The sequence below is a fragment of the Megalops cyprinoides genome, chromosome 13, assembly GCF_013368585.1.
Source record: "Megalops cyprinoides isolate fMegCyp1 chromosome 13, fMegCyp1.pri, whole genome shotgun sequence".
NCBI classification, from domain to species: Eukaryota; Metazoa; Chordata; class Actinopteri; order Elopiformes; family Megalopidae; genus Megalops; species Megalops cyprinoides.
In genome coordinates, this window is record NC_050595.1 from 10,517,898 (window position 1) to 10,728,342 (window position 210,445).

General features: G+C 43.5%; 3 protein-coding genes across 3 annotated transcripts; all 3 read right to left on the reverse strand.

Moving 5' to 3' along the window:
* Nucleotides 1-825: 825 nt before the first annotated feature.
* On the reverse strand, nucleotides 826-128,461 carry LOC118788480 (N-acetyl-beta-glucosaminyl-glycoprotein 4-beta-N-acetylgalactosaminyltransferase 1-like). Its single transcript, XM_036544494.1, has 21 exons — nucleotides 127,581-128,461; nucleotides 127,085-127,305; nucleotides 83,094-83,206; nucleotides 54,665-54,763; nucleotides 44,938-45,033; nucleotides 44,155-44,245; nucleotides 42,732-42,832; nucleotides 37,071-37,138; nucleotides 25,952-26,030; nucleotides 14,353-14,419; nucleotides 11,677-11,820; nucleotides 11,120-11,232; nucleotides 10,076-10,176; nucleotides 9,215-9,288; nucleotides 7,638-8,967; nucleotides 3,759-4,132; nucleotides 2,481-2,634; nucleotides 2,292-2,364; nucleotides 1,915-2,068; nucleotides 1,323-1,449; nucleotides 826-1,073 (listed from the first exon to the last, which is right to left on the reverse strand). Exons 2-21 carry the CDS (start codon nucleotides 127,224-127,226, stop codon nucleotides 959-961), a joined length of 3,615 nt encoding a protein of 1,204 aa, XP_036400387.1. The 5' UTR covers nucleotides 127,227-127,305; nucleotides 127,581-128,461; the 3' UTR covers nucleotides 826-958.
* Nucleotides 128,462-146,320: 17,859 nt separating this feature from the next.
* Nucleotides 146,321-153,598, reverse strand: LOC118788280 (lysoplasmalogenase-like protein TMEM86A). The gene is made up of 3 exons (XM_036544237.1): nucleotides 153,445-153,598; nucleotides 147,112-147,376; nucleotides 146,321-146,748 (listed from the first exon to the last, which is right to left on the reverse strand). Exons 1-3 carry the CDS (start codon nucleotides 153,526-153,528, stop codon nucleotides 146,321-146,323), a joined length of 777 nt encoding a protein of 258 aa, XP_036400130.1. The 5' UTR covers nucleotides 153,529-153,598.
* Nucleotides 153,599-158,468: 4,870 nt separating this feature from the next.
* On the reverse strand, nucleotides 158,469-195,763 carry LOC118787888 (USP6 N-terminal-like protein). Its single transcript, XM_036543636.1, has 14 exons — nucleotides 195,572-195,763; nucleotides 177,924-177,997; nucleotides 173,862-173,947; nucleotides 173,461-173,500; nucleotides 172,741-172,821; nucleotides 172,031-172,138; nucleotides 170,527-170,636; nucleotides 166,384-166,432; nucleotides 165,453-165,573; nucleotides 164,607-164,701; nucleotides 164,378-164,443; nucleotides 162,638-162,737; nucleotides 161,949-162,101; nucleotides 158,469-161,708 (listed from the first exon to the last, which is right to left on the reverse strand). The coding sequence occupies exons 2-14, from the start codon at nucleotides 177,987-177,989 to the stop codon at nucleotides 160,465-160,467; spliced, it is 2,319 nt and encodes a 772-aa protein (XP_036399529.1). The 5' UTR covers nucleotides 177,990-177,997; nucleotides 195,572-195,763; the 3' UTR covers nucleotides 158,469-160,464.
* Nucleotides 195,764-210,445: the final 14,682 nt, after the last annotated feature.

Consider the following 210,445-nt stretch of genomic DNA (forward strand, 5'->3'; position numbering starts at 1 on the left):
GCGTAAGGGTGTCTGTGTGCTGGTCTGACGGCATTATGTCAGTGTGATCCGACAGATGTAGGATCCATTTCAGAAACATCATGAATCTTCACTGCACTGTCCCTCTGCCACGCTTTTACACTGTGTTTTACCCGTTCTACTCCAAAGCAGACATATTAATACCTCTACATGGAGCATATAAGGGTGCACTCCCTGCAACAATACCCCCTGCGCATTTAATGCTTGAAGAGATATGCAAAATGTGTGTATTGTACCATTTTTTCAGGTTCTCCTCAATCAAATACAGTGACAGACACTATATAATCGGGCACCGTTAAAAAAGCACCAGCTACTACTGTATGTCAGTGTTCACTCATAGAAATCAATGTACAGACACTCATTGAAATACCCCCTGTCTGTAGAACTGCATCTTAGCATTTTTATACATTTTTTTTAGTTTGGTGGAAACAAGCAAAGCAACACGCAGGCCCACCAAAGATTGTCCATCAGTGTCCACCAAACCCTTAGATTTGCACAAAGAAGCAATGTCTACACTCCCTGCTTTTCTCTCTCAAATCACAGCATCATGAAACACTGTTAATATATATTTTTATGTGGTTTGAAACTCTTTTTCATAAAAAGCAAGAGTTTTTTTCATAGAAAACAGGTTACTCTTTTCAACAAACACAAACAGAAAACAACTGTCCAGCTTAAAAAAATCCTTCCTGCTAAAGACAGAAACATTTTTCGGAGTTCTTTAGTGGACGGACAGCAGCTGAAAGAGAACTCGTGGCGCCCAAAGGCCACATGCTGAGATGGCCGCTAAGCCTCTTTGTCCCAGCAAAAAGGCTACAGGGGTCCTTGGAGCAGACTGGGTTGTCTCTGTAGGATGCCCGTCCAGTCCAGCACTCAGGTTTTTTTTCTTCTCGTCCTGCAGAAGAGCCAGGGGTGGGAGGGGGTGGTGGAGCTACCCACAGAGCTATCCTCTGGGACTCTTTTTTATCTGTGAGTTCCACATGCCACGCTTGGAATGGTAGTAGTGGAAGAAGTTCCGCAGTCTGAGCCGCTCCACCTCCAGACCGTGCTGCAGAACCCTGACGGAGAGGAAGGGACAACGGTTACGAGTACAATCCAGACACAGTTTTACTCTGCAAGAGAGCACACACTAACCCATTCAGCGTTAGACAGAAACTGCTCTGTAGTATGCCTACTGGACCAGGCAAAAGCTTTAGTCCCTGTGGACTTGATGGTGCTGCTCGCTGATAAAGGAGGGAGGAAAACCCTTTCTCTGCAACTTGTGGAACAGCAAAACATTTTTATTGGTTCCCTGTTTTGGAAGGTACCTGTCCAGCAGCTCCCAGTCCTCCCCTCCCCACCGGTCCTTGAATTCTTCCGTGTTCATCCCCCCGATCTTGTCGAAATCCGATTTGTAAATGCCGAACAAGCCGAAGCCGTTTACCTCCCAGTACCCTAGGGATGCATTGAATAGAGGGGTTGAAAAGTGCAGCCAATTAATTTCTGCCTGCAAAAGTCCTGCGATCCAATGATTCTCACACTTGAGTAACACTGTGACAGCTGTCAGAGCTTATAGCATGCTAAAGGACACAGCGTGCAGAAACTGTGGAGTGCCTGTGGATGGTTCATAAATGGAGCTTATTAAGCCACAGGGATGGCTCTAAAGATGGGCCCCAATGAAGCCAATATAAGGAAATGTGTGGTTACCAGTATTACTGCACATGTATAAGTGATGTAATGCTGCTTCTATTTCTGCATCAGTGAGACCTTATAATTCCTGTGGCTTTCACTGATATCTGTGCGAGTGTGTGTGGGGCCTGTGTGTGGTGTGTGCGTTTGTACATCTGTGTGTGTATGTATGCGTTTGTCTATGTGTGTGACTTCTGTAATGCTAAGCCACAGTGGGGCACAGCATGTTACCATCAGGCTCTTGAGGGGAGCTCCCACACCCCAGCCTCATGACGATGGGGGCGAAGGCCAGTCGCCCCTCAACACAGTGCTTCCTGATGCTCTCCAGGATGTTGAGTGGGAAGTGGATGTGCAGGTCACACAGGAACACGATGCTGTGATTGTCCTGAGAAACACACACACACACACACACACACACACACACACACACGCACACACACATACACACACACACACAAATATACACACAGTCATAATTAACACTTACTTTATAGGCTGTATTTGATTATTTTGATCGCTAATAAGCACCCTGAATTACACCATGAAGTAGTACAAGCATGTGCTACCTTGACTAAAGACACTCATTCCCTGGGTTCCCTCTCACTTACCTCAATGGTGTCCACTCCGATCTGCAGACCTGCAGAACGCTCAAAGTTCCCCTCTCGTCTCAAGTACTCATATCTGAGAGACATACATTTACAGACATTAGGTTCTTCCTGCAGGAGCACTGACTTTTCAAGAAAAACACCATCACATTCATACAATATTCTTTGTGCCCATCATGCAGAGGGACCCACCTGGGCACCTTGCTCTCTTTGAGGGCCTGCTCCACATCCATGTCCTCACTCTGGAAGTCCACGATGATGATGCTGAAGTTGTCGTCCTTGGTCTCACGGTGCAGGAGCTCCATGTCTGAGATGAACTGCTGCACCCAGCGGGCCTGGTTCTTCACTGCAGAAGACAGGGGAGAAAAGACCTTTACAACAGGACTATTTCATGAATGCAGACACCAGTTCACACATTATAACAGGACTACATCATAAATACAGACACCAGTTCATAAACTATTTCCAGGACTATTTTATGTCTAGAGAAACCAGCTTATGGACTATAACTGGAAAATTTCAATGATACAGATACCAGCTGGGGCACTATCACAGGACAGTTTTACAACTTAAGAAAAACAGTTCCTGCACTGTGACAAGACTATTTCCCAGCTGAACGCTTGAGAAAAGTTAGAGTTAAGTAAACTAACACTTTATTTAACTGCGAACACTCCTGGGAGAGTTCATTTGGGCCACGATGCTGGAGTTCACTGCTTCAGCTCTCACTGTGTGGGCGACAGCATTCTGCATTTTAAACCAGGCTAGAACCCCATGCTACAGATCCCCTGTGTCGACATGGCAAATGCTCCAGCTGAGTCTAAAAATGACTTCAATGGAAACATCATTACACTGAAATTGATTAATTGCAGCATTTAAAATTAATTTCAGCTGCTGAACAGTTGGGGGGACTGACTGATTATTCAATTAAGCACCCAAGAGCACCGTGCAAAAATGAAACACTGAAGATGTACCACAGCTACTTCAGAGCAAACAGTGTCACAGAACTGGCTCTCTATAAGCGGTGCAGATGGTGAAACGTCCAGGTGTGTTTTACTCTGTTTGAAGGTGCCAGTCAGAGGTACGTATTTAGATGCCATTGCACTGGGCAAGGATGTCATCAGAAAAGCTGTCCAAATACTTTCTTGCGGCAGTGTAGTGTAGTGGTTAAGGAATGTTGCCAGTTCAATTCCCCACTGGGGCACTGCTGCTGTACTCTTGGGCAAGGTACTTAACCCACAATCGCATCAGTAAATATCCAGCTGTATAAATGGATAACATTGTAAAAAAAAAAAAAAAAAACTGAAACCAATGTAAGTCACTCTGGATAAGAGTCTCTTGGCTAAATGCCAATAATGTAATATAATTTCTGTCAACATGATTCTGAATAAATGCCCCAACTTTTTCCAGGCTTCTTCTTTTGGGCCTCCTCCCTCAGAAGCCCAATGCCACCATCACCTCAGATCCACGCACCTGGCACCACAAAGTGCACCATGACGTCATGCCTCCACTGCAGCATGACTGGCTGGCAGAGCAGGGGCTTGGCGTAGGCTGTGCTCCACAACGTGGTGGCATGGGGCTGGGCGGCCTGTCCGCTGGGCAGGGGGCGGGCGGACCCCCGGGCAGCAAGGAGAGTGGAGGAGGAGGAGGATGAGGAGGTGGTGACCCCCTCGTTGTTCTCCAGGCTGTCCTCCGCCCGGCCGTGGTGCAGCAGGAGGTAGATGTACTCAGAGAGGCGCACCACCCTCTTCCCCCGCTCCATCAGCTCCAGCTCCACCAGGTAGCGGTTCCCCCGCGCCGAGTCACGCCGCTTCTCCACGTTGATGATGCGCAGCAGGGTGTAGATGCTGAGACAGAGGGAGAGAGACAGAGCAAGAGGAGGAGGAGAGAGAGAGGGAGAGAGGGAGGGAGGGAGAGAGAGGGTTTTCATTTTCACTTGAATAAACGCATGTTTGCAGGCCCAGCTTGCTAGTGCAAGAAGAAAGTAAAAGCAAATCCCCCCCCCCCCCCCCCCACTCCCACATAGGGAAGCCATACTCAGAAATAAACTTTTTAAAATAAAAACACCAATAAAGCACCATGGCAAACATGTAGCCTAATGCTTAAAAGACAGCAGCTTTTTTTAATTACAAAACACTCAAAATCATGATGTTGTGAATATACCGTAATGGGTCAATGATCCTTTATCCTCAGTTATTCAGCTATGCTACATTATCGCCAATGCTCCCGTACTCCCAAATACACCTAGTTTTACACCTGTGGTTTCTCCCTAGTAGCCACTTCTATTTTCTATAATCAACTGCAAGGGAATTTCTGTCCTTAGCAGAAAATAAGTAGCTGTCATCCTGGTTGTGCATGAAAGCTAGAGAGTTAGCTAAACCCATAATAAAAACATTTATAAAAATTCTAATGTAGCAAGGTACTCTCAATGAGCAACAAAAATCACCATGTATATCAACTCATGACAGGTAGCAATGTTAAAAAGTAGGCTTTCATATTCCTGATCTAGATTTGCTGTTCCTGGTCAGCTGCAACTTGGAAAGAGTCACAATTCAGTCAGTTAGATTGTTAGCCAATCAACAACCTAATTAACATGCTACCTAGCAAGAAAATTATATTGTCAGTTCGCTAACTAACACATTGACTGTTACCAGCTCACTACCTAGACAGATTGCTTGCTCCCCCACTATCTAATCCTATTTTCACACATGCTACATGCTAACATGCTACAAAAGGAAGCATGTAGAACATACACTGAAGGCATTAGCAAACATCAGTTACGCTTGCTTTGAAACAGTGCTCATTTTCATTTCAGTTTAGGCACTGTGAACTGAATGATTTAATGTAAACTTGGCTTTATATTTAAATTAATCATTTTCATTTCATTTTCATAGTCCTTTTACACTTACCTTCTGTGGCTTTTCAAAATGACACAAACCAATACGTTATTCTGATGCTGTGAAACTTCCATACTCCCAAATCACTAAATATCATCTCTGGACAACAAAGAAATTATATTCTATTCTTCAGATTACATTATATCACATTATATTCTTCAGTGTTTTGAGTTCCGTCAGAACTGTGGCTCGTTTGTATTGGAATTTTAGCTGTTTACTTCATAAATATCCGGAAACACTGAAACACATCCACAGTATGGGGCCACAGGGAGATCATTAGTTTGAAATTTTAATTAATTATAAGATGTGTTTCACAGTACAGGTTAAGCTTTTGAGATAGTGCTTCCTGCGCCTCTGCTCATGGATGGAAACAGTAACTGAAACACTGGATCACATATTATGCATATATATGATAGTCTTTTTGAAATATTTTTCTTAAATATGTTAAGTTTTTTTGCAGCAAGGAATTTGTATGCCAACAACTGCTTCGCTAAAATGATCAGCCATCACTGTGCGTGATCTCACACACTTACAAAAAACTGGAATATGTCACAGGCGAAAGTACCAACAGTGAAGACAGAAACATAGATTGTGTCTCCTTGTCATTTGCAAATTTGATATTCAAAGTTTATTTTCACATCAAACTGCCACCCTAGCATAACAAAACATCAGCAGAAAACAGAGAGAATGATTGAGGCTTCAAAGGCACAAACATTTTTTCCCCCCAAGGAAACCTATCCCACAGAGGTAATTTTGCTTTGCATGTAGCCGGGAGCCAAGTAAACTGATACCACATTGGAATCCTCATGTACGCCCTGTGGCTGTTTTCTAAAAAAAACAGTCACCAAGACAACTGTTGTTTTCCAGCAAATTACTACCTTATCACTATAAAATAAGGTGTCACAAGTACAAGGCTGTGCTTGTTCCTGTTAGATGATGCATATTGCGAGCCCTGCTGGCTGTGGTGTACAGTGAAGGAAATCCAGGGAGATACCTTTTTTCTTGTTAAAATGGATAACGCTAAAGATATATCCAAAGTCAACTGAGCCGCATCTTCAGGTAACAGTGGAAAGAAATGACATATCTTTTCGTTAACATGAAAAAAAAGCACAAAGGAGAAATTGAGTCAAGGCATTTAAAGTAGCAATTGGGGGCACTAATGTGTGCAGTGATAAGGTGAGAATTACATGCTGCATATGTGGTGTGCACAAGCCTTGCTCTCAATAATTCTGAGGTTTACTGGAGGTGAACCAGATTCATGAATTAATCAAAAGAATGCATTACTTTCAGTTGTAGCAAAGGTGGTCTGTGCAGTCTTCATCTGTGTCAATCTCAGATATATCAGACCATGCTATGAATCACTAGGTTTGAGGAGGTTTGTGTATGTGGCAGTAATAAAAACCCTATTAAAGTTAAATGAATAGATAGGTGCAGGGAGACTACAGCCATATAGAAAGCAATAGAGGAAATCACTGTTATTTTCTCTTGTTTTTCTCCAAAAAACATACTGAAGAGCGTCAATGTCATGCCAAGGACATTGCAGGCTAAAGTAAAAGACCTCCACAAAGCAGCGAATTTACTTAAAAAATGCCACTTGAGACACAGCTGCATTCAAAAGATAACTTTGCGGTCACCAAAATACTGCTTGGACGTTATCAGACCACACCGGGTGAGCAAAAAAATGTTTGAGGAAATTCACACGCGTAAAGTCGTTTTCACAAAATATGTGAGGAGGATCTAGTTGACTTTGAGAGTTATTTTAGAGTGAAAAAATATTCATGGGTGCCCTGATGTAGTCAAGTACTCAATTTGATTTCGGAGCTTGCCAATAGCGGACTTGTCATCCAGCCAAGTGCCCTTATCTCTGTAAGAGCTGACAAACTGTATGCGGGACAGTAATGCAGTCACTGCCAAATTTTTAGACCCTCAGAGCTGAAATCCTAACCCTTTTTGTAGCCCAAACCCTAGCCATTTATGTAATTATACAACTTATGTAATATATGTACAGTAACCAATGCTCACTTGCAATTACACAGTATTTACATATTTAGCTACACTGTTGATAATAAAATGAGTATATTGTATACTGTGACATTGGTAATTAGTCAAAACATTGGTCATGTTTTTATAACGCAGCCCAACACTGACTGTGTGGATTAGGGATTTTGTTTGTGGAAAATGAAAGCTTCAGAACTTTGAATCTTTGAGTCTAATAAAAGATTTTGTAGAACAAGAGGTACTCAAGTATGCAGTTATTTTGTATGCATTACCACCACCTCACCAACATCGTATGATTCCTCCCCCCCACCACCCTCTTGAACAGATGACTGAAACAGGTATGAAAGCTCAGGAATAAAAGCCCCAAGGCTGAACCTAGATGGTACGGACTGCTGTGAACGGATCACAAAAGGACAGCACCTCTGAGGTGCGCCCCTGCCCAAACCCCGCCTCTCACCCGCCGTTGTGCTCGTTGAGTTTCTCCATGTACTGGGCCAGCACGTCCACCACCTCGCTCTCGGCCAGCTGCAGGTTACCCGACACATTGCAGCGCAGGTCATTCCAGTCGGACCGCAGCAGCTCGAAGTCCATGGTGTTGACGGAGAAGGTGCGCTGCCAGTTGATGGCGTCCTCCGCCCAGCCCGGTCGTGGCTCCGCCTCCTCGTAGCTGTAATCCGATAGCCCCCCCTCCTCCTGCTCCTGGTCGAGCTCCTGCTCCTGCTCCTGCTCCGGCTCTGGGTCCAGCTCCTGCTGCTGCTGGGACTCGGTGATCTCTGAGGTCCTCATGTAGGAGGTGACCCTGGGCTCTGTGGGGAGGGTGTTCTCCATGGAGTTAGGGCCTGGGTTCCTGGGGGTTGGTGCGGTGGTCAGAGGTGGGGGCTTGCGGCTAGGCACTGATGTAACAATGCTACTCCTGCTGGGAAGGGAGGGGAGCTCCTCTCTCCTCTGCGGGTGTCTCTCTGGCAACGCCCTGGTGGCTGTCTTGTGAGCCACCGCTGGTTGGGTAGAACTGTCTCTTGGCGTGGAGGCCCTGCTTTGCCTGAAAGGGGATTTGGGCCACAGCTGACGGGCACTGACCGGCCATCTACCGCCCTTCCGTTTGGTGCCTAGATTGACCAGCTTGGTGGTCTTGCCATTCTGATACAGGAAGACCCCAGGGAAGACCTCCCTGGGCTGGTGGGGCGCTGTGCTCCTCCTGTTGTTTGACGGCCCGGGCCTGGTGATGTAGATCTTGCTCTCCTCCTTTCTGCGGTCCTTACTAGTGCGCGGGTTGCCCGGGGCGACTGCAGGGCTGCGGACGGTGTGGGGGGAGTTACCCAGGATCTGCTTTGCCCTGCTTGTCAGTGCAGAGAGGGAGCTCTTCTGAGGGAACAGGAGAGCTGACTTGCTGAGTTTGGGCGGTGTCTCTGCGCCCCCTCTCCTGCTCAGCTGGTCAGGGCTGGTGCGGATCCAGGACAAGGACCGACTCCGCACCACACTGGGCCTCTGGAGGCCCGGCGCCTCTGGCTCCCTCTGGTGGTTCCCCAGAGTTTTGCCCTGAGGCTCCAGAGCCTCTCTGCTGCCCCCTCTGCGTCTGGCCCTCGTCTGGAGGACCTCTCTCTCCTGCTGGTCGTCCCCATCCCCCTCCTCCTCCTCTCCCTCGTCGGCAGGAGTTTGCAGAGCGGGCCCCAGGGACGGCCTGGAGGCGTGGCTAGCCTGGCTGGTGTTGGCTCTCCTCCTTGCCGGTTGGCTGTCCACCGCCAACGCCTCGTCTGCCGGGTCCACCCCTTCCTCCTCCTCCAGAAAATCTGAAAAATGGAGCGATTTTTCAGTGACGCTAATGACACGCCAACGGGACAGCCGCTGGCAGCAGCCGTTCCGATTACGGCCCGGCTCTCCTCTAATGTCATTACATGTCAGGGAGTATTTATTAACGGCTGTGGGGAGACAGTGGGCAAATGCAGCTGGACTGAGGCCAGCGCTAAGAGGCACCCCTGTCACTGGGGAGGCAGCCTCTCATCTAATCCCGCTGATCTGAGAATGCTGAGTACATACCATCTGGGTTGGGGAAGAAGAAGGGCCTGTCGTCCTCCTCCTCGTCCATCTTCATGTACTTGTAGAAGCCAAACCTATTGGATGGAGACCAAGCACAGTCAGCACTGATAAGCATGGCTTCAGGTAGAACTGGGGGGGGGGGGGGGCTCTGATGACAAGGTGACTCAAGGGGACACAGCAGGCCAGAACAGAACCTCTTTGTACAGATCACCATGCAGACGAAGATCACCAATTATATTACTCATATAATAATAAGAAGAATCAGAATCACTGTTTTTGCACTTATTCGGCACCTTTCATACATGTGCAACTCAAAATGCTCCACAATTCCGATATGAAACGGAACAATATGCAATCTGACTGAATCTCCCACACAGTTTTGTTCACGACACAGCTTCTTGTCCAATCATCAGGATCAGGAGCTCAGCACTTCTACATTGTTAATGATGATTTAGAAATCACCATCAGCCACCAACAGCTAGCTTTGAAATGTTAAGTAATAGCAGAACTAGCAAGCTAAATAGTTAGAAAGCTGCCAGTGCCACCCACAGCTGAGTTATTATTTTATTTGGCATTTTTTTATCTCCATATTATTCAATATTTGTCTGCATTTGTATTCGTCCCCGCTGTCAACCATATAAAAAATTATTTTTATCCATTTATTCATGAATTACCCAAAATTCATTTTTAATCATTTTTCATTTTTTGTTGTGGTTCCACACAAAAACATTTCACTCAGTCAACAAGCTGTCCAACCTCTGTGACATTTTCTGTTGTGAATAGTTACTTTCACCATTTTCCTGACAAACTTATAACGGTGTCTCTTCATAATTGTGCAACGAATTATTTGAAAGTCCTCACTTCTCCAGGTAGATTGGTGACTCTCTGTAGAAGCACTTGTTCTCTTTCTCCATGTGGGTCAATCTGGTGAAGTCATTAGGATAAACAAAGGACAGGTACACCTGGGAATACGATAAAGGCTGGCATCAGCGCAATATTAATCCATCACACTGCTGGAATGTGTCACATGACATTTAACTAAGACCTCCACAGACAAATATGGCATGCATAACTCATGGCTTAACTCATGGCTTCATAGAGCTGAGATATACTTTGAATAAACAAAATAAAATCAAACACAATATATATATATATATATATATATATATACGCCCCACAGAGATGCACAAAAATACATCCAAGTCATTTTTGGACTGATGAGCTTAGGAAATGCTGTCATTCTTTATTTCATCCTGCAATGACAGGCATTGGCCAAAGGAGGGCAGCACCACCCCAGTTTGGAGACCCACGCAGGGGCTGAACTGTGGGCAGAGGATAGAATTGGTCTATGTGCGATCTGGAAGTCTCTTATCTTGTGAAAGCACAGAGTGGCTTAGCCTAAGCATCCTGTTAGAGCTAAAAGCCATTTCTTCATGCTCCGTGTTAAATGGGCTCCGACGGAATTAACATCTATAAGGTATGTAATTTGATTTAGCTTTTTACAGAAATTGGTCTATAATGGAAACCTTTGCCATGAATCTCCCCCTTTTTTTTACTCCCACACAGGACTCAGTCAAACAAGTGTGAATGTCTTACTGAGCATTTCTGATGCAAAGACAGGTGACAGATCTCATAGACAGGGTTGTGTATTTGATGCCAGCGTTACACTGTGCATTAACTCCACACCCACGCCAAGTGTCTCAATGCAAATGTAGCGATGACATGGAAATGCATCCACAGCGACTCTCTGCTTCCATTTGTGTCAGTCAAAGGGCTCCACGGTTTCATGTGTTGCTTTTATTCTTCTACAGACACCACGACACACACACACACACGGCAACCACACGGTGACAGACAGCTGGCTGACTCGCTTTCGTGACGGGAGAAAGGTTGAGTGTGACTCACAAACTGCAGGCCCTGGTAGCGAGCAATGGGGAAGTCTTTGACCACATATGTGGGGGAGTAGAGGCACGGGGGCAGCACATTCTCCAGACGGGACGGCTCGATCATGGGTGCTCCTGAAGGAGGGGACAGGAGGAGGACACGCCATCATGTCTTCAGGGATCTATCAGCACCTTCCATCTACCTCTGTACTTTAATATCATTTTTTCCTCTAGGAATTTCGATACAGGTAAATGGTGCAACAGCCATTATGTGGCTTTTTGCGCATTTTATACTCTGCTTCGCTTGTAAGTCGCTTTTGGATAAAAAGCGTCTGCCAAATGAATAAATGTAAATAAATGTAAATGTAACCATAGGCTTTGACAAGCAGATGAGCTGCAATACAGTGAGCAGGACACACACAGTCTAACACCTCTATGCGTCTCTGTTACGTGAGTTTCTGGTTCACTGGACACCTGCCAGGGACAGGTAATACCACACTGAAGACCCTGCTGACTGTAGGGCTTAGGCAGCAGATGACAGCGTGTGCACAGACAGAAGGACGGACAGGCAGCGCTTACCGCTGTAGAAGGTGTCTCTGGGGTCCTGTTTCAGCATGTCGGCGCCGTGCTGGCTGGTGGCATGGGCCTCCTGGGGTGTTCGGCTGTGGCTGGCCAGAGTCTGCGGGATGTGATCCACTTTGTTCATCTTTAGGCTTGATTCGTCTGCAGGGAAGCAGGCAGAGAGCACGGGAGGGGGGGGGCATTTTAGCACCATTGAAAAGAATGTGCTCAACAAGTAGGCAGAAATATCATATTATATGTGCAGTGAAAGGAGTTAATTGAGCCAAATGCATTGAAAAAGGTATGTTGATCGATCCATATTTAGTAAACACTGGCAAACAGGAGCTAAATGTGGATTTGGTGTCCAATAGCATCACAGATTGCATGGAAAAACAGAGGGATCAGCAGAGGTGTCTGACAAAAAGCTGCAGAGAAACAGAGAGGAACCTCCACGGAGAGACAGTGGAGAGAACTGGATGGGGTGGCGTGGAGAGATAAGCCTATAGCCCCCCCACACACGATAGAGAGGGTCTATAAATACACACGTGTGGGCTCCCACAAAGGGCGCCCCACCGCTGCATGTCCCTGCACACACAGCGTGCCACCAGAGGGGCCAGGGCACTCGCCGGGATCCCTGGAGTTCAGCCCGAGTGCTGCAAGGCAGCCTGGGAGACAGGGGTCTCGGGAGGAGTGCGGGGGAGGGCGGTCGCCCCCTTCATTAGAGCTTATCTCCCAATGATATGAAGGCTCTCAGAGGTATCCTGGCTGGCTCGCCGCGGATGAAGAAAGGGTTTAATTAATCCTATCGATTGGCAGCCGGAGTGTGGAAGTATGATTTATGGGGCCTCGCAGGCGGGGCCAGATGGAAGACATGCTTTATAATTAAGGAAAACCAAAATAATTTTCTCTCGTGGATTGATGGGGAGAGACCAAAGGGGGACCGGGGACATAAAAACGCCCCTGGCAGTGCTGGGCTTTTGGGGTGGTGTAGAGCGTTTGAAAGCGGGAACAGGAGATAAGTGCTTTGAAAGGGCTTTCTGATGAACGAGCCCTTCCGGATCCCAGTCCCGTGCCCCAGCGGGGGGGGGGGGGGTTAGAGGAGGGGAGGCTCGGAGCAGGGCGGCAGGGCGATCGATAACACCGAGCCGAGGTGCAGCGAAGGGTAGGAAATGGGAAGGTGAAGGCAGCGTGTTATTAAGAGGGGGGCTTCATTCTGCCTCAGTGCCCCCGTCTTTTTCCACATACCCATGGCGAGCTCTCGCACAAGGTGAGGCACAGCTGACCCTCTAAGCAGCCAGGGTCGGCCATGACTCACAGAAAGGGAGAGACGTCAAAGTGGGAAACACAGATAGCCCTCAAACCCTATCGAGAGATCGGGATCACGCTTCCAATTTAGCTTTCTTTGTGAAAATTGAGTAAAGCCCCACATCTGTGAGGAAACTATAGCTTTACATCTCTTCCTTCAGGTGATATTTGCATTTGATCTGGGAAGTAACAAACAAAATCAGAGAAAAAATGAAAAACAATACAAGCAAAAATAGAAATGGAAGATATTTTTCATGAAAACAAGTAGGTGTGCTCTATAATAATGTAGGAGTTCTGAATAATTTAAAGCAATCAACTGTAATTCAAGTAAGCAATAACTGGAGTGGGGAAAAATTGGTGCTGTGTGTGGAGCAACACAAGGGTAGGAATACCTTGAAAAACTGTGGATTTTACTATAAAACCTGGAAGGGAAAAAACTCTACTATATAAAACAAAGTTTCTCCTGTGTCAGTCTGTGTGGTAAATGATCTTCACCCAGGGGCTTGAACCTCTCTGAAGATAATGAAAAATACCTTGTACAGTATACTCCAAATATAAGACTTGTATCTGTTCAGGACAATTACATTCTTAAAGGACTGTTAAAAGTGGAATTACAAATGAGTGCACAGATATTTATGTGAAGTAGATATTTATGTTTACAATTATGTTTTTTGGAAACCTAGGTGCCTGTCCAGTTTGTATTCCTTTTGCGTCTCCTTGTTTCATTATGCTTCCTATGAGTTTAATCGCAGAATGCCCAATTTTTCAACTTTTTTTTTTCAATTTTGTTATTAAATGCCATGATAGTTGATTTTTCCCCTTATGTACTACTGCGGTCAACTGAGTATCACATTACTGTATATGATGTGCGTGAGCCTGAAGCGATTCTTATAAGTGGGTTTAATAAGAAGAGGAATATTTAAACAGTGTTAGTATAGGAATGATTCTATTTCTGTGTTTTTGATCACTGTATGTGGTTGATTCCAACAGTGATGATTTTTATGAAGGAAGACACTGTACTAACACTACAAAATTGCCTTCCTTTCTCCTTTACTGTTGTTGTAAAAGGAAACTTACAAACCATGAAATTGTTTTCTGTAATAAGGGACAGTTGAGTGCCTTTTATATTATTTTACACTGACAAGACAAAAGCTTTTGTTTGTTTCTGAGATTCTGAAAATACAGGATAAACAGGAGCTGAAAAGTAATTTGAAATAAACTCTGGGAAACATGACTGGCCATATCAGAAGATCACTCTTCTATAAACTCATTTGCTAAAATTAAACTCAAGGGCCCTGTGAAATCTTGAAAGTTCAGCACAGTCCAGCACTTGTTCTCTGACCCAGTACGTCCCCACTCCCAACCTCAAAAACCAGAAATAAGATTTACCTGTGTACAGGGAGATGTATGCAGAGTCTATGACCTCATACTTCAGGCCAGGGAGAAAAGGACGCCACTGAAGGAGACCAAAGAGACAACACAGAGAGAGAGAGAGAGAGAGAGAGGGGGGATGTTTTCACTCAGCACAGATCAATGCGCGTCTCATGTTCACACTCAGCGATTGATTCCCATGAAAGAGTTCAGCATCAATGCCTGCCAATGAGTGCCTGAACTGAGGTGACATTTGATGAGGACTAGGATTTGCATTCCTCCTTACAGATGCTTTTTTTTTTAATACTAGCCAGACCAGCTTTGTAGATCTGAAAGCCACGCTCTTGCCCTGCAATCTCATGAACCCATTTCTCCGGTTCACTATTCAAAGAGCACTGTTTGTTGGAGGCAGGGTGTTCAGTGATGTGTGGAATGCTTACCATGGCACAGCAATTGACAGCCTACAATTCTTTTAAAGAGATTCTGCAATTACTGCGTCACTTCTCGTTACCCTTGCTGTAATCAAGGAAGACAGGTCATTTTCCACAGTGAAGGCTGGGACCGTAATTACACCATGGCACTGTACACTGTCACATGCACCTGCACACACAAAGACACACATAGACACACGCGCACGCACATACACAGACACATGCATGCGCACACACCCACACACGCACACAGAAAGCTTGAGTCACCCAGGAATTGTATAATATTATACAGGGACATACATGCTGGTTTGAATCCCTGCTGGGGTATTACTACTGTACCCTTGGGCAAGGTACTTAACCCACAATTGCCTCAGTAAATATCCATCTGTGTAAATGGATAACGTGTAAAAATGTAAGTCGCGTGTAAGTTGCTCCGGCTAAGAGCGCTTGCTGAATGACAATAATTTAATTGGAATATAAGAGGAATAATATGTTCCCCGCATTTCCACGCTGGAGGGATGATGGGGCTCTGGTTCTTCTTCTGTCCCACTGCACAGAGAAGGCAAAGGAGCAGCCTTGATGAGCGCAGGGCGAGGGAGCGAGGGATCAGCGCGGGCCGAGCGAGCACATCGCGCTCAGCATTCTCCCCCTCGCTCCGCCCGCCTCCCGCCCCTCAAGGTCGACTTTGCCTTTCGGGAGAGGGAAGAAATGCAGCTCCTGCACAACGTCGGGATCTGTGCGGCAGACATCGACATGCGCTCTCATGAGGCACCGGAGTCGAGAGCCCGCGACGGGGGCGCTGGGCGAGACAGAGAGGGGCCACTGGGAGACGGATCACCCCAACAGAAAAATTACACAACAAAAAGTCATGCATCACAATGCCATGGCAATGTGTTGGCTACTTTTACTTGATTGATACTGGTTGAATTTCCAAACACTGCTACGAATTATTGAAGACATGATACAAATAAATCTCACCCCTACAGATTAATTTCAAATTCTAGCAACATCCTCACTCCCAGGCCATTCTGAGAATGGAAATCTGTGGGGTATTCCAGCCATTTTTATTACAGCTATTGTGAAGAGACGTTTTTCTAAGACATAATTAATCCTCTAAATTTAATGTTTTTGTTCATTTAATTGCATCTACAATTTTTAAGAACTTATTAACGTATATTTGTCTCTTTTCATACATTAATTTCATAAAGCCACAGAGAAATATTACACACACAGAGTGAAACACTACTTACTTTAATCAATAACTATTTAATTACCAAAAAAGATGGAGCTACATTCACAAATGCACTCATGAAGACAGCAAAGTACTTTTTCCATAATAAACAATGACAGTATTATGTCTAAGAAATATAGTTTATTGTCTATGAACAGGTACACTCTACACAAATGGATGAGGAGCAGTTCTGTAAAGAGATTTTATTTCCTTCTATTTGATTCTATACATCTCACTACATAAAACACTGTAGCTTTGCTATCAGCGGAGTGCAGGAAAGCAATATTTTAATGAACACAGATGCAAAGCAGAAATACTAGTGTCTAAAATGCTATACTTTCTGCACCTACAGAGCTGTCAAAAAACTAAACTAAGCTAAGTGTTGCCAGTGATGCTTTGATTACCGCAGTCCCTTACTGGCAGAAATCAAGAAGTCAGTGTGTTCAGCATTTTTCGGTGTGCTAAAAACTCCTCGAAGTTCCATTCTTACAATGTCAGGGTGTCAAATAGCCACAGAATAAAACGCCAAAAGATCGTTTCATTTAAATCTTACCAAGACAGAAGCAACCTTGCTGCTTGTATTGTTGCTACACCACAGCATTAACAGTCATAACCATAACTATACTTGGCAAACTCTAAAACTCTGACTCTGATAATGACCAAAAAAAAAAAAATTAAATATGAAAAAGAATTCTTCCAAGGGCATAGCCCTATTATTTTTCTCCTTTGGAAGGTGATCAATACTTCAGATGCAGACAGGTTTTCACAGCTTCCAGTGGATGAAACATTAAGAGTATGGGATAACTTAAGAGAACAATTCACTCCTCATTTGAATAAGCCTTTCAAATGCATGCTCAAACAGCAGGCTGCTGTTTTAGAACCACAGATCTTCTGGCAGTTCAAAAACTACAAAGTGTCCTCATCCAATCGTCTCCCCTCACTGCAGTTGTGTCTGTAAGTGAAACTGCTTCCTTTGTGGCTCAGGTACACGACGAATGCCTATCTGATGCAGAGCACGACCCGTTCCCTGGCCCTGAACATTCAACAAGAGAGGAAAGAAAATCGATTGTGTGGAGAAAGTAAAATATACAGATCACAGGACAAAATGGAAAAACTGCACCTGTGGTGTTTCATCATGTTTTCTTTTGGTAAAATCCATGAGATGACATGAGTTTTTGATAGTGTTACTCTCCCCAAATGTGCAATATCCTCTTGCCAGTATTACCAGCCTATCTATGAAGCTGAAATTTACTGTTTCCTCTAGAAAAGCCCTTTGTGTTATCATGTCTTATTTCTCCAGTACAAGTTCAAATGTTATTAAATACAGTGAATTCTCCAAGTGCTGCAAGCAGCTATGTGTTAAAACAGAGGTTATAGAGAAAGCCATTACAACACAGCCAGTTTAATTTACTCCTATGCAAAAGAACACGGATGGTCTGTTATAATCATTCAGTTCCATTTATCTGGAGCACAAATTTAAATCTCCAGCCAACCATCCTCCTACAACTGCCACCCGGGGGGGGTCTTAGAAAAAAAGACCAGCTGTGTTAGTGTTACGACATTGGACTGGAGGCCCTTCCTACACACCCAGTGGGTAACAGAATCCTCTCGGAGCAACAGCTACATGTTGCCATGGAGCCTGCTCAGCACCACGAGGAAAAGCGAGACGGGCCTTCTTGCCGTCACTTGTCCCTTCACAATCCTGATGGATGAAGAGGCAGAGGCTCAGCGAGTGGAAATGATGCCCAAAGAATACATGTTGATGGCATTCATAATGAAAACATTTCCTGACACCATTCTTTCCCTCCTCCTTCCAATTCTCGCTCCTCTGATGCTGTTGAAATTGTGCTGGTGGGGAGGGGGGGGGAGGGCACAATGTACCACACTGAACAGCCCCAGTGGAATTCACTTGCTGTTTATTAAAGAATTTGTTGAATAAATGGTTTTCTATGGGTTTGCTGGGTTCGGTAATTAAATTTCTTCCCCCAGCCCTCCCTTTCCCTTTCTCTTCGTGCAGCTGAGCACACTTGGTTGTCCCTGTTGATGTCTGGGCAAGGCAGGCCATGAATGTTATCTTTGGCTTATAATGTCATTTCATTTTATTTATTTATTTATCTACACTGGTCCCTTTGAAGAACTTCCTCTCGGCTCCACTCACCTCTGCTGCACAGACACCGCAGAGGCAGGGTGCAATGAATGCCCTGTCTGATATTACCATAGCAGCTCATGAAAAGCAGGCTTTATGAAAACAGCAATGCAGGGTAACATGCAGCGCGGTGCACAGTAATTATCTGCAGCAGTTTTTACATCGTACAGTAAGCCTGAATAGACAGACTTATGTGGCTTTTTTCCACATCAAAACACTTGAATTAGTGTGCTTACCTTCAGAACAGCTGACAAATTTTCACCCAGAGGGAAGGGGGTGGAGGACTGACAGTTACCATTGATGGCGAGGCGTGGAATAGTGTAAGGTAATCTGCCTTTTACAGGACTAATGAGAGGCAATCAGTGATCATTACTGAAGGTGCGTTTTAGTGAGGGCGTCCCTCAGTAGCACCATGTAAAACTCCCAGAGCATAAAGGACGGAGCAGATCGATAAATCGCTCTGTATTGATTTCTTTAGCGAATTCAAGAAATGTTCACAATGTTTTCCCTGTTGAACTTACCTGTGCGTGCACTCTGTGTGACTCCCTACAACAGCGAAGGACGTGAAATGCAGACTTGGACAAAACTGGGTCATAATTACTGCTGTTACAAACAATATCTGGTTTGCTGTGTATACAGATACCTTGCCCCACTGCATCCTGCTTATGAGAAACAGCAGTCAAATTAGCAATGTCTCCAAATTCCTATGGCAAACCTGGTGGGCCCATGCAAAAGAATGTTACAGGGATCCTTGTGATGAGTGAGGACATTGTCCACTGAAAGCAGCTAGGTGTGAAGCTGAGTCCAAAAGGCAACCATCTGTGTCTGAACACTTCAGGAGGTGTAGCAAATACTGTGAAATCCCAGCTGAAGGTCAGGCAATTGGACATATTGTTGATGAAAATAAATTTTTGAGTAGACTGTGGGGCCAACTGTGCACTAAGTGCAACATGGGGAGAAGATACTTGCCAGGGATGGCAGCTTTATTTGTGATATAAGTATCCACACATAGGCACAGATTCCCTGACTTTTTGCTAGGGAACACCAGGTCTGAGACGCGCAAAGTTTATCTACTAGTTTGCTGATGTGCTAGCCTCCAGCAAGAGCTGCAGTTCAACAGAGACTCTATTACATAGAGCCAGTGGGCTGCAGCACAAGGCCTGGTGGCTAAAAAAATAAAACATTTGTGAGTGTCCAAGTTAAGGAGCAACACCGTAGCTCCCAACTCTCAACTCTCAACTGTGCATGTCTTATCTGCAATAAACCTGGAGGTGATGTTACTGATGACAGTGGTGACTGTCATCCGTAACGTCAGTCCTACGGTTGAGATAGAGTAGGTCCTATGGTTGGCACAGAGCGACGTAATTTGGCAAAATGATTTATTTTTCCACTCATCCAGCATCCACATGCAGGGACGTTGGCACGAGAAGTGGAGCCACAGGTGCCACCCTGCTGCTGTGGTTGTGCATGTGGCTGGCGCTTGAGCTGCAAGCTGGGACTGAGGTCCATGCCAGCTTGGCTTTCAAGCCTATGTAGCAGTTATGCATCTTGATCTGCAACTGAGCAGGGTGTCTGCAGGTTAGTTCCACATTACTCTTACATTTGGCAAGCACACTGTACTTAAAATGCAACGTGAACCGCCTTTGACAGAGATAAATCGTCCGGCTTGTGCAACAGTCTCTCATGCGCTTGGACGTTATTAAGTGTGTTTGATTAGCCGGTCACAAATCGTCTCATCTTAAAGGGTGCCAAATTTACATGAACCGACAAAGCCACTCAAATTAACTGCATACTGGTGTGCAGACACACTCAGATGGCGTTGTAAAAAGTGGAAATGCCTGGGGCGTGCACTTAGCTGGGTGGAAAAATGCACTTGCAAATGTGTTACAACTGTGGTATAACTGTCTGTCATGCCAGAGTCCCAAATACACACTCGCCTTCTGCTCCCGAGCAATGGAATAGAAATGCTTTTTTGTGCAGTGCTCATGCCTTCCAAGTTGAATGTCACAAGGGAGATTTCAAAGGACTGAATCTAGTGAGCTCACAGCGCAGGCGGTTTGCCAGATAAGAATAAGAATAAGAAATACTTTATTAATCCCGAAGGAAATTTGAGTGTCACAACTGCACCGTCCGGCACACATCAAAAACAACAAAAGAATAAATTGAATAAAATAAATAAAGAGGTATAAAATACAACAAATAGAAATCGAAAAGTTTGTGCAATTATGCATTGAGAAGTTATCATGCTTGTGCTACGATTATATACATAGTATAAAATGAATTATGAAACAAGAATAAACAAGGGTAAGGTTATTGCTATTATACAGTATGAAGTGCAGTAGAAAAACAGTTATTGTTGTACAATATGCAAAACAATGATAACTGTATAGTGCAAATCCTGACCAGATGGCTAGAGAACAGTTATTGTCCCATGTGCAACGATTATGTGTTTGTGTGTGTATGTGTGTATGTGTGTGGGGGGGGGGCAGCACAGGGCATCAGGTGCCAGTCAATCCCATATTGTAGCAGAGAGGGGAGGAGTTGTATAGTTTGATGGATGCAGGCAGAAAAGACCTTCTGTGCCTCTCAGTGGCATAGGGCAGGGAGAGAATGGGAGAGTACCTTAATCCATCCTCATAAGCTAATGTTGGGTTGGGTAAGGGCTGGAATATGTGTTTAATGCAGGGTTCAACATTAAGGTTTTTTTTTCTCATTTGCCTGGTGGGGCAAATGAGTCAGAAATCCACTTACCCAAACTAAATTTCTAATTGTCTGGATATGGCATAGCTTAACTGTACCATAAACCATGCAAAAAATTACAAGTCATAAGCTTTGTCACCTGTGCGTTTGTTTTGCAACTTATTCTTCTCATACAGAGATCCATTGGACCTATCTCAGCGTTATCTTGTCGTTGTCTACCTTTTTTGTGTTTGTCTTGCACGGATTTGTCCAGGCTTTCCAAAATCTGTTTTCTCTGACTGCTGGTTCCATGGTAGAACTTGTCAGCTTTGTTGGGCTATTGCTTACATACATACAGTATATACCGGGAATAGTTGGGCTGTTCTAGACTCAGGTGCACTGCTGTTTCCATGATGACAGAAATGACAGTGAACATTTTTTTTTTCCTTTACAGCCACTTAAGACAAAAACCTGTCTTTACAGACATGGTTTGTGTTTCAGCATGCAACCTTAATGTTAACTGAACTAGCTAACCAAGCTAGAAAGCAGCAGCTGTTCTCATCATATAGACAATTTTCTGGTTAGGAGAAACCAGGAGGGTGAACTGGTAAGCAGCTGTGAAAGGCACACAGAAAAAAAAAAACCCCTGTGTTTTATTGCGCTGTAATGATGGTCAGTCTGTTTCCACTGTCGCAGGTAGCTAGATGTTGGTCAAGAGATAAACTATGATTGCGACAGAACCTAGAGTGACTCTCCTTTTTTCCTTTTTCATACAAAACAACAGACTGAGTGCCAATGCGTTTGCCTTCCTGACAGCGGACACACGGAAACAAACTGAAATGGAGATGCTGAATTTTCGCTGAATAATCACTGGCTGGTTTTACTGACCTGACATAGGTTTTTACTTCCCTTGGCCAATCTGGTGACCGTTGAACCCTCTTAATGTACACAGTCAAATGATTCTAGCCAAATCTGCCAGTATTTAATACAGTGACTGTAAACCAAGATTTTAACATAACACATACTGTAGCGCTCTCACACCTCTGTTTTAACTAACCAGAGTGTGGACATAACACTAGTAAAACTTTCATAGAGATACTAACACCATTATCACTGCTACTAGGAGAGTCTGTAACTAGAATCACTTACAGGAGACATTTTGTATTTGTTCCTACCATACTCATATGATGTGAGTGTATCTCTGGTATGAGAAGACTATAAAGTAGGTAGTTCTGAGACTGAATAATACATCAGGCAAATTGCAATGTCTTCTTAAGCAGTGCCTAAGTGTTTTTGATATGGTTTCTTATGCAGACAGATGAGCCCACTATTGGCGGAGATTACAGCAAAATCATGAATGCATCTGTAGTGATACCACTTGCGGGACAAACATGAATTGCATCTGTGTGCAAGTCACAATGGCACTCTGAATACCCTGGCATAAATTAAGATAAAACCAGTCTAATCTATGTGGACTGGGAGCAGGGCGTCTGAGAGGAGGGAGGGGGAGGAGGAGAGAGGGAGGAAAAAACACAGGGAATACAGGAAAAGAAAAAGCCAGTGGCAGCAGGACAGAGGTAGGGCAGGGGTGAGAGGTTACACTGTACAATTCAAAGCACACAGGAGTGCAATCCAGTCCTTAGTGACAAACAGCATCTCCACAGGCAGAGGCTCTGACTGGCACAACACCACTTTGCCTCATCTTCACATGGCCACACACATTGCCTCTGGTTCTCAGAACCCTTATCCCTCTGTGTCCAGCAGTGTGAAGAGAAACTCCATCAATCAAGGGTTGAGTAGGTTTTCACACAATGATGCAAAAAATAAATAAATAAATAAATAAACCTCACAGGTTCCAGTAAGAAATAGATTTGCTGTTTTAGGGGGGCAACAATCAAATCCAAGCAGCACCCTAGCCAGTAGCTACAACAGTCACACTATTGCTGATGCCCTCAGGATATAAATCAGGGCAAAAATATCACTAGCCACTATGTTTTTATAATTTGTGAAAAGATCTGATTTCAGCCACACATTGGCAGGTGATGGTGTTTGTACTACTTGTCAGGTGGTGTTGAGAACGGTGGAACAGGGAGTAATAAAAAAGCCCATTTAAATGGGACGTGTTAATCCACAACCCCTGACTTCCCATAAAGCTGCCAAGTGTAATTTAGGTCATTCTCTTTCTTCAGTTATTCATTTCCTCTCCTGCCTGATGGCTGAAACTAAGTGGGGCTCAGTCAGGTTAGCATTTGGATGGCAATACTTAGTTGCTGCCAGTAATAGTGTAGATATGCCATTGTAGGTTTGTCCTTCCTCTGGCCCTGGTAGAAAACCAACACAAAAGTGCAGTGAGGGGACACCAGCTTTTGGATTCTTATGGATAAAAAACAGCATCTTTTGGATGTTACACTGGAGCCCAGACTGACAATCCTATCACAAAGAGCAGGGGGTTCCCTAGTGCTATGGCCTAATTCCAAGTCCAGTTCCCTTAATCTAGCTATATAATAATCCTCTAGTACAACTGACCCTTTACAAAGTTCCCCATGGATACTGTTCCTAGGTTGGTCAAGCTTTAGCGGATACTCTGATAACACTGGACAGATTATCCAATTAAGTGAGTTATCTCAGGAGGAGAGACAATTTTGGATGCAGGATCAACTGATAGAGGCTGACAAAAAGGCCTTCAATATGGTGTTGAGGGGTAAAATTATCATTTCAGAAGAAATCCCTGAAAGACAAAAATACACTCACGGTGAAATGGGAAAGATCTCATCAGCTGTCAGTCAAGACAAAAGAAAACATCAATGAACAGTGCTGTTCTTGCACCGTTGAGTAAATTTAATGGATAAGATAGCCAGACAGTTTTCTTGTTTATTTATACATATAATACATGGGTAAATTAAGTAATGTTAGTCTTTCTTCCTAATATTTATAAGTATATGTATATATCTCCAGATTACTTCTCTCACATCTCTGTCAGTCTGATGTGAGAATTTACCCACCCAAATCCTCAGCAGAATAAAACCAATTTCTCCTGCAGCCGTGAGCTCATCATTAGAAAATGCTGTGGCATGTTTCAAGACATTATACTACCTAAGACGTTACACTGCCTAACTTACATCTTTCCGTTTATCTAACCATGTCCAACAGCAAAGTTGGCGAAGGCTGTGGTGGTTAGTTATGGTTACTAAGCACTGATTGGAAGATCACTATATGTGGGCAGGGCCTTGTAAAGGGTCTATTGGTTCAATAAATTCCGCCTCTCCATCTCATCTGAGGATTAGTGGCTATTCCAGTGCAAAACAATTGCTGTGTAGTACACAGGTGGGTAATTCACATCAGTAATCATTAATGTGAATCACCTGAAAAGACTGCAGCTGTTATATAAATGGAATTCATGGCACATTTTGGGGTTCCTAAATTTCAGGGTCCCTCTGCCTCTACAGGAAGCTAGGAGCGAGCCCCTTGTTCCACATTCACACACGTGGACAGACTGCACATGGGGCAGAACAAGTAAGAAAATGGCCTCTCAAATTCCCAGATGCCCACTGTGGTCAAAGCCCAGCCTTCATCTAAAACAAGAGCTTTTTCCAATGGAGTGAAATGTACTCATCTTTATGTGTCTCGTAGCATGACAGATGTTTGTTCCCTTTTTTAACACTTGCAGCCCTATTCAATTATTCATGAATGAAAAAGGCTAAATGGAGTCTGAGAGCAATGCATCTACTGTGTAGCCTAAAGACTGTGAATTCCTATGGCCTTTTGTTTTCCAGTCTGTGTCTCACTCTCTAATGAAATGCAGTAGACAAATACTCCCAGCATCCTCAGGGAGACTCCTTTTCACAATAATGATATCAACGCCATTAGGAACATTTCATAATGCAGCCTTTTGAGGAGCACAGCTAATCCGGGTGGCTTTTCCCTAATAAACGAGTGCTTGGGCCCGTCAGGTTTATTACGACTATCTGATAAAAGGTTTGTGGACAAGTCTCAGAAAATATGCTAGATCTGACAGGCTTAAAAATGTATTACGGTACTGAATCGAACATAACAGAGCGAGACTTAAGGAGCTGTTATGATTTCCAGCATGGCCTTCTCTGGTTCATTAGTATTTTCTCACAGCGCAGACTGTAATGGCCTTTCATTTGATTTTCTACGATGCCTCGGCTGTGAATATCAACAGAATAAGGATAATGGTTGGCGGCTACATCACGAAGCCGTAATGATGCTAATGATAATGACGATAATGATAATAATAACATGGAAAATAAGAATAGTGTCATTATTGGGCATTTTCTAAAATCAAGTGTAATGACACGGTTTCATCCCTTACGCCATTGTTCCTCTAAATGATATCTCTTGGTTCCCCTCTCTTCCATCTTGGATGAAAGGTTTGTCCTCAGCTGTCCCCTCACAAATCAGAGTCACAGACAGCTAAGCTTTGTTTGAGCAAAGGATCATTAAGACTGAGCTGGCCTCTGTGCGCTGGAGGAAGCAAACGCGAAGCGAGAAGACTGACAGAGAGGGAAAGTGAGGGAGGGGGGAGGAACGGAGTGCCTCCTCCCTTGGGGGGGAGGGGGACAGACGCACAGAAAGATGGCATGACGCCGGGATGCACAGGGGCACGCGCCGTCTTTAGTTCTCTTTGAGGAATGCCATGGCAACAAGGTGTTTCTGGAATGAAAACGTGGGCTGACGAGACCTCCCGTGTCTAAATATATTCGGCACACACAATCGCAGATAGACGAAGATTGAGTGGCAGTCCCTTCTGCCTCACCAAAGCCTGACAGAAGAATGCCAGTCAGTTAGTGGGATACATGGGTGTTAACATGGAGGCTGCGGTCTGTAGCTACGACCATCCACTTTCCAAACCATTCAAAAAACAAATTTTCAGAGGCACAATTATGGCTGCTGTGATGATTAGGCATTCACTGAGAGGGCACAGAGTCAAGTAACTAAGCCCAAAAGTACACAGTAGGATTTCTTCACAGGCACTGATACAGTCATTAAGGTTGACCCACCTGGGTTTATAGTTCAGACACATTTTGACCACTCGAAAAGCAGTGCAATGGAGGTCAACAGGAGACTGGCTACTGCTGATACCCAGCGGTGTAACATCAATAGACTTACCCCAACCTCCACATGGTCTGAACCCTTGTCATCTTGCTTATGCAGAATCTCAAAATAGTATCGCCTGGACGAGATGAGGCTGGAGAGAGAGAAAGAGAGAGAGAGACAGAAGGAGACAGAGAGAGAGAGAGAGATGTTAAATTAAAAGTTGAATTTGACAAACAGAGGATAGTGTTCAGAATTTCCTCATGGGGAGTGATGGGATATGATGTTAAAAATTGGTCAGAGCAGTGGAACCACAGACTGGAAAGCTATGTCTCTGAATCAATCAGACAAAAAATCCTTACTATTGCTGTGGACTGGGCAAAATCACCTCAATGAAACCAGGCCAACCGACTGTCACAATTCAAAAGAGAGATTGCACCAGTGTTTCGCTAAAGTGAACATGTGGTGCATGTGAAGAAAGGGAGGCTGTTTATTGTCCATTTGCACAGCCCTCATCGAGCTACACAGCAAATCAAAAACACATCCTGTGGAATTGGCCCGCATCTGCTGGGTAGCACACGCTATTGGTCCCCCACCACTGTGCACACACCATTGATTTCCTTCAGCCTGAGACAAACTGCCCAAATGGCCCAAACGTGTGTGTGTCTGCGTATGTGTGTGTTTGTGTGTGTGTCCATATATCAATCTAAGTGCAGTCAGCGAGGGAGCTGTAGGTCTTGAGGGTTAAGGGGCGGTGGGGGTGTGTAACAATTAAGATTATGTTGGAAGGACATGGAGGGCCAAAATAGAAATAATGTCTCACCATTGAAGACTAAGCTTATGGCCAATAACAATATAAACACGTAACAATAACAGGAAAAAAACAGCCTACATGCTACTTTACACTCAATTAAGTGCGAGAACCACATAAAATTAGATTTCCTGCAAATTTACGGCTGGTAATTCAGGAAAACCATCTGTTGCATGGATTTTCGACAGGGTGGTTTCATTCATCCATATTCATAGATCGCGTTCACACATACAAATGAGGCCATTCTGATTCTCCTCCTTCCTTCATCCTTTTGATTTTTTTTTTTCCCCGAGATAAGCGCTTGACGCCATGCCGTTGGGATCGTCAGAAGGGGGGGATTCTGAGATGAAGGGGGGCGAGAGATGGGGACATGCCACGGGGAAGAGGGGCAGCAGAGAGCGAGAGGAAGGAGAGAAAGAGAGAGAGAAGGGCAGATGGAGGAGAGCAAGGCAGGCTGAGGCAGAAGCGTGGTGAGAGTGCGGGCAGAGGGTGTCTGCATCTGTCTGATTCGCTCCAACGCCGCCATTCGCTGAAAAAAAGTCACATATCACAGGAGACGGCAGGGCCCGGCGACTTACTGCCAATATCAAAGAGGTCACCTCTGCCTGCTGCAGGGTTGGGACGGAGCAGAGGAGCAGGAGAATCAAAGTGCCAGGCCTGCACTCACAGACCCTGCTACACCTGCTCCCACTACCGTGCCAAGGGCTGGGCCACCCTTCGCTGCTTTGGGATCTCAATCACTTGAGAAGCCAAGAGCGAGACTCCCTACTCCACTCTCATTACTCTGACCTCTGTTCCACTTGTCTGTCTCTTCCTTTTACTGTTCTCCGTGGCAGGAATGGTCCGGCGAAAATCATTCCAGGGATTTGTAATGACGTTGCCTCAAGGCCAGAAGTGGGTGTTTACTGAAGGAGTTCTTTGGGGTGCTGTGCGCCTTGCCACAGTACCCTGCGGCTGTGTGTTTTTTTTTTCCCTGCACACGCCTGCAGATTAATTATTTTTTTATCTGAGCAGAAGCCTGAAAAGTTGCCTTTGAATAAGTCATCATTTAAAGTTATCCGTAAAAATTACATTTTCTTTCCATGCAGTAGACGTCAGGGGAAATTTTTTTTTAATCAAGGTGGATTGTAGTGCAAAGCAATGTGCACATACATGACTAAACATTCACAAGCCCTTAATGCACATGCTCGCATGCACACATACTGCACGGGCACATAAAGTTGACTATGATTCACTATCACAGATAGCGAAGATAACGAAAATAAAGTTGACTTTGACTTTGACACGTGGGAACGCCCACAAAGAGTATAAGAGGAACACGCAAATAATTACACGCAGCTTCTCTGAGCTAACAGTGTTTCTCAGGGGAGCAATCAGAGATCCATGGGATGAATGTCTTCTATCTCAGAGCCTTCAGTTTGACATTGGCATGCGAGAGCCAATCCCCTGATGGAAACAATCTGACGTCAATCACTTCTACAATTCAATTCCACCTGATTGGTGGAGAGAGGGAGTAGTTCAGCATAGGGAAAGAGAGACCTGGGGGTGGGGGGGGGGGGGGGGGGGGGTAGAGAGAGAGAGAGACTGAGAGTGAGAGAGAGTAGATGTAAATGCCCAGTGATAGAACATATTGTTTCCACCTGTGCTGAGCACCTTGAGAGTGATATTAAAAACTTAGCAAAGCACATTGTTTCTGGTTGGCATCCTGTACAATATTGCCCTGTCTGATGTGTTTCATTAGATTTATGAGGAGGGGGTGCGTGCGAGTTTAGATGCCGTGAACATGATGAACGGAGACACTCCGCCAGAGATCAGAAGATAGCCAGACATAATGGAGCTGGCGGAAATGAGCGCTGGAGGCACAGAGAAGGACACGACGGCCTTTTAATTGTCTGACTAATTGCTGGGCTCTGCCTTCGGTGTTCTTCTTAATAATGGAGGAGGGAGGAGAAGAGCTGCTCTCATTTTCTTTTGTTTAGGTCTGATTTTTCAGCAAAATGTCACAGGTAGAGTCCCTGTGGAGATTAATCGTTTGCCATCAGCAGTTCCGAATCTCTCAGGGGGCGATGGTGGAGACCTTGGGGTACTTCCAGATGGCTCTGAGCTCTCTCCCTGTGGTGAGGATGACTGGCTGTTTGTGACATTCAGGAAAACCAGCTGCTCCAGAGGCCTGCCTCTCTCCACAGCGCCCCCTACAGGTGGAATGCGAGGAAATAGAGATGCTAATTGTTAGCTGCTGCTGCATTAATGACAATGTGTGTAAAGACATGCCCAGGGCAATGGCAGCATTCCCTTCTCCTCTCTGTTTCTCACACGTCTGCTGTCTACTGGGGGAACGCCCTTCTGTTACCCTTCCCTCCAGTGCCCCGAGTCTTATCCCTTCACCACGGAGTCATTTCAAGAGGCTCCTCGCTCTGACGGCTGCCGCTGAATTCATGAATACCAACGTGAAGGAAAAAAGCCCTTTTAAACGAGGCATCTTTTCGCTGTGCCGTCCCCTGGGCTCGCCTTGCACCCCAACGGCAGCAGAGACTTAAAAGCCCATCTTTTCATTACCCGGCCTTTTCAGGCGATTACCGTCCGGTCCGTGCGCGCGCATGCACCGCACCGGTGTGGTTTGCGCCTCCCTGTACTTCCGCCAAGCCCTTTGTAGATTACAGCTGTGGGCCAGGCCTGCCCTGGGACTTCACAACGTGAGGAGAAAGCAGCTTTCAAACACGGACAGGACTGTCTGTTTAAAGACCCAAACGTTGCTTATCATGTTTGCCAACTGACTGACAGCAGCTGCAAATGTTCTTTGTGGAAAGAGAGGGTAAAACAGGTGTTTTCCCTCTGTTCAGCGAGGCAAGGACATTCAAGGACACACACTAAAGATATCCCCCCATCACCCCGCCCCCAAATAGAGAAAAAAAAAAACATACAATTACTTTACTATGAAAATTCTGCCTCTGTTGTGTGTCAAGAGACCATTTCTCAGTAGGAATCCTTCACAGAAACAGTCAACACCACTGCATACATATAGATATTTTTCGGCTGTTTATCTTGTGAAATAAGTTTGGCTTATTTGTCTATGGCATTTTTAGTTAATCAATGAATTCAATTTTATTTGATATAGGCAGCAGCGTAGCATAGTGGTAAGGGGCAGAACTCGTAACCAAAAGGTTTCCAGTTCGATTCCCTGCTGGGGCACCGCTGCTGTACCCTTGGGCAAGGTACTTAACCCAAAAGTGCCTCAGTAAATATCCAGCTGTGTAAATGGATAAAATCATAACCTATGTATGTCACTCTGGATAAGAGCGTCTGCTAAAGTACAGCTCACTTTTCATATAAACAGGTTATGAGATGTCCTACAGGAGTCTTTTACGGACATTAGTGTATTATATAAACAACATTATATTAATAACATGCATAATATGAAAGGTCTGTGGTTGGGGGGAGGAAACACCATAAAAACCCAAAACAGAGGTGAGGAAAAAAGCAAAAAAAAAAAAAAAAAAAATCTCCCCAACCTCTAAGTGGCAGATAAATAACACAGATAAAACTACAAAAGCAAAATTAAAATCTATGCCGAAGGATAAATATAATTACGCTAACTTTAGGAGGAACCACGTTTCAAAAAATGCACACAGTTTGAAGTATTTATCAGCCATTAGTTAGTAAAACATCTGAATGCAGACCACGACCCTATTCTCAGTGGCACAGTAGCATCCAGCACACAGCTCAGCGAATCAGGTCAGGAGGCACGCTTCCATTGTGTCTGTGTTTACACTTTACCAGTATTCACCACACCTGATTGGACGATAGCTGTGATCCAACGTGCTACATGATCCAACATGATTACTGATTACTTATGATTGTAATAAAACTACCATGTAGTTAAATTATTCGTATTATTCTGATATTTAACGGGGAAAACTAGAGTACTCCTGCTCTCTAGAATGGTCACTTACATATTCACACATATGCTCTCTCTTTCTCTCTCTCTCACGCACACACGTACGCACGCACGCACGCACACACACACACACACTCAGAGAAACACACACAGGTCAGCAGGATTGGAAATGTCAGCTCCTGCCCAGAAGTGCCAGCTGTAACATCAAAGTGCATGGATTTTCTAATCCTCTTTTTTTTTCTCCTCTGATGCCAAAGGTCAGTGAGCATCGGTCCATTTTAATATTGATCAGTACATCTGAGCTAAAGCAGAAAGATTCCTACAGGGTTACTCTTCTCTTCCCCGACACACTTTTGTACCTGTTTCCATCTTTGCCAGAGCAGCCTTTCAATTTGAACGCTAGCTCCACTTAATCACATCACCAATGCTAAACTATGCACCCAGAGGTGGCAAAGACTTCCTGCTAGTCACAGCCAATTTCCTCTGATTCTGTTTATCAACCGTATTTCCGCAAGTCAACAAGGTGCTGCATTACAAGCGCCGCATAACACAACGTCGCAATTGATGCGGGGGCCGCATTTGAGTGTATATTTCACCCTGTCATACGCTAAATCTTTCATAGCTTCTCTGACTCTCAGTCTTGTTTGCATACTGCCTTATGAGGTGGGTGTTGTAATAAGAGGAAAAGGGTAGTAGCAGGGCTGCCAGGCTTTCAGTGTCAGGTGTCCGTGGTTCTGCAGACTGCAGAGATCCAAGCAGCCAAAGGGATTCCATCACAGGATTCTACTGTGTGTGTGTGTGTGTGTGTGCGTGTGTGTGTGTGTGTGTGCGTGCGCGTGTACATGTGGGCGCGTTTACATGAACTAGCCTTCACCCACGCCTAACCACAAAATCTACAGTCTACAGAGTTAGCTCACTGCTGCAACAGGAGCGTGGGCCAATCGGTGACAAGAACAGATGTCAAGCTAGGACAGTGACTAATTCACCAGCATCCATATCAGCCCTGTCATCTCGGCAGACACACGCTTAAAGACAGTCATTACGGGTGTGTTCACATATGCAACTAGAATTTGAATGGGAAGGCAATTACTCATAATGCACGTGAACTGTGGTTTGGTAAATGTGCCCCTCTATAAAATGAATGACTACACACCTTCCTGTTAACTTCACAATGTAAAGACAGTCGCGGACCCGAACAGGACGTGAAGTCAGGGGAAGGCCCAGTGCAGCCTCATTAAGGCTCTTCAAAAGAGATCCTCCAGGAGGCGCTGTCTGAGGTTCAGCTCAAAGAGCAGGGAGACACCGACAACCTAGTCCACACCAAGAAGTGTGATCAGTTTGATATTTCCATTTTTATGTATAACCATATTTTTAATGACTGATCTACCGTAGCATATCTGCAAGTTGACAGCTAAGGGGAGAGGACAGCTGATTCCAAAATTCCAGTAAGAGGGGGCCATTACATCGGTAAAAGCAGGAGAAAATCTGAACTTCCCTCAGTAGTTGAGAAAACATTTGTAATGTTTCCTTATCAACCTGCTGACAGACGCTGTGGTGAATGCATACCGGTGAACCCACTTTCAATACTGTACCAGTTAACAAAGCAGTATGTTTAAAAACTACCCTAACCTGAAGCTGCACACACACCTGGGGAACCACACGGCCCAATATTCTGGAGAAAGGGGTCATATTCACAGACAAGACACAGCGGCAGGTGGCTTTACAGAGCGTATGGGTCTTAGTCCCAGGGGCAAGAGGCAAAGCTCTGATTACTTCTCTTGTGGCAAGGAAAAAGGTTGGAGCTTTCACGAGAGCTCCCCCCCCCCAGGGAAGTGAGACAGCTGGGACTGGTGTATGTGCATGCATGCGTGTACGTGTGTGTGTTTGGGGGAGGGCACACACTCCCTACCTCTCTCTCCCTGTCATAGCGACCAATAGCTGCCAGTTGTCAGCGGGGCCCCAGCACCCAGGGATCTCTGTTCTGCCTCCCACCTCACCTTAAGACCCATCCCAGCTGTCTGACCCACATGCAGAGAGAGACAGCATCCAGCTGTGCTGAGACAGCCTGCGGGGGAGAGGAACCACTGGGGGTGGATGCTGCGGCCATTTTGATGGAAACTATCCCTGCTTGTAGTTTTTTTCCCCTCACACATGGGGTTGGTTAATCTAGATCAGCCCTTCCCCAGCGGTTACACAGCACTACTGCTGGTGCTTGAACTGCCAAACAGGGCCATGCAAGCAACCTGGTTCTGATCATTTTTAATTTGACGGCTCATGTCTGCAGGCCAGTGGCATAATTTATTATGGAAATGCATTTTCTGTTTGCTGCTTTTATGAAAAGATCTAGACCAATTGCTCTTCTTAATTGCAATAAACAAAGAGAAAGAGGCAACCAAGTAAGTCAGATTTTGGCACAGCCAGCACCATACCAGGTTATTATTACTCATGACATTAGTTCTTATTAGTTCTAACCCTAAAAAACATTATTATGAATTAATTTATTCGTTATAATGAATCATTAATTTACTCAGCCCTTACCCAGTGTAATTTACATCGCATTCGGTTTGTGCTTCCATACAGTACATGACCATGTAACAGTAAATGTGATTATTTTCAGATCTCAGGTTAATGTTCACATGCAATTTCAGTGTCACCCATGATCACCCATCATTATACCCACGAGCTAACATAGATGCCATTAAGAAAAAAAACACAATCAATGTGCAGACAGGCTAGGGGTGTACAGAGTGGATTATGCAATGTACATAGAATTATCTCGTCAGAGGGCCGGGAAGCTTTGATCATTGAAGTTAAGGGGAAGTTTGTGAAAGGCACTGCGGTGAGTGTCCTGTACTCACTCTCTGTCTGCTCAGCAGACCTCGCGCCTGGACTCCACGTTTCTACCTGACAATGCCAGGATTTCACGTTACTGTATGATCCCAGGGATCCATACTGAACCCTTAAGGAGCAGGGGCACTAATCAGACCCCAGAGCAGCCTTTGGGCTGCAGGCTAAGCTCCTTAACCATTAGACCACACTTCCAGCCAGAACATCACTGACAAATAACAGTAACTCTCTGTGCAGTCAGAGCATAGCATGCACAGTGTGAATGACACTTCGACACTAATCCACGCAGAGATTCCACACAGCAGAGAACTGTATGTACCAGACAAAACCTTACTACACACAGTGGCTTTGAACGCATAGCGCACTGAACACATGGAATAAGAAGCTAATGGCTTACATGGTCAGACGCCTTAAGAAACATGGCTTCGCAAACTGGCAGTGCGCTACACAGTCAGTAAAGTGGAACTAGGGAAGCAGAAAAAAATTGTTCTTGTCTCTCAGCTCTGCCTCTCTGAGTCTTGACTGAAATGATAAGTATCCCATTTATTGCTCAACCAGAAGGGGGTGACAGCTAAAATTTTCATGTCTCCAATGTTCCACCGGTTTTTAAATATCTATGCCACTTTTCCGCAGTTGAGAGCCTTCCTGGTGTTATTTAGCTCTGAGTGAATTACCATTTAAATGAATCACCATTAAAGCTAAAATTCAACAGACAAGTCACATTTTTTTAAATATTCCTGCTGACTCCCCCAGCCTCCCATCAATTCATTGCACCTGTTTTTTTTATTAAAGGTTATAATGTCAGAGAGTCTCACTTACTGAGTAACTTATAAAATTGGAGGTGCTTTCTTCTTCAAAAGATAATCACCTGTCCTCTCTGCACTGTCAAAGCTAAAAAGCCCTCATAAATAAAGCAACGAGCAGCAGTTTGTGCTCCACCAATGTGGCGTGAGAGTGGAAAAGCAGCCCACACAACGCAGTGTGCCGCGGGAGAACGGAATTTCACAGAAACCTGAGAGTACGGCTCCAGCTGGTATTAACGAGACAAGGCGTAGAGCGGAGGAGGCCTGTGGAGGGGCTCATTTCATTAATAAAATCCCCAAAAGGCTTTTTTTTTGGTTACTGCTGCTTCTGAAATGGCACATCGCAAAGTCATTAGAACGAAAGCGTCAACTCTGCTTGAACCCCGAACTGCGTGCCAATCGGTGGTTGAGTGCCCTTCGCTTCACTTAGTCATGTCACTGCTTTCATTGGACAGACTGAAGCTTTTTTTTTTTTTTACTTTGCTTGACTTCAAAAGCAATCATTTTCTTAACTGTCATAAGGCACTTCTGAAATTGACCTAGAGCAATTTATGTCCCAGTGTCTACTCCCATGCTCTAAAGAACCTTAGCCTCAACCTATCTTTATCAATGGAGATACATCAGGTTACTTATTTCGTTCCCAGAGTGACTTAGCTTACATAATGCTATCGAATTGACACAGTTGGATATTTACTAAAGTAATTTACATTAAACACCTTGCTGAATGATAGAACAGCACTGTCCCACCTGGGAATTGAACCTGAAACCTTTGAGTTACAAGCCCAAGTTTTCAGCATCTACACCACACTGCAAGGAAAGCCTAACAGGCACTTTTACAATCAGACTCAAATAAGACACAGAGAACAGTGGTGTCAATCATGTTACTGCTTTTTCCTTTTCAGAAAAGCATCTGACTTCAAGGGGTCTCCACCCCTAGTGTGGCATATCACCACTTCCCATCCGCTTTGACTGTAAACCGGAGAATGCTGATCTGGAGGAAGGAAGGGTACAGGATGAATAATGCAGGAAAAGCCAAGCATTCTGAATCAACCTCAGGGGAAGGCCTGTGTGCCACGGTCACCTCAGAGGCCCGCTTCAGTGTGAAGAACACATGGACCTAAATGAACGAGAGTAGTGAAAGTTTAATTCGATCACCTAAAAACAGGGTCACTGAATAGTTTTCCACCTTGTTTTTTGTCATTTTTTTCAGATGTTTTGATTCCTTCTTGAATTCCTTTGTGACCACAGTGAAATTCATTTATTAGGTGCTGTGCAGCATCTTCCAAATGATTAAATGTATATATATATATATTTATTATATATAATTAACGTTAACGTAATGTATTTTAGCTTGTGTAATGTCACATATTTTAATGCAGGATTGCCCAGAAACTGTATACCCTACAATTAATACAAACTTATTTTTACCATTACAATTACATGCCAGATGAATCTTCATAGTATTAATTCATGGTAAAGAAAAATGTAACAATTCAAGTTTACCTTAAGTTACAACATCAAATTAAACCTAGAGCTTGTGCTGCAAACTATCAGTAAGCGATGTGTTGCTGTGAAAGCCAAATTTCTCACAGTACTTTAAAGAGTCAGCTCCATGTCTTCGCTGTTAAAACCTTCATCGTTTAGCACTTCTAAAATATTCTGAATGGCGTACTGCAGACACGATCTTAAAAGCTGACAGTGGTTGTAAATTATTCAACACGACATACCACTAAACCTAAGCCTAGCCTTTTAGCTTCATTTGATTCTCCCCTTTAAAGAAGTGGCAGTGATTAAAATAAACAGGATCACGCCCAGCACGACAACATGGCATTACTTTTTAATATGTCCCCTAAGCGTCCCACCTTGATGAATCCATTTAGCCGGCTATCTGGTTCAATGAAGCCGGCCTGATTTGTTTTCATCTCAGCGTGCCGATGATCAGATACGCAGCACAATGATAAGCACGCTGATACTCCCACAGAGTCAGGGCTGATTTAGAGACCATGGAACATTAGCAAAAGCCCTTCAATACGAGCCACCGCAGGCCAGCTCATTTCCATTCTGAAGTGCGTCTCATATTGTTTGTAAGCTACATGATGACTCCATGAGAACAGCTCAAGAGCGAAGAAGTGACAGCTGACTGCTTATGCTGAAATAGTTAATGATCTGTGTATTGATTTAACAAGGAGCACGACTGAGTGATTTCTTCCTTCACTGGCTCAGATGCTCTCCATGTTCAAGCACAAAGCTCTAGAACACTGTGCGGCAGTGATTAAAGAGCTTATAACTCAGAGGATGCCAGTTCATCTCCCAGGTAGGTCACTGATGTTAGACAAGGTACTTAATCTGAATTGCCTTAGTAAATACCCAACTGCATAAATAGATAATGTAAGAATTTAAAGTTACGTAAGGCTCTTTGGATAAAAGCATCCACTAAGTAAAAGTAATGGAGTGGAATGGAACCAGGCTCTCTCTGACAGTCATCTCTGCCCCCTGCCAATCTGTCTTGGCTGGTACTCTGACCTTTGCTTTGTCACAAAGCGACCTCCCCACAGTGAGTACGGAGTTTAATGATATTGCTCTTTGAAGCTATGTAATTACGGGGCAAAAATAGTACAATACACTGTACGTTTAGTCTTTACATAGTCCTATACATAGCGCACGATTCTTGTCGCTGTAATTCAAAAGTGCAAACCTTCACAGAATTTTAAAAGTAATGGCAGACTCAGTTCTAGACCATAACCACAACTTACACGTCCAACGAGACCCTGAGGAAGCAAGCTTGTGCGATCATGGCGTTAGCAGCAGAGAGGAGGAAGAGGCATGTTGGTTACTCACTGAATGGACTTAGATGACTGGGACCTGAACTTGCTGAACTCTCCGGGAGCAGTCCACTCCGAGCCCAGCTGAAATACAACAGAGAGGCTGTTAAGACACGCAAGCCAGGGTTCCCAGGGAAATGACAGTTTTATTTTCCATTACATTCCAAGTATAAGTACACTGTTTTCAATTATTAGTTTTACAGGTGCAACAAAGTTCCATAAAGTGGAGATTGCCAATTTGTTAGCAATATCAGCATGCTGATGCACAGAGACAACTGACGCACACACTGAAATCCGTTTCCACCTGACAAGACTGAACCCAACTGCCGAACTATTCTGAAAGCAAACAAATATGAACTGTTGCATTTTCCACAATTTAATTTTGATTCCATTAATAGGCGAGAAAAAAAAAAACAGCGAGCAAATCAATCCAGCTTCCCCTGCTGAGAAACAGCCTACATTGTACAAGCCGCAGAGCAATCAGAATTGCAGTTTTCTGATTTGTTGTGTCACTTTAAAAAAAAAAAAAAAACCATCTGGCGGACCATGATGAAGCTGCTGTTGTTGATCTTAGTTATGGCATTGCAGTCTCATCTCCTCCGGTTCGGAGTGGGACACCCAGGAGGAGACAGACGAACGTCTCTGTTTACATTGATGTAACATTGTTGGGACATTCTGACAACAGGAAATTGTTGCCTGCTGGTTTGGATGGGCTCTCGTCTCCACACCCCTACTGTGATCCCAGATAATGGACAAACGGACTCTATATGCAGGAATTATCCTTCTTCACACCTCAGTAATGGCACTGCACCAAAGACGTACAGAAAAACCCGCCACCGCAATGATAACCAAGAATGAGTATCATTTAGGGTACCAATAATGATGGAACTTCAGCCAGAATGAAGGTTCAATCGATTGTAGCTGAGAGTGACTTTGATGAGTATTTCTCAAAATGCACTCTATAGAGGATCACCATGACCAATCGTTAAGTGCATAGTTAGGCGTATTGTTGCTTTGGTGTTGAAAATGATTCAGTTGTAAAATTGAGTCACATTATTATTTTATGAAAGACCTCAGACAAGCATATTGACTGCGTTATGGCATTGTAGCTTATACAGCACCAGCAATTCACACAATATTTTCAACATTTATGAAATATGTTCTGTTCAATGTCTGAAAAGTTCACCTAATGTCACCTAATTTTTTTCAATTGAATAAGAGAAAATGCTATCTTTTTAAAACAGGAATGTATATTTCATCCATTCATTTCTGATTCCATTTGCTTGCATCACTTTTATTTTTCACAGCTACAGAGCAACAGGTTCAGCGATCACCGAAATGAATGAAAAGAAATCTGTGTTTGTGTGTGTTTTTTTCATTACGTTAGTTACATAAGTATATTACACATTGCTACTCATAAATCACAGTTCCTCCCAGTCTCTCAAACAGCCAGGCACCCCATGCTGAAAGGACTCGTTCTTTACAAGGACAAACACGCTGACCAATAAACACAGTTCATACACAGCGATGCATTCACACCCCTGCCTGCCCCTACAGACCACTCTGTTGACTCTGTGTGCACAGTGTTCAAAGACATAGCTACACACACCCACGGCACTATAGACACAAACACACAGTTATGATCTATGCTACACATACCCAGAGCACCACAGACAAACACACCCAGAAACAGGAGACACAAATGCACAGGCACGGTCTTAGCTACACACACCTACAGCTACAAGACACGGAAACACACAGCCGTGATCTTAACTACACATACCCAGAGCTACAACAGACACAAACACAGTCATGATCTGGGATGCAAACACCCACAGCTACAACAGACACAATTGCACAGTCATGATCTTGGCGACAAACACCCACCACTACCAGAAAAGATTGCTCATATCAAAGGACAAAGAGGCATAGCAATTATATTAAATGCTCCCCTACAGTAGGTTTACTTAAGCTCTTTCCTTGAGGACTGCCTCATGCTTCAGTTGATGTTTCTGCAATTGAAGTCATTATTAATGAATGCTGAACAATCACATGCAGCTGTCTGCCCCATCTTTATATTGTTTAGAGTCATTATAACAACGGGCATTGTGTTGCTCAACTCTTTACAGTACATCTTCAGAAGCACCTGGCATGATGTGTCTCCATCGATGGCAAACTGAATTAATGACAAAACTGAACTTTCAGAATACATACATAATTATTTACATTTTCCATTTTGAATAAAGTAGCAGATGTTTTAAAACAACTTTCTTCTCACACAGGGCTACCGCCGTCTGCAGTGCAAAGTGCATTGTTTCACACCAAGGCAACTATATTTAGAGGGATGAGTCACTTCTCACAGTAAGTCAACAGCAGTAAGGGGTAAATTACAGGGGAGAGGATGACCATGTTCGTGATTGGGGGCTGGGAAACTTTGTGGATTTTAGGCTTTGCCCTTTCAATTAGTCAATCTGGTTCTTATTCCATTGCTCAGCTTCTGCTCTGACTAATAATCAGATCACCATACTTGCCAAATGCTTCTTCTCAAGGAAGACACAAACAGTATGAGAAGTGAGCATTGCCCATGAAATGATTTCCCTGTGAAAACTCCTTCCAGCTCATATTAGCCCTGAGAAAACAAGGAGGACAACTGCACGGAAGCCAAGAAGGAAGGGAATACTGGAGTCATTTTCAAAGGAAGAGTGAGTTAGCATCTATCTAGGAGAAATTAGCTCCCAAGAGAGCTGACCTTTCAATATTTCAGAACAATACACTGTGGGCATACACAGTAATCATGCAACCAGAAAAGACAGCTTGCAGGAATACTGGTGATCAGAATGTACAGGCACCATGTTTAATAGGGTGGACATTTGCTTGATTGTAAGCAGAGGTGAATCGCAGAGACTGGCGCAAGAGCATTAAGTTGAAAGTTGCTGAAGCCATTTGTATCCCCTTGAGCTCTGGTGTGATGATGCCTTTGGGAGTTCATATAATGTGGCCCTCAATCTTAACCCTTTTGCCCAAGCTCCATCTCCCAAAGGTTGTGTCTTGGCTGGTCTGTGTTTTAATCAATCACACCTTATCAAAGAGTATTGCCTGCATTCTTTGAGCGTATGCCTGTGTGTGCATTTGTGTATGTGTGTGTGTGTTTGTGCACGCATTGCGCATGCATGTGTATGTGTGCACACAAGTATGTGAGTGTGAGTGTGTGTGTGTGTGTGTGTGTGTGTGCGTGTGCGTGTGCGTGTGGGAGAGAGCAGTAAGTTTTTCTACTTCATAAATAAATCAGTACACTGACCCTGTGCCCAGACACAGAATATCATCATAAAGCCCTTTAACCCAGCAGCTAATTGGATTTCACAAACGCAGTGCTTTCTTTCACTTGTTACAGAGCTCTCGGTTCTTCCCCAAGGGACCGACAATTAGCAGTGAGACTGTAATTAGCGATAAGCAGATCTCACTTTTCTGAGAGGCTCCCTGTCCTTTTCGCCTCCATCCCCGCTGCAAGGCCACCAGGAGACCAGTCTGTCACTACCCACCACATTCCTTCTTTCTTGTGCCATTGTGTTTTTTTAGATTTCTTTTTGGTGTCACTATAACATTAGCAAGCTCTTTGCGCGGCATGTAAACAGTAACATTTAGACGCAGAGACAAAGAAATACAAGTGAGCATAAGCAAAGAAAGTAATGTATTATATTTTAGTAGACGTAAAATGCAGATTTTACATCCCACATACTAATGTTCCCGAAGACAACTGTGATCTGAGCTCCAGTGTAAGTTGCTGCGGCTGGCTGTGTGGAAAGTGAGGAGATTGAACACCCTCCCCTGGGTCCCAGGCGATCCAGGGAGCCGAATGCAAGACCGCCCCAGCGCTGGTGACCCAACGTGCTAAAACATTTAGCTCTCTCTCTGTTCCAACGCCGTGTCAACAGAGCCACGCTCGCTGCAGTATCCTCACGGAAAGACAGCCCGCCATATCGGCTGTGATCTGACTCCGGAGCGTACAGACGGGAGGGGTCACGAGGAACTGCCGCCTCTGCAGTTCTGATTAAACCAAACTGAGTGAGTCTCATGTTTTCAACAAAGGCTGAGGCTATCAATAATACAAAGAACAGGGTATTCGATATACGCCAGTAATTGATTAATGATGTCAGTGATAGATTTGAATGGGGTACAATTTAATTGGATTGAGAGCAGAAAGTGGATCACTTCTTCATCCCTGATAATTCTCAGTGGCCCCTTCCAGGACCCATACATTCCCCTTTTCAGTATGAAAGCTGCACACAGAATATAGAGTATATACCAGCCAAATATACTGGAGAATGGCTATACATCTATACATCTTTCATCTCACACACACAAACATACACATACACTCACACATACAAACACACACATACACACAAAAAGGAAACACTCTCTTTCATAAACACATGCACATGTACAAAGACAAACACACACAAATATTCACACACACATGCATGTACAGTCTTACACACACACACACACACACACACACACACACACACACTAATACGTTGAAAGGAAACAGAAGGACCATCGTGTGCTCCTGTTCCTGCTGGTCTCTGAGCTCTTGTTTGGATGACAGAGCATGCTCACACAGGACAGGCTGGGGTCAGAGACATGTCTCTCTCTCTCTCACATTTACACCCATTATTTTCCCATCAGCCCCGGCGTGCTGAGACAGCTGGCGCTGACGGCACACGGCAGGCGAACTTCCTGACCCCACCAGCGGTGTGTGTATGCATATGTATGTGTGTGTGTGCGTGTGTCTGCCTGTGTGCAGTACTGTTATCTGAAATTCCACCTCTTTATGCCGCACGCGGCAAGCCCTGTGGGCCTCCAAGCACATCACATAAAGGTATGAGATTCTGTTACAGCAATGCTCCAGAAAGCCAGCTGTGACTGGAGTCTAGTCCATACAATAATGCCTCTCAATGCAATGCCTCCAGAGACGGGAAAAAGAAACTGTTGGGATCTTTTTAGCACCTTCCAGTCTGACTTCGAGCTTCAAGAACAACAGAGAAATATATGTGATTGTGCTTCATGTCAGTTTGCTGTCATATGGATTTTTTATAGTTTAATTCATAATTGTAGACATACAATTATATATATAATATATACTATATATAATTCAACATTAAATACATACTGTATGATTCAATGCTTTACAGAATATTCTAAAAAAAAAACCCAGAATTTATTATTTAACCTAAATTCCCTACATAAACCTCTGGTGGACTCCACTCCTGTCTTCAGGCAAATGAAATGGATCCCAGGATTAACGACGGTTCAGAGGCTTTGACCTCAGCTCTGAGGCTAGAGAAATGATATAACACCTGCAGCTGAAATGCAGAGGTAACAGACCGTTTAGAGAGAACACGAACAGCACCATCAGGCCAGTTCTGTGTGACAGAGAGTACTTTAGTACTTAAACTGAGATTAAAAGAGCCTGTTCAGTGAATTCCATTTCAAGATTGCATTTTTATAACAATATCATTAAGAATATAACTGATGCTGTTTTTCTGTCTGTTGCTGCCTGTGTCTGATTTCCTGCAAAGGATGACACTGTATGCCAAATACAGTTGGACTGATTGATTGATTTATTGATCACCTTATTTGTCACCTCCAGCCATCATCGCTTTGTAGTACTTACCCGTCCAACATACACCAGCAGCCTGGCATTGAGGGGGTTTTCATCAGAGCTCAGCCAAAATTCAGAATTGTCATCTGATGCCACAGCAAACTGGAAATCTCCTGTTGATGAGAAAAACAGATCATCAAATATCAAAATGTTCCGATAATGCGCACAGGCAAATACCTGTCCAACTCAAGTAATTAAGGAGCAGATTAAAGTGTTCCCATATCGTTCACCTGCAAATTCTGTCAGGATGAGGCCAATAAGAGCACAAATGGAATGATGCTCGATCATTATACCCTTTCTCCACTGTAGAGCTGGAATCGGCCTGGGTCATTACATGCCTTCTTCCACCGTAGAGCTAGAACCAGGCTGACTTGCTTAGCTCAGGTTCTGAGTGGTTGTCCTTTGCCTATTTTATTGTGCTGACCCATGCCTCCTAGACTTACAGGAGCTGGATTACTTGCAGGTGAGCTGTGGGCAGAGTCAGCCAGCTGTGTAACTAAATAGTTTCTGTCAGCGTGTCTGCACCTGGTATCTGCACTCCGATACTTGCAAAACAGTCACAATTCCTTTATTTGTGTCTCACTGAGCTTTCAGTCTCACGGGAGTTTCGTTGGAGCGTTCCCTATGTTGTGAGCGAGTGACACCTTATGAAGATAACTTTGATGTTAACTGGCGATTTACAAGTGCACTGTGGTGTGTTCCATTAATACAGAACTTTGGTTTTTTTTTTGAGTAAGTGAAGAGCAAAAGGAAAGAAATAATGCTGTACTGGCTTGGTCAGATTCAGCTCGTACTAGCCTGGATCCATCAGTGGACATGGGGGGAGTATGGTGTAGTGGCAAGGAGCAGGGCTCGTAACCTGAAAGGCTGCTGATTCAGATCCGTGCTGGAAGACTGCTGCGGTACCCTTGGGCAACGTACTTAACCAGCTGTATAAATGGAAAAAACTGTAACCTGTGTGAGTTGCTATGGGTATGACCATCTGCCAAATGGCAATAATTTAACAGAATGCAATGTAATGTAAAATGGGCATGGAAAACAAATAACAGTACAGGGATAAAACTGTAGTGGAAGCAGGAACCCGAACAAATAGATTCTGCAGTGAGGTTGTGTCGTCTCTGCAGGTAGAATGAGGAGGTCAGGCCAGGTGGAGCTCTTCCTGTTCTAATACAGATAAGCAGCTTTTGCCCTGTGGAGTGGGGTTCATAACACACCAAAATGTGTAATGTACTTGCGTATGTGTGCATGGCATCGCCCTCAAACAAAGCAATAACTCAGCAACTGTAGGATAAACAAGAGGCTGACATCTCAACCTTTTATCACAAGAGCCATGAGCAGCGTTATTGCATCTCAGAAATGGAGACTTTTCCCACACTGAGATGGAAATGACCCACACAAGAGAAAGCTGCCGGGGTTAGTGAATGTGGACGCTCACCGTCTCTGTAAGGGTGGATGAAGCCAAAGATTCTCAAGCCGTAGTTCTTCCATTTCGGGGCCACTGCCAACTTTTTCACTGTTGTTCTGGTCTGAAATTACAAAAATTGTCCCAACACTTCAGAAATGAAATGATAAACGCTGGCCATGCACAGATGGGTTAGATTAAGCTCTCTTTGGAATGATTACTCCCTCTTTTCGGCTCTGTCCACCTGTGATTTCAGTTGACTTTTCTGTATGGGCCTCTGCTATGCATTACAAGCACCTGATTTTCTCCATCCCTCATGCAGTGAAACAGCAGGGAGCTGATGGACTTTGAGAAAATTGAATGTGTATCTCTGTACTGCACAGTGATACACGGCTTCTCTGTCTCTTTTTACCGCATGGAACCACAGAGAGAGAGAGAAAAAAGTAAACAGACTTCAAAGAAATGCAATCATTGTCAAGGGATTGTTTCCTGTTTGTGTCCATTTTCAAGCCGGGGAACTATGGGTACTTCTCAATCAGTTCATAATTATGAAAAAATACGACCAAAATAAGAAGTACAATGAAAAGCAAATTCAAGTCTAAGGTCTGTAAATATTTCAGTGATGTAAAAGAGTGAGGAGCTGTACAGGTGGAGGCATTTGTGAAATAATTTTGCTTCAAGGTTTGAGACCATCAGACTCACATGCATGCACGCTCACGAACCCATGTGCACACATACAGTATACACACACATGTGCACACACACAGACTTTGAAGTAGGTAAAGCACACACAGCATGAAGACTACAGCTACTTACATGAGGGTAGAGAGGAAAGTGAAGATTCTTTCTGAGCTGAGAAACAGAAGAGCCACACCAGTCCTCAAATACATGGAGGTTCGCCTGACCTTTGTACTGTGGAGAAAGTAAAGAAGGGAGGGAGGAAAAGAGGAGAAAAGAGGAGGTTGTCACTACATTTGCAACAACGCAGACAAGATCGGACAAAACAGACATGAGACCCCAGACGAGCTATTATGTATCAGACGCACTTAGCTGGTGGCAGCCAAACCCTGCTGGTTGGCTTGATGTGCATTACATTGTAAATAAGAATAAAAAGAACATGAATTTAAAATAAAACACACTGAATGAGATAAGGCAGACTAAGTGGCTCCATAAACTCCAGTAATGAAGGTACCTGGACAGACATGGGCACCCAGGAGGGCATCCCTCACAGTTTGTGAAATCCTTGCAGAGTAACATGCGAGACTGACAGAATATGAGCTGCTGTTTCAAACCGGCAACCGCCGCCCCCAGCGCCTGTTTGTCTCAAATCACCACCCACTCAAATCACATCTCCATCTAGGACAGCTTCGGCAGCGCTGCGGCCTAGCTTCAAAGCCATGACAGCATGGCACAGCAAAAAAAAAAAAAAAATTGTCAGTAAAAATCGGAGATGTTTCTATCCCAAGGATCTCTTTTCAGAGCCTGAATTGCACTTTCCACCTTTTCAGATTTAGAAAGCGGCTCATGGCTGTTATTATAAGGAACATCACACGCTGTAATGCAAAAAAGGTGGAGTGGCACATTGCAGTGTGAAGCTGCACAGTGCATCGTGACCTTGGAAAGTGCATTGCAGTGCACTGTAGGTTTAAAGCATTTATAAAGCATATGTAGGACATTCATAATGCATGTGTTGGGAACGTCACACACTCATCTGCAGCACACAGTGTGTTGTCATCGTTTCAATGCTGCGCAGTCGCTCTTTGAAATCAGATCCACTTTGCCAAAGCAAAGCTTTCGACTTGTGCTGCATCTTCCTTGTTTTATACTGGCATTGATCATATTCCCCTCTGAGCTGTCCGCCTGGAATCGATATCCAGCCGTTCAGGCTGCGCTCCTACCCTTGCTGTTGGCTGAGCTCTGTCACACACTTCAGCACAGTCCTGTGTGAGTGCAGCAGATTAGAGATAATGTCCAGCATGAGGTGTCCCATTTTGTTTCTACTTTGGGTTTAATCCAGTGCTGCACAGGGGAGTTCCTCAGGATAGGAGGGCAGAATCATCTTGTCTTTTAGCATCTTTTGTTGAGGAACAGGAAGTGCTGGCCTCTCCTCCTCTCCCTAGAGCTCCTTTAGCGCTGTGTTCATCTAAGAAACCAAGACATGTCCAGGACAGAGAAGGACACAATTTCACTCCAAATTGGGACTGGTAAAAATGCAATATGTATGTAAAGCTTTTAATATAGTGTCTGTGGTTTTTTAAAGGGATATTTCTGGTCACAAGAAATTATCCAATGACTCCCAGATGTTCAAAGCAATAAGGAATTATCACTCTATTCATTTGTATTAATCATGTTGGCATTTGTTATTTCACTTAAATCTGACTATTGAAAATATACTTTTTCTGGCCTCTGCGTCTTATTGACTTACATGTTCACTGAATGGGAACCCAAGAAAGAGTGAAAAGGCATGCAAATGAAGGTGAGTAGTATCACTGATTTCATTTAACGAGCCAAAATCCTCTGCTGTGTTCAGTTTTGCAACACAGTTCTATGTCTACACAATGCATTAAGAGCTGGAAAGAAGCCACTAATCACAAGCTCTGCATTATGCTTTTGTGAAACCATGGTAATCGTAACGTCAGGTGTGACCCTTAGTACTGGGTCATTACTTCCTCCTTCCTCTCCTTCCTTTTTTCCTCTGCGTGAGTGGGTTCTCCATGGAAACGGGCTGTCCAGTCTTCCCTCGTGAGGGATGTTTGGAGACAAATTGGCCTCATCGGTTTCCTCGCGGCGCGTGACGCTTGATCGTGCCGTTAGGATAATCTTGAGAGCCGTCCCTCTCCCTGGCTTGACGGCACCCTGCACCGCCGGCGAGACCACTGGGGTTCAAGGTCATCTCCCTGAGGTCACTTGTGAGATCTCCTCCTCCCCCCCCGAGCCATACTTCGAGACTCCCCGTCCGACCACTCGCCCGCCACAACCGCTGGGCCACATTCCGTTTGTCCTCTGCCATTTTCATCTCTTTAATGTCAGACTTGAGTTCGCTCAGGGCTGAGGTGGAGGTTAGCACAAGTTCACACCATGCAGGAGGCTCAGACAGACACCAACAGTACCGCTCACCTGCTTCTCAAACATCTCCCCCGTTCCATCACCCGTTCATTCTTCACACTCCTGCCACCAGTAAAAACAGCATCCCGGAGATATTTATAAGATCAGCTTCTGTTCATACACAGAATAACTGAGCTCTGCTGCTCTTGGGGATAGTCACTGAAAGTTCAATGAGTGGAGCTCTACATTCCTTGAGCTAGATTTGCTTAAAAAGCATCAACAGCTGTTCCTTTTCACTGCTGTGGGTGGAGTAGTTATACTTGCCCCACATACCAAATGATGTGATTAGCAGCATTTTCTTTGTGTGTCACCTATTTTTGCTGCCGTAGGGGTGCCAGCTCTACTTTAAATGATTCCAATTAAACTCATGTCGAGTACACCTTCAGCATGTCATTTGTGGCTTTTTTCTTCCTTGATCACAGTTATATTGCTAACATTTATCTCATAAAAACTCATATAATCTGTCACTGCAGCTAACTGTAAATTTATGCCTGCAAATAATGGGTCTCATTAATTTGTTGTAACTTTGTTCTTTAATTATTTTGGGAACCAGATTTACATCATGGGCACATTTCCAACTTTAAAGAGCTTCTTTTGAACTACATGTTACATTTGCATTACATTTACAAATGCTGTTCATTACACATACATGTGTAATGAACATTTTTTCTTTCCACTAATGAAAAAAAAAAAACATTCCTGACACTCTATTTATGCACTGTATAAGTGGTAAACAACAACCGCAGCAAGATCGAAACAGATATTTAACACAGCGCACAAGATCACTGAACCATCACACGAACCACTTCACCTTTTTTTTTGGTTTTCTGCAGTGAGTTTAGCTAGCTAGAGGCTTTCAGCGAAGTTTTACCTTCCTCTGGTTTAAGGAGTGATCGCAAAAGGGTGACGGTGTTCCCTGCCGAGCTGAGAACTCTCCAGAGGCGTTCCACTGGCACTGATATACTAGCACCCCCTGGTGAGCTTTGCCATCAAAAGGAAGTGAGTTTCGATGCTTCTCCACCACATTAGAGGAGCCCATGCCCCATTGATCACTGCCCCCTGTAGACACCTTGTCACCGAGAAAGCATATTCGCTGCTGAATATTAATAATATCAAATGCCTTTCCTGCCTCCTCAGTAGCTCAGTTTCTTGCTGACACCATCGCATGTGCTAACAGTGGTTCAGTGTTTACTCTGATAAACAAATGTATTCTAATGCACTAACATTTCAAAGCAAATATTTTAGGTATTGAAATCATTTCAACAGTACGTGCAAATAATGTGGTACTTCCAGTCTCGTCAACTATCTGCACAACTCTAAGATGAAGAATTTAAATAGCACAACACAATAACACTGCAAAATATTTTGACATAATAATATACAGAGATATGATACTTTCATAACATATATTAGTTTTTCATAAGGTTTAGTAGCAGTGCCTGACTTCATAATAACAATGGTACAATAGAAACAGCATAGTCTATGCATTATATTGTAATGAATGTTTTTCATATGACACAATAGGGTAATGGAATACTGCAATCTATTATGCTGAGGAGCAAATTATGTTTCCCATAAAGCCCTGGTCTATAGCCTCTTACTCATAAAATCCCATGTATTTTATTGATTATTTACTTTTTGCTTTTTGTGCAGATTAATGCAAGTACTCACTGACTGGCTACTCCTCCAGCTCAGAAGCAATGATCAGATGACCGTTGAAAAGAACCCCAGATGCAGTTAAAAAGCAAACCATTTCCCATACAAGTGACAAGTACGCTGATGAGAGTCAAAGCCTATTTGCAGAATGTGAGTTCACCAGCATGACTAAATATCGGCAATAAAGAGGAGACACAGCACCTAATGTTCTGTTATCAAAGATAAAGTCATTAGGCCTTCTACCAGGGACACATACAGACAGTACAGGATGTCTACAGAGTGAGACAGACAGATAGAGGGTGGAAAGGGAAGGACTAGAGAGAGAGAAATGTTTCAACCAGTTTTCTCCCCTGACAAAGACAGGTTAAAAACACTAGCAGTGAAAGATACAAAAACCTGTGGCGACAGCTGGTCGATTCTTTGCCTCATGTAAGAAAGGCAAAATAGTAAATGATTTATTGACAGTTTGGCTCTGTTTTGTTCATTGTTGTGTTGTTCCTTGTATATTTTCTACACATTATAATATATACTACTATATATATTGCTACTTTATAGTAGTATATAATATATACTACTATATATTATTCTATATATTTTATACTACATTATATTATATGTGTTCATCATAGCTTTTGCAGCAGTCATCAGCATGTCACTCAAACCAACCATTTTCTTCATGTGGTTCCATATTTGATTTTGAATTTGAATTTGAATTTGAGAGACAAATGCAAAGAGGTGTGAGAGAGAGAGAGGGAGAGAGAGGGAGGCAACATGCATCCATCTCCATCTGTCAGGGAGCACCCTGGGCTGAGCCATCGTGTGCTACCAGTCCCTCCAGGTCCTCTCCTATATATAGCCACCAGCTACTTTAATCACAGCCCACGTGGCTGGCAGTGTGGTACATTCACAGATCCCTGTGCGAGACAGCTATAATTGCCACACTCTGAAATGCCCTGGCAGGCTGCCACTCACCCTCCCCCTGTCTGAGCCCAGCACCAGCCTTCTCCATACGTGCCCAACAATCGGCCACCCGGCTCACCCAAACACTGTGGGGCCGATGCATGGGAACATCAATAGGATGGATATAGATTATGGACTCTGACTTCACGCATATTTAATGTCACATTTTCACTCCCGTTTTGCTAGGAGGAAACAAAGTGCCCTTTGGGTAATCTGGTGGGGGACTGTGTTACACAACACAGTCAAGTGTCATTCAGGGTCAATAGATTGTGTCGTTTGTCAAAGGTAACGATCCGGAGTGGGCGATCTGAATTGCGAAGTTCCCTGCGATTACGACCTCATCTCTCCTCATCTCTACAGAGCGCATTAATGTTTAATGGATGCATTCTTTGTCCTCTCGAATCTTGAACTCTAGGGGTTCTTCAATTATGCACAAAATGCCCTGCAAAAATTGCATCACGGATAAACCATCCCATCAAACGGGAGTGTAATATATTACACAATGGATATCTGGTGTCCTCAGGGGCCTCTTTCTGTGGTTGTCCAGTCATACCTCCGTGATGTATTTCGTGCGTACGCTATCCCGGATGCCACACAATGGCGTTCGATAAGGCGGAGAGGGAACTGCTCATAAATCATGCCGTGAAAACAAAGGTCATCTCCGTGTCAGGACATGCTGCTCTGTGCCATGCACCCCACACTTGGCTAGACGGACTCCCTGTGCTAAAGTTTCGTCCACGAGCATAGAAAGAAACTCCTCCGCCCCCCTGAGCCATCCCTTTCCCTGCCCATCTGAAACCCCCGACGTCCCCCACCCCGCCCCGCCCTACCCGTCGGTCCCCGACGTGCTGACAGCCCCGTTGCCATCCATCTTCCCTCCAGTCTCACCGAGACACAATAACTCCACGCTCTCTCCCTTATTCGTATCCATTAATAATACCGTACGTCTGGCAGCTCATCCATCCCAGCCCACAGCAGAGCCCCCCTGGGGGGCACCGGGGGGGGTGTGGAAGGTCAGAGAACTTCTATGGCCCTTCATTGTCAGGGCACTCACACCGCCTCACCTAATCCCCCCACCCCCTCCACCCATCAGGGCGGGGCCACAGTTGAGAGACAGCCTCGGGGGGGGGGGGGGGGGGGGGGGGGGGGGATGGGGGGGAGGGAGGCTTACAGTCCTTTGCACCTCGAGAGCAGGCCTGGCACAGATAAAATACCCAGACTGAGATGCCGATTGGCAGTGCTCAGGCTAAAATAAGCTCGATGCGCACAATGGGAGTCTATCTGTCAGACAGCGCTGTCTGTGTGGAAAATGCAGGAGAAATAACAACAGCCTGGTCTCCTCTGAAAGCACTGTCACAGTGATGGAAGACACAGGACATTCAAGAGACCCTGCCAAGGAGCGAGATGACACCACCAAACATAATGTTGCCATAAAAATGTCATATCCCATTGTGAAAATACAGAAATAAACAAATTGTTCCATTGTATTTCATAATTATGGGTGCAATCTGACTATCCTGCTTTGGCCTTGATGTTAAATAATAAATACAAGCAAATGCCACCCTTAATGTTGTTTACACCGCATCCATTTTAACTACAGTAAGTGACTATTGTTTCAGAAAAAAATAAACCAAATATATCCTTAAATTTGGTGTTCAAAATAAAGGCCAAAGCAGAAAGCAGGATGATTGAATTCCATCCACGGCTGGATGTAAGAATAAAGTGACAGAGAGCCTAAGGAAGTTTGAAGCATATGATTTATGCATTAGACTAAAGGACATTTCAAACACATTTCAACAAGAAGGCCAGGAATCTAAATTAACACGCCAAGTGCGTGCGACAGAATAACACATTATAATTATTGAACAGGCATGTGCTGCTGTCATAAACTCTTTGGCTTTTGATGACTGGAAACCTCAGCTGAATGAACCGGTGGTAGAGGTAATGAGCTTGCCAACAGTGCACCACGGTACTTATTATTAGGCTATGCCATTTGGCAGTGTCTCCCCCAATGTCTGTGGAAGCTTAATGCCAATGGTTACTCTGGCCAACGAACACATCATTGTGCTTCAAAGACCAGGTCAGCAAACAAGCTAATCCTGGAGATCCAATTGATTACTTGATTAAGAAGTGAAACAGCAATTCCAAAGCAACAGATTTTCACTGGTTTCATCCTTAAAATTTTACACAGGAAGACAAAAATAGGTATTTGTATGTTTATTTGTTGTGTGTTCATTTCTCTGCACAGAAAATTCAAACTGGCCAAACTATGTTTCAAGACCCTGTTAAAAGGCATAGCTTGCATATCCAATGGCAGCCCAGAGCAAAGCCACCATATGGTAGCGACGGGAACAAATAGACATTTTTAATCCAAACAGGCACTTATGGTACAAAACACACAAACATGGTACAAAACACTTACACTTATTGCACAAGGCAATTGACATAAGTACATGTTTTCATTATGGCAGGTGGAACAGAACGTTGGAGCTGTACCTGTTTGACAATACAGGCAAATTTAGACCACTTCTGCAACAAAAACAAGCAGACCTTTGAAACACTGCAAAGGCAGAAGGCCTGTGTTAGAGACTGGGCCAGTCTGTTTCCTGGGGGTTTGTGAACAATAGAAGAGCATTCTGTTTTTTCCTTGAGTGGTGTTGAAGTCATGCTGAAAGTTCACCCGCCCACAGCTGTTCAGCTCAAGCGGGGCTATTGCTGCCATGTCCTAGCCTCTCTTAACCTGACTTCCACGGGAAGAGGCGATTTTCACTGGGTTTAAAATAAAAAAGTCCTATCCCATTATAGTAACACTGTCTTCTACACCGCCTGCTAGACTTTTCCCCCCTGTATGGCTTCCCAGCTTGGTACCATGTCCGTCATGTTGTTTTGTGATATTTACCCAATCAGAGTACTAACCCTTCAGTAGCCTCACGGATGAATGCATAGACTTGCGCACATATTGCCCGGGTTTTGGCTTCTTTGGAAACACAATGTGACAACCACTGTGCGTGAGATAACTGTTGGGTTGCAGGACTGTAAGGCACCAGTCGTATTTGTCACCTCTCTCAACCTGGAGTGTCGGCGAGAACATTACTTAAGGCCAGGATGCACTTTACTGAAGCACAGGCACGAGCATGGATTTCACAAAGGAAATGGGAATAAAGGGATCATACAACTTAATTATATTCAGAATGTGTGTGGTTCTGTAAACCAACAAAGAAAGCAAGGTAACGAGTACAAGACTGTTCAAAGTAATGTTACACATACATTGTGCAGTACTCATAGCGTTATCTGAACAGGAATATGCACCCTGAAGTACAACTTAATACACAAGCAAATATAAACAGGACTCTTACACACAGGCATACAACAAAACTTATCTAACATGAAGTACACCTGATAAACTAAGGTTAAAGATTCTTTGGCTGACTTAATACAGAAGCAATGTAGCAAGCTAACTACAAAGGTATATCTAAACACGTGTCAATTCAAATTTTATTGTCTAACAATAAAATTTCTGCAATGATATTTAACTTCCCATGAAGACATAATTAACATATAAATTACATGAACTTAATTCTGTCATTGACGGACAACTTAAAGAGAACAATAAATTGTCCATAGTTTGTAATATCGAACCGCCGAATAACGAGCACACCACATAAAGGAGCACAATGCAGGTTTCACAGAAAGTCCATCCGTGATGACATAAGCACTGCACTTTGACCCAAACACTACCTCAATGTATCAACTAAGGAACAAAAAGGTACAAGGCAAACTGAAATTATTACGTCCGACCTGTGTCAATAAATGAATATTAAATGAAATTAAAGTAAGTTTAGAGTCTTTTGTACAACCAGAGCAAATAATAGATGAACTGTCACTGGCAGATTTTGGTATGGCAGACGAGTAACAGTCATGGACAGCTAAGAGAGGCCTGATGAGGAGATCAGAACTGAGCAGCCCTCAGTATACATCACAATCAGCAGGCCACACAACAGCTCCAAACTCCCTTTCTCACACACCCTCCTTTGGAGCAACACGCTTAAAACTAGGTGTTGCTGTGGCACCAGCCAAGGTTAACTCGTCATCTCCTCCTCCACTTCCCTCCACATCTCCATGCATTAGCATATCGCCCCCCCCTCCCTCCTCCCTGACCTCCCGAGGGGAGCCTGTTTATCAAAGCCCCTGCCAGCCACCCTCTCCCCAGCGCACCGCAGATTGCAGCAGCCTCATTCGAAACTGCTGACCAGCAGATGTGTTGTGTGGCGCCGCGCTCTTCTAATTCGAGCCCGCGTGTTTTAATTGGGACACTCCTCGCTTTTCCTCCTGGGTCACGGAGGTGCAGGATGTGCAGTAACTCTGCCCTTTTTGGGTTCTTGGGTACTTTTTTGGGTTCTTGTAATTTTAGCATGGATCCCCAGCTGCGATGTGCTGGCGTGCGAGGGGCGGGGTGCACCCGGAGAGAGGGCAGCTTTATGTTGGGAGAACGATGACTGTGGTGACAACGGCACATGCAGCACAATCATAATAACAGAGGTAAGCTAGAAGAATGGCATAGGCAATATGCCTGCATGTGGCTGTCCATCTTTTAGCTCTTTCTTTACTGAGGTAATGAATAACTGCTCCATTACACAATAGTCTGTCAGTGTACGTCATTTACTCGTATGAACAATGTGGCTGGCAAAAAACATGCTATAGTTTATATTTCTTACATAAGAAATTCATTTTACAGAGGTACAATATACAGGGAAATAATTTGTGAAAACTTGCATCACTCAGTGATAAATACCTCCCACATAAGATTCTATAGATGCCTTACCTCTGGTTTCCATGGCAACTTGTTCAGCTTCTGGCCTAGGAACTTTCTGATCTCTGTGAGGTCTCGGCTCTCCTCCCCTAATGCATCGGGCTCCTCGTCCTGCCGGAGACACAGAGGGGTTAATATCCCAGACCCATCACTGCACACAGACAGAAAAAAGGGTCCATCTCCCAGGCCCATTACTGAACACAGAGAGAATGGGGTTAATATTCAGGACACATCAGTGTACAGAGACCCTGTGGGGTTACTCTCCAGGATACATCACTGCACAGACAGATGGGTTAATCTTGCAGATATACCTCTGCACACACAGGTGGTTTAGCCTCAAAAAGCATCACTGCACAGAAAGAGAGACAGAGGAGAAAATGGCTCAGATAAATCAGTGCACAAAGAAGAGAGGTTCATCTGAAGGTAAATCACAGATTGTTGTGTTTTACATTCACCACACACAATAGTTCGTAATGCCTGGTTATGCCCACGGAGACTATAATCAAAAATTGGTTTAAGAAAAAAAAAGTCATTTTTGTTTTATTTTCAAATCTTTTCACGTCTTATTATTGAACCAAATGTCCTGTTATTCATCACCACAGTATCGTGATGGGAAACAAGGTTCAGTGTAGTGATCAAAGTCTGATTCATGTTTGATACACACCTGTGCCCTTGTAGAAAATGAAGTGCAGTGACATCCTTTGCAATTAAACAGTGTGCAAAAAATCTTGATTAGCAAAAAGGCTATTTTTCACAGCATAGTACATGAGGACATCACAGGCATGGGAACATCAAAGAAAAATGCCAATAATCTTTTCCCTTTCCTTCTTTTCCAAGCTGCAGACACACAAGTACATCAAAAATCAACTATATGACCACATCATTACTGTAGTTACCTGCCTCCTTCCAAATATACTTTGTTATTTAATCTTTTCAAGTAATTTTTGTAATACTAAAAGACACCTATTATGAAATCCGCTTTTTTGCCCCAGAATTAAAGTGTTGGCACTGCCTAAATAGTGTCATCACATCAGGATCAAAGTGAAGATTAGTGACAGGAAGAGGAATCCCCTCGACCCATTCATCTCTAATCCCGCATTTCACTTCCCCTCATAATCCTCTGCATATCCCTGCTGTCCAACTGGGATTAAAACAAGGAAAAAAAAATACCACAAACCATCACTAACGCCACGACTTTATTCAGCTCACTCCAATTACGAAACACTTCCATTTCAAGCGCTGTCTACCTCTGGATGGGTGTTTGAAAGAGAAGGGGGGAGACAGTCCTGCTTTTGTGAGCACTGCAGTCCTGCTAAAACGCAGCTCTTCCCCTGAGGACATGCTCAGCTTGTTCTTTCAGAGATGCTGGCCAACGTCATCAATTTCGGCAAATGTAAAAACGATACCAACTTTTTAGAGGGTCTTAAGAGAACAATAGTTCTGGCATCCAAGTGAAAGAGTAGCATAATGCGGTCTTAAAATAACACTATATGCTGGGTTGCTTTACCTTTTTACCCCTAAAAGTAAGAGATGAAGGATTTTCTCAAAAAATATCAGGTAGAGTAAATGTGATTCTTTTCAGGGCAAGAAAGGCATAAAAAATCCAAAGACAAACTCAAAGTTTATGATATATATGAAAGTTACAGACTACAAACAAAAGTTTATACAACGGTGCAACCTGTACTATAACCTCTTACAAAATGCAAAAAGAATGGTGAGGAATCTGAAGGACAAATAAAGACACATCTGTATATCACCAAAAACACAGTCCCGTGACTGTGATTTCAAGACAGAATCAAAGACAAGTTGGCTATATTGCTACATTTAATTAAAAGTATAAAAAAGGGTTTTTTATTCAGTAGAACTATTTCCAGACAAATTAAATACACTAAACTAGTTTTCCAGACACTTACGATATATGGAATCCTTAACACTATGTTTCAGCTTGGGCTTGGAAAGTGAGGAAGGTGACATACATTTACATACCACCCACAACCCCCATAGAAATTCCAATTCTGTATTTAAAATTCCAGCAGTTATGAAGACCTTCTTCGTATTCTTCAAGAACCCCTAAGGAGTCCTGGGGAGTCTGGTTGCAAACTCTGCAGCTCTGACAGTCGGCTTCACATTGTGCTGTCCTCAACAATATTATTAGATATTCTTCTACTGTGTAAGTCACCCAGGAGACCGGCATCTAACAGATAAATGCATACAAATCGGGACCTGAACCGGGCGTCATAGTAGCCGCACGTCGAGTTCAGCGCATAATTTTTCATTTCCTTGGCTCCGGAATCAATTCCGCCGGCCTTACGGAGCAAAGTGCACGATGAGATTATTCCATTATCTGTGCTGTAAATGTCAGACGTGCTCCAATTTACCGGTGATTAACTGACTCATACCTAAGGTGTCACATGTTGCACATTTCTCATGTCATTGACTTTCACTATTAATTACGGTTCACATTAAAATGCTGGATCCTTGCATTAAAGATGATATTAGGTGCATAATATTTGGGGGCTGCAGCAACTGAAATATCGATCAAATAGATGAATGGGTCACTGCTCCGACCTCAGCTTCCTGGGTGAAAACATTTTGAAGAGTTTAAAAGTTCTGAAGGGAACACTAATTAAATAAGGGTCGATAAACACAAGCTTTCCACATGGTGATCTTTAACACTGGGTCAGAGACACAGCCTGCTGTATGTCTGACAGGAAAAATGATGCCACATAATCCTCCCCATATTATACATTCTCAGCATAGCAGGGATGGATATGAGCATCATCAAGTCGTGGTGTAAGACACATAGGAATTTTATATTGCAAATTATGGAGGTAAATAGACAGCACACATAATATACTCCTGAGTCTTCCATCCCCACTACTGTCTTCAGCAGGTCAAGACAAAAAACAAGACTATTTCTGAAATACTTTTCAGAATCTGTTAAAGTTTATCTGTTGGACTGTTAAGAATATACAAGAACTACACACATTTCTTGCAATAAATGTACTCAGAGAACACCATGTGTAGGTGTGGTCCACTTATTATTAAATGACCAGTACATCGTATATGGTGCAGAACTGCTACTGTACTATTGACAAGTGGATCTATTAATCATCGATCAAGCAATGGGAAAAATACGAGTTGGGAAATGTGATAGATATACAGCCCATGCAACGGTATTTTAATTTAACCAAAATATCTGATATGCTTTCTAAAAGTGTTGGAAAATTTGTTGAAAAGAGTTGTAGTATAAAGTAAGTTTAAGGCATTTAAATTCACAAATATCATACACTGAGGCATATTCTGTATAGTATATGCTTTCTTTACCTTTCTTTGCCTTTCTGGAGTTTGAATTAAGCCTATTCAATGCATTATTCTTTACAGTACTGAGATTTGGAGTCAATCAAGCTGAATTTAATCAATGTTTGTCCTTCACTTTGACCCAAAATGAAAGCAATGTCTTTTTATTGACAGTTTGGCGAGTTTGATCATCACCAAAATTAATGGAAAAATGATCTGTCTTGCTGTATGGAAAAAGTAACACTCGCACTTGTCTTTAGTCAAAGTTAAGGACAAATGTTGATTGAACTCAACGTTGCATCTCAGTGACTCATTTGTTAGCTAATCATGCCTCACGACAAAATTACCATTGCAGTAATAATTCCAATTTTAGAAGAAAATATACCTCCAATTGAACACAATGACACCCACTTCTGCGCTATTTATTTTTTATCAAATTGAAGATATAAACAAAGAAAGAGGAGGATGATGTGGAAAGGAAAAGAAATTTTTAAGCATTTTACATTCTAGTTATTATACCAAGATCTTAATTTTTCATTCTACTGATGTTGTTAAAAGAGAATCTCTCCCTTACCCTGACATGACCTGATCCTACTGTTATATACTTTCCTCCTCTTATGCCCGAAATGACTGGGGTTTCTTTAATCTAGTAAGATGTAAATGACTGTAATTTCTTTAATTCAGTAGCACTTCGTAACTGTGGTCTGAATCAAATCTCAAAAGTCTTTGCTGTAGTCCAATTAAAATGTGAAGGCATCCTTGAAAAAGGTTACTCTAGGTCAGTCATTCTCAAACCTGGTCTTACCAGGGCATACAACATATACACTAGCTTTCATTCCAGCTGAGCACTCCATTAGGTTTAAGTCAAGCATTTAAAAAAACACTGATAATTATTTGACACAGCATAACAAGTATCGGACATTAGTTTGTCGTTACATGAATCCGTTGGAGGATATTTTGTTCATTCTAACAAAGGGGCACAATGAAGCTTTTCTAAACATTAAGACATTGCAACAAATAAGGATTAAACACAGGTATTCTGCTCGATGAATAAGCGGCAATCAAATATCTCTGAATGGACGTTTCCCATTATCTTAATCAAGTGTGTCCAAACTTTGACTGGCACTGTATGTCATATTATTTTAGGCTCACCGTCTCTGTACTCATACTCATTACACAAAGTAGTGCCACCCTCAAGAATTTATTCCATCCAGTGCCCATCACTCCCTGCCCTAATGTCAAGCAACAGCGCTCAGGAGCCTAAGTGGAGGAGCTTATTGGCCTCATGTGTGATGGAACTTTGAATGAATAAATAAATGAGCTTCTGATTCCTCACTCCAGGTTACGGGCAGGAGAGAAATAATAATCCAGATGGATCCTGGCAACAGGAAACAGCTGGAGACCATGCCACGGAATATCAATGAGGTTAATTAATTCTCCTGGTTAAATACAAATGGTGCTGAGCCGGAAGGAGGGGTTCCTGGGCTTATTTCTCAAGTCGTTTGTCGACAGGCGAAGTGAAATGGCCCGGCTCGCCAATCATATTTTTCTTTTCCATTACCTGGGGAATAAAAGTTTATAACCCAAGTAAAGGCATGGCATTATTCCCGCTTCTCTATGTCATTAAACACCATAAAACGCAGCACCTGTACTCAAATTAAACAGAGAAAATGTGATAAATGATTTAGACTGTCAATTTACTTAGCAGATGCCCTTATCAGGGGCAATTTACACATTCCTTAAATTTTAGATCTCATACATTTTGCAGCCAGCTCACTCCAGTGGGTTTTACTGGTGCAATTAAAGTAAAGGGCCTTTCTCAACAGTATCGCAGCATTGTCTCAGCAGGAATTTGACCCTATGCCTCGAAGCTGCACTGCAGAAACAACTTTCTAACCACTCCATGAAAGGACACCATAGATCGACAGCCTCCACTAACTTCTGTTTCACCAATCATTTTTAAATGTAGCATGGCCAGCGAACGAAACAAAGGCATCCTAGGAAGCACTGGACACTCCTAGAGTGTCCTAGAGATGATTGTGTAACCATTTCCTGCACCCCTGCACAATGATCCACATAAAATTGACACGGAATAAAACAATAAAACTAAAACATTGAAACAAATAAGAAAACATGAAGCATCTTCCTCCTGAGTCTCCTCAGAGTTGGGAATAATGGGGGTGCCTTCAGCACTGAAGGGCAGAGACACTCCCTACTGCACCAGTACAGAGATCAAGTCATGACTTTACTAAAGCAGGGAAAACAATACACTACCAGCACTCAAATGCGCTATTCATCTGAGCTTGATCACAGCTTTTTAGTAACTAGTAACTGATTTTCTGACTCCTCCAGATGAATGAAGCACATTTTCTATAGTATTGGTCAGCGGCTGTGCAGAAGTGCTTGTTGGTTTTAACGGCGGAGAGTATGGTAGAGAGTATGGATTGGTCTGGCTAACGATATTAACCCTGTCAATTCTTTCTCTGACACTCACACCAGCAGGCATGGTAAGAGGGCCGTTACACAGAGGCCGATGACTGAATGCTTCCCACACCATGAATCCTTTCAGTTCAATCACATTGAAAATTCACGGCGCTACATCTGCGAAACGTGTTACCAGGACAAATAAAACAATGGTGTGAAATTTAGCTTAGGCATAATCAAATAGGATTTTGTTTTGCCACTTACAATTATATTGTCACAGAGCACTTTGTAATGGCCATTGCCCAGAGGGGAAAAAATAAATAAAAAACTTTACTGTTGGAAATCTGTGGGAGTCTATAAATAACAAAATAATTAGCATGTTAACACTGCACACAAACACTTTGGATAAAAAGGCAGCACTTTTAAAGAGAGTAAAAGAGAGAGTAATTTCTTTTAAAATAGAGTAATCTCCTTGTTGAGCTTGGTTATTCTCACAACATTAATGCATGGTGAGTATTTGTTGGAAAGGAGATTGCATTTCCCTGTCCTCCTCATTTCCTCCACCAGCTAAAGGACACACTCTGGCAAAACTGGGGATGGGGATGGGGGGGACATGTCTTCCCACTCCCCATCATTTTTGCACCATTTTGTTGTAAATTGTTTCCACTCTGTCACCAGTAACAGAAGAGAAAATTAACTTTTTGGACTGGAGATGAAATTTTACACTGTTGTTTGTGTGTATGTGTGTGTGTGTGTGTGTTTTTCCGCACAAAAGTTCTAGCCTTTGATTTGGCAATTCTTACCTCAACTTTCACTGAAGTGGAAATTTTTGCAAGTTGACTGTGAATGAGAGTGATTTTATCCGCCTTGTCAATTATGCAATGGGAAAAGCGTAGATGTGCAAGAGCAGGAAGAAATAGCTGCACACGGGGGATGACATGCATTTACACAAATGTGCAAAGAAAGACGGAGCTGTGTTTCAGGGTTAAGCATCTGGCAAATTGTTCGAACAAATACAATATACTGAGAGCACAGTGTGCACTTGAAGGAGGAAAACGTTTATTTTACATTTGTCTCAGGGTTTTTATTGTCAAAGCCTAAAGCAATAAAAAAATCATATGAAAATGTGTTCCTATCTGAAAAACGCATATGGTAGGTAGTCAAGCTATATTCTGAGGATGCATTTTAATGACAGGTCTTCAGTCTTACAAAAAAGTCATTTTTAGACTCAAAACCATTTACATTTTACCAGTAAAAATGCTGAAGAGGAGGAGGGAGGGGGGGTCCAAATGTTTCTCTGTTGCTGTTTGGCCTTGATACGGGGTTGTGTGTGCACTTTTGCATATCCCACAGAGACAGAGAAAAGCCATTCAATAGAAACACTCTTCCTGTATCTGCTGAAAGGAATAAACATAATTTCCCTGAGTAATGAACAAAGCCGTGAATCCTCCAATCAGCTTCATGGAAATGATGGATGAAAGTAATTGGGAGAAGAAAAAAAAAAACTGACAAGTACAAATTGCTGCGCTTCACAAGTAAAATTGCAAACATTTTAAAAGGTTGGAGAGGAGATGAAAACAATTTCCTGAGAGTCTCTTTTTGTTAACAAGAATCATAGGACAAATGGCTGCAAATGGAACTCATTATTTTACTCATAGCATTTAACAGTGAGAGAGTTATATTTCCTGTGAAATTTCACACCTTAAATCTGTAAAAATTGCAATTTATTATCAGACCAAAATAAGTAGTCTGACACACACAGAATTGGACTCTACCATTTTTTTTTACTTTTAAAACTGGCATCACATATGCAGTAAAACTTAACCCACAACTCACTTCCTATCAAGCTTGTCATGTTTGTCAACATGGAGGTGATGGAACATGAGGCTTCATGAACCACCAAATGGGAGTCAATGGTAGGAAGCACATGGTAGCACCACCGATCACAGGGCACATGATGCCTTTCTCTACATAAAGGCAAAAAGGTCACACCTCTTTTAAAGAGGGGCAATGTCCCCACAGATGCCCCCTCTCTGTTTCAGAGACACTGACACAGGGCATCACTACTCCACTTTACAAGAGCTGGGGCCTGATCCTCCTGGATCTATGTGCTGCATGTGACACTGAACATCAGATCCTTTTATCTTTGTTGGTAAAAAAAAATGGATATCTCTGGCACTGCTCTCAACTGGATTTCATCATACCTCTCTGGACACTCCAACTTCAACTAGATGATTTCGAGACACTGTCTCAGTGTTCCACAGCTGAGAGTAGTCCCCCAGGGATTGGTGCCTGGTTTGCTCTTGTTCTCCTCTAACACAAAATCCCTGGGATCTGTCATATATTTTCTTATCACTGCTATGCTGACGATACCAGACTCTTTCCCTCCTTTCCTCCCATCATGGTAACCCTCAATTAGTCTGAAACTGGATGACTAATCAGCATCCAAATCATCTTGCCAAAAGAGAACCATTCCGCCTCCTAGCCAAACCTTCACCCATCGATAATCTATCAATTACTCTCGACAAGGGAACAGTGTCATTCCAGTAGGAATCTCAGTGCCACACTGGGTAACAAGCTGTGAAGAAGGTGTCTGTGACCCTGAGATGTAGTCTCTTCCTCTACAACATCCATAGAATCTGCCCATTTCGCACCTCCTACTCAAGCCAGCTCCTAGCCCAGTTCCTCCTGCTTTCCCATTTATAGTATTGTAACTACCCACTTGCAGGTCTCCATACTTTCGCTTACAAGGCCTCTTCGGTTTATCTAGAATGCTGCTGCTCCACTTGCCTGTAATCTACCAAGATTCACACTCATTGCTGCACTTCTCCCTCAACTGGCACCCAGTCATTGCTTGCAATAATTTTGAATTTCAGGTGCTGGCCTACCAGGCAGCAAAGGAAACAGCTCCCATTTTCTTGAAGGCTATTATCAAACCCTGTACCCCTGGCAGACCTCTGCACTCTACAGTCTCTGGCAGTCTGCAGGGATGGGCAGCCCAGTCACAGCCCTTCTTGACTCTTGAGTCCCAGTGGTGGAACAAGTTCTGTCCATCAATCACAACAGAACAGTCACTGGTCATTGGGTGCAGGCTGAAAACCCACATCTTTCGACTGCAACTTTGTCCTTCATCTAGCATTAGCCTCAGGTTCTTGCAAACTCTTACACTTGTGATGATTATTATTATCACTCTCATGTATTTGCCTCATTATCTCTTCACTATGTCCAATGTCCTGAAAGCCAGAATCAGAACAGTGAATCGTTTAATCAGTCCATCGCATTTTATTTGATATACCACTCTCAAAAGGATTACCAATGAACACTTCTACACATTCTACATTCTATAAAAACAGTTCATGAAATCAATGAAACTCCTACAGTAATGACTTCAACATGTGAGGATATTACATAAACAATATTATGAAACAATATAAATGAATCGCTTATGGGTATAAAACAAAAACACACCAAAAACCCTAAAACATGGGACAGGGGAAAAAAGCAGAAACTCTAGCAGCTGTAGGGTTCTCAACCAAAGATATCTAAAACTATAAAAAGCAAAACTAATTAATGAAGAGCTTGGAGGATGACTGCTATCCAGCTACCTTTGCCCACCTCCGTGGATCCAGGCACTCTGTTTAAAGACACATCATATTCCTCGCTTGACGCTTAGGCTTGGAGCCCCGTTTCTGCAGGAGCAACTTAACGCAGAACAAAAGCGCCATTTCGCCATTGTCAAGGAACAATGAAGGATGTAATTATTTTGCCTTTCTTGAATAATTCATGTGGAACTAAGTGGCAGTTGATGAAAGAAAGAAAAACAATATGTAAATAGCTGGAGATACATTTGATAATGCAGGCTGATAGAAAGGTACCAATTACGGCAGAGGAAGATTAACAGGCATGATGAATATGACTAAGGAGCTTTAGGACTAAGGCATGCAGAACAGATGCCAAATTCAACATACCAGATCTATCTATGCTTTATTGACAAAAATAAGACCGATGGATCTGGACAACCCTATCAGCCAAAAAAACAGACATATTGATTACTGATTTATTGAGGAAAATGATGATGGAACTTATATGTTCACATGTCAAATTCATATTTTTCCCCATTTTCAATGAAGACTGTCCTACTAGTTATTTTTGTTTTGTTTTCGTCCAGCTTTCAGTGGAGTTCAACGATTTCTTTTAAAAAATCGAAATGGGGAATTTTATAAATAACACTGAAACTGTCCAATCATGAGTGCTGGGAATGTGACATATCGTTGCCCTCATTTGCTTTTAATTATTGTTTTCATTCAGAGCCCATTTCAATTCAATAGTCACATTCTTTAATAGAGCATCTTTTTGGGCTTACCTTACTCACTGGATTTCCATTTTAAGTGATACAATCACTTTTTATGTGCTGTGAAGTGTCTGTGGAGCTCTCATGAACCCCTTAACCTGCCCACTGGTGAATAGATGCTTTCTGATCCCAATTTTCATAGTGCAGCTTAAGATGGAATAGCAGTGGGTGCAGAAGGGCATTGTGAAGACAAAGGTCGTATAAAGAGCATTAGCATATCTTGTTTTAACTTATCTTTCTATGCTTTTGCTTCATCTTACTGTCAATTTTCTGCTTAATAGCTTTAATCAACCTCACTGTTAAAAATCATAATATTTTAAGCACCCAATTGGATTGTCCCTGAGTGCTTCAGTTTTGTCCCTCCGTATGTTGTCACCTCTTATCTCACACAGAATGATGGCATACAATGAAAACTTTGACCTTCTCTGTAATTACCTATTACAAACCTAACGCTGACTGTGCCTTCATTTTCTTGTTTTGTCAAAACGATTCAGCGCTGCCTAGGCCGTCCATAATTAGCTCAGGTTTAACGTGTCAGACGGAGTTGCTCCTAGCACCGTCGTCACAGCGTGGTTACGGTCACCTGCAATGAAAGATGAACCTCCGCTTCTGGCAGCGGGACGCAAGAGAGAGGAGTGGTAATTTTTCAAGCACCTCCGCCCCCACTCCCCATGCACGGTTTCCTTTCCCCCTGAATGTATGTGTTTGGCAAGAAGTCAGACAGGCAGGAGGAAAAAGCCCAGGCCACTCAATATGTGATTTAATCTAGTCAGAGCAGGTACTATGCAAACTAATGAAGGAGAAGGCTAACCAGTTCGAAAGGAGTTCATGAGCGCATGATAAATTGCCTGCCACACCATGGAGCATGGCTCATCTAACCCTCCCACCTCAAGCCATGTCTCTGGGCACGCCTTCCCTGGCACAGATTGTTCTATATTCCTCCAGTTCCTCCCAGGAAAACCCCCGTGCCAACAGAACAAGTAGGCTAAATAAACTGCTGGCTGCTGGAGTGCAATATCTAAGCTATAAACCTTAGAGATATGAGCGACTTTATCAGATGGGCTTGCGCTGAATTAAATGAAGGAGGCAGGTTCAGAGAGAGGGGAGGAGGTCTTGGGACGGAAGACCCTCACGCCACGGGGAACCGCTGTCAGAATCTTTCCTGCGAAGAAGAGGAGACACAACAGAGAAATCTGTGTCTGAGATCTAAACATAGTTCATTTGTCGCCCAAGGATATTGGGATGTTCTCGTACAGTCTGTTTGCTTCCCTTTACTCTACGGACAAGGCAAAGAACCCCCTGCAGCATTAATCCACAGCGAAATGTATTTTTTATAACGGCAAAGGTGACATCATAACTTTCACAATCGAAGACCCAATTATCTGTGACAGAATTCTGACAGGAAAATCATCTGAGAGGTTCAAACCACTGTTGTCTCAAGATCCTGCATTGCTGAAGGGGAGTAGAAGTCTGTTTGTACCTCCTTTCTACCGCACACAGCTTTGTGCAAAAAAAAAAACAAAACAAAAAAAAAAAAATGGCAAATGGAAAATGCTCTAGAAATCAATATAATCGCAGCAATAAGCAACACGGCAAGCCTCCTCTTCATCTTAAATGCACTTTACTGAATCACACCCAGTGTGAGAGACACTTTACCGAGAAACGATGCTAAAATTAAATCAAACCAACGGCTCGGATCAATAGCTTCCGCCGCCCTTTATTTATGTATTTATTTCTATGTATTTTAAGCCCTTTTCCAGAAAACTAAATTCCCCTAACCCGCACACAAAGCTCCAATGCTCTCAGGCTGTCTTCAGCATTTGGTATGACCTGCTGTCTCTTTTTTTCCAGGCCTATTGCTCCCACACTGTCATCTCTGACCTGCTTTCATTACTCCTTTCTTCGCCACCTTAAAAGAGTGTTTCTCCTTCCCGCTTTCCGCTGAATGTGCCGCGGCCTGACATCTGCGCCGTGTCAGAACTGCTGCGGCAGCACGCCGTGCAGAAGCGGCGCCCCACAGAGTCAGGGTTAGCCTGGCCGCTGACTGGCAGTGCCAGTCGCTCCGTTTGTCCGGGCGGTGAGTCACTCTCGCGCTCGTGACCGAGAGCCCATCCCTCCCGGTGCCTACGGGAGAGGGCGGCTTTGACACTGGCTGCGTGGAGCTGCTCCGTCACCCAGCGCCATCCTTCCTGGATGTGAGCCCGCTGGAGGGCAACGCTACCATCGGGGTAAAGAGACACCTGGCGTGCTCATTCCACCCTCTCCCACTCTGTCAGCGGTGGTGGGCGTGCTGTTGGGAGCAACGACAAGATGTCCAAGTGACAGGATGTGTCATGTAAATCTGTGTCATATATATCAGCTGCTGAACTATTCACCCACAGTCACTAGGAGCAGCAGTACACAAAAATCCCTGACCTTCACGCAACAAGGCCATTCAAAGGGCTGAATGAAAGAGGGTATTTATGCTCAGCAATTCTCCAGACTCCATTTATATTTAGCCATTTTGCAGATAACATAGAGCACATAACAAGGCAGATGAACAGTACTATAGATACAAAAACTGTCCACGGAACAAATTAAACTGTGTCATTGTGCACGACAATGCAACAATCAACATGCTGTTCTATGCCCCAGCGCCAGAGCAAGGGAATAAAGTGAGCGAATATAAAAGCGCTATGACAGTGATCACAATGTGTACCACTAACCAAGACGCTGTGGCAGTGAGGATGTCCGTGATGGGTGAGAGCAGAGTCTTGGTTCAGGGAGCCAGGATGAAATCTGAGGAGGTCAGTTTTCAGGCCATGCCAAAAAGATGGCCAGTCACTGTTCTAACTGATACAAGCAGAGTTTCACTACTGCATTACATTACATTTATTTAGCCGATGCTCTTATCCAGAACGACTTATCCAGGGACAGTGTATACTAGGGAACAAAAATGTAAAAGAGCCATGACTGGGATGAAATGTAACCAATGAATGAACAGTTAGGTGACCAGTTAGTGCTGAGTGCAGAGGTCTGGCAGGAGTGCAGGGTTTGATGACAGCCTGGAGGTAAGTGGGAGCCATCTCTGTGGCTGCTCAGTAGGTTAGCACCAAAGAGAGATACGATCCAAGCTGAAACGTGAATACTTTGGCTTTGGTTATAAACAAGTTGTGCCAGTGCATTGTGGGTAAACTGGAGAGACTCTGTGCGCATGCAGGGAGGCTTGCAGGCAAGGAGCTACAATAGTGCAGACAGGAGAACAGCCAAGAAAGGGTCCAATCAGTAGCTTGATGTATCTGATCTTCAGCAGTAAATCAATGAAAGACATCAGCAGGGGTCTGCTGGATTGCACATCTCCACAACAGGCAAGGACAATCCTATGGTAGAGTACTTTTCACTCCATCATGACTGTGGTGCCTAGTACAGGTATTAAAAAAGAGCACTCGAAGCCAGCTTTGAATGCAGAATGAAGGCGAGATAACGCTGGTGCAGGAGAGAATGGGGGTGTTGGAGGTGTGATGGTGAGGGGTATTTAAAGATGTGTCGGTCTCTCTGACAACCCCAAATACCAGGTGTCATCAGCTGTGACATGCTGCTGCACCAGCCATTACCCTGTCCTGTCACTTCAGCTGCCCTGGCAACCGTGTTGTCTGCCCTCTCTCTCTCACTCACTCTCTCTCGCTCTCTCTCCCCCTTCTTCTTACTTTCTTTCTCTCATTCTCTCCTTCCATCTCTCTGCTTCACTCTCTAAACCTCCCTTCCTTATCCTGTGAGAATGTTACTGCACTCTAAGGTACATCCTCTGCATGGTATCACTACACCTGTACCTATTTTGGTGCCCTCCAGAGTGCTGTCTTTTCATGTTTATTCATCATCTTTTTGCTGTTTTGTTTTCTTTTGGATGTGATCAAAAAGGCAAAAGAAAGGTATAATTAATTAATACTACTATTGTTCTTAGGTCGTTTGACTGTTGTTCACAGATGTCTGGCTGGAATATAAAATAAAAAAATGGTAATTGTTGAGCAAGCCCAAGTGTGACAGCAACAAATGGCATTGGTGCTAATAGGCCAGTATATCTCCTGAGAGATCAGTGTTGATAAAGGATGGGCTGCCTTGATACATTCTATGCTGAAATGTGGAGTAGTGTGCTGGCCTGTCTCCTAGACTCAACCCAAATGAAAGAGATCTATGAATTGATTAAGTCCTATTCACTTGCCATGGCATTCACTTCACATCTAGGTTAGAAAGAACAGAAATTCCATGTTGTGCTGAAAGCAGACGAGACCGGCAACGGCTGTGCGCTTTTGAATGGGGTTGCAGTTACATGGAGAGGAGTATTTCCACTGTCTTCTCCAAACAAAGGTTTTCTCACCCAAAGTGATGAATCTCCCATTGTGCGGACAGATGGAGCCCTGCGGTGGGCCCACCTGTCTGTGACATCACTACTGAAGGCTTCCAGCGCCATCGCTGATGTCCGCCGAGGTGACCTGAGGACAGGTGTGTCATTCTCGGCCCATCGCGTGCAGGGATGGTCGACTGCGTCATCACCACTCAGGGGAATTCGTTTGACTGGGCACAGGGTATCCTTCGGTCAACTGACAAAGGTGAAACCTGACTTTCTCATATGGAGCACACAAAAGTCGATCTTCCAGGTTTGACAACAGCTTTTGACTCATGCTGAACTGCAGGTAGACCCTTCATTGAGTCAGGCATCGCACCCCCCTTCCCCCTTCCCCAAAATAACAGATCATCTTCATCTTCTTCTTCCCGCCATGGTGTGAAATGGCCTTGGTGGAACACCCGCCCACAAACCCTGCTGTCAGCAGGACAGCCGTCCACAAATACCCATACACGCCTGGCACAAACCCCACTGCAGTTCCGAGAGGACAGAGAGGGGGAAGTCATTTTAAAATGGAGCATTTCCCTGATCATACCTTCTCAGAGTCACTGCATTCATGATTCTGACACATCCTGGGGAGCTGCTACACAGAAGTAGTATATCCAGTTGTACAATGATGTGTGTCAAAAAGCCAGCTTGACAGAACAGCTGCTTGAGCGTGCACTGTTTTACCCAGAGCGGCTGTGCATACCTGCGCAACACCTGACAACATTACAGTCAGAACCTGACAACATTATAGTTTAGTGGTGGTGTGTTCGCACCTTTAAATCCCATCTAGACTCAGCAAACCGCTCTTGAATTTTTTTTTTTTTTTGTCCAGTGAGGTGTACGGCTTAATTTTCACACACACAAAAGAGTAAATAAAAGAAGCAATTAAATGTTTTTCACATGGACAATAAGAATGTAATCCAAGTGGATAGGTGGTGTTAAAAAAGCACTCCTTGTCTGTGATGAGACTATTGTCTGATGCTGAAACACAAATCAATTACACAATGAGTGTAATTAGAGACACTTTATCCTCATTTAGTAACAGCGTTACTTCCCATTCGGTGGTAAACAACCCAGCAGGCTCACTTTGGAAGAGTCTGGGTTTATAGAAACTTTGGATCTTTTGTTGTGCAGTAGTTCTGTACATCCTTTTATGCTGCTCAGAGACGGCGGAGACACCGGAGGCTTTTGGATGAGCACCCCTGGGGTATACTCCATCATCCTCCCCTCCCCAAAAAACAAAGAGAAGCAATCTAATATCTCACCAGGAGCTCCGCTGTTCCCCCTCCCAATCTGCCTTCTGCTCAGCCATGTACCTGCAGATACCAGAGAGTCGGCATCCATCACCTTCAAATGCCCATCTGCAACGTGCGAGAGTTGTTTACAGCTGGGACGTGGAAAGGATTCAATTCTGCTGAAAGTGACAAACGTCACCCGCTCACATGAGGAGATCCTCTGCGCGTTTTGCCGCAGACCTTTAAACCGCACACCCTTGTGACTGAAGTGGAAAGGGTATAATGAAGCATGTAATAGGGTTAATTTAAATGCCCTTACCTCTGGCAAGAAACTACACACAGTCTGTCTCCATAGCCAGAGAAGCACTACACTACTTTGTGGTGCTACTGCATTACTGAATAAAAATTCAGAGCGGTGTAAGTCTCCACTCCAGGACCAACAGGAAGTGAACTAAACACTATCATACCCTCCAGAGTGCTGTTACCAAATCCCTCTCACAAAGACAAAGAGCAACGCTTCCACAAAAAAGAGTTTAATTATAAATATAAACAAAATCAGCACAGACATATCTCTGTTCATTCATGTATGTATGTAGATTTATGCAAATTTGACTTTGGTAAAGAGTATGTCTTTGCATGTTAATTATGTAGCTTTAAGCTCTGTGTCTGAGTCAAAGCTGAGGACAAATAGAGTGTTATTCTATTCCATTCTGGTACATGGGGCACAGTTCCCCTGACTGTATGCTTTAGAAGCAGTGCAACTGGCTGAATCTGGACACTGAAGCAAATAAATAATACATAGTTTAATGTTCTGGTTGTCCCACACGTTGGCATACTACCTCTAAAATGCCTTCTGCCTGTAATGCTCTGTTAAGGGACATTTGCAGCTGTTGAATTTCTTCCTAAACAAACCATGTAGACCCAGTTTACCTAAAGCCAGACACAGCACCCCAACCTGAAATGTTGGGTTACTTATCCATAAAGCAGCACCAGATCAGAGTGCAACCATGTGCCAGGTTAGGCTGGTGGTGATGTGACAAACTCAAGGGCGGCCTAGGGCACATTGTCAGGCTTTCAGCTGCATGCAGTCTTCTAATCTGGTCAGCTCCCACTTTATGCAAGGTCTGCTTTTTAACTGAAATGGGGGGGGGGGGGGGGGGGGGGGGGGGTCTGCGCCAATTGAGGTGACCTAAACTGTTAGGACTAAAATGAGGACTGTCTTGTTCCAGGTGAGGGTGATGCCAAAGTTCCACAACAGGATATTTTTAAGTCCATGGAAAACAGGTGGACACTAGTTAAGATCAAGAATAAGAGTGCACAGTATTTCCCCCCCCACACACTCCATCTTTCTCTGAGCCCTTAAACATACCATAGCAGTACAGGCAAATACAGGATCAGCTAGTAGCTTTACACCTAAACACAGTCACTCTTGATCTTGTTATCAAACAGGCCAAGGTACAGGTACATCTGTTGCATAAGAAAGCACTACTACCAATCTGTTCCTTAATACCAACAAATGACTTAGAAGATGGCAATCAGAAGTAAGACCAAGAATATTTGCAGAGTGCTGGCATTTTCAAATTGTGTCTATCCAAGCACAGATTAAAAAAGAAAAAAAAAAACAATAACGGCTGCTTTCTTCCACACTTCAGCGATCTCGTGAAAGCACGTGGGACCTACAGGAGCCTCCAGGCCAAAGCCATCGATCAGCAGATCAATCGCAATGGACTTTTACAGCCTGAAGGGAGGAAAATCAACCTTGCATTTTTTTGTGTAATGACAAACGAAACCCAGAGGTATATTTAGTCCATAAAAATAAGAATCGATGGAAAAACAATCAAGAAAGAGATAAAAAAAAACAAAAATGTTTTCGCTTCTTTACCCCTCCCGGTTATCTCTCTCACTGATCGCTGATTTTCAGATTCTTTTGCAAAACGGGAGGAGATCAGAGTGGATTAATTATGCATCTGAGAGGAATGGAAATGATCCAGCGTCGACCTCATAGTTTCTCCATTACCTTCACCCTGTGTGGTCCATTGATCTTTAAGGGGCATTCAGTCGTCTACGGCTTCTGGGCTCATCTGTGTGTCATCTGCTGCTCTCTCTGCTGTTCTTCCTGCATGGCTACAACGTCCTTCATTATACATCCCTTGCAGCTTCCATTTAGTCTCAATCAATGATCACCAATACTGAACTTCCATTGGACGCCCTCCTCTCCAAACCAGCAACACTGAGCTACTATTGGATGCGGCACTCTCCAAACCTCCATCACTGAACTTGTATTGGATGCAGTCCTCAACTTCCATCACTGATCTTACATCATTCATCAGCCTCTCCAAACTACCATAGCTAATTCCCCATAATAAACAGTCCTTTCTCATCATCAGCCTTCGTATCAGGTAACACTGTCACACCACACTCATATGTACATTCTTCGATCCATATTAGCTGACAACATTTGGGGGAGAAAAGGAGCTTTCCTCCCCTTAATCTGTACAACAGGAAGAAATTTTACAGTATTTTAGAGAATCTCAGATGGCAAAATGCCAACGTTTGCTTCACCATCAAAGAGCAGTGGTGGAGATGCTATTAATCGTCTAATGTAACAAAATACAATAGGGGTAAGACACTCTGGCAGACATGCCCATGTGCTTAGGTTATGACAAATAAAATAGCAAAGTAGTACAAAAATTGCATTGGGGGGACAAAACCTGGTAGAAATGCATTTGAACTAAGCTGGAGGACCGCCCACCATCTGACGGGCTCAGACTATTAATAACAACAAAAAAATGGACAAGACCTATTTGCAGGAAGAGGGACTGTGGGAAGAGAGAGAGAGAGAGACAGAGGGAGAGCAAGAATGAACGTTTTGTGGGGGAATCAATCATGGATCCAGGAGGCTGGTAAAAATCGATGTGAAGTGGGCGTGAGGGTCAGTTCCTCAATAGGAGACAGTGCATTATAAACTACAAGCAGACAGCCAACTGAAGGGGAAGAGCATCTCCCAACTTTACAGTACAGGGAAGTGCCACAGTCAGTGAAGTTCAGTCACAGAGATCCACTCATAAGTTCTACAAGCAGAACTGCTGTTTAATTTTCCATGTTACAGAAGCCACTCGATAACTTGAGAGAAAAACAAGACAGAAATTCAAGCTAGTTAGGAAGACACCGCAGCACAACCTGTAGCTTTTTATCACCTTTGACTGTCTCGTTTGGGTGAAAAAGTAACATGCACTGCATGCTGTGATTTCAGTAAAATAGCAACTGTCAGTGTAATTAGGCTAAAATCCTGTCTTCTGGTTGCTTTCACATGTTTCTCCCTCAAAATCTAGCTTTTTCAACCAAATTAATTCAGAGCACAAAGCTGGGTGAAACTGATGAAGTACACCAGTCTCCTCTTTTCAGAAAAAAAGTGATTATTCAAAAAAAAAATAATAATTTCCTTCCAGTCACTGTCTAAATCTGTCCTCTTGTCCACAAAATAACTGATTTTCTTTTCATCCATTGAAAACAATCCATTGCTTTCTTTTATTGGGATATTGATGACTATCCTATTAAACATGAATGTTGCTTGTGATTACATTCTGTGGAACCGCAATTGTGTAAACCATATTTAACTGTCTCTTGACGCATGCATGCATTCCACCAAGCCTTGTATTAATCATACCCTATAAATAACACTTAACTCTTATGTCCAGCAGTGGTACTCAGTCATGAATAAAAATGCTGAAGTACATACTAGAGCCAGCCAACACATCCTACAGTGCATCCTGCTTATCTGTCTAGGACAAGTTGATTCTTATAAGGGGCTGATGCTTAAAAGAGAAATTATAAAATAAATGCTTAAAATGGACATTAATGTTCAAAGGGTTTCTCTCATTTAATTGAAAAATGTCTATAGATAAATTCTTCAAACAAGGAACAAAATGTATTTGAATGCACAGTATTTTTATACAATCCTTTGAAAAATATGGCATTCTAATTATATTAAGTATCACAGTATGAATTTCTACAGCTATGAACTGTGCAGTCAATGTCCTTAACTAAATTCAAACATAAAATAATGATTTGACTCATGTAACTTACTTTTGAGTGTCTCTGCAGTAATAGGTTCTGTAGGCTTCAAAGTGGCACCACAGTCATAAGCATCTTGCCAGTTCATATTTCATTTTTGCTGTCCCTGTCTTTTGGAGCCTTAGACACTATCGAGTGCCCAATCTCTCAACTGCATCTCTTTGATTGATTTTAAGACTATCATAAAACTCAGCAAAGGTAGCATTTTATGTTTGTACAAAGGGTCTTTCTTTTTCCTGCCATATCAACTGGACTCTAATCTAAAAGTATTTTATATGCAAGGTGTTTCGCCAGATACGGGATCCACTGAACCAATATTCAAAATGGCTTTTTTCACTTATTATGCACAATTGCACTCAGCTGAGTATCATTTTACATATTGTGAGTGAGTCATAAATTGTCCTTAAGAACAGACGGCTTGGCTGGAGTACTTGAGCCATAAATGTGATTAATTCTTATATCTGTGATTCCAATCAACACTGTGCAGTGTGCATGCCTCATACTGCCATTAAAACACATATGCATGCCATTAAGAATTTTTATCCTAAGCATGGAATATGAAACATTGCTCCCATGAAATACACAGCACAGTTCTCCCCTGGGAAGAGAGCAAACCAAGAAAGCCTTAAACATATGAGCCCAAACCAAACTGAGATTTTCACATCAATTATTCAGCATGCCCAAGCCATTTACATTGCTAGGGTGATAATACTTGTTGACTCCATTCTCTTGAAAGTAAGTGCCTTTGTGGATTGTGGGTAAAGAGAAAAATACTTTTTTCTTTTCTTTTTTTTATTTGTGCTTTGCACTGAATTCACCTATTGTACCTTTCTTCCTGTTCCTTTCCTTGCATTCACACAGATGGGGGGGGGGAGTTTCACTATCACGAACAGACAGGAACCAGAGCAGCGCCTTATGTAATCTCTATTTTCTCCTGCAGGACCTTTTGTTTTTCATTCCTGCTGGATGCCTACAGACTTCCATGGTCAAGTGGCCTGCTTCTCTAGGTTCCTGGGATGTTTTCGGCCAGCAGTGGTGCTTCCCACAAGTCTGTCATATGCAGATCTCTGGCCTGTGTGCGTCCATTCTCCCCGCAGTCACTCATTACTGCTCTGTCCTGGGGAGCGGAGCAGATGGGTGTCACAGGCTCGCTGCATGAAGGGCAAAAGGAGGAAACACATCTGCCTCCGCTGTGCAGTCACCTGGCTGGCCTCTTCAGCTCTTCAGAGTCTGAGAGCGAGCCACTCTGTGCTCATCCTTGTTGTTTTTTTGTTTTTTTTTTTAAATCCTTCCCTCTCAGGGCACCAACTTGCGATTTAAGCCCCCCCCCCCCCCCCCCCCCCCCCCCCCCCTTACGCCTCAAGCGCCTTCGCCATTTCACTGCACCTCAGGTCTGAATGGAATTATCCTTTTATTTATTTTTTTTTTTTTAGCTGTGATTTATATGAAAGAACAAATCGGCTATTTTACAGATCTCACCGAAGCCCGAAGAAATCCGTCCTGACCAAGGAGATGCCAATTAGATTTCCCCATTAGGGCGAGGGGATAAGGATCTGTGCTACGCCGCAGCATGCGGCTGAGGTGCAGAGATAATGCCTTCATTGAGAGAAATGATCCTGCCTCAGGGAGCGACCGCACCGCGGGCTCTGAAACTGCCCTCAGCAAGGAGCCCATCACCTACAGACGAAGTTCAGCGTCTTCAATCTCCCTGCAAATTGGCTGGCCTTGGAAGATAATGCGCAAGATTACAGAGCGGAGAGAGCTGATCTTTCTTTCAGGGGGCAGGGGGGAGTGTTATATGTTGGTTTTCATTCACAACATTTTTTGATACAAGGGTGCCGGACCGAGTAAAGCCTCTCACTTGCCTTACCCAAAGCAGCTGGCTTTAGGCTATTTGGTTCCACCTGGGTTTGCATGCAATGGGTTCAGCCCTAATGGCTGAAACAGAACCCAATCTCCATGTTTCAGTGGTTTAAGACACGAGTTCTCTTGCTGCAAGATTCCATTTGCAGAGTCTGAGGGACCAAGGCTCCCACACAAACCCAGAACCCCTGGAGAGGTGAGAAGGTATGTAAGTACGAGTGCAGTACTTCTGAGTTTTCCTTGCTTTAACTGGATTACAGAGGACCTTGCTGTCACTGTTTTCCTTTGCAGTTACTGAACAAATCCCTCCCTGAGCTCTGGTGCGCTCCAAACCACTGTGGCACCTCACTTGTACCTACTAACTAACTAACCTACTAACATACTGAACACTGGTGGGTTAGCGTGCAAATACAGACTATTTCGACAGACTGTTAAGACCGAGCTGCTGAGCAGTATTGATTTTACAGGAACTGCATTTCAGGCTTGTTTCATGTGTAAAATACTAATCAAAGAGATGATTTGAAAAGGGTGGATATCCCACTGGATTTGCCTGTGATTGGGGAGTTGACTTCAAACATTTTGCATCCTCTTGCAGTGTTCAGTATTCAAGGGCTACGGCTGCACTGAATTGTGTGCATTTATAAACACCTTCACCAGGCTGATTTACATGAAAATCTTACTACAGCACAAGATTTACTGTTCCGGTAAGCCCATGTGCGAAGTTTCCTGTCAATTAATTATTCAGCAGAATTTTAAATGAAGCTCAGTCTGCATTCTGTGGCAAAGTTAGTTATGCTCTTCTTGGTTTATGGAAAATGACTAGAAAACCAACACACCCAATCCTGTGTGATCTGTATAATGAAGCAATCTCCAGTTTACAAAAGCAAAGCAGTAAATATGGAATAAATACAGAGATAAATCTACCTGAAGACTGTCCAAGGCAAAGGCTGCTGTTGTGACTTCATGTATCTTAAGGTTCTGAGAATGTGCATATGAAATTTCTCAGTGGGTTTTGATTGACAAATGAGAGACGTAAAACGTAAACAGACATTGTCAGCCCAGCAGAAAAAAAAGATGCAAAAATAGTTACACAATTCTTGGACTGCAAGTCTCAGAGACCAAATTACCGACTAAAAATGTTCTAATTGAAAATGCTGTAAAATAATCCTGATGGTAGAACAGCAAACAATTACAAATAGAGGGAGAGGAGCAGATGGCATTCATACTGTAAGTGCATTCTTAATGGGCTTTCCAAAAACCTACATATATTGAAAGGATGATTCATTGATTAATTAATTTCTTTTATTTTGGTACAGCTATGATAAATAATAATACAAAGCCCTAGAAAATAATTCCACAAAAGGAGAGCATAAACAAATACAATTAAGTAGTTCACAACTCAAGTAATGCACAACACAAGCAATAGAAAATCTAACCCTGCCTTCTTCCTTTTCAGAGATCTTTGGCAATATGAATTTCACTCACGGACCAGTTTGGGGGGATTTAAATGCACATCAGCGTTGTGGAACGGCAGACGTGTTTGGCAGCCGTCAGTTGAGGAGCGCACTCGGGACTCAGGGATAGCGCATGAGAACCATCAGGCCTGAGACGCAGCCTGGGGGCAACGAGTGTCACTCAACGTCACTCAAAGCCAGCGGTGCTTTGCAGTAAATCTATAGAGGCAAGCTCCTATCTCACCGTAGGAAATCCAGCCCCACCTCTCTGGCACTGGCCACATCACCAGGCACCTCTGCTTTTCTCTTCTGAGCCTAGGTCTTGTAGCTTTATGTGGATAATAAGTCTAATTTCTGCTTTTATTCAGCCTGGACTTTAATAGATGCCAGATGAAGAGTACCCATAAACCCCAATACGAGGCTCCCGACAATCAAGACCCCCATACGGACAGGCGGACTCTCATGTGTGTTGCTGGGCCGCAGCTTAATCGACTGGAGTTTTATTGGTGGCAAGTTGTGCCCGGTCAGTCCTCGTAAATGTGCTCCTCCGCAAATGCAGGAAAGACTCTCAGTGTGTTTGGAAAGACTTATTTATCGAACGGGCCGTTCGGAAATGCACCACAGAAGGGGCTGTCGGCGCCGGCGAAAGGTCGGCCACGCCAAGCATAAAGCATCTGCGAGGCCTGAGCCATGATATTTACAGCCGCAGCGGCAATCTGAGGTTAACAGTATGGCTGAATTGCTTTCTTTATGGGTGCTTTAAAGGTCCCGATGTGATTAAAGTCTCCCTTTTTCCTGGTTCACATTCAGTCCCCTCCTTCAATCAGGCAAGACATTTTCAAATTGACCTTATTTATGCCAGCGCTGACAATTTTCCTTTTGCATGATGCTTTGATTTCTCTCATTTGTTTACTTGACTTTTGGGGCCATCCTTTCCCCTGCCCGTTATTTACAATCGGACGTCCTGTTAGATGTCTGCTGCCTAAAATGGAAGATACGGTCACACAGTGGCTGCAGTTCACAGCTGCAGGATGAAACAGCATCTTCGTTTTTTTTTTTTTTTTCCTGAACGTTTGCAGCAGCCCCTGTGCAAAATGTCAGGAGTGGAGATCCTGAGAGCAGATGAGGATTCCTGCCCACAGTAGCTGACATGTGAACAGCTACATGAACACAGTGGTAGGCGTGTGAGGGACACCACTGGTATTCGGCCATCCACCATCCAATGCTTCCTACTATGCTGCTCATTACACAGTACTGCCACTGTCTTGAGACAACAGAAAAACTGGTATCAGGCTGCCTCTATCAACCTGCTGGCTTTCTTCGAACTAGGCCAGTGGAGAGAAAAGGAATGTTTCAATGCTACATTCCCTCTGTTTTATAATCCTGGGGATCTTATAAATCCAAGGTTTTAAGAATCATTTTCTCTTCTCTCTTCCTGCTTGAATAAATGAACAATGTTGTATAGATCATGTATAGAAAATGTGTATTCGTAGACATAAATCCATCAAGGATTAAACATGCCCCAAAGTGAACCTTTCTGAGTTAAAGTATCTGTTGTTAGCAACGGGTAAAGCTCCTTGTTCGGCTATTCACAATGGAGGCTTACTCAGAGGAAGGTTTGGGATTTTAGGGGATAGATTTTCGTTGCATTGGAAACAGAAACATTCTTTGTGTGTCCATTTCACGGTTGAGTCTTTGGACAGATGCCCTTCCCCGTGACCCAAAATCACAATCATTTTCAAAAAGTTAAATGCCGTTTAAAAAGGCAATCAGATGCAGACGTGACCTTGGGCAGATGCGGGTTCCCTCCATCGATTTGATTATCTCAGCTATGGCTTAATGAGGCAAAGTCGGGCGGCTACAAGGGGGAAGAAACAGGCTGACATCTAATGCTCATCCTTGAGACATCTTATTGGAATTCATGGCGATGCGACCTGATCATGTGACCAATGCCTGTCAGGTTTAGAGTCCCACAAAGAACATGTTACGTGACACAAGAGAGGAGGCCATGTTGGCTCTCCAGGCTCCTCAATAGGTTAATGCTCCCTCAGCTTTTATTTCACTTAGTAACCTTCCAAGTGGTTCATCCAAAATGGTGTTTGGCGCCTGTGCCATCTGCTGGGCACAGAGCGACAGACCGCCACCTGAGGGTACATAGGGATAATACAAGTGTACCCTGGCCCCTTGACTTGGCAGCACAGTGGGATGCCTTCCGCACCAATAGGTGAAAAAACACTGCATTCAGTAAGTGGTGTTTTCCTCACCTCATCCGTTGTCACCACTTTTTCCCTTGACTCCCAAGTAGTTCCCATGACTACTGTGACTTCTTAGGTGCCATTTGCTGAATTTTTACCCCACAAGGATAGGCACATATCTTTAGTCCTGCACACAAGCCCAGGGACCCCGCCCCAACGTCATGTGATCAACGTGATACTGGTGTGGTTATGCAATGCGACAGCTACAGCAATCATGAATGAGTTTGGCCCCGAAGACATCAGCCCCCCGCCCCCCCTTCCCCCTCCCCCTCCACGAAAAAGAGTCTCCCCGAGGGGGGCCGCTGAACAGAGATCCATGTCAGAGGGGGACAGGGAGACGAGGGGTGATCCGCCCTCAATTTGCTTAATTAGGCAGAGTCCTGGACCCTCGCTGAAGGTGAAAGTCATTCAGAGGAACGCATGGCAGATGAGACATACCATGATCCTTCTTAATTGGAGAAAGAGAGAAAAGCAGAGAGAGAGAGAGAGAGAATGAGAGAGGGGTAGAGGATGGTAGAGAGAGACAATGGGCAACAGAGAGAGAGAGAGAGAGACAATGAGCAATAGAGAGAGACAGAGACCATAAGCAGCAGAGAGAGAGAGAACGAGCAGTGGGGGGCATGGGCAGCAATGAGCAACAGAAAGGGAGAGAGGGAGAAAAAGATGCAGCGAGAGGGAGAGGGAGGAACCCCCCTGGACAGGGATGAGTAGGACGGATGCAGCACAGTTCCCAGGAATGCAGGGTGAGTCATACCACACAAGCCGTCCGTCTCAGCCGGACGCCATGGGCTGCGCTGTCACCATCACCATCACTGTCACCGTCACTCACTGCGCCTCCTCCACTGATCCCTCTCAGCTAACACACGGCCATGGCTGCACATCTTTAACCCACGCCTATCAAGGCCTGAACCACTCTTCCAATCCTGTTACTGCCACTCACTCCAGTGTCTCACCACAGAAGTGTGTGTGTGAGTGCGCGTGTGTGTGTGTGTGTGTGTGTGTGTGTGTGTGTGTATGTGTGACTGAACACGTGTGCACTACAGCCTTATGCACATCACTTAAGACCGAGCAAGAGATGGTAAATAACGGGATTATTATCAGTCATCAGTCTGTGGGGCGGCCGAGTGGGGTTTTCTGAATAAATACATATGTATGATACTACATCCATACCAATGACACTTGGGAAGTCTGGTGGGGTGACTGCTAAATTACACATTCATCTGTCAGCTGCCATTATTCAGAGCAACTTACAGTGCATGGTACATAAGTGCATATAATGGGACCATATGAAAAGCAGTTCCATACAGAAAACATCAGACTGCATTTGAACAACTGTAACTGACACAGACCACAGTACAATAACCAGTGCCAAAATGAATATGCAGACTAAGCAAAGGGCCACAGTAATGAAAACATCAATGACTAAAGAATCTGTGTATATATCAGTGCTGTAACCCCGCCAGTGTGCATGCCACTGTCCAATATACCAGGGCGGCCCCTGTCTGCTACTGGTCAAGACATCTCTCCTTCCAGTCACCAGAAATAACACATTTCATTACTACTACTATTATGATTATAATTATTATTATTATTATTACTACTACTACTACTACTACTACTACTACTACTACTAATAATAATAATAATAATAATAATAATAATAATTGTTGTTATTAAATATAAAGACAAGTATATTTTTATGTTTTATATTGATTTAAATAAGAAGTCTAATATGTTGCTAAATCAGAATATGATTTAAGGGCAGAAATGACTGGTTGTATGTGATTAAAATAACTAAAAATTATTCACAGTATTTCAGCTTCACTATCTAATGTCATAATGTTTCTCTATGATAGATTACAAAATTTGCTCATAAAAATGCTTCATAAAACCAAAGATCTAGCCATATATTTCTTTCAGAAATGACCACAATTAAGCATTATATTCTTGCATTTTTACCCCAGAGGACATAATGGTTGATTATCATGCATAATAATATGGATGACAATAGATGATGACAAATACTGAGAAAATAAAAAGGATTTCCAGGACAGGGCATCTCATTCTCATATTCATTCCAGTTTTTGGATATTTATGGTGCCTTCTGTTACCAATGGCATACATTTGTTTCCTATTTGCATGCAAAGATCATAGAAAAAATGTCTTTAAACATATTTCGGATGCATCCACTTCTCATCCACTCCTTCTCATTAAAACTTGCTGAATGTTTTGGCCTTTTTAACATCAGAGTACCAATATGTCATGATTTACTAAGTAATAATTTAGTCACACATAAAACAGCCCTTGAATGCAACAAAAAATAATTATTTACATTTTTTTGCAATAGTTATATTCTGGCTGTGGATTTCTCAGGCTTGACTCATCTTGGTGAATTAAATTTAGGTGTATTTTAGCACAGTTTATTCAAGTGGTCCTCAATTACATGATGAAGACTTGGAACGGATCTGGCTTTTTTTCATGATACATCTTTAGAGTTTGAGCACAACAGCGAAGAGACTAATCAAGCAAAGCAAAACGGCAATAAAAAATATATGATATTATATCAGATACTTTGAACATGCGCTGTGTCTCTGAGTCTCAGCCAGGGGCTTCATTCATACTTAATGAGCCTGCGACCGGAATCGAAATCAGCCTTCTGACAGACGTCATGCGCAGGTGTGAGGTCGGAAGCTTTTTCCAGACTGGCGGCTCTAATCAGCTCCTCTGTAAACTGACACTTGTCTAAAGGTCGGACATGGCTGTCAACGTCATGTTTTATTTTTAAAGTTTGTGAGCTACTTCCACAACAGAGGAAGATTGAGGGAGTTCGGAAGTGTCCTCAATTCTTTAACCCCCTTTCTGAAATGCCAAGCGGCTAAGAAGTCGGAAGACGGTTGATCTGACATCGATTTGGTCACAGGCGTTTGAAGTATAAACCAAAAGTGAGTGTTTCAGTGGGGAGGCATCTTATTCAGAAGCAGAAATCTGTCTGATGCCTTGAAATTGGTCCTTGAAGAAAAACCTCCGGAGAGGGAAGACCAGAGGAAAAAAAAACCATGTTTGATTGGGGTCAGGATTCTTTTGCTTGTTCGGTTTGCTAGCTTTGCGTTACTCACCGCGGTCTCGTCCTCATGACTGTTGCTCGTGTCATCGTTCTTGTGGTGGACGGACGAGGAGCGCGACTCTCTCTTGCGGCTGGCCTCCGTCCCCTCCGTCTGCCTCTCTCCATCTGAGGTGAGAAGAGTTATATCATCATCAACAACCAAAAAAAAAAAAAAAAACAGGAAATAGGGGCCTCTGGGAAAACATGGTCAGTTCGTTGGTATGAGGAAAAAAGTGAGGATATTCCTTCACTTAGCTGTTGATGAAGCTTGCTCACTCTGTATAATATAGTAAAATAGTATAGCTGACTTCCACCAAGTTTCTCTGTTTCTCAATGAATCCTATGCAGTTGGATTCTGGGAAACAGGGGATCACAGGATATGCCAATGTGGCGGTTTTTGTCAAGGTGGCACAATTCTCTGTGGGGCTGAACAGCGGGGGTTTAGCGCAAGGTCAGGGCCAGTCACAATCCCACGTGTGAATACCTGTCCATCTCTCCGTTTCGACCCGCCATCCACTGCCTGTATTGGAATTCACTTCACCGTAAAATTACCTGCCCTAACAACTGTGCCATTTCAATTACAGAGACCAACCTGAGACAAGTTCAATCTGTGCTGCGGAGAAGCAGTGAGCTTAACCTTGGCCAAAGTCAGCCTCATATTTATTTACTGTGTTCAACAGCACTGGCAGGCTCACCAGCATCCCCAGGGGGTCGAAAAACTGTGGATGCAGAGGTAACAATGAGCCTGAGATGTAGTTATACAGAGCCTTGTGCTATTGAGTCAGAAACAGAGCGCGTGAGGAGGAGCGAGAGTGAGTTTGTGAGAGAAGGTGATACAGAGTATGCTAGAGTGAGCGAGCAAGTGAGTGAGTAAGTGAACTGTTTTCTAATGAATAAGATATCCCGCCTGTTCACAAACCTCCCAGATATCCAAAAACGTCCAATCCTCCCAGGAGAGGAAAGACAATGCGCTATTCATTTTTTGCATAAGGTCACTGTCTGCCGCAGTCTGAGGGACAGCAAATTTTAAAAAATTTATTTTGAAACATATAAATGTACATTGTTGCAACATTGTGAATGCTATCTATTTCTCTCTCTCTATTTTTATACATTTATTTATTTATTTATTTATTTTATATATATGCATGTGTATGTGTGTTCCTTGCCCTTTGTTATTTTTTAAATGCATTGTTTATTTGGTAGTACAACTGTGACCTTTCTCAAGTCAATGAAGTTGAACTGAACTGAATTTATTTCAAGTGAATTGAATTGAATTGAGCTGAACTGTACTAAGCTGGTCTGAACTGAGTGAGTGCGTGAGTGTAATGAGTGTGAGAAAGACACTGAGCTTTCTCTTTTGAGGGCCAGTGAGACTAGGCCACTGCTTCTGGTGCAGACAGGCTGGCAGATGGATTGGGGCAGCTTTTTCTCTCTCTCTCTCTCTAAAGGACTCACATTTAGAAAAATGTGTTTGTGTTGTCATCTTGACGAGAGAGGCAGCTTTAGAGACTCCCAGAGAGAACCTGACAGATGGAGGGGGAGGAAAGGGGGGGGGGGTCATTCTGGATCAAGGTGGGCCACAAAGGTAGATGGATCAGACTGGCTTTCAGTAAGGCCGCTTTTGTTTTAGCGTTCTGATGTCTCACTAAAACCACTTTATCTGATGACAGGTTGGTAGTGGGAGATCCAAACAACTTAGCTAGCCTTTGTCAGTCATACAAGATAAGTGCCGTAGATTAAAAAAAAAAGTACAATCCACAAACACAAGTGTGTGTCATTCTTCACAGTGATATGCTGCACAAATACGAAGCCAACAAGATGGCTGGAGTGGGCTGCCGGTCAGACATGCAGGGAATCAATGGAAAACCCATTCGCTATACAGGCCCAATCGAAACCGACTCAAGGACACAAACGTATCTCGTGTAAACAATGCTCCGGAGGTTTACAGTGCTGATGGCTTCAATAAAGGTCCCCGTGGTGCCGGTAAGCCGCGTGTTCCCGACGCTGCATGCGTTGTAGCATAGTGGTAAGGAGCAGGGCTCATAGCCAAAATGTTGCTGGTTCAATTCCCCCCTGGGGCAGTGCTGCTGCACCCTTGGGCAAGGAACTTAACCCAAAACTGCCTCAGTAAATATTCAGCTGAATAAGTGGATAACGTGAAAACTGTAACCGAAGTACACCGCTTTGGATAAGAGCGTCTGCTAAATGACTATAATGTAATTTATTGTACTGTAATGTAATGCATTACTGCTGGACTGGCGCTAAGCAGCTTTGGCTTGTAGAGGCACAGCCCCCAGATCAGCCGTAAAAGGGGGGTCGGCGGAAAGCAAGGCGGCAATTAAAAGGAAGCGCACCCGAAGACAGCTTCCGTAAAGCGTAATTAGGCGTAATCGTTTCTCAATAATTCTGGAGTAAAAGGCGAGAAGGAGAGAAGTTTACAAGCCCGCCGGAGAGGAGGCCAGAGAGGAGGAGGAGGAGATGCATATCCTCCAATTATCCCTCTCTGCTTTCAGGATGCCCGCGGAACAGAGACGCGGGGATAGAGTTTCTCCACATCAATACTCCATCAATGGACTTGAAGGTCCCTTGAGAGGGAGGGAGGTCTAAATGTTTATCAGGGATAAGAGAGAGGTTTGCAATATAACCTCTACTTATACATAAAGCCTTTCTTTTCCTTATTTTTTAAAATTATATGGAATCAGCCCTAATATCTTTTGATCTGTATCCAGGTCATGCAGCTGAATCGGAAAGAATGCATTACAACCCCTCCTTAGCGTCAAAAGTTTTATAAAATAATCTCCTTTTTTCCCCTCAGCTCGTATAACCCTATGGATGGATTACACATCTTTTTGATCTTTTTCCAACGTGTGTAGCTGTGTTAAAATGTTAAAATGATGATTTTTCAAAAGATGAAAAATTGCAAAAAAAATCCAAGGCAATGAACCCAGGGGTCTTTTTTTCTTAACAGTATTCAGCAACACTGGGTAAAAAAACCCAAGCTGATGTCATTATCATTTGTACTGGCTACGCGGCAGCAATGAGAGAGAGCAATGAACGGGCATTCCAAGAAGGTTCATCTTCCTAACCACGGCACCCATGTTTAATCAAAAAAAAAAAAAGTGCCGGCCTTCACTTGTGAGGAATCGGCGCAAAGAGTTCATCTCCATTTTATTCTGGCCCATAAGAAGTCTTATTACTGTCTCTTTATCCTTTTTTCAAAACGCTCCCTTGGGAAAGAGACACTCCTCTGTGCTCGATGCCCTCCCAAGCACACAAGCTCACATCCATAATGTACAGCTAAAGGCTGGCTGCCGCGCACGTTACCCGGAATATAAATGAGGACAGCTAATGCCGGCGAGTTACAGTGCAATTAGAGCTCTCGGGCTCCTCGGATATGTATCTGTGCGCAGAAACCACAATAGCGGTGTATGCGCGGGGCTCCTTTATTATGACTGGAGCTTGGATGTGCAGATCAGTGGACCTCCTATAACATGCCCCAACCCAACCCCCTTGTTCCAAACAGACTATGACTTGGGAGCATATTAAGAATGCTACGCAGGTACAGTCATATTAATAAAAAAAAATCCCCCTGTAATAAAGTACAATTTTACACCTTCAATACAATCAATTGAACTCTCAATTTACTTATTGGTCCTAATTTGCGCCCTAAAATTACTAAGTTGATCGCTCAATTTTTTTATTTGAACTTTCACTTTTCAAATTGAAGTGCTCAATTTCATAATTCATTGTACCCCATTGCTAACTACAACCATCATTTCAACTAGTAATTAGAGGGCACAAAATACTAAATTGATGGTTCAAATTTACAAAACTGAGGGTTTAATAATTAAATTCGGGGTTTGGATGTTAGGATACCAATTATTGTGTGTTTTAAACCACATCCTTTTGGAGTATATTACCCATACATACAAAATTAAAATATGTAAGACTGAAAAGAAGCTGCTTCATTGCGATTCCCAGCAAGGTGTTACATAAGTTTAGTCATCATTTTGAGTCTAAAAATGGGCTTTGGGTTGACAAAGACCAAAGGCTTTGATGGCCAAAGTCAGAAGGACACAGCCACTACACCCTTTAATAAATGGCTTGCACCAGCATGAACCCAGTCTGATACACTAGCGCTTGGGTTTGTGTCAGATCCCAATATAATAATGTTGTAGTAAGCTGCTCCTTGATTAAAGTAAATGCTAAACCCATAGAAAAACAGCAAATAGTGCATTAATGTTTGATTTTATTTAATCAACAGAGTACATTGTATGAATACACTAATCACTGACCTGCCATCTCTCTAAATGTTCTCATTCTTAGGATTTCAGCACTGGAACAATGTTGGACGACTAGGCCTGAATATGAACTTTAAACAACCTGCCTGTTCTGATCCACTGATCCAGGAACATTAATTTAAACCATGGCCATCTCCTGCACTGTGCACCCTCTTGCAGGCATAATGCCCTGAATGAAATAACTAATTAAGATCTGATTAGCAGGGTAATTGGGGTCAATTGAAAATTATACCCGTGGACCTGTATGGGCTAGAAATATGAGCTAGGGTGCATTCATCCCGGTGAGCTAACAGCCGTATTTGTTATTGAGACACGTTCTTGAAAACCAAATCTCAGCCACATTAAGATAAGAAAGAAGAGTTTTGTTTTCCTCCAAGGTTGAAAGGAAAGAGAGATTAAAAAAATCTTGAAAGTCAAAAGGAGAAGCTAAAAACTATGGGTTTTTTCACACCCACAATTTACAGAGACCCTTCAGTGGTTTCAGAATAGTGATTAATTGCATTTACATTTTCACCATATAAGTACAACCTTTCTACACTACAATCCAACTCATTATGTTATCCCACATGTAACACACACCTACACTATACAGTATTTAGATAGACATATGCACCCCATTGAGGCCCATCCTTTGATCTAAGCAGCCTACGGGTAGCTCGCTATATATGTATGCATGTTGTATGTACAGATGTCGTAGTGCCGCTCTCATAAAGACACTGATATCTAAAACATTACCCCCGTGGAGGTTCAGAAAAACGTTATTGAAATCTAACATACAACTGTTTCATTTACACACAAAAAAATCCAAATCAACATTTGCTACCAGTAAGAGTGACAAAGAAGTAAAGCCTTATAAGAAAATAAAAAGAACAGCACAAACAAAAATATAGACAGGAGCACTGCCTTTTACTACAGTTCACTGGCTGTATTGACATGATGCAGCTTCACTTGTCATATTATACTGAGGTAAGCAATCACTGAGTTCACCAGTTGCCTCACCACACTCAGGATCACAGAATAATATCTGCATTGGAGTTACACTGGGACGCTGCCAGTCAGGAGGTACTACAGGAAGTGTCTCCAGTTATGAACCAAACGCAGCACAACACAGCAGTAAAACTGCAGCAAGCAGTGATGGAGTATCACTGCGATTACAACTCCTCCTGAATAAGCAAGATTTCAGACGTGAATAATTTTCTTATTTCTGTTAATTTAACTCATGGAAATTATCTGAGGTGCATTCCAGAAAGGAACTGCGCCCTGCTGTACATGGAGTAAAGCTTTTAGAATATACACAGAGAAAAAAACCTTGCATTTATAAGGTCCAGGATCAATGGAAGAAAATAAACTAAAAACTGCACAGAAGCTGCTCTACCATTTGCAAGGGAAGTAGGATAGTGCTGACCGTCTGACAGAATGGCTAATGTGAAGGCACTGAGGAGAGGACAGGTGCATATTTCACCCAGGTCTCCTCCCCCGGAAATCAGTGCCTCGAGACACGGAGGTGGCCCGGGATCGCTTTCTTGGGTGTCCAAAACTCGCGAGAGGACTCCTCTAGGGAACAGGAATGCAACACAAAAATAAAATCTTTACTGCACTTGTCAGACCTAAATAGCTGACTGTAGATGATTTGTTTATCCATCTGAGGAAAGACAGAAATCCAACAAACGGAGGCAAGGACAGAGTAGCTGTTGATGTTCCACAAAGATCGTATCATTACTTTTATGTGCCGTATTACATTTTTCAAATCTGATGCTGAGAACACTAAGCCTGTCTAGGCATCAGACAGGCACGTCAGTGACATTTGGACACTGAAAGTGGGAGTGGCAGAACCTGCCGAGAATTGACCCTCGTGGAATCCCTCAGAGGCAACCTGTCAATCAACAAGCACGCTGCTGTTCCATTAAAATGAGCCTAGCACTGAAGCAGAGGGACTGTCAAATGCTCAATGAGTGAGATAATGACAGCTAGGTTCAGGGCACAATTACAGACTACAGAACGTAATTTGACTTTAGCTCCGAAGATTGCATTACAGGTTGGCTAAAATGAAATGCTGAAAATCAACATACATTCTGAGCAGTGAAAACACTGTGCTGTGTCAGGCTCTTACGAGCCATGATATTTGCTCACATGAGAAGCACTCTTGAATTTCTGGCAGAATTCTGGCAGAATTTTGAATTTCAAGTCTCAAAATTTTCATAAGAACCACACTGAATGTCAAGATTCAAATGCCAAGGTTACCAGAAAGACTGCCAACAGCCAATGAAATATTAGTGTTCAACAACGCAGCATTCCGGCAGTTGTGCCTGGAATGCTCTTCCCTATAGGATGATGAAGCAGTTAGCTGTAGAACAAGGAAGACGCAACGGAACTTATTACGGGGTACCAAGGTAAACAAAATGTGTTAGACTAAATACGATGAGGGGTTCTCTGATCTGTGGCAAGTGCACAACAGACTGTTTGACACATTGACCACAAAGCATATGGTTCAGAAATCATACCCAGACTGAGAAGTCCACACAATTTCCCCGAAGTCGTGTGGTACACTGTATTTCCACACTGCCCCAGAAGATTTCTCTGAAATAGCTGCCAACTTGTATTGTACAGGTGCCCTTACAGCACCCCAATTACGACTGTCAAGTAATGTACAGTACAGTGTTTTCAAGCAGAGACCTGACATGGTAGCAACCATCCCAAAGAACAAAAGCAAACAATAATAATGAACAGCTGGTTCTTAATGAAAGGGAATGACATACAGAAACAACAGGCCTGTATAGAGATTCAGTGCTATATGAACAGCTAAAACAGCTACATCTATTAAAATGAGCATGACTAAAACCAGAGGGGTAACAGCTTTTTCATCAACCACTATAGTTAATCACGCTGCTGTAACTACCATTACAGGCTGCTGTTACTACTGCTGCTGTTGCTGCTGTTACAGATGCTAGTGTTACCATAACTGCATGCTGTGACGTTACAGTTACCACAGGACATAATGGTTTGCAGTGATTTCTTTCACATCCCCTTAATTGCTAGTAATCTGTGTCAGTATGACAGTGTTTGGCCTGTTTCAATGTCTCTGCACATAGTCCAGCTTACAGCGGACCCTCCCTGCCATTAACACAGCATTTGCTAGGATTCACCATGTTATTTTTAACAGCTGCCATCTGAGATATATATAGACTGGTGCAAGAAAAAACTGCCGTACAAAACAGCAAATGTTACAGGTTCCTATGTAGTTCAAATAGATGTTTCAAGCTAATTTTGACACTGGCATACAATAATAACATAAAACGACAGCAAGCGTTAGCTTTTCTGTGTCTGAGCACCCCACATGTAGAAAGCTCCAGCTGCTGACCTGGGAACAGTCGACAGACTGAAGCCGTATGACAGACTTGGTACCGAATCAGTTTTGAGAGAGTGGTTCAGGCATGATTCAATCAATCTCAAAGGACCCCCTGGCAGGAGAGTAAGGAGCCCGGGTCTTCCACCAGTGGCACTCTCTCACCATGGAGACGTAGGGAACAATGGCCCGTTCTGCCGCAGCACGCAGCACACAGCACACAGCACACGGCTCTATTCCCTCTGTCTGCGGCTCCAGCCCAGGGAGGAGGCCCAGGGGACAGAGCCAGCATACAAATCACTCTCCCTGCTGGCAGCACTGTCTCAGTCTGTAATCCTGCCCACATTACCCTTTGGCCATTCGCACGCAGACACATACACTCAAAGGGCAGAGCGTGCTGGGAAGCAGCGGTTCTCTGGGCTGTCCCTCCAGGGGAGACAAACCTTTTGAGAGGAGGGAGAGAGGGATAAAGCCAACTGACTCAAAGCAGGGGATTTAATTAAGCAGTGATTTCTTTAAAAAATGAGAGCGCCACAGAAAAATGTGTTAATTGTATTAAAAACAACGGGCTGTGATTTCCAGGGGGAGAGGACACGGGCCTGTTTGTTTGGCTTTTTTATCCGAGCCATTGACGGGACTGATGGAGAGTCTGTTTCCCACCATGCTGCCCACAAAGCAGAGTACAGAGCATGGCTTAACCCCTGGCAGAATGCATGGGCAGAGCTATTTAGCCTTTGAAACTGAGAGCTACCTTGAGGCGGCATGCTGTTTCTCGTGGACAGCGAGCTGACTGACCCGCTCTCTGACCACTGCCGGGAGATGCCGCACCGCATGCTGCAGAGCTTCTGCCCAGAGGCTCGCTTCATCCGTGTTGTCAGGGCAACTCGTACGAAAATATTTCCATTAAGCTCGGCACGGTATTTTCAAAAAGCGAAGCAATGAGAACTACACACACATGGACTGGAGTATAGGGACACACACTCCATACCTGTGTTTCTGAGGGGCTGGAGAGCAGGCGGTATTGATATGCCGTTACATAAGGAAGTGTAAAGCTTGTAAAGCAGGCTAGGGTGAGGCCAGGGCTCAGGTAAACATCATACGCTTGCTCTGTAGCACAGCGAAGGTTATACACAATAACTTCTTTCTGCTGACTTCAGTGAAATACAGCACATGGGGAGATAGGCCACATTCTCTCTTTTGTCCTGTGAATTCAATCGTTTCTTTTTCCAAGTGGAAACTGCTGTCAGAGATATGAACATGAGAGTGTATGTGTGTGTGCACATGCATGAGCAGATGTGTTTGTGTGTGCATATATGTGTGCTTGCATGTGCGTGACTGTATGTGCCTGTTTGTATGCATGTGTGTGACTGTGGATGTGCGTGTATGTTTGTGTGTGTGTGCGTGTGTGTGTTTGTGTGCACGTGTGTGCGCGTGTGTGTGTGTGTGTGCGTGTGTGCGTGTGTGTGTTTGTGTGCATGTGTGTGTGTGTGTGTGTGTGTGTGTATGTGTGTGTGTGTGTGTGTGTGTGTGTGTGTGTGTGTGTGTGAGACTGTGTGCGTGCATGCACCCTGTCCTTCAGCTGCCTGGGAGGAGCAGCACATCTGCAGGAGTTGCACTATGAAGGGCAATTAAGCCCCCACTCAAAAGTCTCCCATCTCCATGGCAGCAGCTGCCAAAGGAGCAACACCCCAGCTACTTTAATCAGTAGGGAAGAGATAAGCCTCCCATTGCAGGGGGATTATTGTTTTGTAACTGTAATGGAGAATGCGTCATTAGGGAATGAAATCAACCATGAGTGGAGGGGGGTCACATGCCGTCTGCTCCTCAAAGCCCCATCTTCATTAGTCTACATCTGTAAACAAACCACACTTCTGCTTTTTGAAAAGTTGAGCTAGATAGGTAAACCTATTATCATATTATTAGCCCACGATAATTCAAACAAACGATTAAAAATGCATATAAATGAGGTGAACGCATCCGGAATCGTTCTTTTTAATCTTTCCACGGGCCTGAATTCATGCTGATGTTCTAATCCGGCGGAGTACCCGAGCTCATCAAGGAAGCAAACAGGCCCGTCTGTGACAGCACAATGGATCTCATTAGAGTGGGACTATAACTGGAAACGGGCAAGTAATTGCATTTTCATTTGATTGTACCGCGAGTCTGCGCTGTGCTTTTGCTTTTGTGTTAATTCCATAGTCATGGCTTACATAAATTGTTGCTTTCTTGCGTGATGTCACGGCCTTGAGAATGCCGAAGGGATGGGGGAGGGCGATCTCAGAGTTTCCAACCAGGAACTACGGGAGGTCTGCTCGTCAAGAGACTCTGACATCATCTCACAGGATCGATCCTCATAAATCCAGTTACAGTTCATTTTCGTAATTAATCGGCAGTGCAGAGCACAAATAGGGATGCACTTGCATTGCTGTGATGAGGTGCAGCAGGTGGTAGGTCTGCCGTGGGTTTTGAACCTCGGCCGCTCCCCATCCCCGCTGCATGCCAAGAGACGCGGTTAGCGCAAGACGGAGGGCCCCCATCCCATCAAACGTCTGTTCTGCCTCCCAGGACCGGGGCAGCCTTCTGTAGCCAGCGCTCTCGCGCTCACTCACCTGAAGCCCTGCTGCAGGTGCAGGAGAAAGTCTGAGAGGAGGAGAGGAGAGGGAGAGCTCCGGAGGGAGAGCGGCAGTGCTCCCGGAGAGTAACTGGCCGAGATGAAACGATGCCGCGCAGTGTTTTGACACCTGTCGTCTGCGCCGTTTCTCGCCAGCAGAGGTGAGGACAGGAATCACAGCAGTGAGGACTGTGTCACCGGAGCAGATGGATGCAACGTGGGTGACAGGATTGGCGTGCCTCTTTTTTTTTTTTTCTCTCTTTCTTTCCTTTTTCAGCATCAGTGGCGCTGCTCACAAAACACATCAGTTACGATAACTGATCGCCGCTTCCGCGAGACGCGTAATTGGGGTCCTGTGATTGCTGTTATGGATGTCGGGAGTATGCGATATTAACCGGGTTGGATGTGCTGAAGGACTCCGCAGTCTGGGAGAGTTTTTCAGGCTGTTTTCAGGTTATCTGTCAGGCTGGATGAGTGATAATCCCTACGCTGTGAAACACTTCATCATCACATGGCAGGGTCAAAAACAAGGAGACTCCAGTTAAAGAGGAATTACCGTGGGCCACCACTGTGCATCAGCCATGGACCTCCTATAAAATGAAGCTACATGCGCAATGCTCTGTTCAAAGGGAATACTACGGTGACATGTATCAGAGTTCAGACAGGGAGTGAAACGTAGGTAAAACTTTGAGATGATACCCACGCACAGCCAGATAAAGATTCTCCGCTGAATTGCAATCAAGTCATTACCCTGATTGTAATTCAGACAAACCGGATCCCGCGGGGATCTGTAAGCCGCTGTCAAGACAGGCCACAGGCACGCTCCCACGCGCGGCTGGGTCATCTTTAAAACAGTCACACTCAAATCTGGTTCTCGCCATCCGCTCTTGAAGCTCATCGTCAGGCCTGCCGCACGCATGGCAACGCACTCACTGAACAGCCTGCGCCCTTAGAGACTGTAAAGCACCCCCCCCAACCCCTCCCCCTAGCTCACCCTTTTACTGCAACACACTGCCATTCAACAAAGGCAAACGTACACTGTTTGCATTGCTTTGAAATTCAATTCCATTTGTGGGTGTGCCTACCATGTCTGTACAGAAAATGAATTCGACTCAAACTTGTCTGTCGCGTTTTAATTTATGTATTTATGTATTCTTGTCGGGAGTAAATAATTTAGGAATGTACTCGTTTGTATTTGATTAATAATTCACCGATAAGTTGTGACTGACTGATTGATTGACTGATGAGGGTTCATATGTGGGGGAATAGAATTGGAAAACAGCCATGAGGACTATAAACAGCGTGACCCATCACTCACTCTCTCTCTCTCTCTCTCTCACACACACACACACACACACACACACACACGCACGCACGCACGCATGCACAATGACTGCTTCTCTGACAGGTGTGGCTGCTGCCAGCTTCTCTCTCCTCTGACTGCAGTGGTGTCTCTTACCACCTGTGGGTACCAGCTGCCATCTCTGTCTTCTCCATACGGCTTCTAACAAGGCTGTCCTTTCAGCAACCCCAGAAGCTGCAAACCCGGGCCCTTTTCAGCCACGTCTAATGGACTCGGAGCAAAAGGCTTCCGCACACAGCAACTCCGAGCACACTACTGTGTGTCCTGTTCCCCTTCCCTCTTTTGTTTGCAATTCACCCGCAGCAACGCTCAGAGAAGCGTTTGAATACACCACAGCATAAATATTTATGACTGAATATATGCATACTGCAGATCCTCCCCTGCAAATGGATGTTCTTCCCTTCATCTTGGAGTGTCAGAGGAGTGGGAGGGCAGGAACGCAATGTCAGGCCAACCATGCAAAGCGCCACTGGCTCCCGTCAAAAGCCGATGACTTCAACGGGAGAGTTGATCCAATCAGGACGAGCCCTGTGATTGGTGACATCACGCAGAACCGGGGATCAGCAGGGCCAGTCAGAAGAATTCCTGGGATTGGTGACACCGCACAGGCACCATGGATCACATTCAATGCGACAGTGACAACGACACTGATAAAGGGCCACACCGCGCTTCTCACCGCAAAACTGGGCTCATTCGCAGGCCTGCTCAGTAGGGACAAGTGATATATTAATTTTTTTTCCCCACTTCAGAAAAATACAGTTCATAAATAATATATTACCAATCACTCCAGCCTGACTGAACTGTACTTACATCTGTTAAATGTCCCTATCGTAAGCGCATGCAATATACATATACATACACCATCCAATATACATACAATGTCAGCACTATATACCCAAGCATGATGCACTACTCCATAGTAATACGTTTTACTGTCTTTGTCACAGAAAAAATGAATAAATAAGAAAGGAAAATGTGCACTCAGCATTCTTTGTATGCAAACTGTAAGTGAAGTGCATGAAGTGTGCAACTTGAAGCCAGCTACAGTAGCTTAACAGCGCATTGGCCTGCGAGACTCTTGTCGCATTGGGAAAATCAGGCTGGTACCAATAATTTAAACAAGTCTCCGCCTCGTGCAAATTTGATGAGGTAGACAGGCGAGCACCTTCCCAGGACCCCATAAGTCACCCCCCCCCCCCCCCCCCCCCCCGGTGCCGGGCCGTCAGACGCTCACCCCGACAACTTCAAACTGTCAGCCATCGCCTGTGGCAACACCGCCTGGCAGGAGCGGAGGGTAAAAGGGAAAAAAAACCAGGAATTTAATCTGTTACCTATAGCAACGCAGTCCCCCGCACCTTGGCCACACGCTAAAGAGACAGTCCTCCAGAGCCTTTTTGTTTACATCACCCCCGTTTCCTCTGTTTCTCTTCCTAGAGTATCTCTCCAATCTGCGGGAAGTGGACGGCAGCCAGCCGCAATCTCTCTCTTTTTTTTTCCCTCCTCTCTTATTCTGCCCACTGCACACATTAGCAGCCTGTGGGTGCTGGTGCTTTATGTGCGAGATAAAAGGAATCCAGTTAAATTGGGGTCTGTTTCTGGGATTCCGCAACCTCCTCAGAAGTCCCTGGCTGATCATCGTGCCGCCGTGTCAGACATGCCTGACTGACACGTCAACTGGTCACCACAAAACATGCACAGCGTGGAGTACAACCAAGCACAACACAGAGCACAGAACAGAGAGTACAGAACACATACAGCACAGACATATATGCAGCAACATGTACCATGTTTGCAATCGTTCAGCTGCACAGCTTTTACCATCTGTCACAAGTTACTGCTCGCTCATTCTGGGGTTTAGGGTAACTTGCAGTAGAGCACACGATGTACTGGATGCAGCAGAGATGCCGCAGGACGCATGTATTTTTCAACTACCCAAGAGGCGTCCAGTGCAACCGATGCAAGAGTGCGGCTTGAGCTGGAGGCAGGTCAAGCTTCATAACACACTGCGGAACAGCGAGAAAAATCCCAGCACCGGCCAATCGAAAAGCCACATCTCTCATGTACCCCTGCTGCTGCAAGAGCCCTGACTTAATCTAACCTCTTCTCCCTCACACCTCTTTCCCTCCATGCGAAACAGAGAGCAGGCGAGCGAGAGAGAGAGAGAGAGAGAGAGAGAGAGTAAATTGACATCTCCCGCTGCCGTTTTAAAAGGACAATCCCCCGGCACAATTTATCAAGCGATCAAATTGAATTGCTAATAACAGCACACGCGGGGGCATAAAAAGGTATCCTGGGCATTCACGGGAGACAAGCCTCGTGCCTTTTGGACAAACCAAGGCCATGTGCCAGGAGCGCAGCCGAAAATATTTGACGCAAATTAGCGCATTTTCAAAGCATTGCAAGTTGTAAGTCATAGTGTGAATTCATGTGGCCGCGTTTTGCATAGCCCCAGCACAATCCATTTCGTGACCTTTTGTTGGTCAGGCTTCACTGTCTCTGACAAGCAGCTCCGGGCCAGTACCATCCCAGCCAGAGGGAGAATTGTTCCAGTTAATAATTGTCACAGTTATCTGCTTTGGAAATCAATTATGTCAAAGAGAGCAACTTACAACGAAGTCGTGAAAGGGATAAGAGAATGTGCAAAAGGAGCAAATGTAAATGTAGAAGAAGTGAGACGGGGAGGCAGTGAGCGACAAAGAGCAAGGGACAGACAGCAGGGCTCTGAGAGAGACCAGAACAAAGAACGAGAAGGAACAAGAGAGTGTGAAACGGGGGGGAGAGAATGGCATGGATGGTGATGGAAGCCGACCTCGGTCGGTCCGATCATGCTCACTCACCCTCACAGGGGCCTGGTAACAACCTTCTCCACTCACATTAAAGCGATGAGTCGCTTAGCAGGCAGCTCACAGGAACGGGAATCCTCTCACTGTGACATGAGAGAGAACTCCAGCTCCGGCCAGAGTCTGATGTGATGTCTGATGTGATGTATGATGTGATTAGCCCTGGACAGCGAAACCACAGGTTGAACACAGGTTCGACAGGATAGTATGCTCAGGAGAAACTAGCAGCCCTGGCACTGGGAGACAGAGCGCCTTCACACACACACCGTGTGACTAAATGGGCACAGACAGCAGGCCGCAGAAAAGCACAGAAAGAGAACATATTAGTTATACGCAGAAAAATATATGTAAATGAGGCAAACACACACGTATATTATGAGTCAAAAAATCTCCGGTCCGGTGTGTGCATGCATGTTGGCTTAGGATTCTTGTGTGCTTCACGCGGCATGCAAGTATGTTTGCTTCAAGGTTGCAATACATACTCGATGTACATTCCTTTCAATGCTGAGACAGTGTGTGTGTGTATATATTCGTGCGTGTTTGTGTGTGTGCGCGTGCTTTGTACGTGTGCTTTATGCATTTGTACAAGGGCAGAGCAGACTGAATGTGCACCTGTAAACCACACATCAGTATGCACTGCACATACAGTGTTACTCTCTGCTATCAAGACACAACATAATAGGAAGAACAGGTAAATACATTCCTGATTAATTCTGCTTCTGCTTTTAAAATTCTAACTTTGCATTTGTCTGCTCCTTACTTATGGAAATAGTCATAATTACATTTACATTTTAGTTATAATTACATCAAATAAGATAATGCAATGTTATTATCTGAATGTTCTAACCCACTATGTCTCTCCAAAATATAAGTCATGCATGGAAAACAGATGCATCTGACAAAGGTAAATAATTAGTCCAACTGGCAGACCTGGATTTGATTACATTAAGAGAGCATCTAGCATCTTGCTGGCTAGTTAAAACCATTTAGGTAGCTAAAGGTGCACTATGTCATTCAAAAGTAAAAAGCCAACTTCTCAGCAATAAGTCATTGAAACAATGCAATTAGCTTCCAAGTTATGCTTGACTAAGCTAAGTGGCTAAGTTTGACTGGCTAAGTTTGACATGAAACCTCAAACAGAATTGTGTTTCCACCATATCTAGCCAGGTAAGAGCAATGGCGTGTGTCTTTCTAAAATTTATCACTTGTTCAACTGACAGCTCTTATATATACAAACACACACACACACACACACACACATACATGTGCGCATAAAAACAGAAATCCAGGCTGAAGACCATAAATTGAGACATGCACCAGACTCACACAACTACAACAGCCTAAATGAGGTACACAGAATGCTGTTGAATGCTAAAGGTGAGGTATGGCATGTCTTAAAATTATTGGAAAGCAGTTGTCATAGAAACAGGTCATTACATGTGAGTGCAGTTGCTAGTTCCTAAGTGTGTGATGGAAACAGCAACCAGGAATGCGCTGTGTGGCAATGGAGATATGGCATCAGCCCAGATATTAGCACAGCAGGCGGAAAGGTTCACTTAGCGTCTGCAGGAAACCTGCGAGATGTCAGTCCATTCACTTCAATACTGTCACAGGATGTCAAACACAGTCTTATCTCGTAATAAAGACCCACTCTTTTGGTGACATTAAATAATAACACAGGGCTGGAATACCAGCATCCTTACAGTACCAGTCAAAAGTTTAGACACACCTGATTAAGATAATGGGAAACATGCATTTAAAGACATTTTTATCTAAAGGCTTATGTTTAAAGGCTTGAAATTTGTTTCTTAGACAAATATAAATAGTGAAATTGATGCCCATGTATGAATTTCTTTCCATTTTTTTTTTTATTTCAAAAAACATTTTTCGGCTATTTTGAATAATCTAAAATATAAGATAGTTTTGATTTGTTTATAACACTTTTTGGTCACTGCATAATTCCATTTGTGTTATTTTTATAGTTTTGATGTCCTTACTATTATTCTAAAATGTGGAAAATGGTAAAAATAAAGAAAGAAAAGTCTGTCCAGACTTTCAACTGGCACTGTATATCATCATGCGTTTAAACCCTAAAGCTGTAAATCGGCATTGTATGAGGACTGAGAGGCAGATGAGCTGACACAAAGCAATGAATCTTCTCCCCAGCCAGTCACTCCTGTGCCAGCGTGTCTTTGTCCCCGGGGGTAAAAACTCAATGGAGTGAAGAGGTCACAGACGGAGCATGAAGTCAGCCATAAGGAGAAGGAATTGATAGAAGGCGCCTCGGATGTATGCACGTCATCAGTCTTGGTTTCTCACGCGTCAATATCTGTAAGAGGATTAATGGAGGCGCCGTGTTTGTTGACAATGCCTCTCGACGGCGCATCACCGAGCTGCTTGCCCCTCCAGCGGAAAAGGGCAGGGAACAATCAGCTTCATTTTGGCCCGAGGCTTCCCTTCTCAACCTCTAAACTTTACGGAAGAAAAAAGCAGTGCAAAACGAATTTTTTAAGTACAGGTTGTACCTCTGTAGCCAGGCACCCTCAAGACCTGACTGGTTCCAAACCAGAGGGATTTTTCCGGATCACGGGAGGTCAGTGTTGCAGCTGGTGGGTGTCCTGTATTTTTCTGTGGTGAATAAACAGAACAATATTTTCAAGGCCTGCAATACGCCCAACACAAACCTACACCTAGCCGAAGCAAAGTGTTAGCGTTGCTCTTTGGCCCAAAACACGATACACAGCCTCTGGGTAACAGAGATCATCATGCACCACTGGTGTTGCCAAACCAGAGAGTGCTGGAATAGTGAAGTACAGCCTGTAATCCCTATCGAAAGTCCACTACTCCTCTGTGAAGACGGCCACTCGTAGGCGGGTGTGCTGGGGGAAAAAAAAAAACGCAGCTGCACTGAAGCGGAGAGAGGACTGGAGACTGCAGTCTCGACTCCATCCCTCACACTGACCTTCTGACCCCATGTGCTGACCTCTGCGCATTACCCCACGCCTCACAGTCACGATCGGGCACCCCGCGGGCGCCGCGGCCTCCGGTCCTCATTAATAAGACTGCAGCAGCCGCCAGCGCAGAGACGTTCTCTAACAGCCCACATTACTCACACAACGCACTGCCTGGGCCCTGCATCCAAATGAGCAGTAACCCTCAGAACATCACGACCCAAAAGCTACAGGGGCTGAATATTCTTCTATGATAATATTCGACCGTGAGATTGCGGATCGGTATCTGGATGCACGTTAGTAAACAAACAAATAGAAGAAAAATTATTCTCACATCAATATTCTGCTAGGGGGGCCTAAAATCCTTGCAAATAACAGATAATTCATTGATACTATTAATTTCCCTGCCTGAAAGTTTAATTAGTGAATGCAGATCTCTTGCAGTGAGTCATTATTTGCACAGAGAGAACTGGAGTTTCAGAAAAGGAAAAAAAAATGGGGTTTCATTATTCCAACATTCAATCTCGGGAGCTGTAGACTGAAAATCAAATCAATTTAAATGGAAACACCCTTACTACCCAAGTTATCTTTAAGATCACACCATACCACAAATTCCAAGCCTTTGCAGTTTGCCTGGACTGCTTTCTTATCCTATATCAGAGTGTTAGAGAGGGGTGGCCATGTCGTCTTTGCAGTGAGTACCAGCATATCAACGTTTACCCTCCGAGACACTGTGTTCTCCGTTTCCTATCCTCTCTCTCTACTTCAGTCTTCCTCTGCCTTTCTTCAAACTCGGGTTTCACTCCAAAGCCATCATCGAAACAATAACAACCTCACACATCTTCTATTGTTATTCTGACTTCCAAAACAGAGAGTCATAAGTAGAACATTCAATTAGCGTTATACTCCTGATAATTAACACTTGTCAAAGTTCTGTGACATGTTAATTGAGAAGCAATTGATTGGGAATACAGCGGCTCTCAGCCTTAAGTACCAGCACATTCCAAATAATCATCTCTCCATTGATCCATGATTAGCATTACTGATGACCGGCTAATTGGCTCTGGGAAAACAGTCTGCAGCACAGACAGGGAAGCGGTGCTGAGGAGTTGAACAGAAAGTGATGGATGAATTTTGTAGAAGGACTTAATCCATGTTCATTGGACTGCAGGGCTCTGTGGATCCAATATGGGTCAGCAGGAACTAAACTGGCACTGCCGCGCTCCATCCACCCATTTGAACCCTCTGTGACCAGCACCGTCCGCCTGCCTAACTTTACATGGCTACAGAACCACAGGATCCATTTCAGACGTGTGTGGCACACATTTACATTTATTCATTTAGCAGACGCTTTTATCCAAAGCGACTTACATAGGTTACAGTTGTTTTTACAATGTTATCCATTTATACAGCTGGATATTTACTAAGGCAACTGTGGGTTAAGTACCTTGCCCAAGGGTACAGCAGCAGTGTCCCAGCGGGGATTGAACCGGCAACCTTTCGGTTACTATGCTACACTGCCGCCACACTCCTGCCTCACCTAAAACAACTTCCTTTAGGGAAATGGCTCCAGCAGCCCACTGAGAACCAAATAGCACAGAATGTTTACAAGCAGAGACAATAAATTTAAACAACATTATTCCCACCACACATGTCGTTGCTGATGTCAACACGCGATGGGCTCGCTTGACTCTAAGCTTGCCGGTAGATCAAAATCTAGGACAGCTACAAAAAACAACTCCCATGTTGAAAGATAAATTAGTGCACAGTTTATCTCCTGGGACCAAAAAGGAGGCCTAGGGATGGCTCTGGTAATCTTCGTGAGAATACCTTTCAATAGAAGCATGTCTGTGATCTGAAAATCAAGAAAGCATACAAACCAAATGATCCTGTCAGCAATGCCGTGTATACTGTCGTTGGTTTGGTTAGTCTATGTAGATGTTTCTACACCGGGAAGACAAAAAGGAAGCCCTGAGAAAAGATTTTTGAAATATGAGCCGTTAATTTAGAGCATCCAATTGCATGGAATTTGTAGTGTGCATATCAAACTTAGTGGGAAAAGTCAGGGAAAAATAGTTAGTAAAAAAAAAAAAAAAGAGCCCATCAGAGCAGCCTCAACTTGTACCATAGAAGGGATCCTTTTTGTACATTTCAGTTTAGAGCCTTTGAATTTGCAGGTTCAGATGAAGAGGTGGATTACAGACCTTTTCTATGAATCAGAATATTTCACGGCAGGATGATGGGTACAAACTGCTGATGTCTCAACAGCGGTCCAGTGAGTCCCAGAGTGTATTTTACACTGCTTTACCTGACTCTCAGCTCATTTATAGTTCCTCAACAAATGGATTGAATATTAGCTGAAAACATATTAATTTTTCCAAAATGTATCATTCTGTGTTATTATGTATGATGTATTGCTGAATGTCTTCATTTTAAATCTCAGCCAAGCTATGCTTGGCTGGCTTACAAGTTTGATTGATTTCTTTCCACAAATTAATGAACAAGTGATGACTGACTATGAATATTCCAGTTGGCCTTGCTGAGCTATGCCCTGATAAAGGCACTATGAACCACAAGAAGTGGGTTGTTGCCATTAATTGAACTGAACTGAATTTATTGAATTTATTTATTTTTAATTTTAGTATTAACAACAGTTTCTCTGTATAATGCAACCCCAACTCACAGGAGTGCCTTGCAGTTTCTGGAGAAAGCAGCCTTACAGCACTTATATGAATTCAACATGATTTTCTTTGTTGATTATTAATTGTCTACAAAGCACACGTTTCACATTCACCATCAATTTGCACACCATGGATCCAACAAGCACGTTGACTTTTTGAAGTCAAACTTTCTCTTACAACGTGTTTTAATCTTGCACTCTGGTCCACTTCAGCTTTCCCTTTCTCCAAACCCAGGACACTTTGTCAGATTCACTTTTTCTCAGCAGTTGCCTCAGTGAGAGTTTTTTTAAGGTGAGGAGGCCTCAAGAGTCATAGAATGCCGTCTCGAGCATTAGTCTTCTGTCCAGTCGTGTCGTTTTTATTACCGGAACGCATCGCCAGTCCGAGACTTGTGGGTGAATATCATCTATTCTGAGAGTGCAGAAGCATCCCGAGACACCGAGTGGTTAGTGAACCTGATGCATTAGCCGCCTTGCCTAAACGCATTTGTATAGACGCCACCGCATGCAGATCAACGGAACAAAATGTTTCACATGAGAGCGAGACAGCGAGCATTCATCAGAGCGCAAATGCATGCGTTATTCAAAAACGGCTAATGTGGTGAACAATTTGGTGATAAGTCGCATGAGGTTCAGTGCATGTTTTAACTCGGAAGAGTCTCACAGACTCAATCTCAGAGCTGCCTATTGCTGATAGAGTGAAATGTCGAAAGTATTGATTCGTGTTATATCAGATCATGTATTTCTTTTATGGTTTTCATTGTGAGGAAACAGAAAAACACTGGGAGGAAGGATTCACAGCCATGTAATGCCAAGGGATTTCTCATCTAAAATGCACATTTTGGATGATGCACCTGTGGAGATGCTGTACGTGTTGACCTTTTCGGCTTGTCCCTTGCCTGTTTATTTTAAACCAGAAGGAAATAGGAAAAAAATACAACCAAATGTTCATGTGATTCTAATGGGAACCATATGGTCAAAAGCCATCAATACATTTTCCTCACTTCTGAGACTGAGAAGAGTGTGCAGTCATTCCTCCCTCCCATCACACTTCAGTAGATATGAATTTTCAATCAAAGCGTGAAGGTTGCAGTTTGAAGTGGGTATAGTGGTACTTTTATTTCACTTGGAATCCAACAGGCTGAGGTTGTTGCACATTATAAACCGGGAAAAGAAAAAGAGGAGATAGGGTGGAAGGATGCTATGAATAGCTGATGGAAAAAGTAAGTGATAAGTGGGATCTTTATGGTCATGGATGGAACCAGTTTGCCTAGGTTTAGGTAATTGGGTAAGGATTGCTTGAAAATTCTCCTTCCATGCCTTTGTTTGAAACATCGGTTGTTCTGTCTGAGTCTGCATCTCAATTACATCACCCAGATGAGTGAAAAACACTGTTTCTGTACAACCACAAGAAAACAAAAAAGCCTGCATTCGATCAGCACCAGAACAATGAGAAAGGTACACACTATATTTACACTCAGTAACAATAGTTTACATTAGATCATTCATTATCATTAAAAAGTGCCAGTATACCAACCTGCACGGTGCACATCTTCAAAAATCAAAGCAGTGAGCAATTCAGTGTCATGCTTGTGTGAACATGAATAGACGCCGGCTCATTTTAACACAAATGAAAGAGTACAAAAATTCCGGCGCACTCTGGAATGCAAGACATCTCACATCGCTACTCATCCGCATCGAGAGCATCAGCAGACGCGTACCCATCCCTCTTTGTACACATCTGTGAATGCACGACCGGCAGAACAGAGAGCCTTTTACGTCCTGAGGCAGGAATGAAAACAACAATCTCAGTGAATAGCAGTTAGAGCCATTCCGGTTTTTATAAGCAGTAGACGAATGCACAAATTGGAATATATCTGTTGGTGGCTGCAGCTCAGTATGCTAAACTACTTCTTGTAACACCTATACGCTGGAGCTACTATGCCCTGTGAGTGCTATCTACACCTCTGCCGCATTTAATGACACTCACACAAATTCACCCCAGCCTATTTCCTCAGTATCAGCTGCTCGACGTGACAATCAGCGCTTCAACATTAAACAAAGCATTCCCTGCCCACTGATGGCCCTCGATCCCCGAACCAGAGAGCGAGGGTGGAAGAGATGCATTCTGGGAGGAGGATGGAGTGCGAGTGGCCCGCTCCGCTGGGGTGTGAGTCACATGGGCGGGGCTCCCTGCACACCCTATAAGAAACAGCACCCACACTGTGCTGCATTCAGGCACTGTGTTTGTGGCACCTGGAAGGAGCACATGCTGCAACAGTGATGACAGGCCAGCAGGAGGGGCCAGCAGGGACAACACACGTACACACACCAACAGCCTGCCCCCACTCCAAAACACACACGCAAACACATACCCTGTTTATTTATTATGTCTGATTCAGCGATCATACTGATTCACTCATCTGCATCTGTTGGCGGTTGGCGCCACTCCCCAAAACACACACACATACACACACCATTATTTATCATGTCTGATTCAGTGATTAAACACACATTCACTTTTTGCACCCATTGGCAGCACCCCCCCACCGCCACCCCCCAACACACACACACACACACACACGAAAAACCCTATTAGTTGCTATTAATTGCAACAAATCTCAAATAATGACTCTTAACAAATTTGAAAATTAACATCAGTTGGAATTCATGCATCTAAATAAGCCCTAAAACTCAAAATGCATCTAAGCCCTGGCATCTAAACACACATTCAAAAAAGGAAAGAAATAACATGCTGCTAATTTGATGGTTAAATTAAACAGTCTGGGTTTCCTCATTAAACCATGACCTGGCGGGGGTTTCAGCGAAACCCTGCGCTACAGTTTCAAGCTTGTCTGTGTATGCCGATAATGAGAGCTCTGTGCTCTGCATTTGGTCTACATCTGACCAGTGCAAGAGGTGATGTTCCTCCAGGCAGATTCACCCCACAGTCAGACCTGCGGTTTTTTCTTATAGAAAGAAGTTTAGATTACTTTTAATCAGGGATGACACAAAAAAAACAATACACCCCCGAGTCTGCTGAGAAAGTACAAAGAGAATCAATATTATGGTGATGTGGACAAATTAAGAGTGAAAACCTTTTCCTTGCGCTTCCCGTTTGGTTATTAGCTCCATAATGCGGACGATATCTGTAGGGCGTCTCTTCTCAAGGTTTGCGAGGCTGAGCTCGGTGTGGGTGAGAGGCTGATCAATACCAAACCTGAGGAGACAGCTGCTGCCTCCCGGCACAGAGAGGAACTGGCCTGGAGGTTTCACCGCGCTTCCTCTCAACTGGAAACAATCAACCTTGGTTTTGCCGTCTCCTTCAGGCGAGAGAGCGAGAGCGGTGTGATCGGAAAGGGGGGAAAAAAAAAGAGAGAGCCGCTTACTCGAGCGCGAATGCACAAAACACATCTCGGCCATTTTTAGCTACAGTGTTGCAAGCATCCATTTACCGTACAGTGGGACCAGCCACGTGAAATCCCAGATGGACACTGACACCATTAGCCTTCAGTAAAAATACCTTTGCTCTGTATTCAAATGTCAATGAACTTTACTCACAAGCTTTGAGCAGTTCTGTTGGCAGGAAAGATATAGCTCTGCATCATCCATGCTGCCTGCCCGAGAGCTCTCATCACAGGCAAACTGCTGATATAGTAGTACACATATAGTGACGAATGGGGAGTTTTGGGGAGGTGCACAGCTTTATTAACAGAGCTGTGAACCAGACCCATGTCCCCTTCTCCGTGCTGCACCATCATATGAACACAGAGAGGCTGGGCCTTACAGTAAGGCTGGAATGTACCACTACCATCCTCTTCCTATTCACGTCCCCCTGCCTGACAGGTGTGCTTGCTACGCTGCTCAACAACCAAATAAATTCAGGATTTGCACCAAAGATGAGAGTGGCCTCCTCTCGACATTTAAGGACAACTCTGGCTTCTCAGCATTCCTGGGTCTCTGGGTCTCCACAATGGGGCCTTTGTTGTCATATCACATCGACATGCACAGGAGCAATTTCCCTCCGGCTGGATGGGGTCCACGCTGGGAGGAGCCGGGGCCTGCGAGTCAATGAGGAGCTGCAGAAGGCAGCAGCGCGCCGCCGGGAATATGAATGAGGGGCCAGGGAATTGGAAGGCCACGCCTCATGTGAATAGCTCTCCGGATGTGTCCCGAAAGGGGGCTATTCACACGGCCGGTGCAAATTCCACCAGGAGCTCTGAGCACAAGGGACGGACTGAGAGGGAGGCCTGGAGGGACCTCCCGCTCACACCGTTAATGCGCCTGGGGAGGGCACAGGGCCTTCGCACGACAGCCGCATGCACACACAACAGCAGAAAATACACTATACACACACACAATCACATTACATACACAGACACACACACACACAATATAGACACACACACATAATCACACTACACATACAATAATGCTACACGCAACTTGCACACACACATAACAACCATACTACATATACCCAGTCAGACTATAGACACACACATAATGACACTACACATACATAACACCACACACACACACAAACACACTATACACAGAGCCCCAAAGCAGTGGCTCATTCACTTAAAAAAGACTGATTGTAACAATAATGCATTTTACTTATGTAGCACTTTTTTCCAAATGTAAGCACTTTACACAAAATAGGCAGCACTGTGCATGAGTAAAAGCAATACAAATGCATTACAGACATGGACACCACAGAATGACAGATGAGAAAGAAACGAATAGTGAAGATCAACCACCACCACTGGTAAAATAAATATTGTAATATGAAAAATAATCGAAATGATAAAGCGGTATAAAAGTATGGAAGGAACCACTGGGCTATTAAGCGTTAAAGGCAAAGTTTCAAAAAAGTTTCCAAGGCACTTTTGAAAATGCCCAGTTTTCCTTTCTTCAACGTATTCACATAAACACTCACACATGCACAAACTCTAACACACTCTCACGCAATCACAGACAGACACACTCATAACATCTCAGTCTGGCTTTCGCACATTCACACCCATGTGCACATTCACACACCTATTGGAATGCTTATCTACACAGACTTTTGCCAATTAAAAAAATCAGCTAAAATATGTGTCATCTGATCAGACAGATTCTTTCTTGGATTTTTTTTTTTTTTTGAGTTCTTCCATCTCTCCCTTCTATCTATCTTGCTGGCTCCCTTTCACTGTGCGAAAGGGCATCGTGCGAGATCTGAGGGAATGGCTCGCCATTTTAGGCCTAGATCCAGTCCTGTCTTCCTTTATCTCCCTCTATCCAGCTCCCCTGAGAAGCATTTCACAGGAACCATTTCAGCAGGTAATGCTGAAAACATGAAAGCGGAGGGAAGTCAGACTTCTGCCCACAGGACAGAGGGGAGGTCACATGGCCGCGCTTGATGGAGAGTGACAGATGAGGCATTACGATTCTCTATGGCATTTCAGTGTACGGTATACATGGTATTCGCCACTTAAAGCCACAGGAGGCACAAACCAAAAGCTCTATGCAATATTAAAAAATTAATGACAGTAAAACAAGGGGAAGCCAATGGCTTTTGACGATTTTCCGATTTTTGTTTATTCACTATGGTACATTTCTGTGGTCATCGCTAAAGCTCTCCTCATACATTACCGTAGTCATCCCTAGAGATCTTCTCTTTGCTACACTGTTTCTCAGAATCACTCCTAGGTGCTGAATATGCTTTCTTCACTGGAATTTGCAATTACAGCTTTTAGATTAAAAAAAAATACACAGTCTTGCACAATCTGTGCCATGATGGAAACATCATGGGGGCAGTGCGGTGGGACAATCTCCGTGCGTGCCATCATTGTAGGGGCCGGTGTTTGCGACAAGACATTCACAGTGTGTGGTGCCCAACTCTGTTCATGGTATTGGTTTTCTCTGAAGTGCTGCACAATCGGCTCGCAGAAATCACCCGTCTGTGACTGTGTGAGACAATGTGAATTTCTCTGCAGGGGCGTGCCAGGAGCACTTTGCCTGCGCACTAACCGTTTATCACAATGTTCCAGTCACCCCGTCCCGTCCCCCTGTTTCCCCGAGTTTCTTTCAGCTCGGAGACGGAGAGCTTCCGACCGTCAGCCTTCCTGGAAAGGAACGCACTTCTCCATCAGGCAAGACGTGCGACGGCATCAAACCAGAACAATGCCAGGGCGGAGTGAAACATTCCAGACCCCCGTACTCCCAGTGCCTCACCCACCATGCTGCCCGCTGTGATGTCCATGAGAATTCGTGGCCACAAGCACATCACAGGCTAGATGTCCAAACTCGAGAGGTCTTTTTACGGCCTCAGTTAATGTGGCATAAATTTAGAACCGTTGCACAATCCTCTCGTAAACTGTGCTTTAGCAGCTTGCTTTATGTTTAATGCTTCGCGAATAACTCATTTGATTCTGTGGCACAAAATTAAAGAAATAATTTGAATCTCTACCTTTGCTTTCTCTACCCATCTTTCAGCTTTATGATGGATAAACATCCATCAAATTACACACGCTAATTGCAAGGGCTATTAGCAAATACCCTGCCAGCTCAATCAAACTTTATGGTACATCTCCACTGGAAGGCACAGACGCCGCTGCTGCCTCTGAGAGACAGCACAACATGCCAGAAATCCCTGACCCTGACAGCCACAGGTGGGGGGGGGGGGTCATGGAACAGTGTACGTTTACAGAAAACCACTCAGGTGATTATGGTAGCGGTTAAGGAATCTCTCTGAAAAACATTCAGCTCCTTCAGGAGGGGGTATATGACTTCAATACAATCCTAGGAACACCTCAAATACATTTGCTGTTTTCCAGAGAGCATGTGCTACTTTTCTGACAGCAATGTGGTATTATCTTAATGTATCAAGAGCTCAGATAGAAGTAGCCAAGATTATACCATGTGCCTCCAGGACCAGGGCTAACACGCATACTCCTGGTGAACAAACCTCACAGTGGAAGAGTGTTGATCTCAGATCTGAGAGTTCTGAACCCTTCTGGAACTCATCTGCCGATTCTCATTCTGTTCCACTCTTCGATTCCAACCCCTTCTTCACCCATCAATCTCAACACAGTGCCGCAGTTTAATCCAGAGGACAGCGCACAGACGCTCTCTCAGCTAGAGCCGGGAGGAGAGAGAGAGAGATACGTAGTCCATTCTTATTGTATGGGTATGTGCCTGTGATAGACTGAGGTCTTGGGCCCAGCTGGGCCATCACTCCTTCTCCATTACCCCTCCGCCAGCACCACTGCCCCCACAGGGAAGGGCTGTCAACGCGTCTGGAACCCAAAACAGCGCACTGGCAGACCCCGCACCGCACAGGATGGACACCCCCATTAAGAGGTGACAGTGCTGCCGTCTTCATCGCAGGTAGAAGACAGGAGGCTGGAGAGCTCACCAGCCCGGCTTATTCCACTGTGTTTTCTGAGATACGAAAGCCATACCGAGGAGGATCCAACACAAAAAAATATTAAATCAATATTAATACGGGACCTGATTGGCTCTCGTGCAGTTACTTCGTGACATTTGAGAAACAGGCTGGAAAGCATTTGCCAGATTCACAAGACTCTTTGTGAGCATAAATGCCAACAGCAAAATGGCTTTACAGAATCAATATTTGGGAGCATATCCCTGCAGAGGCATGCATACCACCAGATAAGGGCTACACAAACCCTTGGAATTACTATAAGCAAATAAAACTCACATCAGCTTTTACATGGCAATTAATTAAGCAAATATATGCGAAACCAGGCAGCAATTAAATTCACTTGGCATCCAAATTATAATTATTTTCACAGTTAATTAATTTGTTACCCAAATTATGAAAATGCCTTTTTAAGATGAACACACACCCTGCTGCAACGATTCGGACAGCTTTAACCTAATTGAAAACATCCCTTTTATCACTCCAGTTGCTATAATTTCCCCCAACGTTTTCCTGATAAGAAAAAGACAAGATATAATTTTACATATTACATCTGGAATTGGTCACAGGCTCTTTAGAAATTTTGGTAGAAAGTAAATAAAAATCTTGCCCTAAAAAAACTAAGTGTATCTCATGAACATAGCTATAATAATGAGTATTTTTAACTCTTCAAAACTAAGTGTAACTACTTGAACACAATCTATCGCTTACCCTAACCCTACAAATCATGAATGCATTCAAGCATAGCTATTTTCTGAGTCAGGAGGATTTCAGAAAATTTGCATTTATCAAGACTGGGCAGCTGCCATTTAAACAATTTAGGTTTTTACATAATGTCCTGACTTATGAAACATTTACAACCTGCACTGCAAATACTATTTCCTTGGTGTGTGCTTGGTATGCTCAAAACACATTCCCTGAGGTTTATTTTGAAATACTTTTTTTTCCCAGAGATTAAATTTTTTCCAGAGATTTAATTTCAAGCTCAAATTAGCTACAGGTGTTAAGTGATAATTTTGAACTGTTGATCCTTGTGCCTTTAAAAACACACAAATCGGCTTTACAGAAAGGTGGAAATATATATCAGACAGCAGCTCTCTACATCGTCAGAATCCCAAAGCATGCTTTAGCTAAGGGAGCAGGTGAGGACAGTCCCCGATCACTGTCCCATTCATCCTTCCACTAAAACCCATTGTCCTCCCCTGGACTGTGAACTAATCCTTTCTGGCAGCCCAATCAAAGGCGACCCTCCCCCCCTCCGTGTCTATTACAGCTCACTAATGCAGTCTCTGAGGGACATCCAGGAATCGCAGCAGAAGGGAAAAATGTGAGTAATAATTCAGATCGATGCCAGTGGCACCAGAACAGCACAAGTCACTGACCTTTTTGTTTGTCAGCAGCCCGCGCTTTGATGTGACACAAATTAAAATGGAGTTTGTTTGTAAGCTCTCCCCTGCTGCACGTGACTCCCTGGTGGATGGACCAAAACCCACATGTATGAAATGCACAGAACACAGTTACTCTGTATAACGGTAATTAGCATAATAAGGATACCGGGGAAAGGGTAACTGTAAATGCATTAATAATAAGCTTGTAAGTGTAAAATGTTACTGGAACCTCTGAATAGGTGCTGGAGAACAGCAAGGCTTCCTCGAAATCCATGTGTAATTGGCCAAATGGAAATTAAAAACACAGAAAAGAAAGCTGGGCGGCCTTAGCTTTTAACCTTGTGACCTGAAAATTGATTGGGTTCTGGGGAACTGTGAGGAACATGTTAGTAACACGGTTAATGAAAATACATGCAGAATTGGGGAAGACAAATGAGAGAAAACATTTTCCTGATGAAAGAAAAGAACTGTAGAAGGATGGAGGACCTTCTCAATGACCTTTTTGACTTCCTGAGTGGGGCATGAAAAATGCACTGATTGGTCCCCTCTGCCTTTTTTCATACTGTTATTTTCTTCAACCATTTCAACACAACAGCAATGTGCCAAAGATTTATCTTCCGTCCTGGCTATGTGCCCGTTCTCACGGGCTTAAAAAAAACTAATTTTCAAATGTACTGTAGCAGGCGCGAAAGTTTGACAGGGTGATAATAGAATTATAAGACTTTGCTGATGCAGGTGAATCTTCAACTCAACTACAGCGAAAATGGGAACTTGAGAAAATCTGACAGCTTGTTTGTAGGTGGGAAAAATCTGCTCTCAGTCAAAGTTCCCACGGGTTGCCTTTCATGTGGCTTCTTGGGGTACTTCACCAGAGATAACCGTACAGAGTATATGACCACAGTGTACTGCTGCATGCTATACAAAATGTACAGCTAGGTGATTACAGCTTTAGGTGACCACTTTTGCTTTGGTCCCTGTGCTGGCTCCAGGCAAAATTCCTTTTGTTGTTGTTGTTTCCCATGAACGACGGAAATGCTTTTATATAGCACTGTTCATCCCTCTAAATGATTTCAAGGCACTTTAAAGTGAGTGGAAGGGTAAGCCACTGCCACTGCCAATACATAGAACCAATCTGGCAGCCATTTTATTATGAAGTATTATTACTATTTATTTGACAGAGGCTCACACTCAAGGCATCTTACACAAGATACATACAGTACATTTTGTGTACAGTACACTCATCACATGTCAGCTGAGGTGGAGAGAGAGGGAATTATTCAACCAATAAATTTAACAGTGGGATTATTAGATGGGAAGCCACCTACAGTTACACTTTGTAGACTTGTGGTCAAGCTTTCGTGTGCTTCAGTTTCAAATGTGTGTTTGATCTTACATTGTTTTACAGGACCGTTTCTCTTCCTTTTCCTGGAATCAAGGCACGATTGTCTTATTTTTTTTCCCCACTAGTGTTAATGTTTTTTCATTTCCCTCTCGACAATGTCCTCAATCCAGCACTTAGTGGTAACACAAATGAAAACATGCACTGTAAAGAAGGCGTTTTGACTGATTTATGGATTGAGCCTGTACGAGCCATATTTTAAGTTTGTCCAGGACACAGACGACCTCCTATTTTTGTACAAACTGCCATGGGATCATGACTACAGTGAGTCGAGACCTCAGTTTAGCAAGCCTCCAGAAAAGCTGCATTTCCTACATCACAGTGTCTCCATCACTGTGCCGGGGCATTGGTTTTCCCATCGATGTACTAATCAAATCCAGACCCATTTAGCTCTAGCCACGTGACGGCTACATGGTAGTATGGCTGCTGCTTGAGTGTCACCAAGCTGTCAGCCCTGCTACCCCTCCCTGAGCCTGCTCTCCCTTTGGGGAGTGTTTGGAGAGGCAGCACAGAGCCTCTGCTGAGGAACAGCCTTTTCTCCACCCTTCATTCTCAGATCACTTGTCGTCAGTATCATTCACTTCACATCCATAGGAGCCATGTCTAAATATTTCATTCCTTGGAGACAACCCAATGCCACTGTCCATCAGGCCCTCCCCACCAATGGCCCTGGTGTCAAATCTCCAGTTTTAATATCATTACACTGTCTCTGATGCAGCAACTATCCCCTTCAGCCCAGTGGAGCACTTGTATCCCCTCTGCTCCCTCCTCTTTTTAGGAGAACCAACCATAGCCATCACACCAGTCCCAGTGTCCTCATCCAGCATCCTCAGCCATTTCCACAGGCTGACAGGGACATCTGAAAGGGAGTCAGCAATAAGGCAAACCCGCTAACGCCCCTAGCCGTTTCATGTCACAGAGACATCTGAAGTGACAAATGGAGAAGAATGCTTTTTTACATTCCTTCAGTTGGGCCGAGCTACAATCGCCCGCCGCGACCGGGAGAGTCATTAGCCGGAAGACTGCAGCCACGGCGCATTATGCAAAAAATGCAGCGCGTTATTTATTATCATCGCAAGACATGAAACATTGATGGCACCTTCCTTTTCTACAGCGTGGCCTCCAGCAAGGCCTGCATTAGATGAATGGCCCCTTTTAGGAGGGAGCTGTGTGCGGGGCCCGCCGCCTCTATGTTTACTAATGAAATATCTGCGGGTTCCGGCTCGCCTTCCACCCCACGCCTCCGAGCGGCCTGGCACCTGGGCCACGTGACCGAGCCCGGAGCCAAGTCCACGGGAGGCGGGCGGATCGGCGGGACGTGTGGAGAATGTGAAACGGACCCCATGCAGAAACCCAGCGCGTGAAAGATTCAAGCCCCGGCGCCAATGCCAGCGCCCACCCCGGGGCTCTCACCTGCGCACGATGGCTTGGGGAGGGGCTGGCTTATTACAGACCCCCTGGCTGTGCCCAGGGTGTGTGCCAGCGTTTGTTTTAGCCGGTGCGGCGGGGTCATGCCACAATGACAGCAGCTGCCCGGCCTCCCTGCGGGACTCGGGTTTGGCCTGTCTTCACAGCCGACTCCGGACCCCATTGAAAAATGCAGCTCAGACTGTCCCACTTCCTGCGCTCGCTGTGATATTTTAATCAGAGATGCCAGGTCTGTCCAGAGTGAGCCGGCTCTTGGGCAGTGTTGAGCATTTTTTTCCTTGGTGGCGTAGCATACCTTGTGCTAGAGTGGTAATAATGAAGAGGAGCTTTAGGGGGAATTAATGTGGGCAGCAGGGGCTGTGATCACATGAAGTAATGTAATATTACTACTGATTTTCAGAAGTCAAAATCAATCTAAGGTTATGGTCAACACATCTGAATAAAACAACTGTCAATTCAATTCACCATGCTATCTCAAGTAAATACCACTTTCTTTGATGTGTTCTTTTTTAAAATCCTTAAAAGGCATCAAGGGTAGTGTACACAATGAGCAATTTATGTAGGGGTATTATAACAGGAACAGTCTAGGTATGTGGTAGGCACATCCTAGCTTGCGGTTTACAGTCTTTATAAATGAATGAAATGTAATATTTATTTCAATCAGCATTTAGCTCTACATATTTAATGAGAATATTAATGTAAAGTCAGGGTTTTCAATATATCGCGATATGAGTTTTGACAGTTAGTTGATGGTGATATTCATTGTTAGCAGCTTGTAAAAGATAAAAGAAATTTGCAAAGAGATAAATATAAAAAACTTCCTTATTATCTGTCCTTTGGGGTTGGTTGTAACACGCAAGCCTGACTGCATTTGACAGCTTAGCGATTTGAGGTTTTTAAATTTCCTGAAAAGTCAACATATTCTAATAAACCCTCAGAAGCCTTTGAAAGGATAAAAAAAGAAACTGAAACAGTGATTCCATCTAAGTGCCATATTTTCGTAGGAGATTTAATTTGAAAACTTGAGAGATCAAATCCTAGCTGTGGGACTAATAACGACTCCGATTTGCATGCGTGATAGTGAAACCTAGGACAATGGCATCTGCCGCACAGAGGAGGCTGGCTTGTGTTTCAGAGTGATGGCATCGTGCTGGATGGTAAAACGGCTGTTCACGGGAGAACAGAAGAGGGTGTATGGAGCAGGATTTGTCGATGCAGGCTGAAGCCAGGGAGAGTCACGTTACGCTCCGTCCCCGGCAAACGAATCACGGGCTGCCTTGTTTGACGGATCCCGTACAGATACTTTATAAATACTTCTGAGTGTCAAAACTCATCAGATGTGAGTCATTGTTACTCACCTGGAAATAAAGTAGCATGAGACTCCAGCGAGCACTCCTGCTGCCACTTGGAACCTGGTGATTGGCGGATGTGCTAACAGGCAAAGCACCCTGCAGCCTTCACACACTGAACGGTTGAATCTAAGCGGGACTGGGCTTTATTAGGGCTTGAATGGGAGATGCAGGTTGCTGCTGGAAGTAATGAAGTTGATGAAATAGGGAGGGACATTCTCCCATTTACATCAAGCAAATCCAGCACTCAAATGCAGTATTGGGAACACTTTGCGGTAGGAAGATGCTGTCTCTACACTTTTGGATAAGATGCTAAACCAAGTGTCTCACTATGGTCAGTACAGATCCCATGGAAATTAGTGAAAGCATAACAATGTTAACCCCAGTGTCCTGGTGAAACTCCTAGCTCTCTGCATCTGGCCACCCAATCTACCCCTCTATTGCTGATTGGCTACACAATCCTGCGCACTTCCAGCTTGTGAATAATGAATGTCTGTGCGAAGCACCTCTCAAGAGCCTTCACAGTTCTGAATCTCAGCCTCTTAAATAGCACATTCTTTCCATCAGTTTTGATTATGTGCTTAGTTTAACAATGAACGTTTAGTTTTAAAGGCTATTGGGGAGGCAGTTCAGTGAGGAAAAGGAGTATGGCAAAAGACTTTGGTTTGATGTGCATAGCTTTTACCCAGCCATGCATGGGCTGTTGAGTGGCTGCATGTCTGGTGTGTACAACAAAACCCCAAGCTCGTGTCCTCAACCTTTTACAGGAACCTTCAAATCAGTTTCAGGTTCCTGTTAGATATACTTAAAAGGTATGATACTATGGTGACCTTTTTCTGAAACCAGCCAAATTGTAGGTTTCTTTGAAAGGATGCATGCACACCCATGTTGAACAGAAGAATATGAGAACGGTTGATTTCAGGTTGCTTTATCCCTCACTCTAAATGCATTAGTCATTTACAAAAAAACAAAGTAATAGCAAGCTGACCTTTTCTCTCCGCAAACACTATAAAAGGCTGCTCAATGACGGCACTCAGACTTGGCCTTTGAAGTGAATTATAAACCTCGCTCCGTCAGGTAACTGACGGCACACAAATTGATTCCACTGTAACACAACACACCTCACGCACGACCCTCGAAGATGACACAGACGCAGAATGTGGGAAGCAATAAAAAAAAAAAAAACGAGCCCGTCTCATCACAAGAAAGACTGCTCTCAGCCGTATATTTGATCCGGCCGCAGCCCCAATGCTGCACAATAGCACTGTATCGGGTTTGCTTTGGGTCAGAGCGTCTCCTTCAGCGCGGCGGTTTGAGCTGAATCACCCACCTGTGGGTACGATATCACTGCCACTACCGCCCGCTCCCTCTGCCAGCTCCACGCTCAAAGGACGCCAATGTGCAGACAGTGCTATCATTCACGGCCAGCTCATTTGCTTTCTACAAGGGATAACGCGCAAGTGGAGAGAGACGAGGTTTCTAGGGCTCTACCCAGAACACATTCCCCCGAGATAACCGCCCGGACTCATTTGCATAGGATTGCATGGCAGTTGATGGGGGCTTGCAATGGGGAAAGGGAGCTTGTTACGGGCAAACACAAATTTCATTAACCCCAGGGTTAAAAGACTTGGGCGCTGCACGGCAACTTCAAAGCAGGTCCTCTGCCTTCCTGAAACCAATCCTGCCTTAGCGCAAAGGGCAGACCCAGTCGGACAGAGGACACTTCAACCCAAGGGTGCATTGTGGGAGATGCAACCCAAGTGAGACACAAGTGAGAATCCCGAACAAAGCTCTAAAGAACACCTCACTCACCACGACAAATCGCACATGATCTCTTGGCAGTGTCTGCGACAGATTACATTTTAAAGGCAAATGGATGCCTTTGCTCGTCTTTGCAGCACAGAAAGTTCACAATCAAGTTACCAGCAGCAAATATGCTTCTATGGTCAGTGTGTGGCATTTCTGCTCTGATGCAGAAGTCTTCAAATTTGGCTGCAAGTTGCAGTTTGTATTCAGTTTGATAAGCACTTGGAGCTCCGTTTCTAATCATTGTGGTCACTATCTACAACCAAGCCCCACAACATGGTCATGTGTATAATTCAACTGCAGAGCTGAAACCAGGCCTAAATCATCGTTGGCTCTCAGATAATTTGGCATTACTATTATGACTATTATAAATTCACTGCCACCCCATACCTCATTTGTGGGTAGCTGTATTCTGTTAAATAACAGTTAATCTGTACTTCTATTCAATGCTTGTTTTTAAAAACAAACATTAAAGACATCAAGATCTCAGAAAAGACAGACCAATAGCTCAGAATACTGAGCTAAAATGTAAGGAGAGCATCAAAATGGAGGGTCATAGGAAGGCATTCCTTTAGCACGGTACTGCAGTGAAACACAAAGGCTAAAATAACAGAAAGGTGAGGGCACTCTAATGTTGCTATGACAGCAGGCTACAGGGGACTGCAGAAAGTCAAAAAATATGAAAAACTTGAACACATCCATTTCAGCACATTCTACCACTATCATCCTTCTAAAAAATCAGTTAATTTTATTTTAATTTAGCTCTCAAAATTGCATTATATCATTACGAAAACCCAGTCCCCTGAAAAAGGCAGCTTGGTAGGAGATACTGTATTCAACCAAATGATGAAATAGGAGTAGTATTAGTAGTAGTACTAGTAGCAGTAGTAGCAGTAGCAACAGTAGCACTAGTAGCACTTGAGGCAGTGGCAGATTTAGCAGTGATAGAAGGTATTAGTGTAATAGTCCATGCCATCACGTCATTTTGCGACCAAAGCAACCCCTTTCAAACACAGCTGTGACAAATACTTGTGAATGAATCAATGCTCTCTAAGGCAATGTTCTCTGATGTCAGGAAACCTTGGACAGACCCCTGGGCCTGTACATCCTTTCTGTGTAACAGCAGAATCAGTCAGTGAGGGGAGTTGTTTTCACTCCTTCAAGTGTAGATTCACACTTACATTAGACTGAGCAAATTGTACAACACATGGAGTCATTTCCCCTCAAGGCCTACACATCAGCCAACAGTCTTAGTCATCTACTATTTGCTGGAACAGTCCATTTTTGGTGGTACAGTGAGTGTGTGAGTGTGTGTGCATGCATGTACTTGTGTGTGTGCGCATATACATCTGCATGTGTATGTGTGCACTTATGTGTGTGCGTGTGTGTACATGTGACTGCATGCGTGCGTGTGTGTGTGTGCGTGTGCGTGCGCATGCGCATGCGATTAATTAAAATATCTCCCTTCATCTGCAGCTCTTGAGGGCTGTTTGGCAACAGCTGCCGAGTACTTCAGTAAGCATCATGATGACAGACAGGGTGGCTGCTGTGCAACTGCACTCTGAAATAAACAAGTTCCTCAGCAATCTGCTACTACCACCTCCACATTCCAAGAAAAAAAAAAAAAAGTGTTCAAACCCAGACATTTAAACATGCAAGGGTGCTTGTCTTTGAGCGGTTTCATTGAATGCAGACGACAAAAGCAGTGCAACAACAGAATACTCTTCCTTTTTTCTTTTTTTCTGTACGTTTTGTTGCAATTATAGAGTAGTAGTCCCATAGAACCGGACAATAAGGCACTGTGACACACACACTCACAACAGAGCCTAACACCGTGGGATAGTACTGCAGGAAATACCTGCGTTTATCAAGGTTTCTTTAATTTCTGATTAAAATACTGAAATGTGGACAGGAATTTCAGAGGTCTGCAGGACAGAAGCCTCTACTGTACTAAACATCAATGTATGCCTGTGTACAGTGGTGCCTGTCAGAGGTCTTGCTGAGACTGTCTGAATGCACCTCCAACTGCCTGATGAAAATAAGGCAATGTGACTGCTTAACTCCGCACTAACTCTCATTCCCAGGGCTATTGTTCTGGTCGTGCTGTGGGCTCAAAGAACACTGCATGGCAACTCCTGTGTCTCTCTTTACATCACACATTAACACGACATTCAAAAGCAGCAAGCATTACAATAGGGTACCAATTATTATTATTATACTACCTTGGCTAACCAGCCAGCTGGATAACAGTTGGCTGTGAAAAATTAAATCGCTGTATTTACTGAAAATATGGACTGCACTTCATATATCTTCAGTTTAACTCCTTAGATATTTTTTATAAAAAGTTACATAAAGCACATTAGGCTAACCTCAGCAACCTCTGTGCTCATACAGGAAAACTGAGGCACAATGAATGAAATCCTCTGGTACACTCTCGGGGCAGCCAATGCCCATTTTTCCCAGTGTGCACCTCAGTATAGCAACCAACAAAAAAGGGACACGGGCGTCCCCGCTGAGGAAGTCATTATCTGAGGAGGTCATTGGTGCCCAGCGGGTTACTAGTGGGAGCCAATGAGAGATACAACAAGGGGACCAGCCTGACAAACTTACCCTGCTGAAACCCTGTCATTAGGGTTAATTACACAGCCTGGACTCAAACTCGCACTTGCAACATGGGCCCTAAACTGACCAAGCCATTCAGGAACACTGAAGGGGAGCACTTTTACTTGTGAAACTCACTAGCAGCCTGTGCTCTACAAAAAGCAGAGGCAGAGAACTTACTTTTATTTATTTATTATTATTATTATCATTTATTTATCTGACAGATGCTCTTATCCAGAGTGACTTACACGGGCTATCACAGAAAGACACATAAAACGCATATCACAAGAAGCAATGAAAACAACATTGCCAAGCTGGCAACACAGTAAATAAACAGTTTTCATGACAGCAGGTAGCTCAGCCAGCACATCGTGTGACTTGCAAAAGGAGGAACTACCAGTGAACCAAAGGTCATAATGTATACAGTTCACACAAGGGTGTGAGGCCTGACAATACATCAACAGTAGGAAGGAGCCTTGCCCTTGGCCCAGTTCAGCAAGGCAGAACCAGGGTCTTGAAACTGATGTGAGCAGCAATCGGAAACTAGTGAAACAAAGAAGGCCGAGGCGTGTGCATATTTTGGAATGTTGAACCGTTGAATATTTATTAGGCTGAATATTTGAGGTCATTTTGTAATTATCCTGACCCGTTTTTTGTTGTTTTGGCCAACTACGCATGAGAATTGCCCACAGGAAGTTGGTTTGTTTTTACTTAAGCGTATCTAATGTGGGAGCGCTGCCTTCATGCAATTTAAATAATTTGGTTTCATCAGAAAGATCACTGGATTAAAGTAAAACAAAACCATCTCCAGTCGTTTGTTACATTCTAAATTATTTATTGCAATCCCATTTCTTCACTGTAGTTAATTCATGAATTATGAATGTGAAGAGTATCAAGCCAGTGTTATAGCATTAGACACAATTAAGGGAATCAGGTGCAGATGGGTGATCCTTCCTTTAACTGTCAAGCTTGTTAATCACTAAAGGCAGGTTCTACTATTATCAGTTTAAAGGTAAGATCAGGCCCTGAATAGTATATAGGTTTGGATTTTATGTAGTTTTATTTGTTAACTACATTACAGTATAGTGTATATTACATTTTTGTATGATGTACATGAGTTTATCAAGCCTCTGTGTGTAGAATTTCAAGCTAATTAGAGCCTGGATAAACTGCAATCAATCAGTCGAGACAAGCCAGACACATTAATCACAATAACTTTGCCACTCAGCCCAGCTGGTTCACCCTGAATGTCAAATTAGTACAATTTTTTCTGGCTTTTTTCCCTATTCTAAGACAACAATAGATTGCAGCATATAATTAATACACTCCTCAAGGACCTCCACCATTGTCCAAAAATTGAGTGCCTGTCCCTGATGTTCAGATTCAAACCTGAATTCTGTCTGTGGAAGAGAATGCAGTCATTAGCCAGCTGCTGATCTCAGGCCTACGCTGTATAAACCTGATGCTGACTGTGTCCGATCACTCCTCCTGAGAAGACAAAGGGCTACACACTGATCATAAAATCATCCGATCGGCTCTTCTCATTCGATTTACCTGATCCACACTCTATAAAGGTCAGTGAATCTGTGTGGAAATACTTAGCACGGTCCTCAACAACCTCTTATACGAGTGCCTGAGAAAAACAAAGTGGATTTGCTAATTTTTGCCTTTTCCTCAAAGCCTCCCTGGCTAATTCATCCCTGGCGCGCATCTACAGATGAAAATTTGAAACTTCATTACTTTAATTTAATGAAATATTGATCTCCAATAAATGCATATTTATGTGAAATACATATGCAACATCTACATTGATTTCTCTGTTCTAATACACACTGAAACAGCAGTAAAGTCGTCTTTTAAACAAAAAGTAATTTTGTGGGGGAAAAAAAAAAAAATCATACCTAGTCAGTCAACCAACTAGTGATTGTATTTGGCTACATGGGCTACTTGACAAATGATTGATGTGAAGATCCTGACTGCATGTAAACAAAAACGTTTTATGATCTGAGAATCTGAAGATACATAAATAGCAAATGCAGCTAATTATTGACGAAAAAAAAAATCTTGTGGAACATGGTGAACTTTCCATGCCTTGCCTTACTTGTTTATGCAGCTTGTGTACCCTCTCCACTTCGTAGCCTGTTTCCAAGCCTACGCCTGCCCTTCACGGTCTGCTCAGAGCTCCAGGTACTGACTGGCCGCTCTCAGATGGAACCGGAGGCACAGAAATGCTTTGTGGAGGCGGCTTCACTGACGTCTGTCCAGGGCTCCAGCCCGGAGTCAATCCTCCCTTGACTTTGAATAACAACATTACCAGAGGCGAGCATTCATCTCTGTGTAAGTATACATCACACAGCCCCCCACCCAACCCTTTTCATTCATTGCAGCGACCTGGTAACTAAGAAACTGCGCTTTAGATCTGTTAGCCAAAGTTAAGGACAAATCGCAAAACAAAAAAGAAGTGCAAAGCCACCTAATGGAGCCAGGGCTGTTTTACACGGCACTGGTTCTGTGAGCTCTAAACAGTGGGAGCCTCGGTTGTCTGTAATCCCACGCCTTTGTGCACACAAACATGCAGCTCTCCATATCTGACATATTAATCTCAGCAGCCTTGCACAGTTTGATTCTGGCTGAGGCAGAGTGGGATGGAAAGCCTCGCGCAGTTCCACCGCAGTACAGGAGAAAGGGCACTTCGGTATTAAGCCGAAAGGACTGCATGTCAATTTCTCGGAGAAAAAAAAAGGGGAGAGTGTGAATGAGATTTTCTGAGTCAGTGACTGGAAAAAAGGAACTGTCTTTGTCTTGAGTTCTGATGAACTGTGAAACTAAACTCAAATTAAAGATTTTGAGAGAAAAAAAAAATGATAAAAAAGCCATTATAAAAAACAAGACCCCTTTTTTGGTGAACAAGTAACTTATTCATATTGCAGTGAATTATTGCATCTCAATTCTTTTGCTTGGGGAAAGGCACAAAGAAAAAAATAACATAAAAAAGGAATAAAAGTAAACTCAGGGTAAGTATCTTTTTCAAAGGTCATTCAAGTGCAAAAATATGTATTTCTTTCTATTAAGAAATAGATTTTTGAAGTCAATAACAAAAGGATCCACATGGCAAACATAAGCCCACTTTACATACATTACTTAGACTGGCAAGGAACAGAGCTAAGGTCAAGAGAGTGAGACAGAGGAGAGAGAGAATCGTCTGAAACCGTGAAAAGAGCTGGCATTTTCCATCCTTTGCATGACATTGTCTTCTGAAAGAGAGTGAATGTGCGCCTGAAGGTGCCCTGAGAATGTGACTAAGGTCAGGAAGGAGAGCGCATTCAGGGTGGTCAAAAGCACACAGAGTGTTCAGTGTTTCTTAATTGGAATGGAGCTGTGTGCAACAAAAGGCTTTGCTGAACCTTGCTGGTCTGTAAATCCCGCATCAGTGCACTGCACTCCCCTAGCGAGACAGTTTACCATCTAAACTTTCCTGGATTTTTTTTTAGCTCATTATTTTTAGGTGAACAGAAATATGTACACACAGTTCAGTGTTTAGAAAGTACTAAATTCACTAAATCCATCAATACAGTCTCTATATTAGTGACAAGCTGGAGAAAGACAAACTGTCTCTCTAAGTCATGACTGCTTAAGCTCTGTATTTTTTTAGACAAATTGTACATTAATGGCCCCTCTACTTGAGCGCTGAGTGCTGGCTGTACTGCAGACCGCTGCTTTGAATGAATGATGCACAGAACAGATGAGCTCTCTCTGTCTGTTGCTCCTCCCTGTCTCTCTCCCCATCTCTCACCGCCTCTCTCTCTCTTTCTGTTTCCTTCTCTCTCCATTTCTCATTCATTAGAATTGTTACCACATGCAACCTGTGGCACACCTCCGGCCACCGAGGGAAACGGGAGGCAGAGAGCTGACTGCATAAGGGCAGCGATCTCTGACAACAAACCCAAGCAGTACACTATAAAACATTCCAGGGTAGACGGACAGTTCCATACACAAAAATTTTAAGACTCTGTTTATGTGGATGCATGTGTGCATGTATGTGTGTTCACATGTACATATGTGATCCTAGGCAAGAGTAGGCTTACACACACATTAGGTAGTGACAGCTGTTTTCAGGACATGCCAAGAGTCTTTCCGTAAATACCCTGTCCACAGCGTGTTCTCACATTCTCTGCCATGCCTGGCTACCACCGATCTCTTCACCACCAGCACGGCCCATTTGAATAGGAATTTGGCCTTGCTGAAAACTTGACTGAGCAGTACAGTGTGACCAAACAGGTCAAGTCCCATTTCATTTCAATAGGAAAGCTGTCACCTTCAGACACTTTTTGTCTCCTGAACTCGCCCACAGTGTCTGAGTGTTCAATTATCTAACTGAACTTTGATAGGGTTTGTGGCAATTTACAGAATTCTTAAGCACTTCTAGATCACAGTCATACTACCCAACTAGAAAAAAAAACACATACACATTTAAAATTTAATTGCAAAAACATAAAACAAGGCAAAAACAGACTGAAAGCCCTCTGACATCATTCAGGAAACACAGATGAACCCAGTTTTTTTTCCATAAGTCTGAAAGCCAAAGTGAACTGGCAGGCATGAGAAAAGTGATGCAGCAGCAAAGGTTTGCCGACCACATCTGACATGGCTCACACAAGAACATCATCAGCCAATAATTAGCGTCCACTTAGGGTCATGTGACACTTACAGCAGTCTTTACGAACCCACTCTTCACACTGGCATAACAATGGATTACACAACAACATGCTCCAGTGTTTTCAACAATGTTCTTGTTTCAATGCTCTAGTTCTAGTCACTAGCAGCTGATGCTGTGGACAGACATTTTCAGTTTTCATTAACAACATTTACTGTTTAATTATTTAAGTATTAGAAGTGTTAGAAGATGACTTTTTCATTGGTTGAAACTGTACAAAAAGCGATTACTTTCAAGCACACTGCTTTTGATATATTTAGATATATAATTTCTGCTATTGCATTGTAATACGTAAAGTGCAGAAACCCTGCTAACTTCATGATACTACAGGTTTAGCTAGCTGCAATTTATGCATAATTGTGAATGTATCAGTGTGCAATGGATTCGGGCTGTCTCCCATTACCGAATTATTACTTGCTACCTAGTTGTAGTGGTAGCTGGTATTGTGCGATATCATGTGGCTGAAAGAGGCAGATACAGAGTGAAGGCTTGGGGAGAAAAAAGGTTCAGACCTGCACTTACCTAACACAGATCATTCAGAAGTGATACAGATTCAAGCGTAAAAGATTTAAGATTTAAGAGGCCACTTAGGTCCATGCCTCCAGCAAGGTTCCACCTCTCATTTTCCTTAGTAATTATAGTTTTATTCGGTAATTATTTGCATGCTTGGGTCTTGATTGGTTGGGGCTAAGAATGAAGTCTGTGCTACTGCCCATCCCCCTCCTCATTTACATAATTGAACAATGTTATGTATCGTTATTACGCAGCTAATTGCTGTAAGAATGTCATCAGATGAAACCCTTTTGGAGATTACCCCTATCATGGAGTGGCTGAGCCATAGCTGAGTATACGCATACATCACGGTTTTATTCTCTTTGTACCTACAGCTATCACTTTCTGTAGGCTACCTCGTTTCCCTTTGAAAATGCATGTGCAGCCAGTGCACTGTTAATGGTGTCAACAAAACAGATGACTGCTTTGATTTTTGCACTTCTGATCTCCACTAGCAGGCTGCACAGTCTGTGTTTCCTAGTTTACAATAACTACTCAAACAGAATCCTGATTTCTGACGGGTGATTCCCATCTGCCAAAGCAGTGGTTCAACGTGGTGCAGGGGATTACAGTGACTTGAATAGTTCATGAACAAATAGGAACCTGAAGAACACAGTTGACAATTGCCCATTTGATGTAAGTGAAGTCATGTCCTTTGTTATTGTAACTATTTATTAGTCCCTGTGTTGCTATAGATCAATTCATAATCATAGTATTGTATCTGTTAATATTGACATTGTTTGGATTATGTTTTCTGCTATATGATAAAGAGTACTATAAGCAGGATGCTGCAGCAAGTGGAAGGCTATGGTTATGTACAATAACTTAGCAACCTGATATCTGCTATATTATAATCACCTTCCCTCACCAACGAAAAGCACACCTGTTCAGACCTCACCTTGGTCCCCTATACTAGTAACTGAGAAACACATCAAATCCAATCAGTTCTTCAATAAATGCTGATATATCTGGTATACCTTTTTCAGTTTTTTCGTCCCCAAAAATATGGTAGTCTATCGTTTGCTTGTATAATCATGTTTTTAATACTATCACTTCGGGTAATGTTGCCCTTATAGATAATTGCTCATCTTTATGTGATGCAGTTACATCGTTTGTTATTACAATTGTTAGACGCTATGATAGGCCTGTATGTTACGTTTTTATTTTAACAATTTCGGAACCCAACACACGTGGAGCCGAACCCGCGGAAGTCCAAGAAAGATGAGAGCCGTTTTATGTTGCTTACCTTTCCCGTAGTTGAAGTGGAGTTTGATCGCTTTTCCCTGGTTGATGTGCAGATAGGTGAACCACACAGCGAAAGTAAGCAGGACTAACAGCAGAAGGAGTTTGAACTGCTTCCTAATTTTCTTCACGGGGAAGCGCAGCATCCTCGCAGACTCATCACCCGCCTAGCCGCTGGAGAATATGAAGAGTGGCCGGTGTGCGTTAACAGCAGGTCGGATGTATCTATGAGGAAACACGGAGGAAAGGGTTTTTTTCTGACGAAGGCGCCTGTCACAGAGAAGGTGCGATACACTTTGGAACAAACCAATGAGATCTCTATTCAAATGTTCCCTTGCATCCACCGGTTACAGCGATCACTCTGCTCCAAGAGCAGTTCAGGTGCGCTACAGTTACGCGCGTGTTACAATGCATCTCTGTATGTCCCAAGGGTTCGAAACAGTTCTGCCTTTGGTTATGGAAAAAAACACGGCAAAGAAAAAGGTTTAACTTCAACGTACCTTAAACGTCCCTCCCTCCACGCATCAGTCATAGTTGACAGTCAACGTGTGTTTCAGTCCGTATATTCAGCGCTTCGGTGTTCCAAATTTAGTGATGAATCAAAGCTTTGAAGGGTGTTTTCCTCGTGCGCCCGTCGCAGTTCGATGTCAGTCGCAGCAATAATCCCAAGCAGGAATAGAGGATGAGGCAGCCCCAGACCACTGTGTGCGGAGGCTGCGCTGGGAAAATAGCAGTCCGTCGATAATCGTGCGAAATCCCTTTTGGCAGTGTCCGCTCTGACACCACGACGCTGATTATTAAATAGCTACTAGAGGATCATCTCTTGGGTTTAGTGCGCGCTCCAGGCGCGGCGAGTGCTCTTCAGGAGTCGAGATGCTAAACATTTTCACTTACAGTTTTTAGGGTCTGAAAACTTGCGGTTTTATAACTCAGGACGCCCACAGCTGCTCGGGTCCCATTCTTTCGTCAGGCGCAGCTGTACCTTAAGCGCAAGAATGTTGTCAAAACATATCGTAATTTACATGGCATGCGGTTAATTAAAAGTCAGAAGATTCGGAGTTTCCGGATATCTTAAAAGGCAACCAATTAAACGATGCTTTAGTATTCCGTTTGGCTTCACTTATTTGCGAAGTTAATTTGCGCGTTTCACCACAATGCGTGTAGCAGGATAATCTGCCATTCAGTGTTATTCAGTCCAAGTCCAGTTACTGTTTTGCAAGAATTAACATTATGCGTGTTAAAAAAAGAACGGTAAATGAAATACCGCAATTTACATTTGCAACAGTACCTGTTTTGCAAACAATCATGAACACTGCTAAATAAAATTTGTTACAATACCTATAGTTTTACAACAGAAAATAATTTGTCACAACTTCAAATCCCCGATGTCCAGTCCATTCATTTAAGATGTTTTAGAACTTAAATTTGTTTAAATTCTAAGACGCTGAAATCATACTCTCATATGAATCCTTCACTGTGGTTTGTCGAACGAAATCCATCTCTCCCATTGTGCTCCCAGCAGTATGAATTTGAGATGATCTGAAAGCGATCGTTATTACTAGACGGAAGCTATGCTGCCAGTTGTCATTCTTGAGTATTGACACCAACTGCAAAGAAATTTTGCCTTAATTCGAAACACGAGTTCAATACAGCAAGGCGCGAGGGCTTTCAGGTTCGTATACAGAAGGCATCTCTGTCGAGTGATGCCACTGAGGTCCATGTGTAGCTGGATGCACCGTTTTCCGTTTGCGTTTTATTTTTAAATTCCTCCTTAAAAAGTCTTACATCGCTTGCTTTCGCCTGCATACGTAAAATGCCACCTCCATCAAGCAGTAGAAACAATAACAACCATAAAGAAATTAGATGTAGTGCGCTACGATGTAGCGCTGCACGCTGGATATGTCATAAGTCCGTTTGCATTGGGTTGAGTATTGAATTGTACGATCTCATTCTCGTGGCCATAAGAAATATTTTCACTTGCAGATAGGTTGCATTAAAAAACAGGAAGAAACGAAGTCCCACTGTCAACAAGAATAGCCTCTATCCAGTCCTGATATTCGCCTTGTTCTCGCGCTCTCTGCATCTCTACCCATCAATGAGCATCATCACGCTGCCGAGCAACCGAACTAGGAAAAGCCGTAACGAGCAGTCCCTGCACCCAACCACAGCCGGAGCTGCAGACGAGACGCCGCGATCAGCCATTGGGAGAGGCAGGTCGAAGATTTACGGCCATCAGCTCGACCCCCGTGCATGTCGTCGCCAACGCATTGACACCTAGCCACAGGATGCAAGAATCATTGCAGAGCTACTCTTTGGGTGTTATCCAAATCAAATGTAAAGTGCAGTATTACATTTATGGGTTATGGCATATTTACCTAAGCTGTCTGTGAAGTGCCGCTACATGCATTGTGCTCTTTTCCATTTAGACTACTGTGCTGAATATGGATGAGTATGACATATTTTATCTGGCTGCAATTAACTAGGAGAAAATGGACAGTAAATACACTACATGGTCGATAGTCCACAGTGCATACTGTCTTTGGCGCGTCATAGCAATTTCTCAGATCTCTCACTCTGTTGAGATGTCGGTACGCCATTCTCTGACCGTTGTTATAGTCTGATCATCTTCGCTTCTGGTAAATTAAGTGAACACGCCCGTACTTTGTCAATTGTTATATGTCACTGAAGAGCCAATGTTAGAAACCAGGTGCGCGCACTGCGCTCAAATTACTTACTAGCAAGAGAATCGTTTTGAAGCTAACAAATGCACGTGAACATGGTTATCATGATTATGCTCTTTAAGTGTGTATTATCCGCACCTCACCACGGGGTTTAAAAACTAATTGCAATCCACCAATTTCAAAATATCAATATATCTTTTCAAATATCTTTTTTATAGTAATCTGGCAGCTGTAATTTCAAATCGTAAGGGACAGGCAGTCTAAATAACTGAACAACATCTTTATATGTAAAAGATGTGAGCAGGCGTTTACATGGACTCGCGTACGTCGTGGTACTTTATTGTACAACTTGGAACACAGGAAATAAAAAAGCAATTTCATAAAGGAGTGATTGATTTAGAAATGGGACTTATGTATTTTACCGTGCGGCCTGTTCTGACAAAACACAGGATATAGCCTGTTGTGTCATTTTTTCCACTAAATATTTACACGGAGGAACCCCTGTGATCGAACTTAAATATCTGATAGATCTCACTGTTAAATGCGAATTGTGTGTTCTTATGGGAGCACATGCTCATATAGGTCATTGTGCTAGCGTGTCATGAATGTATGGTTGAAGTTGGAATTGGCTTGATGCGTATACACTTGAGCGCCGCCTTTTGGCTCGTTGGGGAAAGATTCAAATCACTCAACGTTTCCTTCGATTGAACAGGGTTCTTCAACACTCACCAGCCCAGTACTGTTATTGAAACCTCACAGTCCCAGACTGATCGTTATCGGCTACCGTCGTTTTTATTGTGTTGCTTATTAATCATAAAGCTCCATAAACAGTACCAAATAAAAGGCGAGTTCACTGCTTCGCCGATTTGAGGCTCACCAGCTGCTACTGTCACTGTGTATCTCAGGATTTATTTTCTGTAACTTCATGTCCCCATTAAACAGCGTGCGTTAAAATGCATTCAGACTATGGACTGTTGCGCTTTGCACTGATTGCCACCTCTCTGCTGTTCATTAAACACTCAGCCGATTTTAAAAGACTGGAAATGACACAATCTTTGTCTAAAATATGTTCTTTTTCCAGAAGAGACCGGGGGATATTATTTTAAACTACTATACAATCCAATAAATCGACTACTGATTAGAATATGTTTTTCGGACGCGCGTTTGGATGCGAGTTTTTCTTGCCATCAGTAATGTTACAAGCATAGTGATTTTCATCTTTCCTCTTGGAATAATAGTTTTACAAGCCGCAGAGAAGCAGACGAGATGACCTGATGGCAGAGTGGCGAAGTACTTACGTATCGAATTAAACTAATCCCCTGAATAAAATATACACAGGACTACGGATTCACAGGCGTGCAATGTCCCCGCTGCTTCGATCGATACACAGATAAAGAAAATCAGCTTTCACTGACAGTAAAGAATGTACCCAACGAATGAAGCGACATATTTGTCTCCTAAAACAATATGGAGGTGTTTTCATTTTCAGTGAATTAAAAAAAACGACAGAATGTAAATTCTGTCCATGGGAACAAAAATGACAGAAAGAAGGTTCACTATATCATTGTGTGATTGGAAGAAAGCTCTTCGATGGACAGCCAGAGGAGCCTAGTTGTTGTATTTTCAGCCTGTTGACCGAAATGACTTTAGTGTTCACATCCATGTCCCTCCCACACCCCTGTTTCTCACCAGCCATGGGAATTCAGGACTCATCAGGACAGGGGCGGCTGAGTGATGTACAAGCATGTCTTTGACTGGCTCTTATAAATCTCACCGACATCATGTTCCTCCATGGACTGCAAAAAAAATCCAGAAGCAATTTTCTCCCTCAACCCATGGGACCCAATATTGCACCATCCCTGTGTCAGCTATTAAGCTTCACTTTCTCTTGATGTGCATGTGTTCATTTATTCACTGTTCTTTCAGCACTTCCATTATACCTGGTTACATTGGAAAAAAATATGTTGCACACAGACCTGATCTGTCTGTAGATGGGTCCCAATCTTGTGTTCCAGTGCTGTGTTGCTGTAGGAGGTGGGTGAAAAAGGGACAATACCCAGGTGGCACTGGACCCTGTGGTCCCCTCTATTTAGCACAGAAATTCCACTCCTCATCTGGACTTGACACTGTAATATCTTGTCCAGTAGATCATCACTCATTTCCCCCATTGTCCTTGGTATTGAAGGGGCACACAAGTAAGCATGCTGGTATGGTGGACTCTCAGGCATGCAACCTGTATGCTGTGGCAGAGCTCTGTGCCAGCATGGCTGGGCTGCTGCCAGTTGTGTCCAGGCAGAGGCTATTGGTCCTTCCAGGCCTGGCACCTCTACACAGGCAGAATCCAATATCCCACATGCCGAACACAGCCTCCTCTGACATAGCACCACAGATGTGGGACTGCGATGTCAGAAAAACAGGGGACGCCACCTACAGAGAGGACAGCCTGTCAGAGCATGTTAAGCGTGACATTTCTGTCCACCAATCACCGTGAAGCTTGAGGGATCGTGGCCATCTGGAGATTTTTTCTTTCCTTTGTTGAAGATTTCAAGTTTTTGCTGACGATATCTGATGGAAAAAAAAGAAGTATGAATTTCTGTCTTTGGTGAGTGAAAGGCAGTTCGTGCCTGTTGCCATTCGCAGCTGGAAATGTCAAGTGGATTAGGAGGCTGGCCTTCTCTTTGAGGAGGCCGCTGCTTTAGACAGATTTCCTCTTGCAGAAAACCATTGGGAGCAGATTATTGCCTTTCTTGTTGAGTGCACATCAGTGCTAGTGGGCGTCTTACCTCCCAAAGATTACTTCCACTGTATTTTATGCGAGGCAAAAATGAGGGAAAAGATTGGAGCAGAGCACGGGGATAGGGTGGCTGGCTGGTTGTAGATCAAAGCAGCGGAGGGCTAGACATACTGAAATAAATATGAGGTCCTGTTTCAGGTGCCCAGTATATCCTCAGCATGTCAATGACAGAGGGCACATCAGCAGCACAGTGGCCAAGACTCAGTGGCAGGCAGTGAGTTGCAAAGAGGGAAGGCAGAGGAAGTAACCTTCAGACAGATAAACTGGACCTTTTTATAATGTGATTCACAAACCTGCTGATTTTAGTAACTTAAAAGATGAAAGCAGAGCAACCACATTAAATGCATTACATAAGAATCAGCCACTAATCAGCCACTCTTATAAACTGACGTAAGAAGGTGAAAATAACAGGGTTAAGAGCACAATGCTCGCCTCCTTCCTCCCATCCCTGTAAACGGTAAATGGATTTTTCTGTCAATCTGACCTTTCCAATTCAGCCAGTATTTCAAGTGGTCCAATGAAAACAGAAACATTCATGGCGACAGCATCTGACCAATCAGAGCACAGTTGAACAGTACCTGCTGCCAAACCTCACACAAACAAAGCTGAATGGCTATTGGAATGCATTGGGTCAGTTGTCACTAAAGAGAATTAATGAAAATGTCAGAAATATTTTTCTATTGTGCCACATCTGTGCCTTTCATGGTGGTTTGTGATGCTTGCAAAACAAAGTGTCATTGTGTGGTGTTTGCACAGTTGCTGAACAGCCACCTCTGGTGTTCTATATCAGACTACCCTTTGGCCAACCTGATCTGATGGCACATGGAGCTTGTGATCCTGATATCAATGATGGCAGTCACAGGGACTCTTAACGTGCAACCAGACAGGTGCGAAACAGAGAGACATATGGCGCTGATGTTCCTGCCCTCTGCATAGCATAACTAATACGTTGCTAGGAGAACCAACAATTCTGCGTAATTCTGTCTTTCATCTGCGCATAGAGATTAAGGGCATCATGTCATCAGACCATGGTAATATCCTCTCACATCCCACCTCCATGATCGTAAATAGGAACCATGTCAAAATTAATAAGTGTTATTTTTGTGTTCGGATTATGCAACCTATGTGATCTGCAGTGTTGTTTAAAATGCACAGATAGTGGCAGAGTTCTGTTTGCCTCCGCCATATTCCTGCATTTCCAGTGAGTGTCTCCCAAAGGCCCCCTTTTGTGCATCTGACAATGATCTGCTGTGGCACACAGACATTTAGGCTATTTATTCCATCCAACTGTTTGAGCATGTAATTGGATAAATGAACAAGGTCAATTAATAATGGCGTCTCTGTGCTGAAGGTACTCGGTTATAAGTGATTAGGATCAGAGAAGAAGAAAATCTGCAGAACTGCAGCATTCCAGGGACCTGACACTGAGCGAAAATGTGAGAAGTCAGAGTGGAAATGCAGCGGGGGCAACCGAAGTAGCAGCTTTGGGCAGGGTGATCCAACCCTGACACTCTTCACGGTGCCAAAAAATTACAGCAGCTGCCTTGTTCAGATGAGACTGGAATTTAAAAAAAAAACTTCAAGTTCTCATGAGACCTGAAGGAGGAGCCTCTGGTCTATAAGCATCTCCCACATCATTGGCTCCTCCCACAATTGTTTCCAATTTCAGTACACTCCTTGGAGAAATTCATATTTCCAGGCTACAGCCTATACTGATAAGTGGTCAGCCTATATTGAAACAGCCTACCGGTAATGGAACTTTAAAATTAATTTTCTAAGCTGGCCTCTGTGTTCATTCATAATATATCAGTACATTTTATCGATGGAAGAGAGGCATGCTAGTTAAATCCAGTCTCAGATGCATAGGGCCAAAAAACCTTTACCTGAGCAGGTATGCTTTTCAAAGCCACTTGTGGACATTTAAGCCTGTCTATGTGCAGGTTTACAGGAAATTGCACAAGTGTTCTAATACCAGCACTGCTCATGAGATTGGTTTGTAATGTTCCCATAATGTCCCCACAAGGTCCCAAGTCACAAGCTGTTCTAAAGGACCCCAGCGAGCTGCAGCATGAATCATACAGAGGCAAGACAATGGGCACGTGGTTTAGAATTCAATGCAGGAGCTCATTTTGAGCTGCCTTGCTGTGATGTAATAAAGCATTTGGAACACGGCAGATCTTGGAGAGAGGGGCATTTGAAATGAAATATAAGATTAAAGCTCACGTCCCAGAGGGACATGGTCTCCACCAGAGGTGAATGTGAAACAACAAACCTACAGGAAAATAGAAGAGATGAAAGGACGGCACAGACAGGACCCATGCCACGTACAACAGCACCAATGCGCACCTGTCCTGTGGGTTCTGAATGTCATGACATGGATGGGACAGGGTTTTAATCCCCCCCATACACACACACACACACACACACGTTTTCTTACTCAAAAAAAGTAAAATCCTGCCCCTTAAGAGGGCATACAGCTTCATAAGCTTCGTTATTATGAATCTTCCTCTTTCACGTTTCCCAATACTTCACTCAATATACCACTCTGTAAACTCTTAAAAACGGTAACGGATGGTGAAAGGCATTCTTTGGTCATAATTTTAAAAGGGAGAGGGGTCCCCATGGTACTGAATAGCATTTTAATTGGAGACATGTGTAATTATGTGATTTAACATCAGGTGCATAATCAAACCAGCTCTCCGTGTTGCTTCAACCCCCCCCCCCCCCCCCCAACCCTCAGTGCCAGCTGTCACTCCCCTCAGCGAAGCACAGATGTTCAGCTCTCAGGTCCCTGAAGATCCCCACCATGCTTGTGAAATACCTGCCGAACACACAGGTGAAGGAGGGAGGTATGGCCTGGATGTGAGGCGAGGTCCGAGGACATGTCCCTCGAGTGGCTGGAGGACCAGCGGGACCTTCACAGGACAGACACATGGAGGAGAGGGGCAGCTGCTCCTCCATCACTGCTGACTCCACATGGACAGAGCCGGAGAACACGCTACCACACTCCTGCCCTTGAAAAGGCAGAGGGTGTAGAGCTAATATCTGTGCTGTGCTCCTCTCCACTGGTACAGGTTTCACCAGCTTCATTGCATTGAATTTGCTGATTGTAAAACTAAAATTTAGCGCAATTTTTTTTTAAATCTAAGAATAACTGTGACATCTTTGTCATCTTCAGTCCAATATGACAAATGATCTTTAGGTATGAAATTGCGATTAAAGTAGAACCCATACTCCGAAAAAGGCACTATTTTCTGCAAAAAAAAATAGAATATATAAAGAACATGTCATATATGAAATAATGCATTACTGATGTAAGTTAATTCATTTTACCCATGTCAGATTTTCACGAGAAATGTTGAGTTTTGTGACTTCATAGCTAATTCCCCATATTTAGAAATATAATGATGGTGTTTCTGTGTCTGTGTCAAAACACTTGAGCATTGTAGGCACAATAAAACATTGGAAAGACATAGAACAGCATTCAGATCAAAGGTAATAAGAGGTGATCTGAGGTTCCGGTTGACCTGGACCATACCACAACACAACCCAGCAGCACAAGACTAGGTAGATCAGTCTCTAGCATTGTTCAGTCTGTCATCTGCTGCATTCACAAAAAAGAAACTTAAAACAAATGCCACTCTCACTTTATGAATTCTTGTTTTGATAAAAATGCAGCTGACACCACTGACATTTCTATCACTATGCAAATCATGTTGTGTCAAGGCAACATTTAAACAAGGAATAATAATCAAAAGAAGAATATTCAAGATGACTTTGAAATCACATTCGCTTTCCCAATGAGGGGTGTAGGAGAGAGAGAGCAAGAAAGAGATTTTCCTAAGAACTACAGCAAAGACAAAAATGAACAGAATAACTCATGCATTCTTAAACAAAATGAATTTTAAGGAAATATTAATCAGCCAATCTATATTTTGGGAAATTATTCTCTGACCCAATGCAATTTTAAACATGGTCATCTCAAGCTCCTGGAAAATAGTGGAATACCAATTACTGGGGAGTTGGGGGACGTGCATGTCGGTACGCTGAATGTGTACTCAGAGAGAAAGGGAAGCTCATGAGGGGGCACACTGCTGAGGAAGTGCTGTAAGACCTCATACTGTACACCATCGTGACAGAACCATGAGCTGTGCCCTCCTGGTGAGCCTCACTTTCCATTAAAAATTTAATGAGATGATCAGGAACGTGCAAGAGAGCATGAAGCAGGAGTAGCTACTGTATCCTGCTGGACAGAAGGGAGGTTCATCGTAATGAAGACAGGGGGCGCTGTTTCCTACTTCAGCCAGTCTGACGGTCCAACTCTGAAATAAAGCAACCGGTTTTACATTTACATTTATTCATTTGGCAGACACTTTTATCCAAAGCAGCTTACATAGGTTATAGTTCTTTACAATGCTATCCATTTATACAGCTGGATATTTACTGAGGCAACTGTGGTGTACCTTGCCCAAGGGTACAGCAGCAGCATCCAGCGGGGATTGAACCGGCAACCTTTTGATTACGAGTCCTGCTCCTTAACCACTATGCTACACTGCCGCCCCTGTTTCTTCTGACAATATAGCTTAAACCTTTACTATTATTAACAATGCATAAGACAAAAAACAGACATAAACAATGTACATGCCAACCCCACTAGCCAAGTAAATGCAGATTTTGGCTCTTGTTGTCTTCATTGCCCTTGAACCCTTTATCTGTATGCCTATCTGTGTTGTTTTGTCATGCACTTAGTGGTGTTTGCATTTCTCCACCATTCCAAAACCTAAAATGACCATTCCTTTTATCCTTTGTGTCAGACGGATTTATCACTGAGTGACAGGCATCTTGGAACCAAAGAAATCAGCTGCTACAAATAACAAACTCATCCCATAAATGTGTATATTTGCAGTGTCTTGGGTGTTGTTGCATAGCTGTGGAAAGAAGGTAGATAGAGAGGTCAGTTAGTATTTGATAAAAATGAAATAAAATGGTTAAACAGAAAAATTGCTTGAAAGAAAAGGCCTACAAGCAGTGGAAGCATTAGGTGGTAGCCTATTTTTACTTCTAGTGATGACGATGAGAGGATGAGTCATAACATATGATATACAGTTCATAACCTAATTATACTGCTACTACAATACCCTTATCTTGGAATGAATGTAAGTATAATGAAATAAGATAAGACATGCAACCTTACAGTTATTCTGTGCAATATACCTCAAGCAGGCATTGGTAAGATATGCATTGTTATCTACTATATCCTATGCTGAACACATGTAAAGAATATGAAATTAGATCTTGTCTGCAAATTCAGACATGCGTTTCACAGGATTTAATGAATGTGAGTCCATATCACTGTTATTGACTTTATAGCATTTCCTTCCCAGTTTCATTGTTTTTTTTTATTTTGTCTCGGGATCCATTTTTCAAATAAAACATGACTTTTAATTTATGTCTCTGTGAGCACTTTTGTTTTCAGGGCCCATTTTACGTTATGTCACCAAGTATTTTTATGTATAACTTCACCATATGTAAGTAACCTAATGACATTTTGGTCTTTTGGCCTTTTTGAACCTTTTTGGAACTATATATAAATGCATAGATATAATCGTTGTGATATGTTTTATAGCCACATTATATCTGTAGAGAGATGTATTTGTTTTCTATTTAGGAAATGTGATCTGTTATTTTATGTGGGAGGGGGCCATTTATTCAAATGTAGGGTTTTGCATGTGGTCACAAGGTCACAGGAATCTGTAAAAACAAGAAAGTAAAAATAAAAAACAAAATCCAAATGACTCATATGCATTAAATGACCACCCAGTTAATGGTTTGAAATATTTAGCCAAAAACACATGCAATGGTGCCAGATGTAATCATTTTTGTGTCTTATCCTCAAAGTTCAATAAACAGTAAACAAAGAGACAAGCCAGCATAGACATCCCACTGTTGGGGTGGACAGTCAAAGGAGAGCTGATGGATTACTGTTAAAACAGACAATTACACAAATTGGGAATTAACAACAAACTGCTAAGCAACCATTAGCATTTATTCAATTTGCTAGTGAGCAATTAACATTAAGTGCGCATCATTATGGCTAGCATGTTAACTGAGGTAATGTGTCAGTTGGCTAGCTATGACTGATTTATGGTCAATTGATGGTGCCTGTTGAATTATGGTAAATAGCTTAATTAATGTTTGACTCATTATTACACTTAAAACACAGATTGATAGAGTATGTTAATTGCATTTGCAAAGTGACTAGTGAATTGTCCCTTGAGAAAGGCTCTCTGTAGAAACATTTATATTAATGTGTTGGCTCTTCTGATTAATTTTGAAAATAAAACAGCAAATATTTGCATCCCTGCATGAAATCCCTTTGGATTTCATCCACAATGTAGGGAGTTGTCACACCTATATCCTTCTGGGTTTTGTTTTTCTCCATTGTTACGGGTTTCCTGCTAGGATTCCACATCTTCAATTAAACATCCAGAGAATTTTACATCTGAAATATATTAATTAATTATTAATGAGCTCTTTAAGCCCAGCTTCCATTGCTGAATACAGGCACCAGCTGGCAGGCAGAATTTAAACCAATCACAACTTCAGAAGTTTGGGTTTGAGATGTTCGCAGATAAAAGCATTCCCGAATTATGAGCATGTAAACAGTCTTATCCCATTCATGTGATAAGCACAGTCCACATGATAATGACAAATTCCCCCTCGGGCAGCAATTCTCTCCTTTCATATAAAGCCCTCTAAACTCAACATGCCACAGACACTGACAATCTCTGTGTGTTCATTATGTTTGTGAATGAATTATACAGCATTTATAATTGTTCACTCGCTTTAGAGGAACTATGTGTTCCTATATTAATACACTACCCACAGTGATGGGCTGGGTTGTGAAAATGATGCAGTGATTCTCACCGTATTAGCAGTTCGTAATGTGGTTTACACCTACTCAGCATCCATTATTTACCTATCAAAATAAGATATAATTCAATAACTCTGAGGATTGTTTTCCTTCCTTTGCTGTAGCCCACGTATGTCCAGTGTTTTACTTTGCAAGTCTGTAGCAAGGCTGTATGGCCTGCATTGCATGTAAATACTGTTGTGCGATATTTGATAGCATTTCTGTTACACTTAAAGCCATGTATAATTTGTATATACTGCACATAACCAAATGAGCCAGTGTGCCATGAAACATGTTCTCTGTGTTTTCATGCATTGTGTTGACTGTCAGGGACAGGTGTCAGGAGGTTAGCAATAGAAGGGTAAGGATTTTATTTCCTTGAAAAACAAACAGATAAATGTTCCTCCCACCCAAATAACTACTTCCCAATGACAATTTTAAGTAAAAATAAAAATGAGCACACACAAAAATGGATATTAATTAAGTAAATGCAAACTGGCTATACAGTAAACTGGTGCTGTGTGCATCCACTCTCTAAAGAAGGCAAACTCGTCATGTTTCTCCATCACATTTCCACACACCTCTGGTTGCTTATAGCCAGGGATAGTGGACAGAAAGTCAGCAGTCTAATTTTAAACCCTGCTACAGTGGTGCTCTGTAAATTGGACAGGCTGCATTGACAGCTGTGGGGCTGTGTGATTTGTGCACCTTCCCTGGCAATTGGAAGTCTCTGTGAGTCAATGGCCCAGGTGCTCTCTCTACAGCGGAAAATATGACGGATGCAGGCAGCTGGATTTAGACTCCTGTCCGGGCTCTTAGGCAATGGGTCCTCACACAATGGCTCGTCAGGTTCTGGAGTGCCTTTACATGGGTCAGTTCATTTCATAATATTGACTAATAGCCTCATGGTATTGACATTCTTTATCAGGTTCTTCAATGGGGATGCTCTGTTGGAAATTCTGTGATAAATCAAGCCAGCCCACATTCTTTTACACTACATTACAATATGTTAGTGTCATTTAGCACTCTTACCGAGAGCGACTTACATAGGTAAGTCTGGATATTTACTGAGGCAATTGTGGGTTAAGCACCTTGCCCAAGGGTACAACAGCAGTGCCCCAGAAGGGGATCTAACCAGCAACCTTTTGGCTATGAGCCCTGCACCTTACCACTATGCTACACTGCCACCCCTATTCTATCCTATTTTATTGCATTATCCTATTTATTTTACCCATGGTCACTCAATAAGTCCATTGGGTGCAGTTTAAATTTGGATAGAGTACTGATGCATCAAAGACCATGTGAAAAGACACGCTCCCATCTATAATGCACCCACAGCACTGTACTGGACTAGAGGAAGGCTCAGTGACCCCACGGACAACAGGAGGTCAACCTGCTTCCTGAAGCCTGTCATCAGCTTCTCTGGTATTCTGTCCCGTTTCTGCCTTTTCTGTGTTTCTGTAAGTTGTATATAGTGAATTAGTTGCGCGTGCATTTTTACTCATGGATAAAGTCGACGCGGCAAGAATCACATTTGACTCACACAATAAATGACTGCATTTACAAGTCATTATATGCCGTGCTCGTATCTGACTCTCTGAGGACGTTGTGTGAAGACCTCATGTGCAGTCTTGTTTACTTCATATAAAGAGCACACATGCTGCATGCCTCCCCTCTCAACTCCACTGCAGCCCAAGGCTACGGCCAAGTCAGCAAGTGGGCATGTTTTCCAAGTTCACATGTACTTTTAAAAAGTTCAATATGTTAAGCATGTCTCCATAAAGCAAAACCATCTGCTTAAGTTTACGCCCATTAACACATAGATCATAGCCACACTGTTTTCCCCTAGCCCAGTGCTTCAGAAAGGTAAATGTCATTTGTTTTTTTCTGCCCGAGGTCTTTCAATTGCAATTTTGTTAAAACCATATGACTGTCAGGGCACAAACAAAACATATGCAATGACACTCCTGTATTCTTTTACCTTTTGCTGTTTGAATGCTTGTCAGATGTTTAAACCAGTATCTGTGTGTGATGTGAAGCACTCTCTTGTGCAGGAAAGTGACACTCTGCCACATGGTCCCTCACAAAATCACAAAAAACACAAAAAACTAATATTAAAATATTAAATTTAACATACAAGGAATATATTTCCAAATATATTGAATGAAATATAAAATAGATCTATTTTAGTGGCTTTCAGATACTGTAAATTCATGTAGGTATCTTTCCACATCCTTTAAGCTGTATGGTCCAGTTATAGATGCTTAGTAAAAGATTTATAAGGGTATTATACATCATTAAACATACATGGGAAGTACATAGGACTGGGACAATTTTTAGTCCAACATTAATAAATGATAATATATATGTCATTAAACAGGAGTCAGAGGTTTTCTGAGTGAATATGACACAATACTACAATGTGCACTATTGAAATGGAAATGTAGACAAGGCAGAAACAGTTTTGTAACCTTGTGCTAAATTTTTCTCAGTCTAGTAATCCTGTCTTGTTAGACTAAACATCAATATATTTTTCATAATTTATACTACAGTTTATTATGCATTGACAGCTGCATAACATACAAAATGCAAGTGGCAATTAATGTTTAATGAAATGTTGAAATAAATATTTTGTATGTTTTGGATCATACATTTTTCAATATTGTCACAAATGACTTTTTCAGTAAGCCCTCAACAAGAGTCATCTTGCATTGTACTTGCATTTATTTCTCATTAAATCACATTCGGACAAAGAATAATATGGTCTCTTATAACTCCTTTCTCTCCTACACAATTGCAATGAAAAAAACACACAAGTGACACTAAAGTAATGCAAATGTAAGGCAAAAACACTGACACACTCAATACTTTGCTCCAACACAGACTTCAACAAATCTGCAAATTGATACAGATTAATTAAGTTAAATCCTTTTAAAATCAAGTCAAATGCACTGTGCGCTATAAAATGCACCTTGCACTGTAAAAGTAAATGCAAACACACTATGATGCAATTTTTCATTCATTTTTGCCCATAAACTGAAAATCAATCCATAGAAAAGTACACTAATTAGAAGGGAGAATCCAAGGGCTGTAGCAGTAATTGACCCTTTGCACATTCAAAATAAAGGGCATGTGTAGACAAGGCTGGTGCTATCTACTAGACAGCAGTAATCTTAGAAATACAACTGGGTCCGGTGCCACAGAGGACAAGCCCAAATGTGTCTATAGCCCAAAACTATATTGACTGTGGATCCTGGTGTGGGAAGAGTTAAATTCATTCCTACAGTGATCCAAACCACTTACATCAAGTCAACTGCTAATAGAATTTGGAATCTTGCTTCTGCCTTGAATATATGACCCATCTTCCAGTACCTACTTCACAAAAGGCAGGTTTGTAATGGGGACAGATAAATTATTCATCTGTTGCATAGCCTGAGTTAGCTATCTCTTACCAAGATGTGATTGTTCAGGGAATTCTGGTGCCTGGATTTATGGTGTGAATATTCGTCCACAAGATCATGGATTGATTACAGGGCAATAATACAAATGCTTGTTAATTAACAAAAACAATTAAGAGAAAAATCCAGAACCTTAATTCTTTCTCATCAATATTCATTCATTTTTCCCAGTATTTGGCTTCATGTCTCTGCATAAAATAAGAGGTAATTCACTGGTATTAATTTTCCAAATCAATAGTCACAGAAAAAGGTCCATACAGTGGTTGGGGGAAAAATTAGGTTCCATATTATGAATATTGGATATGGGTGCAGCAGAACATTTGAACGTCACATACATCATAAAGCAGATCTCTGGCCAAAGTGAGTAAAAACAAAATAAAAAGAAATATCAGCAATGACTGCCTGTGTCAGATTAGTAAGATTATTTGCAAATAACACCGAGCCACCAGCCGACATATCCGAGTTTGTGTTCTCTCTCTCTCCAGACTGGTATTGCACTGTGGTGACACCCTGTCACCGACAGCGCAGCCAGCTTTAAAATGTCAGCACCTCAGAGTAACGGTCGATTTTGACTGACTTAGCGGAAACATTTTGCTGACAATGAAAACGAAAAAAAAGGAGAACACGTGAATGTTAAGTAAGCACTGCCCCAAAATAGCCGCCGAGAAGCTGCCAGTCAAGCCAGAGTCATGTGATGTTGACACTTGTCTGTATCGCTGCCTCTGAGTGTCAAAATGCAATGTTCCACTTTATGATTCGTCATGGCTGTTGACATGTGTGTGCACAGGTCAGTATGTAATCTCAGCAGCTCAGGGTGAGCTTTCAAGCTGGCAGGAAGAAAGAATAGTGGCCATAGTTTTTCAAGTTAAGTTTTTTTTATCCGCATTTCATTTTTCACAGTCAATTGTGATCCTTTAAGAAATGAACACAGAGATTTAACAGGGCAAATTTACAAAATATGCACAACTTCATACTAAGAAGACATGAAATATTGCTATCAAGTGTCCTCTAATCGTTTTAAGTATTTACTTCTAGATAAAACAATTATGAGTAAGTAGTTGCAGTGTTTTTATTACAACTACTTCATGCACATTTCCAATTATTACCATTATTTATGTTTAGAACTGTATTACAGAGATATATACATATACTATATCTCTGCTGTAACATTTTATTTCTGGCCACAATACACATTACCATTGTATGAGTAAGCAACTGACATTCTTTTGACTCTCGATTATGTGAATTCATTTGTCAAAAAGTCAAGAAAAATTGCTTCTCATCTCAGTCTGTGCAATAAGGCTCACATTAATGCCACATCTGGGGTTTACCACTACATGGCAGGTGAGGTTGTTTGTAATTCACAGTTCCGTCAACTCAGATGTAGAAACTGCTGTGTTTCATTGGTCACAGCAGACATCTGAAGCTTCCATGTACCATAAAACCAAGCAGACATGCCAGAGGCATCCCCAAGGAAAGGCCATTGCTCAAGAGTCCTTCTTCAAACACTAAGGCCACAGCAGACTCTCCCTTTAGTTGGTCTTCTTTAGGTTTAGAAGGAACAGTTAAATTAAATGACATGAAAAAGTCTCCCCATGGACTGGACAAGAGCTTCAATCACCTGCTACTCCTGGTGCCAATCGGCAGCTGGTTGAAGCCTCTCTGCAGCCTTCAGGATTGTGAAGCTCCAGGAGTGCCTACCTCTGCTGTGGCCTACATACAAGTAAGCTATGCTCATTGTGTCACAGCTGTTTGCACATACAATTAGCTGTGTATCTCCCCCCAAGCCTTAGACCTGGTGGCACTCACAATAATGACCTTAATCCAAATGTATTTGGAAGGGTTGCCAGGTCGCATCAGCCCTTGTGGTATTAGGCATAGTAAGCAGGGCCATGAGCATCAAGCAGAAATAAAGGCACCATCAACTTTTTCAAATGGACATACCACCACTATGTGCGGGTTGACATTGTCTTGGAAACAAACTGGTGGGGCATGTAAAAATAACAACAGAGCTATGACCAAAACTAACGCTCCGAAAACACCTGAAGCACTGAGGACACCTGAGAAACAGTAACAAAACCTCATAGAAACGGAGATTATGTTTTATACCCTACATTGCAGCAGTATGTATGGTCACACTTAGCACTTTAATCATCCTGTGTTTATTTCTGATGATGTACGTTTCCCTGAAAGCGAATTTTTCCTGAATTAAAAAGACTGGTCAGTCATTCATTCATTCATTTTATTTTAATACAATCACTATCTGGAAAGTTCAGAGAAAACTGTTAACTTTGTGGTCCACCTGCCACAGTGTGGTGAAACTACCCTGTCTTTATTTAAATTGTGAATATAAACTAAATTGGATGTCTAACTGCATCTTTCCTCAAGATTATGGTCATGTTTGCAGACAGCACTTAATTCTCCTTCCCAAGCCACCCTGAAGACCAGCTAATGAAGTCTTACCTTCAGTGCAGTGCTGAAGACCTGTCACCTCAAAAAGGCAATACAGAGCAATTAGAGTTGAGCTTATGGGCCCAGGATGTTCAATAGAGTTGAACAATAGCATCAACACTGAAATCTAAAGGGCAAGTGGTGATGATGATTAAAAACACAGAACAATGCAAGCCCTCATCATACTGTACAGTTAAATGCAATGGAAATGAGAACACCACAGATTCTAAAACTCTGAAAGGTCAGCAAAACTTATGTTTGAGAAAATGAGCTCCAAATCAAAATGAACTTGTCAATTTCCCTGAAAAATGATCAATACTGGTACAATGTCTCTCTCCAAATGATTAGCCAGACTTGGAGGAACACAAGATATAGAGAGAATCAGCTCTCAGTAGAACTAGGCCATGCAGAAGGCAGTCTCTCTGTTAGCCTGGTTCAAAAATAGAAAAAAAAACAGCAGGGTTCCCACTGAGAACAACACATTCCATAAGGGAGCACAGCAGCAAAGTGAGTATGCAGTACAACATATGCTGTCTTGTTTGGGGAAAACAAGCACAGACCCCATTATAATTGTCTCTTTTCAGCGAAAATAGAAACTCACAGGTTCCATCTGAAATGAAAGAGCACACTAGTTAAAATCTAGCGCTGGATAAACAAATTCAGCTCAGGCAGAGAGGGGGAGGGGCTGGGTCACTGGGTTTGGCGGGAGTGGAGAGAATCCGAAGACCACATGATGTACCTTTCATATGACTCACTGATCATTATGGTAATTTTGTCCAATCCCCTTTTAGACCATTGCCCCCGCCCCCCACACGGACCTTCCATCCAATCCATTTGGCCAGAACAAAACAACCAGCCAATAACAGGAATGTTCCTCAAGACTGAGAGTGTCATCAAGATGGGGCAACGCCACAGCCACCTGTGACCTCCCACCCCACCCTTTTCACCCCCTCTTCCGGGACGCGTCAGCATACTGGCACTCCACGGCGGACAGGGCGATGAGCATCTGCGCTGCGTAGTAGGTGGCCATGATGATGGCGCGGGAGTGCGGCACGGGGAAGCAGAACTTGTTGACGGCGATGGTGAGGTCGGACACCATGAAAAGCACGGCCCCCACGCAGGCCGACATCTGCGTCCACGTCCACAGGTCGTCGGCCAGCCGCACGCCCGCCGTGGCCCGCCAGCCCATGAACCCAATGAGAGTGACGTAGATGCCCACGAGGTAGGTGAAGGGGCCGGACAGGTAGGGGTAGAGCAGGGTGTAGCTCACCCCGCACACAGCAGCGAAAGCCGACCCCACTGGCGGGTTGAGCGGCTTCATCCCAAAGGCTGAGGAGTATAGGATATGGGTGACTGCAAACATCAGCAGCCCTGACAAAAAAAATGAATAAATGCATAAATAAATACACATATCATATAGAATGGTTACTGAACTTTAAGATGGGAAAGCATACATTGTGTTCCCCACTCACCAAATTAAAGACACAGAATAGGGTGCGATTTTAAAATGCAGATATTTAACATTTAGGTGTGGACAATTTAGAGAAAATGTCAGCAGCAGGGTGACCCATTAGAGAAACTGGGTTAACGGCCATACTTCTGTATAAGGCGACTGTAAAAAAATCATCTCTTATTTCTGTGCAACTACTGTCAGTCAGACGGAATTATCTACAATATGTTCCATCTCTGAAAAATTGTGCAAAGAATTAAGTACAAAAACCAGATTGCACTCACCATGACTGAAGTAGCCTTGCTCCTGCCAGATCAGAAAGGCATCCCCCAGCGCTGAAAAGATCAGACCTGCTAAGATCTTTCGGGCACTGGAGTGGGCAACTAAGAAGCCAATTCCATGAGCCAGCAGGAAGACCCACAGGCAGACAATGGGCAAGCACTTGATTAGGGCACTAAACCAGGAAGGGCTGGAGGTGGGAAGCCAGAGGACAAAATACACACAGGTGGCCTTGAAGAAGGGCACCAACTTGGGTCCTTCACTCTTCACCTGAAATGACAGCACATGCAGACATTTTATCAGCTGTTCCTCTGCTTTCATATGAGTCAGCATGGCCTTGTACATGCTGAGTGGTTTGTTCCTGATTCTGGCCTTGTCTTTTTTTTTTTTTGTTTTTAGTATCTAATACCCATTGACCCTTTCATGCCAGAACCAGGTTCACTGGCCCATGGTACAGTGCTCATTTCCACAGTATGAAATATGAACTCACTAGTTGAGTGAGAACCAGCTGTGAAATGCTGTTCCTCGTAACCCATCTGATGTTCATCTATCTCCTGGCAGGCCAGGAGTAGGATCAGCAAATTGCATAACAATGCTGCGTCAAAGTTGTTTGGAAGATCAAAATGTTACAGAATGTTTGCTGGTGTTACATGATGGGTAGACAGCCATTTATCTACTGAAAATGGAAAACATCATGCGTTGTCCTCACAATATAAGCTTGTGATAGCTATTGCTACAATGGCTACATTAACTTTACATTCATCATAAAGACTTTATTTTCCAAATTAGCCAGCTATACAACATGTGAGACAAAAAAAAAATCAAAACTCCACAAATTTACATTTTTTTCTCTTACTTTGCAAGTTGCAATGGCATATTTCTCCTTCTACTCGAATCTGTGTGATACCATGTACCACAGCTCAGGGGGCTCTGAGGGTTAACCAAGCAAGGCCTGTCAGTCAGGTCAAGCCAGGTTCTAGCAAAGCTCACTCTGTTCCCACCAGTGGACAAAGGGTATACCACCCCCAAAGAAACCACCCTGTTGTCTGTCATACTCCAGTAAAAATATTTCACACAAAACTTTCCAAATAACACACTATATTGAGTAAGGAACAGGCTACATGTAACATTCTGACACTTTTCCCATTATCTGACTATGCAGCTCTATTTTTTTAACAGCTGGAATTTGCAGAAAACACAGTTCCCTTATCACTGAGACAGCATTCAAACTACGCCGTCAGCAGACTGAAGGCTGAATTGACAAAAAAGACCAAAGGGCTACGGCACTGCTACAGACTACAGGCCTGTTCGAAAATCTGACATGAGAGAGAGGCCTCAAGAGCAGCTCAGAAAGAAGTGAAACCAGAAGTGGGAGAAATGCCAGGGAGATACGCAGAACTCTCTGGGGTGCTGTGTTCTTCACTTTGTTTGATAGAGGATTTGCACAGGCGGGGAGGTTTGAAACCAGAGGAATCCAGCAATATGATTTTAGCAGGAACATTATTAGACGGACTTGCAGATCGTTGATTCGTGGCTGAAGGATTGCGCGATTAGAGAAAACATCTGAAGAACTGCAGGTTGCCTGAGAATGGTGAGATGAGGAGGCCTTACCAGCATATCCACCCCTATCTCTGGCGGGCCAAAGCCAGTTTGTTCCACTGCTGTGGTCTCTGTGTCACCGTCATCTGATGAACACGGCTGGGACCAAACCTGAGCCACAGGGATAAACCTGCCCTCAGGCCCAACGTAAAATCAATGAGCTACTCAGGAGCCCCCACACAAAGTCATTTCTGAGCCAAGCGTTTGCAATCTTTTGCATGCTACCTGAGAAATCTGGTATATCTTATTTTTTTACATGATATGAACACACCTTATCAGATTTATAAAACAAGGTCATTTTTACTGTGGGGAGCAGCATTGCATGACTAAAATAGTAAAAAAACAGGTGTTAACTTGCTGAGGCGTGACAGTCGTCACAGTCAAATGGCTAGCATTAATGTCACAAGAAAAAGGAGCCTACCTGAGAAAAAACAATAAAGAATAACTAGAGTGGAAAGGATCAGTTTACACCGGACCAACTCTTTTCCCAGTGAAAACCTGGACCAGGACAATTAACAATATAAGGAACAGAAATGACAAATAACTCAGAACATGATATACGTTACAGTGGGGATACTGACAAAAATATACCAAGTACAGAGCTTATGTCTCTCTCTTCTCCCCGCTCCCCCCCCTTTCTGTGTGCTGTCGGATGCTCTTGCTTTCATAACCACCCCGCTGTCCTGCCAGGCTGCTGTCGCTGGGCATTGGCAGGGTTTGATAGTCTCGCTTTTCCCCCCTCTCTCGAGGGAAACAGCAATTCTGCCCCCTGCCCTCGGCACAGCCCGGTCGTATTGGCATTGGCTGTGGGCCACAGTGCTGACGACGTGACCCAGGCCTGCCACGGCCCCCACCAGCTGTCTCGTGTGTGTGCCCCCCCCCGGAAGGGGGGGGGGGGACCTGGCAGCGGGGCCTTACGCACACAAGCTCCTGACCTCCGTGACGAGCCACAGAAACACTTCCTTCAGCGCTGCAACCCGTGGCTCCTTGGCTCCATTTGGCCAGTCAATGACAGCACACCTTGGGGGGGTGGGCTGTACCTGTGGCACAGGTGACAGGGGTAGCACAGAAGCTGCACACAGCTAAATTCGCAAGGTTCCATTGTTTCAGATGTCGCTCGCCCTTAGCTTATGAAACCACTGTCTGAAAATGAGCAAACAAACAGCTGTTGTAATCTTTAGACATACTCACAGGCTGTAGACATACAGATTATTATTTGGAGGTTTTGACATGCCAAATAGTTCTGTTAATACCGGGGCAAATGCAATATTGCATTCTGTTAGGCTGCGATGGGAAATCTCCTACATTGTAGCACTGCTAAGGGGGGTGAGAGGTTATCCTGTCTCCAGATGAGCAGCATTAATGTCTTCAGCCTCTGCCACCTGCTCCTGGTACAAGGACCTGCTGAATCTGCACCTCTCTGGGGGTGAGGCACAGCTAGACTCCCCCCTCCAGTTTTCACTGCAGTTCCATTATTGAAAGCAATGTACATTTTATAACCCCCCCCCCCCCCCACACACACACACACACACACACACACACACACACACGCACGCACACACACGCATACACATTCATACACACACACACGCGTATACACACACGCGCACACACACACACACACACACACACACACACGCACGCACACCTCGATATCCCTTTCAAAGTGCACCTGCAGCTCTCCGTGTGCTTCCAGCTGAATTAACTCTCTCTGCGACCTCAATCCATATTTGATATCTGCGCCCTCTTGGCAGTTTGCGCAGGGGAGGAAGACAGAGCAGATCTCAGAGACTCAGAATGCGAAACACACGCCAGGGCACAGCTCGGACTCCGTCACAGCGCAGAGAATGAGCTCACAGACAGCGCAGAGGTCCTCAAGGTCCCACATTCTCCTCAATACCCAATGTACTCCAGACTCACGCAAAGAAACTCAAGCCCAAATCAGCACAGAGGCCTTGTTCTACACCATACAACTGTGCCTAATATTTCCTCTGCTGTTTCATCTGCCTCATCCATTAACACCTGACAACACTGCAAAATATGCACACCTGTTGCAATCAGGTTTCCTCTCAAATTAGCTTAATTATATTGTTCACCCAGATAGATAAATTTTGATCTTTCGTGGGCTCTTGAGTTGCTTGCTCTGAACGCAGGTTGAGCCCTACAGCCCAGAAAATGCTAGTCATGCCTATCCTCATGTGCTGTGGGGTTCGTAGCGTGAAAACAGCCATTTACTGTGAAGCATTTTGAGCGATTGCATGTTCTGCACTCCAGCACTTACTGTGCTGGTGCAGAGGCCATCATGGTAAGGCATGCTAACACGGTGGCGTGGTTTTTAATCAAATAATTAAAAAAAAAAATCTTTCAGAATAAATCTATAGTTCTTGCAGGTTGCAGTACACTCCTTTTCCCTCTGTTTCATATTTTGCTGAATTTGGGTCTCTACGTTCAGTGTAGTCAGTGGAATCTGTGCAGGTTCTGTGATCAGTGGGCTGTTTATCAGTTATTCCCCTGGCCAGTAGAGGGAGCACCACTGCGAGTTTGCAGCTCCGGTTCAGTCCTGGCGGCTCTGTTGGGACAATCTGCATGCTTATAACTTATAACACGCTTATAAGAGGTCTTCTCACTTCACATCTACTATGCTATAGTATGCATTAGAATGCCCTTTTGGAATACTACAGTTATTACAGGGGGTTTAAATGGAAGGCATAAAGTGCACAACCTCCATTGGCAGGTTTTCTTCCAAGCAGAACTCACCATTGTGACATACCCTTGCCCAACTTATGCTGGCTGCGAAATAATTTTCAAACCCTTGTTGGTTAGCATAACCTCATTATGCACAATATGTAAAAAAAAAAATTACAGCATTATGCAAAATGTAGTTACAAACGGGTTTCAAAACTGTTCATAGTGTAATATCCTGAAATGATCTGTTCTGTTTCTCAGCTCAGTTCTGTCAGTATATGCATGAACTCTTCGCCTTTGGAACTGTGTCGGGATGGGGTGGGAGGTATTCCCTGCATATGACAAAAACTGCCCATGATGGAAAATGATACTGCAGAACATATGATTATACAAACTACATCTCCTGTACAGCGTCCGTGTGCTGAACAGTTGTACTGTGTGTTTGGAGTATGGTTTTGAACTGTGCTTCTATATAGAGCTGTTATTTGGTTATCAAATAAACTATTCTACACTCCCTTATACTTCTCTGGTCTAACAGTCAAATATGCGCAAATATAATATATATTTTGAATATAATCTCCTCTGTGCCCAGTCAAGACAGAAAACAGTGCATGCAATGTTTCCATAAGAGGGCAAATAAATGTCTGAATCTGTAGAAAAGCTATTTTTGTACCCCAACCAGCGTCAGGTACACCTCACCCATGGTTCATGCCATGTGGTTAAGTACCTAACCACCGATATTATCTTAAAGCATTTCATACACACGGACATGCTGTGCTGTTTACAGAGACTTTCCCTGCTTCAGCTATGCTCTCTGGCAAAGTATCAGTCAGTTAGGTTGAAGAGCTTTAATGGTTTCAGAGCTGGTTTAGACATGAATAAATGTGAATGAGGCTTAGACCTGAACTGAACATGTCCCTCTCATTGAATGACAAACTTCAGATTAGAGTATTCAACCAAACACTGACATGAATGACAGAAAGCTACGGAATTTCATTTTACTGTAGGGTTACCTTCAATTAGATTGTTTAAAATTAGAACTTTTCTCAATTGCAGTAAATGATGTCTTCAAAGCAGCCTCTTTCCTCCACACATTCTGCATTTAAGCTTTAAAACGCTGCAGATAAATCACCACAATTCTATCGACTATCGATGCTCTTATTAATAACATCTTAATCATGTAAATTAACTTTGTCATGAAAGTATTATTACATGAATTAGAAGTCCTCTGCAATGAGTGACCTGAGAGCAATTTACTTACTCGTTACTCCATATTGAGCTATTTATGCTGTATTAATGACCGTACTTTAACAGGCCATTAAAAAGGGGCAAAAACGCGCACGGAAAACATCTGGGAACAGCAGGTAGTGAAGGCTCGTGCATGTCTACAGCTGATTAGGGCGCAGAGCGCGCGTGCGTAACCAGCGGGTTCAGCGAAAAAGACAAAAACATCGTAATGCCACATTGTCCATTAGTTAAAAGGACTTCTAGAAACAGCGTTAATGATAAGCCCAATGTAGAGTTCTAGAAAACAAACGCAAAAAACACTAAGCGCTTTCAATTTTGAATTACAGAACCAGTAGTAGTTAGTAGTAAGTAGTTCTGTTGCTAGCTGCTAGTTTACTTAAGGACTTCTGCAGCAACTTGGATTGTATCCTCAGTTGGGAACAGTTATGTCGCTTATAGCTGGTGACAGTTCACATGCCTGACACCATGGGGATAACGGTAATATGATCAGTGTGATTTGCAGGAGCAAATCACAGTGATCTTCGGAAAAACACTGATCTTCAGAATATTATGTTAAAACGATGGAAAATAAGTGCTCATTCGCATATTTTTCTGAACGATTGCATAAGGTTACCACTGACTGCTTGCGCGAAGTTTTTCACGGTTAAAATAATTAAACAACAGAAATCAAATGGAAACAAATGTCATCTCAAAACGGAATCAACGGGACGTGGTGTAACCAGAGTTAAGCTCTTACGATGCTTCGCTCCGCTGGCTGCATTGAATTTACTGCATGAGTAAATATCAAAGCGGTACCAGCTACTTACCACTGTGACAGGCGAAACCATTTCTGGTTTGATCCACTCTGAAATGTCAGGATCTACCAAGCTCACGGATAGCTGCTCCGACATATCCCATCACCACCAAACAGAAGTGTGAAAGCAATTTCTTAAAACAGAGACCTGAGGCGTGGTCGAAAGATCCGGGCAATTATAAGCGGGGACTCAAAAAGTGCAAGACTTTGAAGATATTAGTGCCCCGCTGGGCGGAGTTTATTTTTGACCGACATTTACCTATGAATGAGAATGATTGTGTGAGGGTTGTCTTTGGGGCATAACTGTGTAATACATCAACTGATGGCATAAACATGAAATAAGTTTTGTTTTTAAATGCCATATTAGCCGGGCAGCAGAAGCACGCTGGGGACGGCTGATGCGCATGATGCTGCGGACAGGTAAAGTGCGTACATGCAGACAGACTTTCGTCCGTTCATTTTTCGCCGGAATGTGTTGTTTGATGACAACATCTTCTGGTATTGCATATAAACCGCAATGACCCGCTTTTAACTTGGTTCGTGTTGTTGTGCCTAGAATGGAGTTTGACAAAATTTGTCATCTAGCCCCTTGGTCGCGTGTTTGGGCTCCAGATCAGTTCTAAGACTGTAATTGCTGCCATTCTGCTTCGCGTAGCTTTCTATTAAACGTAAAGTTACTAAATCACAAGAATATACAAGACATGCAAAGGCATGTTTTTGCCATAATGTTTTTTTTCTCCAAGTAATGCGAATCTGTATGGCCATATGGAAACTATCTGTACTACAGCTGCAAAGGCTGTATCATGTAAGCAGATGGAAGCAATTGTGACTCATAGTGCACGTTTATACCCAATGTGTTTCAGTACTCGCAATGATGAAACCGCTGTAGCGTCACGCTGGGTTTACCAGTGTAAAGATGGTTAGACTCCAAAACATCGCCACAATGTGTGTACCAGGGCATTTTCCTTTTTTTTTCCTGGTCTGACCACTTGAAGACCACGGTTAATACTGTTCAGCAGGAAGTACCATGCAAGTAACCATAATGCCAAACTAGATTTTTTGGCAGTGCACTTTCTGGCTGACCACATAAAGACTGCGGTCAGCAGTATTGCATTTAACAGGAAGCGCTGTCACTGTGTGAAACTTCCATAAAGCCCTCATGTAAATGTCATCAAATGCAGTCAGATAGGTCATTTTCATTTTCAAGCTGAGCGTTGGTGAAAATAGTATTTTTTCAAACCTCTTGCACACAAAGCGATTTTGTTGTGTGTGTGAGAGAGTGTGTTTTATTGCTCCATTAATGGGATTAATGTTGGGCATTCCGCTTGTTTCTCTTATGCTGAAAGTCTGAGGTGGGCGATTAATTGCAGCTTTGCATTGGGATTTATGAAATGGCATTTTAAGCCTTTTAATCCCTGTGCATACTAGAAAGAGAAATATCGCATATTCAAAATATGTAAGATTTCCAAAACAATCAGTAGTCTGTAGTAACATCCAGCAAAGTGGAAGTATGGATATATAGATTTGAGGATGGATAATTGCATGGAGGATTGCGAGCAAGATCCAGATGGAATCTCCAGACATGACAGGAAATCTTCCGTTCCGATCGGACCAAGTAAGCCTAACAAGGTGTCTATAAAAAGCTCGGGCTGAATCGCCTGAAGAGCTACGCACACTTTCTGGCCGAGGGGTCATTTTACAGCAGAGCACAGCAAAACCACATCAGCGTTTAATTAAAGGCCCAATCATTGCAGCTCATGGTAGGATGAGCTCAGCAATCTTGGTTCGCAATAAGGAAAAATGTCACGGCCTTCTCAGTAACTAATAAGATACACACAAAGCCTAATATGAGCGTATAGTGTGACCTGTGTTTTGTCAGATGCAAAAATGATGATAAATGATTACTAAAGTGCACTGGAATTCAGAGAGTGTAGTTGAGACCAGCAGAAATAAGGAAGCCACTTCTGAGGGTGACTTAAGCTGATGATGTAGGCCCTTCTACTTACAGTACAGCAATGTGGTTTGAATTACATTTTATTTGACTTGGAAACAATGCAGGCCAAAATTGGCTGCTTGTGTACATGTGAAAAAACGTCAGGGATCATAGTATATTAATCATAGGCCCTGTATATTTTCAATAGAATAAAATATGCAGTGCATAAATAATATTTTAATATATTACATTACATACCTATATATTTTTTATTATTTACATGTGTATTTAGCCAGAGGGCTAAACTGAGAATGTTTTTATTTTGAATGAAGGCCTGACAGTTTTGATAAAGACGTAAAAAGCAGTGGTACAAGCAGAGCAGAGGCAGGCAGGAACCTTGCAGTGATGGTGATGAGCGTATGTAGGAGTATCAGCATCAAGATAAAAACAAGGGATAGGGCATGCAGTTTGTTCTGTTTATGTCTGTCATTTGAAAGGCATTCAACCATGGAACTAAAATCAGAAACTGCAAAAAAATGTTTTAATGTGCAGACTCTGCTGCCATTCCAATCATTATCTGTGGCAAATCTGGAAGGCACAGCGGCCAGCATTAGTAACAGTTAGTTAATTAGTTAATTAGTTACAGGCTTTTTTGTGTGTTTTTGTTTTGCCTTGTTAGCTTGAGGCTGGCTGGGCTTGGAAGAGTGTACAGAGAGATGGAAGAGCTCAAGAGAGTGAGATAGTGTTGTTCAGCGGCTGGTTCTGAAAAGCTCTGTTAAGGTTGTTGTGATGCACCGAAGTAAAACCTCAGTGAAACTTATGTTTGATTCCGGCTTGGATTTGGTTTGTGTGCTGGCTCAGGAGCACTCTGACGAGCAACCACCATGGACAGCCCAAATCGAAAGAAGTGGTGGTTTCCCCTGAGGGGTTCCGCACAAACTGAAATGCAAATGAAATGCAACACACTGAAATACAAAAGAGGAAGACAATAAGAATAGGAGGAAGTCTTTAAAATATCTTACAAAACAAAAAAAATCACATAAAAAGCACAAGTGTGGTGTAGTGATAAGTAGGGCTCATAATTGAGAGGTTGCTAGTTCGATTTCCTGCTGGGCCACTGCTGTTGTTCCTTTGGGCAAGGTGCTTAACCTAATTGCCTCAGTAAATATTAAGCTGTATAAATGGAAAACATGTAAAATTGTAGCCTATGTAAGTATGTAAGTAGCTTTGGTTAAGAGTGTCTGCTAAATGAAAATAATGTAATGTAAAAGAATCATTTGTGAGTAGGCATATTAGTAAATAAGTAGTCATAACAGAGCATCGCTAAAAATTTCTTTGCAGGCATTTTGTGTTTACGTCACATTTTAATCACCATCAATAATACTCGCGTATCAATCAACAAAATAAATATGTGACACTGTACAGAGAATAGCGATTCTTGCTACAAAGATAGAATGATTGACAGGGAGATTAGAGGAGAGTCTTAGCTGGTGTAGTTTACTTACCTCAAGTGTATTTTAATTGTGGCAGTTAGCAGTGGGGCTTGCAGTAGTGTTTCTGTCTTGTGCAGGTTGTGGGGGCATGGCTGTTCTGGGTGGTGTCTCCACATGCTGTCTGCGCTGGGTATGGCAGATCTGCTTATGCCATTTTTTTGTTGCTCTGTCTTTCTCTTCAGTGCTTCTACAAGGTACCACTTACTGAACCACCTGTTTCTTGCCTGCCCATTAAGTTATAGAATGCTGATGTGTCATTGGCTGTCACCGGTTCCTTATTTCTTGTGACACCTGACAATGAGCAAGAAGTGGCATGAATTTAAAGCGTGCTGGGAATCTATTGGCAGTTAGGTGCTTGCAAGTACAGTGTAAAATACATTCATACTTCAGTGCAGTTTGCTTGGAGAGTAGGGTGAACATTTGAGGTTGTTTAAGGAGTGTACCGAGACAAACTGAAATAAACAAACCATGACCTTCAGAGGAGATTGTGTCAGTTCGTTTGAGTACAGCTTCTCTGTGCCTTATATCAACAGGGACAGTGGGGGTTTCTGAGAGTGAGGATGTGATGAACAGACATATAAACATTATTCAATCACAATGGGTTTTTTTAAATATATTTTTCTGCAGTGTATATATGTTGTTCGTTCCGAGGTTTGTTTAATAATTCAAAATTGCATAGATGCATGTGTTGTTCTCACTTTTATTGGAGGAAATCCACACCAAAGACCTTTATTATAAGCAATAAATGGAATTTGAATATGAAAATGGAACCTGCGGCTCTGTGACCAACTCTGTGGTAACTGAAGTCAGAACCCAGAATGTATTGCATGTTCAAATAGAGAGAAGAGGCTCAAACTAATCTCACTATCCCTCCTGGGGAATGAGAAAGAAGTAATGCTGAAGGGGTCACTGTCCATTTCAGCTGACCTCTTACAAAGTAATAACTTCCACATAAAATGGGTCCAATACAGCTACCTAAACATGTTTTGAGGGCTCGTATTAAGATCTTAAAAAACACAGACTTCACACAGAGTCACACCTCAAGTATGCGCTCACTTCTCTTTCCAGAACAGGGAAACATGCTTTGCAAGCAGTGGCTGAGAAACCAATACGACTGTTCCCTGTTTCTGAGATGATTCGGTGTGCCTCATTTACATGACAGATAAACAGGATTTAAGGGATGTCATGAAAATAGATGGCCCCTCAAATGTCTGGAAGTGTTAATATGGCTTTTGTTGTGGCCTTCATATCATGTCTTAATGAAATACAGCACTTCGGCACATGTGATTGCTATGATTTTATGTGGTGTTTTCAGGCACTCCGATTCCTGTAATATCTCAGGCTTGACATGTGAACATCGCCAGGGAAGCACATCGGCCTGACTGTTTAATGCCAAAGCAAGGACACTTTGATAAAAAGTACTGTATAAATGCCATTAATCACTAACACTGTACTTCCATTAACCTCTGAAGAAAGACATGACGCTCAATATTGAAGTTAAAAACCATGTTCTTTTTTTGAAAACATTGTTAACAACTTCACAAATGCTTGACAGTATTTACATGAAACTGATCTTAATAAAACCAAAACCAATTTTGGTTGGAGCCCTTCTGACTCCTTAAAAAAGGAATGTACATCAACACTTAAATAGACAACACAGAAGCTGGATGTTCTCAGGCTGTTACATTTCATACTAAAAAGTGCAGAACACCAGAACAAAAGGGGGAAAAAAAAACATACTGCATGTAACACAATGAAGTATTTGTGATGCTTGTAATAAAGCAAATGTAATGTACATTTGATAGATGTGGAAGTAATACTCTTCCATTTCCTCTGTCTCTTTTTCAGATCATATAGCGCTTTTTATATAATCAACTCCTCATAAAACAAAAGCTGTTTATTTTTCCTGAGCTAGTGTGCGTACTGACTGCTGTCTGCTTCTGCTCTTGTATATTTCTAATTTAGCCTGTGCTTGAACATTATCACTTAAGACACGTTTTCATCTGAAAACAACATACTCTGGATTACAAAACATGATACTTCATTTTTCTCAAAAGGCAGTGTCTGAGCTGAAATCCCACCTTCAATGTCATGATCAACGGGAGAAGACAATTTACAAAACGCAAAATACAGTCTTGCCACCAGGTGGTGATGTTGAGTTATAAATGGCACAAAAAGGATGTCATAATCATTGTATGCCCCTCCCTTTAGGAGATTATCAAGGGTTCATTTGTAAAAAAAATCTATTACACAACAGCTAGTAACTAATTTTATATACTTTTGAGAATATTTTCTTTTTTGGTGGAGTTTTGTGCATTTACAGTTCATGCACTATTTCAAAATTTTCTTCTATTGATCTTGCTGAAATGCAGGCAGATTATAGCTTCTGTGTTCACGATTATATCGCACGGTTTTCTTCAGTCTGTATGGAATATCTACATTATTGCTGCATTTTTGCCATTGAACTATTAAACTACTGACATTATTAACGTGCAACACTGCAGAATGTTTTCAGAGTTTCACAGACATTGCAGGAAAGCAGAAACAACCTGAAGCTTCTTTCCCTCTGACATCCTAACAGGAGGCAACTGAAAATCAGATCTGTGACTGAAGTCAATCACAAAAAAAAGATTAAAACCCAGAATCACATCCCCCCAAACACAACTGACTTGCCTGTAGAATTAACAAGACATTAAAAAAGAAATTTGTATGCAGGCAAGGGTTGATACTGGGGTCAATAATGAGAGTGTTATGGCATAAGCAGTGAGCCAGCTCACTTAAACAGTGAATGTGGTAGTCTACCCAACAACTAAAAAACACACATTACTGGACACTGATTTTGTATGTACTGTTACTGACAAGTAATCTTGGCTGATGCTTCCTATTATAAGGTGGGATTTTCTTACAATAATTTAATGCTGCTGTATAAATTAAGACACAATCTGTTCTTAGAAAAGGAAAAAAAACACAGAAAATATTATTTCTAGTAAGAATTGTGACCACACACATTTCCTGCCTCTAATGACTATTTGTGGAACATGGCACTAGTTTAGCCTAAAGATACTAAAGCTATCATAAGTATTTCAATATCTATAAATCTATGAAATGGTAATTAGAAAAGGTGTTTAAGAAAACTGTACATGTCTGTCAAAACACTTTGTTTTCTGACCGGACCCTCGGTGAGGCCTCAAAATTGTTCAGTATAGTAAAGTTTGCATCAGAAAATGAAGTATTTTGTAAAGGCCCCGCTCAGACCGGCTTTACTGCTCTGTCATGATGTAATGTCTCAGTGCACCAGGGTGCCTGCCTGCTGTGGCTGTTGACGTTTGTCGCCCCCTATTGGCGGCTGTCCTTCACACTTCCTGCCAGTTCGGCATGTTGAATCTCTGCGGGTGATTATCTCTGGAAGAGATTTTGTGGCCTTGGGCTCCTTGAGGACGAGATGCGGTGAAGCACTGAGGCCGGTCAAGGCGCGGTGTTACCATCTGCAGAGGAACCGGACGGCGCACAGGAATACATGGTGTTAAGCGTTCGTACGTTCTTGGCTCTTAAATGCTGTGACAGGTTTAAGAAATAAGAGCTAGGGCACAGTCACCAAGGCCATATCCTAAAATGTCACCGATTTGGGCAGTTGTTGGCTGGGCTGGTGTGATTGGTAAAAATATGGATCGTGGTGAACTGTAGGCACCCCTGTGTCATGTCCTGGGGAGTCCAAGGGTTGGGGGTGGTGTAAAAGGTCCTGGTGGCCCCGTCCTTCTCCCTCCTCCTGAAAACAAAGGTCACCAGTGTCCGTGTGGCTTTCAACAAGTGGCTGCTGGTCGCCCTGGTGCTCCTGGTCAGCTGGTTCACATGGTGGCTGGAAAGGGGGCGGTGCTTCAGCGCCGTAGGGCGGAGACGGGGGCGGGACCACCTCGGCTGCCGCCAAATCAGGACTCTCCTGCTCCAGCTCCTGGGTCAGGGGTATCAGCTTTGGTTTAAGGAAGGCCGCGGGAGGTGATGGGGGAGAGGGAGGTGGGGGGAGCTCTGCTGCGGGAGGTTCTGGAAGGCTGGGAGCATCCTGCTGCTCTGTATCCGGGGAGTGGCTTTGGGGCAGGGCGTCGGCTATCGCCCGCAACTGGTGCAGACAGGGGTCATCCTCCCCCTCTCCCTCTGACAGGTTGTCGTACTGGGAGATGTTGGAGGGCCGCCTCTCCCCGCACGGCAGGGGTACTGACAGAGTCATTGGGAATTTGCTAGGCATCTGCGGGATGCTGAGGGTGGAGGGATCCTCCAGGATGAGGTCCAAAGGCTGTGGTAGGTGCTGGGGGACGGGAGCGCCCCCCTGAGGTAAGAGCTCAGAAGTGCAGGGAGAGGACTCGCCGGGACGCTTTTCAGCAGGCTCCTCCATGCTGGGAGGTGGAGGCGGGGCCAGATCTGGAAGGCTCAGCGGTTCTGCCCCTGTCCCATCTTCCGGGGTGTCGGCCTCAGCACCTCCACGTGGGAGAGGGCAGTCCTCACGCCCTCCCTGCAGTTCGGCCCCGTCCTCCTGCCCCGTTGTTGTGGCGAGGGGGTCGGAGGCAGGGGGCGTCGGGATCCCGGGCTGCACCCCCCGCGGGGTCTGTGCGTCGTGGCTGTGTATCAGCACCAGGTCGGGTGAGGCCGCGGGGGAGCCGCCGCCATCCCCGCGGGGAGAGTCAACGTCCCGCCCGCCGTTCGGGGACGGGTTCTCGTCGAGCTGGATGGCCTCCTGCTCCTGGATGATGCGGTGGCCCGTCGCCGCCTGGGAATGCGCCGTCTGGGGCGGCTTCACCAGCGTCAGCAGCACTGGCCGCTCCAGGCCCAGCGGCTTCTTCGGCAGTTCGTCCGACTTCGCTGTGAACGAAACACAACTCAGAGGGATGGTCTGGCAGTGTTGTTAGCCTGGTCTGACACTGTTGCTCATTGAACTTGAATGGATACACTTATGTTTTGCCTAAGAGTGTCTGCCTAACGCATGTAATGTAATGTCTGACGGTTAGCCTCATGAGCCCCTATCCACACGGACTGCATGCGTGAACCCACGGGTTGACCTGGAAAGGGCCCCTGAAAACGGTCCCCGCAAAGAAAGGCTACCTGGAGGTGGGAGGTCCAGCTTCATCTTGCGCAGCTCGGACATGGACGCCTGCAGCTGCTCGATGACCACGTCGTCATTCCAGGTGAGGGACCGTGCGATCTTCTCCTGCAGGAACTCCCGCAAGTCCTCCAGGCACATTTTAACCAATCGCTCTGCAGGGAAACGTGTGGGCGGCAGTGTGCATAGCGGTAAGGAGCAGGACTCGTAACCGAAAGGATGCCAGTTCAATTCCACTGCTGTTGTACTCTTGGGCAAGGTACTTCACCCAGAATTACCTCAGTAAATATCCAGCTCTATAAATGGGTAACGTGAAAAAATTGCAACTTTTGTAAGTGGTCTGCTAAATGCCAGTAATGTAATGTAAAAATGTCAAAATGCAAAAAGAGCATTTTCCTAACTGTGGTTTGCATGTTGATATTACACAAGTATTTGGGCTGGTTTTGTTAAAACGTAATTCTATCCACAACTGTAACAATTATACACGTGTTTGTGCTGTTCCTCAAATTCACTTCAGGCTCACTGGAGAGGGGAAATGCAAAAGCTTAGTGGTTACAACAAATAAATGAAGAATTGAGAGGGGCTGTGGTTTAGTGCAATTCATTTGAATACCAACCACACTATAAAGTGTAAGGAGCAGTTGTACTGCGGTTCAGTGTTGCTTCTGAAATTGAGACGGAAACAGCCTTACTTTTGTGCAGTCTGAGGATGGTGTAGGCCATGGCAGTGAGGATCTTCTCTCCTTCCAGGATATAGATGTCCCACAAACGCAAGGTCAGGGTGAAGGGCGTCTGCGAAAAAGAACAAGCACTTCTAGAACTCATTTCACAATCACTCATCTGTCAATACACAGGGGAGGGAAATTCTAAGAACCGATAAAAACTCTCTTCATTCAGGGCAGGCTTCTTCTGTCCTCTCTGCCAACAAGGTCCCTGAACTCAGAGGGAAAGTGAGCCCAAACAGCATAAATTCCAGGATGATTCCAATGCAACAGCTGGATCCTCCAGAATTATCATGAAAGACTGCAAATATGTATTTTTTACCCAAGAGATCTAATCAAAGTCAAGGGTGTTGCCTTGTTGTAAAGTATTCTTTTATAACACAAACTTGCCTGACAGAATACAGGTCAGTGATTGTGCACACAAGAATATAAAATCAGTCAACATAATCATATACAGTATATAGACATCTACAACACACCAGCACACCTTCAACACAACTCACTGCTTGCCTTCCCATTGACAGATTCCTCCTGCATACTTATCATGATCAAAACTGCATCTTCACGCTTCTAACAAGTACATTTGGATCATAACAATTAATAATAAAATATCAAAAGTCTCATTTTAAATGCATGCTTTGTTCAACAGAACAAAACATGCATTTGAAAAGATAGCACAGACAGACTGGTAAATACACAGTGTTTAATACTTTTTAATGTCTCATAAGGCTCTAACAGCGAGACATAATACCTGTTTTTAACTAAACAGGTAGGATTATGAAGGGGGGGAGGCATTATGAAGGGCAACGCCTCTTTTAGACAATGAGGTTTCTGGTTATTTTGGACAATCAGGTTTCTGGTTATTTTAATTAATCTTGATTAAATTGATGCTTTAATCCTGTAGATGGGAAGTCATGTTCCAGCTTAGAAAAGGGCAGAAGTTTACCATTTCGGATGAGAAAATGGCAACACAGGGGCAGGTGCAGAGTGGATATTGCAACACTTAGACAGATATTTCCACATCAGAGCCTTTATATATATCATAACAGTATCAGTGAAGTCTTTATATCCTGTTCTGTTTTTTCAAACCAGGTTTAAAAATGCTGTAAATAAGAGCATAAACATCCTCGCCTGATAACATAACGCATGTCCAATTCTTCACTCACCATTACAACAGTGCCATCAAAAACAGCCATTCATGCCCTCACTTCGCACTAAGAAAAGTCCTGATCCCTACTGTTACACTATCCATTGCTCTCCTACACACAGCTAAACCAGTATCTACAGACCAGGCCTCCTGTCGATAAAGATGCTATACAAACACACAGAGAAAATCCTGCCACACCAAGTGTGAGCAAGTGTCAAGTCTTCTTTACCAAAGCAGGAAGGGTTAAAAGTGATCAACTGAGAGATTGCTGGGTGACTGCTTATAGTAACACTGACAGTAGAAATCTTTGATACACACGAATGCGCGCGCACACACACACACACACACACACACACACACACACACACAAATTAACATACATACACACAAACATTCATTCATACAAACACCCAAGCATGGGTGCAAGTGCACACCCCGATACCAAATACACACTTAAAGAAACACTTAAACAATAACACACATTCACAAAGCCACAAATACTCACAGACACACACATATATATGCACAGACATGTACAGCAGTCAGTTCTCCAGGTTTCTCACCCTATCGATGAAACACTGCAGAAACCACTTGGTTGAATAGATCCCAGTGGACATCTGCTCCTTGTCCTGAAGTCAGAGGGAGAGAGAGTTGATGAGAAACCGCCCCCGAGGCACACGACCAACACATTACAGAGTTCACATTCCTCCTTCCTCCAACAGAACTGCCTCTCTTAATGCCTTTCAAAAAACAAAACAAAAAACCTCACAGCAAATGCACAGAAATTCTCACCAAATGCTTCTTCAGTTTGGGCATCAGTTTGGAGAGGATCTGGTCATGGTGAGCCTGGAACCGCTGCAGTTTGGGAAACCCGGGAATGAAGAACCCTTTGGAGGAAAGGTGGACTGTAATTATGGCTGCAACAGGGAAACTGAGAAAGCACTTCTCCACAGTGACCAACCTGACCTACCATTTTAATGCTTACGATTACAGGCATTTCTGAAGGGAATAGTTATGAGCAGCACAGGGTGGAATGAGCTGAGATGGGCTGAATGGCCATAAGAGTTCTTGTTGTTATTTTACATTGCTGCTGGGTACTGGTTGCAATCAAGGGTCTATTCCTTTTGTCTCATTCAGCTCTTCTAGAAGGTTTTTCACCAATTACCTCCAGCCTTGGTGCTGAAATACCAACCACAGCCCTGGCATCTAATTTCCAACCCTAGTCCTGGCACTGAATTACCAACCGCAGCCCCGCACTGAATTACCAACCCCAGCCCCGGCACTGAATTACCAACCCCAGGCCTGGCACTGAATTACTCACCCCAGCCCTGGCGCTGAATTACCAACCCCAGGCCTGGCACTGAATTACTCACCCCAGCCCTGGCGCTGAATTACCAACCCCAGCTCTGGCACCTAATTACTAACCCCAGCCCTGGCACTGAATTACCAACCCCAGCCCTGGCACTGAATTACCAACCCCAGCCCTGGCACTGAATTACTAACCCCTGCTTTGGCACCTAATTTCTAACCCCAGCCTTCAGATTGTAATGCGGATAATTGTTGCTTCAGCTCATGAGAAATTCAGACCATGAGAGACAGGCTTCCTGCTGGTTTTGTTAGAGGGTCATGCTGTCTCACCATGCATGGCATGTCTCTGATTGGTCAGCAGCTGGGACAGGGCCCAGAAGGCGTCCTCCTCGTTCATGAACATCAGCAGGATGGCGGCCATCTGGCTCATGCCCTGGCAGTAGCTCACCTCCTGGGGAAGGGCACATGGGTCAGAGTCAGAGGGAGGGGCACAGAGTCAGAGTGAGGGACGCATGTTAGAGCCTTCCATTCACACTGTGTTATTGACAACCTGACCTAGCCAAAGATATACACATACTGTATATATATATATATATATATATATATGTATACATAGTTAATCTCACACACTCACATACACACACAAATCTCACAGAAGCACATGCACATAGACTCACGGAAGTGCACGCACACATACACAATGTCACATACATGCACATTCATACACTCCCCCTCACACAACCCCAGACACACACACACACACACACACACACACAAAATCTCACGTAAGAGCACACACACATGCAGACACACAGTCACACAATCTCACACAATCAGACAGACCGAGGCACAGTTAGTTTTTCTTCACCTTATTCTGAAGTGATACAGAGGAAACAGTAAAATAAAGCCACCATCAAATAAAAAACAAAGTGTTAGGGCATGCTTGTCTACCTGGATCTATGCCAAACTGCAACCAATAACAACTGCTGTTGGACCTCAACTGCAGTCAGCCCAGAAAAGTCCCCCTTAGAGTGGGACAGTTGCAGAAAACCCAAGACCAGTTTGAGCCAAAGCTATGTGGTGCTCTCTTCCCTGGCAGCACATCCGAGCTGATCTGAGTCCATACATGAATGAGCAAAGACAGGATTGTCCAAAAAAAAACCTGAGGCTGCTAGAGGGTGGTGTGCCAACCCCGCGGTGCCCTGCGGATCTAAAACGCAGTGTCCAGCGTTACATAATTATGCGTCGGATGCATACACACCGTGTTATAGACGGAGTAGGCCGCCAGGACGTGGAACAGGGCCTGCTGCCTGCGAAGAGAACCAAAACACAGTGCTCCCACTCAGATCCGATTTATCATTTTCCAGCATTTTTCGGTGAAGCTCCAAGGATAAACGTACAACTTTCAAGGATTATTTTTATTGCTGCAATGGCTAATTTCCCATGAAACCCAGCTGCTTTGAAGACTGAAATGTGTGCGTGGGGGGACAATATTTCATGAGAAGTTGCCTGTTTCTTTAGAAATATTTTGTGTCTGTGTGGATACCCTCTCGTGGATGCTCTTGGCGGCAAACAGCAGTCACTAATGACTTTTGGTAGTGGGATTAATGTGCAAGCTAGCGAGCTGGCCAATTTCTTACCAGTATCAGCACACTAATATCGCTACAGTTGACAATAAATCATATCAAGATAGTGAATTAGCAAGAAGGATGGAAGTATTTTTCTCCCTATAAATAAAAAAGTGAGAATGAACCTTGTTCTAAAGATATAGCCAATTTTCTAATTGCAGTTCCAGGCTGTTTGACCACTTCCCATATATTTTCCATTACATTCCAGCCTGAAAATATTGACGTTCAAAAAAGAAAGCCAAGAAAGCATGACTCTCAAGGCCTGGGTGGGGCCCTGGAAGCAGAAATTATCAAGCTCCTCTGTCAATCTGCAAGTACAAACAGTTGTACAGTTGTAAAATACAACCTGAAATGCACCCGCTACACTGTTAACAGTTAACATTTTGTGCTGGAATGGCAGAAAGTAAGGTTGTTGTGAGGAGCACTTGAATCCTTTGAAGAAAGCGGGGTTATTATATTTTCAGTTCTGTCGTCTGTAGGTGAACCCCGGAAAGAAAACCATCTCAGACTTACTACATTTACATTTACATTTATTCATTTAGCAGACTCTTTTGTCCAAAGCGACGTACAAAAGTGCATACAAAAGGGCAAACAGGCACAGGCACAAGAGCAAGATGTGTACATGCCATACGAAGCAGATAGTGCTGAAGCTGAGCACAAGGTCAGTGTAGCGAGACAGAGCTAATCTGATCTAGGGCTACATATATCAAATGCAATCAAGGGACAAAGAAGTACCGCTATGCTACCTAGGTAAAACATGCTACAAATACAAGGTGAGAGATGGATTATTACCAGAATGTTCCAAACTGTTTACACAGACATAGACCTGTACCCAACATAACCCCACCGATACAGGTGGAACTCTTCACGAAACAGCTGTACTGTAATTACATAACTGGACTGAAAAGCATACACACTGTACAGTGCTCCCTCCTGCGCCCTCTCCCCTCGTTCTTTTTTTTTCTCGCCCCTTAAAGTGCTTCACTTCTGCAAAGCTCAGTCTGGTCCGTTTTAAAGTATTAATGAGGCACCGAGGATGTGCAAGACTTTCCACTCCACCTCCAGGGGCCTGGAATCTATTAAGCTGCTGGTGACATCACTACATTTCTGGCCTGCGCCGCTCTTACCAAAAATGGCCCTGGAAGACTTTCGCACAGGCCAGCACTGCATTACACTGCAGCTGCTTAGCAGACACTCTCATCTCATCTTTACACGTTATCCTTCTATACGGCTGGATATTCACGGTAGAAATTCCAGCTGCCACTCGATGGTGGAACAGCTGCTCCTCACCGGGGATTTGAACCAGCAACTTTGGGGTTACAGAGAGAATGTCAGACATTTTCCCTCCGCACGCGCAGGCTCAGTGCCCGGGAGACAAAAGCAACGGGACGTTTCAAAAAGCGCTTTTTTGTGCGACGGATTACGGCGCCGAGCTTATCCATGTTTGTCACCTCACACAAAGTGCTTTAGCGGCAGGGATTTACGGAGGAAGAGGCATCTCTTTTTTTCTCCTGGTGCGTTAACAGATATAACGCAGCAATTAGGAGGCCCCCCGGAGGGGAAATTATACAGGCCGCACTTATTCTGAAAGACAGGAAAGGCTCCTAAAAATAGCAAAAAAAAAAAACACCAGCTCCCAGCCCCTGAGAAGAGGGAAATAGGAAGAGAAATCTGAATTTTTTTTTTGTCTGTTTGGGTTAGGATGTTTGATGTGACAGGTAACGGATAAGGACCGTGGATAACGGCTGGATAATGGAAATGCGCTGTGCTTAACTGCGGGCGTATATTTGTGTTTGAAAACTGACTGTCATTTTAAAACTGCTGTGAAGCTACAGTTCCACATGGTCAGAACACAGTGGCATTATGAGTGTGCAGCAGAGCTGCGCATGCAGTTTCCTGTAGGGCCTCTTTCTCTGACTGGAAAACTAATAAAGCACACCGACAAGGGAGGAAGTGGCTCTCATTTCAGTCCCCGTTTTACAAGTTGGGAGCTGTTCTGCTCTACTTTAGACATGTAGCCGGGTACACTGTACTCCACAGCTCACTCCACATAAAGGAGTAACAGTGTGGTAAAAATATGGCATTGCCATGTTGAGTTGTAGTCACCGAGGAACATGGCTTTCTTTTTACAAATAGAGAGAAAAACTAGCAATTACACTGGAATAAGGAAGTATGACATGTTGTGCTGTGTCATGCTACCATGAAGATTAGGTCTAAAGAGTAAAGGCCATTTAAAATCAAAGAAAACCAGCCCCATAAAAAGGTAAATGAAAAAGAATAAAAGTCTATTCTTCAAACAACGTTCAGATCTTACACAAGCTGAGCGCCGACAGCTTTGTCTATAAACACGCTCTATGAAACACGAACACAAAAAAGGCAGCGACACTGAAATAATTTAGCACCCAGCCAAATGATGTGTGAACTGCGTCTGTTGTGCTGGGCTAGCGCTGCTCTTCCTAAAGGGGCTAATGGAAACAGAGGCATTCGGAATGCGAACTGAGCACGTGCAGCTGGGCAACCATGGTGACGATCTAGGCGTGTGACACATCTAACAAGCTCTCCCCGGACCAACCTGCAGGAATGGGGCCTGACAGCAGAGATATGATGGGCTTTGACTGTGCAGTTAGTGTAACACTCACTTCTCACAGCAAAGCTCCTTAGACAAGCTGGAGAAGCAGGGAGTGTCTTTCACTATATCAGGAAGAATAACATCTTATACCCCACACGCCTCCATGACCAGGGTGGGGTATTTCTCCCTGTTTTTGAGGGGGGGGGGCATTTTTCTCCCTTGAACTCAGTATGTTGCTGTTTTAAATATGAGCACATAACTATAGTATGTGTGTACTACGTACAGTGAATTTACAAATCAACAGAAAAAACTATACTATTTCAAGTTACTTTTGCTGGAACTGCAAGATCAAAAAAATTAATTCATGTTAATGTTTCAGTCAAGGTGACGTTTTTCATAATTCAGAATCAAGGTAAAAAGGTCACCACAGCCAAAACATCAATTACTGTTGAACAATAACAGATTAGGGAGGTTCTATGTGCTACTATTTTTGTACTGTCTATTTGCGGATTATTTGTCCCTGCACTACGGATGAGACATTATCAGTGCGTTTGCCAGCTCCACTGTGGTATTTCACAAACTGAAAAAAAGTCAGGGTCACAAACTAGCAAACCATTTAACATGTTATTTTACATTACATTAAATTACATTACATTTTGTGCCCTAAAGCACAAAAGAGACAGCTGTCACTGACATAGAGTACTGATACTGCGAAGAAATGGGCTCAACTTGTGAAGACTGTGAAATCATCTGATACCACATTCAAAATGGCATCGTAGTACACAGAGCTGACAGACAGCAAGAAACCTTTAAGTATTAGATAGGGCCAGGCACAGAACAGCAGTACCCCTGATATCTGGGTTAGATAATGAGCTTGCAAGCCAGCAACTCTCCGGAGAGTGTTGTGATTTGTGTTTGATTACTTGGATCATTGATTTACGACTGGCATGTCAGAGTTAACAGAGGCCTCTTTGAACCCTTTTCATTGCCATTTTGGCACGTCTTTTGCATTTTCCGGGGTTGAATTGCCCTGAGCCTGCGAGAACGCTTGCTGCTGCTCACAGCTTACGCGGAAGCTCACAGAGATGTCAGGAGGAGCTGAAAGCATGTGACTTCTGTTTTGCTGTTCAGATTCACCTTTGTACATTTACAAACGCCTATGTGTACATGCACAGCATGTAGCGTAAACAAGGAGATGGCGCCTTACTTCACTCCAAAGCGATCCATGAACATTATGTGGTTTCGAAAGGTCCTGTTCACATCGAGGTCTATTTGCTTGATTTCCGTGGAATAGTTTCTAGCTTGTTCTTTCATTTTCTGTAAAAACAGCAACAATATAACAGCATTTGTTCACTGTCATGTACGACATTCTAAAATACCACTCACCCACCCACTCACCTAAAATACAGTTACAGTTACATAATGGTCTACATTCTTTTATTGGTTAACTTGTTATTATTTTTTGATATTAACATATATAGTGCAGCAAACTCTTTTTGGGAAAATTAATGCTTTGGTTGTATTCCTGCCTTCAAATATTGCCAGCAAATAGCTAAATGTAGCACAATGAGGGATATACCCTTTGTGAAAAAAGTCAGTCCCCACTAACTTGTATTAAACAAGTAAATGGTACCTTATGCTTCTACTTTATTTAAACTAGCAACCCACACCAGTCTACTCTAATCTCTTCAGATTCAAATGTCACCACAGTCTGCCTCCAGTTAAAGCTTCTCAGGTAAAACTGGAAGCAAGACTTACATCACACCACTAAATCTTTTTTCCATTCGCCCACTATTTAGTGTATATAGTGTCTTCAATACGGGAAACCCCGAAACCAGACACACAAGCCATCCAGCACAGAGGTGACAAGAGCAGTGCACATCTACAGTGAAGGCACTGTAGGCGTCCAGTCGGCTGCCTGATGGAAAGGAGACTTCCACCAGTAACGTCGGGCTCTTCTGACCGCACTGCTGCACGTATGTGTACAGTAAACAGGTAGTCGCTGTTATTGTTCAGATTAGTACAGGTTCTAGGGGCAGTCTTGTGACAGGCAGTTGGTATCGTGGTTTGTTGCCCTTCCCAGCTCCAGACCCTGCCTTACAGCCTCTGTGTCACCGATGCCATCTTTGACATCTGAGTTATTTTCAGTTTGCCTAGTACCACTCAGCCTGTCTGCTTCCCTTTTAACTCCCCTAAAACCTGCCTGCACCCTCCAGTGTTCATGCAGCCCCCCCCAATCCCCCACCCCACCGCCCCACCATGCCTGGCCTGGCTAATTCTATCACAGGAAGTGATGCTTAGACAAATAAACAAACCTCACTCTGACTCACTGTGTACAGCATACGGTCCTACCCAGCTTCTACTGCGTCCATCTGCCAGCTACGGTAAGGGGTGAGCTCTGAGCTCTACGACCCGAGGGGAGAGCATGACATCATTGATTTCCCAGGGCACACGCTCACCTCCTCACAGTAATGATGGGATTTAGCGGAAGTGTCTCCTTGGGTTTGGATTGCCCACTGGGGGCAGTGACACTGTCCCCTCATCCCTGTGAGGTGTCATGTGGCAGAAGCACTTAAGAGTACCCCTTCCCATCCTCCCAGCCCCCAGTCTGCCCTGGGCTGTGGGGTGCAGCTGTATTAGGAGGGGGCAGGGGTGGCTGTAATATAACTGTCCTTTCACAGTGGACAGCTGTCACCGATGTGTCTTTGTACCTCATACTTCCCAGCGTTGTCGTTCTTAACCTTCTCCACATCCAGCAGCAGGGACCAGGCCTGGCCTCTCAGCTGCAGGGGGATCCCTTTATAAACCCTCCGCAGCATCTGGGGGAAAGAGAGAGAGAGAGGTAGAAGGAAAGAGAGAGGGAAAGAAACAGAGAAGGAGAGAACGAGGGAGACGCATAGATAGTGAGTGAGCAGGTCAGAGAATCGGAGAGAGATAGGGTAAGCGAGAAAGAGAGAAGGAGGCTGAGACAGAGGGCAGCTTCCTCCTTTCGTGTCCTAAGTACCACTTGATCAGGGACAATTACTTCCCTAACTCTGTACAGATGGCTCAGATTCAACATCTATGGGATTCAGGAAAAACCCTACTTTCTGTTCCAACGAAACTGAACAAAACGCACATAAAACACTAAACTAATAATCAAACAGAACAAAAGAAAATGTGAGTTGTTGGTATGAACTAAAAGGGAAAGGAGTAAAAAGGAGTTTAGCATTGAGTTTACAAGGAATTTTTTTGGCAGCCCAGAAGACTGGTGAGGAAGGGCAATTCTCAGAAAGGTAACTTGATACCATTCCATAACAGGAAGTCTCCGTAATTTATGGAATACAGTCTAAGGAGTATGAAGTCGAGGAAAATAAAATGTATGAAACTGCCTGGCTGAGCATGAATGGACTCGTGAAAACGGACACTGTGCGGCTCCTACCCTCTCACTGTTCTTGTACTTGTCCCACTTCTTCACCATCTTCAGCCATTTCTCCACCCTTTCAATCTCCTGCTGTTTTTGCTGTGGAGGAGAGAGGAATGGTTCCCTAATTCTGTTGTGACAGAGTAGCACGATGGGGGGGGGAGCCCATGTTCCTGGGGGCCTGCAAGGTCGGCTGGTTTTCACTCTGCCTCAGCACTAGACAGATTAACTCAAATCGCTAGTTGGACAGAGAGTCACTGCAATTGGTGGCCAGCAGCTGCTTGGATTAGCAGGTGTGGCGACTCTGTCCTTCATTAAAGAGTTAGAAGAGTGACACAGCAGACACTGCGGCTCACCAGCAATAATGGTTCCCCAGTCCTGCGGTACAGCAGTAACTTTACAAGGTAAATACAGAGAAGCGCCATATGTCACAGCCACCTGGGTGACATCAGAAGGCAACAACCAATGGCGTAAAATTGTTAGGCGCTCAATTATTACCTCACAAATGAGAGTGACAGAAGCACAGAGACATACACTGAGGAGTGCATGAGGAAGCAAGCGTGTGCGTGTGTTGTATGTGTGTGATGAGTGTGTCATGCCGTCATGTGCGCCATGTCTGTCCTGCAGAGTACTGCATCTCTGTAATGTATCCCATGCTTTAGGGAGGCTGGAGGAGTCACAGTATGCTTAGTGCATGAGTGTGGGGTGTGTTCACGCCCCTTCACTGTCCCCACTCACCTTCTCCTCCAGCGCGCTCGGGACCGGCAGCTCCTCTTCACTGTGGGGAGAAATGAAACTGAGTGGGTTTTTGGGAATGCCAAAGCTACTCTGAGCTCTGAGGGCTCTGCTGGTCTTCCAGCTTTTTTTTCCATCAGATGCTTTCCTAGGTAAGCCTTCACAATGTGGATGTGCCATAAAGACAATCAGCTGATCAGTCAAATCGCTTGGAGACATACAGTGTTTTGTTAGTGTGCCTTTGTTCAACCCTCCCCCTTCAACCACACCCCCCCTTCTCCCTCACCAAACCCCACCCTCAACCTTTCCAGTAACTACACCACCCAATCCAGACATGGCAAAACGCCAGCAGAAAATCTCCTTGCTATCACGAACAGAGCAGCAGATAGCTGTAGGCGACTTACTGCAGGAAGCCGAAACGGTCCGTGACCTTGTAGATACTGTAGTCAGCATCCTCCCAGGGGTCAATGTGTACGCCCTCCTGTCTGCCCTGAAACCGTGACAATGGTGTTGAAATAAAAAAAGAAAGAATAAAACAGAAGCAAAATTTCAACCCATAAAACAATCTATTAACCCAGAGTTTGCAAGCACTTCCAAATGTTAAACTAACAACATTCCAAAACCCACAGTGGTGCTATGCAGTTTGTATCGTGTGGTTTATTCCACAACATCATGATTCTGTCAATGCACATGTTTTTTTTCTTTTTGGCTTTGCAATGATATATCATTAATACGGCCCATCTGAATGATTGAATGCTTTTACTGCTCAAGCTCTTAATTTGCATGAATAATGGGCACCTTCCAAATATACCGGGCGATGCCTCAGTTAAGCAGTTGTGTCCGAGACATTATGGCTCCAGCACACAGTTTCAGAAATCCCCTTAAAAAAAAATTTAAAATTAAAAAATTTAAAAAAGAGATCTGTGGATCTGTGTGCTCTTAGTGCAGTGCATACAATACATTCTACAGGACTCTCAGCAGAAGGCACCCTTACAGTGAACACCTTATGCCACAGGAACTGAAAAAGCAGACAGCCGCATAACCTGAAAATCCCTCATCCTTTTATTTCTTCACTTTGGCTTTTGGGGGGCACCAGAGGCATTTGTCTGAAAATAGTTTAGAATACAATTATCTTGTAAAATATCAATTTAAAACTGCCTGGAAAAAAGCACTATAAGCACTCTAAACTCTGCCCCGAGAAAAGCATTTATTTTGATGCACCAGACACACATCAAGTCAACAGCCTTATAAGGCATATTTATAACTGGCTGGTACATCCAGCTAAATGTTTTCCCAGGATGTTCTTTTCTTGAGGAACCACACTCTATGCCATTATTTTTAACTTCCTGGCATAAGAACCTCTTTTCCAAATAATCAAAATGATGAAATGAGAAGTGATATGATATTGATCATTACTCACTGCATGACTCAACAAACCCCCACATTATATCCAAGGTACAGTATCTATCTATATCTCCTAGGAGGGAAAATGGTTTTGTGTGATTAAATGCTGTGCACTTTGGCTGAACTCCCCTTTGCATATCTGTGTGTGTTTTCAAAACAGAGGCTTCGGGGCCTAGAGTCCCATGCATTCTCTGTCCACACTGGGACCGCCCCTGACTCCACCCCCACTGCTGTAGTTCCCGCCCCCAAAATTCAGGGGATGACAACAACAGGACAATACAGCCAAAAACTGCTGTCATCTGACCAAACCTTGCCTTGGCGTTGTTGTGTTTTTTTTAAACAGATCGGGGGATGGCCGAGGGCCCTGGAATTCATGGCCGCTCTTGTTAATCAATGTTCTATTTATGTTTCCTCTGACTGACCCCTGCCAGCTCATTCTGGTGGGTTCACAGACAAGCCAGACACAAAGCGGGACTGCTTTTCCACTACGAATGACGTTAATGCCTAGCGAGCATGCTACAAGTCTGGGAAATCATAAGCGAGTGATCCTGACACACGTTACAACTGGGCCACAGGAATCATGCTGTGGGTCACCACCTCAGGACTCAACAACGATTTCCAAGCAACAGGGTGTCTCCCATTGCTCAGCAATGCCGCCCTATAAGGTCATAAAGCGCTTATCAAAACTCCACAACACACCAACTATTGCTATCAAGCTGCCGGGCTATCCATTTCCATGTATTGTGTTTCCATTGCTTGTCATGACAGGTTCCTACAGCTAAGAGAAATAAAGTCCTATGATGTCACCACAGCACAACAAATTCCTCATCTTCTGCATCTGTCCAGTATGTACATGCAGCTTGGCATTCACACCTTTTACAACCTGTATGTATTATGTAACATTTTTCCCACTGCTTCTTCCTGTGGTTCTGCACGAAAAAGCTGACTGACAACAGCTGTTTCCTGTTGCCAAATTACCTTGTTCAGTTGTTATTTTTCATTGGCTGGTGGCAGTCCCTCATGGCTGGTGAAACCCGACGCTAAACAAGAATTTCAAGCCTACCAGATATCTATTCCTGGCTCGCAAGGCATTCGAAACAGTAATAATTGTCGCTCGTGGACACATAAGGCCCCTGTACTGTAAGGTGTATGTGCTGAACTTCACAAATAACTAGGGCAATCTAATATGCCCATACTCACGGAGCTATAATGCTCTGGACTAAAACAGTATAGTGTGTTTAAGGACTTAAGGCCATTTCCATTCTTTTGTGGAGTAGGCAAGCTGTGAAATGCCCTCTTTAGAAGCACAAGGATGAGACTTCTGTGTGAACCGGTTACGAGATCAACCTGAAAAAACCAACACCGGCGGCTCTGTGGTTCTGCCAGTGAAATGCATTTCCCAGAGTGTGCCTCAATGAAAAGAATGACCAAAACCCTGCCTGACTGGCTCACCGACAGACAGCAGGGAACGGGTATTGCCACAGGCCACTGCATGACACAGTAATTTAATTGAATCGTTTCCCTGAGTGAAGCCGACACAGATTGGTAAAAACACAAGAAAAAAAAAAGTCTTGGGGGGGAGGGCAATTAAAGCACTGCCAAGTGTATCTCACCGAAACAGGCTAAAAATATCCAGGTTTCAGAAGACTGAGGAGGGAGATAATTGCTCTTATGAGACGGAAATGAGAAAGAGGAAACGGTGAACGCTTCATAGTGGGGGGAGACTACCTTTTGTGCATAACCACTCTGCGCCTTCCAGATGCCACTTAGAAGTGTCACTGCATACAGTATAGTGACAGAAACAATCGAGAGGGAGCTCTGAAAAAAAGGATTCGCTAAAAATGCGAGCAAAACCACTACATTTCCTACACTACATAACCTACACTACCGGTGAGGATGGTGCAAAAAGCGCGCAGAGCCCTGATCTGAGATCAGATCGCCTGTCGCACATTAGGGGGTTAGACTCATTTATAAGTGCTAATCCCTGCGGCACTGTGACAAGTCACGTGACTGGGCCGAATCTGTCACCACGCCTGCGCACCTCAGCGTGTGTGCTGGCTGCCGGGTTAGAGACAGCCATTCAGAGAGGTGACGCTGTACTAATTACGGCTCCCAACGGCGGGGTGCAGGGGGGAGAGGTCTGCAGGCCGAGGCAGTGTCCACACCGCAGCCATCAGCGTCATACTGCCATCGACAGCCAATCGCGCATGTGCAGCATGCAAGCGCACAGCATGCGACCACACTGTCTATCTACTGCATCGCAGACTGATGTGACACTGACTAAATTGTCTGCAGAGACCCACTGTGTCCACCACACACCACCTTGCACATCGCATGTCTGTAGATCACTGGCATTTTATGCTGGTACACTGTCACTGTGTGCAAATTAAGACTGACTTCTAGCATTGCTGCATACAGCACAGCGACAGACTGACTCTATTAAATGAGTTTTAAGTACTGAATCTGTAATATCATAGGTTGCTGGCTTCACTGCCAGGTAGGGAACCCACCTGGGAATCGAATCAGCAACCTTTGGCGATACACTAACAAGCACACATCGAAAAATGGTGGTTATGACACATCCACTGGCAGTGATAGAACTATCCAAATGTGTTCATGGTCTTTATGTGGATGCAATTCACTGGCATTGAGGTCTAACTTCAAAGTGGAGTTTCAGAGTCTGACTCTGATATCATACATTCAACTGAAAAAAAATTAAAGCCTACTCTGTGACCCTCATGCCCTTCCTAAAACCACAAAGAGAATGCGATCACTCATCCTCCAAAAACACAGAAAATGTGATCTCCAGAGTGTTTTAAACAGGCAGACCCTTGATGCACCAAGCTTAAAATTTGAAGGGCTGTGGTTTAATAATAGTGGGTTACTGCTATACATGCCATTTTCCCAATGCACGTCCGTGTAATAACTTATACCGTGGGTACGTGGATTTCCCGTTTAGTTATTTAAACACTGGGAACCTTTGTCCTCTCAGCAACCACTCGCCCCCCCCCTCCCCCAATCTACATTAAACCAGCATTTGCTCTAGATTGTGAACCACTGACCTTGTCATATTTTGAGATGATGTCAGCACGCTCTTCTGCTATCAACGTCTCGATGTCCTTCTTCATGTCAATATCTGAGAGGAGAAAAGCGCAAAGACAAAACAGGATTAACTCCAGTTCAGTTACTATGCCACTTCCGTAGCGACCTAGCAGCCAATCACAGAGAGCACACCATACGCATTCTCGTTTCCTAAATCCCTTAAAGTTGGTCTTACCTGTGGCTATGGCTCTCCCAGTTACATTGACCCTCTGAAGCAGAAGTGAGGACCATGGCGTCGCTGCCAAGGATGCTGAGACCTTATGAGTCAATTATATTGTCTCCATTGTGCGCATTTAGGCGGAGAACACAGTGCACTCCTGAGCTGATGATTGCCATCACTTTATGCCACTTGCACCCTTTGACAAGCAGGCCATGCAGCTTGCAAATGGGACACGCCCACACAGACTGGCAAGCCGTGCAGCTAGCCAATGGGGCGTGCCCACTCAAATTCACAGCTAGTTAGTCAGAGCAGCCTGAAAAGCGCACCGGTGCCAAGAACTCAGTCACAAACGGGGGGGAGAACGCTCTGAGACTCCCAAGCATTCTGATCTCGCGACCTGGAATGGAATCGCTTTCACTCTGCAGTGTGTCTTTCACTATTAGACACCGTTAACCACTGCGACCCAGAGCGGGTTTTATAGGTTTCAGAGAGGAACACTGTGTCCGGTTTCTTGTGATTGCGCCCCGCTGTGTCATTGCACCACAAACAAAATGTAACAGGACGTAAACAGGAACAGGCCTGTGAACAAAGAGCTGGTCAAACAAAAGTGCCTTAACTCATCATCATTAACCCTACAGAAAGACTGTGACTTAACATCAACTGGTGCTAATCCGGTACTAAGTAGCTCCATGTATTTACAAGGCTACCTCACATCTCCTTTGCACCACTAAGTATGTACGTTACATGTCACAGTCTGTCTTTAATAACCCTAACCTTGTGCAGGGTCACAGTGTGCGTTATCCCTAATGTAATAACCCTAATTTTTAACGAGGTCACACACTGCCTTTAAGTTCAATGCTACTTTAGTAACTCTTTGTGTCACAATTGGCCTTCCTTCTGTTAGACTGTGTTGTTTCTGCTTCCAAGGACCAACTGGAGAGAGACCTTGGGTGCCTTACTATGCTCCGCTGGGGTGATTCCTTAGGGTTTAGTACAGGGTGGTCACAGAGGCTGCACTCAGACAGACAGATCATGGACCACCACCCCTGAACAAATGCTATCAAAAACTTCCACCACTGGGAGGTCTCCTCTGAGCCACAGAAATGAATGCTGCACAAACTATTCCGATGTATGCAAATGTTGCACAGAGAGGATGTAAGCCTCATCTGTCTAACCACCATTGGGCTATTTTAACAACTGTGGTTAAGATATGCTGTTCGGCCAGCCAAAGGTGTCGTCGATAGAAGCACACTTTGTTGCACAATCTTTTTAAACTCTGAACCTGGAGTTTGGAGCCTAGTCTTATTGCGACCCATCTCTAACAACAATTCCATGATTGCACATTTCCTAAAAGTACTAAAAAGGTGAATTGGAACTTGTATATATGGGACTATTTAACACTTTGTAACACTTTATGTGACTCTTACCGCATAAATTACCTTCAAAACCATACTACACTTTTGTTTCTTATATCAGACAAACCTCTCTCTCTTATGCCAGTATGTCCCACATACTCATAGTTGAGCTTAATATGCAAGACCGGTACTCTCCTTGAGTTGCATGGCAAACTCTGGGTCATTCTGGATGAAGAGTAGGCCTATCAGCTGCAGTCGTACCACACTGCTAAACTTCATCACCTGCTGGTGTGGACCTTCACTGTTGTTCTTCCTGAAGAAGGATCTGTAACCTGCTATTGCCGTCTAGATGGACACAGCTTGACAAAAAACACTTTGGCAGACACTGAACCAGTGAGTAGTGTCATTGCACTCTAAGATTCGCGACTGACATCATCCTACTTTCGCAACCTCGTCCGCACCTCATCATGACCCAAATATAGGGTTGGGATCCGTGACTTGTGCACCACAGGGAAAATGCAGACACAGCTACCAGAGGAATGAAACATCTTTCGTCAGCTCTGATATGCTAGTCTAGTTCAACACATTCTGGTAGTACTTCAGTACAGACCAGTCTTTACATTTGCCCAACCTGTTTGTCTGCCTGCAGGCCCTGACACTGACACTCCAAATGCACATGCCACGCTGCATTACACAAACATTAAACAGTGGACATATGCTCCTATATGAATGGCACATACTTAAAAATGACGCATGTAAAAGATTCAGATTTCTGTAATCAAGATAAAATCAGATGCCGTATACTTTAATTTGTAAAATAAAAACTATAATTAAGATTGGGACAGATTAAAAATGAGAATACAGCAAATCAGAGGAGAGGAGATAAACTGCCAGAACACCCATCTGCTTATCATTACAGCTATTCAGACAGCAGATGGATGGTGTCACTGTGAATCACTGAGAGGGTTGTGAGTGAGGACTTTTGATTAAGGGAATATACTCTTCATAAACGCTTCCACCCTCCCGTGAAGCTTGGATGTGTGTTTGAAGCTGCGGCTGACGCTGACTTGTGGTCACCCCATCACGGGCCGCGCTGCGGGAGTCTTCCCGCTCTGCTGTGCTTTGATGGGGGGAGGAGACAGCAGCTGACCTTGGGGGGGGAGGGGGGGGGGGACCGCTAGTGTGGCGCCACCTTTTATGTGAAGAAAAAGCCTCCGGGGAATGAAGGGCAGGGAGAAGCTGGGGGCTTCCATCTAACTTCAGCTGCCAGCGCCCTGCCCACAGTCTCCTCTCACCCCCAGCCCCGCCCCCTCCCCCAGCTCCTCACACATCTGCCATACAGACAGAAACAGCCTGGCACCCCTGCCATTCACAGTCGCCATGACGACACGCTACGGAACGGCGCTCAGGTGGCGCTGCGACACTGCTTCCTCTTTTGCTGTGGCTCCCATTTCAGTGAGAGTGAGCATATCGCAAAGGCCTGTGCAGCCCCACGCCAAACTTTACTGGCTTCTCTTTATTCAATATTCAATTTTTACAATAAAATTGTGTTATGGCTCTTTACAGTCAGCGTTTTCCAGGGGGGCATCACCTATCATTGGGACTTAACATTTTTATCTTCCAGGGGGAGATAAAAAATTAAGTCCCAATGACAGGTGATCACAGTTGAATTCCTGGAATATAGCTGCTAAAAAATGCTAACACACTAAACTGAAACACGTCATATAAAGATAAACCTCTCCAAATGTAAGGAAGAAAAAGACAGCCAATGCATTTAAAATGAAAAAGGAGTCTCTTCGAGCATAGCTTGTTTATTTGTGGGTACAATGCATCACATCACAGCTGGGGGAATTGCTTAGGGAGGCAGGCTCATGGAAGAATTAACGATCAGTTAGAAACACAGGACAAAATAAGCATGACCCCTGACATAGCAGTGCTGGGTAAATACGTACTACTCAACACTGCAGAGAATTATGGGTAAATATGTGACCCTTCCACTGTTAGGAACAGCGCGTTGCAATTTCGCAGGGCCGTGTTGAATCCTCAAGGCTTTCCAGGAATGTCCCCGCGCAAAGCCCGCGGGGGCGGGGCCGGGGCCGGCTCCGCCACAACGGCCTGGGATCCGCTGCCGCTGATGCGCTGTCACACGCATGACACTGTCCCACTTCTGCGGTACCGTCAAGTGTTGGCAGGCAGAACAGCCGCCCCCAGTTCACCAGCTCACTGCTGGACGTGTGCATGTCCTCTGCTGTGTTCCCACTCACTCCCGTTCGCACAGACATACAAAGACGGTCTAAAATGGAGCCTGTCTGTATTTCTTTCGTCATCTTTTCCTGTCTTCCTGTGAGGCTGTGGGATTTTTTTTTAATGGCTGTGCTAGACGTGTCAGACTAGCACAAGACGAACAGACTGTCTAGGAAACACGGAAGGAACACCTTGATATTGCTCTCCTGTGTTTTCCTGGAAACTGCTCATTGGTGGCATGGTCCTGAAGATCTTTACAGAACTAAGTTCAAGCTGGGGAGGAAGGACATTCTGCTACATCAGATGAAACCATTCATGTTATTTTTGAATGGAATAAAAAAATGCACAGTAACAACCCAACCTAAGCTTGTCAGGCTGTCATTTTTACTTACGACAAATACAAAAAAGGGAAAATTCTCCATTTCTCAAAGAACACCAAATATTGGAGAAAAGGTGAACAGAAGTATGCTAGCTGACAGATTACTATTTAAATTTCCTTATTTTAAATAGTTTTAACTTTTAACTATTAAATTTCAAGTACCAATTAAGACCTTTCCGCATGTGGTTTAGAAGTCTGATTGGCTGTTTGTCATTATCAAACCCAGAACATTAATAGAATCATTAACAGACCCAGAACATGTCCTCTAAGGAGAAGACTCACTTTACCGCAACTAGATTTGGGCTGCTGATAATTATTAACTAAATGCATAACAACTGAATACTAAATAGTTAAATTCAGCATGAGAAACTATACATAATTAAAATAACTCTGTGTTCAGGGAAAAAAAGGAAACTACAGCCATTTGTAAAGCATCAAGTTTTACCATCAACTTTTACCATAAAATTTTGGGCCAGCTAACTGGCAGCAAAAGGTTACATCATGCTTCCACGTCCACGGTGTATCATTTGACTAAGCGTAGAATCAGACAGGTCTAAATATAGGGGTGAGCTGACAGGTCATAAGCATTCTTCTCTTTTGACTGTTAGTCACAGAGATAGCGAAGCCTTCCTCTTTCATCTCTCTCCCAGGCAGCTATACGTGGCCCCTTTGACACAGTCAGAAAGTCTCCCTTCAGATGGGTCAATTAAGGAGCTAAAATTTGAATTAATGAGAATAGCTCTCTGAGTAACAGACTATTAATGAAGGATGGAGAGAGAATGGGGTACAGGGGTGGGACAAAGGTGAAAGGTGAAAGGCAAAAAAGAATCAGGTAGAGAGGCCCAAGCTTTCACTGCACCATCACACATGAGCATATTACATTGCATTACATTCATTTAGCAGACACTCCTATCCAGAGCGACTTCCAGCACAAAAGAATAAAAGTGAATCCATTCAAGCTGAATGAGCAACAGTGTCAGACCAGGCTAACAACACTCCCAAACAAGTCAGTGTGTGCATAACACTATTTAAGCCCTACCTCAACTTAACTTGTGCAACCTGACTAGACAAAGGAAGCTAAATATGCTACCATACATCGCAGACACTAGATCACAGAATCCAAAACACATTGTGATACTACACATAAAACAGACAGCAAGTAATACAAGTAGCAGGTGTTAGGGGTGGGGACTGAGGTGGGACCAAGATGCAGAAGAGGTGGTCTTCAGTCTGCGTCAGAAGATGGCTAGTGATTCTGCTGTCCTGACACCTGTTGGAAGTTCATTCCAGCACTGAGGGACCAGTATATACAGGGACAGTGTCTGAGAGGAGCGACTCCATCGGGATGGGACAGTCATTTGCCCTGCCGTGACAGCATCATTCCCACCCTGTCTGATGAGCATGAGATTTACACTCTATTTACCTCCTGAGACGGATGGCAGAGTGGTGACCCTCAAACAGGAAGGAACGCTCAGGCTGCTTCCTGTAGGTGTCCCGAAGGAGGAACGCCCGGACAGGAAGCTGAGGCATCAGGGAAACGTCATGAGTGCACACTATCTGTGCATTTCTGAAAAACGCCATGAACACAGGCTGAAACTGCCCACCAGCTACATAAACACACCCACACATGACAATTATATGCGCTGAGCACCACAGCCGAGATCTGTGACAACCGTGCTTTCTGCCGGATAAATCAAGTTTTCTGGCTTCTGGCTCTTTAATTAATTTAACTATACCAATCATTCAAAGAGCAAATGCAAATGCTTACATGTAAAGAAAACAAACTTCCTACAAACTCCGCATCAAGCAACATTACAAATCCACACGTACGCCAATAACCCAATCCTTGGGTTAATGAAAAGTGATTATTTGGGATTTGGAGCATTGCTGTTTTACAAGGCAGTATTTTGGATCAGTCTGCGTGAATTTAACAAATATGTAGCCAGAATGGGGCTCTGAAATGAGCTTGAGTCATTCCGCCCAGCACTGACCTGACCTCAAGCCAGGCCACACGCCTCTCCTGTCACGGTGGGCACAGATGCCCACCGCCACCCTGCGAGGCCGAGGACATCTGACGGTGGGCGGAGCGCTAGCATGTTGTTTCCTTGTGTTGGTCAGTCTGTTTACAACTCGAATAACAAAAATAAGACAAACACCACAGCCATCCGTCCATGACAAAGGTCAAACACAGGAGGCCAAACTTCCTGCTCCCGACCCCCCGGCAGGATGTGAAGCCGGTCGCAGCCAGCAGCTCGGCCACGGCTGATGCAATCACGCCCTTCTTGGAGACGTTAATGAGAGTCACCAGGAAGCATGTCGGGGGGGAGGTGGTGCGGGCTTCTTGATTGATGACAGATGACAGCTCCAATACCAGGGACGTGACGTGTCTCCGATTGGCACGGAGAAACGCAGGCGGGGGTTTTTCCCTCTTCTGCTTCGGCTGCAGTAAGCGGAGCTGCATCCTTGCAGTGCTGCGGTCACATATGGAAGCCATCTTGCTTCTCAAACCCAGTCCTCCAGCGGCGGCTATCCCCGAGGCAGACAATGCAAATGGGAAACGGAGCGAGGGAAAGGCCTGTTTACAGGACTATCTCGGGTCCGCGTACACAGAACCCATAAGTATTAACGCTCGGAACTTAAATACTGAACTGTACATTTAAACACACAGTTATGAACACAATACAGTTCACATGTAATCATGTGGATAAAATGACATTTTGTACACTGTACTGTGGTGTGGCACTGCATTTGGTACTGAAGGGGATTTCTTTGAATACATGTTAAAGAGGCTGGCTATAACGTTTCTGCTTGGAGCTGTATGCCACAATCAGTCTTATTGTATGAGCTGTGTACAAAGAGAACTGTGCAACACTGAAAATAGAGTATGAGAGAAACTATATATATGGCAGGATTCAAAACAATAAAAACACATAATGCAAACACTACCACCAGGGATATGATACCTGTGACACAAACAGCAGGCCTCGTGAGTGTGAAATTACAACCAACAAATGAGGGTAATTAAATGTTTAAATATTTTTCTCGCTGAATGCCAAATTACTTTACAAGATAGCTACCTAGCTAGCTACAGAAATCCTATGTGTGAGGAGCAACACTGCTAGCCAGAATGTTATCTGAAATTGGTTGAGTTGGAATGTATTGCAATATCATGATTTATGATTTGAAGACTCTTGTTGAAACATGTTGCTAATTATTTTGGGTCACGAGCATCAATAATTTCCCAAAATTGGGCTCTAACAAAAAAGACATTTGAAAACCACTGGTTTTAGAAATACTAATCTGACTGGCTTGTGATGTGGCAATGATATCTGAACTAACTCCAACCATGAAAACACTACTGACAAAAAAATGCACAAAAACAGATGCTGAGCAAGAGAAAAAAAAAAGCAGGCCAAACCAACCCAACAGTGTCTACATTCCCTCTGTAGACCGAATAACCCCCAGCTCTCCTGACAGACAGCGTGTCTTCAGGGAAAACTCCCTGCGCTTGCTGCTCTCCAGACACTGACAGAGATGGAGGTAACGCTGCCGATGCACAGCGCTTTGAGCTGCTTGAGGTTTTACCATGAGCCACTGAGTGTATCCAGCGTTGGCTGCTTTTTCCAAATCACCGACCTGCTTCTGGTAAAACGCGGAGTGGCTCAAACTGTTATGAACCGGGGCTTCCACCTCCATCCCCGCACCGCTCTCTTCTGCATCTGATCGGACAACTCATCTCAAGTCAGAGGACAGGAAGCTCCCATGGCAACAAGAACTAAAAATACCACCGTCCATCTGTCCCCTCTGAACACGCGTGTTTGTGGACGATTGGACGATTCTTTGCAGATTTGGTAGGCAGAGTGTTCGTTGTTTGTCTGATTCATTTGCATGCCTGCTCAAGGCTTCCAGGTTCATATTCCTATTTCATTAGTCATCGCTTTGCTCACGGCTTGTTTTTCCCCTGCAGCGCATGGTTTGTTATTAGCCTACTGTGTCATCAAACATACTTTGTGTTCTTCCAGCGAAAAGCAGAGTGCTGCCTAGACAGAAGGCCTCTGATTCTCTACAAGCACTGACAAGATCTCAGTTCAACAGAACTGAACAGAACATGAAACAGGTACAGCCGGGGAAATCGTTCACGTTCTTCTTAAATTTAAAACCGCGAAACAAACAAACGCTGTGGAAAAGCTGAGAATGCAGACTGTCGGGGATCGTTCAGGATCCCTGGTTCAGCAGAACCGAACAGCGTGCATTCTCTTTCGGATCACGCCGATCTCCTGCGGCGGTGCGAAGCACGCAGGTGCCACCTGTGGCCCACAAAGGTCTATCAAACGGCTGCGCTCCCTTCACGCATGGTCGCCATGACACCCACCCGGCCAGCTCGGGGCTCGGAGGGGGGGCGAGCGCGGCGCGTGAGAGCGTGTGCCTCAGCTGCCGGCAAATGCGCGCTTTCTCAAAAAAAAGGGGGGGGGGGTGTTTAGGGGAACAGCAAGCCGCGTTCTGAGGAAGCGAGAGAGGTGGTTTCCCAGTTTCCTGCGGCGGTGTGTCATGGGAGGCAGAGCGACCTCACTGGGGCAGTACTTGCTCATCAGGGCACCACCATAACGCTATTTCAATGGTTTCCCAGTCATAAAAGATCTTTTGTTGGTCTGGCTTCAGACACTGCCTGTTGTAATTCACCAGCTACTGTTGTTAACCACAAATTTCACTGCAGCAGATCAGCACAAATGATGTATTACTACATAAAAAAGCAGGAAGATCCAAGAAATAGACTGGTGATGAGCAGAGAGACTGCAGTTTTATTTTACTACCCATGAGGGATAATCTGTTTCTAAAACAGCACTGGAAGCTCACACAAGCCCCACGTGGCCACTGTAATGGACAATTCAATTAAAAGGCAAGGCTCTGTGATCCTGCTTTAATGTTATTTACCACTCATCGAACCGCTGGAAAGGGTAAAAGCCAGCCATGCACGGCCCTCGAATGCATTATGCAAACAAGGGTATTTGATTGGCCAACATGCACATTCTGTATAGGTGCAGCTTAAAAAACAACCAATTATTTATGCAGCTGAAGCATCTTCTCTTGGGACAATGTGATTCATGGCTTACTGGTACTGCACATCCTAACGGTTCAACATATTGACATGCGGCTTGCTTCTAAAGGCCTAACAACATATCAATGCAGTCACTGTTTTCTTGCAGGAATGTATCTTAATAGCAAGGCCAAATGGTGTCCCCTTAAACTATTATTAGCTAAAAAGCCAGAGCCAAGGGCTCTGTAGGTTATTTGCCTTTATGTGAATGCAAGGGTTGTGTGTATTTGTCTGTGTCCATGCCTCTGTGTGTGTATGTATCCGATGTAAAATTGTGTTACAGACAAGAATAACACAACTCCATGCCAAAATAACTAATGTGTTTAGCTGTAGCTAACAGCTGTACATTACACAGCATGAAACATATTTCAGGAGACGACCTTTTAAATGTACCAAAGGTCAAACGGTCGTGGTGCAAAATTAATGAGCAAGTACAGCTGTATAAGCATTCAATTGTACAGATACAAGTAACGCACCATTTTTGAGAAAATGGAAGCTGACACTTGGCAATGCTTCCCTTAACACTGAGCCAAAAGCAGAATGTCCAAAACTCTTGGTTTGCCAGTACACACATTAATGCAGCAGCCAGCAACTCTCCTGCACTAAGGCATTAAGTTTATTTACCCAACGACTGCAAAGGGGATTTCTTTTGCCCTCTCTCTGTTGGGCAAATATTTATTAAAAATCCCCAAAAGGATCAATGTAGCATAAACGGTAAAAACAGTGTATATATACACATCTGAAAATACTGCTGCATTGAATAACCCTGCATAATTATTCAAATGCATGTGCCTGGTGCCGGAGATTGAGGTGCTAATGGATGCAGGAACAACGACTAACAATGAACAATGGAAAACCATGACAGCATGAGGTTATCGGCCTATCGGCCTCAAAATGCTTCAAATGCGCCTGACATCCTGCTTTGGAAAGAAAACCTGAGGGAGATAAATTTCCCCTGTGTGGGAATGTTGATAAAGTCAGTCAGTCTTTCACCAGTGTTTTGCCAGAGGTCCAGTAAAGGTACTACAGAATGCTGGGAGGTTACTGAGTGTGACAACAAGACATACATACACACACACACACACGCTTTAGAGCAGCAGACCTGAGGGGGAAATGGTGCAGTGGTAAGTCCAACCGCCCTGCCGAGCACGCAGGCTACTGTTTTCAACAATCACATTACATAAGCCGGCTAGTGCTAACTCTAACGCACAAAAAAAACAAAAAAACACAAGTTATGAGTGCACAAGAGCAAACCCCCTACTGTCTGTGGCCTTTCAAACCTGAAGCACTGCAGAGCCGTCAATGTGGAAGCAGAAACAAAAGAAATCATGTACAGAAACGACAAACAAGCGACAGAGTCTTCCATGCCCTCTACTCCAACGTGTGACTTTCGCCGAGTTCAGAGAGCACAGTCACATTCCACTGGAGTCAGTGGTGTCTTCCACTCCACCCAAGCTGTCGCCTAGCTACTCCCCCCCTCCCCCTCCATGCATGATCTACCCACCTCAGCACAATTTCTGTACTGTCACAAACAGTGGTTTGGGAGACGTCTTAGTCTGAGCTGCTCCCACGATTGCGAATTCGGTAATTAAACACAGTTAATTTATTTATTAATATTAACACAGCATGTCAAGGTTATAAATATCTGCTATTAATTAATGTGAGGCCTACTTTAAGTTTGGGTCAGTTTGGATTTTTCCTGCTTTGATTTAAAATTCTGAAACATTAGTGTGCCCAACAGTAAGCAGACATTACAAATTATGCGGGTTTGTGGCTTATAGCTTTTCGGAGAGATTTTTTGCTCCATTTTTAGTTCAATTTTCCATGGCTGCCGTGTCTGTGTCCATGTTTAACAGTCAAACACAGATGTAAAAGCATGACCTGTGGGTTTGCATCTAGGAGAGCGGGACATAAATAGCACCGTCCCATGGGCGCTGCGCTGTGACTGTTCACTTCCTCGTTTGTTTCGCGAGCTCCAGTCTGAAATATGCTGAAATATGTTCCAAAAAATGCGGAGATGTGGGACCCTACCCAGGCCTGAGAACCGCTGACCACTGCACTGCCACAGAATTCTGGAGTTCTCCCCGAGTAACAACGGCTGAGCTGTGACCAGCCACTTTCTCAGGGAAGCACCACCTTTTTGGGGAAGAAAAATTGCCAAGGAAGATCTCTCAGGTTTCATAGGAACTAGAAGACAAAGCGCCACAATCTGATCAGTGCTTTGTACCAGCGTTGCTGAACTGTGTTGTATCCTGTAACCATACATTTCAGTCAATATTTTGTCACAGCTAGCAATATATTATAATTTGCCATTTTTTGCACTAAATAACCCACACACAAATTTGCAAACAAATAACGCTACTCTGTCCTCACAAGATTTCATCATGGGTGGACCTGAGCACAACAGTAATAAGGCCAGTGGGAAGTTCACTCTAAATACGTCTTCAACTTCGCATGTGACATTAACCCATCAATCACATCATTCACGCAGGGCTGGACTCATCCTAACACATTAGTATTGGAGGTAATAATAGTGCCCACATGGACACATGGTGATTAAGAAAGCGTAACTAGTATCCATGGGGTGACATGAACTTTGGCACAATATGCTTGTTAAGCGCAGCTCTACCATTCCCGGTGGGAGGATCCGATCAATACTGTATTTGATTTTGGACGCACTCATGTCTGTGACACTTTTTTACATATGCAAAAAGGAAAAAAAAAGGTGTAACTGAACAGCTGTCTCCATGCAAGAATATCGCACAGGACATTCACAGATTATGTAGAGTGGACCGTTTACCATTTACCAGCAGTGACTCTAACATTAAAAATAATTACTATAAAAAATGAAACTCAGACAAAAATGCAGAGTGCACACAGCTTTCTCCTTGATGGGCACTAATAGGATGGTGCTGTTTACTTATTGTTACTTGTAATGCTTGTATTTGGTGATTTGTGACACCCTCCTTCCTGCGCACACAATGGTGATTTGTAAGACCCCCCTTTCTTCCTGCACACAATGAACGTGGGCAAATCGCCTGGAAAAATCACTCACTCTGACAAAAAGTCAGTTAATAGTTGCTCTCCCAAGTAGAATAATATCAGTGTGCCTGTCAGACATGCTATTAGTTTGCACACAAAGGATGCAATTGACTCCTGTGAATGCCTGAACACCATCAATTAAGGAACACCAACGAAGAGCGCAAGGGCGAGCTTGTTCATTTAAGATTCAGCACAGCACGGCCCTAGCTATATGGTGATAAAGGTACAGTAGTGAACAGCCCCATGTACTCAAAGGAAACCGCACACATTAATACACAACACACTGAATATTACTCATAATGGGCCCATTCTTTCAGATGCCGGATATTTATAACGTGTGTGGGTATCTTTGCACTCGTGTGAATTCACACACTGGAACTCCTTTTTTAGACTGTGCTTTTGTAATTGGCAGAAACAAGAAGATTGCCTTTGTATGAAGCCACATGCACACATACAGTTCTCCTGAAAAACCGAGGGGAAATTTTTACATGCGCCAATATTTTAAATAAGTGCAGTGAATAGCCTCACAGTGAATAATGTTGTATCAGTGTGTGCTTAAAGCTCATCTCTGTTCTCCTCTGTCTGTGTGTATATGGGGAAACCCCTGGCTTCTCCCAGGCTGCTATTGCCAGCATCATAAAATCACAGAATGGGTTAAGGCCCATTGGTTCTCACAGCATGGGTCAGAACTCATTTATAGCTGCTAATCTCGCTGGATTCAGATGAGGATTAGAAATACATGCAAATCAATACATGAAAATAATGTCACAACATAACAAAAATGAATATGTACCATCCCATTCCACCCGACTGGAGAATCCTGAGGAAAAGTCTGGTCACTCTCTGTTGTACAGCGTTTCCCGTAGTCCCTGCAGAAGCAGCTTAATGCAGACAAATGGCACTGACCTGCAGCCCATACGGAGCTGCCCACGAGATCAACCTGAAATCTCAGATTCAGCCACGCTCTTTTCCGAAATGCCAGACTAGGCACGCTGATAGGCCTCAACAGGTGATTTGCATTGCTGTCTGCAACAGCAGTGTCCTCCTCACTCCCGGCCACAGCTGTGCTATGCGCCAACACCACACCAAAGCACTGGGGGGCTACTGTCCCGATTAGAATGATTCACCGCCAAATGCTGAATCACCTCCTCACAAACAAAGACCCACAAAGAGAACAACACGCCTTGCAGAGCACGCACTCGCAACCGTTTCATTGGCTGCCATTGTTGGACTGCACAGCTAGGAATGTACCAGGGGACACCTGGACTATTTACAAGAGGAAGGAATGGCAAAAAAAAACTCTCAGCTATACGGGAAGCCACTGCAACTTAAATGGGAAATGCATGCTTTACATTTCTCACATAAATACAGACAGCCAGCATGGCAGCTTTAACGCCATGTGGCCAGCGCACACCCTGCACACATAACAGAAATGCCACTGACTGTTTTAAACACTGAACCCCTCTCAGCTCTGCATGAGCACTGCATTATTGGGAAACCGCTGTTGAGACTTACTCTCCAGCCACCAGGTGTGAAAGAAAGCCGATTCACTGCTGTAAACCTGTTTCTCATAAACTGCTAATGCAGACAGCCCTGTGTCAAAAAAAAATGAACCAATCTCCTCTTAAAAAGCCTGTGGAGTCACATCATTCATGACCAGGTTTAACCTTGTTCAGTGTTGGCGCTGCGCTCTCGTGTGTGTGCCATCCAGCTTTTGAGCTTTCAGAGAGCAATGAACATATAAGAAAGACAGGAACATTATCTCTACGTTTATGTCACTGGGGGAGAGGAGTGTGAGTGCAAAGAGGTGCTATGGACAAGAGCCGTCATCAAAGACTGTAGGCATTTCACATCTCACTAGCAGATGTCAGAAACACCTCACAATGATCACTGATGCCAGAAATCCAGTCAACTGCCTTTTTAATAAAACAAACTGAATAAATATGTAGAGCTGCAATGGATGAATGAATGAAGGAACGAACGATTAACTGCTGGTATGTGTGGAATCTCTTTCCTCTGGAGGAAGAAAGGACCGCCAGGAATCCCACAGAAGGCATCCAAAAATGACCTTGGCCCCTGATCGGAATGCCTCCACCCCATTTCTCACTAACACTGAGTCATGCAACCAACAGACTCGAAGCACCATAGTGCTTTCAAATTCATGGGGGGGATTCCATCCAAGATTCCTGAGACACCTGAAAGCCCAGGCTTATTAAGACTCACATTTGTGTCAACAAACAGTGGTAATGTTACCGCTATTAAGAATCTAATGGTCACAGGCATAAAGTACAGGACAGGACAGAGGGTACCACTGCAAAGCTATACTGACTGCAATGCAACAGACTGTTGTGTACTGAACATAAAGCATACAGGCCATCATCTGGCAAACTGTGACACGATAATCTTTCTCTGACTTATCTTTCTGTCATGACCATAAGCATTCTAAAAGTATTCTAAACAAATCCATCAGGTGAAGGTGGAAACAGGTGAGCTGCTGGCTGGCTGGCTCACATGCAGGTGTTCGAAATGAAACCATGCCACTTCACTTCAGCAGTAAGTTAAAGGTAGAGCGAGGCAGGATGTGGTCTCCAGCCTATGGCCTTCACCTCGCCGAGAGGATAATCACACATAGCAGCATCCGCCCAGTTTCATTTCTCAAACAAGGACCAAATGCACTGTGGTTATAATGGGCCTGGGCCTCAATAGCACCAATAGCAATACCCCCCAGTGCAGGAGATGCATCTGGACCACAGGTATTCTGAATGGCAAAGCTGAATGAAGCATCCGCCACAGCTGCAACTCGGTGCCATTCAGCCGCGGCGTCACCCTGGAGCAACAGAGCACTGAATCACGCTCAACTTATCCGACACAATGCTGCAGCACGTCGCTTTTCTGGGAGGCCACAGTCTGCGGCTAAGAGCGGTCCTTCCTTTGCTTAGTCCGGGGCAGAGGCTCGCTCCCATCCAGACGCGCCCTTTCACACGAACAAAGCCTTTCTGTGACGTACTGCATGAAAACGGTGTGACATTCCCTCCGAGTAAACCGTAGAAATACCTTTGGAAACTCAACCCAGACTCAGCAAACAAGTGCTTGATATTTTCCATGTTCCACAGAAAAATATCAGAGAAGAAACATTCTGGGGAAAAACATAAGGGCTGACAAATACAAAAGGCCTGAAAAACCACAATTTACAATGCCCAACTGATCCTAAATGGAAGCTCTGGCCTTATTTCACAGTTATGCTTTAAGGTGCTTTCAGTTAACTATGCAGAGGGACTTCATATGACATACGGGGCTGTCAGTGGCCTACTTCCACTGAAGGAACATCTGTGCTGTGAAAAAGCAAGACGGCTGCTCATCAGTGTTTAATTCAGGGTACTCTCCATCTGCCCCGCTGAAGCAGAAGCCTGCACTAGGGTCAATTAATCTTGTCCAAATCTCTCAGACACACAGTCGGATGCACGCCTTGTTCCACAGACAGAGGTGTGAAAATAACGCGGGAATCCCAAAACACACGGCAGCGTCAGTTAGAGACTCAGTGACATCAAATTCAAGTCAGGATGCTCACAACAGTTCCTTTGCAGGATGTCAACCTCATACATGAGATCGCATGTAAACACAAATGACAGTGCCTGGTTTAAACACTGTTTCACTGCATACCTCACACAACCAGACGCAGCAGCTGACTGTCAACCCAATCCTTCCTGTCCTTCTCTGCTGCTCTGGTTCTCAAAGACATTGACCTTTAATTGTTTTGTACCCAGGCACTTCAACAAATACACAACAAGCAATACAATGTATATTTTGTTCCTTTTTACATTATATATACTGTATGAAAATGAAAGAGCTAGTTGATTTTAAATAAATAAAATAAATAACCAAAAGCTCCATAAACAAAGTTTTTACAGTATGTGAACAACATTAATCGGCAGAGTCTTTTTATGCAAACATTTTGCACTTACTAAATTAAGCCACTTTGCCAAAGCAAGACCAGTAAAATACTATTTCACTTCTGGGACAGTGTTCTGACAAGTTTACCATCGTAAACCATGCTGCCGTTGGATACGGGTACTCGGGATACATGTCGTTATATAGCTAGCAAAAATGTTTCTAATGATAAACTTTGAGGTAACTTAGTAGAGTAAGTCTTCAGCCTTCGCTGAAAAAAAAAAAAAACTCGTTGAAAATATTCCTAACAGTCAAGTGCTATGAGCCCTGCCTTAGCCTCGATCGGCATGACGACGATTTGGCAGCTGGCTAAGTATAGAGCCCAGTTGTACTGTCGCTAGCTGGCTATTTCTGCCCCAGATGTGATAACCGTGCGTATTATTACTACTCCAAACATCACTGAGCAACCTTAGCGAAACAAATGATGTTACCTTTCTTTAACGGTCAAAAACGCACTAGGAGAAAATACAGTCCCTTCTGTAAGAGTACACGCGTTCGGCCAAAAACATTTATTTATGCCAATACTAGCGTGAGACAGATAGGCAGTAGATAGCTAGTCTATAGCGATCAAGCTTGGAGATATCAAAATATCGAATAATAATTCCACAAACAGCCAAGAGCTCGTTTTAAAATCACTACTGTTAAGCTAAAATCCACAGCACTTTCTTTTAAAAAAAAAAAAAAAACAGCAACGTAGTTCGTTGCCGATTGCTCAAATCTCAGCGAACATTTGCATTACTAAAGCATAAGGTCGAATATGCTAAGTACAGATGGCTCTAAAGCAAAGTGGGGGAAAATGGCTAATATCGCTAGCAAGCACAGCTACGCAACTAGCAACCTAAAGTGATGTAGCTATATTCATGGATACATAAATAAAAGTAGCTAGATACTGTGTTTGCTTTGTATATGTGGCCCATACTCAGCTAACGAGTTAGCTGACGTACAAGCTAGCTAAAAGCGGTTTTGTTTCAGCATAAGATAACGTTAGGTACTGAGCAGTCTACCAAAATAGCAGGCTAATGCATCGGTATTGTAGACTACTAGCTAGGCATCTTTGTCTAACTCTTGAAGGTACCGGATAGCTAGCCAGCTAACGTAGGGTACAGCCCCCATATAGCTCATCACCCGTAAAGAAAACTTGATACTTCTAAAAATCATCTTAAGAGTCTGACTGACAATTAAGCAGCTGCCAAACGACCTGAAAACCAATGCACGCCTCGACAAAGATGATCCGAACGACCCCCGCGGAAAATCATAGCTAGCTACCGTTACCTAGCTAACCTAGCCTGTTTCTAACGTGTGCTATAGCCTGCTAACTACATATCATTTAGCTCCAAACGAACAACAAGCGAAACTACCAAATAAAAAAATACCGTTATGATTACCTTTCTGCGCTGTCCAGGCAGTAAAAAGGATCTTCTCTTTTCATTCTTTCTTTGCTCATTCAGATGGATCCAGGGAGCTATCACCTAGTCTGGAAACACTGTCCTGCTATGACAATGAGAAGCCCCAGAGCCAGACACGAACGCAGTGCCACCCAGACACGCTCCCAGCAGCAGCTGTTTGAGATGCTGCAACATCAGTAGCCAGCTAACGTTAGCTTGCTATTTGTAACAGAGCAGGCGCACACGGGATTGTAGTTAGTTACAGAGAGAACGTGACAGTATCCAGCTACGATCACTAGAGGGTTTGTATTTATTACCAACAATGGAGGGGAGGCATTATTTATATTTTCGGATCTTGACGTATGTCTACGAACTTGAGTATGTGTCAAAATGGAAACTCGCACGAATTTAAAGTACTCTTTGCAGAAGAGAGCGCGAGTGATTTTTGCGTGTCATTTTAACAAGCAGCCTGGTGAACTACGTCAGACCTTTAGAAACATATTTGGGAAATTTTATATTACAGTTTTGATGTCCGCTCCCAGGTTGTCTCAGTGAGTGATCATGACCTCGTATAAGATTTTACAACACTGACCACCCAGCAGGTTAATAACATGATTATTTGGCATACTACAGAGAGCAGCTAACAGCATTTACAGGAAAATGTATTTTGTGGCATCCTCTTCGGGGAAAATGTGCACACACATCATTTCTAGTTTAACTATAATGAGACAAGCATTGATTTTGAGTAAGCGAGACTGTGATGGGGGTATTTCCGCTGCCCATACGTATGGATGTTTTTTCTTTACCGAGATAAAGTGACTGCTTAGCTTGAGGTAGTAGTTGTAGCTATTAAGGCGTTTCAGTTGCTGTTCATTGTTTAAATCATTGATGTGGGCATATGTTTTTACATTTAATTGCTATTGCAGTGATTTTACAAATAAGGTGTAAATACTAGCGGGATACGTCCTGGTGCAATATTTCTATATTGTAATATTACAATATTATTATCATCATAAAGTGCAAAACTATAAAACTGTACTGGGCGGGCATCGCATGTTGCTGTCATCTATTAAAGACTGAAATTTAAAGAGAGAGAGGGAAAAGCTTTTACTTTTCACTATCCCTGTATATCTTTACCTGCAATCTAGTTTTTAAAAAGCCTGGGATAATTGGTACTGGAGCAATTGTTTCACCTACTTATTGGTTTGTGTCTGGCTCCAGTTTAATATGAGATGAGAATATGTGAATCAACACAGTTTAATTGCATAACAGAAAGTAACACGTGGCTGGTGCCCTTGAAATAAAATGCAGATTTATGACATGCTTCACATGACCTCACATAATACAACAATTTTTCCTTACCTTCTTTCTGAAGTTTGTTCCCTCAGATTAAATTGATTCTAAATGTAATGCTTCATGTCCATTGACTTTGTCACTATCTAGAACAAATTAACTAATTTCTGTTATGCTTATTGGGTACATACTGCATGGGTGCTCATCTTATTTAATTACATGTAAACAAATAAACACAAATTCATTCAGATGTGATTGTAATATTTCACCTCACATAAATGGATCTGTTACTGATCTGAAATCAGCCACATATTGCTGCTGTAGTGTGTCATACAAAATGGGAACTCACAGCTGATTCCTTTGTCTTGGCAGTTCAGGATAAGTGTCTAAATTTAATACAAATGGTCAAATTTAAACATCAGCTGTGAATTTACAGTTATGCGTCCTGTGCCTGTTTGTCATTTATGTAGCCCTCTAGGTTGGCTGAATCTATTTTAAATTCAGCTTGGAAGCCATTCAAAGAGGAAAATGTTGAAAATTCCACCAGAGTTGGATCTTCTTTGAGGAGCGACTTGGTGGAGGGTTTGGCCATAACACTCTCCATGTGTTGCCCAGCTGTAGTCCAATGTGTAAATCATGGAATTGGCTAAGACCAGAAGTGCCACCAAATACTGACGACAGTCACTGTTTGGCAGCGCCCTCTACTGGCAAACCGCTCTTACTGCAGTATCTGGAAGGTCAAGGCTGAAGCCTGAAGCCTTTGAAACTACAAACACTGACACTAACCTGGCAAAGTTATAGTACTAAACTTTAGTCTCTCTTGCAATGCTTTGTATGAGAAGGTGGAAATCGTTTGTATGGAAGTGATGAATAAGTTATACTGTAGACAAAACCTACTCAGTTAAGTGAAAATAGAACACATTTTAGAAGATAATGTATCTGTTCTAACAGATGTCCCTCTAACTTCAATAACTGAGACATCAGCTTGCAGCCTGTTGATGTCCTAATGTTTGGTCCACTAGCTCTGCATTGCTGATGTCTGTTCAACACTCAGAGCTGTTCTCTAAAAAGTGCCAGCAGTTTAACTTAAACTCCCTTTTTAAAATGTACATTTATTTGCATATGGAAATAGATTTTAAGATGTGTGAAAGCATTTGGTAAGTCAATGAACAACAGGAGTAAGACAAGTTCAACCCAAGTCAATAGCTTTTAAAAGGTTGGTGTCTAAATGATTGGTTATATTCAACTATACTATTGAACCCAGTTTTATTTACTTATAAATAATTTGAAATAATGTGAAATAATTAAATAACTGAAATAATTTTACTTGCAGATTTCAAATAAGATGTAAATAGCTAGCATGTCAATCAATTGTACATAACTTGTGGAGAGTGATAAATACCTCAGAAACACCGCAGAGCAGTGGTGAGCCTCTTAAAAATAGACTGTTTTGGTTATTGTAAGTGCTATGCTTATGCTCTGGAAACCTACAGCATAGCCCCTCTACCCTTTTTCAGAGAAAAGGTCTTTGCACTGTATATATTACCGGAACTGAATACCTTTCACAGTTAATTTGTTGTCTTACCACACACATGCTGTTCAAAACAGTACTGACCTACTGACCATAAAGCATCCATAAATATAAATGGACATAAACATGTTGTTGCATACATAATGCATGATGTGTAGCAAAAAGACTCAGCTGAGGAACCAGTGTAAATCTGTTGGACATGTATCCCACAATCACTCCAGTGGCATTCTGCAAAGTCCTAGGGCTCCCCCGCAAAGTTTGGGAGGGGCCCTATGCATGTAAAACTTTTAGTTTTTCTCACCCCGTGGCCCTTAGAAAGCTACATACAGTTACAATAGGTTAGTTTCAATTTCAACATGAGCAGCAAAACTGAGGTAGGGCTTGAATAGACTATAAACTATAAAACAAAAGAACTGGTACCAAAAAAATCCCTCGAGATGCTGCTTTTGCATTTTATTTTTATTGCTTTTATTTTTACAGCTAGTGCCCTTAAATACAAAGTCCTTACGTACAACATTGTATCAAAGACCTCAGCTTGTGGGCTGTAACAGTGTTTTGGTGTTTTCAGTTGGTAGTGTATTGCCTAAAATTCTGCTGAAATTCATGACAACTTTAATCATGACACAGACAGTATGTAATACTTATAACAACACAACATAAGAGCACGTAATGTATGGTTACACAGTGAGAGCACTAGAATGCTTATCATTTAATGGGTACCTTCTTATCTCCGCATTCCATATCCCTTGGGCACGCCAGGGTATTGGGGGGATAGAGTGGTGGAAATTCACCTCCAAAGCTAAGTACATCTCTGAGACTCTATTCCTGAACGTGCTGCTCCTTCTGCTCTGAGTCTGGGCTGGGTCTTTCAGTTTAGGAAGAAGACGAGGTTGAGCCCTTCAGGATCCTATTGGCTGGCTTACAGGGTCCTGCACCAAAAACACAAACATCCCACTATACATGAACACAAGTTAACACTGCATGTTAAAATACCCAATTTAGCCCTTTTCAAAATAATTACTCCTCATAGCACATCATGATTTCAAAAATTGTTTTGTTTAAAACAACATGTGAAGGAGTATTGCATCAAAATATAGCCACAGCATAGCCAAAGAATTAATGAAACAACAGAATCATAGGAGTTCAAAGGTCAAATGTATGAGGGATTATTGCGATAGCCTACTTTCTCGTAAAAAATACACAGCTCTACCTCCAGAGCTGGCTTGAGCTGGTGCTGCAGCCTTGGCTTTGGAACACTGAGCACTGGAAGTAACCTTGGCCGTGTTGTGTGGGGCAGCTGATCTGGACTTGTTATTTCGCTGTGATTTGTGCTTAAAGTCCTTCGCTGTCACAGGTTTGACTGAGACCCTCTGTCCAAGTTCATATGTTCTGCTGTGGACAGGGGCTGGGGTGGCAGCAGAGCTGGGTGCAGGGGCCATAGAAGACAAGGATTTTGGTCCCATCTTGCATTCAAAAGATGGCTTAGACACACCTGTGTCAGCAAGACGAATAAAAAAGTGTTTTCTTGATAAATCATGCTTCTAACTTTTCAGATTTTCAAACTGATGTGCAAAATTAGGTGTACCTAGCCATGCACAATATGGCACAAATTTTATATTGAATTTCTCAGCGTTTTCTCAAGATTCAGCCTTGGCACATTTCTTAGATATGATCTCAAGAAATATCTTGAGATTATGTAGTAGGATAAATCTACACCACCACTGTAGATGGACAGGTGGGGCAGACATGCTAAGGTCAAATACGTGAGGGAGTACTGCATTAGGGAAGGATTAGCTGTAGAGAAAAACAACATTAAAAATGAACAAACTCTTACCTGTAGTGGTGACTGTAGCTGGTGCTACGGCCTTGAAACACAAACAGCAGGCACTGGATTGCTGTTTCATGGTCATTGGAATATGAAGTCCATGTTTGAGATGCCACTGGTGGAGACGGCCTCTCTGAACTCTCCCATGCTGCGGCTCCCTCTGGCTGCGGTCTGGGCTGGGTCCAGCGGTCGTGGAAGAGGACGAGATCAATCCCTCCCTGAGCCCAACGGCTGGCTTAGAATCTCCTAATCATGAATGATGACAACTCACAGGAATGAGAAATGGCATTGGCTGCAATTTTTCTTTCCGACCAGATGGAGTCTCTTAAAATACTCATCTCAACCCAGTTCAAAACAAACAAATATAGACGGCATTCAAATTGAGCTGCATATTTCCTTTTGTAAATGAGTATGGCCTCAAAAAAAAAGATGCACCATAGCCTGGGAATAACAAAGCATCATAGGGACTTGACTGTAAAATACAGCTAAAAAAAGAATAAATAAATCAAAGTCAAATAGAAGAAAACTGTACCTGCAGGGCTGGCTATTGCAGGTGTTGCAGTGTTGCCGTTGGAGCACTGAGCTTTGGAGGGGACTTTGGTCATGACCCGAGGGGCAGCTGATGGGGGCTGGCTGCTCTGTTCCAGTTTGAATTCAGCAGTCACGGGCTTGGTGGAGACGCTAGGTCCAAACCCAAGTGTTCTACTGGGGACAGAGGCTGGGGCAGAGGTAGGGGTGCTGCAGCTGGCCCCAAACAGACTGGGTGCATTTGCGTCTGCAAGATAAATCCAAATACAGCACTGAAAATGAACAGTAGTCAATACAGTAAGTGTAAAAGGGTTTTAGAAGCAAGATGAATTATACTTACTCCAGACTACTCCTGGTCAGGATACTGGGAAAGTCTACTTTCCTAGTAAGTCTAAAGTCTACTGCTGAGTCTACGCAGCAGGATACCACATACTTAAAATCAATGTAGAAGAACTGAAATCAAATAAATCTGTCTCAAACAGTGAAACTTAAAGGTGCTGGTCCTTTTATCAGGATATTCTGATACTCAAAGGATCGCTGGAAGGGGTGCCTTGGATTTAACAGTTAACAACATGAAAGAAAGGTTCTCGATGGCAGTTTCCCTTCAATAACGGAAGGTACCGGAGGGAAGCTGCTGTCCAGAACCTTCCTTTCATGTTGTTAAAGCTGTTTCACGTCACTTCATCCTCACCTGTGGTGATCGTCGAACATCTGAGAGATGGCTGATGGGTCTCAGCCACTTGAGTTTTCTCTGTGGGTTTGTGTTTGTGTTGGTCGGACTTGGTGATGGAGAACTGAAATACAGGTGAAGTCTCTCCCTCCCTCTCCCCGCTGAAGATGAAAATGGAGGGAGTGTTCACCTGCTTCTCCCCTGTCTTCTTAACAGTAATGAAGGCCGTGCTGGCAAGATCTAAGGACAAAACCCAGCATTTTGGTCACATGCAACTTTCATTGGTGCTTGCGAAGTCCTGTGTGAGTAACAAGTCTACTGGTTTAATTTCCTCTGTGTGCTCAAATGATTCAAATGATCTTTTAGCCAAAATCGTGCATAGCCGATGCTTACCTGCTGTCAGTAGCGGGGTGGCATTTTCACTGACGTCCTGAGTCCTGAGTCCTGCTGCGGTGACAGGCGCACTGGAGGTGAGGGCCGGTTTGGAAGATGTGCAGATGAGCGTCACCTCTGGCACCTCAACAACCTGCCAAGAAAATGTGTTCTTTGTTCAGTTACATGTTGCCATGCTATGCACCCTCACACGTCTTCCACACTACACGTCCCATCATACTGAATTGCCATCATAGAAAAGCTTTTGCACGCAGATTGAAAGATTGAAAGCACCACTGCAACACACAGGCACAGAGGAGTGCAGGTAAAATAGCGTAGCCGGGGCAGACACACAACAGCGGAGACACAACCGAACAGATTCACCTTGTCCTGTGGGGAATGTTTAAGGGAATAAAGACTGCTCCTCCTACTTCTTCCTGTTAGTGATGAGTGGCAAGAAGCTCTGGGGTCACCTGAAGATGATTGGGACTGGCGGCACCTACTACAGGTGCAGAGGAGACAAGAAGACATTACAGTACAGTGTCAGAGTTCATCATGGACCCTTCAAAAAGGATTCCTGTCTAATTTCATTCCTTTTTAATTTCATTTACACATCTATTGACCTTACCGGGTTAACATTCAGGTTTTTAGAGAGTAACAGCACAAGAAAGTAGGTTGGAAAAAACTCATCAGTTCCACACTGCCACAAATTAGTTTTCTGTTCAGTTAATCAGCATCATATTATGTGTATTTACACTTTTTTCTGTGTAACAAAATGGCACAAAAAACAGTCACCACTGACGGCGCACCACTGGTGTGTCAGCTGTCTGTGTTGATAGGCTTGCAGACTGGAAAGAGAGAAAAGCAAGACAAATACTGATTTGCCTCACAGGAAACACAACAATTTAAAGAGCTTGCATTGTAAAACAATAAAATGAGGAATATTTTTATAGTGCATAAACAACCAAATAATAGCTGGAAAAATATTGATCTAGAGGCTGAAGCTGTGACAGCTGACTACGACAGCATTATTTTAGCCTGATTAAGTATGCTGTTGCCTGACCACATGAAGAGCAATGTGGCACTAAAAAAATTCTTTCTTTGCTGATCTTAGCCTAAGACTAAGGCTGTGGTAAACTTGACTTTGACTATGCATTTCTTGCTTGGCAGAAACATAAGCTGTTTATCTGGACAAATGAATGAAAGTGTACCACTTAATGATGCTACGCTCAGGTTGAACAACTTCTGCTTCTTACCCTGTCTTTACTGGTCAGGCTCTCCGATGCCCCCTTCTGGCTGTTGCAAGGTGTTACACACAGCCTGAGGGGCATGGAAGGATTCATTCCCATGGAGGGGGTACCTGGAGTCACCCGTGCTGCCACAGGGGGGCACATGGAACCCTTCTGTGGGACACAAGTGTTATACTGACAACCTGTTAAAAATGCACTTGGCACATCCAAATAAACACTTTCATACAAATAACAAACTTTTAAACAAGTTTATTAAACAAATAATATTAAATGATTATCATGAAGTAAAATATGCAATATTTTCCAAAAAAGAAAAAACCCTTAGTAGTCCCTTTTATGAGAACTATTGTCCATACAGTGACCTTTAAGAGTATTACAGTGTAATAGACACCACACAGTACAGTGAGCTCTTGGTTCTTTGGAGGATGGCTTTTACCCTGTTTTTTCCGCTCAGCCTCTCCACTCTTTGGCTGTCATAAGGTGTTACGTAGGGTCTGAGGGGTAAGGTGGGTTTCGTTTCTATGGAGGGCTTGGCTGGGGTCACCAGCTTCTTCACAGAGTGGGACAAGGCGTCCTTCTGTGGCATATTAGGTGTTACACTCTTAATCTGTTAAAAAAACACCTAGGATTTTCCTGTGAGGACTTTCAAATCAGTTTATAAAGGGTGTTGCTTTGGTATCCATTTGGTACATCACTCTTTCAAAAGATACATATACTTTAGATGAAAATTGCAAAGTAAACAACTGAACTTTTTCAAAGAAGAGCCTTGAGTACCGTTTATGGAAAATGTCATGTTTAATGTTAAACCTTCGAGAGTAATGGACAGAAATAGTTACATTATAATTACCACTGGGCCCTTTAACCACACCTTTTCCCCTCACCTAATGCCATAAGAAAACACAGTTAAAATTTCTACCTACTTAATATTCCCAGATCTGGCTGTATGGAACAGAAGAATACAAATGTATTATATTGTGACATATCTCTGGCTAAAGCAATTTAATAATGCATCTGTTTCCAAATGTTGGACTTAAGATCAATCTGTCTAATGAAAAGCTGAAGCACAGTAATAAGAGAAGAATTGTTGAAATGAGACAGCTATCTTGCCTGGAAGGGCACGTTATCTCATTTGATAGCCATCAGGTTAGCTAGCTTGCTAAATTAACAGATGTCAGGTTAGCTGGAATATTCATGCCATAGTTACCAAACTGGCACTCTAAAAGTTGGATAAAAGGAACAGAAAAAATCCACTTCAGAATAATCTGTAATTTGTGCGTAATTTCTCAATTTTCATTTCATTAACTACAAGGTTTAAAATATCTGAGGATGGAACAGGTGAGAGGGAATGGAGGTGGGGTTGATTGCTACCATAAATACTTACTTCAGAGAATGTCCCAAATACAGAAAGGGTGTAGAGGGGCTTCCTGAAGTCAGAACGCATGGATAGCGGGATTGAGTCGGGGTGGTTGTCTTGAGTCGACCACAGAAAGGGTTTATTCTCCCTGGTTTTCACATCTATTCGAAAGAGATTTAATTATAACATCTTAGAGAAACACACTACTTATTATTTCTATGCATGTCCATGTATCCATTCATACCCATCTTTATTCTAATGGGTTTCATTAAAGCATATCAAATGTATTTGATAAACTGCCTTAAAAAGACTGTAATATAGATACTGAGGCAAGGCTTGAGATTGTGAAAGAGATGGTAGCCCAAGTGAAGCTCTTGGACACATGAGGTCTGATGATGTCTATACTTTATGCAAAAGACCCAATAGGTCTGTCGCACCATTTCTCAAAATATTCATACTTCTAAACTGAGTGATAAATCTTTATGCTGTAGGCAGCAGCAGAACTTCCTCCCTGATGAGTACTCCACATACAAGTACTACCGTAAAGTCCTCACCTATGCTTCCGGTGTTACTGGTACTGGTGTTTATGGAGTCACATCCACCAGGGAGTTTAGATATGTCCTCTCTACACCCACCAGGGGGAGCGGAGAGGTCCACTTTATGTTCTCTAGGGAGTTTCGTCTTGTCCTCTCTACACTCCATAGCGGAAGCAGACAAGTCCACTCTACATCTCCCAGTGGGAGTGGAGAGGTCCACTCCGCCAGCAGGTGGGGGTGGCGGGCTGTTCTTTTGGGGCCCTGACTGTCCCACACCAGGCACCCTGGTTTCTGTTGACTCACCATTCCAGTCGCTCGGCAGCCAGGAGGACACTAAGGTCCTCACTGCGTCAGTCAGTACGGCGACCAGGGCCAACTGATCACGAGGGGAGAGGACAGGGAAGAGTGAGGAGAGAGTGAAGAGTGAGGGGAAGCCAAGGAGGAAATGATATGGTGAGAGGAATACATGACAGAAGGAAGGAGAAGCAGAGGCCATACAAAAATGAAAAAACTTTATTTTCTGATAGGCTTCCTCTAACTAAATACAGATATCCAACGTCAGCTCATAATCCACAACAAATTTAGCCAGACATTTAAAGACAAAACTGCAACAACAAGCGCAAAGAAACAACAAAGTTTCACCTACCATTACAAAAACCAGGTGGTGCAACCTGGCATACCAGGTTTCCCACATGGCTTGTAAAAACGGTAAACCTCACGACGATGACATTTATGCAGCAGGACCGTTCAAATGTAAAATGCTACACTGTAAAATGAAAACCAGAGCGTTTGGTCTACAGCTACACCCGGCATTGGCGTTCTGTACTGTATTGTCATAATGTCACCGTTGGCAACAGTGAAGTTTTGTTTTGTTTTGTCACAAACGTTGGTTTTTTTGCAATTTTTGTTACCATGGGGAAATGTTTATGTTTGTGATATACAAAAGTCGCCAAAATAGTCATTCATAATTTAAACAACAACAAACAAAATTCCTGTTTCTCACGATCCAAATTCACCTATGTTTACATTAACGTCACCTATCACATTAGCTAAATTGGCCAAGTACGTGTTAAATTGCCGCAATTTTCATCATCATAATCCAAAACCATACTGCTATAACGACTGTGTTGCAAAACGCAATTTAAGAGTGATCATTTCTGTAACAGTGCCCGAAAATTCTAGAACGTGCAACCTAGATATGCGTTTGATACAAAATAATATTGACACCTTCTAGATTGCTTTGTTAACTGATCTGTCTTGAAAATTAACATTCGGTTGCTAGTTGGTTGTTTAACTTTTAAAAAAGTGTTTGGGCTTGTGTACGATCTTTTACATTTTTGTGTAGTTTTTCTGTTTTTCATTCTTATAATAATGGCGGTATTGCTTTTCACTTGAATCATGGTACATGTCCTTGTTTTTGTACATTTTATGCTGTCTTGTTAAATACACTTTGTATTTGCACATCTGGATAAGAGCGTCTGGTAAATGTCAAAATGTAAATGTAAGTTAAGATAACCAAAACATTCCAAAGTAAGTTAAGAGAATAAAGTTAAAGAAAGATTAATTTCACTTCTTCATCATAACCATCATCATAGGAATAATCAAAATATCAGTATCCCATAGCTAACTTGTTTGGTAAGTATTTGTAAACCTAATCATATCTATTTAAGATGCATGGATATTGCTATGATTTGTCGTAGATTTGATCTTACATTACAATGATTCCTCATTGAGGTATGGAACCACTGCTGCTCTCTCCTAGTCTCGATATTCACACAAGTTTCCACAAGGTGGCGGTATAGCATATTATACAAATGAATGGTACCTTTTTGACAAGGTTTCACCTAGACGGCTCTGGCTGGTAGCAGTCCAGTTTTATCAGGACTTCGGCAGCCAAAAGTTCTGCGTTTTAATAATGGAAGGTAAACTAGCCTCTCGGCTAAACACAAAAAAGTGGCAAAGTCAAAAAAAAAAAAAAAAGTGACCGTTGGTGACATTCAGATACAGTATATGATAGCTCACTCACTAAGCAAGCAATTGAGCTGCCTGTAATTTTATAAATGAAAAGGGTTTTGTTCAGATTGCATGTTTCTGTGAGGTGCACATTATGTGCCAGTTGCATATTTTCAATCATTCTCAACTGGTGGCCAGTTTTCCATTTCAACAACTATGCTGCATCTGGTGACAATGGAAACAGAAGTAAAAAACCAGATCTTGTCTTATGACACATTCTGAACACGCTGCCTGCAGGTGTGAAGAGTGCACTTCTGTGGGTGAGATAATGATTCATCTCAAGGGGAAGTTTGGCACAATAAAGTAAACCCACATCCCCCAGGCCTCAGAGTTTTTGGCAGGAACACACCGTTTTGTTTGATTTTGACATGCGTCAGGGTGGTCCTGTAGGTAAAAGAGCCAAGCCCAATCTCTAGATAATATTGTGGATAATCTTTTCTCCAAAAAGCAGTTCATTAACATGCTGTTTTAAAACACTGAAAGTCAAACACAGGGTCATGCGCAAACTTTCTGGAGGGATGAGCAGATGTATCTTGCTAACTGAGCAACTGAATGTCTTTCAGTATAAGAGCATGGAAAATGCTGAGCAAGCTGGCTTGTTATATGATAGATTGTAATCAGAACAAGTATCGGAAAATAAAACAATTTGTGGTTTGAGTCATTTTGGGTGAAGCAATACCACAATATTATTTGGGCCAGGAGTGGTGTTACAAGTCTAAATGTGGCCACATGGCAATTCAAATTTTCCCCATACAGAAGGATCCAAACTGTGGTGCATTGAAGAAAATTAAGAATAATAATATGTAGTATTGTAAACAATAACCAACACAACGTTTCAGCAGGTGAAACCAATGTCATACAAATGCTAATTGAAGAGGGTAGCTGTTCACTGACATGACATATATATTCCCTACTACCTACAATCTAGATCTGGGTTTGGAGGAGTGTGAACAGAATTAATACTTCGGAGCTTAACCAGTGTTCTAAAGCACTTTAACATGGGTTTGCTAAAATAAAACCATCTGAAAGTGACCACTATACAGTACCAGTCAGAAGTTTGGACACACCACATTAAGACAAAGGGTAACATGCATTCAAAGATGTTTTGATCTAAAGACATGCTTAAATGTTTGAAATTTGTTTCTTAGACAAATATAAATACTGAAATTGATGCCGATGTATCTTTCCTAAAAACTTTAATTTAAAAAAATATTTTTGGCTACTTTGAATAATCTAAAATATAACAGCTTTGATTTGCCTAACACTTTTTTGTTCATTTCATAATTCTATTCGTAATTTCACAGTTTTGATGGCATTACTATTATTCTAAAATGTGGAAAATAGTAAAAATAAAGAAAAATAGGTGTGTCCAAACTTTTGACTGGCACTGTATCTCTTTGGAATCTAACAAGAATCTTCTGCTGTCTACTTTCTGGCTTTGATCACAAGCAATTGCTGAGCTCCTAATCTTAGCTGATCCTATGTCATGGAAATGACTGTTTGATCGGCAGCTTTTTGGAATTAAATTGATAAGAGCAACTTGAAAAAATAAAAAGTGGCATTGTATTCAAGTACAAATCAACAAGTTAAAAGCTTACCGATACTGAATTGCAAGGTAAAAACCTCAAGACTTGAATTGAACATAAAGTTGATTAACATGAAACTCAGTTCAATTTTGTTGTTCATTTAACTACAGCGGTTTTAAATCAGTATGAAAATTATTTAATGACCCATCAGTAGCTTAATTTAAATAATGTACATCACATTATTGGCATTTAGCAGACACTCTTACCCAGAGCAACTTACATTGGTTACAGTTTTAAAGATTTCCTAGCCAGCCAAGAGTCAAACCTAGAATCTTCTGAGCTGTAGTCAGATGTGTTTTCCATTGCACCACTGGCTCAATTCAATCTACTGCTACTATACATTTATTATTATCTTTTACCTCCACTCCTGGTATATGGTCTGTAATGGTCATGTGTATGGTCTTTAATGAAACTAATTTCACAAGAGCAATGCGTTTCAGTGTGCAATGCTTGGTATTAGACTTCCACTGCAATTAACGGGCATGATGTTATCAAGGCATCTAATGTAAGCACATCATTGCTAATGCTGGCCCCCCCAACACCTTAATGCAGCTAAACGCAGACTAAATTAAGTTTCAACAAGCCAGGCACATCAATGCTGTAGCTTTGATGTCTTTTGCTAAGTGCCTAAGTAGTGCCTGGACAGTCTCCTTTGGTTTTCAGCTATTGACAAATGAAAATGGAATTTACTCTCACAACCAGCCATATTGGACTGAAACTGAGGACCTTCGGGCATTAATAAAAATATCAGAGGAGGAGTAATGAAAGGTGCCTCAGATATTAAAACAGCTATAGCTTTATAAAGACATGGCAGTCACTTTCAGTCTCTATCTGTGTGATCAAAGGTCTATTAGCATTGTCTTAACACATTGTTCATGTTCACAAATTATGTTTTTAAAAGCAAAAAAATGACTCCTGTTTCCTGCAAAGAAAATGTGCGAAAAAGTTATATTTCAACAGCAGTGCAGTGAACGTGGTGAAAATGGCTTTTAATGTCTGTAACTTTGAGGTGTCATTAATCACTGCCTGTAAATAGTTTGCATCAAGATTTTTTTTTCAACCGTGATAAGAGAGATGACAGAACTTCACAATGCCAAGGGAGAGAAAAACATATGGCTCCAGAACAGAGGGAATATATCGTTTATGCTGCCAGTAGCATTATGATGAATTTATACTATACAAACTCTGGCCAATTCAAATGTGTGTATTGAGATATAAAAAATCAAGTTGTGTAGTTCTCTGTCATTTGTTATTTCCTGAACCCTGTCCATGCTTTTATTAAGGCGGTCAGGATTTATTTCCTACATCCAGTCCATGAAAAGCACATAAATAATACCCATGCTAAAATCTCAGTCAAAACAAACTAGAGACAATGAAGTAGTCACATGGTCTTCCTGATAGCTGACTGCTGAAATAAAAAATGCTGAGCACAAACCTGTCAGACTTGTACTTATCACAAAGACCATATTTTACTGGTCAGATTGCAAAAACAAAGCTCAAGATAGCTTGCTTTTTCTGTGTGATGTGATCTTTGGTTTCATACATTATATAAGAAAGCAGGACAAAACTGACAGATTAATGCACTATCAAACCTTCCAGAAAAAAATCCATCAAACTTCTATGCAATGAATAAAGGCTTGAAATTCTGGAAATCTTCTGCAATCCTGCGTTTATATAGCAATAGCAATACTGCAGACCACTGGGGAGGGGAAAAAAAGACAGCAGTGACACGGTTCATTCTTGCAAAGAAACTTTATCCTGTTTTTCAAGTATTCAAAACTTAAATAAGTAAAAGGAGTTTCTCATGATTTACACAATGGACAATATCAGCACTGCCCCTTCATTAAGCTCTGTGTACTGTATCCTGCTACCCTTGTGCACACAATAATGTTCTAGAATGTCAGGAAACTTTTGAA

Bases quoted from the DNA above. Each gene is read 5' to 3' on its own strand.
- LOC118788480 (XM_036544494.1), bottom strand. From the start codon at position 127,226: ATGCTGCGCTTCCCCGTGAAGAAAATTAGGAAGCAGTTCAAACTCCTT. The intron at 11,233-11,676 runs GTAAGCGCTGCC...CCCCTCCTTCAG, and splicing joins CAGAGACACCTTCTACAGCG to GAGCACCCATGATCGAGCCG. The intron at 1,074-1,322 runs GTACCTTCCAAA...CCTCTCCGTCAG, and splicing joins GACTGGGAGCTGCTGGACAG to GGTTCTGCAGCACGGTCTGG.
- LOC118788280 (XM_036544237.1), bottom strand. From the start codon at position 153,528: ATGTCGGAGCAGCTATCCGTGAGCTTGGTAGATCCTGACATTTCAGAG. The intron at 147,377-153,444 runs GTAAGTAGCTGG...CTGTCATTTCAG, and splicing joins TGGTTTCGCCTGTCACAGTG to GTGAAGAGTGAAGGACCCAA. The intron at 146,749-147,111 runs GTGAGTGCAATC...TTTTTTTGTCAG, and splicing joins GCAAGGCTACTTCAGTCATG to GGCTGCTGATGTTTGCAGTC.
- LOC118787888 (XM_036543636.1), bottom strand. From the start codon at position 177,989: ATGAAGAAGGACATCGAGACGTTGATAGCAGAAGAGCGTGCTGACATC. The intron at 162,738-164,377 runs GTGAGAAACCTG...TCTTTTTCGCAG, and splicing joins TGCAGTGTTTCATCGATAGG to ACGCCCTTCACCCTGACCTT. The intron at 162,102-162,637 runs GTAAGGCTGTTT...GTTTCCCTGCAG, and splicing joins CATCCTCAGACTGCACAAAA to AGCGATTGGTTAAAATGTGC.